General features: G+C 42.9%; 1 protein-coding gene across 3 annotated transcripts; it reads right to left on the bottom strand.

Moving 5' to 3' along the window:
• Positions 1–48,524: 48,524 nt before the first annotated feature.
• On the bottom strand, positions 48,525–272,470 carry aplp2 (amyloid beta precursor like protein 2). Of its 3 annotated transcripts, XM_043676955.2 has the most exons (18): positions 272,332–272,470; positions 202,217–202,390; positions 201,841–201,970; positions 192,317–192,429; positions 179,412–179,593; positions 169,550–169,707; positions 156,725–156,892; positions 149,375–149,505; positions 137,532–137,606; positions 126,781–126,939; positions 110,341–110,469; positions 107,557–107,656; positions 90,014–90,169; positions 82,078–82,113; positions 77,234–77,316; positions 56,087–56,158; positions 55,542–55,697; positions 48,525–49,251 (listed from the first exon to the last, which is right to left on the bottom strand). In XM_043676955.2, exons 1-18 carry the CDS (start codon positions 272,398–272,400, stop codon positions 49,150–49,152), a joined length of 2,193 nt encoding a protein of 730 aa, XP_043532890.2. In that variant the 5' UTR covers positions 272,401–272,470; the 3' UTR covers positions 48,525–49,149. The 3 variants fall into 3 exon arrangements, with proteins under 3 accessions (XP_043532890.2, XP_043532891.2, XP_043532892.2); XM_043676956.2 differs by lacking the exon at positions 82,078–82,113; XM_043676957.2 differs by lacking the exon at positions 156,725–156,892.
• Positions 272,471–281,573: the final 9,103 nt, after the last annotated feature.

Raw genomic sequence — 281,573 nt, 5'->3', positions numbered from 1 at the left:
CTCTCACTAGTATCCTTACATACAGATAAGACACCATTTTGACTGGGACAACACATCCATCCTAGGACAAGCCAAGGATATTGCCAGGGTTGGAGGATCTGAGCTACAGGGAGAGGTTGAACAGGCTGGGGTTGTTTTCCCTGGAGCATCGGAGGCTGAGGGGTGACCTTATAGAGGTTTACAAAATTATGAAGGGTATGAATAGGATAAATAGACAAAGTATTTTCTGGGAGTCCAAAACTAGAGGGCATAGGTTTAGGGTGAGAGGGGAAAGATATAAAAGAGACTTAAGGGGCAACTTTTTCACGCAGATGGTGGTACGTGTGTGGAATGAGTTGCCAGAGGATGTGGTGGAGACTGGTACAATTGGAACATTTAAGAGGCATTTGGATGGGTATATGAATAGGAAGGGTTTAGAGGGATGCCAGGCGCTGGCAGGTGGGACTAGATTGGGTTGGGATATCTGGTCGGCATGGACGGGTTGAACCGTAGGGTCTGTTTCCATGCTGTACATCTCTATGACTCTATGATTCTAAGCCAAACATAGACATGCACGGGAATTCCTAGAAGCATGGCATTCCAACCGGAACTCTATCAACAAACAAATTGACTTGGATCCCATTTACCACTGCCTGAGAAAAAGAACAGGAAATGACATCACCATAGGAAATGATGTCACCACAGGAAATGGCATCACCAACCCAAGGAACCCCAAACATATAAATAGAAAGCCGGAAACACAAACAGTTCCTCGTCTGGAGGCTCACTGAAGATGTTACCTGGTATGGTGATGAAACGTCTGAAAATGAACCTTCTAGCTCAGCGAGCAAACCTACATCCAGAACCTCAACCTGAGCTACACATCTTCTAAAACTCTGTTAGTTGACTGTCCCTAAACAAGTTCAAGCAAATAATTTAAGCCATGTGATCTCCGCTAAGTTTTTTTACTGTCCTTTAGTGATCCCTTAGCACAAAACTGGTTAAGTCATTTCCTCAGTGTTTCAATGTATGATTTTCACAATTTTTTTAGAAATTAGTCCACAAAAAATAATATTTAATTATCTTAACAGTATAGAATTGCCATTCATTTTATATTCAAAATTCAGTAACTGTTTCAAAATTATGGTTGACAAGCTTCATTAATTTCTTTAATGTGATAACAGATGCAGTGGGTGGGGAAATGACGGTGACAATTACGCATTGATTGTCAGTGTAATTAGTAACATACTTAGGAATATTTAACAAATGTGCAATCATGTAATCACATGACATGGAGACACTGTTTTTATAAGCCTGGGCTGGTGGGGTACGGCCAGTACTTTGTTGATGGTGAACAGCTGAAGGGGTATGCTGTTTGACATGATCCATTAGTATCAGAGACATCGAATGTATTTACCTGGCATCACACAGGCACTGAAATTAATATATCATATTACCCATTTTTGTGATTGGCAGACTTGGCTTGAGGACAGCATCCTGTTAGTGTAACTACCACTTGTGTTGTTATTCAATAGAGTCATAGAGGTCTATAGTATGGAAAAAGGCCCTTCAGTCCATCAATCTGCATTGGTCAAAGACAAGAACATAAGTATTCTAATCTCATTTTCCAGCACTTAACTAATAATGTTGTATGTCTTGGCATCACAAGTATACATTAAGTACTTCTTAAATGTCCTGTCTCTACCATCCTGAGAGATAGTAAGTTCAAGATTCCCACCACCTTCTGAGTGAAAAAGTTTTTGAGAAAGAAGTTTTTTCTCACATTTTCTCCAAACCTTTTCCCCCTTGCCTTAATGCTCCAAACCTTCCGCCCCTTACCTTAATGCTCTAAACTTTGTGCCGCTTAAATCTATGCTCCCTAGTCATTGCTCCCTCGTCATCGATCCCTCCACCAAGGGGGACGTTCCTTCCTATTTACCCCATCTACGGCCCTCATAATTTTCTACATAAATCTCCTCTAGTCTACAAAAATAGCCCCATTCAATCAAAAAACAAAAACACTGGAAAACCAGTGACTGTCACTGGACCTGAAATGTTAACTACTTTTCTGCACTGATGCTGCCAGGCCTGCAGAATTTTCCAAGCAATTTCTGGTTTTGTTTCTGATTTCCAGCATCCATACTTTTTTTTAAGCCAGTCTAACCAATCTCTTCATAGCTGAAATTCTCCAGCCCAAGTAACATCCTGGTGAATCTTCTGTGCACCCTCGATGCTCTCATGTCCTTCCTATGATGTGGATTCTAGAACTGCACACAATAGTCTAGCTGTGGCCCAATAAAACTGTTTCTACAGTTTCAGCTTAACTTCCATGATCTTAAATCCTATGTCTCAGTAGAAGAGCAGCATTAAAATGGTTAGTTTCATTTTTCTTCAAATGTTTGAGATGTCTTACCCCACAGAAATCTGAGGTGGACTTGGCACTCTTCAGGACCTAACGAAGGCCTTAGGGTGCTCCTGAGTTTGTGGGAAGTACAGTAAGAAATGATCTGATCAGGAAATATTGGAAAAGCAGGGGCATTAGAGGAGTCACCTTTTTTATAGATATTTTTATTGAAAATTTAACATATTTTTACAAGTTTACAAATAAAAAAAAGCCCCAAGTATAAACATTGATATACAATTAAATCTTAAATAAATAATAACCAAAATTTATCAAACAGAAAAAAGAACATAGAACATAGAACAATACAGCACAGAACAGCCCTTCGGCCCACGATGTTGTGCCGAACATTTGTCCGAGCTTAAGCACCTATCCATGTACCTATCCAATTGCCGCTTAAAGGTCACCAAAGATTCTGACTCTGTCACTCCCACTCCCATGCCTCCACCACTCTCTGGGTAAAGAACCTACCCCTGACATCCCCCCTATACCTTCCACCCTTCACCTTAAATTTATATCCCCTGACTGATGCAACTTACTTACACATCCATGAACACGATAGGCAATTGAGCATGGCCAATTTACCTGACCTGCACATCTTTGGATTGTGGAAGGAAACCGGAGCACCCAGAGGAAACCCACGCAGACATGGGGAGAATGTAGATACCAAGAGAGATACCAAGAGAACAGAGAGAACAGAGATAGCAAGAGAAAAAAAACAAAACTCAACTAACTACTAATCTAACCTACAACTAACCAGAATGTATAGTTAAGTCTCTTACATTATTCAGGGAAAAAAACCCGATGGATAACACAGAAATTGAGTAGTAAAGTACATGCTCAGAATGTGTTTACATCAGATCATAACAAAACTCATATTTGTGCAGGATTCCTCTCCCAAGGGGCCCCAGATCAGCCAGGTTCACTATCTCAATTAAATTAAAGCCCTTGTTAGGATGGACGAAATATCTGTATTTATGTAATTCAAGAAGGGCTGCCATATTTTATGGAATAATTTGGTTTTTTGGTGCACCATACTTGTAAGGGGAATACATTCCATAATTAATCTGAACCAATTCAAAAGTCCAGGGGGGCCCTCAGCCACCCAGTTTACCAAAATATTTTTCCTTGCACAGAAAGAGAGAATAGAAAATAATCTCTTCCCGTGCATATCCAGGGAGGGTAAGTTCGAAAAGCCCAAAGGAGAGATACAGGGTCCATTCTAATTTCCGTTCCTAAGATTTCTGTCAGAGCACTTGCTACTTTAGTCCAATATCTACAGATCTTATGACAGGTCCATAGGCAATGTACAAGAGTGCCCACCTCTATTTTACATTTGGGACACATTGGAGATGCTCCTGCCTTAAATTTTGCCAATCGATCCGGTGCTATATGGGCCCTATGAAGTATCTTCAACTGAATGACCTGAGTTCTGTTGCGGATGGAGATTTTTCTGGCATTTTCCCAAATGGCATTCCACATTTCTATAGAGATTTCTAGTCCCAAATCCTGTTTTAAGCAGATTGTCCATATCTCCCAATACTTCATCATGTAATAAATGGTAAATAGTGCTGACCGAAGATTCCCCCATTGGTCATAACACTCTATGTTCTCTATCTGATTTATAAAGACTATCTAATAGCATAGTCTTCTTCTGTATGTAATCTCAAATTTGGAAGTATCGAAAGAGATCTCCATTAGGTAATCCAAATTTCTGATGCAGCTGTTCAAAAGACATCAGGACCCCTTCATTAAACAGATCCCCTAAACATGAGATACCCCTGGATCTCCAGAGTTTGAAAGTGACACCTGTAAGCCCCGGTTGGAATCCCCATGCTCCCACTTTCGGAGCATAGGGGGATGTTTTATGTGAGTTGCCCTCATTTTGCCGCATTATATTCCAAGCTTTAATTGTGTTTAGTATTATAGGGTTTTTACAGTAATCCGTAATGATTTTCCTCTTGTCTGAAAATAAAAGGTTAATAAGTGGGCATTTTACTTGAGAAGCCTCGATGTCCAGCCAGATTGATTGCGGATCAGACAAGACCCAATCAGCTATGTAACTTAATAGGGAACTTAACTGATATTTCCTAAAATCTGGGAAGTCCAATCCTCCCCTTGCCTGTGGAAGCTGTAGCTTCTTCAGCTTAATGAGGAGCCATCTATGATTCCAGATAAAGGAACTCAACCAGCCATATAATTTACATAGTGCCAACCTCGGCAGCATCACCGGAAGCATTCTCATAGGGTAGAGGAGACGGGGCAGGACATTCATTTTAATTAGTTCTATTCTACCCAACCAGGAAATTGGAAGGTCTTCCCATCGCTGGAGGTCCTGCCTTATCCTTTCCAGTAAATGCACAAAGTTAGCCTTATTCAACTGACCAAATACTGGGGTAATAAAAATGCCTAAATATAAGAAACCCTCTAGGGACCACCGAAAGGGAAAGTGGGATCCATCCACTAAGTGGGGTATCATAGCAAGGCCACCCATTGGCATAGCCTCCGATTTTGAGAAATTAATTTTATAGCCTGAGAATGCGCTAAATGTATCAATAACTTGGATTAAGCGAGGTACGGACATCAGAGGATTACTGAGGAATAGAAGAACATCATCTGCATAAAGGGTAATTTTATGTTTACCTGTACCAATCCTCGGGGCCGTTACATTAGGCTCAGCCCGTATAGCTTCTGCTAGTGGCTCAATTATTAGCGTAAATAACAATGGCGAGAGAGGACATCCCTGACGGCAACCCCTACCCACACTGAAGCTATCCGAACCTAATCCATTGGTAATCACCACTGCTTTGGGATCAGTATACAGTGTTGAGACCCATTTGGTAAACACCTTTCCAACGCCAAACCTTTCCAATGTGTAAAACAACCCTGTCGAATGCCTTTTCCGCGTCTAATGAGACTAATACTCCTGGTATCTTTCCCTGATGGCAGGCTTGAATCACATTCAAAACCCTTCTAACATTATTGGATGATCTACAGCCCTTAAAAAACCTTGTCTGATCCTCCTTTATGGTGTGTGGCAATACCCTTTCTAGCCTCAATGCTAACATTTTAGAAAGGATTTTAAAATCTACATTTAGCAAGAATATTGGTCTGTATGACACGCAATCTTCTGAGTCCTTTCCTTTTTTGAGAATAAGAGAGATATTCGCCTCTTTCAGCGAAGGTGGGAGACAGCCCTGACTGTATGAGTAGTTATACATGTCCATAAGTGGACCAGCCAATATTCCTGTAAATTCTTTATAGAATTCAGCTTGAAAGCCATCTGGGCCAGGTGCCTTACCGCTCTGAAGTTGCCTGATTGCGTCAAGTATTTCTTGGCTTGTTAGGGAAACACTCAGCACCGATACCTGTTCCGGAGTTAGGTCCGGAAAGGTCAGGTTTTTAAAAAATGACGGCATCCTCCTGCAATTTATATAAAATAGAATAAAATTTTCTAAAGATTGCATTAATCCTTTTATGATCATGAGTCAGAGTACCCGTACTTTCCTTGATAGACATGATAGTTTGAGGGGCCTTCTTTTTCTTTGCGAGAAATACTAAGTATCTACCTGGTTTATCGCCAAATTCATATAACCTTTGTTTTGCAAATAATATTTCTCTCTTAGCCATTTGGGTAAGCATGGTATTTACAGCAGTCCTAAGGGCCGTAATCCTTTGTAATTTGATAATAGAAGGTCTATCAGCGTATGCTGTTTCAGCCTTTCTTAAGCGAGCTTCGAGCAGACGCTGTTGTTCTCCCTTCAATTGTTTCTCAGTCGCTGAGTATGAAATGATCAAACCTTGTGCGTAAGCTTTGATGGTCTCCCACATCAGCCGTACCTGAATTAATTTCTAAAAAAGTTTTAAATTCTTGAGAGAAGTACTTTACAAATTTACTATCTTTCATTAGGAAGGGGTCCATACGCCAATGCCGAGGGGGATGTCTCATTGTCCATCGCCTTGACTTCCATATATATAGCAGCGTGATTGGAAATTGCTCTACTGCCTATTTTACAGGATGATATGGAATTTTTAAAAATCGAGGGGGCAAAAAAACATATCAATTCTGGTATGACATTTATGTGGATTGGAGTAAAAAGAAAAATCTCTGCCCTGTGGATGAAGACATCTCCATACATCTACTAATCCTAATTCTTTGTTCAGATCCACCAATTGTCTGGATCTGGGAGATACTCCTGGACCTTGGGAATCCTATCTATTTCCAGATCCATAATAAGTTAAAGTCTCCCCCTATAATTGTATGACGGGCACCGAGAGCCATCAATTTTGAGAAGGCTTCGGTTATAAATTTAAAAAGATGTGCCGGAGGACAATACAGATTTAAGATCCCATATTCCTCTCCATTTATAAGTACTTTAATCAGAATATATCGTCCAGATTCGTCTTTTATCTGATTTAGGATTTTGAAAGGGAAATTCTTCCGAATAAGGATGACAACTCCCCTACTTTTTGAGCTGAAGGAAGAAAAGAAGGCCTGATCAAATCCACCCTGTTGTAATTTCAAGTGTTCTTTATCCAACAGGTGTGTCTCCTGTAGGAGAGCTATATCAACCCTTTCTTTCTTGAGGTTTGATAATATTTTCTTCCTTTTGACTGGTGAATTACTCCCCTTGACATTCCAGGTGCACCACTCAACCAACTGATCAACCATAATCGTCCGGGCAAATCCGAGACCCCTTGGGAGGGGAGACCCTATCCAGAATATCCCGAGCAAAGAGCATATAAAATTCACAAAAATAAAAGCTCTTTAATACACTGACATCAATATAATAAAAAACTATTTCTAAATTTAAAAAATATAAAATGTATTTAAATGGAGATTTTCCCCTTTGTTCCCGGGGGCATCACTTCCTTTCCAAAAGCTTACCATATCCTCTCCCAACCCTTGACCCAGACACCCCACGATAGGATGAAGAAAATTCAAATATTCTACTGAGCTAGAGTTAACAGTGAGTACTCTACCCCTCCAATCCCCCCCCCTCACCCACACCAACACCTGGATATAATTGGGAATGTTAATACCATGTATGAACATATATAACTATAAAATTACAGTCTCAACAAATAATAATTAAATAAAGTAATACAAAATAACAGGGGGAAACAACCCCGTTCCTAAAGACAAAGATAAAATAGGATAAGGCAACCACCTCCCCCAACTACATTAACTAGACCCCCCGGCCTATATATATATATTAAAAAAGGAAGAAAATCTCTAAGTAGAGAACACATAAATAAACCCATCTCCCCACCCCCCCCGAAGATAATATTAAACAGTAAGGTAATGAAAGGGATTAATATAAAAAAAGGGGGTGTAAACCTGGGTGGGGGGGGGGAGAGCAAAAAAAAAACAATTAACTCTTACAATTTATCTAAGAGAGTCCAAAAATTCCTTGGCCTTCTTCGGCGATCCGAAGTTGCACATGGACCCTTCATGGTTAAAGCGTAGTGTTGCTGGGTAGCGCAAGGAGTACTGAATATTTAAGTCCCTTAAACACTTCTTTGCTTCATCAAATGCCTTCCTCTTTTGGACCAGAGCTGGGGAAAAGTCCTGGAATAACATAATGTTGGATCCTTTATAAATCATGGCTTGGGGATCTTTCCCAAGATTTCTGGAAGCTTCTAAGAGTATCTGCCTCTCCTTATAGCTCTGCAGCCGGAACAGGACCGGGCGGGGGTGCTGGTTCGAGCCAGGCCTGCGTATTGCGACCCGGTAGGCCCATTCCACCCTTACCTGGCCTGATCCAGCCTCCAGATTTAAAAGCTGTGGCAGCCACTGTTCGAGAAACGCTGTAAGATGGCCTTCCTCTTCACGTTCAGGAAGGCCCAGCAAACGAATTTTTTTTGATGACCTCAAGAATCGAGGTCGTCGATGTGATTCTCTAAGGTCTCGACTTGCTGTTCAAGAGTCCGGACCCGATCCACGGCCGATTCTGCTATCGTCTCAGAGGTCGCAGCCTTTAGCTCCACCCCTCCGACTCGCGCTCGACTTCCTCGATGTCTCAGTCATGCTTTTGTTGCGTGGCCGAGAGTGAATTCCATCGGCTCCGGGACTCTTTGATGAAGGCATCGATCTTCGCGTCAAGTTTGGAGATTATTTCCACGAGGCACGCCACCATAGGTAAGTCCCCCGGGGCGGCTGCGGACGCCTCTGCTGCAGCTGGGGAGGGTGGGGGAGGGGTTCCTGCCTGCTGAGAGCTGCGGGCTCCCTTCCCTTTAGTCATTTTTACAGGAGATTAGATTGTTTAAATTCAGTACTGAGCAACTAATTACATTCAGTAAAAACTATTTTAAATGACTTGGTGAGAGTGGTGGGGTGGGTGACCCACTTTGCCCAAGTCTTGGGAGGAGCACTATAGACTCAAACTTGTTGGGTCGTCGCCACCTTAGATCCCCCCCAGAGGAGTCACTTTTAAAAGACAGAATGTGGCAAATTAAATTACAGGAGAAATAAAAGAATGGAACTTCAAGGTGAAGTAGTTTATATCCCAGAGTAATGCGGATTCTGCACCTTTATTAGAATAATAATTAATAAGGGAGGACAGGATGACCTGCTTGAAGATGGGATGTGGAGAGTGACTTTAACAATAATTATTTAGGAACTTACATGGTGATACTGCTTGATGTTGTCACAGCTGCAGTGATAACTTCAGCAATTGGGAAAAGTGTCATAGAATCACACAGTACAGAAGAGAACTTTAAGCCCATTGAGTCTTGTCAGGGATTATTAAGGTAAAGGGCAGATGTTTTGGAGGAGATGTGAGGAAAAACATTTTCACTCAGAGGGTAATAGGAATCTGGACCTCACTGATTGTCGGGGTGGTAGAGTCAGAAACACTCTTACCCTTTAAGAGGTTTTTGGATGTATATGTCTGATGCTGAGGCACACAGGTCTCTCAGCTAAGTGCTGAAATATGGGATAAGAATAGTTACCCAGTTGTTTTTGACTGTTGTAGATCTCTAATGACATTATGTTAGACTGAAGAACTTTGTGTAAATGTGCTTCCTGTAACTGGAGATGGCTAAAAGTCAGTGAATAGTCTTTGAAGTTCAGCAAATTCTTATGAAATTTAGTGAGTTCTTAGAGAGAGGTTATTGAATGAAAAAGACAATGTTGGATTATGTGTCTATGCTTTTAAATACAGCCAATTACTTTCCTTTATTTGGATATAATCAGTGTAAGTGGGTTCCTGGGACATCCATGATTAGTGTAACCTAGCTAACAAAGCAAGAGAACTTTTAACAGTGTAGGTCAGTGCAACTAACCTAGACTTAGAGGTTTTCCTGCATCTAGTGACAATGAGACAGAGACCAGTAAGCTTACATCTGTTTTCATGGCTTGTTATTCCTGGAACAGGTCACTGATATGTCACTAGCTTGTTAGGTGCCACTCATCATCAAACATGGCTAACAATGAGACATTCCTGCTCTTATCTTCTGCCATACATTTACCATTAACATTTACAGATTAATAATCAATCTGTAATGAACTCTGCTGCCTTACATTGCCAGGGACCTGGGTTCGATTCCAGCCTCGAGTGACTGCTTGTGACTTTGTACATTCTCCCCTGTCTGCGTGGGTTTCCTCTGTGTGCTCCGGTATCCTCCCACAGTCCAAAGATGTACAGGTTGGGTGAATTGGCCATGCTAAATTGCCCACAGTATTCAGGGATGTGCAGGCTAGATGGATTAGCTGTGGGAAATGCAGGGTTACCTGGATAGGTTAGGTGTAACCCGATGGGCTGAATAGCCTTCCACACTGAAGGGATTCTATGATACCTTCCTTGGCCATCAAGTCCTGAAATAGAATGAAAACCTAAGCTTCTCTGCTAAAGAGAAGGATATTATCTACTATATGTGCCTCACTTTAGAAACCTGAGTATAGGTAATGTAATGGTGGTCAAAAATGGAACCATATCATGACTTACAAGGGTAGTGCACTGGAAATCAAGCCTCACTTGCCCAGAGTCATCACAAAATTTAAAGTTTTCAAAATAAATATGCAAAAATTCCCAAACTAACTGATTTTCAGGCTCAGGTTGACAGAAAGCACAGAGCCGTTTTCTGTACTTGACAAGAAATCACTACTTATGACATTAGATTCCAGGAGAGGTGAGGACTGCAGATGCTGGAGATCAGAGTCAAAACATGTGGCACTGGAAAAGTACAGCTGGTCAAGCAGCATCTGAGGAGCAGGAGAGTCTGCATTTCGGGCACAAGCCCTTCATCAGGAGTGTTGGGGTCGGGCAGGGGAGTAGAGGTGTGCAAAGGGGCTGAGAAAGAAATAGGAAGGCTGTAGGGCTAGGAGAACGGTAGCTTGGAAGGCCACGTTATGATGATGATGGTGATAGGTTGGAGCAGAGGGTGGAACAGATAGGTGGGAAGGAAGATGGACAAGTGTGGCAGTTCAAGAGGGCAGTGCTGAGTTGGAGGGTTGGATCTGAGATAAGGTGGGGGGAGAGAAGATGAGGAAACTAGTGAAGTCAACATTGATGCCGTGTGGTTGGAGGGTCCCAAGACAGAAGATGAGGTGTCAGGTGGCTTGGATTTGGCAGTGGAGGAGGCCCAGGACTTGCATGTCCTTGGCAAAGTGGGAGGGTGAGTTGAAGGGGTCGGCCATGGGGCAGTGGGGTTGTTTTTGTACCCAATGAAGAGGCAGGCATAGCTAGGACCCTTCAACCACACGGGATCAATGTTGATTTCACCAGTTTCCTCATCTCCCGTCCCACCACCTTATCCCAGATCCAACCCTTCAACTTGGCACCACCGTCTTGAACTGTCCTACCTGTCCATCTTCCTTCCCACCTATCTGCCCCACTCTCCACTCTGACCTGTCACCAACACGCCCCCATCTTCATCTACCTATCGCCTTCCAAGCTACCTTTCCCCAGCCGCACACTTCCCCCCGCAATTTGTCTCTCAGCTCCTGTTCCCCTCCACATTCCTGATGAAGGACTTATGCCTGAAACGTCAACTCTCCTGCTCCTCAGATGCTGCCTGACCAGCTGTGCTTTTCCAGCACCACACTTTTTGAGACTAGATTCCAGCTCTATGTAAACAATTAAACTAAACTAAGTAAAATATGTAAATTAAAATTCTAAACCCATATAAACTCCCCCAACACACACACACAAACATAAACAGGGGAAATAAAACACCAGGTGCAAAGCAAAATCTGTTGAGTTGGTTCTTGCAGATCTTTCTCCTAACCCTGCTCAACCTTCCTTTTTTCAGAATGAATTGCAGAATGGCGCAAGGTGTCTATTTCACTTATTAAAGGTCTTTGCATTTTCCAATTCAAAATCACAACTTGCAGCATCTGCTGAAGAGGTAAATTGTTTTCTTCAGATTTAAAGTGACTTACTGCAAAGAACTAAGAGAGATCATTTTCATTGGCTGCTATAGACCTGTTGGTTTCTCTCCTGATTTGATGTAGCTTCTCTATGTCTTGCTCACAGCCTGTTTAGCTAACTGACAACAAATCACATGGATTTCTGGCAGGCATAAGGCCATTGTCATCGTTAAATACCAATCAGCTTAATTTCTATACTGCCCCTTAACTCCAGTTCACATGGCCTAGACACCCAATGGGAAAATGTCACTAAGAACAAGAGGTGAGGCTATACTGGATTTGGTTCTGGGTAACGAACCAGGCCAGGTGTTAGAATTAGAGGTAGGTGAGCACTTTGGGGACAGTGACCACAATTCGGTGACTTTTACTCTAGTGATGGAGAGGGATAAGTGTGCACTACAGGGCAAGAGTTATAGCTGGGGGCATGGAAATTATGATGCTGTGAGGCATGACTTAGGATGTGTGGCCTGGAAAAGTCAGCTTCAAGGCAAGGGTGTAATTGATATGTGGAGCTTGTTCAAGGAGCAACTATTGAGTGTCCTTGATAAGTATGTGCCCGTCAGGCAGGGAGGAAAGGGTCGTGTGAGGGAGCCGTGGTTTAATAAGGAATTGGAATCCCTTGTTAAATGGAAGAGGGCGGCCTATGTAAAGATGAGGCGTGAAGGTTCAATTGGGGCGATTGAGAGTTATAAGGTAGCCAGGAAGGACCTGAAGAGAGAGCTAAGAGCATCAAGGAGGGGACATGAAAGGTCCTTAGTTGGTAGGATTAGGGAAAACCCTAAGGCTTTCTATAGGTATGTTAGGAATAAAAGAATGACTAGGGTAGGAATAGGTCCAGTCAAGGATAGTAGTGGGAAGTTGCGTGTGGAGGCTGAAGAGATTGGGGAGACACTGAATGAATACTTTTCGTCAGTATTCAATCAGGAACAGGACATTGTTGTCAATGTGAGTACTGAGTCACAATTAAGTAGAATGGATGGCTTTGAGGTATGTAGAGAAGAGGTGTTGGAAATTCTGGAAAGGGTGAAAATAGATAAGTCCCAGGGCCTGATGGCATTTATCCTAGGATTCTCTGGGAAGCAAGGGAGGAGATTGCAGAGCCATTGGCCTTGATTTTTATGTCCTCGTTGTCTACAGGAGTAGTGCCAGAAGATTGGAGGCTAGCAAATGTGGTTCCCTTGTTCAAGAAGGGGAGTAGGGATAACCCTAGTAACTATAGGCCGGTGAGTCTCACTTCTGTTGTGGACAAAATCTTAGAGAGAATTGTAAGGGTTAGGATTTATGAACATCTGGATAGGAATAATGTGATCAAGGATAGTCAGCATGGTTTTGTGAAGGGCAGGTCGTGCCTCACAAACCTTATTGAATTCTTTGAGAAGGTGACTAAGGAGGTGGATGAGGGGAAAGCAGTAGATGTGGTGTATATGGATTTTAGTAAGGCGTTTGATAAGGTTCCCCATGGTAGACTACTGCAAAAAATACGGAGGTATGGCATTGAGGGTGAGTTGGAGGTTTGGATTAGGAGTTGGCTGGCTGGAAGAAGACAGAGGGTAGTAGTTGATGGAAAAGGTTCATCTTGGAGTGCTGTCACTAGCGGTGTTCCGCAAGGATCTGTTTTGGGACCATTGCTGTTTGTCATTTTTATAAATGACCTGGAGGAGGGGTTAGAAAGTTGGGTGAGCAAGTTTGCGGATGATACGAAAGTCGGAGGAGTTGTTGACAGTGAGGAAGGATGTGGCAGGTTACAGCGGGATATAGATAAGCTGCAGAACTGGGCAGAAAGGTGGCAAATGGAGTTCAATGTAGCTAAGTGTGAGGTGATTCACTTTGGTAAGAGTAATAAAAAGATGGGGTACTGGGCTAACGGTCGGATACTTGGTAGTGTGGATGAGCAGAGGGATCTTGGTGTCCATGTACACAAATCTTTGAAAGTTGCCACCCAGGTAAATAGTGCGGTGAAGAAGGCATATGGCGTACTGGCTTTTATTGGTAGAGGAATTGAGTTCCGGAGTACTGAGGTCATGTTGCAGTTGTATAAGACTCTGGTGCAGCCACATCTGGAGTATTGCGTGCAGTTTTGGTCGCCATACTATAGGAAGGATGTGGAGGCACTGGAACGGGTGCAGAGGCGGTTTACCAGGATGTTGCCTGGTATGGTAGAAAGATCGTATGAGGAAAGGCTGAGGCACTTGGGGTTGTTTTCATTGGAGAAAAGAAGGTTTAGGGGTGACTTGATAGAGGTGTATAAGATGATTAGGGGTTTAGATAGGGTCGACAGTGAGAATCTTTTTCCACGTATGGAGTCAGCTATTACAAGGGGGCATAGCTTTAAATTAAGGGGGGGTAGGTATAGGACAGATGTTAGGGGTAGGTTCTTTACTCAGCGAGTCGTGAGTTCATGGAATGCCCTGCCAGTAGCAGTGGTGGACTCTCCCTCATTATGGGCATTTAAGCGGACATTGGACAGGCATATGGAGGATAGTGGGCTAGTGTAGGTTAGGTGGGCTTGGATCGGCGCAACATCGAGGGCCGAAGGGCCTGTACTGCGCTGTATTCTTCTATGTTCTATGTTCTATGTTGACTCTTTAGCCTCAAATGAATTTTCTCTGATTTTCGGCAAAAGTTTGACTTTCACTCCTGTCAGATCATTCCCTAAAAGTAAAACAACTCCAGCCACAGGTAAATTTTAACTATCCAACTAGTCCAGTCTCGACACTAAGTCACACACCAATGGGACTTTGTACAATGGAATTGGGATGTACCTATGTCATTTATCAACATTTTGGCTTTGACTAAACTTATTGAAGGGAAGCTATATCCTTCTTCAGCAAGTGAGTCTGAGTATCCCGTGTATCCCTTTGATAGTTCTGAGTTTAGATGCTTTCTTTGAATAAAAAGGGGCTATTTCCCTTTAAATAAAACCCTTCATACCTCTTATCTACTCTTCTATGCTCACAGTAGCATCGACATCCCTCTATACATTCTAGTTAAAGCTACAGTGTGTTCCATGACCTTTGCCTTGAGGTTCCCTTTTGGACTAATTCTAATGAACTCCAATAAGTCGTATGAGTTTCCCTCTCAACATCCTACATTATGAATGAATTTGTGCCACTTTGTTATAATAAATACACCTCAGCTTCCAATTCTCACTGCACACTCCATATTTTCCTTTCTGATATGAAGAGGAGACCTTGGGGCATTCCCAGCTGTCAATTCCATACATTGGGAATTTGCCTTCTTTTACTCTCCCATTTTCTATCCCTTTTAAATTTATTGTCAGTGATTTTTTATTTACTTGTGGGACGTGGGTGTTACTGGCTAGGCCAGCACTTATTACCCATCCCTTGAAGAGCTGCTAGGAACCTACTTTCTTGAACTGCTGCAGTCCATGTTGTTGTGGGTAAATAACCACAAACTACCTTTAATTCAGCTCCTTATTAAGAAATCTCACACAAAATCAAATACTGAGACAATTATTGAAACTTTAATGCTGGTAGCAACCAAAATAAGACCTCTCAAGTAAGCAAGTTAAGTGTTTTAGCCCAACTTGGCTGTTACCTAATTAATGGTGGAATTTAGCCATGATTCGAGCCAGTACTGTTTATCACTTGATGTCCAGTGTTCGATTTTTGTGCAGTATTGTTCTTTGAAGTTCTGCTGCTGAAGAGTCCTTGAGTTAATCTTTATACAAATTTCTTTTCAAGGTTATGGTATGACAATTTTGATGATCCTTTAGATTCTTTCATCCACAACATTGACTACTACTCTGAAAATTGAATCTGCAGCTTGCCTTCTTATCAGAAGTAGCTTCCCTTTCCCTTGTTACATTTGGCATCAGTTTCCTGCATTTAACTCCTTAAATTCTCATTTGTCCTTGTGGCATAAGGCAGGAATTTATCAAGCAGTTGTTAAAACAGTTTTATTCATGTAGTTATCCAAACGTCTTTTAAATGTTGTAACTGTATCCACAGCCACCACTTCCTCTGGAAGTTCATTCAACACACAAACCACTTCCTGTGTAAAAAAAAATTGATCTTCATTTATTTTTTAAATCCTTTTCTTCTCACTCTAAAAATCTGCAATCCTAGTCTTGAAATCCCCAAACTGAGGGAAAAGGCACCTGCCATTCATGTTATCTATACACCTCATGATTTTATAAACCTTGAAAAGGTCAATCCTCAAACTCCTATTCTCCAGTGAAGCAAGTCCTAACCTGTCTAGCCGCTCCCCATAACTCAAATCTTTCATACCTAGCAACATCCTGGTCAATTCCTTATGAACCTTTCCAGCTTAACAATATCCTTCTAATAAGAAGATGACCAGAACTAGTGAGAATATTCTAAAATAGGCTTTACCTAGGTCCTTTACAACCTCCACATAATGTCCCAATTCCTATACGCAAAAGTCTGAGCAATGAAGGCAAGTGTGCTAAACACCTCCTTAACCATCCTTACAATATGTGATGCAAACTTCAAAGAATTATGTACCTATTAAACTTCTGAAGTTTACATAATCACAGTTGCTGTAGGGAGACCCACAATGCCACAAAATAGGGAATGAATTCCAGAATTTGACCCACGACACTAATGTAAGAGTGATGTATTTCCAAAGAGCAAGTGAGGACTGCAGATGCTGGAGATCAGAGCTGAAAAATGTATTGCTGGAAAAGTGCAGCAGGTCAGGCAGCATCCAAGGAGCAGGAGAATCGATGTTTCGGGCATAAGCCCTTCTTCAGGAATGAGGAGGGTGTGCCAAGCAGGCTAAGATAAAAGGTAGGGAGGAGGGACTTGGGGGAGGGGCGTTGGGAATGCGATTGGTGGAAGGAGGTTAAGGTGAGGATGATAGTCCGGAGAGGGGGTGGGGGCGGAGAGGTCGGGAAGAAGATTGCAGGTCAAGAAGGCGGTGCTAGGTCCAAGGATTGGGACTGAGATAAGATGGGGGGACGGGAAATGAGGAAGCTGGAGAAATCTGCATTTATCCCTTGTGGTTGGAGGGTTCCTAGGCGGAAGATGAGGCACTCTTCCTCCAGGTGTCATGTTGCCATAGTCTGGCGATGGAGGAGGCCAAGGACCTGCATATCCTTGGCGGAGTGGGAGGGGGAGTTAAAGTGTTCAGCCACGGGGCGATTGTGTTGGTTGGTGGGGTCCCATCACCAAGGATATATTTCCCTGCCCTCCCCATCAGCGTTCCGGAAAGACCACTCCCTCCCTGACTCCCTCGTCAGGCCCACACCCCCCACCAACCCAACCTCCACTCCCGGCGCCTTCCCCTGCAACCGCAAGAAATGCAAAACTTGCGCCCACACCTCCCCCCTCACTTCCCTCCAAGGCCCCAAGGGACACTTCCATATCCATCACAAATTCACCTGCACCTCCACACACATCATTTACTGCATCTGCTGCACCCGATGTGGCCTCCTCTACATTGGGGAGACAGGCCGCCTACTTGCGGAACGTTTCAGAGAACACCTCTGGGACACCCGCACCAACCAACCCAATCGCCCCATGGCTGAACACTTTAACTCCTCCTCCCACTCCGCCAAGGATATGCAGGTCCTTGGCCTCCTCCATCGCCAGACCATGGCAATACGACGCCTAGAGGAAGAGCGACTCATCTTCCACCTAGGAACCCTCCAACTACCAGGGCTGAATGCAAATTTCTCCAGCTTCCTCATTCTCTCCCCCCCCCCCCCCACCTTATCAGTCACAACCCTCAGACTCAGCACCTCTTTCTTGACCTGCAATCTTCTTCCTGACCTCTCCGCTCCCACCCCCTCTCCAGCCTATCACCCTCACCTTAACGTCCTTCCACCTATCACATTTCCATCGCCCCTCCCCCAAGTCCCTCCGCCCTACCTTTTATCTTAGCCTGCTTGGCACACCTCCCTCATTCCTGAAGAAGGGCTTATGCCCGAAAGCGCAGCAGGTCAGGCAGCATCCAAGGAGCAGGAGAATTCCTGCTCCTTGGAAGCTGCCTGACCTGCTGCGCTTTTCCAGCAACACATTTTTCAGCTCTGATGTATTTCCAAGTCAGGATGTGCCTGGAATGGAATATGTTAGGTGCTGGTGTTCTCATATTTTTGTTGCCCTTGATATAAATGGAAGTTGTCATGAGTTTGTCTAAGAATCTTGCATGAATTTCTGCAGTGCATCTTGTAGATGGGCCATACTCTGCTACTGAGCATCAGTGGTGGAGGGAGTAAATGTTTGCGGACTCTAACCAGCAGGTGGATTTCCCCCAGTTCTCATTGACTCTGGTTTTGCTGTGTCTCCTTAACAGTACACCTGGCCAAATGTGCCATTCTCACCTGCAGCCATTCTCACCTCATGTCATCACTGTTGCCTGTTGAGCAGTTGCACTCCATTGGTCCTCAGTTTGGGTCTTATTCCAGACAGTAGTGAATTTTTAAATTGTTCTAAGAGAGTAAGCTCTCTCCGAACTTCATACATTACCCATCTGTTAAAATTACCTTATTTAAACATCTTAAATTCTAGAAACTTAGCCTTTGTATCTCAGGCACTAATGTGTATGCAGCTGATATTTACGGTCAGATAATCCCAAGAAATCTCCTTGGACAGTAAAGTATACCTTTCCTGTGCTTTACATTTTAGATTAGATTACTTACAGTGTGGAAACAGCCCCTTCGGCCCAACAAGTCCACACCGACCCGCTGAAGCGCAACCCACCGATACCCCTACATTTACCCCTTTACCTAACATTACGGGCAATTTAGCATGGCCAATTCACCTAACCTGCACATCTTTGGACTGTGGGAGGAAACTGGAGCACTCTTCATTTGCAAAGTCCAGCCCTCTTTTGCCCAATTTCTTTGCCTCGCCATTTTCTGAAGAATGCTGCCCCAGTCTTTGTCTCAAACTTTGATAAGGCCTGTGCAAACTTAAACATTTCTGTACTGGAACTGAAATTGATTCAAATTCTCCCGCCAGGGCCTACATCTGTACCTGGCCTATCCTGCTTCAACTGCATCATTTTAAACTGATATTCATGTTCCCTCATTTTACCTTTCTTTTGTGCTTCTAATTTTAGTCATCTCACTTCCATTTTTGACCTTTCTTTTCTATAGCCATCTCCCTTTCCTTATTTTTTATCTGCCCTTTGGAATTCCATCTCTGGTATTTTCATTCTCTCATTCATTCTAAAGCTGCTTTAACCATATCTGAATACAACCTGATTCCAGCATTTCAGGACCCAGAGAACTCAGTCTCCTCTCTATTTCCTGTGCTGTACTTGCACCTCAATTATTTCTGCTCTTCTCACTCTTCAGACAATGCTATCTCCACCTTAGCTGCCAAGTTAATCAACTTGCATTTGAAATTGAATGTGTTAGCTGACACCAGCATATGTGCGCATTTAAACAATGTTGGTATGTTGGTATGTTCACCGAGCTGGGAAGTTGATTCGCAGACGTTTCAGCCCCTGTCTCAGTGACATCCTCAGTGCTTTGGAGCCTCCTGTGAAGCGCTGCTGTACTGTGTCTTCTGGAATTTATTTGGTTCCATTTCTGCTGCCAGTTTTGGTTGTTTGTTGCAGTGGCCGATATATTGTGTCTCGGTCAATGTGTGTATTGATGGAGTCCATGGATGAGTGCCATGCTTCCAGGAATTCTCTGACTGTCCTCTGTTTGGTATGTCCTATGATCATTGTGCAGTCCCAGTCGAATTTGTGGTCCTTGTCATCTGTGTGTTTGGCTACTAGGGACAGCTGGTTAGTGGCTAGTTGGTGTTTGTGGATTGCTAGATGTCTGCCTGTTTGTCCTATATAGTGTTGTGTGCAGTGTTCGAATGGAATCCTGTAAATTATGTTAATCTTGCACATGATAGGTATAGGGTCTTTTGTTCTGGTGAGTTGTCTGAGCGTGGCTCGGTTTATGGGCTGTCGTGATTCTGAATGGTCGGAGAAGTCTGGATGTCAGTTCCGAGATGTTTTTTATATAAGGTAGTGTGGCTAGTGAGTTGGGTTGTGGCATGCCCTCATGGCGTTATTTGTCTGTTAGGCATCTACGGATGAAGTTGCGGGAGTATCAGTTCTTGGCGAAATCTCTGTAAAGGTGTTCTTCTTCTTCTTCCCTTCATAGATCGGAGAACTGCAGTGTGTTGTAGTGCTTTTGAACAGCGTCCTAATGCAGCTTCTCTTGTGTCGGTTTGAGTGGTTGCTGTTGTAATTCAGGACCTGGTTGGTGTATGTGACTTTTCTGTAAACTTTTGTCATGCATTCACCGTTCTGTGTTCTTTGTACCATCACATCTAGGAATGGGAATTGATTGTTGGTTTCCTCCTCTCTCATAAATCTGATCCCCGTGAGTATGGTGTTAATAATCTCATGTGTGTACTCGATTTCTGTTCTCTTAATGATAATGTTGTCTACATATCTGATCTAGAGTTTGGGTTGAATTTATGGTAGAACTGTTTGTTCCAATCTTTGCATCACTGCTTCTGCTATGGGTGAGCCCATAGATGTTCCATTGATCTGTTGATATATTTGGTTGTTGAATGTGAAGTGTGTCGTCAAGCAGAGGTATAGGAGTTTGAGCATGCAGTCCTTGTTGATAGGTTCCCTGTTGTGTTGTCTGTTCAGTTTATCCAGGAGGTTGGTTATTGTCTCCCTGGCTAGAGTTTTGTCAATTGAAGTGAACTGTGCCGTTACATCAAATCAGACCATTACTTTGTCCTTGTCTATGTTTATGCTCTTGATGCTGTCTAGGAATTCTTATCATGATTGTACGGAGTGTTTGGATCCACTAATAAGATGTTTTAGTTTTTGTTGGAGTTCTTTTACCAGTTTACGCAATGGCATTCCCGGGAGTGCCAGAATGGGTCTTAGTGCTATGTCTGATTTGTATACCTTGGATAATCCGTAAAATCTTGGGGTGTTGTTACTTTCTGGTTTTGTCTTTTGTGGATAAATCCTGGTCATCCATTTATTTGAAGGTTCCATAGTATGTTGTTTATTCTGTTGGTTGGCTGTGGTGTGGGGTCACGCTCCCATAGTATCTGCATGTAGTTTCTCTGCTTTCTGAATATATTCGGTCTTGTCCATGATAACTGTCATTCTGCCCTTGTCCGCCGATACTATGGTTATGTTCTTGTCATTTTTGAGTGTTTTTAGGGCTTCTCTCTCTTTGGTGTTGAGGTTGTTTGTTGTCTTTTTCTGTTAGTTTGTCTAACTGTTGTGGTTCTGTTCGCCGAGCTGGAAGTTTTTGTTGCAAACGTTTCATCCCCTGTCTGGGTGACATCCTCAATGTTTGGGAGCCTCCTGTGAAGCGCTTCTGTGGTGTTTCCTCCGGCATTTATAGTGGCCTGTCCCTGCCGCTTCCAGTTGTCAGTTTCAGCTGTCCGCTGTAGTGGCGGTATATTGGGTCCAGGTCGATGTGTTTGTTGATGGAGTTTGTGGATGAGTGCCATGCTTCTAGGAATTCCCTGGCTGTTCTTTGTTTCGCTTGCCCTATAATGGTAGTGTTGTCCCAGTCAAATTCATGTTGCTTGTCGTCTGCGTGTGTGGCTACTAAGGATAGCTGGTCGTGTCGTTTCGTGGCTAGTTGATGTTCGTGGATGCGGATCGTTAGCTGTCTTCCTGTTTGTCATATATAGTGTTTTGTGCAGTCCTTGCATGGGACTTTGTACACTACATTAGTTTTGCTCATGCTGGGTATCGGATCCTTCGTTCTGGTGAGTTGTTGTCTGAGAGTGGCTGTTGGTTTGTGTGCTGTTATAAGTCCTAGTGGTCGCAGTAGTCTGGCTGTCATTTCAGAGATGTTCTTGATGTATCAGCCCCTGGATACAGTCACTCTCAGACAACAACTCACCAAAACGAAGGACCTGATTCCTGTTCTATCCTATGGTGTCCTATGCCCATACCCATCATGTGCAAGGCTAATGTAATTTACAGGATTCCATGCAAAAGCTGTACAAAACACTATATAGGACAAACAGGAAGACACTAAGCAATCCACATCCAGAAACACCAACTAGCCACTAAACGCCATAACCAGCTGTCCCTAGTAGCCAAACACACAGATGACAAGGACCACAAATTTGACTGGGACATCACAATGATCATAGAACAGGACAAACAGAGGACAGCCAGACAATTTCTAGAAGCATACATTGATCTTGACTCAATATACTGGCTACTACAATGAATAACTGGAATTGGCAACCCAAAGCAGCAGGAACGGAACTAAATAAATTCCAGAAAACACAGTACAGCAGCGCTTCATGGGAAGCTCCAAAGCACTGAAGATGTCGCATAGACAGGGAACGAAACATCTGCACATCAACTTCCCAGCTCGGTGAACATACCCACAACCATGACAACTGGTAACCAAGCTACAAATCTTTACACAGACCTTGAGCATTTCAACAATTTTTGAGTGATGTGGCCTGGGACCCAGGGGCACAGGTGTGAGAACAGTTTTCCCCACTTCTCACTGTATCATCACTCCTCACTCCTCTGCGTTCCAATTCTCTCTTTCCTACAGTCCCTTCTTCTCCCTCCCGATTCCCTCCTTTTCCTCATTCCCACTTGCTGCTGTTTCCTCCTACCCACCATTCCTCCTGTCCCCAAGCTCCCATCTGCTGCTGAACCCCATTTCAAAGGTGCACATGCTTCAGTATGCATATGTTGGGTAGCATTTGTCATGATATTACAATTGCATTCTGCGTGATGATGTAGTATCTTGAATCATGTGATTATTTCTCATTTAGATTTCCTACAGTGTGGACACACCCCTTCGGCCCAACCAGTCCACACCGACCCTCCGAAGAGTAACCCACCCAATCCCATTTCCCCTCTGAATAGTGCACCTAACATTATGGGCAATTTAGCATGGCCAATTCACCTGGCTTGCACATCTTTGGACTGTGGGAGGAAACCGGAGCACCCGGAGGAAACCCACGCAGACACAGGGAGAATGTTGGGTGCATTAGTCAGAGGGAAGTGGGTCTGGTTGGGTTACTCTTCGGAGGGTCGGTGTGGACTGGTTGAGCCGAAGGGTCTGTTTCCACACTGTAGGGAATCTAATCTAATCATGAAGTTCAGGGAAACTTGGTGAGATGCATCAGAAACTGGCTGGACACAAGGGGTAGTGGGAGAAGGCTGTTTGAGTAACTGGAGGCCAGCTGTGTACCACAAGGTTCAGTATTGGGATACTTATTATTTGTTACATACATAAATGATATAGATAAAAATATGGGGGGAATGCGAAACACATTTACAGATGACACCAAGATCAGTAGCGTGGGTAATAACGAAGAAGATGGCTGTGGGTTACAGGCAGATATAGATGGATTGGTCAGATGGATAGACCAGTAGCAGATGGTATTCAACCCTGATGAGTGTGAGGTGATGCACTTTGGAAGAAGAAACAAGTTGAGGCAATATTTAACGAACGGAAAGGGACTGGGTAGCTTCAAGGAATGGCGAGATCCTGGGGTAATTATTCTCAGATTCCTGAAGGCAGTAGACTATGTGAATAGGATAGTTAAGAAGGTATAGGGGGCACTTGCTTTCATCAATCAATCACTACAAGAACAAAGAGGTAATGTTGGAGTTGGTCAGGCCATAACTGGTGTGTGCAGTCCTTGTCGTCTCACACAGGCAAGATGTGATAGCACTAGAGGGGATACAGAGGAGGTTCACCAGGATGTTGTCTGGGATGGAGATATTGAGCTATACAGAGAGACTAGATAGGCTTGGATTGTTTTCCTTAGAGCAGAGAAGACTGAGGATAGACATGATTGAGGTATATAAGGTTATGAGGGGTATGGACAGAGTGAATCATGAGAGAACATAGTTTTAGGGTAAGAGGGAGGAGATTCAGAAGACATTTGTCTAAAAATGTTTTCACTCAGTTGGTGGTAATCTGGAATGCACTGCCTACGAAGGTAGTGGAGGCTGGAAACCTTACAACCTTCAAAAAAATATTTGGAGGACAAGTGCAGGAAATTGGGATCAGTGCACTTTTAGTGGTACTTCTGTCAGTGAAGACTCAAATGGGACCTTTTCTGCGCTGTATGAATCTCTGAATGCGCATTCTCAGATTTGCACACATGGATCTTTGCCTGCAGTTGATATGGCAAAGGCTGCCTTTGAAATTTCCATTAAGTCTACTGGGGACACCTGCAGGAAATCCTTTGCCATTTCCAGTTCCACGTGTTAACTGCAGCACAGAACCTGGTTTTCATTTATTTGTGTTATCTACGAATACCAAGTCCTAGTCCTTGTTGTCTCTGTTTCAAAGACAATACCCTAATCCTACGCCCCCAGACCTTGTCACCATTTGCTGGAAACCTTGTATGCCAGAAATCAGCCCCAATATTCCCAGAAGCTTAAAGATTTTAGAATAAGTGCACAAAATTTCCCAATCTACCTAATTTTTAGACCCAGGTTCACAGAAATATGAACAAAGTTTCAGGACATAACAAAAGTTACTATATATTCCTAGTAATTAGATTTTAACTACAGGTAAAGTTATAAACTGCCACATTTAAAGGGATGGCAGTGTGTAGTGGTAATGTGAGTAATCCAGAACCTTGGCTAATGTTCTGAGGTCATGGATTCGAATCCCACCTTGACAAAAGGTGAAATTTGAGTTCAGTAAGAATCTGGAATAAAAAGCGAGCAAATAGTGACTGTTATAGAACATAGAACAATACAGCACAGAACAGGTCCTTCGGCCCACAATGTTGTGCCGAACATTTGTCCTAGCTTAAGCACCCATCCATGTACCTATCCAATTGCCGCTTAAAGGTCACCAAAGATTCTGACTCTACCACTCCCACAGGCAGCGCATTCCATGCCCCCACCACTCTCTGGGTAAAGAACCCACCCCTGACATCTCCCCTATACCTTCCACCCTTCACCTTAAATTTATGTCCCCTTGTTGTTGATTGGGGTAAAAATCTGTCTGGATTAATAATGCCCTTTAGGGATTCTAAAGCAGAAATCTGCTTACCTTTATCTGGTCTAGCTGACACCAGATCTACAGCAATGTGGTTGACTCTTAAATTCCCACTGAACAGCTTACGGATTGGTAATAGGTGTTGGCCTAGCTAGCAATGCTCCTTTCCCACAAATGAATATTGTTAAAAATCATATGTTACAACAATTGCAGAATCTACAGGCACTAAATGCAGGCAGTCTATGGCTATTTTGTCTATTTTGTAAATTCCATGTTGGAAATAGAACCAGTCTGACTCAAGATTGGGATACAGACAGACTCTAACATCACACCTTTAATGCATAGTCTGAGCTGAGATGTCACTTTTTGTTATAAAACCTTAAATTATCTTGAGAAGGTGACTTAAAAGAAGTTCTGGGGTTTGCATATTAATGAACCAAAACTTGCATTCTAAAAGATGAAAGACTTAACAATTCAGGTTTGTTCAATATATTATTGTATGACACTATAATCTTTTGCTATATATATTCTGTGTCTTACAATCTTATACTCCACAACCACCTGATGAATGAACAGTGCTCCGAAAGCTAGTGCTTCCCAATAAACCTGTTGGACTATAACCTGGTGTTGTGTGATTTTTAAAATATTTATGTGGCTGGTCAGGTTCAGTTTCTCATCTGAAGCAGCTCCCAGGATGTTGATGGTGCTGGATTCAGTGATCATAATGCCATTGAGTATCAGGGGTAAAATAGGAGAGGCCAAATGCCATACTCCTTGAGCCTGATACACCATTCTAGACCATAGTGGATTATCTAACTCAAAGCCAGATTCCCACACTGCTTTGATGTCATTAATAATAAGAAATCTATGATCTCAGTCTTGACCACACTGACTGATTAAGGTTCTACAGACTTTAGCAGAGAATTCCAAAGATTTACCATATTCCAATGAGCATAAATCCTTCCTACCTCAGTCCAAAGTGGCACACCACTTGTCTGAGACTGTGTTCCTTGTTCTAGGCCACACTACCACCACTGCCCCCCATCCCCCATGTCTAACTCCCCCACTGCCTCCTGCCACCTCCCAGGGAAATGTCATATTTATATCCATCCTATTTAAAATCTAAGAAATTTGAAATAAGATCACTTCTCATTCTTTTAAACTGTCTCCTCTCTTAAATAGTCTCCTCAATCTCTTCACAGGGCAGTCTCAGCATTCCAGCTATCAGCCTGATAACCTTACACTGTACTCTCTCTGTGGCAAATACACCACTTGGCACATCCGACTGAAGATTGTTGCACATGCTCATGGAGTCAGAGAGATGTACAGCATGAAAACAGATCCTTCGGTCCAACTCGTCCATGCCAACCAGATATCCCAACCCAATCTAGTCCCATTTGCAAGCATTTAGCATTTCCCTCCAAACCCTTCCTATTCATATATGCATCCAAATGCCTCTTAAATATTGCAGTTGTACCAGCCTCCACCACTTCCACTGGCAGCTCATTCCATACATGCACCACACTCTGTCTGGAAAAGTTGCCCCTTAGGTCCTTTTTATACCTTTCCCCTGTCACCCTAAACCTATGCCCTCTAGTTCTGGACTCCCCTACCCAGGGAAATGACTTTACCCTATTTACCCTATCCATGCCTCTCATGATTTTATAAACCTCTATGAGGTTACCCCTCAGCCTTTGACGCTCCAGAGAAAACAGCCCCAGCCTATTCAGCCTTTCCTTTTAGTTCAAATCCTCCAACCCTGGCAATATCCTTGTAAATCTTTTCTGAACCCTTTCACGTTTCACAACATCCTTCCATTAGGAGGAAGACCCCAGAGTTGCACGTAATATTCCAAAAGTGGTCATCACCAACAATCTTTCTTGGACTCTTCATGTGGACGCACTGGTTACAAAGGCCCAACAATGTCTCTTCTTCCTCAGGCAGCTGAGAAAATTTGGCATGGCGGCGAATACCCTTGCCAACCTTACAGGTGTGCCATCAAGAGCATTCTGTCTGGATGTATCACTATCTGGTATGGCAACAGTACCATTCAGCCCAGACAATCACAAAGGCCAATCTCCCATCTATAGAATCCATCTACCAGGCCGGCTGTCAAGGAAAGGTGCCAACATTCTCAAAGATCCATCTCACCCTGTCAATGCTTTTCTACAACCTCTACCATTGGGGAGAAGGTACAGAAGCCTGAACTCACGCACCAGCCGGTTTCGAAAGTTTCTACCCTGCGGTTGTTAGAATACTGAGTGGACTCACATATTCTTAGCATTCTCCTTTCGCTGTGTTTTGTTTTTTGCTGCTGCTTCCCTACTATTTACTTAGCTATGCTATTTAACTATATGCCTATATTTCTCGCAAGACAAAGCTTTTCACTGTGCTTTGGTACACGTGACAGTAAATTCAATTTAATTTAATTCAATCCAATTCAATTCAAGTTGCCCTCCAACATCCTGTATAGTCACAACATGATCTCCCAACTCCTGTACTCAATACTCTGACCGATAAAGGAAAGCATACCAAATGTCGTCTTTACTATCCTATCTACCTATGACTCCACTTTGAAGGAAATATGAACCTGCGCTCCAAGGACTCTTTGTTCAGCAACACTCCCCAGGACCTTACAATTTAGTGTATAAGTCCTGCTAACATTTGCTCTCCCAAAATGCAGCACCTCGCATTTATCTGAATTAAACTCCATCTGCCACTTCTCAGTCCACTGGCCCATCTGATCAAGATCCCGTTGTAATCTGAAGTAACCTTCTTTGCTGTCCACTACACCTCCAATTTTGGTGTCATCTGCAAACTTACCAACTATACCTCCCATGTTCATATCCAAATCATTTATATAAATGACAAAAAGTAGTGGACCCAGCACCGATCCTTGTGGCACTCCACTGGTCACAGGCCTCCAGTCTGAAAAACAACCTTCCACCACCACCCTCTGTCTTTTACCTTTGAGCCAGTTCCAACCTTGCTAACCAGTCTCCCTTGGTGAATCTTGTTGAACACCTTACTGAAGTGCAAATAAATCATGCGCATATTGGCATGATGAGAAGATTGACTAACAGGAAACAGCAGATCAGCAGAAACGAGTCATTTTCTGGTTGACAGGATGTTATGAATGGTGTGCTACAGGGAACAATGCTGGCACCTCAATTCTTACAATTTACATAAATGATTTGGATGAAGGGACCAAAGGCATAGTTGCTAAATTTGCTGATCACACCAATTTGGGTAGGAATGTAAGTTATGGAGGCCATAGGAGGCTACAAAGGAATATTGAGAGGTTTACTGAGTAGTCAAAGATTTGGCAACAGAATATAATGTGAAAAACTTTGAAATTGTCCATTTGGGCAAAAAAGTTTTTTAAAAAAAGCATATTATCTAAATGGTAAGAGATTGCATAGCTTTAAAATGGTAATTGGTAATGGGTTGAAGGGTTATGGAAAAAAGGCAGAAAAATGGGTGTGAGGAACATATCAGCCATGGAGCAGACTCGATGGGCCAAATGGCCTAATTCTGCCCCTATATCTTATGAACATATGGAAAGGGATCTGGGTGAACCAGTGGATGAAACATAAAAGGTTTGCATGCTGGTACAGCTAGTAATTAGGAAAGCTAATAGAATGTGATCATTTATTGTGAGGATATAACACAAAAGTAGGGAGATTACGCTTCCACTATACATGGCATTGACGAGATCACATCAGGAGGATCATTTTAGTCTTCTTATTTAAGGAAGGATATAAATATGTTAGAAGGGATTCTGAGATGGTTCTACCCTAATATCTGAAATGGGCAGGGTGTCTCATGAGGAGAAAGTGAGGACTGCAGATGCTGGGGATCAGAGCTTAAAAATGTGTTGCTGGAAAAGCGCAGCAGGTCAGGCAGCATCAAAGGAACAGGAGTATCGACATTTCGGGCATAAGCCCTTCTTCAGGAAGGCTAATGCCCGAAACATCGATTCTCCTGCTCCTTTGATGTTGCCTGACCTGCTGCGCTTTTCCAGCAACACATTTTTAAGGGTGCCTCATGAGCGAAGGTTGCTGAAGCCTTTTCTTTTGCACTGGGCTCATCAATCATTAAAGTTTGTGGAGACCCCTCCTCCAATAAGTTAATTTCCACCACCATTCATGGCTGGATGTGGCAGGATTGCAGACTTTAGATCTGATCTGCTGGCTATGGTATCACTTATCTTCTGTCTATCATTTGCAGCTTATGCTGTTTAGCGTGCAAGTAATCTTGTTTAGTAGCTGCATGTCACTTCATGTTTAGGTATGTTAGTGCTGCTCCTGGCATGCCCTCCTGCACTTTCCATTGAAGCAGAGTTGATCCTCTGGCTTGGTGGTAATGTTTGAGCAGGTATACACAGGGCCATGAGGTTGCAGAGTGTTTTGGAGTACAATTCTGTTCCTGGTGATGACCTGTTACACCTCATGGAGACTCGACCTTGAGTTGCTAGATCTGTTTTGAAGTCTGTCCCATATAGCATGGTAATAGTAGCACACAACACAATGGAGTTATCCTCAATGTGAAGATTTCATCTCCACAAGGATTGTGTGGCGGTTACTCTTACTGATACTGCCACAGACATGCATCTGTGGCAGGCAGATTGGCAAGGATGAGTTCAAGTATGTTTTTCCTCCTCATTAGTTCCCTCACATACCTACTGCAGACCCAGTCCAGCAGTTATATCCTTTAGGACACAACCAGCTCAATCAATGGTGTTTCTGCGGCACCACTCTTGGTGGTGGACATTGAAATCCTCCACTTAGAATACTTCTATGTCCTTGCTGGAAATGTGTTGCTGGAAAAGCGCAGCAGGTCAGGCAGCATCCAGGGAACAGGAGAATCGACGTTTCGGGCATAAGCCCTTCTTCAGACATACTTCTATGTCCTTGCCAGTGTCAGTGTTTCCTCCAAGTGATTTTCAACACGGAAGAGTACTGATTCAACACCCGAGGAAGGATGGTACATGTTAATCAGCAGGAAGTATCTTTGTCCATGTTTAACCTGATGCTGTGAGATTTCATGGTGTCTGGATGCAATGCAACTCCCTCTCAACTGTGCCGCCACCTCTGCTGGGTCTATCCTGATGGTGGGACAGGACATATATCCAGAGATGGTGGTGTCTGGGACTTAATAAGCAATATTTTCATGAGTATAACTGTTAGATTGTGGTTTTACAAGTCTGTGAGACACATCTCCCATTTTTAGATTTTGCAGGGTTGACAGGACCATACTTGCTGCTATTGGTTCTATTGCCTAGATCAATGCCAGATGTCTGTCCAGTTTCATTCCTGTATTTCCTTTGTAACAATCAATACAACTGAATATTTCACTACTTTTTGTCATTTACATGAATGATTTGGATGTGAGCATAAGAGGTACAGTTAGGAAGTTTGCAGATGACACCAAAATTGGAGGTGTAGTGGACAGCGAAGAGGGTTACCTCAGGATCTGGACCAATGGGCTGAGAAGTGGCAGATGGAGTTTAATTCAGATAAATGCGAGGTGCTGCATTTTGGGAAAGCAAATCTTAGCAGGACTTATACACTCAATGGTAAGGTCCTAGGGAGTGTTGTTGAACAAAGATATCTTGGAGTGCAGGTTCATAGCTCCTTGAAAGTGGAGTCGCAAGTAGATAGGATAGTGAAGAAGGCGTTTGGTATGCTTTCCTTTATTGGTCAGAGTATTGAGTACAGGAGTTGGGAGGTCATGTTGCGGCTGTACAGGACATTGGTTAGGCCACTGTTGGAATATTGCGTGCAATTCTGGTCTCTTTCCTATCGAAAAGATGTTGTGAAACTTGAAAGGGTTCAGAAAAGATTTACAAGGACGTTGCCAGGGTTGGAGGATTTGAGCTACAGGGAGAGGCTGAACAGGCTGGGGCTGTTTTCCCTGGAGCGTTGGAGGTTTACAAAATTATGAGGGGCATGGATAGGATAAATAGACAATGTCTTTTCCCTGGGGTTGGGGAGTCCAGAACTAGAGGGAATAGGTTTAGGGTGAGAGGGGAAAGATATAAAAGGGACCTAAGGGGCAACGTTTTCATGCAGAGGGTGGTACGTGTATGGAATGAGTTGCCAGAGGATGTGGTGGAGGCTGATACAATTGCAACATTTAAGAGGCATTTGGATGGGTATATGAATAGGAAGGGTTTGGAGGGATATGGGCCGGGTGCTGACAGGTGGGACTAGATTGGGTTGGGATATCTGGTCAGCATGGAAGGTTGGACTGAAGGGTCTGTTTCCATGCTGTACAATTCTATGACTCTATGACTTGGCCATTTCAGAGGGCAAATGAGAGTCAACCATGTTGCTATGGTTCTGGAGTCACATGTAGACCAGACCAGGTAAGGGTGGCATTTTCCTTCCTAAAATTACATTAATGGACCATTAGCTCACTCAGGTATTTTTTGATATATCAATTGAATAGGCTAAAGACTAGCATCTGTGTTGCAAGAGATACTGTAAGCATGTTCTCAAACACACAGCCAGATTAGTAATCAAGGAATGTCCCTAATCTCTCCCACTTCACTCCACTCTCTTGGTCCGTGCCATCAATCTTTTATTCACTGACATCATAAACAAAGTAAAGCACCTCTGAATCAATCAATATCCAAACAAAACATGTGAACAGGGCTCAAACATTGTCTTAAACTTACTAAATGGTTTAGTGACAAACAAGATGCCTGAGACATAATAGTTGCTGTCATTGAGCTGTTACTGTAGACTGATGTGTCATCTTTCCTGAACCTGTGTGGTCGCTGCTTGGTTGACTAGTTTGAGTTGATATCTTTAAATGTAGGAAAAGAATTATTACAACAGTTCCAAATTCATTACAGCTTCCCCAGTACCTACAGACACTTTCAGTTTAATTGCAGTGATAGAGGATATAAACATAGAACACAGACCAATACAGCGGAAGAATAGACCCTTCAGCCAACAACATTGTACCAAACATGATGCCAAGTTAAACAGATCCCTTAAGCCTGCCCTTAGTCCACATCACCCATTCCTTGCATATTCATGTGCTTATCTAAAAGTCTCTTAAAGGCTCCTATCGTATCTGGCTCCACCACCACCCCGTGTTCCAGACTCCTACCACACTCTGTGTAAACATCTTGCCCCCTCACAGTTCCTTTGAACTTGCCCTCTCTCACCTTAAATGCATGCCTTCTTGTATTAGACATTTCAAATCTGAGAAAACGATTCTGACCATCAACCCTACCTGTGCATCTCACAATTTATAGATTTCCATCAAGTCTCCCCTCAGCCTCTGCCGCTCCAGAGAAGACAACCTGGGTTTTTCTAGCCTCTCCCTATAGCTCCTCCCCTCTAATCCAGGCAGCATCCTGGTAAACCTCCTCTGCACCCTGTTAAGATAATCATTCTACTCTTTAGTGGTGAGACTAAATTCCCAAGTGGGGTGGTACAGGAGTGTCAAGTTTTGAAGCTGTGGAGACCAACTTCACTGAGTGCATGGTTTCTTGTTTCATCAGCTTCCCCCTCTGAAACCGATGGGCCTCGCTCCCTGTCAGGCTGTGGAAGAGGCCATTATTGAGGAGCAGGTATGTTTCCCACTGCTCAGGTAGAGTTCACAGCAGTGTCCATTGTGGGGTTGGTTGCAAGACAAAGGGAAAGGGGGCAAACTGATGACCTAGGAGTAGCTCAGTGAGCCAGGGGTTACACATTAATTGCACTGTCAGTAACAGTGAGATTCAGTGGTGAGGAGTGAACGATGTAACTTGGTGAGGAGGTGGTAATGGGGCGGGTGATCCTGATGATCTTGTGGTAGTCTGTGAGATTGTGGCACGCAGTTCAGATATCAAGGGAAACATTACTGTTGTTATAGGTCCAGTGCTGGAAAAGGATTCTTGCAGTCTGTGGATTCATTAAAATACCAGGTATTTCAGGGCCCAAGATGTTCCACTAACTGGGGTTAAAGCTTGGTGAGAACACTCCTGGGATAATTTTGGTCTCTGTACTGAATAAAAGATTTACCACAGAGGGAGTGCAGCTAAGACTGCAATTCAAGTGATGGCAGGTTTGTCGTATGAGGAGAGGTTGGGTGCATTGGGCCTGTACTGACTAGAATTTAGAACAATAAGAGATCTAAATAAAACATGTAAAATTCTGATCCATCTGGGCAGGCAGGATATTCTTCCTGAGGGTGGAGGGTTGGGCTGGTCTTGCAAGATACAGTCATGGTCTCAGGATGTAGGGTCAACTATTTTGAATTGAGATGAGGAACCATTTCTTCATTCAGAGGGCAGTGCACTTGTGGAATTCCCACCCATATAAGGCAGTGGAGGCCAAGTCACTGAATACATTTAAGAAGGAACTACTTATGCAGGTACTAATAGTGTCGGGAAAGAACAAGAGTTTTATGTTGAGACAGAGAATTGGCCATGATCTTATTGAATGGAGGAGCAGATCAACTGACCAGCCCATCTATATCCTCCTCTCATCTAAGGGTATCTTCCTTACTATTTACCCACCCACCAAATTTCATTGCATCCACAAACTTGCTGATCAATCCTCCTCCATTCAAGTCTAATCAAACCATGATTGAAATAAAAGGCAAATCAGACTGAAAGAGGCAATTGGGCTATATCTGTTCTTATAATCCTCCACTTCCCTCTGACCTTATTCTTTAACTAATCTTACTTACTGCCATGCATTCACCATCCTCCCACCTTCACCTTTCTGATGGAGAACAATCTGTCCTTGACATCTCAACCACAGCAAAGTTTCAGACAATACTAAACTCCTTCTGTCATCCTCACCATCCGCTGTAGACAGCAGTTCAATCCTTGCACAGCTGACTGCTTTTACTCCCTTATCACACCTTTCGGACCCCTTCCTCTTGCCTGTTTAGATCATTGAGAACAGTCTATATGATTTTGGCTGTCTCAATTTCTCTGATCTCCCCCTGACTCGCTCTAACCTGCACCCCCCCCCCCCACCGACATTGTTCGATCTCATGCCATCAGTCAAGAAGTAACAGCAGTAAATGTTACAGACACAAATAGTGAGTACAATATGTTTTATTACTGTCACATGACAAACCATTTACAAAGAATATGTAAACCTCACAATCTGCAGACAGTATCACCTAGATCTAGCTAAGTTGATTAGTCTCAGACTGGTCGGTTCTGTCACTGAGTCCCTTACTGAAGGTTGTCAATCAAATGTTGGCCCCTGGGGTTCTCGCTCACAATCATCCTGCGTGTCCAGCCTACTTAACATCTGCAGGATTTCTCTCTTTTGTCCAAACTAGCCCACTCTCACTTGGATGAATTATCACTTTTTAAACTATTAGAACATTCGAAACTACAATAATCAGGTATTGCAAAGCTGGCTAGCTCAAATGAATAAGCTTTATATTGAGATCTGTAAATCTAATGTTAAGTTCACTCTCAGCAGTTCTCTCAGGTCTAACCCGAACATTATCATTAAACTTACTGGCAAGGAGTCAGGGGAAAGGGATGTTGTTGCTGTTTGACATATGCCAAGCAAAGACTTTGTCTTACCTCTTGTGGAGCATTGTCCTACCACTGAACCTCAGACTTTTATATCCAAGTCTGTCACTGACCTCATATCCTCTGGGAGTCTGCCCTCCACAATTCCCAAAGCCAGGCAGCCATCCTTCCCAATGCCTATAAACTGCTGGCTCTGGGATGTGCATTATTCCAACCGATGGACTGATTTAGAGGCATAGACTCAAAGAGATGTACAGCACAGAAAAACACCCTTCTGTCCAACTCGTCTATGCCAACCAGATATCCCAATCTAATCTAGCCCCAACTGCCAGCACTTGGCCCATATCTCTCTAAATCCTTCTTATTCATATACCCATCCAGATGTCTTTAAATGTTCTAATTGTACCAGCCTCTACCTTTTTCTCTGGCAGCTCATTCCATACACGTACCACCCTCTGTGTGAAAATGTTACCCCTTATGTCTCTTTTATATCTTTCCCCTCTCACCCTAAACCTATGCCCTCAAGTTCTGGACTTCCCCACCCCAAGGAAAAGACTTTGTCTATTTATCCTATCCATGCCCCTCATGATTTTATAAACCTCTATAAGGTCACCCCTCAGCCTCCAACGCTCCAGGGAAAACAGCCCCAGCCTGTTCAGCCTCTCCCTATAGCTCAAATCCGCCAACCCTGGCAACATCCCTGTAAATCTTTTCTGAAGCCTGTCAAGTTTCACAACATCTTTCCGATAGGAAGACCAGAATTGCACACAATATTCCAACAGTGGCCTAACCAATGTCCCGTACAGCCGCAACATGACCTCCCAACTCCTGTACTCAATACTCTGACCAATAAAGGAAAGCATACCAAACGCCTTCTTCACTATCCTAGCTACCTGCGACTTTACTTTCAAGGAGCTATGAACCAGCACTCCAAGGTCTCTTTGTTCAGCAACACTCCCCAGGACCTTAGCATTAAATGTATAAGTCCTGCTAAGATTTGCTTTTCTAAAATGCAGCACCTCACATTTATGTGAATTAAACTCCATCGACCACCCATAAACCCACTGGCCCATCTGATCAAGATTCTGTTGTAATCTGAGGTAACCTTTAGGGTGTAGGTTTGCTCGCTGAGCTGTAGGTTTGATATCCAGACATTTCATTACCTGGCTAGGTAACATCATCAGTGGCGACCTCCAAGTGAAGCGAAGCTGTTGTCTCCTGCTTTCTATTTATATCTTTTTCCTGGATGGGGTTCCTGGGGTTTGTGGTGATGTCATTTCCTGTTCATTTTCTGAGAAGTTGATAGATGGTATCTAGATCTATGTATTTGTTTATGGTGTTGTGGTTGGAGTGCCAGGCCTCTAGGAATTCTCTATCTCGGTTTGAAATCTCTGCTTGCCTTCCCAAATTATGATTCCCTTCGCTGAGTTTGGGTGTTTTGCTTTTGCTTTCAGCTAAATACTGTTCATTATTCTGCCATTCACACCTCCACCAGACATGTCTTTTATTTCTGCTCCCTTTGACCATGAAGCACCAAAACCTTGTCAGTTAATCTTCCCAGTTTTACCATAGATTTTCCATGTTTTGTGTTTCTACAGAATAGGGCAACAAACTATGTTTCTAACTAATTATTGATAAAGGTTTAGCATAATGGCCTTGCTTTTGTATTGCATGCTTCTATTTATAAAGCTCAAAATCTAGAAAAAATAAAAACAGCTTAATTTCCTGATCCTGCTGTGGGATAAAGTCATTTCTTTAAATGATGATGATGTCACCAGTGACACAAATCTGATATAAGTAAGGAACAAAGCACCAGATTATAAAGAGCATATGAAGACAGAAGCACTAAAGAATTGTATTTGATAATCTATTGTGTACACATGTTAATAAAGAAATATTATGGTGCATTAAGAGTTGAAGAACCTTACACAAGTATGAGAAGGTGAAAGCAGCCCCAGGATAGTGTACATGCAGAAACTCAATTTGAAATTCTCCAGACCGATATCTCAGTTTGTGGGGAGCAGTACTGCCTGAAAACATTTGCCACACCTCCATGTTTCTCTGCCCTTGTACCATCTTTGAAGATGCAGCATTTCAATTGTTCTTTCAATTTTACCAGTTTTGTTCAATCCAATTTCTCTAGGTCCTTTGTCACACTTTTGCCTTAATAGCAACCTAACAAACAATCAATTAATCAAACAAACAATCTAACAGCAAAAAGAGTCTTTCACTCTGATTGTCAAACGGTTTGTTGGATATCCAATTAAATATTACAAAGACTGAGGCCATTGTATTTGATCCTTGCCAAAAAAATCCACATCATAACCACTAGTTCCATCCCCATCAACTGCCTGAGACCAAACCTGACATTTTGTTCATCCAGAGCTGGATGCCTGATCATTCAAACTGTTGATTTTATCCTTGATGACAATGCCCGACTCCACCCTGTATCAGCTCAACTACCTTGTTTGCTATTTACACTGGTGCTTGGTTATGTGCTTGCTGATCACACAGTCTCCTAGTTATGAACACCTCAATTTCAACATCCCCATCCTTATTTTCAGACCTGTTTATAACGTTGCCTCCTTAATTCAGTAATCTCCTCCAGTCTCAAACTTCTGATTCTTCTGCAACTGAGTGCTATAGTTTCTTTTCTAATGCTTCTAGATTAGTTTATCACATTAAACATTCCACATAAATATAACTTGCTGTTCATTGGCAGCAGCCAAGGACACATGAAAGCTATTAAGTACCTCAGTTATATCCTCTGCATCCCAAAGATTACCTTTAAGGTTCTTAATCATCCTCACCTTTCCTTGACTATTTTCTTAGATATCATATGTTTGCAGAAGATTTTGTTTTGCAAATCTATTCTCATTTTTTCCAGGCACAGCCCAGTGGCTCAGTGGTTAGCACTGCTACCTCACAGCATCAGGAAACTGGATACAATTCCAGCATTGGGTGGAATTTGGCCCATCACTTCAAAAAGCATCTCACCCAGACCCACAACCCCATAGCTAATCTATCTATCCTACACAATTGGCAATTTAGCTTGGCCAATCTACCTAACTTTTGTCATTTATCTCAAGAGGGTTGGAATATAAAAGCACCGTTGTGCTAGGCCCCATTTGAGTACTGTGTCCAGTTTTGGTCCCCACACCTCAGGAAGGACATACTGGCACTGGAGCGTGTCCAGCGGAGATTCACACGGATGATCCCTGGAATGGTAGGTCTAACATACGAGGAATGGCTGAGGATCCTGGGATTGTATTCATTGGAGTTTAGAAGATTAAGGGGAGATCTAATAGAAACTTACAAGATAATACATGGCTTGGAAAGGGTGGACGCTTTAGAATTAGAGGGGGTAAATTCAGAACAGAAATGCGGAGAGTGGTGGGCCTGCGGAATTCATTGCCGCGGAGTGCAGTGGAGGCCGGGACGCTAAATGTCTTCAAGGCAGAGATTGATAAATTCTTGATGTCACAAGGAATTAAGGGCTACGGGGAGAATGCGGGTAAGTGGAGTTGAAATGCCCATCAGCCATGATTGAATGGCGGAGTGGACTCGATGGGCCGAATGGCCTTACTTCCACTCCTTTGTCTTATGGTCTAACCTGAACATCTTGGACTGAGGAAAGAAACCGGAGCACCCGGAAGAAACCCTCGCAGACATAGGGACAATGTGCAAACTCCACAACTCTACTGACCTTAGTGTCATCCACAAATTTACTAACCCATCCTTCTATGCCCTCATCCAGGTCATTTATAAAAATGACAAACAGCAGTAGACCCAAAACAGATCCTTGCAATACACCACTGGTAACTGAACTCCCATCAATATTTCCCACCAACTACCACTCTGTCTTCTTTCAGCTAGCCAATTTCTGATCCAAACCACTAAATCACCCGCAATCCCATGCCTCTGTATTATATGATTTAGCCTACTGTGGGGAACCTTATCAAAGGCCTTACTGAAATCCATCAACCACTTTTCCCTCATCCATTTGATTGGTCAGTTTCTCAAAAAATTCAATAAGGTTTGTGAGGCACAACCTACCCTTCACAAAACCGTGTTAACTATCCCTAATCAACTTATTCATCTCTAGATGATTAGAAGTCCTATCTCTTATAAGCCTTTCCCCAGAACCGAAGTAAGTTTCACTGGTCTATAATTTCCAGGGTTGTCTCTACTCCCCTTCATGAACAAGGGAACATTTGCTCTCCTCCAGTCTTCTAATGCTTGACTTCAGTCAGTCTTCTGACTTCCTGTCTGTTCACCTGGCCAGTTTCCAATGCAGCTTACTAAACCCAGCCCTCCTCCCTCTAACTAATTTTATTTCAGTTAGAGATTATCTGAACCTTTAAGAAGCTCTACTTAAGCTGCAAGGAGAGTATTGCATCTGATTCCGGTAATCGCGGTCAGAAGAATCGGAGGCTATTTGAGATAGTACAGAAGAAATTTACTAAAAAAGTTCCAAGGCTGAGAGATCTAATGGAGATGTAAAAGTCTATGACATGTTTAGATAAGATAGACAAAGAAGCTGTTCCATTTACTGAAATAAGGACTAAGGGACCATAGAGTCATACAGCATGGAAACAGATTCCAACCAACCTATGTTGAACATAATCCCAAACTAAATTAGTCCCAACTGCCTGGTCTTGGTCCATATCCCTTCAAACCTTTCCTACATTGATGAAAGATTTTCAGTTCGAGATGAAAAGCAGATGTAAAGAACATTTTCTTACTCAGTCGGTGATAATGACCTGGAACTCCATGCCTACAAGGGTGATAGAAATGAAACTGAGCAGTGATTTCAAAAAGGAATGCAATTGTCACTGAGAACCTATGATTTCCAAAGGTATTAACACTGGAGACTGATCTGAGAGCCTTGACCATCAAATGGACAAGGCCAGTGGTTCTAAATTTCATGGGTTAAGAATGTTCACATGAGGACCAGGGGACTGCCAGGAAGGTAAATTCCTCTTTTAAAAACTTACCTCGTGAATAGATGGAGAGCACAGTGAGCAGGAGCAGACTTGTGAACGGCTGAATAAGTGAGGTAATATATTTGGGTGGACGCTTTATCTAAAATATTACTTAGTTGTGTCTCCCACCCATCCTCCTCCTCTAACCAAAACAAAAGGTTCCGTGCGCCGATTCGGTAAGGTTACTGTTTTTTTTCAATAGTCTCTTTGGGAATTCAGAACAATGGGAATGGATGTTAGGCCAGTTGCACGCTCTTCCTGTAGGACGTGGGAGATAAGGGTCACCATTAGTGTCTCCACGGACTTCATCTGCAAGAAGTGCACCCAACTCCAGCTCCTTAGAAACTGCGCTAGGGAACTGGAGCTGGATAAACTTTGGAACATTTGGGAGGCAGAGGGGGTTATTGAGAGGAGTTACAGGGAGGTAGTCACACCTCAGGTACAGGAAAAAGATAGATGGGTTACAGTCAGGGGATGGAAAGGGAATGACCTATCAGAGCAAAGCCATTGTGGCCAGGTCTCTGGCACTGAACCTGTCTCTTTGGGTCACAAGAGAACGGGGAGAATAGAAAAGAGCTAGTGGTAGGAGACTCAATAGTTAGAGGAATGGACAGGAGCTTTTGTGGTCACGAACAGGACTCCCAGAAAGTATGCTGCCTGCCAAGGTCTGGAATGTCTCTGATTGAGTCTACAAGATTCTGAAGGGGGAGGGTGAACAGCCAGAAATCGTGGTGCATGTTGGCACCAATGACATAGCTAGGAAAAGTGATGAGGATCTAGAAAGTGATTTCAGGGATTTAAGTTGGAAACTAAAAAGTAGGACCAACAGAGTAGTAAATCTCAGGATTACAACCGGTGCCAAATGCGAGTTAGGTGAGGAACAGAGAGCGAGTCCGGCTAAACAAATGGCTACAGGGCTGGTGCAGGACTTCAGATATGTAGATCTTTGGAGTACCTTCTGGGAAAGGTGGGACCTGTACATGAAGGACCAATGTCCTGGATGGGAGATTTGCTATAACACTTGGGAGAGTTTAAACTAGTTTAGCAGGGGAATGGGAACCAGAGCTGCAGATCAGAGGAGAGGGTAGTTGTTGAATGGGCAGAAATAGAATGTAAAGAGTCTGTCAGGAAGGATAAACAGTTGATAGGGCAAAAGGATGGGTTAAAGTGTGTCCGTTTCAATGCAAGGAGTGTTAGGAATAAGAGTGATGAACTGAGAACATGAATCAGTACTTGGAACTATGATGTTGTGGCCATAACAGAAACATGGATTTCACAGGAGCAGGAATGGTTGCTGGATATGCCAGGGTTTTGATCTTTTAAAAATAACAAGGAGGATGGTAGAAGAGGAGCGGGAGTAGCATTGTTAATTAGAGAGTGCATCACAGCTTCAGAAAAGGAGATTGTTGAGGAGCGTTTGTCTACTGGGTCAGTACGGGTGGAAATCAGTAACAGGAAAAGAGAGACCCTCCCCAATAGCAGCAGAGAGATGGAAGAACAGATTGGACAGCAGATCTTGGAAAGGTGTAGATGTAACAGAGTTGTTGTTATGGGTGACTTCAACTTCCCCAATATTGATTAGAATCTCCTCCGTGCAGATGGTCTGGACGGAGCTGTTTTTGTGAGGTGCGTCCAGGAAGGATTCCTGACTCAATATGTAGATAGGCCGACTAGGAGGGAGGCGATATTGGATTTGGTGCTAGGCAACGAGCCAGGCCAGGTGTCAGATCTCTCAGTGGGACAGCATTTCAGAGAAGGATAGAAACAGACAGTGTGGGAAAGTATTTAATTGGGGGAGGGGAAATTATACTGCTATTATACAGGAGCTATGGGATTATAAACTGGGAACAATTGTTCTACGAGAAGTGCACAACAGAGATATGGAGGCTGTTTAAGGAGCACTTGTTGTGAGTGTTGGATAACTTTGTCCCAGAGGCAGGCAAGGAATGGTAAGGTGAAGGAGTCTTGAATGACAAGAGCAGAGGAGCTTCTCATAAAGAGGAAGAAGGAAGCTTACTTAAGTTGAGGAAGCAAGGATCTGGCATAGCTTTAGAAGATTACAGGATAGCTAGGAAAGAACTCAAAAATGGACTGAGGAGAATTAGGAGGGGCACAAAAAGGCCTTAGGTGGGAAAGATGAGGGAAAACCCAAAGGCGTTCTACAATTACATGAGGAATAAGAGAATGGTCTGACAGAGGGTCGGGCTGATCAGAGATAGTGGAAGGAACTTGTGCCTGGAGTCTGAGGAGGTAGGGGAGTATTCACTAGAGGGAGGGACCTTGTTGATAATGGGAACACTGTGAACCAGGTTAATAGGTTTAAACAGATTAATACGAAGAAAGTGAATGCGCTGGAAATTCTGGGAAGCATCAAGATAGCTAAGTCTCAAGAACCTGATCAGATATATCTAAGGTTACTCCGGGAAGTGAGGAATGAGATTGCTGCGTCTCTGGCGATGATCTTTGCTTCCTCACTCTCCACGGGAGTCATACCGGATGATTGGAGGGAGGCAAATGTTCCTCTGTTCAAGAAAGGGAATAGGGAAATCCCTGGGAATTACAGACCAGTCAGTCTAATGTCTGTGGTAAGTAAGGGAACTGGAAAAGATTCTGAGAGATAGGATTTATGACTATTTCGAAAAACATTGTTTGATTAAAGATAGTCAGCGTGGCTTTGAAAGGAGCAGGTCATGCCGCATAAGTCTTATTGAGTTCTTTGAGGATATGACAAAACAAGTTGACGAAGGTTGAGCAGTGGATGTGGTGTATATGCATTTCAGTAGGCATTTGCTAAGGTTTCCCACAGTAGGCTCATTCGGCAATTTAAGAGGTATGGGATCCAGGGAAACTTGGCTGTCTGGATATAGAATTGGCTGGCCGAAAAAAGACAGCGAGTGGTAGTGGATAGGAAGTATTCTGCCTGGAGGTCGGTGACCAGTGGTATCCTGCAGGGATTCTTGGACGCTCTTTGTAGTTTTTATAAATGAGTTTGAAGAAGTGGAAGGGTGGGTTAATAAGTTTGCCGATGACACAAAGGTCTATGGTATTGTAGATAGTGTTGAGGGCTGTTGCAGGCTACAAGACATTGACAGGATGCAGACCTGGGCTGAGAAGTGCAGATGGAGTTCAACCATGATAAATGTGAAGTGATTCATTTTGGAAGGTTGAATTTGAATACTGAATACAGGGTTAATGATAGGATTCTTGGCAGTGTGAAGGAACAGTGGTATCTTGAGGTCAATGTAAATAGATTTCAGTAAGGCATTTGATAAGGTTCCCCAAGGTGGACTCATTCAGAAAGTTACCTCCCAAGTTGATAAGGTTGTTAAGAAGGTGTATGGTGTTTTGGCTTTCGTTGACAAGGGGAATTGAGTTTATGAGCCCAGAGGTTTTGCTGCAGCCTAATAAAACCCTGGTTAGACCACACTTGCAATATTGTGCCCAGTTCTGGTCGCCTCAGTATAGGAAGGATGTAGATGCTTTAGAGAGGGCGCAGAGATGATTTACCAGCATGCTGCTTGGATTGGAGGGCTTGTCTTATGAACAGAGGTTGACTGAGCTGGGGCTTTTCACACTAGAGAGAAGGAGGAAGAGAGATAACTTGATAGAGGTAGACAAAGTAATGAGAGGCATAGAGAGAGTAGATAGTCAGAGACTTTTCCCTAGGGCCGTCATGGGGGGGTCATAATTTTAAGGTGATTGGAGGAAGGTATAGGGCTGATGTCAGAGGCAGGTTCTTTACACAGAGAGTGGTGGGTGCCATGGAATGCACTGCGAGCAAATACTGCGAGGTAATGTAGGCAGAGACATTAAGGACCTTTAAGCAACTGCTGGACAAGCAGATGGATGGCAGTAAATTTACCTTAGAATAAGATAAGTGCTCAGCACAACATCGTGGGCTGAAGGGCCTGGACTGTTCTATGTTCTATTTCACACATTACCCATCCAATAGGGATGTTCTCTGCTTTGGGGATTTCAAGGTTCACTACCAACAGTGTCTTGCTGGTACCACAAGGCTTTCAGTGCTGAAGTACATCAAAGAGGCATGCAACACGAATCTGTTACCCTTCTGTGGAAGGAACAGAGCATGCCAGAAGATCTTAAGAGATTCTGTAATTATGCTAATAGTGGAAAGAACACACAGAATCCAGAGTCTCCCAGCCTCTGTCTCAAATACCACCCTCCCCATCTGTGGCAGAATCTGCAGCTCCAAGGTTGGACTATTCAACCACTGCAGATACTCCATCCCAGCATGAAAGCAAGTCATTCTTGACACTGACGCCCTGCCCAAAAGACACTGACTAACTGAACTGATCATGTCCTAAATGACACGTGCCAGACTTTATTTGCAGAAGGTGGTGGGACAGTCAAAGTGAGGGAAAAATCCTATTTGACCTTGTTCTCATTAAACTAAAATGTATCTGTCTATGATGGTATCAGTTTTCACCTTGAGGATACCCTTTATGGTGTTGTGTAGTACTTATAGCATATTAATGGGATGGATTCAAAACAGATCGAACAACTCAAAACTTGGATTCCATCAGAAGCTGTGGGCCTTCAGCAATAGGATTGTAAACAACTGGCTAGGTATTGGAAGCAGAGAGTAAGTGTAAATAGGTCTTTTTTCAGGTTGACAAGATGTTAACTAATCATAATTTATATTTGGATGAAGGAACAGAGGCATGAACGGCAGAATGACAGGTATGAATCTGCTGATTACAGAAAAATTACACAAAATGGTGAATAGGCAAGGTCTTTTCCCCAGGGTAGGAGAGTCCAAAACTAGAGGGCATAGGTTTAAAGTGAGAGCAGAGAGAAAGGGGCAACCTTTCACGCAGTATGAATGGAATGAGCTGGCACAATTACAGCATTTAAAAGGCATCTATCTGGATAGGTATATGAATAGGAAGGATTTTTAGGAACATGGATCAAATGGGACTAGATTAATTTAGGATAAATGTTTGGCATGGATGAGTTGGACCGAATGGTCTGTTTCTATGCTGTATAGTTCTATGAGTCGGAAGGTAAATTGTGAAGACAGCATAAAATGGTTAAAAAAGATAAAAAGATGTTGGAGAATCTTAGGCCCAGCAACATCTGTTAAGAGAAAAACAAGGCCAATAGTTGGATTCCAGTGACCCTGTATTAATAAAGCAATTGGACTGGAGGAGGTGAACTCAAGGATTTTGAAGGCAGGCGAGAAATTGCAGAAAAAAAACTAGTCTTCTCTGGACTCCGAGGAGGTGCCACAAGACTGGAGAACTGCAAACATTATGGCCTTGTTCAAACACAGATTGTAAGGTTAATCCCAGCAGTTACAGTGACTTCATGGTGGGAAACTTTTGGGATAGAGTCAAACGTGACATGGAAAAGGTGAGTTGATTAGGAAGAGGGCTGGATTTCTAAAGGAGAAACTAGGTTTAACTTGAGTAGTTTTTGAAGAGGAAATGGAAAGGTTGATAAGGTCATGATATAAAATGGATACAAGATTGGCTGAATTGTAGAAAACACCCAGTAATGGTCAATGGCCTTTTTTTTTAAAACACTGGAGGTAGGTTTGTAGTCGAGTTCCTCAGAGTAACTACTGGGACCCTTGGTCTTCCTGTTACATTAATTATCTAAATCTAATTGTACATGGGACAATTTCTAAACCTGCAGATGACATGGGGTGGCGCGGTGGCTCAGCGGTTAGCACTGCTGCCTCACAGCACCAGGGACCCGGGTTCAATTCCACGTTCTCCCCCTGTCTGTGTGGGTCTCCTCTGGGTGTTCTGGTTTCGTCCCACAATCTAAAGATGTGCAAGCCAGGTGAATTGGCCATGCTAAATTGCCCATAGTGTTAGGTTTATTAGTCAGAGGTAAACATAAGCAATGGGTCCCTCTTTGGAGGGTTGGTCTGGACTTGTTGGGCTGAAGGGTCTGTTTCCATACTGTAGAGTTTCTAAGCTTGGAAGAACTGTAAACTGATGAGGATGACAATGTGGAACTCCAAAAGAACATTGACAAGTTGGAAGAATGGGCAGATGAGATTCAATGCATGAATGTGAAGTTAATGCACTTAGATTGGAGAAACATAAATGACATTATAAAATCGGGGGCAAAATTCGAAAGGGATTTCAGAAGTGACCTAGGTGCACAGATCATTGAAGGTGACAGTTGAGAAAGCAGTAAAGCATACAATGTCCTTGGTTTTCATAAGAGAGACGTAGTGTACAAGACCAAGATGATGATATTGAATTTGTGCACAACATTCAATTAAGGCATTCAAGAGGGCATTGGATACTTTTTGGATTGTAATGGTGTGTCAGGATGTGAAGAAATGGCAGGAGATTGCCATTAGATAATAGAGCTATACTAGATAATAGAGCTGGTGCAAGTATGATGGGCCAAAAAGCCTCCTCCCACACTAATACTTGTGATTCTAAGTTTTCAGGACCCTGCATCTAGTCCTCCAGAAGTTTCTTGATATCACATGGAGTCAATCAAATTGGCTGCAGACTGATATTATTGATGCTGGGGGAAGCTGAAATGGATCATCTTGACACTTCTGGCTGAAGGTTTGTGAATGCTTCGAACTTTGGTTTTTACATTGATGTGCTGTTTTACTTTCAATCTTTCCAACAGTGGGAATAACTTATTTCCATCTACTCTGTCCAGATACCATGATGCTGAACACCCCTATCAGGTCTCCTCTTAGCCTTTCCTTCTCCAAGGAAGAGAGAGTTCCAACTTGTTCAACTGACACAGCTGAAGCTCCTTTTACTTGGAACCATTCTGGTGAATCTTTTCTGCACTCCCTCTCATGCTTACACTGTCAGACTGTAGTGTCCAGAGGTGTTACAATACTCCAGTTGAAACTAGAGTTTTATATAGGCTTAACACACTCCCTCCGTGACTCCCTCGTCAGGTCCACACCCCCCACCAACCCAACCTCCACTCCCGGCACCTTCCCCTGCAACCGCAAGAAATGCAAAACGTGCACCCACACCTCCCCCCTTACTTCCCTCCAAGGCCCCAAGGGATACTTCCATATCCGCCACAAATTCACCTGCACCTCCACACACATCATTTATTGCATCCGCTGCACCCGATGTGGCCTCCTCTATATTGGGGAGACAGGCCGCCTACTTGCGGAACGTTTCAGAGAACACCTCTGGGACACCTTGACCAACCAACCCAACCACTCCGTGGCTCAACACTTCAACTCCCCCTTCCACTCCACCAAGGACATGCAGGTCCTTGGACTCCTCCATCGCCAGACCATAGCAACATGACGGTTGGAGGAAGAGCACCTCATCTTTCGCCTAGGAACCCTCCAACCACAAGGGATGAACTCAGATTTCTCCAGTTTCCTCATTTCCCCTCCCCCCACCTTGTCTCCGTCAAATCCCTCGAACTCAGCACCACCTTCCTAATCTGCAATCTTCTTCCTGACCTCTCCGCCCGCACCCCTCTCCGGTCTATCACCCTCACCTTGACCTCCTTCCACCTATCGCATTTCCAACGCCCCTCCCCCAAGTCCCTCCTCCCTACCTTTTATCTTAGTGTGCTGGACACACTTTCCTCATTCCTGAAGAAGGGCTTATGCCCGAAATGTCGATTCTCCTGTTCCTTGGATGCTGCCTGACCTGCTGCGCTCTTCCAACAACAATTTTTAACACTATTAATAGGACATGGGGTATAAAAGCAAAAAGTAAAGGATAGGATACTATATACTTTATTAATTGTTTTTTCAACCTATCCTACCACCTTCAATTTAGAAGAACCAGGTCCCCCTACACTGCATCTCCTTTAGAATTATTACCTTCATTATTCATTATTCTGAACAAAGTTAATCATCTCACATTGCACTGAATTTCATCTGCCACTTGTCTGCTCATTCCATCAACCAGTTTACATTCTATTGAAGTTCTACACTATTATCCACACAAATGACAATATTTACAAACTTTGTATCATCCACAAATTTTTAAAATTATGCCTTGTTCACCCAAGGTCTAGGCTATTAACGTATATCAGAAACAATGGACCTAACATCCAGCCCAAATAATTTGACTGCAATTATTTCGCCAGTCTGAAAACTAATCTGTGTCAACAATGGCCTTTCCTTCAAATGACAGAAGTGTGGCCATTTGTTGCTACTCAAATACTGAATCAGGCTATGCCTACATCTAGTAGCTTTTCAACAATGTATCACACTTGGTCTGATCAGTAGAAAGTGACAAGCATGCCACAACTGTGACCTGTATTACCAAGAAGAACAAGGCAGCAAATTAATCAGAGCACCATGATATGCAAGCTCCCCTCCAAGCACACACCACCCGGACTTGCAACTATAGATTCATTCATTTAACTCTTGCTGGGTCTACATCCTGGAGCTCCCTTCTGTGGGTGTACCTGCACCACATGAAGATTCATTAGCGCCTTTGTGCATATCCAAATATTTGAGCCTCTTTTCAGATAGAATTTCTTCTCAACTCCATTTCAATCCTTCTGCCAATTACTTGAAATTACACCCCCTCATTATTGATTACCCCTTAGAATAAAGAAGGATCTATTTCCTTTATTAAAAGTCCCTCATAATTACATCTCTTTAGTACTTCACTTCCTTCCTGTAATTCACAAAACAGTTTTCCTTGTATAATGTGGTCCTCTTTGGAGGGAAATTAGCTTCAGAAGCAACAGATGACATCGAAGCAGCAAGTGAATGGCATCACAACCATTTAACACCCTTTAACACTATATACATATCACTTTTCACAGTCATCAGTCAACAATCAATGATTGGTCTACAGTCAACACAGTGTCCTTCCCATTGTTCATGTTGGGAAAAATATTCCTCAATATATTTGCCAACTTCTGTGTTCCTTGCTGAACAACTTTGGAAGAAATAAGTAAATCCAGACTGCAGCTGAAGCAGAAATTGACTCCACTCAAACACAAGAAACATGCTGTTATACCAACTGCACCGCTACACATCTCATGGCCCATCTTTTTCAAGTTGCAGGTCCAAATGGTTATTCTTTATTAGTGAATACTCATGTCAAATTTATTACAAAAACTCACCTCCCAGGATGGTTACTTTCATTGCCCTTTTCTGTTTCCCACATGGACTTTGTACAAGTCCTCCTGTAAAAAGGTTCATTGAAATTACAATGCATGGGCAACATGTAAGACCTTCAACCAAATATCTTATCCAGCTAACAAATCTTGCCCAGTCCAAACCAGGCTCCCTCTCCACAGTTGGGAATGCCAGTTTGTACTTTTACCTATCCAACCAAGTAATTACACAGGTTTCTTCCCAGATCTCCTGTAACAGAACCGGCAAAGTCAGATGTGAGAAAATACAACATGCAAGGGCGTGGTACATTTCTGGAAGTAAAGTTTATTGATGAGTTTGCCCTCAGTAGCCCTGCAAGTTGAAGCTACCACAGTAATACAACTGAAAAATGTGCATATTTTGACAAAACAAATAAGGAATGTGCAGGGGAAACAAGCCACAGGTTTTCAGAACCTCAGAAATTGCGACGTGAATTTACAATTACACAGACGCACAATGAAAAATGGAATGATCACTTCCTGGTCAGCTGCCTATCACAGTGTTAACCATTTAAACATAGATTACAGCAGAAACTCCTGCAGGTTCCATGAGATAAATCAGTACAAATCCCCTTCACATATGGTGCTCCATTAAGTAGAAATCTACAGCCTCTATTTATAGATCTTTGTGACACACAAATAAAACTGATTTACAATAATTTTAAAAAGGAAATAACTATATCATCAGGTAATAGACTTTCTTACGATTATACATCATATATATTGTATTACATTTCAAGCCCATTTAAAAGAATGGGAATCTTACAATCTACAGTAATAAGTGTTTTACACTCTGAATTGTGTATGTGAAATGGAGACCTCTAAGATTACAGTTCAGTAGTTGGAAGGTTGGTTGAATGTGTTGCATTTGGCCCGATTTAGCATCTGGTGTTAGATCTGCATCTGCTCCAGATACTTGTAGGTTGGGTTTTCATAACCATGATTTTGCATCTTGTTCAGGTGGCGCTCCTCTGGAGTCAACATGGGGTCAACCTGTAAAACCAAAGAACTTACTTATACAGAATCTATAACTCCACTTTTAGCTGTGGAAACAAACCAGAAGAGTTAAGACTGAAATTCTGAGAGAATAAGACGCTCACATACTGGCATCACTAATTTTTACGACTTTGCTAAGTTGGTATCTGAAGAACTGCTGCTGCATGATGATCGAATGGTTAAGATTTCAAACCAATAAATGATTATGAACAGATTATGGTAGATCAAGCAAACACAAAGATTTGTAATTGTTTTCGATACAAGACAGAAGTGCTTCTTTCTTTTTTATTCCTACAAAATCAAAGGAACTTTGCATGTAACAAGAACTTGTGTTTATCAAATTAACTAATTTGACTAGTGCAGCTTCTCAAATGTACCTGTTCCATTGAGCAATGCTATAAAATACACCAGTGAAATTCCCTTGAATGGTCACAATACCAAAATGACCCAAAGTGGATTGACTGTCTTAAATTTGATGTAAATAAGGTTGCGTATGTTCTGTGTACATAAACTAGAAAATGGCACAAGGGTAGTTTTGGGACAAACAGAAGACAATAAAACTGCACAGAACTTAAAATAGTGAAAGCACAACATCTCAGTTGATCTGGTGGAGCACACTCCCACAGTTGGCTTCATAAAAGTGAAGGTCAGAAATGAGCAGGGTGTCCTTCTCTCAGCCTGCTTTCCCTTTCCTATTCTCTTACCTTCTCAACCCTTTCTCTCTTTTGCACAACTTGCCCCCTCCCCCACTCTCAAATATTCTCTCAGTTGGTCACTCTAGCTATCCACCAGCATTACAGATCCATTATCAAATATTTCAGATTGAACTGAAAATGGTTAAATTTCTTTTTTTCCAAGCAAGACTTAAATACAATCAATTTCCACTCATTGGCAAGGAACAGCTAGTAAATACCCTCCACCCTCCACCCATAGGAAGATGGCTTTCATCATCTTCACATCCTCTCCAATGCAAGAGTCTCCCTGGAAGCTTCCTATTTCCAGAGCCATGCTCCAGTCTCCCAACCCGGTTCCAGGCCTCACGCTGTTTGCTGCTTCGTCAATTACTGATTAATTCCCTCTTATGTTTGCTGCTGCTAAGTTTACTGGTTAACCTACAGCACAAAAAATTGGACAGAAAGGGCTTCTGATTGGAGGAGCAGCACCCTGTACAATCTTCCACTTATACTTAGCTGTGGGGTTAGTTAAGAAGGATTGTCGGCTAGTTTGCGATGCAGAGTAATGCCAGCAGCATGGGTTCAACTCCTGCACCAGCTGAGCTTACTATGAAGGACACTCCTTCTCAGCCTCTCCCCTCACCTGAAGCTTGGTTACGTCCTATAACAATCTCCAGTCATGGAGACCTCTCTCATGAGACATCAGTCCAGTAGGAGTGGTACAGCAACTTTATTTTTACTTACATGCATTTGAAACTCTGGCTTCAGATTAAAACTCTTACTTAGATTAGATTAGATTACTTAGTGTGGAAACAGGCCCTTCAGCCCAAAAGTCCACACCGACCCGCCGAAGCGCAACCTACCCAGACCCATTCTTCTACATTTACCCCTTCACCTAACACTATGGGCAATTTAGCATGGCCAATTCACCTCACCTGCACATTTTTGGACTGTGGGAGGAAACCAGAGCACCCGGAGGAAACCCACGCAGACACGGGGAGAATGTGCAAACTCCACACAGACAGTCCTGAGGCGGGAACGTATTTTTAAAAAAAACAGAAAACAAACTTTCCACTTCAAAAACTCAGTTGGCTCGTTGGTCCAGTGGTGTCTTACATACTGCATTGACCCAAAGTGTGAGAGAGAAGTCCCAGGTTCATATCCCAGATGAAGCAGAGGTTTTCACAGTTAGCTCCCTCTTGTATTGGTTGATTAGCTCAAATGGTTACAGCGTCATACTGACCTGGTATAGCATTGCGGTTTGAAAGTGGCAGGTTCACACTGCAGGGTCTATGTTTGGCATTGCTTTTGTGCTGCATGGTAGCTCAGTGGTTAGCACTGCTGCTTCACAGCGCCAGGGACCTGGGTTCGATTCCAGCTTCGGGTGACTGTTTGTATGAAGTTTGTGCATTCTCCCCATGTCTGCATGGGTTTCCTCCCACAATCCAAAGATGTGCAGGTTAGGTGAATTGGGCATGCTAAAATTGCCCATAGTGTAGGGTATTGGTCAGGGGTAAATAAAGGGTTTGGGGGAATGGGTCTGGGTGGGTTACTCTTTGGAGGGTCGGTATGGACTTGTTGGGCCGAAGGGCCTGTTTCCACACTGTAGGGACTTTAATTCTATGTTTTTTCTGCAAATGATCCTACTTTGTAATGTTATGTAATTATTTATTTGTTATGAGAACTCTTATGAATGAATTTTAAAGTTATGAGTACAGTGTAATATACCATGATGTGTCATATGTAACCCACTGGGAGTAGGTTAGGCTCTTCCCATCTAAAATAACACAAAACCAAGTTTGACTGCTTATCTGTTGAATTTTGTAAAAATTACAAGATGAAAATTTATAAAGTAAGAATTTGAGAGCCAGAAATTTGAAGACTCAAAGATAACTTTGAAAAATCTGAAATGAAGATATGAAATTGAAATTATCCATGCTTATATTGAAAGTTAGAGAGAGAGATTGGGAAAAAGGAAACAGAAATAATACAAATGGAGACACTCATGAGTCTCAACAGGTATCCAAAAAGCAAGAGAAAAATTAGTATGAGTGGATGGCAAGATGAATAAAGGGCTCAAAAAAGAAAACGGCTTTGCTGAAGGGCACAGAGATCGAAAAAAACCCATGATATTTGTTTACTCAATATTCTGCCATTGGGAACAGATTCTTCTCATACCTTCACTAAAATCACTCCCAACTTTGCACAACTTTATTTGTCCCCTTTAACATCTCTGCTCCAAAGAGAAACACTCCACTTTCACTAATGTCTGCACTTCACTGAAGTTCCTCATCCCTGATACCATTCTTGTATATCTCCCCTGCGGCTTTACTGAGGACTTAACATCCTTCTTGAACATGGTGCCCAGACTTGGATACAGTATTCCATCAGAGACTTAACCAATGACCAGGTTTAGCAAAACTTGTTAGTTGTGGTATTCTATCCTTCACGTCAAGCTAAAGAAACAGTTCAACCCTTTCTTGATGCAAACCTCCTGCATTTTCTCCATATTCCTGCACACCATTATCCAAATAACCATCCAATACCCTTTGAATGCTTCAATTGAAGCTGTCGCCTCCACCACATTTCCAAGCAGTGCATTTCTCATAGTAACAGCTTACTATGAGAAATGTTTTTGTCACATCATTTTAAATTGATGCCCTCTCGTTTACAAGCGGAAACAGCTTTTCCTTATCTACTTCGTCCAGGCAGCTCATGAATTTAAAAGCCGCAAGCAGGTCTCCTCTCAGCCATTCCTCTCCATGGAGAGCAGTCTCAACTTCTTCAATGTATACTCTTGGTTGAAGTTTCTCATCCTGGAACCATTCTAGTAAATTGCATTGCATGCTCTCCAATATATTTGCACCTTGTCTATAATGTGGCACCCATAACTGCCCACAAAAGTCCAGGGGAGGTCATAGAATCCCACAGCACAGAGACAGTCCCTTTCACCCAAACTAGTACATGTCAACCAAAATGTCCATCCCCTCTAACCCCATTTCCCCGCACTTGGCCCATATCCTTCTTATCTTTCCTATTCATGTATCTGTCCAAATGCCTTTTAAATGTTGTAATGTACCCGACTCAACCACTTCCTCTGGCTGCTCATTCCATATGCATACCACCTTCTATGTAAAAAAGTTGCCCCTCAGGTTTCCTTTTATTCTTTCCTCTCTAACCTCAAACTGATGCCCTCTGGTCCTCATTTCCCCAACCCGGAGTGCATTCACCCTATCTGTGCCTCTCATGATCTTACACACTTCTTTAGGATCCCCTCCCAGCTTGTCCAATCTCTCCCTATAACTCAGACCCTTGATTCCTGGCAACATCCTTATAAATTTCTCCTGCACTCTTTCCAATTTAATAACATCCTTCCTAGAGCAAAGTGACCAAAACTGAACACTACTCCAAGTGTGTTCTGTACAACTGCAACATAATGTCCCAACTTCTATTCTCAATGCCCTGACTGAAAGACCAGTGTGCCAAAAGCCTTCTTCACTGCCCTGTCTACCTGTGACTCCACTTCCAGAGAACTGTGAATCTGAACTTCAAGATCCCTCTGTTCCAATACATCCCTTAAAGCCCTACCATTCACCATAAAACTCCCGATTTGACTTTACAAAATGCAAGACCTCACAACTTCTCAGTCCACTTCCCCAACTGATCAAGGTCCTGCTGCAATTTCTGAGAACTTTCCTTACTGTCCACAATACCGCTTATTTTAATGTCATTATCAAACTTACTAATCATGCCTGACAAGTGAGGTTTAACAAGTGTCTTGTACACATTCATAACCCTCTTATACTTTATGCCCCTATTAACAAAGCCTAGAACACTGGATGCTCTGTTCTCTTCACCAGTCCTAACATCTTCAAAGATCTATGCATAGATTATCCATCATCTGTGCAATGTGTGCATAGATTATCCTTCTTCAATGATCTGTTGCAGATAAATTATACTGAAAATACAAATCATAGTGAATTCAGGGACAAAGAAGAGACAACTGAAAATTTGGAAGTTAATACTTTGAAGAGATGAACATACAGGAAATGGAGTTTGAAGGAGGAAAAGAGACACGAGTGGGAAGGGATATCAGGAAGTGTTCAGAGATGGCATTAGTCGCAACAAAACAAGTCCACTGGAGCCCAAAGTTTAAATATCTTGTTTATCTTTTCTTAAATTAACATGTCAGGGGTTCAGAATATTATTCCCCTTATTCTCCTGCTTCCACTAACAAATGTTGTTATTTTTGTTTGTTTTCAGGTTAAATTATGAAGAACTCTTCCCAAATAGTTAACATTTCTCCATATTATCTACTTCCAACGTTACTGGTTTTCATTTCGAATTTCTCCAAATTGTTTTTTTGCCTCCAATTGTAGGCGACACAGTGGTTAGCACTGCTGCCTCACAGCGCTGGAGACCCGGGTTCAATTCCCGCCTTAGGCAACTGACTGTGTGGAGTTTGCACATTCTCCCCATGTCTGCGTGGGTTTCCTCCGGGTGCTCCGGTTTCCTCCCACAGTCCAAACATGCGCAAGTTAGGTGAATTGGCCATGCTAAATTGCCCGTAGTGTTAGGGGCAGGGGTAAATGTAGTGGAACGGGTCTGGTTGTGCTTGGGCGGGTCGGTGTGGACTTGTTTGGCCGAAGGGCCTGTTTCCACACTAAGTAATCTAATCTAATCTAGTGTTGCCTGACAGAATATATACTCACTTGTCTTTATTGACACAAGTAAATGGAGGGAAACATTCTCCATAATTTCTCATACCTGTGCAGCTACCTTAAATATATCAATACAAATGAAATCAGAACTGAATAAATCCAATACTTAAGATATCTTGAAAACAAACTAGCTTTTACATGTGAAATATTTTGCCACGTTGTATCACAGAGCTCCTGCCCCATACACAGCTTCCCCCTCAACACACAACTCCAACCACCCACCATGCACAGATTAGTGTGGTGGCTCAGGCAGATCTTTTACATAATGAGTGTAGGATAGTGAGTTAGGCTGTGTGTGTGGCACTCTTCCTTTATTTCTGATGTCTTAGACACACATTAGGGGTTGATGTGGTACAAGATGACGCAGCCCCAAATGACAGCTTTTGAGTTCTACTTTGCCTGGAGTATACAACAAATTCAGAACCTCACTTAGAGAAACAAAGAAATGGCTGGCTCATAACAAAATAATTCAATGCCAGCAGGGAGCACTTATCAGCAAACATCTTCACGGTACCTCTGATAATGTAATTATTGACTTGGGATTGCTATATGCTGAGATGCTGGTGAGAGAGTCCATTGCTGGTGAGAGAGTCCATTCCATAATCAGTGGGTACTATGTGGGAAAAGCGTACAATTCAGCATTGGGTACCAGTGTGTGTGCACAGAAAGGTTGGGTGGGGAGGGCATATAGGGTAGGCAGGTGGGGTTGATCAGTGTAAGTGTGGGGATTGCATGGTGGGTGATTGGAGTTTCTGTTGAGGGAGAAGCTGTGGATGGGCAGGATATTTCACTTCCCAGTGGGAGATTCTTCTGGCATCCTTAACTTTAATCAAAATTAAGATACCGTCAAAACACAGAGACATGCAATATTAATTCAGCTTACACTGCTCACCTCTACAATGCCATGGCTGATAGTGCCATATTGCCTCTTGCGCAGCATCACCAAGCTGATGACAATTACTGTGGCTACTGCAACTGCGATCACTAACATGCCAATAAGAGCACTGCTACTTAAGCTGAAGCCATCTTGAATATTCCCATCAGTGTCCTGGAGAAGCACAAACATTTAGCACATTAGTCTATCATGGCTCTCTCCAAATTTCACAAATATTTATTATTTTAGCTATATGCTAGGAGAAAAATAAATGAATGCACACCTTTGATCAAATTAAGCATGAGCGTAATTAAAATTAGTTGAAATTGTCAAGAAAGGGCAAGTCAGACTAATAATCATATCCATTATTACAAGTCCTTTTTTAGCACAAAGATTTTGCATCAGAAGTGTACACCATTTCATTAGTAAAACATTACTTCCTAAAGCAGATACACCTGGTGGAGTCATTGGGAAAAATGAGTAAAGGAAAAAACATAAACTAGATCCCATAATCTGAATCAAATTTCACACAGGGTCTTCTGACCAGGAGATGCTATTCATACCATGTTGTCTTCTCCACTGACACGTTCTGCATTGAAAATCATTTCTTTCACATCAAAACTTTCATCAATCACCTGAGAGGATCAAGAGAACAACAATTAGAGTTAACACTTAGAATTCCCATGAAGCTATTCCTCCTGAGTTGTTAAATTAGCTTCAGGAATCCAAGGAATAGAAGCAGGCCATTAAGCCCCTTGAACTTGCTCCACCAATAATCAGATTCCAGCTAATCTGTACATCAACCCATTTACACTCCTTATTGACCTTATGTTCTGGAATTCACCAACGAAGGGATAGTTTCTAGTTAGGAACATAGCAACAGGAGTAGACCATTCTGTGCCTAAAGCCTGTTCTACCATTCCACAAGATCATGGCTAAACTGTGGCCTAACTCCACATACATCTCTTTGGCCCATTACGCATAACATTTTGTTTACAAAACCAACGCAGTTTTAAAATTAACAACTGATCCTGCATCAATTGCCATTGTGGAAGAATGTTCCAAATCTCTACCACTCTGTGTGTAGAAATGCTTCCCAAATCTCTTCTGAACAGCCTGACCCAAATTCTCAGACTCTTCCCTCTCGTTCTAGAAACCCGAAGCAATGCAAGTAGTCTTTTTCTGTTATTATCTGGAAGATTTCAATCAGATCACCCAGAGAGAAAACAGGCTTAACGTGCATAATTTCTCATCAAACCTTAACCCCTGAAGTCCAGGTATGATTCATGAAAGCTGAAACTGTGTTGCTGGAAAAGCGCAGGTCAGGTAGCATCCAACGAACAGGAGAATCGGCATAAGCCCTTCTTCAGGAATGATTCATGAAAGGCCAATATATCCCTCCTAAGGTGTAGTACCCAGAGCTGCTCCTAGTACTCAAGTGGGGTTGAACCAGTGTTTTGTATAGCTTCAGTATAACTTCTGCATTATTGTTCTCCAGTCCTCTTGATATATACAGACCAGCATTCCAATAGCGCTCTTGATTATTATAGGCCTGATAATTATAGACCAGTGAGCCTTACATCTGTTGTGGGTAAAGTGCTGGAAAGGATTTAAGATTAAGGATTGTCAACATGGTTTTGTGAAGGGTAGGTAATTAACCTTATTGAGTTCTTCAAGAAGGTGACAAAACAGGTGGATGAAGGTAAAGTGGTTGATGCGGTGTATATGGACTTCAGTAAGGAGTTTGAGAAGGTTCCATACTGTAAGCTATTGTACAAAATACTGAGTTTCAGGATTGAAGGTGATTTAGCGATTTGGATCAGAAATTGGCTAGCTAAAAGATGACAGAGGATGGTGGTTGATGGGAAGTGTTCATCATGGAATTCAGTTACCAGTGGTGTGCTGCAAAGATCTGTTTTGGGTCCATTGCTGTTTGTCATTTTTATAAATGATCTGGAGTTGGGCACTGAAGGATGGGTTAGCAAATTTGCAGATGACATTAAAGTAAGGAGAGTTGTTGGTAGTGCTGAAGGACGTTGTGGGTTAGAGAGAGACATAGATAAGATGTAGAGCTGGGCCGAGAAGTGGCAAATGGAGTTTAATACAGAAAAGTGCGAGATATTTCATTTCAGAAGTAGTAACAGGAGTGCAGAGTACTGGGCTCTCGGTAAAATTCTTGGCAGTGTAGAAGAACAGAGATCTCGGCGTCCAGATGCATAAATCCCTGAAAGTTGCCACCCAGGTTGATAGTATTGTTAAGGAGGCATATGGTGTATTGGCGTTTATTTGCAGGGGGATTGAGTTTCGGAGCCATGAGGTCATGCTTCAGGTGTACAAGACACTGGTAAGGCCACACATGGAGTAGTGCATACAGTTCTAGTCATGCATTATAGACGCTTTGGAAAAGGTTCAGAGGGGATTTACTGGCATGTTGCCTGGTATGGAAGGAAGGTTTTATAAGGAAAGGCTGAGGGAACGGAGGACATTTTCGTTGGAGAGAAGAAGGTTGAGAGGTGACTCAATCGAGATGTATAATCAGAGCGTTAGATAGGGTGGACAGTGAGAGCCTTTTTCCTCAGATGGTGAAGGCTAACACCAGGGAATATAGCTTTAAATTGAGGACTGTTAGATTTAGGACAGATATCAGGGATAGTTTCTTTACTCAGAGAGTAGTAGGGGTGTGGAATGGCCTGCCTGCAACAGTAGGAGACTTGCTGACGTTAAGGGCATTTAAATTGGCATTGGACATATATATGGATAATAATGGAACGGTGTAGGTTACATGGGCATCAGATTAATTTCACAGATCGGCACAACATCGAGGGCCGAAGGGCCTATACTGCGCTGTAATGTTCTATGAAATCCATCTGCCATAGCTATGCCTATTCATTAAAAGATTATAGGAAACAGGAATTAGCCCCATGAGCCTTGTCTGCCATTCGTAGGATCGTGGCCAATTGGACATTCCGTATTTCCGCTTTGCTGTGTTTTCCTGTAACTTGATTCCTTTACTGCGTCATACACAAGGTCTCTGCCCCATAGCTCAGTGGCAAGGAGTTACAAAAACTCTCAACCCTCAGAAGAAATTCCTCTTTATCTCAATCTTAACTTGACACCGCTTTGAATGTGAGACTATGCCATCTGGTCCTCGACTCTCCCATGTGGGGAAACACCCTCTCAGTATTGACCCTGTCAAGCCCCTTAAGAATCCTGTAGGTTTCGATGAAATCAGATTTCATTCTTTTAATCCAATGAGTCGTGTTCCAATCTATTTAACCTTTTGCTCATAAGACAATCCCCCCATACTGGGGATCATGCCAGATAACCTCCTCTGAACTGCCTCTAATAAATAATTGGACTAAAATTACTCTCAGCACCCCAGATGTGGTCTCACTAGCACCTTGTACAGTTCAATAAAACTTCACTACTCTTATATTCCAACTCTCTTGAAATAAAGGGCAACACCCCTATAGCCTTCCTGATGACCTGCTGCACCTGTGTGCTAGACTCCTTGACAATCATTATCCCTTTGTAGTTTTACATTGTCATCTACACTGTCTTAAATGCTGCCTTACTTTGTATCATCAGCAAATCAGATATGTGACTTTCCATGCCAATATCCAAGCCGTTAATAAATACTAGGAATAATTGAGGCTCTAACATAGATCGTTGAGAGACACTACTGGTCACATCCTGCCAATTTGAGTACCTACCCATTATCCCTACTTTTTATCACCTGCCACTCAGCCAAATTCTAGCCAAACTCACTATAATCCTGTGCCCATCAAACAGTGACAGAAAAATACAGGATATAAAACAATTGCAAATGCTGGAAATCTGGAACAAAAACGGAAATTGCTGGAGGGGCTCGGCAGGTCTGGCAGCATCTGTGGAGAGAGAAGGCGGAGTGGACGTTTTGGGTCTAGTGACTTCAGAACTGACAGAAAAGTTCTGGACCCGAAGGTTAACTCTGCTTTCTTCCCAAGGATGCTGCCATACCAGAGTTTCTCCAGCAATTTCTGTTCTGTGCTGCTCCACTGCAGAAACCACAGTGAAGTGTTACCAGGTGCACAGACTTTTGCATAGTCACTGAAAGACTGTTTCCTGCCAACCTCATGATCTAGCACTAGATTAATCACTGTCCCAGTAGCCTATTTCAAACATGCTGTGACTGCTCCCCCGATGGTAATTAGTTAAACGGGCATATGCAGCTTAATGTGTAAGGTAATACACTATGGGAGTACAACTGGTTTTGGTATTGAGAGATCTCAGAAGCGGAAGGGAGTGGAGTTCTTTGATTCAGTGATGTTTGTCGGGATTCGAGGAGGTTTGTAACTGACTGTGCGGAAGCAGACCACTCAGCCAGTCGAGTCCATGCCGACCCTCCGGAGAGCGTCCAATCCAGACCCACCCTAATCCCCCAACACAAGCCCTGCAGTTCCCCATGGGTGACCCACCCAAACCTACACATCATTGCACAGTGGTGGAACATGGATGAAGCAGAAGTGATGGCCCAGTGGCATTATCGCTGGGCTGTTGATCCAGGTGCCAAGTTCCGGGGTCTCATGTTCAAATCCCTCCATGACAGATCATGGAATTTAAATTTTTTTTTATAAAATCTGGAATTAAGAGCCCAGTGATGACCATTGTTGGGAAAAACCCACCTGGTTCACTAATGCCCTGTAGGGAAGGACACTGCCGTCTTTACCCAGTCTGGGCCTACACGGGACTCCAGACCCACAGCGACGTGGTTGACTCCCAACTGCCCCTCTGGGCAATAAATGCTGGAGTCATAGAGTCATACAGTATTGAGGGAAAGTGGACAGAATTTTTGCTGGGTGGCCCCAGTAGGTGTCAGGTTGATTTCTCAATCTATTGTGACCCATTTGATCCTTAGCTAGATCTGTGCTTGCAGTGGCCCACTGGTTAAGGGCCTCTTTATGAGGAAGGGTGAGGTGGTAGAAAATAGGACAAGGTTTCTGGTTTTGATGCTGCCAGTTAAGTACAGGGATTCCAGACACTGGATGGAGGATAGCGAAGGCGGCATTTGGTATGCATGCCTTTTACGGTAGTGCATTGAGAATGGGTTTGGGAGGTCATGTTGTGGCTGTGCAGGACATGGGTTAGGCCACTTTTGGAATACTATATTCAATTCTGGTCTCCCTACTATAGGAAGGATGCTGTGAAACTTGAAATGGTTCAGAAAAGATTTAGAAGAATGTTGCCAGGTTGGAGGGCTTAAGCTATAGGGAAAGGTTGAATAGGTTGGGGCTATTTTCCCTGCAGCATCGGTGGTTGAGGGGTGACCTTATAGAGGTTTATAAAATCACGTGGAACATGGATAGGGGAAATAGACAAAGTCTTTTCCCTGGAGTGGGGGAATCCAGAACTAGTGCGCAAAGGTTTAAGGTGAGAATCATAGCATCATACAGTAATATAGCATGGAAACAGGCCCATTCGGCTCAAACTGGTCCATGCTGATCATGGCGCCCACTCAGTTCGTTCCAATTGCCCGCATTTGGTCCATATTCCTTTAAATCCCTCCCATCCATGTACCTATCTGAATATTTTTAAGATGTTGCTATTGTACCTACCTCTTTCTCTTTTTTTGCCCGAAACGTCGATTTCGCTGCTCCTTGAATGCTGCCTGAACTGCTGTGCTCTTCCAGCACCACTAATCCAGAATCTGGTTTCCAGCATCTGCAGTCATTGTTTTTACCTCTTTCTCTGGCAGCCCATTCTATATATGCACCACTCTCTGTGTGAAGAAGTTGCACCTTAGATCCTCAAATTTTTCCCTAAACCTCTGCCCTCTAATTTTCAATTCCCCATCCCTCTGAAAAAGACTATATGGATTCATCCGATCTATGCCCCTCATGATTTTATACACCTCAATAAGGTCACCCCTTATTCTCCTACATTCCAAGGAATAAAGTCTTATTCTGGCCAACCTCTCTCAATAACTCAGGCCTCCTGGTCTTGGTAACATCCTTGTAAATCTTCTTTGCACTCGTTCCAGTTTATTTACGTCTTTCCTATAACAGGGTGACCAAAACTGTACACAATACTCCAAGTGCAGCCTCACCAACAACTTATACAATGGCAACATAACGTCCCAACTCCTATACTCAATGCCTCGACCGATGAAGGCCAGCAGACTAAATGTCTTCTTCACCATCCTGCCTACCTGTGTCGCTGCTTTCAACAAACTATGTACTTGTATTCCACAATACTCTTCATGACCTTACCATTTACTGTATAAGTCCTACCTTGGTTTCACTTTCCAAAGTGCAAACCTCAGTTATCTCGATTGAATTACAACTGCCAATCTTCAGTCAACTTCCCCATCTGATCAAGATCTCTCTGTAATTTTTGATAAGCTTCCTCACTATCAACTATACCTTCTAATTTTGTATCATCTGCAAACTTACTAATCATGCCTTGTACATTCATATCCAGATCATTTATGTAAATAACAAATACCATAGGTTCCAGCACCAACCCCTGTGGCCTTCAGTCTGAGAAACAACCGTTAACCATCATCTTCTGCTTCCTACAACTGAGCCAATTTTGAATCCAATTAGCTATTTTCTCTCTGGATACCATGCCACCTAACTTTCTCGACGAGCCCGCCATGTCGGATCATTGGGGGGTGGGGGGAATTTAAAAGGGAGACCGGAAACATAGAAGACAGGTGCAGGATGCGGCCATAAGATAAGAATGCATGGAGTTGCGGGGAATACACCCGCATGGATAGAGGACTGGTTAACCAATAGAAAGGAGAAATTTGGGATAAATGGGTGTTTTTCTAGTTGGAGATCAGCGGTGAGCAGGGTGCCACAGGGGTTGGTGTTGAACCTGCAACTGTTCATCATATATATAAATGAGTTGAATTAGAATCACTACACGTGGAAACAGGTCCTTTGGTCCAACAAATCCACACCGACCCTCCGAAGAGTAACCCACCCACATCTATTCTCCTACACTATTATCCGATATTTACCCCTGACTAACCTACACATCCCTGAACACCATGGACAATTCAGCATTGCCAATGCACCTAACCTACACACCTTAGGGCTGTGGGAGGAAACCGGAGCACCGGAGGAAGCCCACGCAGACAAGGGAGAATGTGCAAACTCCACACAGCCAGTCGCCAGAGAGTGGAATTGAACTCGAGGCCCTGGCGCTGTGAGGCAGCAGTGTGTACCACAGCCGCCGTGCCGCCAAGAAGAAGAAACTGAGTGTAACGTAACTACGTTTGCTGATGCCACTAAATTGAATGGAAAGACAAACTGTGCAGAGCACAGAGGGTCTGCAGAGAGATTTAGATAGATTGAGTGAGTGGGCAAAGTCTGGTAGATGGAGTATAATGTTGGCCAATGTGAGGTTATCCACTTTGGAAGTAAAAATTGGAGGTCAGAGTATTATTTAAATGATGAAAGATTGCAGCATGCTGTTGAGCAGAGGGACGTAGGAATGCTAACACATTAACTGCTAAAAATTGATGTGCAGGTGCAACAGGTAATGAGTAAGGCAAATTAAATATTGGCTTTCACTGCTAGAGGGACTGAATTTAAGAGCAGGGAGGTTCTGTTCAATTGTACAGGTGTTCCTGAGTGTTGTGCACAGTTCTGGTCTTTTGACATATACTGGCTTTGGAGGCGATGCAGAGGAGGTTCATCAGGTTAATTCTGGAAATAAGGGGGTGACCCTATGAAAAGAGGATGAGCCATCTGGGACTGTATGCGCTAGAATTTAGAAGAATGAGAGAGGATCTTATAAAAACATACGAAATTATGAAAGGGACAGATAAGATAGAATAGGGCAAGTTGCTTCCGCTGGTGGGCAAGACTAGGACTAGGGGACATGGCCTCAAGATTAGAGGGAGTAGATTTAGGACAGAGATGAGGAGGAACTGCTGTTCCCAGAGAGTAGTGAATCTATGGAATTCTCTGCCCAAGGAAACAGTAGGGGCAGCTTCAATAAACATATTCAAGACATAGTTGAACGGGTTTTTGCATGGTAGGGAAATTAATAATGCAGGTAGGAGGAGCTGAGACAATAAATAGATCAGCCATGATCTTAATGAATGGCGGAGCAGGCTCAGCTGGCCAATGGCCTATTCCTGCTTCTATTACTATGATACGGCCATTTGAGCCTGCTCCGCCATTCATCATGATCGTGGCTGATCGTTCAACTCAGCAGCCTAATCCTGCTTTCTCCCCATAACCTCCCATTCACCCCAAGTGCTATATCTAGCCATCCCTTGAATACATTCAACGTTTTGGCATCATCCAGTTCCTGTGGTAAAGAATTCCACAGGCTCACCACTCTTAGGACGGAGAAGAGGGGACATTTCTTCACCCAAAGTGGTCTAACCCAAATCGTCAGACTGTGACCCTGGTTCTGGACTTATCCACCATTTGGAACATCCTCTCTATCTAGTCCTGTTAAAATTTCATAAGTCTCTATGAGATCTCTCTAATTCATCTAAACTCCACTGAAAACAATCCTAACCTAGTCAATCTCCTCATACATCAGTCCCGCCATCCCTGGTTAACCTTTGCTGCTCTTTCTGGAGTGAAGCAGCAACCTTGCTCAGAAAAGGAGATCAAAACTGCACACAGTACTTTAGGTGTGGCCTCACCAAAGCCCTTTACGACTGGAACAACACATCTCTGCTCCTGTATTTGAAATATTTCGCAACAAAGGCTAACATGCATAGAACATAGAACAATACAGCGCAGAACAGGCCCTTCAGCCCTCAACGTTGCGCCAACCTGTGAACTATTTTCAGTTCGTCTCCCGACACTATCCCATCATCATCCATGTGCTTATCCAATGATTGTTTACATCTCCCGAACGTGGCTGAGTTGACTACATTAGCAGGTAGAACAGTCCATGCCCTTACCACACTCTGAGCAGAGAACCTGCCTCTAACATCTGTTTTGAATCTATTACCCCTCAATTTGAAGTTATGACCCCTCGAACAAGCTGATTTCATCAGCCTAGGAAAAATAACTTTGTCTCCGTTATCTAATCTTCTGATCATCTTGTATGTCTCTTATTTGGAAAGGCAAGGACTGATTCGGGATAGTCAACGTGGCTTTGTGCGTGGGAAATCATATCTCACAAACATTGAGTTTTTTTAAAGAAGTAACAAAGAAAATTCATGAGGGCAGAGCAGTAGATGTGATCTATATGGACTTCAGTAAGGCGTTCGACAAGGTTCCCCATGGGAGACTGATTAGCAAGGTTAAATCTCATGGGATACAGGAAGAACTAGCCATTTGGATAGAGAACTGACTCAAAGGTAGAAGACAGAGGGTGGTGGTGGAGAGTTGTTTTTCAGACTGGAGGCCTGTGACCAGTGGAGTGCCATAAGGATCGGTGCTGGGCCCTCTATGTTTTGTCATTTACATAAATGATTTGGATGCGAGCATAAGAGGTACAGTTAGTAAGTTTGCAGATGACACCAAAATTGGTGGTGTAGTGGACAGTGAAGAGGGTTACCTCAGATTACAACAGGATCTGGACCAGATGGGCCAATGGGCTGAGAAGTGGCAGATGGAGTTCAATTCAGATAAATGTGAGGTACTGCATTTTGGGAAAGCAAATCTTAACAGGACTTATACACTTAATGGTAAGGTCCTAGGGAGTGTTGCTAAACAATGATACCTTGGCGTGCAGGTTCACAGCTCCTTGAAAGTAGAGTCGTAGGTAGATAGGATATTGAAGGCGGCATTTGGTATGCTTTCCTTTATTGGTCAGTGTTGAATACAGGAGTTGGGAGGTCATGTTGCGGCTGTACAGGACATTGTTTAGGCCGATGTTGGAATGTTGCGTGCAATTCTGGTCTCCTTCCGATCGGAAAGATGTTGTGAAACTTGAAAGGGTTCAGAGAAGATTTACAAAGATGTTGCCAGGGTTGGAGGATCTGAGCTACAGGGAGAGGCTAAACACACCATATGCCTTCTTAACAGCACTATCCACCTGGGTGGCAACTTTCAGGGATCTATGTACATGGACTCCAAGATCCCACAGCACATCCACACTACCAAGAATTGTTCCATTGACCCAGTACTCTACCTTCCCGTTATTCTTCCCAAAGTGCATCACCTCACATTTAGCTGCATTGAACTCCATTTGCCACACCTCAGCCCAGTACTGCAGTTTATCCAAGTCTCCCTGCAACCTGTATAGCATTCTACACTGCCTGCTGCACCTGCATACCTACCTTCAGCGACTGGTGCACAAGGACACCCAGGTCCCACTGCACACTCCCCTCATCCAATTTATAGCCATTCAGGGAATAATCTGCCTTCTTGCTTTTGTTCTAAAGTGAGTAACCTCACATTTATCCAAATTATACTGCATTTGCCATTGATTTGCCCCCTTACTCAACCTGTCCAGATCATGCTGAAGGATCTCTGCACCCTCCCACCCAAAGTGGTACCATCTGCAAACTGTGGGGTAACTTTTCCACACAGAGGATGGTGTATGTACAGATTGAGCTGCCAGAGGAAGTGGAGGAGTTTGGTACAATTACAACATTTAAAAGGCATTTGGATGGCTACATGAATAGGAAGGGTTTAGAGGGATATGGGTCAAATGCTGGCAAATGGGACTAAATTAATTTGATATCTGGGCAGCATGGACGAGTTGGACTGAAGGGTTTGTTTCCATGTTGCACAACTCTATGACTTTAAGTAAATAACTTGCCCTCAGTTCTATGGGTTAAAAGTTTATGTGGGATTTTATCAAATGCATTTTGGATATCCATAAAAACAGCATCCACAGATAGTCCCTTGTCCATTACCTTAGTCACCACTTCAAGAGATTCATGGAGTTTTGTCAGGCATAACCTACCTGTCATGAATCCTTGCTGGCTCTCCCTGATTAACTGAAAATTTTCAAGATGTTCAGTTACCTCATCCTTGATTATAGACTCCCAACAATTTTCTCACCATAAATGTTAGGCTAATTTGTCCATTTTCCTCTTTTGACCTTCTTATAAAAGCAGAGTGACATGTAAATTTTCCAATCCAGCGGGAACTCCTCAATCCAAAGAACTCTGGACATCTACAAAGTCCCCCCCTTCCACTTCCTTTAATATCTTCAGAAGGAAACCATCATGTCCTGGGGATCTGTCACTCTTTAGTACCATTAATTTCCTCATTATCAATATTCTACTTATGTTAATTTTGAATATTCTGTGTCTAATCCACTATTAGCTTCCTCAGAACTTAAGAGTCATAGAAATGTACAGCACGGAAACAGACCCTTCAGTCCAACTCGTCCATGCCGACCAGATATCCCAACCCAATCTAGTCCCATTTGCCAGCACCCGGCCCATATCGCTCTAAACCCTTTCTATTTATATACCCATCCGGATGCCTTTTAAAAGCTGCAATTGTACCAGCCTCCACCACTTCCTCTGGCAGCTCATTCCATACGGCAAGGTAGATTCCTTTTTATTATAAATAATACTGCAAAGTAATTATTCAACATGTCTGCCATTTCCCTGTCGCCTCAATTTTACATATCTCACGGTGGTTCAGTGGTTAGCACTGCTGCCTCACAGTGCCAGGAACCCGGGTTTGATTCCCGCTTCGGGCGACTGCCTGTATGGAGTTTGCACATACTCCCAGTGTTTGCGTGGGTTTGCTCTGGGTACTCCGGTTTCCTCCCACAATCCAAAGATGTTCTGGTCAAGTGAATTGGCCATGCTAAATTGCCTGTCGTGTTAGGTGCATTATTTAGGAGTTAAATATAGGATAGGGGAATAGGGTAGGGTGGGTTACTTTTCGGAGGGTCTCTGTGGACTTCTTGGACCGAAGGGCCTGATTACATTAGATCGGATTCCCTACAGTGCAGAAACAGGCCCTTCAGTCCAACAAGTCCACAGAGACCCTCCGAACAGTAACCTACCAAAACCCATTCACCTACTCCCTACTAATGCACCTATCACTATGGGCAATTTAGCGTGGCCAATTCACCTGATTCGCACATCTTTGGACTGTGGGAGGAAACCGGAACACCTTGAGGAAACCCACGCAGAGACTGAGGATTCTGGGCAATCCAAGATGGAGGACAGGAAAAATTTCTGGCTGTAAGAGCTGCTCCTTTTTTTTTTTTGAGGTATTTTAGGTGTTGGAGGTGATTTCCTCGAATTCCAGGAACAGCAATTACTGTTTTATATGCTGTTGCATTGTTTTGGAACTTTGGAAAAAAAAGTCAAAACAATTGCAGTTTAAAAGGGAGAAGAGCAGACAAAGGAAGTACATGGTGAGGACAGTGTAGGAGAGAGAGAGAGAGAACCTGCACAGTTACCGCCTTTGCTGTTTAAATTCATGTATCGCTGCATATCGGAGTGCATCTGGGAAAATTAACAAACGGTGAAATTCACAACTAATCTTGGAGGAACTATTGGGTGAAGTTCACAGCACAGAATCAGATAAGTTAATTGTTGTTTTAAGTCTGTCCAAGAGAAAGGCTGCAGTAGTGAGTACAGTGGGTTCTTTCTTGATTATATGTTTTTGGAGATAAGTCTCTTGATTAACCTTAAAATATAAGCCATAGCTATTAATTTAACCTGGGGCAGTGTTTGCAGAGAAATAAGACGGTGTTATTTTCTGGGTCTGTAGATTGTGAAGGAGTAAAAATGGCCTTTGCAGTGATATGTACTTGTTGTCAGATGTGGGAGTTTAAAGAGTGTTTAAGGGTTACTGCGGATTAGATCTGCCATAAATGCTGTTGGATGCGAATCTTATCAGATCGAGTGGATCGGTTGGAGAGACAGATAGAAGTGATGAGGAATTTGCAACACCAACCGTATATGATAGATGGCAGTTATAGGAAAGGGAGAAAAGTCTCAGATACAGTCACATAGATGGTTAACTCCAGGAAGGGTAAGAAAGGACAGCACTTAGGGCAGGAGTCTTTTGTGGATATTCCATTTCAAACAGGTATGTTGTTTTGTAAAATGTAGGGGGTGATGGATTCTCAGGGGAACACAGCACGAACAGCTAAGTTTCTGGTATTGAGACTGGCTCTAATGCAATGAGGGGTAGGTTGGCTTTCAAGAGAGCAATTGTATTAGGGGATTCTGTAGTCCGAGGTACAGATAGACGTTTCTGTGGCCAGCAGAGAAAAAGCAGAATGGTGTGTTGCTTCCCTGGTGCCAGGATCAAGGACGTCTCAGAGAGGGTGCAGAATGTTCTCACAGGGGAGAGGGGCCAGCAAGAGATCATTGTCCACATTGGAACCAACGACATAGGAAGGGAAAAGGTTAAGATTCTGAAGAGAGATGACAGGGAGTTAGGCAGAAATTTAAAAAGGAGGTCCTCAAGGGTAGTAATATCTGGATTACTCCTAGTGCTACGAGCTAGTGAGGGCAGGAATAGAGGATAGAGCAGATGAATGCATGGCTGAGCAGCTGGTGTATGGGAGAAGGATTCACATTTTTGGATCATTGGAATCTCTTTTGGGGTAGAAGTGATCTGGACAAGAAGGACAGATTGCACCGAAATAGAAATTTGCTAGAACTGCTTGGGAGGATTAAACTAGTAAGGTGGGGGGGTGGGACCCAGGGAGATAGTGAGGAAAGAGATCGATCTGAGATGGGTACAGCTGAGAACAGAAGAGAGTCAAACAGTCAGGGCAGGTAGGGACAAGGTAGGATGAATAAATTAAACTGCATTTATTTCAATGCAAGGGTCCTAACAGGGAAGACAGATGAACTCAGGGCATGGTTTGGAACATGGGACTGGGATATCAGAGCAATTACAGAAACATGGCTCAGGGATGGGCAGGACTGGCAGCTTAATGTTCCAGGATACAAAAGCTACAGGAAGGATAGAAAGGGAGGCAAGAAAGGAGGGGGAGTGGCATTTTTGATAAGAGATAGCATTACAGCTGTGCTGAGGGAGGATATTCCCGGAAATACAGCTAGGGAAGTTATCTGCGTGGAAGTGAGAAAAAAGAAAGGGATGATCACTTTATTGGGATTGTATTATAGACCCCCCAATAGTCAGAGGGAAATTGAGAAACAAACTTGTAAGGAGATCTCAGCTAAATGTAAGAATAATAGAGTAGTTATGGTAGGGGATTTTAACTTTCCAAACAGACTGGGACTGCCATAGTGTTAAAAGATTTAGATGGAGAGGTATTTCTTAAGTGTGTACAAGACAATTTTCTGATTCAGTAGGTGGATGTACCTACTAGGGAAGGTGCAAAATTTGATCTACTCTTGGGAAATAAGGCAGGGCAGGTGACTGAGGTGTCAGTGGGGGAGCACTTTGGAGCCATCGACCATAATTCTATTTGTTTTAAAATAGTCATGGAAAAGGATAGACCAGATCTAAAAGTTGAAGTCCTAAATTGGAGAAAGGCCAATTTGGATGGTATTAGGTAAGAACTTTCGAAAGCTGATTGGAGGCAGATGTTCGTAGGTAAAGCAACGGCTGGAAAATGGGAAGTCTTCAGAAATGGGATAACAAGAATCCAGAGAAAGTATATTCCTGTCAGGGTGAAAGGGAAGGCTAGTAGGTATAGGGAATGCTGGATGACTAAAGAAATTGAGGGTTTGGTTAAGAAAAAGAAGGAAGCATATGTCAGGTATAGACAGGATAGATTGAATGAATCCTCAGAAGAGTATAAAGAAAGTAGGAGTATAATTAAGAGGAAAATCAGGAGGGCAAAACGGGGACATGAGATAGCTTTGGCAAATAGAATGGAGAATCCAAAGGGTTTTTACAAATATATTAAGGACAAAAGGGTAACTAGGGAGAGAATAGGCCCCCTCAAAGATCAGCAAGGCAGCCTTTGTGTGGAGCCACAGAAAATGGGGGAGATACTAAATGAATATTTTGCATCAGTATTTACTGTTGAAAAGGACATGGAAGATATAGACCGTAGGGAAATAGATGGTGACATCTTGCAAAATGTCCAGATTACAGAGGAGGAAGTGCTGGATATCTTGAAACGGTTAAAGGTGGATAAATCCCCAGGACCTGATTAGGTGTACCCGAGAACTCTGTGGGAAGCTAGAGAAGTGATTGCTGGGCCTCTTGCTGAGATATTTGTATCATCGATAGTCACAGGTGAGGTGCCAGAAGACAGGAGATTGGCAAACGTGATGCCACTGTTCAAGAAGGGCGGTAAAGACAAGCCAGGGAACTATAGACTGGTGAGCCTGACCTCGGTGGTGGGCAAGTTGTTGGAGGGAATCCTGAAGGACAGGATGTACATGCATTTGGAAAGGCAAGGACTGATTCGGGATAGTCAACATGGCTTTGTGCGTGGGAAATCATGTCTCACAAACTTGATTGAGTTTTTTGAAGACGTAACAAAGAAGATTGATGAGGGCGGAGCAGTAGATATGATCCATGTGGACTTCAGTAAGGCTTTCCTGAAGGAGGGCTTATGCCCGAAACGTTGATTCTCCTGCTCCTCGGATGCTGCCTGGCCTGCTGTGTTTTTCCAGCATCTCATTTTTCAACTTTAGTAAGGCATTCGACAAGGTTCCCCATGGGAGATTGATTAGCAAAGTTAGATCTCATGGAATACAGGGAGAACTAGCCATTTGGATACAAAACTGGCTCAAAGGACAGAGGGTGGTGGTGGAGGGTTGTTTTTCAGACTGGAGGCCTGTGACCAGTGGAGTGCCACAAGGATCGGTGCTGGGCCCTCTACTTTTTGTCATCTACATAAATGATTTGGATGCAAGCATAAGAGGTACACAGTTAGTAAGTTTGCAGATGACACCAAAATTGGTGGTGTAGTGGACAGTGAAGAGGGTTACCTCAGATTACAACAGGATCTGGACCAGATGGGCCAATGGGCTGAGAAGTGGCAGATGGAGTTCAATTCAGATAAATGCGAGGTGCTGCATTTTGGGAAAGCAAATCTTAGCAGGACTTATACACTTAATGGTAAGGTCCTAGGGAGTGTTGCTGAACAAAGAGACCTTGGAGTGCAGGTTGATAGCTCCTTGAAAGTGGAGTCACAGGTAGATAGGATAGTGAAGAAGGCATTTGGTATGCTTTCCTTTATTGGTCAGAGTATTGAGTACAGGAGTTGGGAGGTCATGTTGCGGCTGTACAGGACATTGGTTAGGCCACTGTTGGAATATTGCGTGCAATTCTGGTCTCCTTCCTATTGGAAAAATGTTGTGAAATTTTAAAGGGTTCAGAAAAGATTTACAAGGATGTTGCCAGGGTTGGAAGATCTGAGCTACAGGGAGAGGCTGAACAGGCTGGGGCTGATTTCCCTGGAGCGTCGAAGGCTGAGGGGTGACCTTATAGAGCTTTACAAAATTATGAGGGGCATGGATAGGATATTTGGTCAAAGTCTTTTCCCTGGGGTTGGGGAGTCCAGAAGTAGAGGGCATAGGTTTAGGGTGAGAGGTGAAAGATATAAAAAAGACCCAAGGGGCAACATTTTCACGCAGAGGGTGGTACATGTATGGAATGAGCTGCCAGAGGATGTGGTGGAGGCTGGTACAATTGTAACATTTAAGAGGCATTTGGATGGATATATGAATAGGAAGGGTTTAGAGGGATATGGGCCGGGTGCTGGCAGATGGGACTAGGTTGGGTTGGGATATCTGGTCGGCATGGACGGGTTGGACCGAAGGGTCCGTTTCCATGCTGTACATCTGTATGACTCTACGACAGTCGTCCGAGGCTGGAATCGAATCAGGTTCCGGGCGCTGCGAGGCAGCAGTGCTAATCACTGAGCGACTGTGCCTGTTTCCATACTGTAGAGAATCTAATCTAAAGAAAATTAACAATATCTCCACTTTCAATCTTTAGTGGGCCAACATTGCTCCTGACCACCTACTTTTCATTTATGTAATTATAACATTTCTTATTGATTTTCATTTTCCTTGCACGTTTCCTTTCATCATCCCTTTTAGTATTCCTACACAAAATGTTTTGTGGTGCTTTGCTGATCTTCGTATCTTTCCCATTCAGCAGGATCTGCGCTGTGGTTTTGTATGCTTTTCTTTTAGTTTTATGCTGTCCTTTGTCTCAAAGTTATCCATGACTTAATTTTTTCTTGTGATGTAGTAATTTTTTCAGTGTATAAAATGGTTACATTGTCAGGTTGCATTGTATTAAGTGTTTCTTTAAACATCTGTGTTCTTCAGTTGTTTTACCCAATAACAGATTTTCCCAGTTTACTGTGGACAGTGTCAGTCTCATTTCATTAAAGAGAGCCTTACCTAAATCCAAATTTCTAGTTGCCGATTCATCCTTGTCATTTTCAAATGCTACACTGAACTCGAGCATGTTGTGATCAGTATTTGATAACGGTTTGTGCACAATTTGGTTACTAATTAAATCCATCTTTTTCCTCATTCCTAAATCCAATATTGCTTGTCTCCTTGTATCAAGGACACATTGCTGTAGGAACCTATTTCCCCTCCTCCTCATTTACTCATTTTAATTTCATGTGACCACCCAAGCCAATTCAAGGTGTGCTTTCAGCTTGGCATCAGGCAGGCAACACACCATGCAGGACTCTCAATCCTGCTTACAAAGGATGCTATCTGTACCCCTAATTATCAAGTCACCTACCAGTACCACCTTTCTTTTTGCTCTCCTCACTTGAATGGCCTCCCGTACCCATAGAACAGTACAGCACAGAACAGGCCCTTCAGCCCACGATGTTGTGCCGACCATTGATCCTCATGTATGCACCCTCAAATTTCTGTGACCATATGTATGTCGAGGAGTCTCTTAAATGTCCCCAATGACCCTGCCTCCACAACTGCAGCTGGCAACGCATTCCATGCTCTCACAACTCTCTGTCTAATGAACCCGCCTCTGACATCCCCTCTATACTTTCCTCCAACCAGCTTAAAACTATGACCCCTCGTGTTAGTCATTTCTGCCCTGGGAAATAGTCTCTGGCTGTCGACTCTATCTATGCCTCTCACTATCTTATATACCTCTCTTCTCCTCCTTTTCTCCAATGAAAAAAGTCCGAGCTCAGTCAACCTCTCCTCATAAGATAAGCCCTCCAGTCCAGGCAGCATCCTGGTAAACCTCCTCTGAACCCGCTCCAAAGCATCCACATCTTTCTTATAATAGGACGACCAGAACTGGACGCAGTATTCCAAGTGCAGTCTAACCAAAGTTTTATAGAGCTGCAACAAGATCTCACGGCTCTTAAACTCAATCCCCCTGTTAATGAAAGCCAAAACACCATATGCTTTCTTAACAACCCTGTCCACTTGGGTGGCCATTTTAAGGGATCTATGTACCTGCACACCAAGATCCCTCTGATCCACCACACTACCGAGAATCCTATCCTTAATCCTGCACTCAGCTTTCAAATTCGACCTTCCAAAATGCATCACCTTGCATTTATCCAGGTTGAATTCCATCTGCCACCTCTCAGCCCATCTCTGCATCCTGTCAATGTCCCGCTGCAGCCTACAACAGCCCTCTATACTGTCAACGACACCTCCAACCTTTGTGTCATCTGTAAGCTTGCTGACCCATCCTTCAATCCCCTCATCCAAGTCATTAATAAAAATTACAAACAATAGAGGCCCAAGGACAGAGCCCTGTGGAACACCACTCACCACAGACTTCCAGGCAGAATGTTTTCCTTCTACTACCACTCGCTGTCTTCTGTTGGCCAGCCAATTCTGTATCCAGACAGCTATGTTCCCCTGAATCCCATTCCTCCTGACCTTCTGAATGAGCCTACCATGGGGAACCTTATCAAATGCCTTGCTAAAGTCCATATACACCACATCCACAGCTCGACCCTCATCAATTTTTCTAGTCACATCCTCAAAGAACTAAGTCAACTAAGAAACCCATTCAACTCCTCTCATCTTAATTAACAATTAGATAACCTCATAATCTTTTATATAAAAGAACATAAAAATCAGTTAAAAGTCACACAACACCAGGTTATAGTCCAACAGGTTTAATTGGAAGCACACTATCTTTCGGAGCGACGCTCCTTCATCAGGTGACAGATGAAGGAGCGTCGCTCCGAAAGCTAGTGTGCTTCCAATTAAACCTGTTGGACTATAACCTGGTGTTGTGATTTTTAACTTTGTACACCCCAGTGCAACACCGGCATCTCCAAATCATAAAAATCAGTAGCACAGTTTATAGATCTCATTTCATCCCACTACATAGTTTGAAGTCTACTTCTACATTCCTCACCATTTACTGTTAGAGGTTAACTGTACATATAAAGGCTGACATTTTTCAAGCATTCTGTCTGGAAAACCTACTTTTTATTGCAACTTTGTAACTTTAAAACAGTCATTAGTAAGAGGCTACACTAGAGAATAGGTGACCTCGGTGAACTTGCAGCTGGAATGCTTTTTTACATGAAATACTCAGAAGTAGACTAACTACATGTTTAACATATGAAGCAAAGAGAGGAAACAAAGCGAGGGAGAGCTGGGTAGTGGGAGGAGCTTTGGATTTTCCCAAACATTTGGCAGAAATGGTCTTGTGCCTCTAAATGTTTTCATCCAACACTGACTGTTGAAAAAATGGTTAAATCTTCCTTGGTTTGACCTGGTAATCATACTGAGGTGGAGTGAACTAGAGTGCAGTGAACACTGAACTACAATGGAGTAATAAAAGAAAAATTAAGCACAAATTAATATTAATATCTAACAAACCTACTGGTCTTGCCAGGAAAGCTCAAAGTCACCTGCATCAATTACAATTGTAAAGCTGACAAGAGTCTTGTGTTTTGGAACTGCAAAACCTTGGAGATGGTGATATGACTTGCTTTAAAGTCTGTCTAAAAACAGGCCTGGCTGATAGAGATTAAAAGGTGGCCGAGATTGTTTTGCTGTGAAGGAGTTGCAAAATATTCACATTTGGAAAGGAAGGCAGCATGTTAAGTGTTTAGACTGAAAGACTTGACAGTCCACGAAAGCTGGCGAGAGTGTCAGGTTGTAAAGATTCATGCTTTAAAACACCCATTTACTTCCAACATAGAACAAAGTGTATCTAAAGAGTAGCTAGTCAGCATTTTCACCAGGATTGAAGGCCAATGTGATTCATGATGACATGTTGCTGGGTCAATATCCTGGAACTCTTTCAGGATAACTCTTTCTGTAACTGCAGTTTTGAGCAACATAAAATGTTTCTGCAAGTACAAATTCACCCCACAAACTTATATATGCATGTGTGCAGATATGCGTGCGCGGTGGGGTATGAGTATGTGTGTGTGAGTGAGTGTAAAGGGGCGTAGGTCTGTGAGGGGATACGTGTGTGGGTATGAGTGTGGGAGTGTATAAGTGAGTGTATGAGCGGGGTAGGTGTGTGCGTGTCTGGAGGAGTGTGCGTGTGTGAGACACACACATACATCCATGCTGATACACTCCCCCACACACACCCTCTTTCTCAGACTTGTACCCCTTTACATTCACACACATACTCTCACAAATACTTATCACCCCTCTTCTCGCACACCCATCCACATGCGCACACACACACACACATTTGTGAAGTGAATTTGTACTTGCAGAATTACATTTTATTTTTCTCAAAAACTGCATGAGTCCATGTAAATCCCTTTTCATACATAGAGTCAGTGAGAACATTGGGGCACAGACAGATTCACACAAGGCACTTCACACCTTCAATGCATTATCTGGGCCGACATGGCACCTATTATTAAAGTTCACTTGAGAATGTAACTTTAGAAAAGTTCGGGGATTTACAGATGAAAGAACTGAAACCAACATGGTCATTCTAAAAGATGAGAGATTTAACAAACAATCCAGGTCTTTTTTAATATATAACGTCAGGTACATCATACTGTTAACTTTTGCTATAAATTCCGAGTCTTACAATCTTATGCTCCACAACCACCTGAAAAACGATCAGTGCTCTGAAAGCTAGTGCTTCCAAATAAACCTGTTGGACTATAACCTGGTGTTGGGTGATTTTTAACTAAAATTCCGTATCCATTGCCTTTTGAGGAAGGGAATTCCCAAGATTCAAGGATTCCCCAGCTTGCGCTATAGGAATAATCACCAGGTAACATACTCAATTTGGAAGAAAATTGTCAAGTTAGAAATTACCAGGCTGGGAACAAAAAGAGTAGAAATCCTTGGGAACAAAGAACCTGGGAAAATTGAATGAATACTTAAGATAGACTACAAAGTTCAGCTGCAATGTGGGTTTTTTGGATGTCCATTTTTTTAAAAATTCAATCTTTGGCCATGACATGCTGAGGGAGGCCTTCTGTCCCAGAAGTAGGGATGGTATCACTGCACCACAATACCCAAAATTTTCAGTTGTCTGAAGAGGGGAAACTTCTGTTCTGTAAAGCTTATGTAGAGAGCAAAAACAGTGCTGAGTCAAAATGGATTTTAGCCTGTTTGTTACACAGTGTCTTAAAATATGAAATGCTGTCAGTTAATTCTTCTACGTATCATTGGGAGTTTGAATTTATCTTCTTTAAAGTTACCAGTGTCTAAGGGGAACATAACAATCTACTGACCTTCACATTAAACAGCACATATAATACAAATGCCATATGTCGTCAGTCTACCGTGTTTAAAGAGCTGAAAAAGGAACACAGGGCAACAAAGACCAGCATGTGTACCTGAATGATACAAATCAAAACATACAACTAAGTTCACTTTCCTAAGCAAACAAAACCACACAGACTAGAAGAAAGATTTTCGTAAACATGGTCCATACCACATTTCCATTAACATTGTTCTCATTGCTACCAATTGCATTCTCATCAGGCATCAGTCCTTCAGGATCAATCATCCCAGAACCTGTTCAGAAAATAGATACTGTTACTATGTGTACACATGAATTGTGAGAAAGATTATGTAGTATTGAACACACAAAAAATTACAAACGTAGTTGCAAAACAGGTTCTAACAGGCTGCAGCACATTTCCAAACTAAAATCCAAGATAATGGGAATGGATAATGGGAACCACATCACAGAGACGTGGTTGCAGGGGGGGTCAGGACTGGCAGTTAAACATCCAAAGATTTTCAACTTATCGAAAAGACAGGGAGGCGGGCAGAGGGGGGCGGGGTTGCCTTGTTAGTTAAGAACAAAATTAAATCTATGGCACTGAATGACATAGCGTCGGATGATGTGGAGTCAGTGTGGGTGGAATTGAGGAACCACAAAGGCAAAAAAAAAACCATAGTGGGAGTTATGTACAGACCTCCTAACAGTGGTCAGGACCAGGGGCGCAACACGTACCGGGAAATAGAGAAGGCATGTCAGAAAGGCAAGGTCACGGTGATCATGGGAGACTTCAATATGCAGGTGGACTGGGTAAATAATGTTGCCAGTGGATCCAAAGAAAGGGAATTCATGGAATACTTACAGGATGGCTTTTTGGAACAGCTTGTCATGGAGCCCACAAGGGAGCAGGCTATTCTGGACCTAGTGCTATGTAATGAACCAGACTTTATTAAAAAATCTTAAAGTAAGGGAACACTTGGGAAGCAGCGATCATAATATGGTAGAGTTCAGTATGCAGTTTGAAAGAGAGAAGACAAAGTCAGATGTAATGGTGTTACAGTTAAATAAAGGTAATTATGAGGGCCTGAGAGAGGAACTGACGAAAATAGACTGGAAGCAGAGCCTAGCGGGGACGACAGTGGAGCAAAAATGGCGGGAGTTTGTGGGTATAATTGAGGACACTGTACAGAGGTTCATCCCGAAGAAAAGAAAGATTATCCGGGGAGGGATTAGACAGCCATGGCTGACAAAGGAAGTCAGGAAACGTATTAAAGAAAAAGAGAGATCCTATAATGTGGCCAAGAGCACTGGGAAATCAGAAAATTGGGAAGGCTACAAAAACAGAGGATAACAAGGAGAGAAATAAGGAAGGAGAGGATCAAATATGAAGGTAGGCTAACCAGTAATATTAGAAGTGATAGTAAAAGTTTCTTTCAATACATAAGAAACAAACAAAAGGCAAAAGTAGACATTGGGCCACTTCAAATTGATGCTAGAAGCCTAGTGATGGGAGATAAGGAAATAGCAGGAGAACTTAATAAGTACTTTGCGTCAGTCTTCACAGTGGAAGACATGAGTAATATCCCAACAATTAAAGGGAGTCAGGGGGCTGAGTTGAGTATGGTTGCCATTACAAAAGAGAAAGTGCTAGAAAAGCTAAAAGGTCTTAAAATTGATAAATCTCCTGGCCCTGATGGGCTACATCCTAGAGTTCTGAGGGAGGTGACTGAGGAAAGAGCGGAGGCGTTGGTTGAGATCTTTCAAAAGTCACTGGAGTCAGGGAAAGTCCCGGATGATTGGAAGATCGCAGTTGTAACCCCCTTGTTCAAGAAAGGATCAAGACAAAAGATGGAAAATTATAGGCCAATTAGCCTAATCTCGGTTGTTGGTAAAATTCTAGAATCCATCATTAAGGATGAGGTTTCTAAATTCTTGGAAGAGCAGGGTCGTATTAGAACAAGTCAACATGAATTTAGTAAGGGGAGGTCGTGCCTGACAAACCTGTTGGAATTCTTTGAAGAGGTGACAAGTAGGTTAGACCGGGGAAACCCAGTGGATGTGGTCTATCTAGACTTCCAAAAGGCCTTTGATAAGGTGCCACACGGGAGGCTGCTGAGCAAGGTGAGGGCCCATGGTGTTCGAGGTGAGCTACTGGTATGGATTGAGGATTGGCTGTCTGACAGAAGGGGTAAAAGATTCTTTTTCAGAATGGCAGCCGGTGACAAGCGGTGTCCCGCAGGGTTCAGTGTTGGGGCCGCAGCTATTCACGTTATATATTAATGATCTGGATGAAGGGACTGGGGGCATTCTAGCGAAGTTTGCCGATGATACAAAGTTAGGTGGACAGGCAGGTAGTACTGAGGAAGTGGGGAGGCTGCAGAAGGATCTAGACAGTTTGGGAGAGTGGTCCAGGAAATGGCTTATGGAATTCAATGTGAGCAAATGCGAGGTCTTGCACTTTGGAAAATAGAATACAAGCATGGATTACTTTCTAAACGGTGAGAAAATTCATAAAGCCAAAGTACAAAGGGATCTGGGAGTGCTAGTCGAGGATTCTCTAAAGGTAAACGTGCAGGTTGAGTCCGTGATTAAGAAAACGAATGCAATGTTGTCATTTATCTCAAGAGGGTTAGAATATAAAAGCACCGTTGTGCTACTGAGACTTCATAAAGCTCTGGTTAGGCCCCATTTGGAGTACTGTGTCCAGTTTTGGTCCCCACGCCTCAGGAAGGACATACTGGCACTGCACCGTGTCCAGCGGAGATTCACACGGATGATCCCTGGAATGGTAGATCTAACATACGAGGAACGGCTGAGGATCCTGGGATTGTATTCATTGGAGTTTAGAAGATTAAGGGGAGATCTAATAGAAACTTACAGGATAATACATGGCTAGGTGGACGCTAGGAAATTGTTTCCGTTAGGCGAGGAGACTAGGACCCGTGGACACAGCCTTAGAATTAGAGGGGGTAAATTCAGAACAGAAATGCGGAGACATTTCAGCCAGAGAGTGGTGGGCCTGTGGAATTCATTGCCGCAGAGTGCAGTGGAGGCCGGGACGCTAAATGTCTTTGAGGCAGAGATTGCTAAATTCTTGATGTCACAAGGAATTAAGGGCTACAGGGAGAATGCAGGTAAGTGGAGTTAAAATGCCCATCAGCCATGATTGAATGGCGAAGTGGACTCGATGGGCCGAATGGCCTTACTTCCACTCCTATGTCTTATGGACATAACCCTCACTTCAGTCATCTGTCACCTTTGGAGACCTGCATTTAAAATAAGCGATGGAGATCTCACTTCAACAGAGCTACCAACGGTAGTTTTAAAAACAAGCGGATTCCAATGTCCTTAAGAGACATGTCTGAGCATGAGAACTTCAGTGTGGAAATGATACAAACATGGGGAATTTCAAATAAAACTAAAAAGGCTGCCAATGAATAGGTTAGAATCATGAAATAGAATGTCAAGTCAGATTTGAGAGAGACTGTAATTATATTACAGGTTTTGAGACAATAAATAAATAAAACTTATTTGCACTGGTGTTCAATTGGTGGCAAGTGCAATATAAAGATTGCCATTCTCTGGGTTATTAAAGCAGAGAATTGTCTACAAGAGTTCCCGGAACTTTTAATAGGCAGTTAAAAAGGATTTGGACAATGAGGGAAATGTGATTCAGATTCACAATTCAGGCTCAAATCCTAACATATTGGAACCAGTGGCTTCTTCCTATGCTTCCTATGCTCTAAATCTTATCGAAGTCCCTCAAGGTAGTGATAAATCTACAAAGCTTTCTATTTGCCTGATATGAAGCATACTGTCCCCCAAAGGGATGCTGTCGCGGCCTAAGTTACGCCAATATAGACATGCTCACAACTCAAAACAAAAAGGTGCAGTATATGAAGCTTCTATCACGTGTCCAGCCAGGAGTACCCTCTCCATGGATCACCGGAATTTACAGTTCGCTGAAATAGAGTCCTCGAGTCATAATAGACCAAATTCCGCAGTATTTTGGAGCACAGCAACCTTCCTATTGAGTGACCAGTCTTTTCCAGTGAGCCCACTTGATTCTACTAGCTATCTGAATCACATTTTTTGTCGTACTAGAATAGTAAGTACAAATTAGGATTAATTAAGACTCTTGCACTGATGGTAATCTTACAATCAAACCAAAAACACAGACAAGTCTCTGTGCTTATTACAAATCTTGGGCCTGTAGGGCAAGGATCAGAATTATCAGCCTCCTGCTCAAGCACTGACTTAGTTTTCAGGATTTGCTAAAACAAATGACTGACAGTTTACCAATTCAATATCAGCATCAGGATTCCAAGAGGATTAGAGAAAAGCGGGATATTGTAAAGGATGCATGATTTGAGAATTAGGACAGAACACATTGACAACTTTAAAACAGCAGCCAGCTGCCTGAGCCAAATGCTTGGGTTCACACTGCATTTACACTGAAAACAGCCAGTGATTGATGGCTTTTTAACCAAAAGCATTAGGTTATGATGTGATTTGTAAACCTTTGATCATGGACTGGAAAAGTTAACAACATTTCATCATTCAGGGAACACAAACATTCCAGATATATACTTCAAACAAGACACAATAACTAAACATTGTAACAGGATAGCATGCAGATCAGTGCAGTGCCAAAGTGGACCAGAATTACTGATGGTAGTAACAACATTAGTATGAAATGCTAAAATAAAATGAAGAACTGCAGATGCTGGAGATCTGAAACAAACAAAAACAGAAATTGCTGGAGAAGCACAGGTGGTCTGGCAGCATATGTGAAGATAAAATAGACTTAACCTTTTGAGCTCAGTGGCACTTCTTTAGAACTGAGTCTGAAGAAGTGTCATTGGACTCAAAACATGGACTCTGTGTTCCTCAGATGCTGCCAGACCTGTTGTGTTTTTCCAGCAATTTCTGTGGTGTTTGCTACATATGATATGCAACGACTGAGGTGGGAAGGGGATCGCAATCAGGACAGATGGCTGAGGAAAAAGCACGGGTCTGTGAAGCGACATCTGGAACAATCTCAAACCAACCTTTCTTAGCTGCTGACCATGAGTCCGACACTGTGCCTGGCAGCGTAGAAATTGAGAGAAATCAGATAACGCAAAAATTAAGAAATAATGATCAGGACTGATTTAAATCCCCACTTATATCTGCAAAAATTCACTACTCTACAAAGAGTCCAAATACGCAGTGTGTTAGGGACTTCCTTTCATCAAACACAGTACGTACCAGATGTAGAGACAGTGGTAATGTCACTGAACTAGTAATCCAGAACCCAACCAATGCTTTGGAGACACGGATTTGAATCTCACAATAGCAGATCGTGGATTTTTAATCCAATAAATATCTGGAATTAAAAGCTAGCTTTTGATGACTGCATAACCATTGTCATGAACACCCATTTGGCACAGAGGTCTTTTAAATGATAATGTGTATGCCATCCTTACCTCAACAGGCCGACATGAAATTCCAGACCGCTAGCAATTGGGTGAGTTTTAACCACCTATTGAAATAGCCTAGCAAGCCACTCAAATGTATCAAACCATTACAAAATCTAAACAAAGGAATGAAACTGGACAGACCAAACAACTTTGGATAAGAGACTGGAAATGATGACAACAAACATAGCCCATATCCTCCTCACTGCCATCTGAGGATTTGTGCCAAAATTGGGTCAGCAATTTTACCAACTATTCAAATAAAAGCCTAACACAGACATTCTGAATGACAGGAATAAGCAATCCCACAGCTAACGGATCAGAAATGAATTCTGTAGTCCTGCCAATCCAGTCATTAATGGTGGTGGACAATTAAACAATTAACAGGAGATTGAAGGCTTCACAAATTTCCCCCACTTGCAATGATGTTGAGCCCGCACAAGTGCAAAAGGAAAGACAGAAACATTTACATCCACTTTCAGCCAGAAGTGCCAAGTCGTCGATTCACCCCAGCCCTCTTCCCCAGGTCCCCAGCATTACAAATGCCAGTCTTCAGCCAATTTGATTAATTTGATATCATTTGTTACAATATTATGGCTTTAAGAGGTTATCTGGCCTTGTTTTCTTTTTGAGAAGGGTTTTAAGGTGGACATGGTGAGTTGTCAATCAGAGCCACTGTGGTAAACAACTTGACAGGTCCTGGTTTTTTTCTTAGCAGTTGGAATAACAGTCGCAGCCTGAATGGGTGTAATCAAGCTCCCACAGAACCAGGATTTCAGTTTACATTTTAAATTTTATTCAGTGACAGTTGTTGTTAGGGTCTTGAAGAAAGGGAAGCTGTTTTTTCCCCTCTCTCCATTTCTGAATTGAATTAGAATTAGCCTTGATTGTCACGTGCACTCGAATGAGTGCAATGAAAAGCTTGTAATGTTGCTATTTTGGCACTATCTTAGGTATAGGATACCGAGGTGCAGAATACTTAAATATGTGTTACAGACTTGAGAGAATCATAAATGTTCAGCATAAGAATAAAGATATTTTCTTTTTAAAAGTACACATATTTTAGTCCTTTTATCAAGTCCACGGCAGCCTTCAGACCACCTGGGCCAAGTCTCTTGAACACACTGGGCTTCAAATCTTCAGGCCTTGCTTCCAGTCCTGAAGGGCCTTGCTGCTCCTGCGGAGGCCTCTGCTCCACTTTTCTCCTGGACTTGCCATCCTCAAGTTAGCCTGGCCTGCGACTCACCTCTGGGACTGATCATAATCTTCAGTCTCCACCATTTGCCTCCAGCAAGTTAAATTCAAACAGAGAAAAAAAGAGAAAAAGATGCTCCAGCTGGAGCCGCTTCCTCTGCCACCATCTTGAATCCAAGATTCAGTAATACAGCTAAATTACAGCCAAAAGCTGGGTGTTCTTTCCTGCATGTGAAACGATCTGTTTTCTGAATGTGCTTTTTGCCCAAGGGTGTGTTTATGGGATGTTGCTCTCAGTAACAGTTAATCAATAATAGCTATTGTATCTATTATTCTATTAAGTTTTCCAATATAGTATTGGAAAATGAGCCTCATTCCAATTCCTTCTTTTGTTGAATTTTAACTGTAGTGGATGAATAAAGTGTGTTTTGCTTTAAACCTGTTTGTTTGACCAATCGAATTGCATCTGAAATGCAACCTTACATTTACCTTTAAAATAAAGGTAAGGTCTAGATTATCTTCTGAATGTTTTGAGGGGGTTTTGTTTGGTCTATAACGCATTAACTGGCTGTATACTATAAAGCCCTGACAAGTTTCTGGGAATACCACTAAAGACTTATGCTCCAGATGAGCTGTACCTCGAGATAAGTTGTTCCAATATAGTTACATGGAGATAGTGAGGACTGCAGATTTTAACACTTGCACTTATCTGAATGTGTAAAACTGCCCAGGTATGTCTTGTCCACAATAGGTAGTACAAATCCATTCTAGCCAATTACAGCATTATCAGCATATAGTCGATCATCACCATAGTGATGGAAAGAATCATCAACAGTATTATCAAGTAGCAACGGAATAACCTATGCAAATGCTCAGTTTGGGTTCTATCAAAACCACTCAGCTCCTGACTCATTATAGCCTTGGTCTGAATATGGTCAAGAGAGCTAAACTCTGAAGGTAAAACAGAATTGACTGCTCTTCACATCGAGGCAATATTTAACGAAGTGAAGTATCAAGATGCCTATGAAAAACTAGAGTAATCGGAATTAGGTGGAAAGCTCTCTGAAGATTGGATTCATACCTAGGGCAAAGGAAGGTGGTTATGATTGCTGTAGACCAATCATCGCAGCTCTAGGATATCACTATGGAAGGTCCTCATGATAGTGTACGAGACCGAACCATCTTCAGTGGCTTCATCAACGATATTCACTCCATCATAAGGCCAGAAGAAAGATGTTTACTGATGATTACACAATGGTCAGCATCATTTATGACTCCTCAGACAGTGAAGCAGTCATAGAGGTGTACAGCATGAAAACAGATCCTTCAGTTCAACTCGTCCATGCTGACCATATGTCCTAAATGAATCTGGTTCCATTTGCCAGTACTTGACCCATGTTCCTCTGAACCCTTCCTATTCTTATAACGATCCAATGTCTTTCAAATGTTGTAATTGTACCAGCCTCAACCACTTCCTCCGGCAGCTCATTACATACATGCAACACCCTTTGCATGAATAAGTTGTCCCTTAGATCCCTTTTAAATCTTTCCCCTCTCACCCTAAACCTACGTCCTCTAATTCTGGACTCCTCAATCCATACCATATCCATCCCCTCATGATTTTATAAACCTCTACAAGGTCACCCTCAGACTCCGACATTGAAAGGAAAACAATTCCAACCTACTCAGCCTCTTCCTATAGCTCAAACCCTCCAACCCTGGCAACATCCTTGTAAATCTTTTCTGAACCCTTTCAGTTTTACAACATCTTCCTGCAAGGTTTGTAGTTCAGGTTTAGGGTGTAGGTTTGCTCGCGGAGCTGTAGGTTTGATATTCAGTCGTTTCATTACCTGGCTAGATAACATCATCAGTGGCGACCTCCAAGTGAAGTGAAGCTGATGTCTCCTGCTTTCTATTTATATCTTTCTCCTGGATGGAGTTCCTGGGTTTCTGGTGATGTCATTTCCTGTTCGTTTTCTGAGGGGTTGATAGATGGTATCGAGATCAATGTGTTTGTTTATGGCGTTGTGGTTGGAGTGCCAGGCCTCTAGGAATTCTTTGGCATGTCTTTGCTTCGCCTGTCCCAGGATAGATGTGTTGTCCCAGTCAAAATGGTGGGGTTTTTTTCATCCGTGTGTAGGGCTACAAGGGAGAGAGGGTCGTGTCTTTTAGTGGCTAGCTGGTGTTCGTGTATCCTGGTGGCTAACTTTCTTCCTGTTTGTCCTACGTAGTGTTTGTGGCAGTCCTTGCATGGAATTTTGTAGATGACGTTGGTTTTGTCCATGGGTTGTACTGGGTCTTTTAAGTTTGTTAGTTTTTGTTTGAGAGTGTTGGTGGGTTTGTGTGCTACTAGGATTCCGAGGGGTCTTAGTAGTCTGGCTGTCATTTCTGAAACTTCTTTGATGTATGGTAAGGTGGTTAGGGTTTCTGGCTGTGTTTGGTCTGCTTGTCTTGGTTTATTCTTGAGGAATCTGCGGACTGTATTTTTTGATTAGCTGTTCTTCTAGAATACGTTGTATAGGTGGTTCTCCTCTGTTTTCAGAAGTTCGTCTGTGCTGCAGTGTTTAGTGGCTCGTTGGAATAGTGTTCTGATACAGCTTCATTTGTGTGTGTTGGGATGGTTGCTGGTGTAGTTAAGTATTTGGTCAGTGTTTGTCGGTTTTCTGTATACGCAGGTTTGTAATTCTCCATTGTCCTTTCTTTCGACGGTGACGTCCAGGAATGAGAGTTTGTTGTCGGTTTCTTCCTCCTTGGTGAACTTTATGCCTGTGAGGGTGCTGTTGATGATGTTAGATGTCTCTTCTATCTTGTTTCGTTTTGTGATGACAAAGGTGTCATCTACATAGCGGACCCAGATTTTTGGTTTGATGGTTGCTAGGGCTGTTTGTTCTAGTCTTTGCAAAGTAATGCGAGCAAACCTACACCCTAAACATCTTCCTAGAGGAGGGTGACCAGAATTGCACACAATATTCTAAAGTGGCCTAACCAATGTCCTTTACAGCCGCAACATGACCTCTCATGTCCGTAAGACTGCAACAAGATTTAAACAACATCCAGGTTTGGACTTGGATCAAGTAAAACTTGTGCCAGGCAATGACCAAAAAAGGGAAACTAACTGTCATCTCATGGTGTTCAATGGCATTACCAACACTGAACAGCCCATCATCAACATTCACTGACCAGTCATATATATACTGTAGCGACAAAAGCAGGTTATATATTAGGAAGACTGCACAAGCAACTTACCTCCTGACTCTCCAAATTCCACCTACCATCCATAAAGCACAGGTCAGGAGTGCGATGAAATACTGTCCACTTACCTAGATGCAAGCAACTTCAACAACACTCAAGAAGGCTGACAACGGCTCTATAACATCCAGAATAAAGTAGCCAGTTCAACTGGCACACAAACCACCATTCACTCCCTTCACCATGGAGGCATGGGGCAGCAACATGCATCATCTACAAGATGCACTGCAGTACCTTACAAACCCTGACCTCTACCATCTAGAAGGATAAGGGAAGCCGATGCACTATCACCTGAAAGCCTGCATCCTGACTTTGAACTATACTAATGTTCTGCCATTTATGCTGCTTCAAAATCCTGGAACTCCCTTTTATAAAATTTCTGTGGGTACGCTTATACCAGAGGGACTGCAGTGATGCAATAAGAGATGGGGAATAATTGCTAGCATAGCCAGTAACATCCACACCCCATGAGCAAATAACAAGACCATGACCCTAGGCTATTTACAGTTCATCCAGTGCATCACAGAAACCACAGACCATGCTGATCATGGAAATGCTGTGCTGAAAAGTTAACAAATGGTAGGGAAATGCAAATTAATTAAAATTAAGTTTATATTCTGAAAAAGAGAAACGCATGTTTGTCAAAATAGGCTAGAAGGAAATTAGTTATTACACATGACCTGACTGGAGTTGCTTCAAATTGATATACAAATCTTGAAAGGGAAAGGTACATTATCTACAGTCATTAATTATAAACATAGTGATAAAATATTACTAACTAAACTCCACAAAAATGGAAAATGTTTCTTACAATGAAATATATTGTTAGTTGAAATGTAATCCATTGGAAGTGAAAACCACTATGTCTGGTTCTCAAGAAGCCCTTGAGTATATGGGTCAGTCAAATACAATATAAAAAATCTGACCAGAACTTGAGTTTATAGCACCAGCTTGGCAGTTTTCTTTTAGGTGCTCTCTTGTCCAATGTAGACAGGGTTCCAACAATCTCAACTTGTTTCATTTGGCCTTAGAAACTGAGAGTTTCAGCCCAATCAACAGAAAATCCAACCTCGAGATCCTGTGGAGCTGGAATGATGGTGTACGACATTGTACCACAATATGTATCAATTCTCTCCTATTTAAACAGGTTTGCTCTCTAGCATTAAGAACAATTTGTTTGTGTATAGAACGGCAGCTGAAACAGCAATAGAAATAATCAGATGTCATGGGGAAGGCTCAAGCCTCTCCAGTTTGCCTGTTGAAACGAAAGAATATGGGATAATCTCAATGCACTGGTTTCTACAATGCTTTGGCACTGGACAGGTTAGAGATATGATTACTTACAGCGTGGAAACAGGCCCTTCGGCCCAACAAGTCCACACCGACCCGCTGAAGCGCAACCCACCCAGACCCATTCCCCTACATTTACCCCTTCACCTAACACTACGGAGAATTCAGCATAGCCAATTCACCTAACCTGCACATCAGTCCCAAATGATTGAGAGATGAAACCGGAGCACCCGGAGGAAACCCACGCAGACACGGGGAGAATGTGCAAACTCCACACAGAGTTGTCTGAGGCGGGAATTGAACCCGGGTCTCTGGTGCTGTGAGGCAACAGTGCTAACCACTGTACCACTGTGCCGCCCACAGATGCGAGAATAATGTTCTCTATGTTGGGGAAGTCCAGATCTGGGGTCACAGACTAAAAATAAGGGGGTAAGCCATTCAGGACTGAGATGAGGAAGAATTTCTTCATTCAGACAATTGTGGACCTGTGGAATTCTTCCCCATAGGAAACTGCTGGGGTCAGTTCATTAAATATATTCAAGAACGGGCTGGACATGGCCCCTGCAGCTGAAGGGATCAAGGGGTTTGGGGAGAGGAAACAGATTGTACAATCAGCAATGAATATATTGAGCGGTTGTGCAGGCTCAGAGGACTGAATGGTTACTGGTACACTTATTTTCTCAGTTTATACTGAGATGTGGACACCTGCACATATAATCCAATACGGTACCTACCTTTCTTTGGGGAATTTGCAAATGCTGACAAATTGTTGCCAGGTTTAGCCACAGAACAGCTATCAGAAAGAGTTCCAGAAAGAGAGCCATCCAGTCAACAGTATATTAGGTCTTTCCTGCTTTAAAAAAATTTGTTTCTTTTCTTAGAAGCTGCATGGCCAGACAGTTTGGGAATTGAACCCAATGCTGAATCACCATTGGAAGATTTTACCCCCTGCCATCAATTGTCACTGATGTCAATCACTTTTAACTTGCAACTTTCAAGAGCTTACAACACGATAGACTATTTTAGTTATAGATTCTATTAGTTCCAGGTTGGAAAGGGTTCCTGTAATTGACACAAAATAATGACTGGGATGATACTGGCTGGAGAGACATGGAAGCAATCCTCAGGATGAAGTCAGTAAGGACAACAGCAAGAATTCCATTCAATATTATATGTACATGAGGGATGTAAATCACTCATTTACCTTTTAAAGCTTGTTACCATGCAAAGTGCCATACCATGAATCTATGAATGAGTCAATGAAGGGTTTAGTCTGATTATTAAACTCAATCTAAACAGAGTAATTTGAAAACAGATGGCAATGTGGACACAACAACCAAGGGGCATTGAGGTGATGAGGGAGGAAAGAGAGAAAGCAAAAAGAGTAAGAATGAGGAGGAGGCAGTTTCATGAGAGAAAAAGAGACAGAGAGACAGACAGAGAGACAGAGACAGAGAGACATGGACAATGAGGACTGGCACATACTGACCAGTGAAATGTTATTTATATATTATATATATCTCTAAATAATTATATATACAAAATACCCCGTTTTCCCCATCCCAGATTCTAGGATGGATCATTATCTCCCCTGCTCTGTCACTACCTGCATATTACCTTAAGAACTCTAATCTAAACTACAAAGTGAGCTGCATTTTTAACAAACGCTTTAAATTCTTGACCATACTTTGAAAACTCTCTCGTAAGGTTAGATGCCTTTGTTTAAGTTTTATTACAAAAACATCAATTTCTTAATCATTTTAATCAATGACCAAATAATTTTGCATTCACATACCTTGGACCTCAGTGATAGCTGGCATTGTCTTAACCTGAATAGGTCGGAATGGTTTGCCGTCAACGAATGGTGCCTCGACAGAATCAAAGGCAGTTTGGCTTTCTGAGCTGGAAGCAAGCTGATCCACACTGAAATGTTGCTCCTGCAGTAGCTCATCTAGGGAAAGTGCATTTCACATTTTCACATTTTGCTGAGACAAAGCAAACTCTCTGAATAAATTCACTACATAAAAACCAAACAGCAGCTGAATTACAAATAAGTTGCAAACATTCACAATAATAAGGTTGTTAAAGTACAGCACACTTTTCTAAAGCAATCTCATCTATCCCCTGGATTGTCTTAAACTTTCTTCACCATCCATACATTATTTTCAAGCAGCAAGGAGCCCAATGTTGCACAGTTACAGCTGTCTGGTCCTGCATTATTGGGCTACTGACTTCGATTTCGTATGAGTGTGTGAGGCCTGTAGCTGCTGGAGATCAGAGTCGAGAGTGTGGTGCTGGAAGAGCACAGCAAGTCTTCCTGCTGAGGCTCATTCCTGATGATGGGCTGTCGTCCGAAACGTCGATTCTCCTGCTCCTCGGATGCTGCCTGACCTGCTGTGCTTTTCCAGCACCACACTCTTGACTTAGATTAGGTGCCAATTCAATTTACTTATTATGAGCAAGCACTTGTAAAGCCATTGAAGACTAAGACTTCAAAATGTGGGTACAGATTATAAGTTAGAAACATGCAGATCATAAGAAATAGGAAGCATAGGCTGTTCTGCTCCTCAAGTCTGCTCTGCCATTCGATAGGATCGTGTCCCTGAACAGGCTGGGGTTTTTTTCCCTGGAGCGTCGGAGGCTGAGGGGTGACCTTATAGAGGTTTACAAAATTATGAGGGGCATGGATAGGATATTTGGACAAAGTCTTTTCCCTGGGGTGGGGGAATCCAGAACTAGAGGGTATAGGTTTAGGGTGAGAGGGGCAAGATATCAAAGAGACTTAAGTGGCAACGTTTTCACGCAGAGGGTGGTACATGTACGGAATGAGCTGCCAGAGGAAGTGGTGGAGAGGCTAGTACAATTGCAACATTTAAAAGGCATTTGGATGGGGATATGAATAGGAAGGCTTTGGAGGGATATGGGCTGGGTGCTGGCAGGTGGGACTAGATTGGGTTGGGATATCTGGTCGGTATGGACGGGTTGGACATCTCTATGACACTATGACTGATCTGACATTCTTCATACCCACTGTCCTGCCTTTTCCTATAACCCTTGACTTCACCTACTAATCAATAATCTATCCAGCTCAGCTTTAAATGTACATACTGACTGCCGCACAGCTCAGTGGCAAGCACTCCCAAAGACTCTCAACTCTCAGCTAAGAAATTTGTCTTTAACACAGTCTTAAATTGGCACCCTTTATTGAGGGTATGCCCAATGGTTCATCCTCTTAGCATTTACTCTATCAAGAGCATTTACCCTTAAGAATCTGAGTTTCAATGAGACCACCTCCCGCTCTTCTAAATCCAGTGAGTAGGTTCCCAAACTGTTCAGCCTTTCCTCATTTCTCAAGACTAGTGAACCTTCTCTGAACTACTTCCACAAAATTTCCAAACAACTATATTTTCTTAGGTAGGGAGACCAAAACTGCTCAAAGCCCTCCCAATATGGTTTTAACAGCACATTGTACAGTTGTAGTGAGACTTGTCAACTCTTTTGCTCCAACCACTTTGAAATAAGAGCCAACATTCCATTAGCCTTCCTGAATACCTGCTGCACCCATGTGCTACCTTTCTGCATTTCATGCAGAAGTAACTCCACATCCCGTTTTGTTGCAGCTTTCTACAGCTTTTCTCCATTTAAATAACGTTCTTTTGTTGTTCTTCCAAAATGAATAACTTTACATTTTCCTTCATGATAATTTGTTTGCCAACATTTTGCCAATTTACTTAAGACGCAGGTCAGGCAGCATCAAAGGAACAGGAGAATCGACGTTTCGGGCATAAGCCCTTCATCAGGTTGCGCTTTTCCAGCAACACATTTTTAAGCTCTGATCTCCAGCATCTGCAGTCTTCACTTACTCCTAACTTACTTAAGACCCCTCCCACCCAGATTATAATCTGTTCCACCCTCTTCCATTGGACAGAGGAATACCACTCTTGCTAGTATCCCTCTTGCAACATGCCTTTCCACCTGTTTTTGTCATCTGCAAATTTGGTGACAGTACATTTGCTTCCTTCCTCCAAGTCATTAATATATGCTGTTAACTGTTGTGGTCCCTGCACTGATCCCCATGGAACCCCGCTGTTTACAGGTTGCCAACCTGCTGAAGAATCCTTTAACCCACTAACTGTTTCATGCTCATTAGCCATTTTGCTATCCATGCCAATATACTATCTTCAACATCATGGGCTTAATGATTTAACATTTTTGAGAGACATCTTGTCAAATTCCTCCTGGAAGTCTAAATATATCTACTGGTTCCCCTCTTGATTTGAATTACTATTGTAACGTGAAAGTCATACCTTACATAAGTATATCAGGGAAATAAAACAGACTGCAGAATGGTGTTACAGCTACAGAAAAGTTGCAGAGAAAGATTAATTCTAATATGACAGGTCTGTTCATAACTTGGATAACAATGGGGAAAGAGGCTGCTTTTGATCACAAACAAAACAGAAATTGCTAGGAAATCTCAGCAGATCTGGAAGCATCTATGGAGAGAAATCAAAATTAATGTTCCAGATCAAGTGACCCCTCCTCGGAACTGCTTCTGAGGAAAGATCACTCGACCCGAATCGTTAACTCTGATTTCTCTCCACAGATACTGCCAGACCGGCTGAGCTTTCCTAGCAATTTCTGCTTTTGTTAGTGAGAAAAAAGGAGTTTGACGTAGGTGTCCTTGTTATCCAGACATTCCTGGGATGAGTATAGGGTCAGGGAGATGGTGCTTGCTGTGAATCTATTGCGGTGTAACGTGGATTGTAGTGGAATGAGAAATCTGGCAGACTGGAATTGATGTGTGCTATTACGAATGCCTTGAAGCACTTAATAATGATAGATGTCACTAATGATAGTGTTGGTTATGCCTCACAAGCCTTACGGAATTATTTAAGGATATCACAAAGGATATGACACTGATGAAGGTAGAGCAGTGGATGTGGAGTATATGGATTTTAGCAAGGCATTTAATAAGTTACCCCACTGTCGGTTCATTCAGAAAGTAAAGAGGCATGGGATATAGGGAAATATGGCAGTCCAGATACAGAACTAGCTGGCCCATAGAAGATAAAGGATGATAGTAGATGACAAATATTCAGCCTGGAGCTGGGTGACCAGTGGCGTTCCGCAGGGATATGTTTGGGACCTCTGCTCTTTGCGATTTTTATAAATGACTTGGACAAGAAAGTGGAAGGGTGGGGTTAGTAAGTTTGCCAATAACACAAAGGTTGGAGGAGTAGTGGATAGTGTGGAGAGCTGCTGTACATTGCAACGGGACATTGACAGGATGCAGAGATAGGCTGAGAAGTGGCAGATGGAGTTCAACCTAGAAAAGTGTGAAGTGATTCATTTTGGAAGGTCAAATTTGAATGCAGAATACAGGATTAAAGAAAGGATTATTGGGCAGTGTGGAGAAACAGAGGGATCTTGCAACCACATCCATAGATTCCTCAAAGTTGCCACCCAAGTCGACAGGGTTGTTAACAGGTGTGCTGTCTTTTATTAGCAGGGGTATTGAGTTTAAGACCTGCGAGGTTATGCTGCAGCTCTATAAAACCCTGGTTAGACCACACTTGGAAAATTATATTCAGTTCTGGTCACCTCATTATAAGGAGGATGTGGAAACTTTAGAGAGAGTGCAGAAGAGATTTACCAGGATGCTGCCCGGACCAGAGGGCATGTCTTGTGAAGAAAAGTTAAGGGAGCTAGGGCTTTTCTCATTGGAGCGAAGGAGGATGAGAGTTGTCTTGATAGAGGTGTACTAGATGTTGAGAGGCATAGATAGAGTGTATAACCAGAGACCTTTTCGCAAGATGGAAATGGCCATCACGACAGGGGATAACTTTAAGATGATTAGATGAAGGTTTAGGGGAGGTGTCAGAGGTAGGTTCTTTACACAGAGTGGTGGGTGTGGAAAAAGCACTGCCAGCAGTGATAGTGGATTCAGATACATTAGGGACTCTAGGATAGGTGCACGGATGAAAGTAAAATGTAGGGTATGCAGGTTAGTGTGAGTTTAGAGTAGGATAAAAGTTTGGCACAACAGAGGGCTGAAAGGCCTGTATTGTGCTATACTGTTCTATGCTCAATGTCCTATGTACGCCCGAAACATCGATTCTCCTGCTCATCAGATGCTGACTGTTCTGCTGTGTTTTTCCAGCACCACACTTTATCGATTGCATCTGCAGTCCATACTATTCCCTTTCATGAAGCCATGCTGAATATGCTTTATTATTTTCCAAATGTTCTGCTATTACTTCTTTAATAATTGATTGCAAAATGTTTCTTACAATAGACAATATGCTAATTGAACTATACTTAGCCTATTTTTGCATCCCTTCCTTTTAGAATAGGAGTGTCACATTGTCAGTTTCCAATCCTCTAGTACACTGAATTATTCTGTTACACCCCTCAAATATTCCAAAAATCTGCAATTAAAATGGAGGATTGAGGATTTATTCTGAAGTTGTAAAACTCAATATGGAGTCACAGAGGTCTGTCTATTAGTCTGTGCTAGTTTAAAACAACCACCTAACTATTCTATTCCCATTTATCAGTACTTGGTCCATAGCCTTGTATACCTTGGCATCTAAATATTACTTATCCGTTGAGTGTTTCTGCCTTGACCACTCTTACAGGCATTGAGTTTCAGATTTCTGCCATCTTCTGGGTATTTTTTTCTGACATCCCCTCTAAACCTCCTGCCCCTTACATCAAATCTATGCCCCCGGTCAATGATTTCCTCAACCAAGGAGAAATGTTCCTTCTTGTCTTTGCAGTCTATGTCCCTCAATTTTACATATCTCAATCATGTCCTCTCTCTTCCCCTCTGCTCCAAGGAAAATAACTTCAGTCTATCTAATCTTCCTTCATAACTTAAATCCAAGCAACATCCTGATAAATTTCTTCTGCGCCCTCTGCAGTGTAATTTCACCCCTTCTATAACGTGGATTCCAGAACTGCTCACAATACTCTACTACAGAGAGGTTACGGCCTAGTGGTATTATTGCTGGACCCAGGAAAACTCCGGGAACCTGGGTTCAAATCCTTCCACAGCAAATGGTGGAATTCAAATCCAACAAAAATCTGGAAATAGAGTCCATTGATAACCATGAAACCACTGATGATAGTGTTACGAAGTCAAAAGAGTGTATGGTCACTTAAAAAGAGTGTATGGTCACTTAAAAAGAGGGATAACTTTTCTGAGCTAAGAGATTGAGCACATGTGCCTGTGATTAGCTAACAAGTGCAGAGAGTGCTGAAAATTGGTAAAATGTAACAATCAGCTTGGGATTGTGTTTTGATGTTAAGGCAATCCATTTTGAATTTAAGTAGCGTGCCCAGGATACCAAAAAACCATTTGAACTTGATTGTATTGACAACTGCAGACCAATGACAGGGTACGAATCTGGGGGATGGAGAAAGGGAAGGCATTTGAAAATTAGTCACAAAAATCATCTAAATGCTCTCAAATAAACCTCTCAGAAGGCATCATTTATTAAAGGCACCCAAGAAAATTGATACAAAGACACTTGCAATAAAAAACAAAAATCATAGAAGACGACCCAGGGAGGAGAGCAGAATTGGAAGGATGGAAGGAAGACAGCACAAGAGACTATATGAGTAAATCCTATCCCAAAGAATATTCTCCAAGAATGTTCACAGGCCTTAAAAAAGGAACAATGTTGGCTAACCTCCACTTCACTGGGTCCTTGCCTGAGGCGAAAGAGTAGACAAAGATTTCATACAAGGCTCCAGCAATTTCCTCAGCTGCCTCCCTCACCATTCTGGGATAGATCCCATTGGGTCGAGGAGACTTACCTGCTTTAATGCTTTTTAAAACACATAGCACTTGCTTCTTTTTTACATTGACACGCCTTCGAACACCAACATCCCCTCCTGAGACACACCATACACTATGCCCTTCTCCTTTGTGAATTATAGATGCAAAGTATTTGTTAAGGACCTCACCCATTTCCTCCGGCTCCATGCATAATTTTCCTTTGTCATTGAGTGGACCAAACCTTTCTCCAGCCACCCTCTTGCTCCATATGTGTGTGTATAAAATGCATTTTCCTTAATCCTGTTTTCAAAGACATTTCGTGGCCCCTTTTAGCTCTCCTAATTTCTTGTTTCTCGAGTTTCTTAGTATCTTTGTATTCCCTGTCTCTCTTCAGTTTCTCAAATCTTTTTGTATGCTTCCTTTCTCTTTTTGACTAAGCTCTCATTCAAGGCTCCCAAATCTTGCCATCCTGATCTTTCATTGCCACAGAAGCACAATGGTCCTGAACTTTGATCAACTGGCCTTTGAAAGATTTCCACGTGCCAGTGGATTTATCCTCCAGCAGCTGCCCCAGTTTATATTCCCCAGTTTCTGCCTAATATTGTGGTAGTTAGCCACTCTCCAATTTAGTACACAGAGGACTACTTATGGAGTAAATTATGTACACTGTTCCCAAAATACTCTCCCATGAAAGTTCCAATCACCTGGCCAGGCTCATTCCCTAATGCCAGGTCTAGTATAGCTCCTCTTTGAGTTGGACTATTTACATTTTGTTTTAAAAAAGCATCCTGGACACGCCTAACAAATCTGCTCCCATCCAAGCCCCTGGCACTGAGTCCCAGTCAATACAGGGGAAGTTAAATTCAGCCACCATAACACCCTGTTGTTTTCACATTTTTCCATAATCTATCCACATACCTATTCCTCGATCACCTGCAGGCTACTAGTAGGCCTGTTGTACAATCCGCTCAAAGTGACTGCATACTTGCTTTTCCGAGTTCTATCCAGCAGCCTCACTGGATGAGCCCCCAAAATGCGTCCTTCCTCAGTACAGCTGAGATATTCTCCTTAATCAGGAATGCAACTCCTCCATCTCTTTTATATCTCTCTCCATCTCACCTGAAACTTTTAAAACTCAGAATGCAGTCTTGCCCTTGTCTCAACCAAGTCTCTGTAATAGCTACAAAACCATAAATATATGTACTAATCCAGGCTCCAAATTCATCTGCCTTTTCTTTCATTAAAACAAGCATACCTCAGATTGTCAATCCAGCCGTGTTCAGTAATCCTCGCAGTCTTACTGGCCTTGGTGTCATACTTCTCAGTCATTTTACTGCTTGACCTACTGCTTTCGTTCCCGTTCCCCACCACCCTAGTTTAAACCCTCCTGAGTGCCACTTGCAAACCTTCTCACCAGGATGTTGTTGCCCTTTCAGTTTAGGTGCAAGCTGTCCTTTTTGTGTAGGACCCACCTGCCTCAATGATCCACACTTCTGAAGCCCTCCCTCCTACACCAGCTGTTTGACTATATACAACTGTACAACCCCGCACCGCCCATTTCTACCTCCTGCCCAAAATCCACAAACCTGACTGCCCCGGCTGACCCATTGTCTAGCCTGCTCCTGCCCCACCGAACTCATCTCTGCATATCTCGACACGGTCCTGTCCCCCTTAGTCCAAAAACTCCCCACCCACGTTCGGGACACCACCCACACCCTCCACCTCCTCCATGATTGTCGATCCCTGGTCCCCAATGCCTTATCTTCACCATGGACATCCAGTCCCTGTACACCTCCATCCCCCCCCATCACGAAGGACTAAAAGCCCTCTGCTTCTTCCTTTCCCGCCGTACCAACCAGTACCCTTCCACTGACACCCTCCTTCGACTGACTGAACTGGTCCTCACCCTGAACAACTTCTCTTTCCAATCCTCCCTCTTCCTCCAAACTAAAGGAGTAGCCATGGGCACCCACATGGGCCCCAGCTATGCCTGCCTCTTCATAGGATATGTGGCACAGTCCATCTTCCGCAGCTACACTGTCACCACTCCCTATCTTTTCCTCCGCTACATCGATGACTGTATCAGCGCTGCCTCGTGCTCCCACTAGGAGGTTGAACAGTTCATCCACTTTACCAACACCTTCCACCCCGACCTCAAATTTACCTGGACCATCCAGACTCCTCCCTCCCCTTCCTAGACCTTTCCATTTCTATCTCAGGTGATCGAATCGACATGGACATTTACTATAAACCGACCGACTCCCACAGCTACCTAGACTACATCTCCTCCCACCCTGCCCCCTGTAAAAACGCCATTCCATATTCCCAATTCCTTCGTCTCCAACTCATCTGCTCCCAGGAGGACCAGTTCAAAAACCGTACAACCCAGATGGCCTCCTTCTTCAAGAACCGCACTTTCCCGCCAGACGATGCCCTCTTCCACTTCCCGCTCCTCCGCCCTTTAGCCCCGCCCCTCCAACCGTCACCAGGAAAGAACCCCACTGGTCCTCACCTACCACCCCACCAACCTCCATGTACAACGTATCATCCGCCGTCATTTCCGCCACCTCCAAACAGACCCCAGCACCAGAGATATATTTCCCTCCCCTCCCCTATCAGCGTTCCGAAAAGACCACTCCCTCCGTGACTCCCTCATCAGGTCCACACCCCCCACCAACCCAACCTCCACTCCCGGCACCTTCCCTTGCAACCGCAAGAAATGCAAATCTTGCGCCCACACCTCCCCCCTTACTTCCCTCCAAGGCCCCAAGGGACACTTCCATATCCGCCACAAATTCACCTGCACCTCCACACACATATCTATTGCATCCGCTGCACCCGATGTGGCCTCCTCTATATTGGGGAGACAGGCCGCCTACTTGCGGAACACCTCTGGGACACCCGGACCAACCAACCCAACCACCCCGTACCCCTTCACTTTAACTCCCCCTCCTACTCCACCAAGGACATGCAGGTCCTTGGACTCCTCCATCGCCAGACCATGGCAACACGACGGTTAGAGGAAGAGCGCCTCATCTTCTGCCTGGGAACCCTCTAACCACAAGGGATGAACTCAGATTTTTCCAGTTTCCTCATTTCTCCAGTTTCCTCATTTCCCCTCCCCCCACCTTGTCTCAGTCAAATCCCTCCAACTCAGCACCGCCTTCCTAACCTGCAATCTTCTTCCTGACCTCTCCGCCCCCACCCCAGTCTGACCTATCACCCTCACCTTGACCTCCCTCCACCTATCGCAATTCCAACGCCCCTCCCCCAAGTCCCTCCTCCCTACCTTTTATCTTAGCCTGCTGGACACACTTTCCTCATTCCTGAAGAAGGGCTTATGCCCGAAACGTCGATTCTCCTGTTCCTTGGATGCTGCCTGACCTGCTGCGCTTTTCCAGCAACACATTTTCAGCTCTGATCTCCAGCATCTGCAGTCCTCACTTTCTCCACAACTGTACTATCGTCCTATTCCTAGTCCCTCTGGCACATGGCATGTGAAATAATGCTGAGATTACAACTCTCGAGGTCCTGCTTTTCAACTTTCAACCAAACTCTTTGAACTCCCTTTCTATGACCTCATCCCTCTTTCCTGCCTATGTCGTTGGGTCCAATGGATCATCCACTCGGCACTTCTGGCTGAACATTGCTGCGAATGCTTCAGCTTTATCTTTTGTACAGATGCACTTGGCACTTCCATTATCAAGGATGGGAATATTTGTGTGGCACCTTTCTCCAATGAGTTGTGAATTGTCCACCACCATTCATGACTGGACGTGGCTGGACTGTAGAGCTTGCATCTGATCCTTTGCTCTGTCCATCACTTGCTGCTCATGCTGTTTGGCATACAAGTAGTCTTGTTTGGTAGACTCACCAGTTGACACTTCATTTTTAGGTTTGCTGAGCACTGCTCCTGACGTGCCCTCCTGCAATGTCCATTGAACCAGGGCTGATCACATCGCTTCATGGCAATTGCTGAGTGAAGGATATGCCAGGCCATGAGGTCACAGCTTGTGTCAGAGTATAGTTCTGCTGTTGATGGCCCACAGTGCCTCATTGATGCCCAGTTTTATGTTCAAAATCTATCCCATTTAACACGGTGGTAGTGCCACACAACCCAACACAACGGAGGATATTTCAATGTTGGATGGGACTTCATCTCCACAAGGACTGTGTGGAGTTCATTCTTACTTATACTGTCAGGGACAGAAGCATCTGCAGTAGGCATATTGGTAAGGATAAGGTCAATATGCTTTTCCTTCACTACCTGCCACCAACCTAGTCTAGCAATAGACAATAGGTGCAGGAGTAGGCCATTCTGCCCTTCGAGACAGCACCACTATTCATTATAATCATGGCTGATCATCCTCAAATCAGTATCCTGTTCCTACCTTATCCCCATAACCCTTGATTCCACTATCCTTAAGAGCTCTATCCTTTAGGAACCTACCAGTTTGATCAGCAATGCTGCTGCCAAACCGCTCTTGGTGACAGACATTTAAATCCCCCAATCCCCAGAGTATATTGTGTGCCACCCTTAGTGCTTCCTTCAAATGTTTGAGTTATAAGTTGGGGTTGAAAAGGTTGGGATTTTTTCCCTAGAGTGTAGGAGTCTGAGGGGTGACCTGATAAAGGTCTATAAAATCATGAAAGGCATATATAACGCAGATAAGACAATAGCTATTCCAAATGATAGGGGACTCCAAAACTAAAAAATATAGGGCTAAGTTGAGAGGGGAGAGATACAAAAAGGGCAATTTTTACACGCAAACGGTGATGAATGTCTGGAATGGGCTGCCAGAGATTGTGGTGGAGAGTCCGAACTAGATGAAGAGACTTGAGAAACTTGGGTTGTTTTTTCTGGAGCAGCAGAGGCTAATGGGAGACTTGATAGAAGTCTATAAAATTATGACATGCATAAATAGGGTTGACAGTCAGAATATTTTCCCCCCATAGTTGCAATGTCTAAAACTAGGGAGAATGTATTTAAGATGAGATGGGAAAGTTCAAAAGAGATGTGATGGGCAAGTTTTTTTTTTAAACACAGAGCGTTAAGAGTATGGAACGCATTGCCAGGGGTGGTGGTGGAGGCAATTACGATAGGGATATTGAAGGAACTTTTAGATATGCACATGAATATACAAGGATTGGAGGGATATGGACCAAGAGCAGGCAGAAGGGATTAGTTTAATTTGGCATCATGTTTGGCACAACGTTGTGGGCCAAAGCTCCCATTCCTGTGCCATACTGTTCCATGTATCTCATCATATGCCTCTGCAATGTTCTTTACTGCTTGGGAGATATTACAGGACTTGTAAAATTCCTTTCAATTTTTACCTGTTTCAGATGCCTTACTAGCTTAGGAAAATTCCCAAGAAAGTCACAGGCTTTAAAGGAAGCAATGTTCCAAAGGCTGAGGTACAGTGGTTGTGTTGGGCGACAAGAACACAACCTTAATATTGGGGTAAAAATTATTCAGCTATGTACAGCGCCCAGGAACATTATCTAGGATGATTAAAGTCTTGGAGATTCTTGGAAACAGTGTCTCTCCTCCTCAGGCACAACATGATGCCAGAATCAAAAAAAGCTCATCACCATCCCTAATGTTTTTACTGGACTTCCTTATACTGGAAACAGCTTTCCAGATTACCTTCAAAGCCCTCTGGTTTTCAGCATGCCTTAAGCTTGCAATCACCACTATTATCGCTGAGTCATGGGGTCAACCAATCTTTTGCCCTTTGGCCCAAACTTTTCCATGCTGACCAAAGTACCTGGCCTCAAGAATCCCATTTCCCTGCACTTGGCCCATATCCTTCTAATCCTTTCCTATCCACGTATTTGTCCAAATACCTTTTAAACGATATTAATGTACCTGCCTCAATCAATTCTGCTGGCAGCTCATTCCATATGTGTGCCACCCCCCATGTAAAACATTTGCCCTTCAGGTTCCCTTTTTTTTCACCTCTAACCTTAAACTGATGCCCTCTAGTCCTCAATTCCCCAACCCGGCTACAAGACTGAGTGCATTCACCCTGTCCATAATGTTACAATCTGACTTCACATCCATAGCAGTATGCTTGGCTCTTAAATGGCCAAGAAAACCACTCAGTTGTGTAAAATTGCTGAATGTACAAACTAGGAGCAGAAGTACATCTGTCAAGCCACCTCTACGATTTAATAATATCAGGGCTCATCTGTTTGTATTCCCAATTCCACATTCTCATCTAAGCCTGAAACTATTGATCCCTTGCCCAACAACAATCTATCTCCAACTGAAAAATATTCAATCATCCTGCTTTCATTGTCTTCAGAGGTAAAACATTCCATAGTGGCACAACTTAAAATTTTTACCATTATCTCCGACCCAAGAGTTACCCCAAGACAGTGCCCTCTCATCCTGGACACACCCACAAATGTAGACATCCTGTTCACATGCATCCTATCAAGACCATTTGGAATCTTATAAACTTTGTTCAAATCACTAATCACTCTTCTATATTCCACTGAAAATAAGCCCAGCCTGTTCACCTTTTCCGGATAAGCCAATCTGTTCATATCAGATATCCTGAATTGTTTCCATTTAAATTTTTCCCTAAATACAGTCAGAGAGATGTACAGCATGGAAACAGACTCTTCGGTCCAACCCATCCATGCCGACCAGATATCCCAACCAAATCTAGTCCCACCTGCCAGCACCCGGCCCATATCCCGCCAACCCTTCCTATTCATATACATCCAAATGCCTCTTAAATGTTGCAATTGTACCAGCCTCCACCACATCCTCTGGCAGCACATTCCATGCACATACCAGCCACTGCGTGAAAACGTTGCCCCTTAGGTCTCTTTTATATCTTTTCCCTCTCACCCTAAACCTATGCCCTTTAGTTCTGGACTCCCCGACCCCAGGGAAAAGACTTGGTCTATTTATCCTATCCATGTCCCTCAATTTTGTAAACCTCTATAAGGTCACCCCTCAGCCTCCGACGCTCCAGGGAAAACAGCCCCAGCTTGTTCAGCCTCTCCCTGTAGCTCAGACCCTCCAACCCTGGCAAAATCCTTCTAAATCTTTTCTGAACCCTTTCAAGTTTCACAACATCTTTCCAATAGGCAGGAGACCAAAATTGCACGCAATATTCCAACAGTGGCCTAACCAATGTCCTGTACAGGCGCACCATGACCTCCCAACTCCTGTACTCAATACTCTGACCAATAAGGGAAAGCATACCAAACTCCTCCTTCACTATCCTATCTACCTGCGACTCCACTTTCAAGGAGCTATGAACCTGCACTCCAAGGTCTCTTTGTTCAGAAACACTCCCTTGGACCTTACCATTAAGTGTATAAGTTCTGCTAAGATTTGCTTTCCCAAAAATGCAGCACCTCGTATTTATCTGAATTAAACTCCATCTGCCACTTCTCAGCCCATTGGCCCACCTGGTCCAGACCCTGTTGTAATCTGAGGTCACCCTCTTCGCTATCCACTACACCTCCAATTTTGGTGTCATCTGCAAACTTACCAACTGTACCTCTTAAGCTCGCATCCAAATCATTTATGTAAATGACAAAAAGTAGAAGGCCCAGCACCGATCCTTGTGGCACTCCACTGGTCACAGGCCTCCAGTCTGAAAAACAACCCTCCACCACCACCCTCTGTCTTCTACCTTTGAACCAGTTCTGCATCCAAATGGCTCATTCTCCCTGTATCCCATGAGATCTAACCTTGCTAATCAGTCTCCCATGGGGAACCTCGTCGAACGCCTTACTGAAGTCCACATAGATCATATCTACTGCTCCGCCCTCATCAATCTTCTTTGTTACGTCTTCAAAAAACTCAATCAAGTTTGTGAGACATGATTTCCGACACACAAAGACATGTTGACTATCCCGAATCAGTCCTTGCCTTTCCAAATACATTTACATCCTGTCCTTCAGGATTCCCTCCAACAACTTGCCCACCGAGGTCAGGCTCACCGATCTATAGTGCCCTGGCTTGTCTTTACCGCCCTTCTTAAACAGTGGCACCACGTTTGCCAACCTCCAGTCTTCCGGCAACTCACCTGTGACTATCGATGATACAAATATCTCAGCAAGAGGCCCAGCAATCACTTCTCTAGCTTCCCACAGAGTTCTCGGGTACACCTGATCAGGTCCTGGGGATTTATCCACCTTTAACCGTTTCAAGACATCCAGCACTTCCTCCTCTGTAATCTGGACATTTTGCAAGATGTCACCATCTATTTCCCTACAGTCCATATCTTCCATATCCTTTTCAACAGTAAATACTGATACAAAATATTCATTTAGTATCTCCTCCATTTTCTGTGGCTCCATTTAAAGGCTGCCTTGCTGATCTTTGAGGGGCCCTATTCTCTCCCTAGTTACCCTTTGTCCTTAATATATTTGTAAAAACCCTTTGGACTCTCCTTAATTCTATTTGCTAAAGCTATCTCATGTCCCCTTTTTGCCCTCCTGATTTCCCTCTTAAGTATACTCCTACTTTCTTTATACTCTTCTGAGGATTCATTCGATCTATCCTGTCTATACCTGACATATGCTTCCTTCTTTTTCTTAACCAAACCCTGAATTTCTTTAGTTGAAACTTTATTGCTGGAACAGCACAGCAGGTCAGGCAGCATCCAGGGAACAGGAGATTCGACGTTTCGGGCACAGGCCCTTCTTCAGGAATTCCTGAAGAAGGCCCTGTGCCCGAAACGTCGAATCTCCTGTTCCCTGGATACTGCCTGACCTGCTGTGCTGTTCCAGCAATAAAGTTTCAACTTTGATCTCCAGCATCTGCAGACCTCACTTTCTCCTCAATTTCTTTAGTCATCCAGCATTCCCTATACCTACCAGCCTTCCCTTTCACCCTGACAGGAATATACTTTCTCTGGATTCTTGTTATTTCTGAAGGCTCCCCATTTTCCAGCTGAAGGCTCCCCTTTTAGCTGCGAACATCTGCCTCCTATCAGGTTTCGAAAGTTCTTGCCTTATACCATCCAAATTGGCCTTTCTCCAATTTAGAACTTCAACTTTTAGATCTGGTCTATCCTTTTACTGGTCTATCCTATTTTAAAACGAATAGAATTATGGTCGATGGCTCCAAAGTGCTCCCCCACTGACACCTCAGTCACCTGTCCTGCCTTATTTCCCAAGAGTAGGTCAAATTTTGCACCTTCCCTAGTAAGTACATCCACATACTGAATCAGAAAATTGTCTTGTACACACTTAAGAAATACCTCTCCATCTAAACTTTTAACACTATGGCAGTCCCAATCAATGTTTGGAAAGTTAAAATCCCCTACCATAACCACCCTATTATTCTTACAGTTAGCTGAGATCTCCTTACAAGTTTGTTTCTCAATTTCCCTCTGACTATTGGGGGGTCTATAATACAATCCCAATAAGGTGATCATCTCTTATTTCTCAGTTCCACCCAAATAACTTCCCGGGATGTATTTCCGGGAATATCCTCCCTCAGCACAGCTGTAATGCTATCCCTTATCAAAAATGCCACTCTCCCTCCTCTCTTGCCTCCCTTTCTATCCTTCCTGTAGCTTTTGTATCCTGGAACATTAAGCTGCCAGTCCTGCCCATCCCTGAGCCATGTTTCTGTCATTGCTATGCTATCCCAGTCCTATGTTCCTAACCATGCCCCGAGTTCATCTGCCTTCCCTGTTAGGACCCTTGCATTGAAATAAATGCAGTTTAATTTATTAGTCCTACCTTGTCCCTACCTGCCCTGACTGTTTGACTCACTTCTGTTCTCAGCTGTACTGGTCTCAGATCGATCTCTTTCCTCATTATCTCCCTGGGTCCCCCACCCCCCACCTTACTAGTTTAAATCCTCCCAAGCAGTTCTAGCAAATTTCCCTGCCAGTATATTAGTCCCCTTCCAATTTAGGTGCAATCCGTCCTTCTTGTACAGGTCACTTCTACCCCAAAAGAGATTCCAATGATCCAAAAATGTGAATCTTTCTCCCATACACCCGCTCCTTAGCCATGCATTCATCTGCTCTATCCTCCTATGAGTCTAAAAGTTGTTACAGTATTTGAGCTGCCCCATCTAGCTGAAGCACGACATCCTTACCTTTGTGTTCAATTCCTCTTGTGATAATGCAGTATTCCATTAGCCTTCTAAATCACTTTATGTACCTGCACATTAACTTTTGGCGACTCATGCACTAGAACACTTCAAAGCACAAGGCAATTCTGCAGTTACGCTCTGTTATAAACAACAGAACTTTTTGATTCTTCCAGGTAAATTGAACTTCATATTTCTCACATTATACTCCATCTGCTGGATTTTTGCCCGCTTTGCCTTTTTTTTTCAGTTTGCATCTTTGTTGTGTTATTCTACAACATTCTTTTTGTCATAAACCACAAGTTAAGCTCAGAAACTGAATCCAATTCCAGCACACCATCTCACTCTAGAAAGGATATCAAGGTCTTTGGAAGGGTACAGTGCCCAGAGTGACAGTAATGATGAGGGTTGTCATAATTTTGACATTGATATTAAATTTCCCTATCTGCTTGAAGTAGATAATTTACAAATAATTGAAGACTCTCACCATTGTTTTGCTTGAGTAAATAAGGAGAAACTGCTTCCAGTGGCTGAAGAAACATTAACCAATGGAGACAGATTTCAGAAAATGGACCAAAACGTTAGATATTTGTATAAAGTGATTTACATTCATTTGAAATGTTCTGCCTGTTCTGAAATGTGGTGCAGAATCAATACTAACTGAGGGGAACAGGATAATTGACAAGGAAATAGCAGACCTAAATTTCCAAATGGTAAAATCACTTGTTTCTTGTTGTTTCAAAGCATAAAGATAATTATAGGCTAAGAATATGAATAAATTTAACAAGCGCACACGTATTGGTATTTCAATCACCCTCAGTTTTTGTCTTGTGAAGATCAAATCTTAATCAACTTGAAGATGCATAGAACCATAAGGTAGAGCTACACAGCATCTTACTGGCTGACAACAGGATGATATTCAATTAGTGTGAAAATGAATCCTATTAAATGGTAATACATAAATACCCATGGATGTAAGATTTGCTGTTAATTTGCTGTACTTTCCCAATACAGACATCTTAATACCATCCTATTACTACTTGCTGAAATCCATCATCATCATTGAGAAAAGGGAGCTCTGCCGAACTCCAAAGGTTTTGCCAGGAGATTCATTAAAGTTGTCACAAAATTTCCCTTCATAAAGGGGCAAAAAGTGGCTGAGGGTTTCAAGTTAGGAACTGGCAAATAGCAAATCACAACAGGAGATTATGGGTAGTCACATGGATCAAAGTTCAAGGCTACCAATTAAAAAGTTACGGATTAGTTCTCAGCTCAGCGAAGCACCTCCTTTAGTTTCGAAACTACCAAAAAGTGCTGCAATAACTATAAGAAACAACTAAGACTGTGTCAAGATTGGTGCACACCAGTACCAATCTGTATTGAGAGAGTAATTGAAATATTTTTCTACACTGTAAGCGTTCCCAAGCTATCAAACAAAAACAGGTGATTATGCTGCAGGCCTTGTACCCACCAATCTCATCTTGGATTTCCTCAGCAACAAATGGCACCTGGTAAAGCAGAGACAGGCTCTGGTTCATCCGCTCCTCGATAACACGGAGGTGGGTCACCACCTAGACGTGAAAGACAATCATATTAAGCTTTTCAAAATGTGCTTGCACATCATGAAATCATGAAATCCAAATACAGATAGTTCTCAGAGAAAGCATGATTTGATTATAATGTCACTGAAGAATTAGGTAACGGTATTTTCGAGAATGCTTACCTGTTTGCAAAAGCGCAATTTCAGAGGAGATCGTTTCACATGCTCCATTCTGTGCGTGTGTTGACGACAATGCTAAAGTCTCTACGCCATTCTGTGCATGCGCAAATATCAGCGCCAAAGTCTCCACACGCCTCTGCACACGCGCCGATGCCAGCGCCAAAGTCCCCGTGCCATTTTGCGCATGTGCTGATATCGACGCCAAAGTCTCCAAGCCGCTCTGCACATGCGCCGCCAAAGTCTCTGTGCTGTTCTGTATATGCACCAATGTCAGTGACAAAGTCTCTGTGCCATTCTGTGCATGCACCAATATCAGCACCGAAGTCTCCGTGCCATTCTGCATATGCGCCAATGTCAGTGACAAAGTCTGCATGCCATTCCGTGCATGCGCTGATGTCTCCGCGTCATTCTGCACATGCAACCTTGTCAGCACCATTGTCTCTGTGCCGTTCTGTGCATGCGCCATCATCAGCGCCATTGCATCTGTGTCATTCTGCGCATGCGCCAATGTCAGCAATAAAGTCTCCGTGCCGTTCTACACATGCGCTGATGTCAAACAGCTTCATCTCAAAAATTAAACTAATGGATATTCATTGCTCTCCCTCTGAGATAAGAATATTCTTATTTAATTCCTGTACATTTCCTGCAGGGCTGCATTACTCTTATACATGCCATTTGTCCTTCTAAAATGTTCTTGTATCTGCATATCACACAATCTGAACCAACCCGCAAGGAACAGTCTAAAGACAATCAACCACAACTATCCACTTCTGCAATCACAAGTGAACCCGACGGTCGTGATGATGACAACTCTCGGTCCCTGCATTAACAATATTTTTCCAATGTAATGTGTTAAATATATATTTGTTTCGTTAACAAATATGACACAAACCTTCATTCAGGCTATGCTATAATTTGTGTTGGGCTTTTGGGTGATCTTTGAGTGATCGTGTGTCTTATTTTCTGGGTCTATTCTCATTTTTCCCATAGGCCCATTATTTTTATTAAGCAATTTTGTATTAGATTAGATTACTTTACAGTGTGGAAACAGGCCCTTCGGCCCAACAAGTCCACACCGACCTGCCGAAGTGCAACCCACCCATACCCCTACGTTTACCCCTTACCTAACACTACGGGCAATTTAGCATGGTCAATTCACCTGACCTGCACATCTTTGGACTGTGGGAGGAAACCGGAGCACCCGGAGGAAACCCACGCAGACACGGGGAGAACGTGCAAACTCCACACAGTCAGTTGCCTGAGGCGGGAAATGAACCCGGGTCTCAGGCGCTGTGAGGCAGCAGTGCTAACCACTGTGCCACCGTGCCGCCCACAACGCATGGTTTAAGCATGGTTTCATTGGAATGCAACTACAGTGACATAGGAGAACTACCTGTATGATCAATCACAGCATCAAGACAATTTCAGTTTTCACGGTGATTGGCTCACTTTCATCTTTAAGTCAGACAGTGTGGATTCAAGTTCCACTTCACACATGAGACAAATCTAGAACAAAGTGCCAGCATTGTAATTGCTGTGCTGGAGGTGTCATCCTTTGGATAATTTCATGAATACTGGAGAGATCTGCATGTGTTTGAGCTAGAATATCTCTTAACATCCACAACCAAAGATGAATGCTATTTGTCCCACTCTAGTGTGTTCCATCTTGCGAATTGTTCTGGTAATAGAACAGTTGCTGCGTCTTGAAATACAATATTGATGTGAAGTCTTAGACACGTCAGATTAAAATCTCCATTTATCACTTTAATGAGCTCCTGCTAAGCTTATACAAGACACTTGCTAGGCCTCAGCTGGAACTGTTCTTTTGTTCTGGGCACACATTAAGAGGATATCAACTAGTTGGAGAGTACACAGAAGAGGTTTACAAGAATGGCTCCTGGATAAGAATAGCTTTGAGGTTGGGAGTATTCCCTTTGGTGAGTGGAAGCTTAAGAGATCAGATAAAAGTTCTCAAAATCATGAGAGGTTTGGATAGAGTAGATAAGGGTAGGGAGAAAGTGTTCCTGCTTATAAAAGGATCAAGAACAAGAGGGCACAGAATTCAAGTATCACAGTATTAAAGGGTCAAATGTGATGAGCAAAAATACCCTTTCATGTAATGAGTGGTTCAGGTCTGGATGGCAGATTCACTTTAGGCATTCAAGTGGGCATTGGATGATTATCTGGATAAAAATAATGTGCAACAGGTCTGGGGAAAGACAGAAGATTAGTAGCAAGGTAAAATGCTCAAAGAATCACCGCTGACACAAAAACAAAACAATGGGCAGAATGGTCTCTTTCTGAGAATATTACTGTATATTTGTAGGTTTACTTTAAAAAAACATATTTAACCTTGGAGTTATTTTACTATATTTAATTTGAAAATCTGAAACTATTCCGGCCTCAGGATAGCTCGCATTTGAAGCCTGTGCCTCAGGAGCATCCTAGAGATGAACCAGACACTGAGCAGAAAAAGATTTCCTTGTCATTTGGTAACAGCAGCATTTAATCTGTGTTTCATAACATTTCACTCACCTGTGATTTCATCTGTGCTGCTTTCTCTGGATCTACAGCCATGACATGCTGATAGTGTCGAAGAGTGTGCTGCCGATCTTTCTGCTCTGCACGGATATAGCGCTTCAGGGCCTGCAGGATCCGATGAGGCTACAAACAAAGAAATTTAAAAATATGAGTGTCCATCAGAAGGCCAGGATTGAAATGTTGAAATGTCGACATTAACAAATTCTATTCTTCAACAGAATTCCCATTTTTCTCTTTTGCATTTACTTTCTACGCTTTTATAAGACCAGAAGACATAGGAGCAGAAAATAGGCCATTCAGCCCATCGAAACTGCTCCGCCATTCAATTATGGCTGAGAAGTTTCTCAAACCCATCGTCCTGCTTTCTCCCCTTAACCCTTGATACATAAGAACCTATTCTCAGTCTTAAATATACTCAATGACCTCCAGTGGTACCACAGCCTTCAGCGGTAATGAATTCCACAGATTCACCACTCTCTGGCTAAAAAAGTTTCTCCTCATTGCCGTTCTAAAAGGTCTTCCCTTTAAAGGTGCCCTCAGGTCCTAGTATTTCCTAACAATGGAAACATCTTCCTAACATCTACTCTGTCCAGGCATTCAGTATTCTATAAGTTTCAATTATAGAATTGAAACTCATCCTTCTAAACTCCATCGAGTATTGACCCAGAGTCCTCAAACATTCTTCATATGTTAAGCTTTTCATTCCTGGGATCATTCTCATGAACCTTCTCTGAACATACTCCAGGGCCAGTACATCTGTCCTGAGATACAGGGCCCAAAACTGCGCACAACATTCCAAAAATAGTCTGACCAGAGCCTTTTCCAGCCTCAGAAGTACATTCCTGCTTTTATATTCAAGTCCTCTCAAAATAAATACAATCATTGCATCTGCCTTCCTTACTCATGACTGCAGTTTACCTGGAGAGAATCCTTGACGAGAACTCTGTGACCATAATATTCAAAAGCTGAATTTTACTGGTAAAATCACCTGAAACAGTACAACTACAGGATTATTTGGAGCTATTTCCCTGGTTGATACCAACTTAGAGCAGTCAATTCTGGGTATTCTAAAGGTGCCTTCTGAATGAGGTATAGCTGAAAATCCTAACCATTTTTTCAATTGGAGCATGCATTAACAGCAATATTATTTAGACGTTAGAAATTAGATAACTGCTCTCCTGATGATACCTAAATTGCCAACTGTCCTTCATCTGGGAACAGGCACTCCGGATAGAGGTCTTTCTTACTTTTAAGACATGCAAAATTAATTTATTATTCCTCAGAAGTCATCAACTTGAACTCATTAAAAGTACATGGGAAATTGTGGTTACCCAGCCTTGCTGGCTTATTTTATTTCACACAAGAAAGATTGTGTATGAGAAAGGGAGGGATTCATTAGATCTAAGTTATGAGCATGAAATAGCCAAATCAATACCTCAAGCCTGCTCCCACATTCAATAAGATTTCAAATAATCAGACTGTGCCTGCAACTTCACATTCAAAATTACCCAAATGCATCAACTCCCTTGTTAGTCAAGAATCTACCTCTGCCTTAAAAATGTACAATCAACCTGCCTCACTACATACTGAGGAGGAGATCAGAAACCCTCTGACCTTCAAAGAAAACAAATCCTGCCTCATAAATGGGAGACCGCTTATATTTTAACTGTGACTTCTTGTTCCAGCAAGGGAAAGCAACTTATCAGAGTCCAACCTGTCAAGTTCCTTCAGAATGTTGTATGTTGCAATAAGGTCACAACGCATTCTTCTCCACTCCAATGGATGAGGTCCAGCTGTCCAGGAGGAAAGATATTACCCCCATCCCAGATTTCAATTCAGGAACTTTCTCTGAATTGTTTCAAATCAATTTACATCCATTCTTATATAAGGAAACAAAAACTGAAAACAGTACTACAGATGTAGTTTTAGCAATGCTGTTAGGCACCTGCAGCAAACAGTGGCACAATGGTTAGCACTGCTGCCTCACGGCACCAGAGACCCGGGTTCAATTCCCGCCTCAGGCGACTGACTGTGTGGAGTTTGCACGTTCTCCCCGTGTCTGCGTGGGTTTCCTCCGGGTGCTCCGGTTTCCTCCCACATCACAAAGATGTGCAGGTCAGGTGAATTGGCCATGCTAAATTGCCCGTAGTGTTAGGTAAGGGGTAAATGTAGGGGTATGGGTGGGTTGCCCTTCGGCGGGTCGGTGTGGACTTGTTGAGCCGAAGGGCCTGTTTCCACACTGTAAGTAATCTAATCTAATCTAATCCAATTCCTCTTGACATATTCCATTCCCCCAAACATATCATTTCCCCTTTCTGTTATTTGCTTTACCTGCATACTAATTTTCTGCAATCTCTCTCCATTTAAATAGCATATTGCTGTTGTTTTCTCCCTGCCAAAGTAGACAAGCTCAATTTCCAACACTGTACTCCAGCTGCCAAAGTAATCTATCTGTATCGCTTTATAGAACACAGGAAAGTACAGCACAGAACAGGCCCTTTGACCCACGATGTTGTGCTGAGATTTAATCCTAATGTAAAATATAGTAACTTAACCTACATATCCCTCAACTCACTGCTATCCATGTGCATGTCCAGCAGTCGCTTAAGTGTCCCCAAGGACTTTGCTTCCACCACCACAGCTGGCAACGCATTCCATGCATTCATAACTCTCTGCATAAGGAACCAACCTCTGATGTCTCCTTCATATTTTCATCCTAATATCTTCAAACTATGACATCTCGTACCAGTCCATCCTGCCTTGGGGAAAAGTCTCTGGCTATTGATTCTATCTATTCCTCTCATTATTTTTGACACCTCGATCAGGTCTCCCCTCTTCCTCCTTCTCTCCAGAGAGAAAAGTCCAAGCTTATTCAACCTTTCTTCATATGGCAAGCCCTCCAGTCCAGGCAGCATCCTGGTAAACCTTCTTTGCACCCTCTCCAAAGCCTCTGTATCTTTCCTATAGTAGGGTGACCAGAAGTGGACACAATATTCCAAGCGTGGTCTCACCAGGGACTTGTAGAGCTGTAGCAAAACCTCACGGCTCTTAAACTCGATCCCCCTGTTAATGAAAGCCAAAACACCATATGCTTTCTGAACAACCCTATCCACTTGGGTGTCAACTTTGAGGGATCTATGTACTTGCACACCTAGATCCCTCTGTTCCTCCACACTGCCAAGAATCCTGTCTTTCATCCTATATTCAGCATTCAAGTTCCACCTTCCAAAATGCATCACTTTGCATTTTTCCAGGTTGAACTCCACCCGCCATTTCTCAGCCCAGCTCTGCATCCTGTCTATGTCGCGCTGCAGTAGCCCTCTATACCATCGACGACATCTCTAACCTTTGTGTCATCTGCAAATTTACTTAACCATCCCTCAACCTCCTCATCCAAGTCATTTATAAAAACTACAAAGAGCAGAGTCCCAAGAATAGAGCCCTGCGGGACCCCACTCAACACTGACCTCCAAGCAGAGTACTTTCCATCTACAACCACTCTCTACCTTCTGTGAGTCAGTCAATTCTGAATCCAGATAGCCAAATCTCCCTGTATCCCATACCTCCTAGCTTTATGAATGAGCCTACCATGGGGAACCCTATCAAATGCCTTGCTAAAGTCCATATACACCACATCTACTGTTTGACCGTCATCGACCTGTCTTGACACCTCCTCAAAGAACACAATAAGATTTGTGAGGCATGACCTGCCCCTCACAAAGCCATGCTGATTGCCTTTACTTACACTATGCTTTGCCAAACAGTCATAAATCCTATCCCTCAGTGTTCTTTCCAAAACTTTACTGACCACAGACGTAAGACTGACTGGTCTGTAATTGCCAGGGATTTCCTTATTACCCTTCTTGAAAAGAGGAACAACATTCGCCTCCTCCCAATCCGCCGGTACGACTCCCGTGGAGAGTGAGGAGGCAAAGATCTTCTCCAGTGGCTTAGCAATCTCCTTTCTCGCTTCCCGGAGCAGCCTAGGATAAATCTGGTCTGGCCCTGGGGACTTATCAATCTTAATGTTTTCCAAAATTTCTAGCACGTCGACTTCATCAATCTTGATCTGGTCAAGATGTATCCCAGCTCCTCTAAGTTTTCATTTACAACAAGTTCCCTTTCCTTGGTGAAAACCGAAGTATAAAACTCATTTAGGGCTTCCCCTATCTGCTCAGACTCCACGCTCCATGCTCTTATTCCTCATGTATGAGTAAAATGCCTTTAGGTTCTCCCTAATCCTTCTTGCCAAGCCTTTTTTTTGCCCCCTCCTGGCTCTCCTCAGTCCATTTCTTAGCTCCTTTCTATCAAGCCTGTAATCCTCTAAAGCTGTGCTAGATCCTTGTTTCCTCCACCTTACGTAAGCTGCCTTCTTTCTTTTGATGAGAAGTTCCTCTGTTCTCGTCATCCAAGGTTTCTTAATCTTATCCCCTCTTACCTGTCTCAGAGGAACAAATTTGTGCATCACTCGCAACAACTGCTCCTTAAATAGTCTCCAGTGTCTGCTGTGCCCTGTGGAACAATTGCTCCCAGTCTGTACTTCCCAACTCTTGTCTGATAGAGTCATAATTTCCTTTTCCCCAATAAAATATCTTCCCTCGGTAACTGCTCCTTTCAGTCTCCAAGGCTATGCTAAATGTGAGACAGTTGTGATCGCTTTCACCAAAGTGCTCTCCCACCGTGAGATCTGACACCTGTCCTGGCTTGTTGCTGAGCCCCAAATCCAAAATGGCCTCTCCCCTCATCGGTCTGTCTACATACTGAGTAAGGTATTCCTGATGAAGGGCTTTTGCTCGAAACGTTGATTTTACTGCTCCTCGGATGCTGCCTGAACTGCTGTGCTTTTCCAGCACCACTCTAATCTAGACTGTGGTTTCCAGCATCTGCAGTCATTGTTTTTGCCTACATACTGAGTAAGGAAACCCTCCTGAACATATCTGACAAAAATGGCTCCATCCAAACCATCTGCACTTAGGAGGTTCCAGTCGATATTGGGAAAGTTGAAATCACCCATAACAACCATCCTGCATGGTTCCATTCAAGCAAGCTTTGCAGACACATTATGGGCTTTTCAACCTAGTTTCCCTTTTACTTTTGTAAGGTCAGAAAATTTACAACAATGCAATCAGTTCCTTCATCTGAATTATTCGTATCTATTTTATTCTCTGATGGGATGTGGGTGTTACTGGCTGGCCCTAGTTCTTTTGAGAAGGTGCTGGTGAGCTGCCTTCTTAAACTGCCGCAGTCCATGTGCCGTAGGTAGACCTGCAATGCTGTTAGGGAGGGAATTCCAGACTGACCCAACCTAAGGTCAGCCAGTAAGGTCAGCCTATTTAAGGATCTTTGACAAATTTATACAGTCCACATTGCTGCTACTGAGTGTTTGTTGGTGGTAGATGCAGTGGAGACTTCAGGACATGGTTCCATTCAAGCGAGCTGCTTTGTGCCAGATGGTGTCAAACTTCTTGACGGTTATTGGAGCTGCACCAATTTAGATAACTGGGCAGCATTCCAACTTGTGTCGTCTAGATGATGGACAGGGAGTAACAAGGTGAATACTTGCTAAAGTACTCATAGCTTATGAGCTGGTCGTGTAGCTACTGTGTTTATGCTGTGAGTCCATACGCTCATAGAAAGGCCAATAGGATGTTGATAGGGGGGAATTCAGTGACAGTAATGCCAATGAATTGTTACTTTTGAGTCATAGATTCGTTCGTCGAGCCAGTGTGGTTATCTGCAGACGTTTCATCGCCTCGCCAGGTGACATGTATTCATTTTAAAATAGTTACAGAGAAGGATAGGCCTAGTCTACAAATTAAAGTTCTCAACTGGAGCAAGGTGAATTTTGATGCTATTAGGCAGAAACTTTCTAAAGTTGATTGCGGGAGGCTATTCGCAGGTGAGGGGATGTCTGGCAAGTGGGAGGCTTTCAAAAGTGCGATAAGAGATCGGGGCCCGAATGTTCCTGTCAGTATGCAGGGTAAGGCTGGCCGAAGCAGGGAACACTGGATGGCAGATATTGAGGTTCTTATCAAGAAAAAGGCGGGCAGGTATCAGGTATAGACAGCTGAAGTCAAATCAATCCCTCGAGTATAGGAGGTATAGCAGTACACTTAAGAGGGAAATCAGGAGGATAAAAAGGAGACATGAAAAGCTTTGGCAGATAGGGTAAAAGAGAATCCAAAGAGATTCTACAATTCCATTAAGGGTAAAAGAGTAACTTGGGAGAGAATAGGGCCTCTCAAAAATCAACAAGGTTGTCTATGTTTGGAGTCACAAGATATGGGTGAGAGCCTAAACGAATATTTCTTGTCAGTATTTACCAACGAGAAAGACTTGAAAGCTAAGGAACCCAAGGAAATAAGTAGTAATGTCTTGGAAAAAATCCACATTACAGCAGAGGAGGAGCTGGAGGTCTTAAAATGAATAAAGGTAGATAAATCCCCAGGACCTGATCAAGTTGGAGGCTGAGGTCTAACCTTAGAGGTTGATAAAATCACAAGGGGTATGGATAGGGTGAATTGCCAAGGTATTTTTCTCCAGCATAGTGGCATCCAAAACTAGAGGGCACAGGTTTAAGGTAAGAGGAAGGGACCTAGGGACAATGTTTTCACACACAGGGTGGTGCATGTATGGAATAGGCCAACAGAGGAGGAGACTGGTATAATTACAACATTTAAAAAGCATCTGATTGTGTACACGAATAGGAAGAGTTTAGAGTGAAATGAGCCAAATGCTGGCAATTGGAACTACATTAATTTAGGATATCTGGTTAGCATGGATGAGTTGGACCAAAGTGTTTGTTTCTGTACTGTACAGCTCTATGAGTCTATGAAGAGTATCCCAAGAGATTGTGGAAAGCTAGGGAAGATTTTGCGGGGTCGCTGATTTGCATCAACAGTCACAGGTCAGGTGCTGGAAGATTGGAGGGTGGCTAATTTTGTGTCATTATTAAAGAAAGGTTGCACGGGAAAAACTATAGACCAGTGAGCTTAATGTCAGTGGTGGGTAAGTTGTAGGGAGCGATTCTGAGAGACAGGATCTAGATGCATTTGGAAAGGCAAGGATTGATTACGGATAGTCAGCATGGCTTTGTGCCCGAGAAACAGTGTCTCAAAAATCTGATTGAATTTTTTGAATAGATAACCAAGATAGATAGATGAAGGCAGAGTGGTAGGCATTTTCAACAAGGAATTTAGCAAGACCTTCAACAAGGTCCACATAGTCTTATTAATTTTTAAATAGTTATGGAGAGGAACAAAACTGGTCCACAGGTTCAAGTTCTAAACTGGGGCAAGGAGAATTTTGATGAAATTAGACAGAAGCTTGTAGGAATTGATTAAAGTGGTTTGTAGGCAGGCAAAGGGATCTCCGGCAAGCCTTTATAAGTAAGATAGCTAGAGTTCAAGGTCTATATGTTCCTGTGAGGGTGAAAGGCAAGGTTGACAGGAATAGAGAACCCTGGATGACAAGAGATATTGAGGCTTTGACCAGAAAAGAGGAGGTGGTATGGCTCAGGTACAGGCAGCTGGGATCACGGGAATTCCTGGAGGTATACAGGATTTTACAGGAGGGGGAAATCAGGAGGGCGATAAGGGGGCACGAGATAGTCTTGGCTGAGAAGATTAGGGTGAATCCCAAGAGGTTCTTTTAGTATATCAAAGGAAAAAGAATAACTAGAAAAAGAATAGGACCCTTCAAGGCCAAAGTGAACATGTACGTATAGAACAGCAAGAGATGGGTGAGATCTTCAATGAATATGTATCCTGTGTTTACTATGGAGAAAGACATGAAGACTTGGGGAGGATATTGGTGATATCTTGGGGACAGTCCATATCGCAGTCAAGGTGGTGTTGGATGTATTAGAATTTATGAAGGTGGATAAGTCTCCTGGTACTGACCAGACATATCCAACAGCACTGCAAGAGGCCAGAGCAGAAATTGCAGGAGCTCCAGCTGATATTTTTGCATCATCATTAGCCAAGGGTGAGGTCCCAGAAGACTGGAGGGTAGCGAACGTTTTGTCCTTACTCAAGAAGAGCTGCACAGAAAAACCTGGAAACTGTAGACCAGGAAGCCTAACTTCTGTGGTAGGTATGTTAGTTAAGAATATTCTGAGAGATAAGACATACATGCATTTGGAAAGACAGGGTTGATTAGGAACAATTAGCATGGATTTGTGGGTCAGAGATCACGCTTCACAAATTCTTTAGAGTTCTCTGATGAAGTGACTAAGAAGGTTGACGAAGAAAGGGCGGTAGATGTGGTCTGTATGGATTTCAGTAAGGCCTTTGATAAGGTTCCACTTGGTACACTGCTCTTGAAGGTTAGGTCACATGGATTCCAGGGAGACATGGCAAATTGGGTACAAACTTGGCATGATGGTAAAAAGCAGAGGGTAACAGTGGAAGGATGCTTGTCCGACTGGAGGAATGTGACTCAGTGGAGTGCCTCAGGGATCGGTGCTGGGTCCATTACTGTTTGTAATCTATATCAATGATTTGGATGAGTATGTAAGTTTGCAGATGACACCAAAGTAGGTAGTATCGGGCCAGTGAGGAATATTATCAGAAATTGCAGCAGGTCCTTGGCAGCACGATGGCTCAGTGGTTAGCACTGCAGCCTCACAGCAGCAGGATCCCACGTTCGATTCCAGCCTCGGGTAACCGTCTATGTGGAGTTTGCACATTCTCCGTGTCTGCGTGGGTTTCCTCTCACAATCTTCGAGGAGAAAGTGAGGGCTGCAGATGCTGGAGATCACAGCTGAAAATGTGTTGCTGGAAAAGCCCTTCCTGAAGAAGGGCTTATGCCCGAAACGTCGATTCTCCTGTTCCTTGGATGCTGCCTGACCTGCTGCGCTTTTCCAGCAACACATTTTCAGCTCTTCCTCCCACAGTCCAAAGATGTGCAGGTCAGGTGAATTGGCCATGCTAAACTGCCCATAGTGTTAGGTGCATTAGTCAGAGGGAAATGGGTCTGGGTGGGTTACTCTTCAGAGGGTCGGTGTGGACTGGTTAGGCCGAAGGGCCTGTTTCTACACCCTATAGGAATCCATTTGGGGAAGTGGGCTGAGAAATGGCAAATGAAGTTTAATAAGTGTGAGGTCTTGTATTTTGGGAAGTCAAATCAAGGTAGGAGATTCATGGCGAATGAGAGCACCTGAAGAGTGTGGTGGAACAAAAGGCCCTTCGAGTTCAGGTGCACAGTTCTCTGAAACTGGAGCCACAGGTAGACAGGAAAGTGAAGACAACTTTTGGCACACTGGCCTTCATCAGTCAGGGCACTGAGTACAGAAGTTGGGAAGTTATGTTGTAGTTATATAGGACATTGGTGAAGCCATACTTGGAATATTGTTTTCAGTTTCAGTCACCTTGCGATAGGAATGATGTTATTAAACTGGAAAGAGTGCAAAAGAAATTTACAAGGACTTGAGGGTCTGAGTTAAACAGGAGAGGTTGGACAAGCAAGGATTTTGTTTCTTTAGAGCGTAGGAGACTAAGGGGGAATCTCATAGAAGCTTACAAGATCATGCAAGGGTAGGGCCGATCAGGCATAGTGGAGGGAACTTGCACCTGGAGTTGGAGAAAGTAGGAGAGGCCCTTAATGAATACTTTGCTTCAGTATTCACACGTGAGAGGGATTTTGACGTGTCTGAAGACAGCGTAGAACAGACTGATATGAGAGAACAGGTTGATGTTAGGAAGGACAATTTGCTGAAAATTTTGAAAAACATAAGGACAGATAAATTCCCTGGGCCAGACAAGATGTACACTAGGTTACTACAGGAAGCGAGAGAAAAGATTGCTGCACCTTTGGCGATGATCTTTGCATCCTCACTGTCTACTTGGATAGTGCCAGAGAGTTGGAGGGTGGCAAACGTTATTCCCTTGTTCAAGGAAATAGGGATAATCCTAGGTATTACAGAGCTTAAGTCAGTGGTGGACAAAGTATTGGAGGGGATTCGGAGATACAGGACTTATGATTACTTAGAAAACCGTAGTTTGACTAGAGATAGTCAGCATGGCTTTGAGAGGGGCAGGTCATGCCTCACAAACCATATTGAATTCTTTGAGGATGTGACAAAACACTATGATGAAGGTAGAGCAGTGGATATGGTGTACATGGATTTTAGCAAGATGCTTGATAAGGTTCCCCATGGGAGGCTCATACAGAAAGTAAGGAGGCATGAGATACAGGGAAACCTATTTGTCTGGATACAAAACTGGCTGGCCCAAAGACGACAGAGAGTGTGGTAGATGGAAAGTATTCAGCCTGGAGCTCAGTGACTAGTGGTGTTCTGCAGGGATCAGTACAGCGTTCTCTGCCCTTTGTGATTTTTATAAATGACTTTGATGAGGAAGTGGAAGGGTGGGTTAGTATGCTTTTGATGACATGAAGGTTGGTGAAGTTGTGGGTAATGTAGTGGCTGTTGTAGGTTGCAACAAGATATCGAGAAGATGCAGAACTGGGCTGACAATTGGCAGATGGAGTTCAACCTGGAGAAGTGTGAAGTCATTCACTTTTGAATGCGGAATACAGGGTCAAAGGCAGGATTCTTGGCAGTGTGGAGGAGCAGAGGGACCTTCGGGTCCATGCCCACAGATCCCTTAAAGTTGCCACGGAAGTTGACAGGGTTGTTAAGAAGGACTGGTATATTGGCTTTCATTAGCTGGGGGATTGAGTTGAAGCGCCACAAGGTTATGCTGCAGCTCTATACAGTCCTGGTTAGACCACACATGGGATATTGCATTCTGTTCTGGTCACCTCATTATAGGAAAGATGTGGAAGCTTTCGAGAGGATGCAAAGGAAATTTAGCAGGATGCTGCCTGGACTGGAGGACATGTCTTATAAAGAAAAGTTGAGGGAGCTAGGGCCTTTCTCACTGGATTAAAGGAGGGGGAGAAGTGACTTGATACATGTGCACAAGATAATGAGAGGCATAGATAGAGTGGATAGCCAGAGACTTTTTACCAGAGTGGAAATGTCTATCACAATGGGGCATAATGTTAAGGAAATTTGAGGAAGGTTTAGGTGAGATGTCAGAGGTAGGTTCTTTACATAGAGAGTGGTGGGTGTGTGGAATGCACTGTCAGCAGTGGTAGTAGAGTCGACATTTAAGCAACTCTTGGATAGGCACGTGGAAGTACGTATAATGAAGTGTATGTAGGTGAGTCACAAATAAGTAGAATGGATGGCTTTGAGGTATGTAGAGAAGAGGTGTTGGAAATCCTGGAAAAGGTGAAAATAGATAAGTCCCCTGGGCCTGATGGCATTTATCCTAGGATTCTCTGGGAAGCAAGGGAGGAGATTGCAGAGCCATTGGCCTTAATTTTTATGTCCTCTTTGTCTACAGGAGTAGTGCCAGAAGACTGGAGGATAGCAAATGTGGTTCCCTTGTTCAAAAAGGGGAGTAGGGATAACCCTAGTAACTATAGGCCGGTGAGTCTCACTTCTGTTGTGGGCAAAGTCTTAGAGAGAATTGTAAGGGATAGGATCTATGCACATCTGGATAGGAATAATGTGATCAAGGATAGTCAGCATGGTTTTGTGAAGGGCAGGTCGTGCCTCACAAACCTTATTGAATTCTTTGAAAAGGTGACGAAGGAGGTTGATGAGGGGAAAGCGGTAGATGTGGTATATATGGATTTTAGTAAGGCGTTTGATAAGGTTCCCCATGGTAGGCTACTGTAGAAAATACGGAGATATGGCATTGAGGGTGAGTTGGAGGTTTGGATTAGGAATTGGCTGGATGGAAGAAGACAGAGGGTAGTAGTTGACGGCAAAGTTTCTTCATGGAGTGCCGTCACTAGCGGTGTTCCGCAAGGATCTGTTTTGGGACCATTGCTGTTTGTCATTTTTATAAATGACCTGGAAGAGGGGTTAGAAGGTTGGGTGAGCAAGTTTGCGGATGATACGAAAGTCGGAGGAGTTGTTGACAGTGAGGAAGGATGTGGCAGGTTACAGCAGGATATAGAGAAGCTGCAGAGCTGGGCAGAAAGGTGGCAGATGGAATTCAATGTAGCTAAGTGTGAGGTGATTCACTTTGGGAAGAATAACAAAAAGATGGGGTACTGGGCTAATGGTCGGATACTTGGTAGTGTGGATGAGCAGAGGGATCTTGGTGTCCATGTACACAGATCTCTGAAAGTTGCCACCCAGGTAAATAGTGCGGTGAGGAAGGCATATGGCGTACTGGCTTTTATTGGTAGAGGAATTGAGTTCCGGAGTCCTGAGGTCATGATGCAGTTGTATAAGACTCTGGTGCGGCCGCATCTGGAATATTGTGTGCAGTTTTGGTCGCCATACTATAGGAAGGATGTGGAGGCACTGGAACGGGTGCAGAGGAGGTTTACCAGGATGTTGCCTGGTATGGAAGGAAGATCGTATGAGGAAAGACTGAGACACTTGGGGCTGTTTTCATTAGAGAAAAGAAGGTTTAGGGGTGACTTGATTGAGGTGTACAAGATGATTAGGGGGTTAGATAGGGTTGACAGTGTGAACCTTTTCCCGCGTATGGAGTCGGGTATTACAAGGGGGCATAGCTTTAAATTAAGGGGGGGTAGATATAGGACTGAAGTTAGGGGTAGGTTCTTCACTCAGCGAGTTGTAAGTTCATGGAATGCCCTGCCAGTAGCAGTGGTGGACTCTCCCTCTTTATGGGCATTTAAGCGGGCATTGGATAGGTATATGGAGGATAGTGGGTTAGTATAGGTTAGGTGGGCTTGGATCGGCGCAACATCGAGGGCCAAAGGGCCTGTACTGCGCTGTATTGTTCTATGTTCTATGTTCTATGAGTCTGATCTTAGAGTAGGATACAAGGTCGGCACAACATTGAGGGCCAAAGGGTCTGTACTGTGCTGTACTGTCCTATTTTGTATGAGAGGAATGGTATGATTCACTCAAGTCTGTTTCTGAGGGTTGGGGAATTGAGGAAGAGAGGGCACCTGTTTAAAGTTAGAGAGAAAAAGAATACAAGGGAACCTGCGGGACGATTTCGATACACAGAGGGTAATATGCATATGGAATGAGCTGCCAGCGAAAGTGGTTGAGACAGGGACATTAAAACATTTAAAAGGCCCTTTCGCCCAAACTGGTCCAAAATGTCCATCAACACCAACCCCATTTCCCTGCACTTGGCCCATATTCTTCTAATCCTTTCCTATCCATGAATTTGTCCAAATGCCTTTTAAATGTTTTGTAATGAACTTGCCTCAATCACTTCCTCTGGCAGCTCATTCCCTTTGCATTCCATCCTGTGTAAAAAATTTGCCCCTCAGATTTCCTTTTATTCTTTACTGTCCAACCTTAATCTGATGCCCTCTAGTCCTACATTCCTCAAGCCTGGGAAAAAGATGGAGTGCATTCACCCTACCCATGCCTCTCGTGGTTTTATACACCTCTATAAGGTCTCCCCATTAGTCTCCTAAGCGCGAAAGAAAAAAGTCCTCGCTTGTCCAGCCTTTCCCTATAACTCAGACCGTTGAGTCCTGGCAACATCCTTGTAAATTTCTTCTGCACTCTTTCCAATTTAATAACATCCTTCTTATAATAACATCCTTCTTATAATAACATCCTTCTTATAATAACATCCTTCTTATAATAACATCCTTCTTATAATAACATCCTTCTTATAATAACATCCTTCTTATAATAATATCCTTCTTATAGCAAGGTGATAAAAACTGAACAGAAGACTCCAAATGCAGCCTCCCCAACGTGCTGTATAAGTGCAACATAACATAGGGCTCAGTGACCCTCCTACAGAACCATTCTGAAAAAGACTCAGTGAGCCTGAAACGTCAACCCTGATTCCCCTCCACGGATGCTGCAGGACCTGCTGAGATTTTCAAGCACTTTCTGCTTTTGTTTCAATTTTACACATTGATGGGTATCATAGAATCCCTACAGTATGGAAAAAGGTCATTCGGCTCAACAAGTCCACACTGACCCTCCGAAGAGTAACCCACCCAGACCCATACCCTATTACTCTACATTTACCCCTAACTAATGCACCTTACCTGCTCATCTTTGGATTGTGGAAGGAAATCGGAGCGTCTGGAGGAAACCTATGCAGACACTGGGAGACTGTGCAAACTCCACACAGACAGTCACCAGAGGCTGGAATTGAACCCGGGTCCCTGATACTGTGAGGTAGCAGTACTAACCACTTAGCCACCGTACCACCCCAAGATGCTAGTGGTGTAGCTGCAATAGAACAGCTTGGCTAAGGTGTGACCAATTCTGAAGAAGAGATCTTCAGCAAAATCAGTGGAGTATTATCAGGTGCCATAGCCTTTGCAATATCCAGTACCTCCAACCTTTTTTTTTAATGTCACATGGAGTGAGTTCAATTGACTGAATTGTCCTGTGATTCTAGGGAAATCAGGAAGTGGAGATCGAACCAACGGTTCTGGCTGAAGATTGTGATGAATTCTTCTGCTTTAATCTTTGCACTGATGTATTAGTCTTTTCTCTCATTGAGGATGGGGATATTTGTTCAGTGGCCTCCTCCAGTGAGTTGTTTCATTATCCACCATCATTCATGACTGGATGTAGCAGAAATGTAGAATTAAGATCCGATAATTTTATTTTCCTCACTCATGGATCATGGGCCTCACTGCATTTATGGGCCAGCATTTGTTGCCCATCCTTACCACCACCTTCTCAAGAATGGCTAAGTTGTCTTCTTGAACCACTGCAGTCCAAGTGCTGTAGGTAGACTCACAATGTCCTTTGGGAGGCAATTCCAGGATTTTGACCCAGCTACAATGAAGGAACAGTCATATATTTCCAACTCAGGATGGTGACAGGTTTGGATAAGAACTTGCAGCCCTTGACTTTCTAGATCAAAGTTATCATGGGTTTAGAAAGTGCTGTCCAAAGATCTGTGCTGATTTTCTGCAGTTCATCTTATAGGTAATACACAATACCACTATTAGCGTAAGCTGTGGGAACACTCTGTCTATAAATCGCTCCTTATGCCATTTGTCACGCAGGCACTTTCACCAGGTTGACTCTTCATCTTTAGGTATACCTTGGATTGCTCCTTCATTATCCACTTAACCGGAGAATACACCTGGTTTGATGGTAACGGCTGCGTAGTGATAATGCAAGTTGAAGATTGTCTACTGCTGTTGATGGCTCACAGCCTCACATGGATGCCCATTCGTGACGTGTGAGATCTTTTCGAAGTCTGTCCCATTTAGCATTGTGACAGTGCCACACAATACCATGAAGGGTATTAACAATGAAGGTGGGACTTTGTGTCCACAAGGACAGTGCGGCAGTCACTCTTACTGATACTGTCATGGACAGATGAATCCCCCAGCAGGGGACAGAGGTTTGAATCTTATCATGCAAATGGCGGAATTTGAACTTAATTTTTAAAATATCTTGAATTAAGAATTTAATGATGAAAATGGTGTATCAATAGTCGTAAAAAATCATCCAGTTCACTAATATCCTTCAAGGAAGGAAATCTGCCATCCTCACATCATCCAGCTGACAAGCCATAGAAATGTACTTGACTCAAGTGAAATCCCACAACTCACTCCGAAATCTCCTAGCAAGCCACTCAGTTGTATTAATCGTTACAAAGTCTGAACAAAGAAATGAACCCAGAAGGACCAACTAGCATTGGAAATAACAACTGCAAAAACAGCCCTGAAAACCCTGCAAATTCCACATCAGTAACACCTGGGAGCTAGTGGGAGAGTTGTCTCACACAACAGCCAACAGCCTGACAGTCAAATGCATGGAAAAGTATCTTACAATGTCCCAGGCACCACCATTAACATCCCTGGATGCATGCAGGACAGTCCCAGAAGTGGCAGCACAGCAGCAAACAGTCCAAAGAAGTTGCTCTGTGAATCCTCAACATTGACTCCAGACCCCATGAAGTCTCATGACATCAGGTTAAACATGGGCAAGGAAATCTCCTGCTGATTACCACCGACTCCTCCATGTTGAACAATAATTTTCAGGAGCACTGAGGGTGGCAACGGTGCAAAATGTACTCTAGGCAGGGGACTTTAATATCCATCACAAAGAATGGCTCAGCAGCAGTACTACTGTGGGGTCTTAAAGGACATAGCTGCTAGACAATACTGATCAATAACTGATGTCCCAACATTGATTCCTGAAGTACATTATTTACCACAGCCTGCCATCCCAAAAATTAACCTTAATGCTTCACCTGCTTCTGATTAGCCAATCAATCCTCTATCCATAATACACAACCCCAAGACCTTGAGCGCTTATGTTGCACAGCATTCTTTGATATGGCACTTTGTCAAAAGCCTTTTAGAAATCTAAGAATGCTACATCCACTGGTTCCCTTTAATTATGTTGTCTGTTGTTTTCTCATGAACATATTCTTATTTTAAACTCTCTATCCTAAATTCTATCAAGAACTAAAAGCAATGAGTACTTACACGTGGTGGATCTGCTTGTAATGCAGAGAGGTAGTTCTCCAAAGCAACACGACGACGATCATTGAGCAAAGCTTCTACACGAGCAAGATGTGTCTCAACCAATTGCAACTTCTCAGTGGCTGCCTCTTCCTCTAGAGCCTCAACCATACTCTGGAAATGCTGAACAGTAAGAAAAGCTCATTAGCATATTGTATAGCATACCCAATTCCTACCAAAGATCCATTTACTTCTCCAAAGTAGCAGTCAGGTACAATTACTAATATAAAAATCAAACTATATCAAACTTGACAGTGGACAAAGAAGAACACACAGTTAATAGTTTAATGGTTATGTCAGTTGTAGTTCAATAACACTCATGTTAAAAGATTCTGCTTAAATTCTCACTTCAGAGAATCCACTAAGCTGACAGTCTAGAGCAGTACTGAAACAGTCACTATTGAAGGGTGATGTCTTTCAGCTGAGATGATAACTGAGCTCCACCTGCCCTTGCAGGTGGATGTAAAATTCCACAGCATTATTTCAAAGATGACAAGGGGAAGCTTCCTCCAGTGTCCTGGCTATGTCTATTCTCTAACCAACATCACTACACCAGATATTCATTGTATAATTGCTAGTAATGGCACACTGTGTGGCAAACTGGCCGTTACATGTATTGACTTATACTGGGACATGCTTTCATTCTATGTAAATGGACCATTGGTTCCTTCAGAGATGTCTTGGTCTGAATGAAGATGGGAGTAAGTTAACAGTTTCTTCAGATATGTACATGGATCTAAAAGAACTCACACACAAAGAAAAAAAACTAAGATTTTAGCTGTCCAGTGCGAATGTCCTATATTCAACATTGTAATCATAATCATATATACAGATAACACATTGTAGCCACTTGTGTCCCCTTTGTGATCATAACATAAGAGCAGTAGACCTTAAGCTATTTCTCCATTTAATGAGATCAGCATTGATCTAAGATCTAAATTAATATACCTTAACACTGTTCGTTAACAAAAAGTTGTCCTCTTGGATTTAAAACTTAAAATTAATCAACATCAATTGCCATTTTCAAAAAATGTTCAAAATTGAAATCACCATTTTTTGTGAAATTAGTAATTCCTAATTTCGTTCCCAAACGATCAAATAGGAAAGTGAGAATTTAGTGTTAGACCAGACAAAGATTCATCTGCCAGTAGACAGTTTCTGTCCATCTACCCTAACTTGTGTCCATAATATCTTGAAAGCTGAAATATTTGAAAGCTTTAAATCTTAACTTAACCTGCAAAATTCATGAAATACAATGCTAGTTTTTCCATGCTTTTGTTGGAAGTTAACTCTTGGAGTTTAGCTACCATTCTGATAGTGTGTCTAACTTTAGGAACAATGCTTTGTATAAAATGCTTTGGAATTACTACTCGTACCCAAAGTAGTAAAAGTATGCTATTTATGACTTTGGACAGTGAGAAGGGAGAAGACAGAAGAAAGAAAAGCAGTTGATAGAAAATTTATTCTCAGGACATGGGCATTACGAGCATGGCCAAAATCACTGGCCCTTGAGAAAACAGCAATGAGCTGTCTCCTTGAACGACTGCAATCCATGGGTTGCAGGGACACCCATAATGCTCTTAGGAAGAGAGTTCCACAAATTTGAACCAACGACAGCAAAGCAATGGTGATATAATTCCAAATCAGGGTGGTGTGTAATTTGAAAGGGAAGTTGTCGGTGGTGGTATTCACATACATCTGCTGTCTTTGACCTTCCAGCTGGGGGAGGCTGCAGGTTTGAAAGGTGCTGTTGAGTAAGTTATTGTAATGCATCTTGCAAATGATGTACACTACTACTGCTCTGTAATGAAGGAGGAATGACCATTCAAAATTGTGGATGGAGTGTCAATGTTTGTCTTGCATGGTACCAAACCTGAAGTGCTGTAGGAACTGCACCAGGCAAACTGATGATGCTTCATTACATTTTTTAGATTAGATTAGATTACTTAGTGTGGAAACAGGTTTTTCGGCCCAACAAGTCCACACCGCCCCGCCGAAGCGCAACCCACCCATACCCCTTACCTAACACTACAGGCAATTTAGCATGGTCAATTCACCTGACCTGCACATCTTTGGACTGTGGGAGGAAACCGGAGCACCCGGAGGAAACCCACGCAGACACGGGGAGAACGTGCAAACTCCACACAGTCAGTCGCCTGAGGCGGGAATTGAACCCGGGTCTCTGCCGCTGTGAGGCAGCAGTGCTAATCACTGTGCCACCGTGCCGCCCATTTGTGGCTGCGTCTTGAAAATGGTTGACAGACTGCAGGGATAGGTGGTGAGTTACTTATCACTGAATTGCTAGCCTTTGATCTGGTTTTGTAGCCACGGTATGTATATGAGGTAAAAACAATGACTGCAGATGCTGGAAACCAGATTCTGGATCAGTGGTGCTGGAAGAGCACAGCAATTCAGGCAGCATCCGAGGACAGGCAAAATCGACGTTTCGGGCAAAAGCCCTTCATCAGGAATAAAGGCAGAGAGCCTGAAGCGTGGAGAGATAAGCTAGAGGAGGGTGGGGGTGGGAGAGAGTGGCATAGAGTACAATAGGTCAGTGGGGAAGGAGATGAAGGTGATAAGTCAGGGAGGAGAGGGTGGAGTGGATAGGTGGAAAAGGAGCTGGGCAGGTCGGACAAGTCCGGACAGGTCAGGGGATCGAGTTTCTGGAGGTTAGAAGCTAGGATGAGGTGGGGGAAGGGGAAATGAGGAAACTGTTAGTTGCAATGAGAGAGAGACTCCCTGAGATTCTTGTAGAGAGAGGAGGAAAACTTCTTCAAGGCAGGCATCCTTGCAAGAGGATTCGCAGTAGGGTTAAAATCAACGAGGTAAAAACAATGACTGCAGATGCTGGAAACCAGATTCTGGATCAGTGGTGCTGGAAGAGCACAGCAATTCAGGCAGCATCCGAGGACAGGCAAAATCGACGTTTCGGGCAAAAGCCCTTCATCAGGAATAAAGGCAGAGAGCCTGAAGCGTGGAGAGATAAGCTAGAGGAGGGTGGGGGTGGGAGAGAGTGGCATAGAGTACAATAGGTCAGTGGGGAAGGAGATGAAGGTGATAGGTCAGGGAGGAGAGGGTGGAGTGGATAGGTGGAAAAGGAGCTGGGCAGGTCGGACAAGTCCGGACAGGTCAGGGGATCGAGGGGATGAGTCTCTCTCTCATTGCAACTAACAGTTTCCTCATTTCCCCTTCCCCCACCTCATCCTAGCTTCTAACCTCCAGAAACTCGATCCCCTGACCTGTCCGGACTTGTCCGACCTGCCCAGCTCCTTTTCCACCTATCCACTCCACCCTCTCCTCCCTGACCTATCACCTTCATCTCCTTCCCCACTGACCTATTGTACTCTATGCCACTCTCTCCCACCCCCACCCTCCTCTAGCTTATCTCTCCACGCTTCAGGCTCTCTGCCTTTATTCCTGATGAAGGGCTTTTGCCCGAAACGTCGATTTTGCCTGTCCTCGGATGCTGCCTGAATTGCTGTGCTCTTCCAGCACCACTGATCCAGAATCTGGTTTCCAGCATCTGCAGTCATTGTTTTTACCTCGTTGATTTTAACCCTACTGCGAATCCTCTTGCAAGGATGCCTGCCTTGAAGAAGTTTTCCTCCTCTCTCTACAAGAATCTCAGGGAGTCTCTCTCTCATTGCAACTAACAGTTTCCTCATTTCCCCTTCCCCCACCTCATCCTAGCTTCTAACCTCCAGAAACTCGATCCCCTGACCTGTCCGGACTTGTCCGACCTGCCCAGCTCCTTTTCCACCTATCCACTCCACCCTCTCCTCCCTGACCTATCACCTTCATCTCCTTCCCCACTGACCTATTGTACTCTATGCCACTCTCTCCCACCCCCACCCTCCTCTAGCTTATCTCTCCACGCTTTAGGCTCTCTGCCTTTATTCCTGATGAAGGGCTTTTGCCCGAAACCACGGTATGTATATGGATGGTCCAGTTCAGTTTCTGTTTAATGGTAACCCCTCAGGATGTTATACATGGGGGAGTTCAGCAATAGTTAGATTCCCTCTTTTTGCAGATGGTCATTGCCTGGCAAATGATTACACTGAAGAGGGTTCAGAGGAGATTCACCTGGATGTTGTCTGAGATGAAAAGTCTGAGGTATGAGAAGACAATGGACGGACTGGCTTTGTTTTCTTAGCAGAAGAGGAAGTTGGGGGGGGAATCTAATTGAAGTATACAAAATTATGAGAGGCTTGGACAGAGTAGACTGTGAGAATCTCTTTCCCATGGCAGACATGCCAAAGACCAGAGGGCATAGGGTAGCGTGAGGAATAAGTGATTTAAAGATCTGAGAAAAACGTTTTTTCAGCCAGGTGGTAGAAATGTGGAGTGTGGTGCTGAAAGTGTGGTGGAGGCAAGTATTCTCATAACTTTTAAGTAGTACCTGGATGAGTTCTTATAATGCCAGGGCATTATAGGCTATGAACTAAGTGTAGGTGGATGAAGGTAAAGGTGTTGATGTGGTATGTATGGATTTCAGTAAGGTGTTTGATAAGGTGCCCCACGGTAGGCTATTGCACAAAATATGGAGGCATGGGATTGAGGGTGATTTAGTGGTTCGGATCAGAAATTGACTAGCTGAAAGAAGACAAAGGGTGGTGATTGATGGGAAATGTTCATCCTGGACTTCAGTTCCTCGTATTGTAACACAAGGATCTGTTTTGGGGCCACTGCTATTTGTCATTTTTATAAACGACTTGGATGAGGGCGGAGAAGCTGGGTTAGTAAATATGCAGACGACACGAAGATCAGTACAGTTGTGGATAGTGCCGAAGGATGTTGGTTACAGATAGGTAACATAGATAAGCTGCAGAGCTGGGCTGAGAGATGGCAAATGGAGTTTAATGCAGAAAAGTGAGAGGTGATTGACTTTGGAATGAGTAACAGGAATGCAGAGTAATGGGCGAATGGTAAGATTCTTGGTAATGTAGATGAGCAGAAAGATCTTGGTGTCCATTTACACAGATCCCTGAAAGTTGCCACCCAGGTTGATAGGGTTGTTAAGAAGGCATATGGTGTATTTGTTTTTATTAGTAGAGGGATCGAGATTCGGAACCAAAAGGTCATGCTGCAGCTGTACAAAACTCTAGTGCAGCAGAGTATTGTGCGCAGTTCTGGTCACCGCGTTATAGGAAGGATGTGGAAGCGCTGGAAATGGTTCAGAGGAGATTTACTAGGATGTTGCCTAGTATGGAGGGAAGGTGTTACGAGGAAAGGCTGAGGCACGGGAGGCTTTGTTAATTGCAGGGGGGGGGGAAGAGGTTGAGCGCTGACTTAATCAAGACATATAAAATAATCAGAGGGTTAGATAGGGTGGACAGTGAGAGCCTTTTTCCTCAGATGGTGATGGCTAGCACAAGGGGATATAGCTTCAAATTGAGGGCTGATAGATAAAGGACCGATGTCAGAGGTAGTTTCTTTACTCAGAATAGTAGAGGCATGGAACGCACTGCCTACAATAGTTGTAGATTTGCCAACTTTACAGACATGTAAATGGTCATTGGATAGGCACATGGTTGAGAATGGAATAGTGTAGGTTAGATGGGCTTCAGATTGGTTTCACAAGGCGGAGCAATATCGAGGGCCAAAGGGCCTGTACTGTGCTGCACTGTAATGTTCTATAGATTGTAAACATTACAGCTAGACCTTTCAAGGCTGAATATAAAAACTCTCTCAACATACACACACACGTAAAAGTTTGCAACTATTAGTATTATGGACCAGACCAAACCCCCTCAAAATATACCAAGAAGATAGACCCTAATGTTTTTCTTATTTCAAAGCCAGATGATGCGTTCCAGACACAATTCAATTGGTCAAGCTACCAGTCTTGCAGCAAAACACACTTTATTCCTAAACTATAGCTAAAATACAAAAGAAAGAAGAAATTGAAGATGTTACCTCATAGGGTGATGAAACGTCTGGAAAAAACCTTCCAGCTCAGCGAGCAAACCTACATCCAGAACCTCAACCTGAGCTACAAATCTTCTCAACACTTGCTAATGGCATCATGGTTGGCACCAATGCGGTAGGCGAAAGAGCTTGTTCCTGCACTGTGGCATACTGTTCTAATTTCTATGACGCTTGCAGCAATTCTGAGGACACTCCCTCCCAGCCTGTTTCCTATAAGGAATTCTATTCCATTCCTCCATTCCAACAATGGCAGAACCTATATTTCTGCTTGAACTATATCTTAACTTCCTGAAACTGTGCCTCCGTTGTGGTTAATCATGTTCACTACATTTCCTGCAATTATTCTTGATACCCCTTCTGTCCAAGCACATAAATATCTAGTTAAACTCATCCGTGATAGTGAGAACTCAGATATTCCTCCTAAAATTACAACTTTCACCACCTGGTAAAAAAAGGGCAGTGGATGCATAGGAATACTGCCACCTTCAAGTTCTCCCTCCAAGATGCACATCATCCTGATTTCAAAATATTTCATTATTCCTTCATGACTTCTGTATTCTGGATATACAAAAGATCCATAAGCACATGACAGTTCAGGAACATCTTTACTATGTGGACTGCAGAAATTCAAAAGGTGGCTCCATTACTATCTTGTCAAGTGTACCTATGGATAGTCAATGAGTTCCAACTTCACCCAAGTCCACATTTCTCTTCTTCAGTCCTAAAACGTTCACTTTTATCCTTAAAAGGCTCTGGCTCTGGACTCCTCCACCATTGGAAATATTTGCCTGCTTGTGTAGTCCTGTTAGAATTTTATAGATTTCTGAGATCCCTTCTTGTTCTTCAAAACTCCAGTGAATATAATCCTCAGTGATTCAATCTCTCCTCATACATCAGTCCTGCTATCACAGGAAAGAGTTTAGTAAACCTTTACTGAACTTGCTTCAGAGCAAAAACATCCTTCCTCAGATGAGACCAAAACTGCATACAATATTCCATGTGTGGCCTCACCAAAGTCCTGTATAATTACAGAAGTGAGAAACTTTTTTCTGTGCTCCAGCCCACTCACTATGAAGGCCAATACACAGGGCTTGCCTACTTGACTGTCTGCAACAAATGTGTTACTTTCAGCCACTGATACACGTGGACATAAATGTCTCATTAAGCATTCTCCTCTCTCAATTTATAGCCTTTCAAATAATAATCTGCCTTCCTATTTTTGCTATCAAAGTGGATAACCTCACATTTAGATTAGATTACATTAGATTACATTACAGTGTGGAAACAGGCCCTTCGACCCAACAAGTCCACACCGACCCGCCGAAGCGAAACCCACCCATACCCCTACATTTACCCCTTACCTAACACTACGGGCAATTTAGTATGGCCAATTCACCTGACCCTGCACATCTTTGGATGGTGGGAGGAAACCGGAGCACCCGGAGGAAACCAAGCAGACACGGGGAGAACGTGCAAACTCCACACAGTCAGTCGCCTGAGGCGGGAATTGAACCTGGGTCTCTGGCGCTGTGAAGCAGCAGTGCTAACCACTGTGCAACCGTGCCGCCCATTTAACTAAAATATACTGCTTCTGCCATGCATTCACCCACTCACTCAGCCTGTCCAAATCACACTGCAACATCTCTGTCATTCTCACAACTCATTCTTCATCCAGCTTGAGGTCATTTTCAAATTTTGAAATGTTAGACATAGTTCCCTTATTTCAATCATATACATGGCGTGAGAGTAGCTAGGGTCTTTGTACCAATCCTTGCAGTACCCTACTAATCACTGTTTGCCATTAGAAAAAGACCCAGTTATTCCTCCACTTTGCTTCCTGCCTGCTGAGGTATATTCTATCCATCTTAATACACTGGCATCAATCCCGTGTGCTTTAATTTTACATATTAATTTCTTATGTGGGACTATGTCAAAAGCCTTCTGAAAGTCCAAATAAACTGCATCCACTGGCTGCCCTGATCAATTATGAGAGATATGAGAGTTCAAAGAAAGTATGTTCCTGTTAAGACAAGGCTGGTAAGTGTAGGGAATGCTGCATGATGAGAGAAATTGAGATTTTGGTCAAGAATAAGGTGATATATGTCAGGTGTAGACAGCAGGGATTGAGTGAATCCTGAGAAAAGTATACTTCTATTTGCTTTACACTCAAGAGGGAAATCAGGAGGGCACAAAGAGGATATGGGATAACTTTGACAAATAAGATTAAGGAAAATCCAAAGGGATTCTACAAATACATTAAAGACTAATGAGTAACTAGGGAGAGAATAGGGCCATTTAAAGATCAGCAAGGCCACCTATGTGTGGAACCGTAGGAGACGGGGGAGATAGTTCATGAGTATTTTGCATCAGTGTTTATTGTGGAGATGGATGTGAAAGATAGACAACATGGAGAAATAAATGGGGACATCTTGAAAAATGTCCATATTACAGATGTGGTGGTGGTGGACAGCTTAAAATACATAAAGATGAATAAATCCCCAGGACCTGATGAGGTGTACCCTAGCACTCTGGGGGAAGCTAGGAAAGTGATTGCTGGGCCCCTTGCTGAGATACTTGCATCAACAGCCACAGATGAAGTGCCAGAAAACTGAAGGTTGGCTAATATGGTGTCACTATTTAAGAAACATGGTAAGGAAAAGCCAGGGAACTATAGAATGGCGAGTTTGACATCGGTGATGGGCAAGTTGTTGGAGGGAATCCTGAGAGACAAAATTTACATGTATTTGGAAATGCAAGGACTGATTAGGGATTTGTGTGTGGGAAATTGTGTTTCACTAACTTGATTGAGATTTTTTAAGAAGTAATGCAGAGAATTAATGAAGGTTGAATGGTGGACGTGATCTATATGGACTTCATGGTAGACTGGTTAGTAAAGTTAGATCATATGGGATATAGAAGGAACTAGTCATTTCGATACGGAACTGGCTCAGAGTGTGGCGGTGGAGGGTTGCTTTTCAGACAGGAGGCCTGGGGCCAACGGTGTGCCACAAGGATTGGTGCTAGGTCCACTGCTTTTCTTCATTTATATAAATGATTTGGACGTGAACATAGGAAGCAATGTTAGTAAGTTTGCTGAAAACACCCAAATTAGAGGTGTAGTGGATACCGAAGGATACCTCAGAACAACAGGATCTTGATCAGATGGACCTATGGTCCATCTACCGGGGAGTGGTAGATGGGAGTTTAATTAAGGTAAATGTGAGGAGCTGCATTCTGGTAAGGCAAATCAGGGCAGGATTGATAACACTTAATGGGTAAGGACCTGGGGGAGTGCTGCTGAAGAGACCTTAGAAGGAACTATGAACCTGCAACCTAAGTGGAGTCCCAATTGACAGGATAGTGAAGGGAGTAATTGGTATGCTTCCCTTTATTGGTCAGTGGATTGAATACAGGAGTTGGAAGGTCATGTCCTGTATAACAGCAACATGAATTAGGCCATTTTTGGAATACTGCCTGCAATTCTGGTCTCCCTGCTCTAGGAAGGATGCTGTGAAACATGAAAGGCTTCAGAAAAGATTTACAAGGATGTTGCCAGGATTGGAGGATTTGAGCTACAGGAAAAGCTGAATAGGCTGGGTCTATTTTCCCGACAGCATCGGAGGCCAAGGGATGACCTTAATGAAGTTTATAACATCATCAGAAGCAGAGATAGGGTGAATAGCCAAAATCTTTTCCATGGGGTGAGGTAGTTCAAAATAGAGGGCATAGGTTTAAGGTGAGAAAGGCAAGATTCAAAAGGGACCTGAGGGGCAACTTTGTTATGCAGAAGATGGTGCAGGTATGGAATTAGCTGCCAGTGAAACTTACAACATTTAAAAGACATCTGGATGGAGTTATGAATAGGAAGGGTTTAGAGGGATATGGCCCAAATGCTGGAAAATGGGACTAGATTTATTTGCAGGATATCTGGTCAGCAAGGATGAATTGGACCAAAGGGTCTGTTTCCATGCTATATAGCTCTATGACTATCTACTAGATTCATCCTCAAAGAATTTCAGATTTGTCAAGCATGATTTATTTTTGTAAATCCATGCTGACTATGTCTGATTCTAGGAGAAAGTGAGGACTGCAGATGCTGGAGATCAGAGCTGAAAACGTGTTGCTGGAAAAGCCCTTCCTGAAGAAGGGCTTATGCCCGAAACGTCGATTCTCCTGTGCCTTGGATGCTGCCTGATCTGCTGCGCTTTTCCAACAACACATTTTCAGCTATGTCCGATTCTACCACTGTTTCTAAATGCCCTACCAGAAAATCTAACATCTTCCCCATTATTGGCGCAACTGGTGGATAATTCCCTGCTTTCCCCCTATTTCTCTGTTTAAATAGTGAAATTACATTACCTCCAATCTGTAGGGACTATTCCGGAGTTTAAAGAATCTTGGACAATAACCACCAATGCACCCACTATTTCTAGGGCCATTTATTTTTAAAATAAGTTCTCTCCAATGTAGATCATCAGGACCTGGGGATTAATCAGCATTCAATCCAAAGTTGATAATCCTACTGGTCATGAATGCGAAGGTTTCCTTCAAACAGATATTAAGGATTCTTGGAACATCCTTGTTCAGAGAACGAGAACAGCAAACTTTCATGTGAAAATGATATGGGATATAATTCACTTTAAAATGTGTTACTACCAGATCAATAAAATATAAACTGCTTGTCAAGTAACTATTTATATTAAATATTTGCTGTTCTTACTATGTAGAATTTCAGACTAGGAATTCGAGCTTCCAAGATCAATGGTCACATGGTAATGTGCTCATACCTGAACCAAGAGCTGTCTCTCTGCTTTTGGCAGGTTCTTCGCTTGTCGCTCAGCTTCTTCCCACTCTTCTCTCACCTAAAAAAAAGACACAGTCAGTCAGCTAATAACCTCACATTTATCCACATTATACTGCTTCTGCCATGCATTCGCCCACTCCTTCAGGCTGTCCAAATCACACTGCAACATCTGAGTCATTCTCACAGCTCACTCTTCCACCCAGCTTTGTTCATCTGCTAATTTTGAGATGTTGGATTTAGTTCCCTCATCTCAATCATTAACACAGATTGAGGATATCTGGTGTCCTTGTACCAATCACTGCAGTACCCTACAAGTCACTGCCTACCATTCCTGCACTTGGCTTCCTGCCCGCTGACCTTTCGTTTCCATCTCAAAATACCGGCCACACTCATATATGCTTTAATTTTACATATTAATCTGATGCGGGACTTCTGAAAGACCAAATAAACCACACCCACTGGCTTCCCTGAGAGCCTGGGGAGATGTGCTGAACAAAGAAATCTTGAAGTGGAGTTTATAGTTCCTTGAAAGTAGAGTTGTAGGTTGACAGGATAGTGGAGGTGGTGTTTGGCATGCTTTCCTTTATTGGTCAGTGCACTGAGTATAGGAATTGGAAGGCAATGTTGCAGCTGTACAGGATATGCCACTTTCGGAATGATGGGTTCAGTTCTGGTTTCCCTGCTATCGGATGGATCTTGTGAAACTTGAAAAGGTTCAGAAATGATTTACAAGCATGTTGCCAGGATTGGAGGGTTTGAGCTATAGGGAGAGGCTGAATAGGCTGGGGCTATTTTCCCTAGTATCAGAGGCCGAGGGATGACATTACAGAAAGTAACAACATCATAAGGTGAATAGCCAAGATCTTTTCCCCAGTGTGGGGAGTTCAAAACTAGAGGGCATAGATTTAAAGGTGAAAGGGGCAAGATTTCAAAGGGATCGGAGGGTTAACGTTTTCACTGAGGGTGGTGCGTGTATGGAATGAGCTGCCAGTGGAAGTGGTGGAGGCTGGAGCAATTATAACATTTCGAAGGCATCTGGATGTGTATATGAATAGCAAGGATTTAGTGGAATGTGGACCAAATGCTGGCAAATGGGATTAGATTTATTTAGGATATCTGGTCTGTATGGACAAGTTAGACCGAAGGGTCTATTTCCATGCTGTATAGCTCTATGATCCTATGACACACCAACAAGCCCTGCCAAAAGACCCCACCTTATAGGACTCAAAGACCACAGCAACTGCAGGGTTATCCAGTGGCCCTGGACTGACATCCCCCATTACAGTGACAATGCCCACTGTACTGGAAACATCTGCTACATACACGCTATCAGTAAACTATTATCTTTTAAAAAAGAAAATGCTGGAATACTGAGCACATTAGACAGTATTAAAAAAAAAGGTCATCAACCTGAAATGTTGTTTTTCTGCATAGTTTCAGATTTCCATCCTTAATATTTTACTTTTGTCCACCTGAAATGTTGCGCAGTTATAGCATGGAAGATTTTGACAAGACGATCATGGTTGATTTAGGAGCCTGTTTGCCTTCTAAGAGGGGGTCTTGAGTATAAACAAGTGCAGATTGGTTGGAACAAATGGTTTGGTTCTAAAATCTATATTTTTTGAAATCTATGTAATCACTCAATACTACCACTCAAAAAATAAACTCCTACAGGCTGCAGTAAGATACTATTTATAAGTCTCAGATTTAAACTGTATTCATCCTAGTATAGTTAGTCAAACCTCATTGGTGGGGAAACTGAATGCAAATTCAAGAAAAGAAAAATTGGAATTAAGAGTCTAATGATGACCATGAGTCCATGGTTGATTGTCAGTAAAATTCACCTGGTTCACTAATGTCGTTTAGGGAAGGAAACTGCCATCCTTACCTGGTCTGGCCTTCATGCAAATCCAGACCCACAGCAATGCGGGATAACTGCCCTCTGGACAAATAGGGATAGATAATAATTGCTGGTCCAGCCTGTGATAGTCTCATCCCATGAATGAGTATAAAAAAACTATTGAAAGCAATTCTGAGACACAAAATCAATCTGTAGGAAATAATCAAGAAGGGTCAATATGATGTTGTTAAGGGGAAGCCACGTCTGACCAACTTGATTGAATCTTTCAAAGAGCTCACTAGGTCTGTAGATGAGGGCAATGCTTTTGATGTCGTTTACTTGGATTTCAGTATGGATCTGCATGGGAAACTGACAGCCTAGGCAAGAATCCATGGGACCCAAGTAAATTTGGCAAATTTAATCCACATTTGGCTGAGTTACAGAAACCAAAAGGGCAATGGTTGAGACGTGTCTTCCTGACCAAAAGTCTGTGTCCAGTGGGATCCCACAGTGGCCTGTGTTGGAGCCCTTGCTGTTTATCGTTTCTATGAATGATTTCAACTTGAATGTAGTTGGGTTAATCAGGAAGTTTGTAGATCATATAAAAATCAATGGAATGGTAAAGAGAGAGAAGGACAGCCTTAGATTATGTGAAGATATGGGCAGAATGACAAATGGAATTCAAGTCAGAAAGGTGTGATGTGGTGCATTTGGGCAGGACAAATGTGGAAAGAGACTACATAATGAATGGTCGGACTCTGGGAAACACAGAGGATCAGAGAGACCTTGGTTTGAACGCACATGGTTCCTTTTTGGTAGCAGAAAGGTTCAGGGTCAGTTGCGAAAAAACCTGGTGTGAGGTCAGAAAACAAGAAATGGTGGTAAACAGCTTTTCAGAAAGAAGGATGACAAACAGTGGTGTCCCCAAGAGTTGAGCCATAGAGATGTACAGCATGGAAACAAACCTTTTTGTCCAACTCGTCCATGCCAACCAGATATCCTAAATTAATCTAGTCCCATTGGCCAACATTTGGACCATATCCCATTAAATGCTTCCTATTCATAGGCTCATTCAGTTTCCTTTTAAATGTTCTAATTGTATCCACATCCACCACCTCCTATGGCAATTCATTCAACACACACACCACCCTTAGTGTGAAAATGCCTCACCTTAAACCTATGCCCTCTAGTTTTGGACTCCGCTACCCTGGGGAAGATACTTTGGCTATTCACCCTACCCATGCCCTGCATGACTTTACAAGCTTCTGTAAAGTCACCACTCAACCTCCAAGCTCAGGCCTATTCAGCCTCTCCCTATTGCTCAAATCCTCCAATCCTGGCGAAAACCTTGTAAGTCTTTTCTGCACATTTCACTTTTAACATCTTTCCGCTAGCAGAAAACTAAAAGCAATATTCCAAAAATGGCCTAAACAATGTCCTGAACAGCTGTAACATGATGTCCCATCTCCTTTACACAATGCACTAACCAATGAAGACACATGTCCAAACGCCTTCTTCACCCCACCCCCGCCCCCCCTCCACCCCCGTCGGCCTTTGACCCTTATTCATTAATCACTTTATTTAACAAAAATTGATCAATCCCAGTTTCAAAATAAACAACTGATCCTGCAACCACCAAGATAGTTCCAAACATCTACCACTCTGTCTTTTCCTGTTAATACCTTGTAGACTTGGACTAGAGCACCCCTTAGTCTTCTCAATTCCAGAGAAGATAGGCCAAATGTCTCCTCATATCTTAACCGCTGAAATTCAGATATCATTTTCATAGATCTACATTGTATTCGCTGTCAGGCCAATATATCCTTCCTGAAGAGTGCTGCCCAGATCTGCTCATAGTACTTCAAGTGGGGTTACACCAGGGTTTTGTACAGCTGCAGCATACTTCTGCGTCCTTATACTCCAGTTTATTATATAAAGGAAAACATTCAACGTCTTCAACTCGTGCTGCCTATGTAAAATTCTGGGCACAACTTGGCGAGGTATCACCAATGCAAAACTGCAACAGAGGACTGATCAGAGGAACCTACAGGATATCAAGAGAGGTATAACTGAGTTGGCACGTCACAAATATTGCATTTTAGGCAATAGGTGGTAGAACATGGCCAAAGACTTGGCAAAGAAATTTAAGGACGACCTTCTAGAGCTGAACAGTACCTTTGCTGCAGTGAATGAGATTGCAAAGGACCAAGGACAGTGACAGACTTGCCCGTTGTCTTGTGTGGAACTAAGTCTAAGTAAAGGAACTGCATTTGTGTGCTAAGCATAATGGAAGTTGATAGGGTGGGGATTTGATAGAGATGCACAAGATTATGTTTATTTTATTTAAAGCTGTCAAAGAAAAGCTGTTTGTTCCCATTAGCTGATGGTACAAGGGCTTAGAAGCACAGATTGAAGGTCAGGATAAAAAATGCAAAAGGGATACAAGGAAGAATGGATACGATGGGCAAATTGCCTTGATTTGTCCTGTTAACTTCTGTCTTTTTAGGTTATGCAAGCATTACAGCAATCAGCAACCATACTAACTCACTAGTCTGTAGGAGAACCTCAGCTAAAGGGAAAACGTGAAGAGTTTACTGTCAAAGATATAATAGTAGAGCACTTAGAAATATATATTATCAAGCAGAGTCGGCATGACTTCAAGAAGGGGAAATTATGCATGTCAAATTTATCAGGATTCTCTGAAGAAGTAACAAGCAGGATAACGGGGAAGTGAGGATCTAAGATTAGATTACTTACAGTGTGGAACCACACCAACCCTCCAAAGAGCAACCCACCCAGACCCATTCCCCTACATTTATCCCTTCACCTAACCTGAATATTTTTGGACTGTGGGAGGAAACCCACGCAGACACGGGGAGAATGTGCAAACTCCACACAGACAGTTGCCTGAGGCAGGAATTGAACCCTGGTCTCTGGCGCTGTGAGGCAGCGGTGCTAGCCACTGTGCTGTGGACTTTCAAAAGACATTGGATAAGGAATCATGCATTAAGCTATTTAATCAGTTAAGAGCCCATGGTGTTGGAATAATATCATACCACCACCATGGAGAAAGACTTGAAAGTTAGGGAACTGGGAGAAGTAAATAGTAATATGGGAGGCCAATTCCTGCCTCAGGTAACTGTCTGTGTGGGGTTTGCACATTCTCCCTGTGTCTGCGTGGGTTTCCTCCAGTTTCCTCCCACAGTCCAAAAATGTGCAGGTTTGGTGAATTAGCCATGCTAAAATTGCCCGTAGTGTTAGGTGAAGGGGTAAATGTAGGGGGATGGGTCTGGGTGAGTTGCTCTTCGGAGGGTTGGTGTGGGCTTGTTGGGCCGAAGGGCCTGTTTCCACACTAAGTAATCTAATCTAATGTCTTGAAGAGCCCACAGTACTGAAGGTCTGAGAATGCATAAATCCCCAGGACTTGATCAAGCAGCACAGCCTCAGGCGACTGTGTGGAGTTTCCACATTCTAAAGTGTTTGCATAGGTTTCCTCCGGGTGCTCCAGTTTCCTCCCACAGTCCAAAGATATGCAGGTTAGGTGAATTGGCCATGTTAAATTACCCATAACATTCAGGGATGTGTAGGTTTAGTCATTAGTCAGGGGAACTGCAGAATATTGGGGAATGGGAGGGTCAGTGTGGACTTTTTGGGCCAAATGGCCTGTTTCCACACTGTAGGATTCCATGAAGTGTATCCCAAGACCTTGAAGGAAGCTAGGGAAGAAATTACGGGGTCCCGAGCGGAGGTATTTATTTCGACAGCCACAGATATCAGAAGATCGCACAGTGGCTACAGTTGGGCCATTATTTAAGAAAGACTGCAAAGAAAAGTCAGAAGACTACAGACCGGTGAGCCTAATGTCAGTGGTGGGTAATTTGTTGGAGGGGATTCTGACAGACAGGATCTACATGCATTTGGAAAGGCAAGGACTGATTCGGGATCAGCATGGCTTTGTGTGGGAAATCATGTCTCACAAATCTGATGGAGCTTTTTTTTGAAATGGTAACCAAGGTGACAGATGAGGGGAGTGTGGTAGATGTTGTCTACATGGACTTTGGCAAGGCCTTCAATAATGTACTGTGTGGTAGACCCGTTAGTAAGGCTAGCTCATAGGGGATACAGGGACAGCTAGCCAAGTAGATATAAAATTGGCTTAAAGGTAAGAAACAGACAGTGATGATAGAGAATTGTTGTTCAGACTGGAAACCTGTGACCAGCAGTGTGCCGCAAGGATCAATACAACAACCTCTGTTCTGCTTGCACATTACTCCTTAAAATCCCATCAAAGATTAAGCCCTACCCAATGAGAGTGTAAAGGAAATTGTTACTCAATTTTGACAACTTTTGCTGAAACAAATTCTTCTGTGGAAGCTCTTTGTTTTTAACTCATCAGAATTTTTTAAGAATACCAATTTAAGGGGACAAGAAGCATTTATCTTGTATGAATTTGCAAGTGGGCCGAGTGGCAGAAGTACTGCCATGGAGAATACACCAGTTAACAATTATTGATAGTTAACGGCCGGGCTTTGTTTAAATTTTAAACTGGACAGGCTGACTTATATTAGTTAAGGCATTGTCCTGAGAAATGAACCAGCAAATGGCTGTAACCTATTCCGGTGAGTCAAAACAAGAGCAATTAATGCACACATTCTTTCTGTGTCTGAAGAACAGAGCTCTGTGGATTAACATATGCTGCTTCCAGTATGTGCAAGTATGCTAGACTGCAACCCCAAATGACAATCCTGAATTGGTTCTCAGCATAATCCTGTGTATACTCAGGGAAAATCAGTCAAATGTCCAACAGCAGAATCATATCTGTTGTTGAACACTGTTGTCAAATCTGCAAACATGAAACTGTATGGTTAATACCATTTGTTGCGAACAGCTAAAGGGTTACACTTTTACTATGATCCACGAGTCCTTTGGATATGTAGCTGAAAAGCCTTGTATCACACTGGCATTGAAATTTATACATTGCATTACTCATTTGTGTGATAGGCAAAACACTTTTTTGGCTTGTTGCTTTGCACAAAACCTTTAGATACCTTGTCCTTACAGGATGATCCAATGTACTCTGGACAATTTTCAGTTACAAAAGTAGGGATGTTGATGAGCTTGTACAATATACAGTGAGAAATCATTTGATCAGATTAGTCATTATTTTGCAGGATGACTTTGGTGTACCACATTTTACCATCAAGCTTGTATTGATAACAAATGGCCATATTTATGAAATTATTCGTTCGGTTAAAATTATAGCATGTGGGACCTGCAAGAAACCCAATATTTTAATGTTCCAGCAAAGATAGGCTTGTGGTAAACAACAGTACAGAAAACCTGGCCAGCTCCTCGATATCCTAGTGATAAAAGTGTTCACTCATATGCAATGCTGTACTACCAAGCTACTATTTGACGTAATTCCTAGGCAGAGATCCTTTCTCTGCAAACAGATGGAAGATGTTTAACATGTGTAGCTTTCATGGAATTACCATGGGATTGGGGAACTTATCACTCCTGGTCACTTCCTCCATGACTATTCACCAGCCAATCAGCTGCAGTGCAAATTTCTCCTGCAGTGTAAATTGATGAAATTTTGCATTGCGCATTTATTCTAATCAATGTTTAATCAATGCAAGACAAAAAAAAGCAACAATTATTTGTTCGAAGTAATATTTGACCAATTTGAGTGTCATTTGAGGACTTGACAACAGGATAGATAACAGGAACTCAATGTGCATCTGGATATCAAAAAGGCATTCAAGATGATGGCACAAACAGTTACTAAAGATGAATTTATATATTAGCATGCATGCTAACGGGGTCACTTTCAACTTAAACCATAATTTCCGGAGCATTACAAGGATCAGTGCTAGGGTCTCAACTATTTATGAACTGTAATAATGACTGGGACGAAGAGACTGATTGAGTTACAGCCAGGTTTGCAGATGAAACAGGGATAAGTTGGAAAGTAAGTTGCCAAAAAGATTGCAAAGGAGTACAAACAGTTTGAGGAAATGGACAAAATTTTGGCACGTGGTGTATCATGTGGGAAAATGTGAGGTTGTGTCCACTCTGGCAAGAAGAGTAGAAAAACAGATTATGGAGAGAGACTGTAAAACACCATCAGAGAATCCCTACAGTGTAGAAACAGGCCATTTGGCCCAACAAGTACACACTGACCCTCTGAAGAGTATCCCACCCTGAGCCATTCCCCCATCCCTATTACTCTACATTTCCCATGACTAATGCACCTAGCCTACACATTATTGAACAGTATTTACAATTTTAGCATGGTCAATTCACCTAATCTGCACATCTTTGGACTGTGGGAGGAAACCAGAACACCTGGAGGAAACGCACACAGATACAGGGTGATATGCAAACTTCATACAGACTTCTGAGGCTGGAATCGAATCCGGGTCCCTGGCGCTGTGAGGCAGTAGTGCTAACCACTGACCCACTATGCCACGCAATTATTGCTATGGTACAGAAAGATCGAGTTCTTATATTCGAATCACAAAATTTTAGCATGCAGTTAAATAATAGGAAGGAACACCAGTCTTTATTACAAGAGGAATGCAGTATACAGGGACTCTTATTACAACTGCAGAGGGCACTGGTAAGGCTGCACATAGAGCACTTTATACAGTTTGGTCTCCTTACTTGCAATGGAATACACTTGATTGGAGGCTTTTCCGAGAAGATGCATTAGGCTGATACTTAAGGTAACAAGTTGTCTTATGAAGTCAGGGTGAGTTTATATTTACTGGAACGTGTATCAATGAGATATGACTGTATTGAAATAAGAATGATTCCAAGGAGTCTTGTCAGGGTGGTGCTAAGAATTCATTTCTTTTTCATGAAGTGAAGCACAGTTTGAATGGGTCCCTTCCACATTGTATGGTGCTATGTCATAACCATTCAGCTAAATATGGCATGGAAGAGATTCACGCACTGAAATACACTCGTTGTAAAGTCAAAGGGCACAGAAACAGGCCATTCTACCTCCCATGTCTGCATCAAGCAACCATCACCAAACTATATTAATTCCACTTACCTGCACTTGGTCCATAACCTACTGTGCCCTGGCATTTAAATGCTTGTCCAGATGCTTAAATGTTGCAAGACTCTCTGCTTCCATCACCCTCTCAGACGGTGCATTCCATATTTCTACCACACTCTGGATGAAAATGTTCTTCCTCACATCCCCTCCTTACTCCTTACCTTAAACTTATGCCCTCTGATCTTAGACATGTTTATCATGGGGAAGGCTTCTTACATCTACCCTGTTTATGCCTCTCAGTTTTGTTTCACCCAACCAGATACCCTCTCAGTCACCTCGGCTGAGAAAACAAATCCAGCTATTGCTTCTCATAACTGAGACTTTCCACCCCAATCAACATCCTGGTGAATCTCCTCTGCACCATCTCCTGTGCAATCACATTCCTCTGATAGTGTGGTGACCAGAACTGTATATTGTATACCATCTGTGGCCTAACCAACGCTCTGTAAAGTTGCAACAGGTTCCCTGCTCCTATATTCCATAATACAGCTAATGAAGAAGGCATGCCTTCTTCACCATCCTGCTTACCTGTGGCGATAATTTCAAGGATCCATGGACTTGACCATTTATCTGTTCCTCCCTTTGTTCCTCAGTACTCCCGAGGGAGTAACATTCACTACATAAAGCCTTCCCTTAATTGACCTCAAACTTACCAGGATTAAATTCCATCTGTCATTGCTGTGCACAGTTTACCAGCTGATCAATATCAGGCTGTCACCGGACACAATCCTCCTCGCAATCAACAATATCAATCTTCAATTCATGGGCAAACTTATTAACTATACCTCCAATATTCAGATCCCAGTCACTAATATATGTATTAGGATCCCAGCACCAATCTGCAATGTTGTTTAGGGAAAATTAGATGGAATTCTAAAAATTATATTCTCAGAATGCTTGCATTTAAGTTGAAGTGCATACAGATGGAGGACACTGATTCAATGACTCCTTCAGCACATGTAAAAAACCTATGCCAGAGGCTGTCACTTGTTCATTAATTTGATTTGATTTGGCTTATTTGATTCCAAAAGGAGTATAAAGGAAGACTGGGCTCTTGTCAATGTCCTGACGTCAAGGTCAGGTGGTTTCGGTTGAAGTCCTACTTGTTCCAGAGATGTATAACAACATCTCTGAACAGGATGAGGGGAAAATATTTATAAAGCAACAAACACAAGGCCAGAATGGAGTCAGGAACTTTTTCCAAGTAACATTTCATTGTGAATAAATCTATTCAAAATAAAGGTTGGCTTCAGCTAACGTCCTTCACCATAGAACACAGAACAGTACAGCACAGTACAGGCCCTTTGGCCCTCGATGTTGTGCCAGGCTTTTATCCTGCTCTAAGGTCAGACGAACCTACAAACCCTTCATTGCACTAACTTCCATGTGCCTATCCAAGAATTGCTTAAATTACTGTTTCTGACAAATGAGGAACACAACACCACTTTGGATTTGTGAAGGGTAGGTCTTGATTCCTGAAGAAGGGCTTGTGCCCGAAACGTCGATTCTCCTATTCCTTGGATGCTGCCTGACCTGCTGCGCTTTTCCAGCAACACATTTTCAGCTCTGATCTCCAGCATCTGCAGCCCTCACTTTCTCTCGAAGGGTAGGTCTTGCCTTACAAGTCTTGTTGAATTCTTTGAGGAGGTGACCAAGCATGTGCATGAGGGCATAGCAGTGGATGTAGTATACATGGATTTTAGTAAGGCATTTGATAAGGTTCCCCATGGTAGGTTGATGCGGAAAGTCAGGAGGCATGGGATAGAGGGAAATTTGGCCAATTGTATAGAAAACTGGCTAACCGGTCGAAGTCAGAGAGTGGTGGTAGATGGTAAATATTCAGCCTGGAGCCCAGTTACAAGTGGAGTTCCGCAGGGATCAGTTCTGGGTCCTCTGCTGTTTGTAATTTTTATTAATGACTTGGAAGAGGGAGTCAAAGGGTGAGTCAGTAAATTTGCAGATGATACGAAGATTGGTGGAGTTGTGGATAGTGAGGAGGGCTGTTGTCGGCTGCAAAGGGACTTAGATATGATGCACAGCTGGGCTGAGGAGTGGCAGATGGAGTTCAACCCTGCCAAGTGTGAGGTTGTCCATTTTGGAAGGACAAATAAGAATGCGGAATACAGGGTTAACGGTAGGGTTCTTAATAAGGTGGAGGAGCAGAGGGATCTTGGGGTCTATGTTCATAGATCTTTGAAAGTTGCCGCTCAGGTGGATAGAGCTTGTAAGAAGGCCTATAGTGTATTAGCGTTCATTAGCAGAGGGATTGAATTCAAGAGTCGTGAAGTGATGTTAGAGCTGTACAGGACTTTGGTTAGGCCACATTTGGAGTACTGTGTGCAGTTCTGGTCGCCTCACTTTAGGAAAGATGTGGAAGCTTTGGAGAGGGTGCAGAGAAGATTTACCAGGATGTTGCCTGGAATGGAGAATAGGTCGTACGAGGATAGGTTGAGCGTGCTAGGCCTTTTCTCGTTGGAACGGAGAAGGATGAGGAGTGACTTGATAGAGGTGTATAAGATGATCAGGGAATAGATAGAGTAGACAATCAGAAACTTTTTCCCCGGGTACAAGGGGACATAAATTTAAGGTGAAGGGTGGAAGGTATAGGGGAGATGTCAGGGGTAGGTTCTTTGCCCAGAGAATGGTGAGGACATGGAATGCGCTGCCTGTGGGAGTGGCAGAGTCAGAATCACTGGCGAACTTTAAGTGGCAATTGGATAGGTACATGGATGGGTGCTTAAACTAGGACAAATGTTCGGCACAACATCGTGGGCCGAAGGGCCTGTTCTGTGCTGTAATGTTCTATGTTCTAACACTATCTTAGGTTGATAGACTAAGAAGGATGATCAGAATGTTCCATGCAGCTTCCTGGCTAAATTTCATTTCAGCAAAAAGTAAAGACAACATGTGTGCTTAATACCTTATCCATGCGGTCACGATGTCTGACCTCAAGTTGCTGTTTAGCCTTTGCGAAACGTGCATGCTCATTTTCATCCGCGGGTGTTTCAAAATAAACGTCCACTTCATCTGCCGGTTGAGGAGTTGAGAGAACTGCAAAACAGAGCATTAGTCAGCTTTTGAGCCTGTGCACATTCAAACTTAGACAATGCATACCCTGAATAATACAAACCCAAATTATGCTCATAATTGCGATGCTAGTTATTAATATTGGCTATAAATCTGATCCTGTAAAATGCTTCCAACAATCCATTGCGTCAATTTACTAAAGTTTTGCGGCTAGCTTAGAAAAATTAGCTTAGTGCCAACCAGGTAGGGACAGTGACTTAAAATGAGGCATGCACATTGTTACAATCCTTGTAGACGTGGCTAAGCTTTTAAAAATCAAAAATTTCAGATTTTAAGACACTCACTTTAGCAACCAGACTAAATGCAACACTGACTAAACACTACTTTTGTACATAAGTTATATTTTAAAATACAGAACAGAATTCTCCCCTATTGTTTCTTACCTAACCAGAAAACCTGCTTCATCAGGTAAACTGTACTGTCACTCAAGTAGTCATTTGATTTTCCTGCACACAATCCAAAGACATCCCCAGATCTCGAGGACTCACTTGCCTTCCTTCCATAGCTTTGCAACTTATGACTAGAATATTTTTCACAGTATGGGTTTTCCTGGCCATTCTCCCTTCAACAAACTAGACAAATTGAAAATCATTGCAAATTTGGTATTTTCGATCAGAGGGCAAGGCCTCACCTCTGATTTGGGTTGATTAATTACAGATACCTTTTAACTGCTCTTTTTCTCCGAGATCCCCAGCAAACTATGCCCAAATTTCACAGATATCTTCAAGACCCTTCCCTATTCAAAGCCCGTCTCTTCACAGCAAGACAAATCACATGGGCCTTGTATCAAAGTAGAAATGTGAACTGGCTTGCCTCAATACCTCAACTATCTTTTATCTTGGTAAAAGAGGGACAACTTAAGAGCATAAAAGTTTATAACGCAACATTCTCACACTTGCCTGGGACTTTGGAAAGGAACAACTGTAAACACAGATGATTCCCCAACCCCCATCCCAGCAAAACAACCATGGCCTCCCTTTAATCTTTAGGCTGTGCATGGTTCGAGCACGATCTCTAGATGGCGCAAAGAGCACTCATGCCCAAAAAGGATTTAAATTTTAACGATGGCTGCAATAAATTGAAGTTTTTCAAGTAAAAGAAAAATTCTAAACACCAGAATTTTATTCTTTTCAAGTTATTTAGGTTGATTCCTGGAGTGCAATTTTTAAAAACAAGATTACCAACTCCATAGTTTAGCAGAAAAGCAAGAGTAGCGGATATTTACTGAGGCTCTAAGGTGCATTAAATCACTAATGCAAATATTCAAAAGTAGGAAAAACAATCACCAATGGGAACTAAAAAGTGAGGGGGACCACCTGGTGATGCTGCCTGCAACATGAACTGAATTGAGGGGAGAACCGGGATGAAATGCAAGAGAAAGCAGCCAAAGGAATTAATAGTTGTTCTAAAAAAAATTAACATGAAAGCTCCTAAAAGTGTTTTTAAAAGTAATACTATGAGAGTTTGGGGACATTCCTCGAGAATGAATGGTTAGGGCACCAAGATCAGGGAACCCTGGATGTCAATTGATATCAATAGTTTGATAAAAGGAAAACATGGGAGCAAACATTAGGTACAGAGCATTAAAAACAGGTGAGGCCCTTCAGTAATATAGTGTGTGTGGGGAAGTGCTGAAACAAGGCAAAGAAGGGCCACAAAATGCCTTTACCAGATAAGATTAGGGTGAACCCCAAGGCATTTTATATGAAGAGCAAGAGGATCATCAGGGATAGAATGGGGACTATGAGAGAACAAAGGGGCAACTTGAGTGTGAAGCGAGAGAATGTGGATAAGGTCTTAAATGAGTATTTCTGATCAACATAGGGGAAACAAAGTAACAGGAGATTTTAATTATGATGGTGAGGTTCTAAAGTGTATTAAGATTAATATGGAGGAGGTATAAGATGTTTTAGTGGGCATTATGGTGCATAAATCCCCAGGACCTGATGAGGTATTCCAGGCTGTTATGGAAGGAAAAGATGATTGCTGGGGCCCTGACAGAGATACTTAATACTTCACTGACCACAGGTGATACGCCAGATTGCTGGAGAGCTAGCGTAAATCCTTTGTTCAAGATAGCAACATGGATAGGCCAGATAATTATGGATCATTAGTCTGACGTCAGTGGTAAGGAACTTATTTGAAAAAATTCTGAGGGACTGGATTAATCAACACTTGGAACAATAGGTAACAAGAACAGAAATTGCTAAAAACACAGCAAGTCTAGCAGCATTTGTGATGAGAAAACAGCATTAATGCTGTGTCCAGTGACCTTTCTTCAGAACATTTCTGAAGAAGGATCACTCGATCTAACATTTTAACTCTATTTTTCTCCACAGATGCTGCCAGACCTGTTCACTTTTTCCAGCAACTGAAGTTTTTGTTTCTGATTTCCAGCATCTGCAATTCTTAACTTTCTTGGAAAGGCAGGGATTGATCTGAGATAAGCATGGATTTGTTGGAAAGAGAACCTGTCGGACTAATTTATTTGAGTTTTTTGAAAGGGGACAAAATATATTGATAAGGGTTGTGCAGTTGATGTGGCTTCAGTGAGGCCTTTGATAAGGATCCACATGGGAGGCTGACCCAAATGCTCCAAGGCAAGTTGACAAACTGGGTCAAAAACTGGCTACACACAGGAGTCAAAGGGTGACAGGGCAGGGTTATTTTTGAGATTGTAAAGTCGTGACCAGTAACGTACCACAGAGATCTCTGCATGTTATTAATGATTTAGATGTGAACGTAGAAGGCATAATTAGTAAGTTTGCAGATGACACAAAAATTGGTGATGTTGTTGATGTTCAGGAGCTGATGTAACTTGGAAGGTCTATTAAGGAAAGGGTCAATGAATATCCCTCAGAAGTACTGCAGAATAAAGGGACCTCGGTGTACAAGTCAGTAGATCTCTAATACGGGATGCTTGCTTTCATTATTAGGGGCACAGAATATAGGAGCAGGGAAGTCTTCTTGCACCTTATAGAGCATTGGTTAGGTTACAAACGGTGTGCAGCTCTGGTCGCCACACTATCAGAAGGACATGACTGCACTGGAGAGGATGCAAAGACGATTCACCAGGATATTCTGAGGAAGGGTCACTCGACCCGAAACATTAATTCTGATTTCTCTCCATAGATGCTGCCAAATCTGTTCAGCTTTTCCAGTGATCTCTATTTTTGTTTGTGATTTACAGCATCCATAGTTCTTTGGATTTTTATTTTTGTTTCACTGTGATGTTGCCTGGGATGGATAACCTCAGTTATGAGAAGAGTGTGAATAGGCTGGGGTTGTTTTTCCTGGAGCACAGGAAACTGAGGGGGGATCCAACTGAAATATACAAATTATGACAGGCATAAAAAGGGTAGACTGTGAGAATCTTTTCCCCATGGGCAACATGTCTAAGATCAGAGGACATGAGTTTAAAGGGAGAGGACTAAGTGGTTCAGAGGGGATCGGAGGAAACATTTTTTCACCCAGGTGGTAGAAATATCAAACATGCTTATTGAGAGGGTGGTCAAAGCAGGTACTCTCAACATTTAAGCAGCATCTGTATGAGCACTTAAAAATGCCAGGGCTTAATAAATTATGGACCAAGTGCATATAAATGGGATTAGTGCAGTTTTGTGTTTGTTAATTGGCATACACATGGTGGGGCATAGAGCCTACTTCTATGCTGTATGACTCAATTACTCTATAAAATTAAGGTAGGGTGGTATGCACATGCCACTGTGCATGGACATGATGATACCTGCAGTCCAGACACATCCTTAAGCCTGCTGGGGTCTGCTGTCACCAACTCCATCTAGTTCCCATTTTGGCTTGGGAATAATAACTCCATAATCTTTAATAGCCATCTCACCCAGGCCTGTTGCTGAAAAGAGTTCAGACCAAGTCCTATGATCCCCTTTATTTAAAGGGAGTCTTGAAACAACATTACAAAACCTCAACTGTGACAAGGGTAAAGTCATCATACTTTATTATTTTTGATGTGGGACATAGTAATAGGGAAATTATTCTGTCAAAAATGTCCTTGTCATTCAAGTATTCGCCATCAATCTACCTTCGAGAACAAACGAATTATGCTCTTGTGAATCCCAGAAACAACAATGCCAAATACATACAAATTCTCACTGTTAAAGCACTAGGTCAGAGCTTTATCTACTTGGATACTTGCAGTCAAGATAGGTTGCTGTTGTTACTGGAGGTGTCATTCACTAGTAAGAACGATGCTAAACTTGAGAAAACATTCAGCGCATTTTTAAAATTGTTAACAGTGTACACAATATATTATCCAGTGAAATAAAACTTAGGATGTTGGCTCCACATGGCAAAGCCAGTCTTTATAGCCCAGCCCTAAATGGTCGACATGATGGTAGGCCTTTTTGAAGTAGAGAACACAGCTAACTGACTTGTTCTTCAGAGGGCAATGAAGAATCAATTGGAATTAGAAACAAGCAGCCAAATCAACCAAGAACGGGTTTCTTTTCCTGAATAACAATACCTTTGATTACTGTTTATTATCAGATTTTTTAAAACCCAAATTCAATTTCTTAAACTGCCACAACTGGATTTCAACAGTGCCTTGCAGTCATAGCTTCATGGTATAGTTGGAAAGAATTTGCAAGGACCATGGATCTGGATGCTTGCATACATCAATCTTCAAAGTGCAAAGGCAAATTGAGGGCAACTTACCAAAGGACAGAGGATCTTGGGCATTACAAATAGAGGCACTGAGTATAAAAGTTGGCACGTTATACAAAATAAAGCTTTGTTGCACCTCAACAAGAGAATTATATCCAATTCGGTCATCACATTTTCCTTTTCCTTGGTGCCCAGAAGATTGAAAGGATATTGAATAATGATTACAAAATTGTGACAAGTTTTGATAAAGTTAGCAAAATAAACATCCTATCAACTGATGGTACAAGGACTGCAAGGTCCTTGTACCATCAGAATTTGATAAGAAGAGCACTTTAAAAAAAATTTCATATCATGCAACTCACTACAAAGAGGGTTGTGGGAGCAGACTTGATGAATGAGCTCACAAGAAAATTCCTCTGACCTGGGCAAGAGTTTTGTCTTTTCAGTGATTGCCACCAGGATTGACTAAACAAGAAGCATACAGCAGCACTCAAAATATGTGTGAGAGACAGGGCAAATCAGGCTCTGAAAAAAACACCCCTCCACAACTTACCTCCATTGTCTATGACAGCCAATTTTAGATCTATCTTGGCAAGTCACTATGGATCCTATGTGTCTTAATCTTCGGGACCAGCCTACCATGAGGGACCTTGTCAAATGCTTTAGTGAAGTCCATGTAGACAACATTCACTGCCCTACCTTCATCAATTATCTTTGTCAATTCTTCAATAAGATTTGTGAGATAAGCTCTTCTCGACAAAGACATGCTGACTATTTTCAAAAACAGACTCTTGCTTCTAACTTTTGCCAATTGTCCAGTGCCAGTGGGATCTGAGAGATTAATGTTTTCTTTGTGTTTTATAGCTTTAAATAACAGAATTGATAATTGAGGATATTGATGAATTAATAGAATCACAGAAGCCCTCCAGTGTGGAAGTAGGCCATTTGGTCCATTGAGTGTACACCAACACTCCAAAGACCATCCCACCCAGACCCAACCCTGCATTTCCCATGTCTAGTCCACCGAGCTTGCACATCCCTGGATTCTCTGGGCAATTTAGCATGGCCAATCCACTTAACCTACACATCTTTGGACTTTGGGAAGAAAACCACGCAGACATGGAGAATGCACAAACATGACAGTCACCTGACGGTAGAATTGAAACCAGGTCCCTGGCATGGAGGCAGCAGTGCTAATCACTGAACCATCATGCCACCCATTATAATTCTTCTAAGAAATTAGTAGATCAGCACAAATACAGAAGGCAACATTAATTGAGTGAATCAATGAATTCATGAGCAAATGAGAATCAGATAGGAGCCACTGAAAATCAAAAACAGCCCCTGAAATTAAAAGGTTTCCCTCAGAAAAAATCTCAAGTTGAACACAGGGTGGGGGCATTTTGTCCTCTGCTGTCCAATAAATGGCTCAGTGAATTTATCCAGTTATCATACAAATTAGGTTCCATCTACACTTTTAGCTCAACTTGCAGATTTGCCACATTGATCAGATTCATGAAATATAGGCTTGAAATGCTGATTGTTACATCCTAACCTGTCACCTGCAAATTTAGCTCAATGATGGGCCTTTTCAATGCTCAATGCAAGACATAAGGGTGGGCTTATAAGATAACACTAAACAACATCAGCAGTTTCCCCAGGTATCACTTCAGAAAAGGAAAAAACTTGATGGAGACGAGACGAGACGAAACAAAAAAGATATACACTGGCAGGCAGCTGAATCAGTAAATAACACCTCACGTCAACCAAAATACTCTGCTCATACTTTTGTGTCAGTGGTGAATCATATCCTGTAGGCACTGATAAAATAGAATAAATAAGACAGGCTATAGTGAGTGACAGCTGAAGGATATGAAACTGTTATGTTCTATCTTGGCAAATAATTAAAGTTAAAAATCATATCAAATACCTGAAACTTGAACAAGGAGCTCGAGCTCCACATACTGTGAATTTTCCACCCAGAAGGACAACTGCATATTTTCACACTGACTCAGAACAACGTATGCCTCTCCACACTTACCTTGGATTTTCAAAAGTTGTTGATCAGACATAACACTTGACAGCAAAGCTGATTATATACATAGATAATGACAGAAAGGTATCAGAGGAAAGGTATGAAAATTGCCCAAGGAAATTATCACCAGGGGTTTCAGATCTGGAAGGATGCAGACCTACAAAAGGGTGACAGCAAAGCCCAAGAAGGAGAATTAAAGTTTTACATCACGAGGCAAAGAGTACTGCAGATGCTGGAGATTAGAGTCGAAAGTGTGGTGCTGGAAAAGCACAGCAGGTCAGGCAGCATTCGAGCAGCAGGAAAATAGACATTTTGGGCAAAAGCCATTCATCAGGAATGAAAAGTCGATTTTCCTGCTCTTCGGATGCTGCCTGACCTGCTGTGCTTTTCCAGCCCCACACTCTAGACTTTTAAGTCACAAGGACTAGTGAGGTACAAGGTAAATTGGTTGATTGGTCAGGAAAGAGCGATACTAAGCAGGTAGGCTGCTGCAGCAAGAAGCTGACTTACTCATTTGTTTACATACAGCCATACAGTATTCCTCGGACTCAAAATTGTTTCTGTTGCCTCCACAACCTCCATAGATGAACCGAAAACATTTCTTCTCGTTGACGTTGAAATACCAGCGAGGCATCATGGCCCGACAGGGACCAGTCACAGCCTCCTGAGAGCAGACAACTGTGTGGAGGAGATAGGACACAGCATCAGAGAGAGCTTATAGGCAGACTAATCCTGGGACAAATTCTACAGGCAAAGCAATGAGGCACACTAAGTTAAATAACAAAGAACACAGTAACCTTGGGAAAGCAGGTCATTAAAGACCATGTCTCAGGAGCAAATTTAGCAAAGTACAGTGCAATATTCACTCTCATTCAGATGCAGCTAGCACAAATTAGCACACTGCTCTGAAACCATAGTAGTTGCAGTAAACTGTTTAACCTTTGATAGTTATTTCAAAGAAATTTGCAATCTTAATTAAGAAGCTCACACAAACTCATGGTGACTGAAGCAGAAAACGCAAGCATCCCATTGTGTCTTTTACCTCAATGGTCAACTCAAATCTTGGTCCTGTGCAAGTAAGTTATGGCAGCTCTGAACTCAATGTACTCTAACAACATTTTCCACAGGTCTCTTATTCATCAAGAACTTGAATTCCCAAAGCATCTTTACACAGTAAAATATCCCAAGGCACTTTAGAATTGGAAACTGGTACCAGTACAGGTTTGAAAGAGCTTAAGGAATGAGCGAGACAGGAGGGTAAATAATTTTTAGAAACAAAACTGCAGAATTCAAAATATGAACAGTTGAAGGCACACCTGCCAGTAATCATGGGATTAAAATCATGGAAACATAAGAGACCCAAATTATTAGTTACTACAATCAGAAACAGCAGGGCTTTGGAGGGATTTAAAACTAAATTGTTGTCAAATCAGGAGCCAAGTCGGTGAGGAGTTCGATAAGTGCACTGCACTTAGAAAGATCTAGGACATGGACAAATGGAAGTTGAAATGACAAGGCTGCTCTGTGACTGAAAGCAAGCCATTTGATAAATATATCTCCAATTTTGTAAACAGTCCAGTTCAGCCTCAGTCTATTTCCAGGGAGAGGGATGTAATCGGTGGAAGAAAACGGCACAGATCTTATAATCAGTAGCATAGTGGAAACTTTTCCCCTCAATTAAAGGTTGTTTCCAATAGGAGGAGGACTGGGAGCTGGGGCCAGGGTATAAATAGAGCTAGAATGGCTGGGAGACTCAGATGTGACAAAGGGATGGACCAGAAATGTATTTCTGTTGATCGAAACAAAGCCACATGAAAAAGGACATACATTCTGTGCAATCAGTCCGTGTTTTTGTGGGTTCTGATAGAACCACCACGTGGGTTGCTCCAGACCCTATTCTAGAATAGCACCACTTCTAGATCCATGTGGTACTGGCTGTTCACAGCTATTGAAACAGCAAGAACCAAGCATTATTTTCAAGCTTCCCACTATTCTGTTGGAAGAAAGTTAGGTCATTAATTATTGGACATCAGACATGCATTATGATCACAGTCATGCAGGAAGTCATTTATGAGATAAGGGTTGTTTCAGTTTTCCGGCAAGAGCAGAAAGCCCACTGGAAGGCTTCAAACTTGGAATTTCAGCAAAGGGAAGCAAGGATTTCAAAATCAACCATATTATCAAGGGCTTTGGATAAGGCAGATGAAGCAGAGCAAGACATCACCAGAACCATGACAAATTGAGCAGATTAAAACGTAAAATTCTGATAGCAACTAACAGTTAACTTCCATATTTCATACCATAAGACCATAGGTATAGGGGCAGAATTAGACGATATGATCTATAAAGTCTGCTATGCCATCCAATCATGGCTGATATGCTTCTAAACCCCACTCCCTTGCCTTCTAACCGTCACCCTCGATTCCTTTGAACAAAAGCTAATCTCTGTCTTAAATACATGAAATGACTTGGCCTTCACAGCTCTCTGCGGCAATGAGTTCCACAGATTAACTATACCCCACCCCCCCCTCTTTCTCACCAGTTGTACCATTGTATCCTGCACCCTGTCCTGTGACCCTGATGCACTTGTTCAGCATGCTCTGCCTGTAAAGTGGGTCAGACAACACTTTTCACTGAACCTTGGTACACATGACAGTAATAAATCAAATCAGATAGGATACAGATCAAATGGAAATAAAAAGGCAAGGGAAGAATGAAGAAGTCGGAATGTCTAAGAATTCTGGAAACAGAGATCAGAGTTAAGTATGAACCATACTAGTTCATTGCATCAAAAAATCCTACTCAGAAACCCATTATCGCCTCATGATTAAGACGTGAAAAGTAACTCACATGCAGTTTAATTCTCAGATAAAAACAAACAACGATACAGGCAAACTAGAACAAAGGCCAGGAATATTAATAGTCAAATTGGTTTGTTAATTGTTAGCAATTCTAGACAACAGATTAAACAATTAAAAGTGCAAAAATGATGTTTTATAGGTTAATTTCTAGGTTACAAACATCCACATCATCCAGCCTGCATTTGACCACATCCATTTGGGCCCTGGGTGCACAATCTACCTCATCCCCAAAAACTATCCGTGTCCCCACTGTTCACTGGACAATCCACAGAGAGCACCGACAAAGGTCATGCTCGACCCCACAGAGAGAGAGAAGTAATCAAGGACAGAATGACCTCTCAGACAGCACTGACCAAGGACAGCTCGACTCCACAGACAGCTGTGACCGAGGACAGCGCGAGCCCATGGGACAGGGGTGATACGGTTTACATGGTCCATGTGCGTGCCAATGACACAGGCAGAACTAGGCAAGTGGTTCTGCAAAGTAGATAACATTTAGCACAAGAGAGACAGATGATATATATTCAAGAAACCAAAGTGTGGAAACAGTTTGGTTAGAGATGAAAGAGCGCCGACAGGCAACATCATGACCCTTCAGGTCATCAAAATGACCCACAGACATCCAACAGGAAACAGAGAGAGAGAACAGCCAGGATATAGTACGCAAGATGTCACAATGAACTCAGAAGCCAACAGAGGACCAAAGTCACATATACAGATCCTGACCCCATGAACCAGATATAGTATTATGCGACTAGCGTTTTTTACAAAATGCATTTTCAATTAAAGGCCTGAACATTGATGCAATTATCCACATTTGCACATTTAACCTAAATCACCCAATGTTTCTAAATTTATTCCATGAAAACCATTCTAGATTTAACCAAGGAAACAAATCTTTAGCTGGTGAGTATGTGCATCATTCGTCTTTAACATTCAGTTGATACAAACTAAACTGAAATCACTGTACATGGATCAGGAACAGTCCCACAGATTCCACTATACAGAAACTCTAAAACTTTGAATGGCACCCCAAATTCCCTTCAACTTGTGCAATGGAGTGTAACCTCAAATGTTTTTATTAACAGAAATCTAATCTAAGCTTAGAATCAAAGACAACTGACAAGTAGAATTAACTTGTGCCTATCGGTCAGTTCGATGTATTGTCTAAGATTATCGTTAAATCTCATTCAGAAAATATGAAGACATTGGTAAATTTCAAAGAAGACAAAGTCACCATGATCAGGAAATAGAGCACGGAGGCTGGTGCGCACACATAGCCTGTACATGTTCCTGGCCTCAGGTGCTTTAGTTTTGCTACAGCACCTTTGACTGTAGGCATTAAGTTTGCACAGCATACTTCCAAAGGAGTGAGCTGGAATTTTCTGCCTCAACCTCAAAAAAAAAACTGCAGAGCGTAAGCTCCAGGTTTCAAAGCCTGAACAGTAGTTTGATTGCTGTTTATACCTTGTCTGGCTTACATGACCCACAGCAATGTGGTTGACTTTTGACTGCCCTCTGGACAATGAAGGATGGGCAACAAATAACTGCATGGTCAGTGATGTCCTCATCCTGTGAATGAATTAATAAGTGAAAAAAAGTCTGAGATACTGGGGCACACCATGTGAGACTGAGATTTACCTGGATAGCAGGCTTAGAGGAGTGGTCACATCACAGCTGATGGATCTGAAGGCAAGAAGGGAATGAGTGACCATCAGGCAAAGAGAACAGGCAGATAGTACATGAGACCCCTGGAGTCCCGCTCACAAAACTGTTTTCCATTTTGGAAGCTGATGAGAGCACTGATTCCTCGAAGGATTGCAGACAGAACCAAGTATCTGGCACCACAAGCAGCCTGACTGTACAAGGAGGAATGAATAAGAAAGCAGGAGTAATAGTGATGGGGGATTCATTAGTTTGGGGAACAGGAAGTGTTTCTTATGGCCGCCAATGTGACTCCAGGATGATGTGTTATCGCCCTGATGCCAGGTTCAAGGATGTCATCAACTGGCTGCACAGCATCCTGAAGGGAGAGGCTGATAAGATTAAGGCTATGGTGCACATTGGTAATAGGGAGTTTAAGGGATGGGGTCTTGCATCAAGAGTTCAGGTAGCTAGGCAGTAGACTAAAAAGCAACACCTCAAAAGTTGCAATCTCAGAATTATGCATGATACCATGTGCCAGCAAGAACAAAAATAGGAGAATATGCAGATGAATTCATGGTTCAAGAGTTAGTGCAGGATGGACAGTTTTCAATTCCTGGATCTCTGGAGTTGTTTCTGGGAATGTGGAACCACAACAAACGGTCTGATCTGAACCAAAAAGGGAGGCCGTCATAGTGCTTTTGACAGAAGCAGAAGCAGAATTTTCAATAGTGACAAAGCATATCTGAGAAAAGGAACCTCAGCAGAGGGAGTTTATTCATGTTGTGTCTCAAAGGTGTATGGCGAGGCTGACAGGTCTCTAGTGCTCCAAGTATTTTGGTAAGATAGAGTTAAAAGTACGGATTGACACATGGAATTAAGACATTGTTACCATCACAGAGACATGGTTGCGGGGAAAACAGGATTGACAACTCAACATTCTGGGTCATAGGACCTTCTGGTGAGACGGCAAGGATGTAAAAGAGGAGATGATGTCACATTATTAGTGAGGGAGCCGTTTACTGCTATTACAGACGAGGCCAGACCCCCTGAAAACTATTCAAGGCGGCAGCCCAGGCCTTTACCCCTCAAGACAACTAGAAAAGTTAAGTGGATATTCCAGGAATGATGCAGCTGGCCCAACCATTTAGTTTTAAACAAAACAGAATTTATTTACAGACTAATGAAATACTAAATAAAAAACAACTGAATTTAGAATAGCATAACCTATCTGAAAACCCAATCGACTCTATCACAACTTAATGATGCTGTACCAAAGATTTGTAACATCCCTATAAACATTCCCTTGGCAAAAAAAAAGGTAAAAATCAAATACAGGTTCTTACAAGAGAGAGATGTCAGATAGAGAGGATTAGCATAGAACTGCTTCTCTGGGTTCCCAGGTAAAATGTGACCAGCAGGTGAAAACAAAACAACTTGCTAAAACCAAATCAAACTAAACCAAACCCTTGAACTGGGAGAACAGGCCACTCCCCTTTCACTGTACAAATGTTTTAAAAAACACTTAAAAGCTTTTCAATAAATATTTCCAGACATATCGGAACCTTTGCCTTTATGACACTTCTGAAGAAAAAAAAATTAAGGTCAGACTAATCTTGTTAAAACAGCAACACAGTCATATGTCCCCCTTAAAGAAAACCTATCAATACCAAAGATGGCTTTATTTTAAAAACCTTTAAATTGTCAGTACACTACAATACACATATACATTACATTGACTATAAATATGTAAACATGTAATACCACATTCTATTTCAGTTCGTTTACTCCTGCCACCGAATGCCTCCATTTGTCATCCAAGTCTTGACAATGTGTCAGCAATCACATTTTCTTGCCACATGTACAATTTTCAAATTGAATTGCGGTGACAAGAAGCTCCATCTAAACAGTCTGGAACTTTTGTCCTTAAATTTCTCCATAAACTTGGGTTACGATCAGTATATATGATTGTCTCAGACACGTGACTGGCAACATAAATGTTTAAATGTTGTAATGCCAACACTAAGCTCAAAGTTGCCTTCTCAACTGCCGAATATTTCTGATGAATGTTCAAGTTCCTGGAGAAATACTCGATAGGTCTTTCTATCTTCTCGCTGTCTTCCTACAAGAGCACAGAACCGACACCCACATAACTCTCATTGATAGCCACCTTGAATGACTCTGCATAATTAGGTGTGGCTAACACTGCAGCAGTGAATTACACAGCTTTCAGACTGCCAAATACCTTCTGACAGTCCATTGTCCACTAAAACTCCTTGCCTTTCTTTAGTAATTCTGGGAGTGGAGCAGCCACACTGCTAAAATTTGGTTTGAATTTCTGATAAAACCCACTCAATCCCAGGAATCGTAGAACTGCGCTTTTTGTGAATGGTAAGGGAAACTCCCCAATTACCTTTGCTTTTATATTTTGTGGGGCCATTTGTCCATGTCCAATAACATGGACCAGGAAGGTGACTTGGGCTTTGGCAAATTCACCAAGCTGCCCCTGATCGAACAATTTTTATAAATGTTGCAAATACTCCTTCCCTGTGTGACTACAAATCATCAGGTCATCAATATAAACTACACAAATGGGTGATCAGGCAATGACCTTATTGGTTAGCCTTTGCAATGTGCTGGCGAATCTTTTACACCAAACAGCATGACTTGAAACTGATATATTACAAAAGCCAATATTGTCTGTGTTCTTTCGGCCAAAAGTAGCTTCCTCTGAGCAAGTCCAACTTCGAAAAATAAGATGCTTGTCCCACCTTTTCAACACAAATGTGGAATTGGATATGCATCAGTCTTTATAACTGCACTGACTTTGTAATAATGCACACATAACCACTGGGTACCATCTGGCTTTGGCATCTTTACTATGGGTCAGCTCCAGTCACTGTAACTCATTTCAATTGTGTTATCTTGGAGCACGCATTCAATCTCCTTTTGAAACCATGCCAACTTTAGAGAGTTATGCCTGTAAAGATGTTGCTTAACCAGAACAGCATTTCCTATATCTACATCATACAAAAACTAGGTTAGTATATCCCAGTTTATATCCACATATCTCCCCATGCGACTGCAATAACTTTTTCAGGTCATTTTAATTTTCCTCTGGAAGGTAACTCAGCAATTTATCCCAATTTTGGACAATTTCCTCATTGCCCAATTTCATTTGAGAAATGTCCAATTCAGAATCCTCTGAACTTGGTTCTTCCCTCTGTATTGTAACCAATAACAGTCTCCTTTGGCTTTCCTTCCTTGTCAAAATACCTTTTGAGCATATTCACATGATACACTCAGATTTCTGTCTGTCTGGAGTCCTGATCATAGAGTTCACCTCACTCACTTTCCTTTCGACTTGATAAGGTCCACTAAACCTTGCTTTTAAAGGTTCACCTATCACTGGAAGTAACACTAACACCTTATCTCCAATAGCAAAATAATGGGTTTTTGACTTCTTGTCTGCTTCCTGTTTCATTGTATACTGTGATACTTTCAAATGCTGTCTAGCCAACTTCCCTTCTCTATTTAATCATTCCCAAAAATTTGACACACAGTCCAAATATGTGGTCGCTGAATTCTGACTTACCAATTTCTATTTAATCAATTTTAGCCATCCTCTCACTTCCTGCCCAAAACCTAATTCCAACTGAATGAATTTGGTTGATTCATTTGGTGCTTCTCCGATGGTGAAAAGTACAAACAGAATTCCTTTATCCCAATCATCTGGAAAGTCTTGACTATAAGCCCTCAACAAGGTCTTTAATGTCTGATGCCATCTTTCAAGCGCTCCCTGCAACTCTGGATGGTAGGCAGTAGATTTGACTCATTTTATTCCTGAGATATCCATAATTCCTTGAATAATTATGTCGTCAAGTTTGACCCTTGATCTGATTGCGGGTAGTTCTTATCTAGTGAAATTCCTCAACAATCCTTTTAGCTGTGATATTGCGAAATGGAACAGCCTCTGGAAATTATTTACAAATATTGATTCCAACTCTTTGCTTTAGATAGTGACCTACTCAATCAGTTAAGACTCTTGCAAAAGATTCCTCAAATGCAGGAATAGGTATGAAAGGTGCAGATTTTATTACTGTCTATAGGTTTCCAATTACTTGACATATATGGCATGTCTGGCAAAATTCAACTACATCCTCGTGCAGTCCAGACAAGTAAAGATGTTTTTATATTTTGGGTTTTTCTTACCCCTAAATAACCCACTACGGATAGCTCATGTGCTATCCTCAACAACTTTCTCTCACTCAATGGCAATACGACTTATAGAGTCATAGAGATGTCCAGCATGGAAACAGACACTTGGGTCCAACCCCGTCCATACCGACCAGATATCCCAACCCAATCTAGTCCCAACTGCCAGTACCCGGCCCATATCCCTCCAAACCCTTCCTATTCATATACCCATCCAAATGCCTCTTAAATGTTGCAATTGTACCAGCCTCCACCACTTCCTCTGGCAGCTCTTTCCATAAACGTACTACCCTCTGTGTGAAAAAGTTGCCCCTTAGGTCTCTTTTATATCTTTCCCCTCACCCTAAACCTATCCCCTTTAGTTCTGGACTTCCCGACCCCAGGGTAAAGACTTTGTCTATTTATCCTATCCATGCCCTCATAATTTTGTAAACCTCTATAAGGTTACCCCTCAGCCTCCGAGCTCCAGGGAAAACAGCCCCAGCCTGTTCAGCCTCTCGCTGTAGCTCAGATCCTCCAACCCTGGCAACATCCTTGTAAATCTTTTCTGAACCCTTTCAGGTTTCACAATATCTTGATGAACTGCTGCCCATTTCTCATCTGTCTGAATATATGTGATGGTCTCCATTTCCTCATTAAGGTATCATTTTTAAGACAGTAGCATTCTGGGACACATTCAGATTCTTTTTCTGTGTATACCTTTTGATACAATTGCTTTAATTTCTCATCTTTCTGCTGTAACTCAGTTAATTTCTTTGAACTAAAATTTTCCACTTTGTCATCCATTTGCTCCTAGTTGTCTCAACCATTTGATCAAACAGGAATTCTGATAATTCCATTTCAACTTTCTTACCTGTATTCTTTGATCTCTTTGTGAACTTGTTACCACACAGTCAGGATAAGCTTCCTGTAATTTCAGTTGCCTGAGTTTCCACGGTCTTTTCAACCACAGTAGGCAGCACTCCCACTTGTGATCCAGCTACATCATTACCAAGGACAAATTATATTTCTGGAGCTGAGAATCTGTCCAGTACTCCTATTATGACTTCTCCACTCTTCACTGGACACTCTAATCTCACTCCACATAATTAAGCACTTCTTGTCTCACCATGAATTCCCATTACTAGAACTTCTCTTGGCAATAGTCCTTCAGAGGTTCATATCTCATCTTTCAACATCAAAGATTGTGTGAGGATCTTGTATCCTCTCAAATGGCAGCACAGTGGCTCAGTGGTTAGCACTGCTGCCTTAAAGCACCAGGGACCCAGATTCAATTCCCACCTTGGGCGACTGGAGCTTTTTAATTTTTCTTTCTCCTTCAAGGGTTTCCTTTTTACCATGAGCAAAGTTATCCTTACGTTCTTCACCGAAATCTATGTTTCCCTTTCCATGTGAGAATTCCTCTTTTCCCCAATTTCTATCCCTCATGGATTGGAATTGATTTTGGAAGCCAAACTTTGATTTATGAATAAACTCATAACCAACAGCCATTTCAGCTGCGAATCATGCCGTTTTTAATTCTCTGCTCTTCCACAAGTTCTCACTACCTCATGAAGTGAATTTTTGAACTCCTCCAAAATAATCATCTCTCTACAAGTGTCAAAGGTTTGTTCTCTTTCTAATGCCCTGACCAACCTATCAAAATTACTTTGTTTGATCCTTTCAAACGTTTTGTAGGTTTACCTGGGGTCCCTCCTTAGATTCCTGAAACGTCTGTAAGCTTCTAGCACAAGCTCATATGCACTTAAGATGGCTTTCTTCACCTCCTCATATGACCCAGATACCTGCTTTGATACTGACGCAAATACAACACTTGCTCTACCTACAAAACAAAGACCAAAAGAAAATTACAGCACACCAACAGGCACTTCAGCTCTCCAAGCCTGCACCTATCCAGATCTTCCATCTAAACCTGCCACCTATTTTCTAAGGATTTGCATCCCTCTGCTCCCTGCCCATTCATGTATTTGTCTAGATACATCTTAAATGATGGTATCATACCTGCCTCTACCACCTCCACTGGCAACGCATTCCAGGCACCTATCACTTCTTGCACACAGAACTTTCCACACATATCTCCCATAAACCTTTCCCCGTCACCTTGAACTCATGACCCCTAGTAATTGTCCTCCACTCTTCTTGCTATCCACCCTGTCTATACCTCTCATGATTTTGTAGACTTCAATCAGGTCCCACCCCAAACCTCCATTTTTCTAATAAAAATAATCCTAATCTACTCAATCTGTCTTCATAACTAGCACTCACCATACCAGGTAACATCCTGGTGAACCTCCTCTGCACCCTCCCCAATGCATCCACATCCTTTTAGTAATGTGGCGACCAGAACTGTACGTAGTATTCCAAATGTGGCTGAACCAAACAACTGCAACATTTCTTGTCAACTCTTGTGCTCAATACCCCATCCGATGAAAGAAAATATGCCATATGCTTTTTTGACCACTCTATCAACTGGCATTGCCAAATTCAGAATACAATGGACCCGAACACCCCAGATCTCCCTCTATATCAATTTTTTGGTTGGATCAACAAAAGCATATGGTCACTGCATTTGTTTAGCAACCTTTTCAAATAAGATATAAAAAAGGCTTCCACACCCTCCCTATCAAATATAGGCAATGCTTGAACAGATTTAAACAGATCCCCGCCAGGCCTTTGGCTACTCATCATCACTCTCTTCCTGATTAAACTTACCTTCAGCCTTCATCGCCATTCTTTGAAGCAGTCTTTTTTCAGTCTAAATGCCAATTTATGAAGTTTAACCTCCCTCTCTTTCTTCCTTTCCTCTGTTGTCCTGCTAATGTAATTCTGTCCTTTCCTTTGTTCTGCTAGGGCCTTTCATTTCTTTTCCTCTTTCTTTTGTCTCTAACTCAAGCTGCTTCATTGTCAATTGTATTTTGACCATCTCCAAAGATATGGATGGTGCTGCCAGGAAATTTAAACGCTGATTATTACTGTAATAATCTCTCCTTTCAGCACGGAAGAGACAGCTCCAACTCCAACTTGATTGCAATTCCAGCAGCTTTTCCTTGTTCACCTTTTGTAAAACTCAGTCACTTCTTCCACACCCAGAAAAGTCCTAGTGACTGAAAGGACCATTACCAGACCAAGAAGAAAGTGAGGGCTGCAGATGCTGGAGATCAGAGCTGAAAATGTGTTGCTGGAAAAGCGCAGCAGGTCAGGCAGCATCCAAGGAACAGGAGAATCGACGTTTCGGGCATAAACCCTTCTTCAGGACCTTTTGCCTTTTCAGTTCAGCAATCCTAATCCCAACAGTAACCTGGCATGTTGTATACAAAACTGGCTTAGAGGAAGGCGACAAAGGACAGTGGTGGAAGGCAGTTTGCTTGACTCAAGGTAAGCCCTTCTTCAGGAAGCCATTCCTGAAGAAGGGCTTATGCCCAAAACGTCAATTCTCCTGTTCCTTGGATGCTGCCTGACCTGCTGTGCTTTTCCAGCAACACATTACCAGACCAAGCACTATTTACACCAACTAAATTCAACACCCGAATCAAAAGACACTAACACCTGCCACCCGCTGCCTTTTGAGTTCAGCAATCCTAATCCCAACAGTAACCTGGCATGTTGTATACAAAACTGGCTTAGAGGAAGGCAACAAAGGACAGTGGTGGAAGGCAGTTTGCTTGACTCAAGGTAAGCAGCCCTGGCATACCAAAGTCGTCAGTACTGGGTCACTTATTGCTCACAATATATATATAAATGATGTAGATGATAACGGGGGAGGGGGGGCAGCATGATAACTAAGTCAGCAAATAACATGAAGATTGATTCTGAGTTTGACAGGGAGGAGGGAGGTCTTCGATTCTCAGACACCACTTCGACATAAATTCTAGGACAAGCCAGACCAAGACACGCACAAGAATTCCTAGAAGCATGGCATTCCAATCTGAACTCTATCAATAAACACATCGAGTTAGACCCCCATCAACCATCCCCTGAGAAAAATAACAAGAAATTATATCACAGGAAATGACATCGCCCCAGGAAATGATGTCACCAACCCAAACCCAAACATATAAATAGAATGCAGGAATTATCAGCAGTGCTTCGCCTGGAGGCCCACTGAAGATGTTACCTTGTATGGTGCCAAAACGTCTGGAAATGAACCTTTCAGCTCAGCGAGCAAACCTACATCCAAAATTTATGCCAGTTTTAGGAGTCTATAACTGAGGATGAGATTACCATGTAAAGTAAAAGTAAACTAATTGAAAATATTCAACGCTCCACGAAGTTCACTTCTGTTCACTGTATACGTTATTCACTTACATATAGACTGAAAGGGAGTTGTGGTGAGATTGACATATGATACAAATATCAAAGATGTATTGGGATAATCAGAACCACAGTTTATCTTGACCTTTCTCGCTCGCACATGCATAACATATCCACTGAAAGAGAGTAGAAATTGCAAAGAATCGGGTTTCCTCCGTTTGTTTTTTTTTTAGTAGATGCAAATTGTACTGCACAGCACAAACACCTATTTTACATTTTGATCCAACTGCATTTACATGTCTACCAATGCAAACATTTCAGCATTCCCTAAATATATTTTGTTACACACTGAGTAATCAATTACCTTTCACATCACTGACGTCTTTTTTGTACAGTTCCTCCTCACTGCTTTCCTCCTCCCAATCTTCATTATACTCCTCTTCTTCAGAGTAGACATAATTCAGGTCATCATTTTCCTCCTCCTGAAAAGCCATTTTCTCAACTTCAGCAGACTCCTCTTTGCTAAAGAATTAAGCGTTGAAACGTTAAAAAGATGTCTCCACCATTAGAAAATATTAGCATTGAGAGATTACTTATTCAATCGTATTTGCACATCTCAATATTGACAGCCTTCAACAAACCAAGTGAACAATTTCAATGAAACAATGCTGCTACCCATAGGACATTGCCTAACAGATTTTAACTCAAAAATTGCCAGATTAATGCAATGGTCACATCTACACAAGGACATAGGACTGGAGTCCCAGAACAGAGATAAACTGCTCAATCTCAATCCCAGTTTTCCCATTCCCTGCTCCACAAAATTTCAAAAACAAAATCAATCTCAGGAAGACCCTTCTTCCGTATGAGATGATGATCTCCACCAATGGCTAGTATGCAACTTGACTGCTGCAGAAAACTATTGCCTAGACAATATATAACACTGTACTCCAATTTGATCTCTATTTGTGATAGATATTTTAACAATAAGGTACTTGATAAGTGAATAGCATAGCTTAACAGAGATTCTTAACAGGTGTGGTTGCAGGGGGAAGAGAAGAAAACAGAATTTGGCCAAGGAACAGTTGCCAAGACAGTGAGTCATGGAATGCAAGCCATTAGGACATTTTTGCATCTTTGTCAACCTCTGGTACCTGTGCGATATGGGCATGCCAATATTTGATAAACTCAGGTTATCAGTTTGCTCTCTTGAGCTGGTGGATTTGTTCTTTGTCACCACACTGGGCAACATCAGTGAGTCTCCGATGAAGCATTGTCCCACTTGCTATTTATGGGTCTTGGTTTGCTGTGGTGGGTGATAACATTTCCAGTTCTGTTTCGGACAGGTTGCTAAATGAGGCCCAAATCTATGTTTGTTAATGGAGCTCCGGTTTGAATGCTAGGCCTCGAGAGTTTGGCTTGTCCCAGGATGGATGTAGTGTCCTAGTTGACTGGGTCCCTCTTGGTCTGCATGTCTGGATATACACTAGCCACCAGGATGCATGAGCACCAACTAGCCACCAAAAGATATGACCAACAATCACTGGTATCCAAACATACAGATAAAGAGGGACACCAGTTCAACTGGGACAATACATCCATTCTGGGACTGGATGAGATGCTCTTCAGAGAATTAGTGTGCAGTTGATGAGCCAAACAGCCTGCTTCCACACAATAGGTATTCTATGATCATCAAATAAGTTGCAGAACTAAGCCATTTGGCCAATCGAGTCTGCCTAGCCAATAAATAAGACCATAGTTAGTCTGATAATTTTCAACTCAGCTTTCCTGGCTTTTCCCCATAACTCCTGATTTCTTTAGTGATTAAAAATTGGCCATTTTAACCTTGCACATCCTCTACATCCCAGTCGCTACAGCCAAAACAAAGTACTGGAAAAACTCAGGAGGTCTGGCAGCATCTGTGGAGAGAACAAATGAGTTCAGTTCTGAAGAAAGGTCTCTGGCCCCAAAGAAGGTATTCTGCTTTCTCTCCACAGATGCTGCTAGATCTATTGAGTTTCTCCAGCAATTTCAGTTTTGACTTCAGATTTATAGCATCTGCACTTCTGTTTTTTTGCTTATTGCTTGCACACTAGACATTTCCTCCATACTAAATTCGATTCTAGTTTTGGGCAACTGTGTGGAGTCTGCACGTTCTCCTGTATCTGCGTAGGTTTCCTCTGGGTATTCTGGCTTCCTCCCATAGTCTGACGTGCAGGTTAGGTGGAATGGCCATGCTAAATTGCCCATACTGTCTAGAGTGTGCAGGCTGGTGGACTAGCCATGGGAAATACAGGGTTCATGGTTACAGGGATAGAGTAGGGCATGGTCAATGTGGAATGCTGTTCAGCGGGTTGTTGCGGACTGGATGGGCTGAATGTCCTGCTACTGCACAGTAGGGACTTTATGATTCTATAGGATTAACCTCGAGAACCTTCGCTGGGCTGCCTCCAATGCCAGTATATCTTTCCTTAAATAAGGAGACCAAAACTGTTCATTGTATTCCAGACGTGGTCTGACGAGGGGCCTTGTATAATTTTAGCAAGGCCTCCCTCTTTTTATACTCCATTTCCTTTGAAATAGTGGCCGACATTGCAACTGACTTCCCTATTATCTAAACTTGTATGCAAGCTTTTTGCAATTCGTGAAACATTAAGTATCTGCTGTAGCCTGTCCAATCATGTCAGCATGATTAGTATGTTAAGGACTGTAGTAGCTTCCTCAGTGAAGATTCAGTTGGACTGCATATTATGTGGTATAAGGTAAAGGTTTTAAACTGCTATTCTACATCAGTATTCACCATACAAGACCATGTTTGGTTATCAAAACATTATTAGGTCAATGGTCCAAGTCAATGGGCATCTGATCCTCATCAGAACAGTCTTAAATCTGATCACACTGCTGGGCTGACAACATATGTTAGTTTGTGCTCCAAGACATGGAAGCTGTGCTGTTTCAGTCTTTGAGCTCTTCTATGTAATACTTTGTTATGGTCTGGAACTTTTCCTTTGGTTTGGAGGCAAGTTTGTGTGAAACTTGGCTGTTGTTAAAGGAGAAAGTGAGGTCTGCAGATGCTGGAGATCAAAGTTGAAACTTTATTGCTGGAACAGCACAGCCAGTCAGGCAGCATCCAGGGAACAGGAGATTCGACGTTTCGGGCACAGGCCCTTCCTCAGGAATGAGCAGAGAGTGTTCAGCAGGAGAAGATAAAAGGTAGGGAGGAGGGACTTGGAGGAGGGGCGTTGGAAATGTGATAGGTGGAAAGAGGTCAAGGTGAGGGTGATAGGTCGGAGTAGGATGGAGGCAGAGAGGTCAAGAAGAAGACTGCAGGTCAGGAAGGCGGTGCCGGGCTGGAGGGATCCGGCTGAGACAAGGTGGGGGGAGGGGGGAATGAAGAAACTGGTGAAGTCCAAGTTCATCCCCTGCGGTTGGAGGGTTCCCAGTCGGAAGATAAGACACTCCTCCTCCGACCGTCGGGTTGTTGTGGTTTGGCGGTGGATGAGTCCAATGACCTGCATATCCTCGGTGGAGTGGGAGGGGGAGTTGAAATGCTGTGCTACAGGTTGGTTGGGTTGGTTCGTCCGGGTGGCCCAGAGGTGCTCTCTGAATCGCTCCGCAAGTAGGCGGCCTGTCTCCCCAATATAGAGGAGGCCACACCGGCTGCAGCGGATGCAGTAGATGATGTGGGTGGAGGTGCAGGTGAATCTGTGGCGGATATGGAAGTTTCCTTTGGGGCCTTGGAGAGAAGTGAGGGGGGAGGTGTGGGCGCAAGTGTTGCACCTCCTGCGGTTGCAAGGGAAGGTGCCGGGAGTGGAGGTTGGGTCGGTGGGGGGTGTGGATCTGACAAGGGAGTCGCGGAGGGAGTGGTCTCTACGGAAAGCTGATAGGGGAGGGGAGGGAAATATATCCTTGGTGCTGGGGTCTGTTTGGAGGTGGCGGAAGTGACGGCGGATGATGCGCTGTACATGGAGATTGTTGGGGTGGTAGGTGAGGACCAGTGGGGTTCTGTCCTGGTGGCGGTTGGAGGGGCGGGGCTCAAGGGCGGAGGAGCGGGAAGTGGAGGAGATACGGTGGAGGGCACCGTCGACCACGTCGGGGGGGAAATTGCCGTCCTTGATGGAGGAGGCCATCTGTGTTGTACGTATTTTGAACTGGTCCTCCTGGGAGCAGATGCGGCGGAGACGAAGGAATTGGGAGAATGGGATGGCGTTTTTACAGAGGGCAGGATGGGAGGAGGTGTAGTCCAGGTAGCTGGGGGAGTCGGTTGGTTTGTAGTAGATGTCCGTGTTGATTCGGTCGCCTGAGATAGAAACAGAAAGGTCTAGGAAGGGGAGGGAGGAGTCCGAGACTGTCCAGGTGAATTTGAGGTTGGGGTGGAAGGTGTTAGTGTAGTGGATGAACTGTTCAACCTCCTCGTGGGAGCACGAGGTAGCGCCGATACAGTCATCAATGTAGCGAAGGAAAAGATGGGGGGTGGGGCCAGTGTAGTTGCGGAAGATGGATTGTTCCACATACCCTACGAAGAGGCAGGCATAGCTGGGGCCCATGCGGGTGCCCATGGCTACTCCTTTTGTTTGGAGAAAGTGGGAGGATTGGAAAGAAAAGTTGTTCAGGGTGAGGACCAGTTCGGTCAGTCGAAGGAGGGTGTCGGTGGAAGGGTCCTGGGTGGTACGGCGGGAAAGGAAGAAGCGGAGTGCTTTGAGTCCTTCGTGATGGGGGACGGAGGTGTACAGGGACTGGATGTCCATGGTGAAGATGAGGCGTTGGGGACTGGGGAAGCGGAAATCCTGGAGGAGGTGGAGGGCGTGGGTGGTGTCACGAACGTAGGTGGGGAGTTCTTGGACTAATGGGGACAGGACCGTGTCGAGGTATGCCGAGATGAGTTCGGTTGGGCAGGAGCAGGCTGAGACGATGGGTCGTCCGGGGCAGTCAGGTTTGTGGATTTTGGGCAGGAGGTAGAAACGGGCAGTGCGGGGTTGTGGGACTATGAGGTTGGAGGCGGTGGATGGGAGGTCCCCTGAGGTGATGAGGTTATGGATGGTCTGGGAGATGATCGTTTGGTGGTGGGGGGTGGGGTCATGGTCAAGGGGACGGTAGGAGGAGGTATCTGCGAGCTGTTAAAGGACCTACTGATCAAGGTTCAGGACCAGCATGTTCCAGTTAAGAGGAAGAACAAGCATGGCAAGGCATGGGACCCTTGGATAACAAGGGAGGTTGTGAATTTAGTCAAAAGTAAAAAAAAAGTGTATGTAAGAGTTCAAGCAGCTAAAATCTGACAAGGTAGGTGAGAAATATAAACAAGAAAGAACTCAAGCAGGGAATTAAGGAGAGCAAGGGCCAGCAAATGACCATGACAAATAGAGTTAAACAGAATCTCAAAGCATTAAAAACAAGAGGATAACTAGGGATAAGGTAGGGCCACTCAAGGATAAAGGAGGGAACTTGTGCTTAGAAACAGAGAATGTCAGCAAGATCCTAAACGAGTACTCTGCATCAGTTTTCACCCCGGAAAAGGATATGGAGGATAGAGAGATTAGTGTGGAGCATGCTACTATGCTGGTGCATCAGTGGTTGGGAAACTATTGGACAGAAATCTGAGGGATAGGATTTACTTGCATTTGGACAGTCAGAATGACTTTCTGCTGGGCAGGACAAGTCTTGCTAACTTGTTTGAACTTTGAGGAGGTGAAGGTGATGATCGACAAGAGTAGAGCAATGCAGTCTACATGGACTTTAGTGAGGCTGTTATAAAAGTTCCTCATAGTGGGCTCATCCAGAAGATTAAGATGCATGGGACCCACAGTGATGTGGCTGCATGGATTGAGAATTGGCTTGCTTAGTCAAGACAAAGATTTAGATTACATTACAGTGTGGAAACAGGCCCTTCGGCCCAACAAGTCCACACCAACCTGCCGAAGCGTAACCCACCCATACCCCTACATTTACCCCTTATCTAACACTACAGGCAATTTAGCATGGCCAATTCACCTGGCCTGCACATCTTTGGACTGTGGGAGGAAACCGGAGCACCCGGAGGAAACCCACGCAGACACAGGGAGAACGTGCAAACTCCACACAGCCTGAGGTGGGAATTGAACCCGGAACCCGGGTCTCTGGCGCTGTGAGGCAGCAGTGCTAACCACTGTGCCACCGCCCATAAAAGGGTAGCGGTGGAAGTGTGTTTTCTGGCTGGAGGTCCGTGACGAAGGACGGTCCACAGGGATCCATGCTGGGACGTCTGCTGCTTGTGATAAATGACTTAGATAAAAATGTAGATGGGTGGATTAATGAGTTTGCAGATGACACAAAGATCAGTAGAGTTGTGGACAGTGTAGAAGACTGTCATCGGGACATAGATCAGTTGCAGATATGGGCAGAGAAAAAGCAGTTGGAGTTTAATCTGGGTAAGTATGTGGTGCTGCACTTTGGAAGATCAAATGTAAGAAAAAGCATACAGTTAACGGCTGGGCCCTGAACAGCATTGATACATAGACGGATCTTAAGGTTCAAGTCCCTGAAAAAGCAATGCAAATAGATCAAGTGGTAAAAGTATATGGTATGCTTGCCTTCATTGGTCAGGGAATTGAGTACAAGAATCACGATGTAATGTTGCAGCTTTATAAGACTTTGATTAGACCAAACAATATTGCGTTCAATTCTGATCGCCACATTAGGAGGAGGATGTGGCAGCTTTGGAGAGGATGCAGAAGAGGTTGACTAGGCTGCTGCCTGGATTAGAAAAACTTGGGTTGTCTTCTATAAAATTATGAAATGCATAGATAGGGTTGACTGTCAGAATTTCTTTTCCCCCCTAAGAGTTGAAATGTCTAGGAGCCATGCATCTAAGGTTAGAGGGGGATGTTCACAGGAGACATGAGGGGCAGATTTTATCACACAGAGGGGTAGGAGTCTAAAACGCACTGCCAGGAGTGGTGGTGGAGGCAGATACGTTACAGGTGTTAAGGGACTTTTAAGCAAATGAAAATGCAAGGATTGGTGAGATATGGACTGCAGGCAGGCAGAAAGGATTAGTTTAATTTGGCGTCACGTTCAGCATAACACCGTGGGCCAAAGGACCCGTTCCTGTGCTATACTGCACTGTTCTACGTTCAATGATATTTGAAAGAGCAGCAAGCCGGAATAAGCAGATTGTATGTCTGGTTGGCTTCATAGTGGTTACGAATAAGCTGCTAAAGATCAACGAAATGTGGAATGGCCATCAAAGTAGAGAAAGGATCCTGAAGATGCGTCAAAGCTTCTAGAATAGTACATTCTCATCAAATTGATTGAACCGATGAAATATTTTATTACAGAGGAACCTCGATTATCCGAGTATCGAATTATCCGGCAAGATCGCAAGGTCCCAATGTTCAGCTAAATTACGTTATCCAGCATTCGATTAACCTAATGAAATACTGTCTGCCCGCGTCCTTCGGATAATCGACGCTCCTCGGAAATTAGTGGATTTTAATCATTTGCTTGGGAAATCAAAATTTGCGGTATCAAAGAGGTTTAGGCACTGACGCATATTAATCAAATCCTGCGAGATTAGCTGCCAAGCTTTGACTGGCTTAAGTAATTGACTGCATTTCCAAACATAAAGCATATCATTAATGATGTTTTACAGGGACTGTCAGTGAGGCTACTGCATTTCACCATCAATGATCTGGATTAAGGTATTGAGCTAGCTGGCTGCTGGGCCACAGATGATGTTAAAAATTCTATAGATTTATGACCAGAGGGGACAAACCAAATCTTTGGCAAATTTAGATGTGGTGAGGGAAGTGAATCTGCATGGATCGTTGAGTGGGATGTGTACGTGTAATATATGAATGTGTATGTCCACAACCAGTACTCAGATGAGAACATAGAAAAGTACAGCACATAACAGGCCCTTTGGCCCACGATGTTGTGCCGAGATTTAAGCCTAATGTAAAATATAGTAACTTAACCTACACACCCCTCAACTCACTGCTATCCATGTGCATGTCCAGCAGTCGCTTAAATGTCCCCAATGACTCTGCTTCCACCATCACCGCTGGCAACGCATTCCATGCATTCACAACTCTTTGCGTAAAGATTTTTACTCTCACACAATTTTGCTTTTCTATGTACTGCCACACCAATTAATCGCAAAACAAAAACGTTGTACAGTTCTTACGCGGTTCTTCAGAATTTAGGTCACATTTGAAACTGTGCCCAGTTTTAGTTTGTTACCATGTGAGTCGTTAATATGCTAATAATTAAGAAACTGGCTGAAAAGCCCTCAAGAGTCGAGAAAAACCGGGGCTTTTTATTCCAGAATATTCCAGTGATTTCAATGAGGTCTTCAAAATAATTAATTAGTTAATTAAAATTAGTGACCCATATGAACAGATCAACAAGAGTTAGAGGGGTTAGGGTGAACTGGAGACAAAGATTAGTTACATAAATCAGAACCAGACAGCAGAAGCTGTTTCTTCTTCAAGAGTGTTGACCTATGAAACAAATATGGATATCCTGAGTTGAGCCACCGAAGTATGGCTATCATTACTGGAAACAGAATACATGCTGTTGGGCAAAGTTTCTCAGTCACTCTTGGTCACCTAAGCCTGTGCTGTTGGTCACCTGAAACAGGTTTGATCACCTCTGGGCTTAACCAAGGAATTTCTTAAATATTCCTTCCTGTTCATTACAGGCCGGTGTTGAAGTCTCCCAGGAGATTGTTTAATGCTTGCTGGGATTTTTGGGAGGGATTAGCTGGAGCAGGGAGATGGAAGGAAGGTGAGGATCATATGTACACAAATTGCTCCAGAACGATGAAGAGTCTGATGAATTAGCTGACCTTGTACTGTTCTGATACTCTGAACTTGCACCAAAGTTCTCTTTGCTTAGATTAATGGCATGCAGCCTACAGGAAGTCTGCATGTATCCCCTAACTGGCGATCTCTTGACATCTGGCCTTGTTATCTGTTTGGTTTGGTATCCTGTGAAGATACACCATGCCAGATACCACTCAAAAGGAGGATAAAGGGGTAGCTGATACTGTATTCATTAGAAAAGATAGGATATAATGCAGGATAGTTCCACATCTGCTGATCCCAATTCTGCAAAGTGAATCTCATGTCTGCTTGACTGGCTACAAATAGAACAACCAACTGGCAAAACCATTCACAATTAACAGATCCTGATATGTACCCTTTTGGATATTTTTCACCTGAGCCTGTGCTGTTTGAATGCAGGAAGTCCCAAGACAATGTCAACTTTTTCACGCAGCATTAGTTTACTCCCTTGGGTGGCATGGTGGAACAGTGGTTAGCACTGCTGTTTCACAGCACCAGGGACCCAGGTTTGATTCAAGCCCTGAATGACTGCATGGAATTTACATGCTCTCCTGTGTCTGTGTGGGTTTCCTCCGCGTGCTCAGATTTCCTCCCACACTCCACAGATGTGCAGGTTAGTTGGATTGGCCATGCTAAATTGTCTTTAGTGTCTAGGGATATTCAGGCTAGGTGGGTCAGGCATGGGGAATGTGGGGTCTGGGTTTAGAGGGTTTTTGCAGACTCAATGGGCCAATTGGCCTTTTTCTGCATGGTGGGGATTCTATGATTCTATATTACAGATCTTCTTCCACTTTCATTAACCATGGGTAACCAAAAGCAAGATACAAAACAGACACCAACATGCATCTGTACAATCCTAAATGAAAATAATTGAAGAGTACTTCCTGCCAATCCCAAGGCTCCCATCAAGCTTGCATGCAAGATCTTAACTACAAGAACAGACACGGTATGACTTGTAATATAATCAGATTGTTACTTTTAATTTTTGTTTTAAAACATATAAAGTTGTCCCTCTTGTATTAAAGACCGGTAAAATAGAATGCAAGAATTGTGCTTATAGCCAGTCTTATAACCTGAAAACAATCAACAGTCAGAAAGTCCATAAACCCAACAGCTTTATATTAGTATTGGTGTAATGAATTGTGGAACAATTGAGGTAATTACTCCAAAGAAAAATATTGAAGGTGAACCAGCATGGTTTCAGAAGGGGAAACTTTCACTTGATTTTTTGACAAATATACAAATACAATTGGAGTCTGAAAGCACGAGTGAACACCCCAGTAATGCAGATGACATTCCAGGGTAGAAATCATTAGTGGCTAATGTAAAGAACTGTGTAAAGTCTCAGAGTCTACCTAATCTCCTCTAAAACTATATTTTTATTTTCCAAAGTGCTAGCACTACCTGACTCCAGGAATTTCATCCTCTTCATCTTCATCCAGATTCTGAAGGTCAGGCTTTTCAGAGCTCACATCATCAATTTTGTTTTGAGGGCAGCAAACATACTCAGTGCCACGAAACCTATCGATGCCACATGGAAGTAACATTCCATAGCTGTGAAGATTCATAGACTCTGCAGCACAAGCCTGAAACACAACAGCAGCAAGATATTCACACTTCAGGTTCAGGAACCACTTGAAATTACAAATACTTGGTAATAATTCAAACAGTCAAATCATCAAAATATGAACAAAACAGAAAATATTGGCACTAGCACAGCAGAGAGGATATCAGTTGAAGTTAATAATGTTTAGTCACCTGAATTTTACGCTGCACATAGCAGATGGATCCCAGCATATATATAAAGCATTAAATCAGTCCTTAGAGAGACTACCACTAGTACTGCCGTTTACAATTTAAGTACAGCACAGCTCAATTTGATGTGGGCCCCACGGTTATAGTGAACCAGAGTTAAAATGGCAGTGTCTGTAAGGGAATATGTTTGAATGATCAGGATCTAACAACCTGTCAAAATACAGAATCTGAGCCGTCACATTGTATATGATCACTTCATCAGCGTGCCCCCAACTAAGGTTAATGCTGTCAGGAAAGGAATTTAAAATCCCTACAGAGTGGAAACAGACCATTCGGCCAAAGTCCACACCAACCTTCCAGAGAGTAACCCACCCAGACCCATTCCCCATCCTATATTTGCCCCAGACTAATGCACCTAACCGACATATCCATGAACACAATTTAGCATGGCCAATTCACCTGACCTACGCATCTTTGGATTGTGGAAGGAAACCGGAGCACCGGGAGGAAACTCACGCAGACATGGAGAATGTGCAAACTCCACACAGATAGTCGCCCAAGGCTGGAATCGAACCTGGGTCCCTGGCGCTGTGAGGCAGCAGTGCTAACCATTGAACCCATGAAAGAGGGGACAAATGAAAGAGCAAGCACAGAAAAATAAAACCAATAGTCCTCACACACGACCACAAACATACCCTTAAACTAATCTGCGCTCAACAAATGAAATTCAAGTGGGTTGGGCCTGTTCAATTTCATGGAGGGAACAATGTCAGCATGCCCTGCACAGAAACTTTTAGTTTGCTGTGTGGTTGCACAGTTGAGAGGGAATATTGCTGTCCATTTCACAACCTGTACTTCCGCCCTTATCTGGTATATTGAAAGGTAAGATTCCCTAAGTATGACTATGTCAGGTTGCTATTTGACCAGTCTGTGAGTTATTTCTCCCAACTCGAGCACAAGCTCTCAGGACTTTGCAGGGTTGAGGGGGCTGATTTGTTGTTGTCATTTAAAGTGCCTTGATTGATATTTTCATCTAGTTTCATCCCCTTGAATAAAACTGTGATGCATGCTGAATTTTCGAGTGCCATGAGTTCTGATTTCAGAAGGAGATTAAGAGTCAGTCACATAGCTAAAAATCTGGAGTCCACAGTTGATGACGGCGAGTGGTATTACCATCCAGGTAATTTTCTGGGGACTCAGGTTCAAGTGGTGGAATTTGAATTCAATTTAAAAAAAAGTCCAATCCATTATCAAAACAAATCCAATGTCAATTCCCAGAAATAAACCAATCTGGTTCATTAATATCCTTTCGGGAAAAAAATTGTCATCCTTACTTGGTCTGGTTTTACATGTTACTGCAGACTCAATGCAATGTGGCTGACTTTTAACTACCCTCTGGAAAATTAGAGATCAGCAATACATGCTGATCACTGATGCCCTCATCCTGTGAAAGAAATCAGCAATACATGCTGATCACTGATGCCCTCATCCTGTGAAAGAATTTCCAACAAGTTACACATAGGCCATACTAGTAAGGATGGCGGTTTCCTTCCCAAAAGGATAACAGTGAACCAAATGTGCTTTTGACACAATGCCAATAAGGATAAATACAGCTCACAAAAACATCTTACTATTAACATTCACCTCAGAGTCTTTTACTTAATCACAAACACTAGGCATTTTTATTAAAGAAATTTAGGCCAAATTAGATCAAAGGCCTTCAAACCTTGAAGTAGAAATGAAAACCTTCCAATTTCAATTAAGTTTTGCAAGATTTTAGCTCCCACCTGAATGCAAACCAGATGCTTCAATTAAGCTAAGACCTTCCCGACAAACAGACCTAAATCCTAATAAATCTTAGTTTACAGCAAAGCACTCAATCCAGCAAACTTTGACCTGACATCCTACCACCACAGAGGAAAAGGCAGGAGAAAGGCCCAGACGTTAGACTTCATATTTAGATTTGCAATCCAACATGTACACTTCCTGCATGATCATGGGAAGAGGAGGAGTTTAACCTCTCTACACGGAGGTACAATCTGCTATTACAATCTGCTAAAATTCCCACAATTTTAGACTGGGTTGAATTCTAATTTCACCATCTGTCATGGTGGGATTCAAACCAAAGTCCCCAGAACATGAGACAAAAAACTAAAAGAACTGTGGATGCTGGAAATCTGAAAAAAAAAATTCAGGAAAATCTTGGGTCTGGCAGCATCTATGGAGAGACGCTGCAAGACCTGCTGAGACTTACCAACAATTTCTGTTTTTGTGCCCAGAACATTAGCCTAGGTTCTGGATTACTAGTCCAGTGACATTACACCACTTGCTACATCTTCCCTTATCTGGTCATTCCCTCTTCTCTTGAATGACCTGCTTGCACCAAAGAGATTATGGCTGCTCTAATAACCATAAGCTCCAATTGCCTGCCTTTCCCCATAACCTCTGATTCCCTTACTGATTAAAATCTCTCTCATTCTTGAATACACTTAATTACACAACATCAACAACCCTTTGTGGTAAGGAATTTCTCACTACCTTGAGAAGAAATTCCTCTTTACAGAATCATACTGCACAGAAATGAGCCATTTGACCCACCATGTCTATGTTGACAAACCAGTACCGAACTGTACGAATTCCATTTACCTGTACTTGGATCAGAACCTACTATGCTCAAGCATAATAAGTACTCATCCAAATTCTTGTTAGATATCACAAGCATACTGCCTCCACAACCCACTCAGGCAACGCATTCTACATTTCCACCACAATCACATCTCAGTTTGACCCCTTATTCTGGTCCTACAGTATCCCACAAGGAGAACAACTTTATAATATCTACCTGATCAAGTCCTCTAAGAATCTTGTATGGCTCAATAAGGTTGTGCTTCATTTTTCTAAACTCCAAATGAGTATAGACACAACTGACTCAAATTAAAAAATACACATAGCTGCAGATTCTGGAAATCTAAAACAAAAGCAGAAATTCTGGGAGAAACTCAGCATGTCTGGACAGAAAACAAATTTGGCATTATAGAAATTGGGAGATAATTTTGTGGCTGTACTGGACATTTTATTTGGCCACTTTTGGACTATTGTATTAAACTCTAGTCTCCTTGCTGTAGGAAAGATGTTGTGAAACTTGAAAGCGTACAGAAAAGCTTTACAAGAATGTTGCCAGGGTTGGAGGGTTTGAGCCAGGGAGAGGCTTAATAGGGCTGGGGCTATTTTCCTTACAGCTTCAGAAGCTGAAGGGTGAGCTTATAAAAGTTTATAATATAATGAGGGGCATAAATAGGGCGAATAGCAAGATGGATGACTCCAAAACTAGTTTCTCATTTTCTTAGCTCTCGAGATTCTGAATACTTATTACAAACCTTCTCTCAACCTTCTAAGGAAAAGAAGTTCCTGAGGATTCCTTCAAATTACCTTCATCCTCGGAACCATTCTTGTGAAATTCTTCTGCATTCCTCAAATGCCTCCACATCTTTTGTCAAGTGTGATATCCAGAACTGGATGCATGTTGCAACTCAGATCAAAGCAGTATTTTACATAAGTTAAACAAAACCTTGCACTTTTGTGTCCATTGATTAAGCCTAGAATATCGAGTGTGTGTATAAATCCAGGACCCTTTGCTCCTGCATTCCCTTTGGAATTATACGTTCTACTTTCTCTCTGCCTAAACAAATCGCTTCAAACCTGAAGTGTATCCCAGGACTTTGTGGGAGGCTAAGGAGGAAATCGCAGGGTCCCTTGTAGAGATATTTCTATCATAAACAGCCATGGGAGAAGTGCCCAAAGATTGAAGTGTGGTTGATGTTGCGTCATTATTTAATAAAAGCTGCAGGGGAGTGCCTGGGAACTACACACAGGTGAGCCCTAACATCTACGATGGGTAAGTTGTTACAGCAGATGCTGACAGACAGGATCTACACACACTTGGAGAAGTGCAAGGATACATCTGAGATAGTCAACATGGCTTTGTGTGCAGGAAATCATGTCTCACGAGTTGACTGAATTTTTTGAAGGGGTGACCAAGAACGTTGTACTAGCTGTTGTCAACATGGACTTTGATGGGGAGGTGCCAGTGTTGGACTGGGGTGAACAAAATCAAAAGCGTTGCGTGATTTTTGACTACATGGACTTTCGCAAGGCCTTTGACAAGGTACCACTTGGTAGGTTGTTGAGTAGCATTAAATCTCACAGGGTCCAGGGAGAGCTAGCTAGTTGGTAACTTGAAGGTAGAAGACTGAGGACGGTGGTAGAGGGTTGTTGTTCAAACCGTGGTGTACCACAGGGATTGGTGGTGGGTCCATTGTATTTTGTCATTTATATAAATGATCTGAATGGGAATTTAGGAGGTATGGTTAGTAAGTTTGCTGATGACACCACAATTGGTGATCTGAGTTGAGAACTGAATTGATCAGAGTTCAGGACCGGTATGTTCCAGTTAGGAGGAGGGACAAGAATGGCAAGGGACCCTTGGATAAAACAGGAGGTTGTGAATTTAGTCAAAAGGAAAAAAAATACATCTGCTGGGGCTCCCCGAAAGGAAACTTACCAAGGGATATAGGAGACAATAAGAGGAAAGCAGCTTGTTAAGAGTACAATTGGCCCACTGAAGGTTGAGAGTGGGGATATTGTCAATGACCATGGGTAAAAGGAAGACATACACAGTCAGAAGCTGGGGCAGCACGGTGGCTCAGTAGTTAGCACTGCTGCCTCACAGCACCAGGGTCTCAGGTTCGATTCCAGCCTTGGGTGCCTGTCTGTGTGGAGTTTGCACATTGTCTGCGTGGGTTTCCTCCAGGTGCTCTGGCTTCCTTCCACAGTCCAAAGACGTGCAGGTCAGGTGAATTGGCCATGCAAGATTGTCCATAGTGTTAGATGCATTAGTGCATCACAGGGGTGGCTTACTCTTCGGAGGGTCGGTGTGGACTTGTTGGGCCGAAGGGCCTGTTTCCACACTGTAGGGAATCTAATCTAATCTAATCATACTGAACAACTATTTTGCTTCAGTATTCACAGCAGAAAATGAGGATAGTTTGCTGGAAGTCCTAAAGAAATTAACAGAGGATCAGAGACACAGCCTAAATAAAATTATCATAAGTATATCAAAAATAATGAGGATATTAATCGAACTGAAGACAAGTCCCCAGAACCTGATAGTTTCCATCCATAATTATGAAAGGATGTTAGATAGTACATTGCCAATGCCCTAACCATAATCTTTCAGGGTTCCTTGGATTCAAGAGTTCTGGATTGGAAATTTGCTCATGTCATTCCACTCTTTAAGGGGGACAGAAAGAGCCCAGGGAAGTGCAAACCAATTAGCCTAACGCATTTGACGTGGAGAATTGTTGGAAGTCTATAATCAAAGACAGGATAACCGATTACCTCAAAAAATTTTCAATTAATCAGGGAGAGTTAACATGAAATTCATGAAGATAGGTCACGCCTGGCAAAACTCAGTTTTTGTTTTGAAGAGTGAAAAATGCGGTTGACATGTCGTTTATCCGGACTTGCAGATTTTTCATCAAGTCCTACTGGGGAGGCTGATAGTTAAGGTGGAAACTTTTGGAATGGAGGGAAAATTACTGACAATGGTAGGAAACAGGTTATGTGGCAGGACACAGGAGTTGGAATAATGTGTAAGTACTCAAACTGACAGGTGACTAGTGGTGTCCTGAAGGGATGTGTGTTGGATCCTCAATTATTCAAAATAATCATTGACTGAGATAGCAGCATAAACAGGCAAATTTCTAAATTTGCTAATGAACACAAAATTGGGCAGCGTTTCAGACCATACTCATAGAATCCCTACAGTGTGGAAACAGGCCATTTGGCCCAACAAGTCAACACCAACCCTCCAAAGTGTAACCCACATAGATATATTCTCCTCCCCTATTATTAATGCACCTAACCTACACATCCCTGAACAGTGTGGGGCAATTTAGCATGGCCAATTCACTAAACCTGCACATCTTTGGATTGTGGGAGAAAATTGGAACACACCGGATGAAATCCACGCAGACATGGGGAGAATGTGCAAACTCCACAGAGTCACCTGAGGCTGGAACCGAACCTGGGTCTCTGGCGCTGTGAGGCAGCAATGCTAACTACTGAGCCTCTGTGCCATCCCCTAATGAGGGCATAAAATTACAACAGAGTATTGATAGGTTAGGTGAATAGGCAAAACTGTGGCAGAAGGGTTTTAACATAAGCAAGGGTGAGGTTATCCATTTCAGACATATAAAAGATAGATATGGGGTTTTTATTTTGAAGGCAAAAAGTTAAATTCAATGGATGCCCAATGAGATTTGAGAGTTCAGAAGAGTGCAAAAGGTAGTTCAAGGAAGTTAATGGAATGCTGGCCTTTATATCTAAAGGGCTGGAGTACAGGATTGCAGAAGTTATGCTGCAGTTATACAAAATCCTAGTTATACTGAGCACCACATCTTAGGAAGGATATTTTGACACTGGAGGAAGTGCATGAGTTAAATTTGGGGATAGCTTATCCAAATTATGCCTTTACTTCTTTGAATTTAGAAGGTTAAGGGGGTGATCTAATCAAGGTTTTCAGGATTTTAATAGGAAAGAGCAGGGTAGATAAAGATAAAACATTTCCACTGATTGAAGATTCTAGAACCAAGAGGCATTGCCTAAGAATCAGGGCTGTGCCATTCAGGATATATATTTAAAAACACTTCTACAGGCCAAAAAGAGTGGAGATTTGGAATTCTCTTCCTCAACAGTGGTGAACATAGAATACAGAACATTAAATGCAGTACAGACCCTTCAGACCTCAATGTTGCGTCGACCATTTGAAGCCCATTTAACCCACACTATTCCATTTAGTCCATGTCTATCCAATGACCATTTAAATGCCCTTAAAGTTGGCGAATCTACTACTACTAATCTGAGTAAAGAAACTAGCACTGGCATCTGTCCTATATTTATCACCCCCTCAATTTAAAGCTATGCCCACCCGTGTTATCATCACCATGTGAGGAAAAAGGTTCTCACTGTTCACTTTATATAACCCTCGGATCATCTTGCATGTCTCAATTAAATCACCTCTCAACTTTCTCTATAACAAAACTCACGTCCCTCAGCCTTTCCTTGTAAGACCTTCCCTCCATTCCAGGCAACATCCTAGTAAATCTCCTCCGATTCCTTTCCAAAGCTTCCACACCCTTCCTATCATGCAGTGACTAGAACTGCACGCAATACTCCAAGTGTGGCCGCACCAGAGTTTTGTATAGCTGCAGCATGACCTCGTGGTTCCAAAACTCAGTCCCTTTACTAATAAAAGCCAACATACCGTCTGCCTTCTTAACAACCCTGTCAACCTGGGTGGCAACTTTCATCTATGTACATGGACCCAGAGATCCCTCTGCTCATCTACACCACCAAGAATCTTACCATTTGACCAATACTCTTCATTCCTGTTGCTCCTTCCAAAGTGAATCACCTCACACTTTTTCTCATTAAACTCCATTTGCCACCTCTCAGCCCAGCTCTGCAGCTTATCTATGTCCTACTGTAACCTACAGTATCCTTCTGCACCATCCACAACTTTACTGACCTTCGTGTCTACTGCAAATTTAATAACCCATCCTTCTACATCCTGACCTAGGTTGTTTATAAAAATGACAAACAGTGGACTCAAAACAGATCCTTGCAGTACACCACTAGCAACTGAACTCCAGGCTGAACATTTCCCATCATCCACCACCCTCTGTATTCTTTCAGCTAGCCAATTTCTGACTCAAACTGCTAAATCACCATCAATCCCATGCCTCTGTATTTTGTGCAATAGCCTATCGTGGGAAAGCTTATCAAACGCCTTACTGAAATCCACATATACCACATCAACCACTTTCCCCTCATCTACCTGTTTGGTCACCTTCTCAAAGAATGAAGTAAGGTTTGTGTACCCTTCACAACACCGTGTTGACTATCTCTAATCAGCTTATTCCTTTCTAGATGATTATATACCCTCTCTCTTATAATCTTTTCCAATATTTTACCCACAACCGAAATAACGCTCACTAGTCTATAATTACCAGGGTTGACTCTTCTCCCCTTCTTGAACAAAGGAACAACATTTCGTATTTTCCACTCTTTTGGCACTGTTCCTGAAGACAATGACGACTTAAAGGTCAAAGCCAAAGGCTCGGCAATGTCCTCCCTTGGCTTCCCAGAGAATCCTAGGATAAATCCCCTTCTGGCCCAGAGGACATATCTATTTTTACTCTTTACAGAATTGCTAACACCACCTCCTTGTGAACCTCAATCCCATCTAGTCTAGTCTAGTCCTGTATCTCAGCATTCTCCTCGACCACATTGTCTTTTTTATTGTGAATACTGACTAAAAATATTCATTTAGCACTTCCCCCATCTCCTCTGACTCCATGCACAACTTCCCACTACTGTCCTTGATCGGCCCTAATCTTACTGTTGTCATTCTTTTATTCCTGAACACCTGATAGAAAGCTTTGGGATTTTCCTTGATCCTACCTGCCAGCGACTTCTCATGTCACTTCCTGGCTCTTCCTAACTCTTTCTTTTGGTCTTTCCTGGCTACCTTGTAACTACATAGAACAATACAGCACAGAACAGGCCCTTCGGCCCACGATGTTGTGCCGAACATTTGTCCTAGTTTAAGCACCCATCCATGTACCTATCCAATTGCCACTTAAAGGTCACCAAAGATTCTGACTCTACCACTCCCACAGGCAAGCATTCCATGCCCCCACCACTCTCTGGGTAAAGAACCCACTCCTGACATCTCCCCTATACCTTCCACCCTTCACCTTAAATTTATGTCCCCTTGTAACACTCTGTTGTACCTGGGGAAAAAGTTTCTGACTGTCTACTCTATCTATTCTTCTGATCATCTTATAAACCTCTATCAAGTCACCCCTCATCCTTCGCCGTTCCAACGAGAAAAGGTCTAGCACTCTCAACCTATCCTCGTACGACCTATTCTCCATTCCAGGCAACATCCTGGTAAATCTTCTCTGCACCCTCTCCAAAGCTTCCACATCTTTCCTAAAGTGAGGCGACCAGAACTGCACACAGTACTCCAAATGTGGCCTAACCAAAGTCCTGTACAGTTGCAACATCACTTCGCGACTCTTGAATTTAATCCCTCTGCTAATGAATACACCATAGGCCTTCTTACAAGCTCTATCCACCTGAGTGGCAACTTTCAAGATCTATGAACATAGACCCCAAGATCCCTCTGTTCCTCCACCTCACTAAGAACCCTACCGTTAACCCTGTATTCCGCATTCTTATTTGTCTTTCCAAAATGGACAACCTCACACTTGGCAGGGTTGAACTCCATCTGCCACTCCTCAGCCCAGCTCTATTAAACTCTCAGTTAAAAAATCACAACACCAGGTTATAGACCAACAGGTTTAATTGGAAGCACACTAGCTTTCGGAGCGACGCTGCTTCATCAGGTGACAGTGAAGGGCTTGAGCGTAACACAGAATTTATAGCAAAAATTTACAGTGTGATGGAACTGAAATTATACATTGAAAAATTGTCTGTCTGTTAAGGCAACCTGGTGCTGTGTGATTTTTAACTTTGTACACCCCAGTCCAACACCAGCATCTCCAAATTGTAACTCTCAAGCACCCTAACTGAGCCTGCATGTCTTATCCTCACAAGCCTCCTTCTTCCTCTTGACAAAAATTCAACTTCTTCAATAAACTACAGCTCCCTCACTCGACCACTTCCTCCCTGCCTGACAGCTACATATTGTCAAGGACACACAGTAGCTGTTCCTTGAATAGGCTCCACATTTTAATTGTGCCCTTCCCCTACAGTTTCCTTCCCCAACCTATGCATCCTAAATCTTGCCTAATCGCATTGTAATTGCCTTTCCCCACTATAACTCTTGCCCTGCAGTATATACCTATCCCTTTCCATTACTCAGGTAAATATAACCGAATTGTGATCACTATCACCAAAGTGTTCATTTACCTCCAAATCTAACATCTGGCCAGGTTCATTATCCAGTACCAAATCTAATGTGGCCTTGTCCCTTGTTGGGCTGTCTACATACTGTGTCAGAAAACCATCCTGCACACACTGGACAAAAACTGACCCATCTAAAGTACTGGAACTATCGTATTCCCAATCAATATATGGAAAGCTAAAGGCCCCCATAACAACTACCTTGTCACCCTCGCTCCTTTTGAGAATCATCTTTGCTACCATTTCCTCAAAATCTCGAACTATTTGGAGGCCTATAGAAAACTCCCAACAGGGTGAACTCTCCTTTCCTGTTTCTAACCTCAACCCATTCTACCTCAGTAGATGAGCCTTCAAACGTACTTTCTGCCTCTGGAATACTGTCCTGGACTAAGAATTCCACACCTCTCTCTCTTTCACCATCTTCCCTGTTCTTACTGAAACATTTAAATCCTGGAAGCTGCAACAACCATTCCTGTCCCTGCTCCACTCTGAAATGGCCATAACATCGAAATCCCAGGTACCAACCCATGCTGCAAGTTCACCTACCTTGCTTGCTGGTGCCCTCTTGCAAATTTAAAATCTTATTTCGGACCTCGCTACTCTCAACCTCCTGTATACTCGTACAACAATTTGGATTCCCATATTCCTGTTGGATTCGTTTAAACCCACCCGGAGAGCATTAGCAAATTTCTCCCTGAGGATATTGGTACCCCTCTGGTTCAGGTGAAGATCATCCTGTTTATAGAGGTCCCACCTTCCCCAGAAAGAGACCCAATTATCCAGGAATCTGAAACTCTCCCTCCTACACCATCCGTGTAGCCACGTATTGAACTCCTCTTTTTCCCTATTCCTCGCATTGCTCGCACATGGCACAGGCAACAAACCAGAAATAACAACTCTTTGTCTGAGCTCTAAGCTTCCACCCTAGTTCCCCGAATTTCTGCCTTAAATCTCCATCTCTCTTCCTTCCTAGGTCGTTGGTGCCTACGACTTGGGGCTGCTCCCCCTCCCCCTCAAGCACCTCGAAAACACAATCAGAGACATCATGAACCCTGAATCTGGGAGGCAACACACAAACTTGTTCCCACAGTACTTCCTATCTTTCCCCCTAACTGTGGAGTCCCTCATGACTAATGGTCTGCTCCTCTTCCCCCTTCCCTTCTGAGCAACAGGGACACACTCTGTGCCAGAGACCTGTGCACCATTGCTTACTGCTGGTAAGTCACCCCCCCCACCCCTCCAAGTGCATCCAAATGGTACATTTGTTGAGGGGAATGGCCACAGGGGATCCCTGCACTGCTTGCCAATTCCCTTTCCGTCCCCTGGCAGTAACCCATCTACCTTCTTATTGTACCTGAGGTGTGACTATCTCCCTGTAACTCCTCTCAATAACCGCCTCCCGAATGCTCCAAAGTTCATCCAGCTTCATTTCCGGTTCCGTAACGTAGTTTTCCAGGAGCTGCAGTTGGATGCACTTCTCACAGATGCAATCAGCAGGGACATTGGTGGTGGCCCTTACCTCCCACATTCTGCAGGAGGAACATTCAACTTCCCTAACCCCCATTCGCACTATTCTAAGTTCCAACGAGACTACTGAAAACTTAAAAATTAAAAACTAGTCCACTTACCAATCCGGTGCACAGAACCATTTTTTTGGTTAGACGAGGACGGTGGATGGGACACACGACTTGAGGACTGTTTTGGGTAAAGTAACCGCCCAAATATAAAGCTTCACTTACCCAGCAGGCCCATGTCTGCTCCCACTCAGCGTGCGCTCCGCCTATACACGAAGTAAGTTTACATACTTTAAATTTACCTTCCCATTGAGCCTCTCGTCCTCACTGTCACTCCTCCCACTTCAACTGCCGCTGAAAAAATGAAGACCATTAAACCCCTGAGGTAAGTTTATATATTTAAAGTTACCTTCCTGTTGGGCCTCTGGTCTGCGCTGTCGTTCCTCCCACTTCAACTGCCATCGAAAAAGTGAATACTAACTCAATTGTTAAGTTTAAGTCGGAGATAGAAATATTTTTTATTAAGGGTATCAAGAGATGTGGGCCCAGGGCCATAAATCAATCACGATCTTACTGAATGGCCAACTCCTGCTACTAGAAGAATTTTTGCATTCAACATGGTGGCGACTGGGGCTGCCTTGATTTAAAAGACACAGCATTATGAAACATTTTCAGTCTAGGTCTGATATTTAGGTTAGAACCAGCCCAATACTAATTGTCATGAGTTATTTTAACCACAATATTTTCACCTTTGATGTACATCAGAGGTAGAAATACAGGACAAAGCTATAATTAGTTAGCAATAGTCAGGTTCATTCTTAAGATAAATTCGCAGAAAACAGAAGGACTGAAGTTGCAGAGAGCACAGATTGTTGACAAAAATTCCTTAACCAATGAATAGTGTAAACATTCCTAAAATGGCCACACAAAATAAAATATTGTAACAGATGATCAGCTATAGCATTGGCATATTTACTAAGTTTGTGTATCTGAGAGGCAATACATGTTTCGTAGCACTCAGGATATCCCCAGGTAGTTCGTTCTTACCATTTTGGCAACGCTCTGCCAGTGCTGGTGACTTCGACATTCATCCATTTGTTCTTTGTGGAAGAAATGACATTTTTCCAGTACCAATAGCACATCACTTACAAACTCACCAACTATCAAAGAAACAAAATTGAAACAGTTGTTATTCCCAAAAAAAAAGGACCATAAAGACAAAATTCCAAACCCATCAATGGATACTTAGATAGTTTTTTGATCAATATGATAATGATCATATGACATTTTGTCAGAGACTTCAACCATTCATGTTCAACTTTGTTTGAGGTCTTTTCAGGAGAGGTGGTGGCAAAGTGATAATGTCACGAGACAAGCAAACCTCAGGCTCATATTTCAGAGACAGAAGTTCAAATGCACCACGGCAGATAGTGAAATTTCAATTCAACAAAAATCTGGAATAAAAAGCTCATTTAATGTAAACCATGTAACCATGTGTAATTATGTTCTTTAAAAAAGGGTATCTGTCTTCCTTACTTATGCTGTGCCTTACATGTGACTCCGAATCCACAACAATATGTTGACTCTTAGCTGTCCTCCAGGCAATTAGGGATGGGCAATAGATGCTGGCGATTATGATAACCAGTGACGCTATAGACACGGAAAAAAACAAACTGGAAAGCTCTTTGGTGAGTGGGCAGAGGTATGGCAGTCCAAATGATTTTCTTCAGTATTGCTTAACTATTTGGCCAACAATAAACATTTAAAACCAGAAAGACCAAAATGTTGGTCATAAATTTTGGGTCTGGTGTACATTTTAATCAGACTGCATAAACACACCACTTGACAAACTTCAAAGTCTTGTTGGACATAGCTGCTTTAACTTGTGAAAGCTGCTTCATCAATGACCTGCTCTCCATCCTAAGGTCAGAAGTGGGTATGCTTGCTGATGATTGCACAACGTTCAGAATCATTTGTGACTCCTCAGATACTGAAGCAGCCGATGCTCCAATGCAACAAGACAAATATCCAGGCTTGAGCTGAAAGGTGGTAAGTAACGTCTGCACCACACAAATGCCAGGCAATGACCATCTCCAGTAAAAGACAATCTAATCACCATTCCTTGACATTCAATGGCATTACCGACACATCCTGGAGGTTATCATGGCCAAGAAACTCAACTGGGTTTCGCACATAAACACAGTGCTTTTCTGGAGGTGGTCAGAGGTTACAAATACTGCAGCAAGTCACTCAGCTCCCGACTACACTTCTCCATCATTTACAAGACACAAGTCAGGGATGTGAGGAGATGGATTTACCTGGATGGGTGCATCTCCAACAATGCAAGAAGCTTGACACCATTCAAGGATAATGCAAACTTTTCAGATCATTCATCCACAAACATCTACTCTGGCCACCAATAATGATTCCTAGCAGCAGTGTGTACCACCTACAAGATGCACTGCAGATATTCACAAAAGATCCTCAAGCAGCACCTTCCACAATAATGATCACTTACATGGGAGCACCACCACCTGTCAGTTCACTTTCAAGCCACTCAGCACCCTGATGTCAAAATATATCACCATTCCTTCATTTTGATGGGTCAAAATCCTGGAATTGTGGGTCTACCATCAGCACATGGACTGCAGTGGTTCAATAAGGCAGCCATCACCAGTTAGAGTCATAGAGGTGCACAGCACGGAAACAGACCCTTCGGTCCAACTTGTCCATTCCAACCAGATATCCCAAACCAATCTAGTTCCACCTGCCAGCACCCAGCCCATATCCCTCTAAACTTTTCGTATTCACATACCCATTCAGATGTCTTTTAAATGCTGCAATCGTACTCGCCTCCACCACTTCCTCTGGCAGCTCATTCCATACACGTACCACCCAGTCTGTGAAAAAATTGCCCTAGGTCTCTTTTATATCTTTCTGCTCCCACCTGAAATCTATGCCCTGTAGTTCTGGCCTCCCCCAACCCAGACAAGAGACTTTGTCTACTTACCCTATTTATGCCTCCCCATGATTTTATAAACCTCAATAAGGTCGCCCCTCAGCCTGTGACACTCCAGGGAAATCAGCCCTAGCCTATTCAAACTCTCCCGATAGCTCAAATCTCCAACCCTGGCAACATCCTTGTAAATCTTTTCTGAACCCTTTCAAGTTTCACAACATCTTTCCAAAAGGAAAGAGACCAGATGTGAACACAATATTCCAACAGTGGCCTAACCAACATGACTCCCCAATTCCTAGACTCAATACTCTGACCAAAAAAGGAAAGCATACTTCTTCACTTTCTCCTCCTCGGATGTTGCCTGACCTGCTGTGCTTTTCCAGCACCACTCTGGTTTCTAGCATCTGCAGTCCACACTTTTGCCGCCTTCACTATCCTATCTACCTGGGACTCCACTTTCAAGGAGCAATGAACCTGCACTCCAAGGTCTCTTTGTTCAGCAACACTCCTGAGGACCTTACCATTAAGTGTATAAGTCCTGCTAAGATTTGCTTTCCCAAAATGCAGCACCTCGCATTTATCTGAATTGAACTCCATCTGCCACTTCTCAGCCCATTGGCCCATCTGATCAAGATCCTGTTGTGGTCTGAGGTAACCTTCTTCGCTGTCCACTATACCTCCAATTTTGGTGTCATCTGCAAACTTATTAACTGTACCACTTATGCTCACATCCAAATCATTTATATAAATGATGAAAAGTAGTGGATCCAACACTGATCCTTGTGGTACTCCACTGGTCACAGGCCTCCAGTCTGAGAAACAACCCTCCACCACCACCTTCTACCTTTGAGCCAGTTCTGTGTTCAAATGGCTAGTTCTCCCTGTATTCCATGCGATCTAATCTTGCTAACCAGTCTCCCATGGGGAACCTTGTCGAACGCCTTACTAAAGTCCATGTAGAGCACGTCCATTGCTCTGCCCTCATCAATCCTCTTTGTTACTTCTTCAAAAAACTCAATCAAGTTTGAGAGATATGTTTTCTCACGGACCAAGTCATGTTGACTATCCCTGATCAGTCCTTGCCTTTCCAAATACATTTACATCCTGTACCTCTGGATTCCCTCCAACAACTTGCCCACCACGGAGGTCAAGCTCACCGGTCTATAGTTCCCTGACTTGTCCTTAGTTTGGGAAACAAAGCCAGCATTTGTCCCATATCCCCCTCAACATTTTCTGTTCATTTTCTAACTATCCAAATGTCTTTTAAATGTTTCTAACTGTGCCTGCATCGACGACTTCCTCAGCAGCTCATTCCACATAAAAACCACCCTCTGCAAAAAACAAAAGCTGCCTCATGTCCCAAGTAAGTCTTTCTCCTCTCACCTTAAAAATATGTCCCCTGGTTTTGAACTCCCCCAATTTAGAGAAAAGATATTTGCTATTTATTCTATCTATTCCCTTTATGATTTTATAAACCTTGAAAAAGTTACTGCTCAACCTCCTCGGGAAGGTGTGCAAGATAAGGAGATTAATGAGGAGAAAGTGAGGACTGCAGATGCTGGAGACCAGAGCTGAAAAGTATGGTGCAGGAAAAGCGCAGCAGGCACAAGATAAGAAGATTACACTAGATTTGATAGGATCCTGGAAAGTACTGATGATGATCAGAGGGGTCTTGGTATTCAGATTCCTGAAGGCAGCAGAACAGATAGGTTAGACAAGGGATTGAAGAAGGCATACGGGATACTTGCCTTTATTAGCAAGTGGAATACAAGGGCAGGGAGGTTATGCTGGATCTGCATAAAATGCTGTTTAGGCCATAACTAGAGTACTGAGAGATACTGCTTATACATTCTATGAAAGATTTCATTGCACTGGAGAGGGTGCAAAAGAGATTTCTCAGCATGCTGCCTGGTCTGGAGGGTCTTGGTTAGGAGTAAAGACAGGATAGGCTTGCGTTCTTTTCCTTGGAGCAGCAGCAAGTTGAAAAGGGACCTGAAAAAAGTCTAAGTTTGAGATTAAGAGTAGATGGGCTATTAACCAGGTATCAATTTACAGTAAGAGGTTTGAAGGTTAAGACTGAAGTTAGGGAGGAGGTTTTTCACTCTGAAATTAGTGGGAGTCTGAAAGGTTGGTCAAGCCAGAAATTCTTCGAACATTTAAGCAGTTTTTATATATTCACTTGCATCATTTTTAAATGTGATTTATCAACAGTTAAACCTAACATATTTACAATACAATGCAATAAAATTACTCATTTATCCTCACTGGTTGATTTTCTTTAATTCAATCATGAATTGTTGGTCATCCCGAGTTGTCCTCGAGAAGATGAGCTGCTTTATTGAATCGCTGTCATCCATGTGCCAAAAGTAGACCCAGAGTGCTGTTAGGAAGAGAATTCCGCAAATCTGACCCAATAGCATTCAGGGAATAGCAATGTATTTCCAAGTCAGGCTGGTGAGTGGCTTGGAGGAGAATTTGCAGATTGCGCACTCCCATGTATCTGCTGTGTTCTTCTAGGTGGTAGTGGTTGTTGGTTTGGAAGTTGTTGTTGAAAGATTTTTGATAAATTTTTGCAATGCATCTTGCAGATGATACACACTGCTGTTAGCATCAGTGATGGTGGGAGAATATCTCGATGAACGCAGGAACAATCAAATGCACTGCTGCGTATTGTCTTGTTAGTTTGTTTCCACATTTTTAAACCATTCCAGAATACGGATGAATGTCGATTATCTGAACGAGATGGGTGGGCACTATTTTGTTCGGATAATTGATTACTTGGTTAATTGATTCAATGCCTTTCCTCTGGGGCTCAGGGTTTTCTGTTAAGTCCGCTCCCTGGTCAAGAGACGAAGCAGCAGCGCACCACACGCGAGCCCTTGCTGCACTGTCTGCCATCACCTCCACCCGCCCCCCCCATACACGATCCAATAGCACCCCCCCCACCCCAAACCCCATCCAACACCGCCCCCACGTGCCAACACCGCCATCCCGCCCCCACCCTGCCAACACCGCCCCCCCGCCCGTCTGCCACCAACACCCAAACAAACCCATCCAACACCATCCCCGCCCACCTGCCCCACACTGCCCCGCCCGTCTGTCCCCAACCCCCCGCCCAAAGACACCTCGTCCACCTGCCCCCACCCCGCCCAACGACAAACCCCCCGTACACCTGCCCCCACCCAGCCCAACGACGAGCCCCACCCGTCCACCTGCCCCCACGCCGCCCAACGACAACCCTCCCGTCCACCTGCTCCCACCCTGCCCAACGACGACCCCTTAGTGCATTACTTCTTCCTTGGGATGAATAACTGCTGTGCCTCCACAATCATTCCCAGAAATTGTCTTTCTGCTAGCCTCCTTTCCCAATCAACTCTGGTCAGCTCCTCTCTCATGTCTTTGCAGTTACCTTTACTCAATTGTAATACTGATTAGATCTGATTCCAGCTTTTCCTGCTCGAACTGCAGGGTGAATTCTATCATATTATGGCCACTGCCTGCTAGGGGTTCATTCACTTTCAACTTCCTAATCAAGTCTGTCTCGTTACACATCATCAGATCCAGAACTGACCGTTCTCCAGTGGGCTCTACCACATGCTGCTCCAAAAAACACATTTTAGACATTCCATAAATTCCTTTCCTTGAGATCCACTACCAATCTGATTTTCCAGTCCATCTGTGTCTATGTGGAGTTTGCACATTCTCCCCGTGTCTATGTGGTTTTCCTCCAGGTGCTCCGGTTTCTCCCCTCAATCCAAAAATGCGCAGGCTAGGTGAATTATCCATGCTAAGTTGCCCATAGTGTTAGGTATATTAGTCAGGGGTAAATGTAGGGGAAATGAGTCTGGGTGGGTTACTCTTCGGAGGATCGGTGTGGACTTGTTGGGCAGAAGGATCTATTTCCACACTGTAGGGAATCTAATCTAATCTCATCTAAATCAAGAACACACAAGTTTAGATCTCAGGAAGGTTATATTATCAAGAGTTCCAGAAGAATTAATTAACTGCATGTATGCTGTACAGACACAATGGTTAGTGAAAAGACGAAGTAGTTTCCACAACTGCCTTGTGTATAAATCTTTATCCTTAACGTATATCATGCCATCTTGGGAAAAAAAATCCCTAGTCAGACCTTGACTATCCAGGGTAGAGTGTATGGTTCTGGAAAAGAACAGGTCAGGCAGCATGCAGGAGCAGGAGAATAGACATTTCAGGCAAGAGCCTTTTAACAGGAATGAGGCTTGTTAACCAAGGGGGCTGAGAGATAAGTAGGAAGGTGAGTGGGGCTGGGGGGGGGGGGTGGGGCGGGAAGGTAGCTGACAGTATGATAGGTAGATGGAGGTGGGGTATCTGGTGATAGGTCGGGGATGAGGGTGGAGCGGATAGGTAGGAAGGAAGATGGACAGGTGTCTATCTTGACTATCCAGATCTGTCCCTCAGAATCCTCTCCGACCACTTGCCTACCACTGACATCAGGTTCACTGGCCTGTAGTTCCCCAGCTTGTCTTTGCAACATTTCTTAAACAATGGAACAATATGAGCCATCCTCCAGTCTTCCAGAACTTCACCAGTGGCTAAAGATGAAGCAAAAATCTCTGCAAGGGCCTCTGCAATTTCATCCCTTGCCTCCCACAACTGAGGATGGACTTAATCAGGCCCAGGGGAGTTTTGCACCTCAAGCTCCTTAAGGCTGCAAACACCACCTCTCTGATAGTATGTATGCAGTCCAAAACATCCCCACTTGTTTGCCTTATTTCCTTAATATCCATGATTCTCTCCTCAACAAACACAGAGGAGAAATATTCATTACAAATTTCCATATCCTGTGGCTCCACATATAGACGGCAATGCAGATCTTTAAGGGGACCTGTTCTCTTCTTAGCCACCCTTTTAACTCAGAATATAGCTGTCAAACCTCTTGGGATTATCGTTAACCTCATTTGACAGACCCATCTCATGCCCTCTTTTTGCTCTTCTGATTTCCCTCTTAAGTGTGCTCCCATATCTATTATAGCAATATTAGGATTCACTGGAGCCCAATTGCTTAAACCTGACATATGCCGCCACCTTTTTCCTGACCAGAGCCTCAATATCCTGCGTACTGTCCCTGGACTCTTGATATCACACGTTTAAAAGCCTCTCATTTGCCAGTCATTCCTTTTCCTCCAAACAGACTCACCCAATCGACCTCTGCTGGATCCTCCCTATGGCCCAAAACTTTGCCCTGCTCCAGTTTAGCACCTTAACTTGTGGATCTGTCCTATCTATATTCATACTATGCTAAAACTAAGAGAGTTATGGTCACTGGACCCAAAGTGCTTTCCGATTGACACTTCAGTCACTTGCCCGACCTTGTTTCCTAAGAGGAGGTCCAGTGTTGTACCCACCCAAATACGGCCCTCTCGATATTGATTTAGGAAACTTCGCATTTGACAAATTTGACAAGTTATGGTCCCATCCAGGCCTCGTACACTCCAGGTGACCAATCAATACAGGGGAAATTAAAATCTCCAACCAATACTACTCCATTATTCCTACAGGTATCTGCTCCTCTAGTACCCACTGGCTATTTGGAGGTCTATAATACAGTCCCAACAAAGTGATCATCCTCTTCTTGCTTCTAAGTTCTAACCATATGTTAAGATGCCATTCAGCCTTTCGCTCAACTATACTTCTATGATAGTGGATAATGAGTTAAGCTGGAAAAAGCACAGCAGGTCAAGCAGCATCAGAGGAGGAGAGGAGTCTATGTTTCAGGTCAGAACCTTTCGTCAGGACTATGTTTCTGTGATGGCAATAATATACATACTTCCATGCGTCAATCCATGCCATTAACTCATCAGTCTTGCCGACTGACTGCCTACCCTTAAAGATCTTCCAGCCTTGCCTTATTCACTTGACAGTGAACATAGGTCAACAGCTGAATAGGCTGGTTTTTTTTTAACCTTAGAGCATCGGAGGCTGAGAGGTGAACTTATAGAAGTTTATAAAAATATGAGGGGCATGCAGAGGGTGAATAGTCAAGGTCTTTTTCTTCAGGTGGGGGAGTCCAAATCTAGGACATAGGTTTCAGGTGAGACAGGAAAGAATTAAAAAGGCTCTGAGAAGTACTTTTCCATGTAATGTGTGTATGGAATGAGCTGCTAGAGCAACTTGTGGAGGCAGACACAATTATAACATTTATAAGACACCTGGATGGGTATATGAATAGGCAGGATTCAGAGGGAAATGAGCCAAATACTGGCAAATAAGCCTGGGTCAGATTGGGATTTCTGGCCTGCATGGACAAGTTGGACTGAAATGTCTGTTTCCGTATTGTATGATTGCATAACTCATCAAAGAATTTCTATCATCTACAAGGCACAAACTAGGAGTGCGATAGAAAACACTCCCGTTGCCTGGAAGAATGCAGTTTCAACATGACTGAAGCGTCTCAACACCAACCACGTTAAAGTAGTCCACTTGACCAGCAACCACGTGAACACACCTTCTAGCGACTGCAGTGCACATCAGTGACAAAATTCAATGCAGCAACTTGCAAAGACTTCTTTGAAAACACCTTCCAAACTCTCAGTCTCGAGACGGACAAGGAAGCAGGGCTACCAGAACACTGACATCTGCAAGATTCTTTCAAAATCAGAAAAATCTTCACTTGGAAATTACTTCATTGCTCCTTCATTGTCACAATGGCAAATCTCTGGAAATTCTTCCATACACTACAGTCGATGTACCTTCATCACACAGCCCAGAGGCTTACTATCATATCTTATCATTACCTTCTCAGTTAAGACAATTAGGATGCGTGATAAACATTAACATAGCAAACAATATCCATATTCCATGGATGAATTAAAATAGGAGTTGCAAGCTGACACAGGCCCAGATTGAATTAATATCTTATTGTGCAAAGTAATCTCAACATTTTCCTACATCAATCCAATAAACCAATCTGTTTCCATTTCCTCACAAACCAGCGTCTTCTATCTAAACAGTACAAATCACAGAGTCATTGAGATGGACAGCATGGAAATAGACCCTTCATGCCGACCAGATATCCCAACCCAATCCAGTCCCACCGACCAGCACCCGGCGCATATCCCTCCAAATCCTTCCTTTAAATATACCTATCCAAATGACTTTTAAATGTTGCAATTGTATCAGCCTCCACCACTTCCTCTGACAGCTCATTCCATACACATACCACCCTCTCTGAAAACGTTGCCCCTGAGGTCTCTTTTATATCTTTCCCCTCTCACCCTAAATCTATGCCCTCTAGTTCTGGACTCCCCCACTCCAGGGAAAACATTATCCTATCCATGCCCCTCATATTGCCTTTGTGATTTGGTACTTCTGCACCTTTTGCCCTAATGAACCCAAGATGAAAAGCTTAAACAGCATTTTGGTTTGTGCTAACAAGCATCTGTAATACACACATAATGCTAACTTTCATGTACCCAGAAAGTCCACTAAATTGGTATAAATGAAGTAAATTCTTTCACTGCAGCAACCTTTGCAGGTTCACTTTTAAGAATGTGTGAAGAAAAAAAAAACAATTTCAAGGCTGCTACTCTCCATTATGTTACGTTTTGGTTCAAAGTGGCACCGTACTTACCCAGACATTTAACAGGAATCACCATATGAGTGTGACCTCGACACCGTTTCTTTCCCACTTTACACCAGTTATCAATGCTGACTGGTTTATTTGCTTCCACCACATTAGTAATTTGAAGTTCCGAATAAACCTAAGAAAAAGTAAACAACATTAAATTTATTAACATTTTGATGATATTCTTGGAACAGAACAACTCACGTGCAGTTTGATCAGAGGCACCACATTAAATGAGACAAGGGAGGCAGTGGCCCACCTAGATGTCCAATGTTAAAATTGTGGGTTTTGTCTTAAACCTGCAATGACTGATGCTTCCAGTCAGGTTGCGCCTCAGTAAAAAGTGAATTAATTTCTGGCAACACCTCAGTCCCAGGCTCACCTCTCGACAGTACTGCAGAAACTCTTCTTTGGTTTCGAGACAGCTTTTGGTTCCTGAAGGATCAGGTTCCCATTTTCCAGTCTGAATGTTGACATGCATATTCATCTTCCCACAGAACATAGCAATTTGGGGTTCTGCAACTGCAAATCCAGCTCCAGTATTGGCTGCCAATGCCTGAAACATAAAGGGAAGCAATCAATCATCCCACCATGATTTTTCACTCAGGAACTCCCTTCCCTTTTCAAACCTAATACAAGCATTAGAAGTTGTTATTCCAACCACAACAGCAAAATATAAACCAGGCTCTGAGTTTTCACCATGGCATTCCACCTCAGTTCAGAATCCAGGATTTATTTAATGGTAATTAAATAAATATCAGACATTTATCCAATAGTACCTATATATCACCATCAGGCTTATTTTAATTTTGTCTTTTACTAAAATGTCATCCCATGACCAACCAATCTTATTCAATACCAACCTCACTTCACTTTATGATTACATGAGGTTCCATTATACCTGTCACCATAACAAAAGCTGATTTAACTGCTGAACTGTATTCTGTGTTTTTGTAAAGCATCTCTCTGATTAGTAAATATTTCACCATTTATCAGCTTGGATCATCCTGAGAATATGAAAAGCATAATCCCCATTTTATCAAAGCAATAACCACAGATGTTTACCACTATAACATAATCATTAGATGACATTTATAGTTTATGATTACTTTTAACTAATTGTCCTATAAATTCCTGCACAATCAGCACAATCACCCAACATTCTTTCAAAATCATCTGCCTTCAGAATACCACAAGATTTCAAAAGAGGGATGCAGGGCACCAGTGGAGAATAAAGAAGATAGTCACCAAAGGCAGCTGAAACTGCAGATCTGAAATCATTACATTTAGTCCATGCTGTAAGACCTCTCTGACTATATAGTCAGCTATCATATCCAATCTTTTCACCACTATATATCAATTCATTGCAGTGTCTAGCATGTCTGCAGTGGAAAACATATTTCATTTTAATTAAGAGTGTTGAAAAATGTCTCAGCAGCTGCTTAAAATTGAGTTTTGGCAGGAAGTATTGTGTTGAATGCTCAGTAAACAAGAACCACCCATGCTGTGCCCAACTAGGTGGGGCTCTCTAGTCTAAATATAACTGGAAGTGCCTCATTACTGCTGAACTTGAGACCAACAGATAAGAAATTGATGCCAACTGTTTTACTGCATCTGTGTGCAGGGACATTAGATCAAAATTGTAATTACTTTTGAAGTAAATAAAAATGTACAAGCTCTCTTTCCTTCTCCCTCAATAGCTGCTCTTCCCAACCACCTCAGGTCTTGCACCAAGTTAGCATGAGACATTTCCCATGTTGCAATCTCCAGCATTTTTTCAGAGCTATTCTTTACACATCTCAGACAATTCAACATTTTCACTGGGCTGATCTCCAATCCATCACTGAAGTCCCATGACGGTTTCCCAGCACAGCGCAGTGGTCTTCCAACAATATGTTGGAAGTTTCTAGGCCTGGCTTGGCCTCATTGTGGTCTCCAGGCAATTCCAGAGCGCTCTCTCAACCTCATGATTGATCCTCGAGGTGAAGACTGGCGCACTCTGGAACCAAGGTCTAGTGCAAACTGGAGCCTAGGTGCAGTATGGTCTAGGTCGGAAGACTCCTGTTCTTATCTTTTATTTCTGCATTGATGGTCTTGTTATTTCTCTATTTTCTAAGATCTTGTAACTGAAGAAGTTGTATCTAGGTACCACTGTATCTAAGATGGCGCTGTAAGTGGTGACTTATAAATTTTTCACTTACTCATTTGAGCACAGTTAAAAGTCAGACAACACCAGGCGATAGTAAAACAGGTTTATTTGGAAGCACTAACTTTCAGAGCGCTGCTCCTTCATCAGGTGGTTGTGGAGAATAAGATCATAAGACACAGAATTTATAGCAAAAGTTTAGTGTGATCTAACTGAAATTACATATTGAAGAAGACCTGGATTGGTTAAGTCTCTCACCTTTTAGAATGAATGTTGGTTTCAGTTCTTTCTTGTGTAAAATGCAGAACATTTAAAAGTTACATTCTCAAGTGAATTTTAACAACTGTTGTCATATCAGCCCAAATAATACACTGAAGGTGTGAGCTGCCCTGTGTGAGATTGTGTCACAATGGTCAGACTGATTCTAATCGGAAAAATAGATTTACAGAATTTTACATGGATTCATGCAGTTTTTGAGCAAAGCAACATGTCATTCTGCAAATTCACCCCACAAACTTATACTTGTGTGTATGCATAGGAGTGTGGTTGGGGGGGTGCAGTGGTTCTGAGTGTCTGTGAGTGTGTGTCTGTGAGTGTGTGTGTGTGTGTGTGTGTGTGTGTGTGAGTGAAAAGGGGTATAATTCTGTGAGAAGGTGCATGTGAGTGTGGGAGTGTACATCTGAGCGTCTGAGAAAGGGTCTGCGTGAGTGTATGTGTCTGCCTGTGTGTGTGCACAGTGCAATGGGCACACCTCCACTTCCTCACCTTTAAACAATCACTAAACCTCAAACGGATCATTGTTTGCAGCAAACTGCCCAGCTTTCAGAACAACTCCATACAACCCTGCCACGGTAGACATTGCAAGACATGCCAGAGTGTCAACATGGATACCACCATTATGCGTGGGGACACCTCCCACCATGTATGTGGCAGGTACTCGTGCCACTCAACAAACACTGCCTCATACACTGCAGGCAAGGATGCCCTGAGGCATGGTACATTGGGGAGACCAAGCAGAGGTTACAGCAACAGATGATCTTTGGCCATTTTGGATTTGGTGCACGGCAATGAGCCAGAAAGGTGTCAGGTCTCGCGGTGGGAGAATACTTTGGTGACAGTGATCACAACTGCCTAACATTTAACATAGCCTTAGAAGGGGAAAGGAGCAGTTACCAAGGGAAGATATTTAATTGGGGAAAAGGAAATGATGATGCTATCAGACAGAAGTTGAAAAGTACAATTGTTCCACAGAAAGGGCAGAGCAGACATGTGGAGACTGTTTAAGGAGCAGTTGTTGCGAGTGATGCATGCATATATTCCTCTGAGACAGGTAAGAAGTGATAAGATTAAGGAACCTTGGATGACAAGAACAGAGGAGCTTCTCGTCAAAAGGAATAAGGCAGTTTACGTAAGCTGGAGGAAACAAGGATTTGGCACAGCTTTAGAGGATTACAGGCTTGCTAAAAAGGAGCTCAGAAATGGACTGAGGAGAGCCGGAGGGGGTGGGGGCACAAAAAAGGTTTGGCAAGAAGGATTAGGAAGAACCCAAAGGCATTCTACTCATACGTGAGGAATAAGAGAATGATCAGGGAGAAGGTAGGGCCAATCAAGGATAGCGTAGGGAACTTGTGCGTGGAGTCTGAGCAGATAGGGGTATTTTGCTTCAGTTTTCTCTAAGGAAAGGGACCTGGTTGTGAATGAGAACTTGTGAACGAAGTCTCCAGGGCTAGACCAGATTTATCCAAGGCTGCTCCGGGAAGCAAGCAAGGAGGTTGCTAAGCCGCTTGTGAAGATCTTTGCCTCCTCACTCTCCACAGGAGTCGAACCGGAGGATTGGAAGGAGGTGAATATTGTTCCTCTTTTCAAGAAGGGTAATAGGGAAATCCCTGGCAATTACAGACCAATCAGTCTTACGTCTATGATCAGCAAAGTTTTGGAAAGAATTCTGAGGGATAGGATCTATGACTATCTGGAAAAGCATACCGTGATTAAAGGCAGTCAGCATGGCTTTGAGAGGAGCAGGTCATGCCTCACAAATCTTATTGAGTTATTCAAGGGGGTGACAAGGCAGGTCAATGAAGGTCGAGCAGTGGATGTGGTGTGTATGGACTTCAGCAAGGCATTTGATAAGGTTCCCCATGGAAAGGTCATTCATAAAGTCAGGAAGTATGGAATACAGGGAGATTTGGCTATCTGGATTCAGAATTGACTGACTGACAGAAGGCAGAGAGTGGTTGTAGATGGAAAGTATTCTGCCTGGAGGTCAGTGTTGAGTGGGGTCCTGCAAGGCTCTGTTCTTGGGCCTCTACTCTTTGTAGTTTTTATAAATGACTTGGATGAGGAGGTTGAGGGGTGTATTAGTAAATTTGCAGATGACACAAAGGTCAGAGGTGTTCTCGATAGTATCGAGGCCTATTGCAGGCTGCAGCGTGACAGACAGGATGCAGAGCTGGATTGAGAAATGACACATGGAGTTCAACCTGGATAAATGTGAAGTGATGTATTTTGGAAGGTCAAACTCGAATGCTGAATTCGAGTTAAAGACAGGATTCTTGGCAGTGTGGAGGAACAGAGGGATCTGGGTTCGCAAGTACATAGATCCCTCAAAGTTGCCACCCAAGTGTTAAGAAAGCATATGGTGTTTTGGCTTTCATTAACAGGGGGATCAAGTTTAAGAGCCGCGAGGTTTTGATACAGCTCTACAAGTCACTGGTGAGACCACACTTGGAATATTGTGTCCAGTTCTGGTTGCCCTACTATAGGAAAGATACAGAAGCTTTGGAGAGGTTGCAAAGAAGGTTTACCAGGATGCTGCCTGGATTGGATTGCCTTACGAAGAAAGATTGAATAAGCTTGGACTTTTCTCACTGGAGAGGAGGAGGAAGAGGGGAGACCTGATCGAGGTGTACAAAATAGAACATAGAACATAGAAGAATACAGCGCAGTACAGGCCCTTCGGCCCTCGATGTTGCGCCAATCCAAGACCCACCTAACCTACACTAGCCCACTATCCTCCATATGCCTATCCAATGCCCGCTTAAATGCCCATAATGAGGGAGAGTCCACCACTGCTACTGGCAGGGCATTCCATGAACTCACGACTCGCTGAGTAAAGAACCTACCCCTAACATCTGTCCTATACCTACACCCCCTTAATTTAAAGCTATGCCCCCTTGTAATAGCTCACTCCATACGTGGAAAAAGATTCTCACTGTCGACCCTATCTAAACCCCTAATCATCTTGTACACCTCTATCAAGTCACCCCTAAACCTTCTTTTCTCCAATGAAAACAACCCCAAGTGCCTCAGCCTTTCCTCATACGATCTTTCTACCATACCAGGCAACATCCTGGTAAACCTCCTCTGCACCCGTTCCAGTGCTTCCACATCCTTCCTATAGTATGGCGACCAAAACTGCACACAATACTCCAGATGTGGCCGCACCAGAGTCTTACACAACTGCAACATGACCTCAGTACTCCGGAACTCAATTCCTCTACCAATAAAAGCCAGTACGCCATATGCCTTCTTCACCGCACTATTTACCTGGGTCAATAATGAGAGGAATACATAGAGTCAGTAGCCAGAGACTTTTTCCCAGGGCAGGATTGACGGGTACGAAGGGTCATAGTTTTAAGCTATTTGGGAAAAGGTATAGAGGAGATGTCAGAGGTAGGTTCTTTATGCAGAGAGTTGTGAATGCATGGAATGCATCACCAGCAGTGGTGGTGGTGGAAGCAGAATCATTAGGGACATTTAAGCGAGGGCTGGATAGGGACACAGAGAATAGTGAGTTGAGGGGTGTGTAGGTTAAGTTATTACTTTTTACATTAGGATTAAACCTCGGCACAACATCGTGGGGCAAAGGGCCTGTTCTGTGCTGTACTTTGTTCTATGAATGGACACCGCACAACAATCAACAGACAGGTGTGTTCCCTCCCAGTCAGAGAACACTTCAGCTGTCCAGGACGTTCGACCTCGGACCTTCGTGCGACCGTCCTCCAAGGCGGACTTTGGGACAGGCAACAATGAAAGTGGGTAAAAACAAGGACTGCAGATGCTGGAAACCAGAGACTAGATTAGAGTGGTGCTAGAAAAGCACAGCAGATCAGGCAGCATCCGAGGAGCATGAAAATCAAATTTTCGGGCAAAAGGCCTTCATCAGGAATTGAGGCAGGATGCATGGGGATGGCCTCAACCTGGACCTTGGGTTCATGTCACACGACAGGTGACCCCATTGCACTATATACACACTGACAGACTCGCGCACACAGTCCTACACACACACACTCCTACAGACCTTCTCTCATACGCTCACACATACACTCCCACATGCACCCTCTCACAGACTTTGCACACTCACACACTCATAAACAACTCCCCTCCCCTTTAATTTTGTAAACATCCAAGATCACCCCTCAGCCTCTGACGCTCCAGGAAAACAGCCCCAGCCTGTTCAGACTCTCCCTACAGCTCAAATCATCCAACCCTGGCAATAGCGGGGCGGCACTGTGGTTAGCACTGCTGCCTCACAATGCCAGGGACCCGGGTTCAATTCTCGCCTCGGGCAGCGGTTTGTGGAGTTTGCACTTTCTCCCCGTGTCTGTGTGGGTTTCCATCGGGTGCTCGCGTTTCCTCCCACAGTCCAAAGATGTGCAGGTTAGGTGAATTGGCCATGCTAGATTACCCGTAGTGTTAGGTGCATTAGTCAGGAGGGAAAGTAGAGGAATGGGTCTGGGTGGACTGCTCTTCGGAGGGTCGGCGTGGACTTGTTGGGCCAAAGGGCCTGTTTCCACACTGTCGGGAATCTAATCTGATCTAATCCTTTTAAATCTTTTATGAACCCTTTCAAGTGTCACAACATCTTTCTGATAAGAAGGAGACCAGAATTGCACGCAATATTCCAACAGTGGCCTAACCAATGTCCTGTATACCTGCATCATGACCTCCCAACTCCTGTACTCAATACTCTGACCAATAAAAGAAAGCATACCAAACACCTTCTTCACTATCCTATCTACCTGCGACTCCACTTTCAAGGAGCTATGAACCTGCACTCCAAAGTCTCTTTGTTCAGCAACACTCCCGAGGACCTTATCATTAAGTGTATAAGTCCTGCTAAGATGTGCTTTCCCAAAATGCAGCACCTCACATTTATCTGAATTAAACTCGATCTGCCACTTCTCAGCCCACTGGTCCATCTGACCTAGATCCTGTTGACAGGATATTTGGATGAACAGCCCATCACTTCTGTAAATCAGAAAGTCAAGGGTTGGAAATAAACATGCAAGAGAGAAGAAATTACACGCTTACAGTAAGATATAGATAAACTGATCAAATCGGCTTAAGTTCTTGTCTCATACCAATAAATTTGCCTTAGTCCAATTAAAACCTTCTAATTTTTATGAAGGGCTTAACCTTTTCATAAGGTGGAGAAAGTGAGGACTGCAGATGCTGGAGATCAGAGCTGAAAATGTGTTGCTGGAAAAGCGCAGGTCAGGCAGCATCCAAGGAGGAGAATCGACATTTTGGGCATGAGTCCTTCTTCAGGAGGGCTGAAGAAGGGCTCATGCCCGAAACATCGATTCTCCTGCTCCTTTGATGCTGCCTGACCTGCTGCGTTTAACCTTTTCAGAAATCTATTTGTTTTAAAATAGTTATGATCACTACACGCAAAGTGTTCTCCTGCACCACTTGTGTTATTTACCCAAGAAAAGGTCAAGTTTTGCTCTTTTTCTAGTGGGAACATTTGTACATTGATAAAGAAAATTTTCTTTAACAGGTTCTTTAACAAATTCTTCACCAACCAAACCTTTAACTCTGTGGCAGAATCAGTCAATGTTTGGAAAATTAAAATCACCAACTATAACAACCTTATTATTCTTACATGTATCTGAGATTGCTTTAACATTTGTCCCTCAATTTCCCTCTGACTATTCTGAGGTCTATAGTACTTAATATGCCATTTATTGTCATGTGTATCTTGTTACAAAATGTGAAGTGTTATCTCGGGTATGAGTTTAGTGAAGAAGGGTTCATGCCCGAAACGTCTATTCTCCTGCTCCTTGGATGCTGCCTGACCTGCTGCGCTTTTCCAGCAACACATTCAGCTCTGATCTCCAGCATCTGCAGTCCTCACTTTCTCCTACGAATTTAGTGACCAACTTCTCATCCAAGTATATCTTTTCTGAATGTGGAGACCAAACTGCACACAGTATTCAAGTTGCATTCTCACCAAACCTCTCTATGCCAAAGTCTTTGCAACCAGGGACAACATGCTCCTTGCCTTCCTCCAGTGCCACGATCTGGCACCATCTTAAAACACAGCAAAATAAACCAAAAAATAGAATATAAAGGCAGAAAAATGAAGAATTAAAGAAAAAGTGTCCAACTTTAGCCCTTCTTGTTAAGTGCTCAGTCATGGGCCATAGGCCTGATGGTCAGGCACAAGTCCACTTTGCCATGCAGCCACTCTTCAGCACCATTTCGCCTCCCCCAACACCCTCACCACTAAGAATCCTTGATGGGCCTCAGCAATGCAGATGCCATTGACGCTGCCAGGTTCTGCACTCGTCCAAACTAGACTCCACTGCCATGAGTTAATTTTGGGGCCATCTCGCCGATGCAGCTGCAGATGCCACTGGGTCTTGTACACACGCCTAATTCAAAGCAGACGCTGCTGGGAACCCAAACTTTCCTCCGCCACAAGTTGGCACTAGGACCACCTCATCAATGTACAAGTTGCCATGCACCCAAACCTGCCTCCGCCACCACTGCCATGAATCCATGCTACTGAACCCGTATACCACAATGACCGAGCTCTTCATTAAGAGGTAAGCAAAATGAAATAAAAGAGAGAAGGTAGGAAATAAAACAAGACAACAGAGAGAAAAGTAACAAAAAGAAAAGCGTACAGAGCAAAGAATCAGAGATGTACAGCATGGAAACAGACCCTTCGGTCCAACCCATCCATGCCGAACAGATATCCCAACTCAATCTAGTCCCACCTGTCAGCACCCGGCCCATATCCCTCCAAACCCTACCCATTCATAATGTTGCAATTGTACCAGCCTCCACCACATCCTCTGGCAGCTCATTCCATACACCTACCACCCTCTGTGTGAAAAAGTTGCCCCTTCAGTCTCTTTTATATCTTTCCCCTCTCACCCTAAACCTATCCCCTTTAGTTCTGGACTCCCCGACCCCAGGGAAAAGACTTTGTCTATTTATCCTATCCATGCCCCTCATAATTTTGTAAACCTCTATAAGGTCACCCCTCAGCCTCTGACTCTCCAGGGAAAACAGCCCCAACCTGTTCAGCCTCTCCCGGTAGCTCAGATCCTCCAACCCTGGCAACATCCTTGTAAATCTTTGCTGAACCCTTTCAAGTTTTGCAACATCTTTCTGATAGGAAGGACACCAGAATTGCACGCAATATTCCAACAGTGGCCTAATCAATGTCCCATACAGCCGCAATATGACCTCCCAACTCCTGTACTCAATACTCTGACCAATAAAGGAAAGCATACCAAATGCCTTCTTCACTATCCTATCTACCTGCGACTCCACTTTCAAGGAGCTATGAACCTGCACTCCAAGGTCTCTTTGTTCAGAAACACTCCCTAGGACCTTACATTAAGTGTATAAGTCCTGCTAAAGTTTGCTTTCTCAAAATGCAGCACCTCGCATTTATCTGAATTAAACTCCATCTGCCACTTCTCAGCCCATTGGCCTATCTGGTCCAGATCCTGTTGTAATCTGAGGTCACCCTCTTCGCTGTACACTACACCTCCAATTTTGGTGTCATCTGCAAACTTACTATCTGTACCTCTTATGCTCACATCCAAATCATTTATGTAAATGACAAAAAGTAGAGGGCCCAGCACCGATCCTTGTGGCACTCCACTGGTCACAGGCCTCCAGTCTGAAAAACAACCCTCCACCACCAACCCTTCTACCTTTGAGCCAGTTCTGTATCCCAATGGCTAGTTCTCCCTGTATTCCCTGAGATCTAATCTTGCTAATCAGTCTCCCATGGGGAACCTCGTCGAACGCCTTACTGAAGTCCATATAGATCACATCTACTGCTCTGCCCTCATCAATCTTCTTTGTTACGTCTTCAAAAAACTCAATCAAGTTTGTGAGACATGATTTCCCACACACAAAGACATGTTGACTATCCCGAATCAGTCCTTGCCTTTCCAAATACATGTACATCCTGTCCTTCAGGATTCCCTCCAACAACTTGCCCACCACCGAGGTCAGGCTCACTGGTCTACAGTTCCCTGGCTTGTCTTTACCGCCCTTCTTAAACAATGGCACCACGTTTGCCAATCTCGAGTCTTCCTGCACCTCCCCTGTGACTATCGACGATACAAAGATCTCAGCAAGAGGCCCAGCAATCACTTCTCTAGCTTCCCACAAAGTTCTCGAGTACACCTGATCAGGTCCTGGGGATTTATCCACTTTTAACCATTTCAAGACATCCAGCACTTCCTCCTCTGTAATCTGGACATTTTGCAAGATTTCACCATCTATTTCCCTACAGTCTATATCTTACATATCCTTTTCCACAGTAAATATTGATGCAAAATATTCATTTAGTATCTCCCCCATTTTCAGCAGCTCTTGCTGATCTTTGAGGGGCCCTATTCTCTCCCTAGTTACCCTTCTGTCCTTAATATATTTGTAAAAACCCTTTGGATTCTCCTTAACTCTATTTGCCAAAGCTATCTCATGTCCCCGTTTTGCCCTCCTGATTTCCCTCTTAAGTATACTCCTACTTATGGGCGGCACGGTGGCACAGTGGTTAGCACTGCTGCCTCACAGCACCAGAGACCCGGGTTCAATTCCCGCCTCAGGCGACTGACTGTGTGGAGTTTGCACATTCTCCCAGTGTCTGCGTGGGTTTCCTCCGGGTGCTCCGGTTTCCTCCCACAGTCCAAAAATGTGCAGGCCAGGTGAATTCGCCATGCTAAATTGTCCGTAGTGTTAGGTAAGGGGTAAATGTAGGGGTATGGGTGGTTTGCGCTTCGGCGGGTCGGTGTGGACTTGTTGGGCCAAAGGGCCTGTTTCCACACTGTAAAGTAATCTAATCTAATCTCTACTTTCTTTATACTCTTCTAAGGATTCACTCGAGCTATCCTGTCTGTACCTGACATATGCTTCCTTCTTTTTCTTAAACAAACCCTCAATTTCTTTAGTCATCCAGCATTCCCTATACCTACCAGCCTTCCCTTTCACCCTGACAGGAATATACTTTCTCTGGATTTTTGTTATCTCATTTCTGAAGGCTTCCCATTTTCCAGCCGTCCCTTTACCTGCGAACATCTGCCTCCAATCAGCTTTTGAAAGTTCTTGCCTAATACCATCAAAATTGGCCTTTCTCCAATTTAGGACTTCAACTTTTAGATCTGGTCTATCCTTTTCCATCATACACAAGTCTTGGGCTTAGAAAGCCCTATCCTCCATCGTCTTACCAGCAATGAATGGTCATTCGTTCACTGTTGCTAGGAAAAATCCTGTGATTCCCTCCTTCGTGGCATTGTTGGTCCACCTACAGCACTGGACTGCAATGGTTCAAGGAAGCTCACTACCACCTTCTCAAGGGCAACTAGGGATGGGTAATAAATGCGACAAGCCAGCTATGCCCAAATCCCATAAGTGAATAAAAAAGTTGCCTAACATGGAGCATCTTAGCTATGGAGAGAGGGTGGATAAGATTAAGGTATTTTCTTTGGAGCAGAGAAGGTTGAAGGAGGACTGAGAAAGCTGTATAGGATTGTGAGGGGCATGGACAGAGTGTATAGAGAGCAACTGTTCCCCGCAGCTGAAGTGTCAATAACAAGGGGACATAATTTTAAGATGGAAGGCAGGAGTTTGAGGGGACTCAAGGAAAAAAGACATTTCACCCCAAAGATGGTAGGTGCACAGCCTGGGGACAATATTTGAAGTGGGTAATCTCATTACCTTCAAAAAGTACTCGGATGAGCGCTTGAAATGTCATAACTTTCAAGGTTATGAGCCAAGTGCTGAAAAGTGGAAACTTGTATAAATTTAGTGCACTTTTGGCAGTACAGGCCCGATAGGTCTCTTTTGTCACATATGTTTCAAAGGAAGGCGAATTAGAATCAGATTAGATACAGATAGGGAGGAGGAAAGATTGGATGGACAGAGGGACAGACGAAGCAAAAAACTGAAAAGTAAAGTTCGACACTTTTAAGATCTGTAACAATCCACTCTTTGAAGCAATCAGACTGCTCACTTATGACTATTCACTTTGAGCTACAGAAGTTGATTTGCAGACATCAATTATTGCATCATTAGGAGGGCACTCACGCTTTTAGTTACTACTTAGCTATGTAGCTATTAACTTAATGGGCTATTAACGTGCAAATGTAGCAACTTTATGAAAATCACAGGAAGGTTAAGGATGAGATGAAACTTTTGTTAAGCTAATGGTGAGATAAATTAAATCAATCACCAACTTATAGCAATTCAAAATTCATGAATATTTCTGCCTTGCTACAAGAAGCAGGCTGAACTGCTCAGCTTTTAACTGAATGTTGTTCACATCATTTTACATAGTCTTTATAAACATGATATTATGCCTGTCTGAGGTTTTAAACTGCCCCCAAGATGACCTGCCCCTCCTTTATGTAGGCCTAACATGGGAACTGCACAGACATGTACAGTGACATTGATTTGAAACAGCTATGTAATGTGAATGCACAACAACACAAGTAGGAGCAGAATTGGACCACATGGCCAATTAAATCTGTTCCACTAAATCAATCCATCATTGGTTCATCTTCAGCTTCAACTTTACATTCTTTGATTCTCTGAAAGACCAATAAAACAAAGGCTTTCAATGGTGGAGACTCCACAATCCTCTGGGAGAGCATGTTCCAAAGATTCACATTCCTGAATCAAGTAATTTCTCATATCAGTCCAAAATGATCAGCTCCTTATCATGAGACCATACTCCACTTTTACATTCTTTCAGCACATGCAATCTCTCAGCATCTACCCTGTCAAGCCTCTTTAGAATTTTGAATGTTTCAATGAGATTGCATTATTTTGAATTCAAGAGAACATAGACCCAATTTGTTCAGTCTATCATAGGTGAATACCTTCATCACGGGTACTAATTTAGTAAACAACCTCTCATTCAAGTATATCTTCTCTTAATGTGGGGACTAGAGTGTGCACAGGATTCAAACTCTGGCTTCACCATAATTTTATATGCCAATTTCCTTGCACCAGGGACATGCTATTTGCCTCCCTAATTGCTAGCTATGCCAGCATGCTAGCTTTCTGTACTTCTTGCATGAGAACACCCAAATCTCTTTGAACATCATGCACAAGTTTCATCCCTTTTAAAAAAATATTACTTTCCTGACACGTGAATAACTTTGTACTGCCTTATGTTATATACACTATCTGCCACCTTGTTGCCCAGTGTCATGACAATCTATTTGTGTCCTCCCTACAATTTAACTTTCCATCTAGCTTTGTATCATCAGCACATTAAGATTGCTTTCTGACTTTTCATCAAGTCATTAATGTAGATTGCATTTAGCTTTAAACCTCAGCACTGACCCAATAGTACTTCACAATTCACTGCCTACCAACCTAAAAATGCCCCATTTATGCCCACTCTTTGCTTCCTATTTGTTAAACAATTTTCAACTCCATGAGCCCTTATTTTATCTATTAACCCTTCATATGGTATCTTTGCAAATACCTTTTGGATATTCAGATATACATTTACCGATTGCTCTTTAGCTTCCTTACTAGCTTCATCCTCAAAAAATTCCAACAAGTTTGTCAAGCAGGATTTTCCTTAAGTCATGTTGACTTATCACACTATTGTTTTCTCAGTGCACTGTTAAGATTTCCTTAAGAATAAAGTTCAGCATTTTCCCAAAAATTGATATTACATAACTGGCCTCTAGTTCCAGTTGTCTCTCTCCTTCCTTACTTTAAAAAAGATGCATCTCTCAACATCTAATCTGATAGAATATTTTTGAATTTAAGGAGTTTTAGAAAATCATAGCCAATGTATCCACAATCTCCACAGTTGTCTCATTTCTAACCCTGGGTTTAGGCCATCAAGCCTCAGGTGTCTACCACATCTTGCAGTGTTTGAATTGGAGAGCGATGTTAATACAAAACAAAGCTCTGCAGGACCAACATTAAAAAGGGATTTGCTGCATATTTCCACCAAATCGTGGCCATTAACATATGGCTATTCAGCTTTCACAAACATCTCCCAGTATAGAAAACTCAGGCAGCTTGGAAGGGAGCCTCGATAAGCTTTATTTTCTGTTGAAGTTATATCCAAGCACAGTTACCACATGCCTGCCGAATATAGTTGCACATGGTCTATCATGGGAGGATTTCTAGCTCCTCCCCACCTTCCCAACACTTCTTCCCAAATTGAATAGCTAATTGGGAGGATAAATTCTTCTACTCCTCACACTAGTGGCCCACATTGCCAGTCGTGTAAGGACTTGCACTGAAAATATTTTCACCTTTTGTATAAAGAGATGGTAAATACATTACTTTTGACTCCAACTATTAAATCCACTTATGGCTCCAGAGAGTAAGAAAAATGCCTAAAAGTTGCCAAAACCCAAAATGATTTCAATTCAGCCCCAGTTTCCACAATAAGCTTTGAATTCCAAGACTGACCACCCCATCCACCCAGCCAAAAGCAAACGTACTCCCTCCTCCCCATAATTATCCAAAGGGCAAAATATTCAATGTTATGTGAGGTCAATGGATCCATTCTTCACAATAAGTCATTCTGAACAATCCCAGAATGCATTTAAAAGTAGCAAAATTAAATGGTAAAAAAGGCATTTCACTTATCTAATTATCTTGAAGCAGTAGCCTTGATCCTTGATCTTCATTCAATTTTCAGTTATACTTTTTTTACCATTTACTTTTTCAATGCTGCTCATCAACATTTCCAAGCTTTGCAAATTGGCACATACGCTTTTTAGAGCCTCCAATGGCAATCACTCAAGTCAGAGTATTTACTTTGACTGATCGTTATGAATGCAAAGCAACCTTAATTAAACTGTAAACAAGTACTTCTTTTACTTCAATAGTACTTTCAAGGTTTCTGAGGTACTAGTTGCCAAGTAATTACAATCGTATAAATGAGATGCCAATGCAAATCCTGTGCTTCTCTTTCACTAAAGGAACCCCACCATCTGCCTACTTTGAAGATAATTCAGTTTGCTTTGAGATGGCACCAAAGATAAAATTAGACTACTACATAAAGTCAACGTAGTGAGCACTTTGACCACAGGAATTAATTGCTCACTCAATTGCTGTACACAGGAGTAATGGAGGCATGGAACTATTGTTACAGGCCAGGCCAGACCCCCTCAAAACATTTCAAGAAGGTAGCCCAGACCCTAACTTTTCTAGTTGTTTCAGCAGATGTAAAGTGCATGCTCCACTTGTGATGCAGCTGGCCTGATCACTCAATTTTAAATAAAATAGAATTTATTCATACATGAACAAAAGAAAATTTACTTTAGAATAACAACTATTTGAAAACCCAATTGACAATCACAACTTAATGATGCTATTCCAAAGACTTTCAGCATCCCCATAAACACCCCCTTGACAAAAAAAGATAAAGTCAAACAGAGAGATATCAAGGTTTTTCTCGATTAGATTAGACTACAGTGTGGAAACAAGCCCTTCGGCCCAACAAGTCCACACCGACCCGCCGAAGCGCAACCCACCCAGATCCATTCCCCGACATTTATCTCTTCACCTAACACTACGGGCAATTTAGCATGGCCAATTCACCTGACCTGCACATCTTTGGACTGTGGGGGGAAACAGGAGTACCCGGAGGAAACCCACGGGGAGAATGGGCACCTGCAGATGAAAATGAACATGCACATTTCGCTAAAGGCTAAACAGCAACTGGAGGTCCAACATCGTGGCCGTATGGATAAGGTATTAGGCGCACATGTTGTCTTAATTTTGCTGAAGTGAAATTCAGCCAGGAAGCTGCATGGAACATTCTGATCACCTTTCCTAGTCTATCAACCTAAGATAACATTGTCAGATACAGTAGGGACATTTAAGCGATTCTTGGATCGGCACATGGAAGTTAGTACAATGAGGGTATATAGGTTAGTCTGACCTTAGAGCAGGCTAGAAGGCCGGCACAACATTGAGGGCATAGGGGCCAGTACCTTAAAGCAGCATCTTTGGGTTTCCAGCTAAAACCTAACCAGCAGCTGCAAAATAGCCAGACTGGAAAAACCAAAACAAACCCTGAACTGGGAGAACGGGCCACTCCCCTTTCACTGTATAAGTTTTTTAAAAAATACTTGAAAGCTATTTGCCCCTAAAATCCCATACAGACCAGACACATCGGAACCTCTGGATTTACCACCTCTTTCTTGAAAAAAGGACAGAATAACCTTGTCAAAGAATCATCATACTATCCATGCCGAAATCAATACAAACAGGAAAAGTCATTGTTTTTACTGTAATAAAAAACGCAAGTCAGTTGAATGGATAGGTTCAGAATCTGATGTCTAGGAATGAAAAGGACTCAACTTGTTCCAAAATTTCCATCTGATGAACAACTGAATACTCCATTTGTGAGGTTGACTGTCGGAAATACTCAAGAGTCAAAACTAAGTAGTCTTCTCCTTTCCTATTTGATTTGATCATAATTATGTTGTTTACCTATTGCAAACAATGTAATTAATATCCAAGTATTCTAAATGCAACCAATGTTGGGAAAATGTTTCCATTGCCAGGAGAAATAAGGACCTGAGGGCACAGCCTTCGAGTAAAGGGAAGAGCTTTTAGAATGGAGATAAGCGAGAGAGTGGTGAATCTGTGGAATTCATTGCCACAGAAGACTGTGGAGACCAGGTCATTGAGTACATTTAAAATAGAGATAAGTTCTTGAAATCATGGAAATCAAAGGTTATGGGGAGAAAGCAGGGAAGTGGGGTTGAAAACTCTATCAGCTATGATTGAATGTTGGAGCAGTGTCGATAGGAGCAGAAATTAGGCCATGCGACCTATGTCTTATGGTCTTATTGACTGTGCAGGAGGAAGCACATGCAGGATGAATAAAGCAAAACCCAAAGGTGTTTATAGAAAAAAAACTATAATGAGCAAGCAGAAAACTTGGGAAACAGTAGGACATGTTAGGGACCATTGAGGTAATCTGTGCATGGCCCCAGAAAATGTGGGCAATGAATATTTTGCAGTTGTCTTCACAATAGAAAAACACAATGCACCTGACTAAATCAGGGTGGAGGCCTGCAATAGCAGAAGAAATGAACATGGAATACAAGGAGGTACCAGCAAGTTTAATCCTGTTAAAAGGGGATAAATCCATAGTGTCAAATGAAATGTGTTTCAGGCTGTTGAGAGAGGCAAAGGAGAAACTTTCAAGTCCCCTGGCTATAATTTTGAGATCCTCTCTGGGCACAGGTACGGTTCCAGAGGAGTGGTTCTAGTTTGAACATTGTCCTCTTAACATTGGTAGTGAGAAAGGTATTCAATTTCTGAGGAACCTACTATATCTGCATTTAGATAGGCATGGAGCTATCAGGTGGTGAGCACGGGGCTGTTGTGTTTAATTGATCAAATGTTTTTGAAGAGGTTACTGGGAGTATTGATCAGTGTGACACATTTGATCGGGCCCACAGACTTCAGCATGGTTCTTATTTTTTTAACCAGTCTTTCAATTAAGGGTCCTTGGGGTCGAAGGCAAAATGACACAGATCTAAAATTGAGAAAGAGGTAGGAAGCAGAGAGTGCTGGCATAGGATGTCTCTGTGACTAGAGATTTGTATCCAGTAGAGTTTTGCAGGGCTCCATGCTGACGCTTGCTGTTTGTGGTGCAGATTAGTGAGAGCAGATAAAGTGTAGCACTGGAAAAGCACAGTCGGTCAGGGAGCATCTGAGGAGCAAGAGAGTTGATCTTTCAGGCTTCACCCTTCAGTCCTTATCGATTCAGACTTTTCCATCATCTGCAGTCCTTAATATTTCCTACTGCATATTAACAATTAGGACTTAAAAATGGGGTATTATCAAGAAGCCTATGGACGAGTCAAAAATAGTCTGGGAAATTAATGAGATCATCATCAGATTTTGTCAGCTAAGCAGAGCGATGGCAAACAGAATTCAATATGGAATAGTGTGAGGTAATGCACTAACAGAACGACCTAAGACCAGTGAGCCTTCCTTTGGTTGAAAAGAAGTCCAACCAAGGTTACAGAGCAGATTCAAACAATTACCAATCAAATTTAATAAAATGACATTATTCACAGCAACTTCGCCCAATGATATTTCCTGGGAATCAACCTTGCTTTACACATCCAAGCTACTTTATCTCCTTCTGCACCTGCACTTGCAAGGTCAGGTAGGATGGCTAGTAATGTCTTGTCTTGTCTAGTTATTTCTATGCTGTAAAGGAAGCATTGTCTGCTCCGCACCTGCATGCATAGGAAGGGAATAGAAGGATATAAATCCTGTAAGAGAAGACAGTTTTAATATAGAAAGGAAAAATATATCAGAGCATTGGATGGCACTGTTAACGTGCTATATTGTCCTTTATCCCCTTTGCTGGCCTCAACAACCACAACTATGTGCTAGATATGATTCCAATCTGCAGAAAATTCTCCCTGATTTCCCTTTTGCTCGCACTCCTTAATGTCACCTGATGTCACACCCAGTCAAAGATGTTCTGATGTCAATGGCCATCACACCTCACCTCTGGAATTCAGCTCTTTCGTCAATGTTTGAACCAAGGCTTAGGAAGTCAGGAGCCGAGTAGCCCTGGCAGAATCCAAACTGGACAGCAGCGAACAGATACTTTGCCAAGTGGCTGCGCTTGCGAGCATTACTGATAACACCTTCCATCACTATTATCGATCAAGAGTCGATTAATAGGGCATCAATTGGCCGGGTTGGATTTGCCCTGCTTTTTGTGTACAGGAGATATCTGGACAATTTTCCACATTGTTGGGTAGATGCCAGTGCTGTAGCTATACTAGAATAGCTTGATGAAGGGCATGACAAGCTCTGGAACACAGGTCATCAGTACTATTGCTGGAATGTTGTCAAGGCTTGCAGTATCCAATGCCTCCATCTGTTTCTCCAGCTCACATGAAGTGAATTAGCTGAGGTCTGGCATGTGTTTCTGGGGATATCTGGGGAGGTCGAAATGGATCATTCACCAGCACTTCTGGCTGAGGATTGGGATGAGCACTTCATCCTTATTTTTTGTATTGATGTACCGGGCTCTTCTATCACTGAGGAAACAGGTACTTGTGGAGCCTTCTCCTCCTCCACTAAGAGTTGTTTAATTGTCCACTTTTCTTCACGACTGGATCTAGCAGGACTGCATAGTTTAAATCTGGTCTGTTGGTTGTAGGATTACTTAGCTCTATGTTTCACTTACTGCTTATGCTGTTTGGCCTCATTTTTAGGTATGAATCATAGATTCCCTACAGTGTGGAAACAGGCCATTCGGCTAAGTCCACACCAACACTCCAAAGAGCACCCCACGCAAACCCATTCCCCTACCTTATTATTATACATTTACCCCGCCTAATGCACCTCACCTACATATCCCTGAACACTATGGGCTATTTGGCATGGATTCTAGACTAGAGGTGCTGGAAGAGCACAGCATTTCAGGTGAATGGTCAATTCACTTAACCTGCACACCTTTGGATTGTGGGAGCAAACTGGAGCACACAGAGGAAACCCACACAGACAGTTGCCGGAGGCTGGAATCAAACCTGGGTCCCTGGTGCTGTGAGGTAGCAGTGTTAACCACTGAGCCACTGTGCTGCCCTTCATACATAGTGCTACTCCTGGCATGCCTATAGCATTTTTGGATTCCCAGTCTTGAATTTCTAGATGAGCTGGAAATCTATCCTATTTCACACATTAATAGTGTCACAGAACATTCTTGTTGGCTCCCTCACCACCTGTCGCAGACCCAGTCTAGCAGGAATGTCCTTTAGGACCCAACCAACTCAATCAGTAGTGCTGCTGGTGAATCACCCAGAGAATATTCTTCCACAGTATATTCTGCATGCTTACCACCATCAGTACTTTCTCCAAGTGTTGCTCAACATAGAGGAACATTAATTCATTAGTTGAGGTAGATTGGTATGTGGTAATCAGCAAGAAACCATGTTTCTTGCTCATGGTTGACTAATATCATATTGCAACTATATAAAACTTTAGTTAGATTTCATTTGGAGTATCATGTGCTGTACTGATCATCACAGAGGGTAGACATGGAGACTTTGGAGAGGATGTAAAAGAGGTTTACGAGGATGTTGCCTGGATTGAAGTGTATGAGCTGTAGGGAGCAGTTGGACAAACTTGAATTGTTTTTGCTGCAGCATCAGAGGCAGAGGGGTGGCCTGATACAAGTGTACAAAATGATGAAAGACACAGATAGATTGAATAGTCAAGAGTCATTTTTGTTCCCCAGAAATATAAAATACCAGATGGCATAGGTTTAAAGCGAGAGGGGAAAAGCTTAAAGGAGATGCGCAAGGCAAGACTTTTTAAACAAGGGGTGGTAGATGCCTGGTTTGTGCTGTCAGGAAAGGTGACAGAAGCAGATGTGAAAGCAAAGTTTAGGAGGCATTTAAACATACATGAATAGACAAGAAATAAAGGGATACAGACCACATGCAGATTGATGGGATTAGTTTCGAATGGCATTGTGGTCAGAGCAGACATGGTAGGCCAAAGGACCTGCTCCAGTGCTGTACCATTCTATGCTTTAACAGAAGACCTCTGGCACAAGTTGCTTCTTGTGTGGTGTACCAAGCTATTGCATTTTATTCATTCCAAATAGAACTGGAACTGTTTCACTTCGAGTACTGCATACAATTCTGGTCACCACATTACAAGGAGGAATGTGGTGGTTTTGGAGAGGGTGCTGACGAGATTTACAGGGATGCTGCCAGGATTAGTGAGTATGATCTATAAGGACAGGCTAGAAAAACTCAATTTTTTTCCTCTGGAACAGCAGAGGCTAAGGAGAGACTTGATAGAAGTCTATAAAATTATGAGGTGTTTCGAGAGGGTTGAAGGTCAGAATCTCCCCCCACCCCCAGAGTTAAAATGTCTAAAAGTGGGGGCATGCAGTTAAGGTGGGATGGGGAGGGAGTTCAAAGGAGATGTGAGGGGCAAGTTTTTTTAAACCCAGAGTATAGGTGTCTGGAATGCACTCCCAGCGGTGGTAGTGGAGGCAGATACGATAGGGGTATTTAAGAGATTTTTAGATAAGCAGGTGAATATGCAAGGAATGGAGGGATATGGACCAAAGGCAGGCAGAATGAATTAGTTTAATTTGGCATAATGTTGGCACAACACTGTGGGCTGAAGCTCCCCTTCCTGTGCTGTACTGTTATGTGTTCTATATTTCCAATTGAGGTAGACGTCATCATTCACAAAAGGCAGATGACTCAGTGCTGGAGTGAATGCTTGGATTAATTTTGATCATCTTCATGGATCAGTAAAGAATTTTCCCATTACCTCTCCCCCACCATGCAAAAACAGACCTGACTTTACTAGCTTTTTTTGCCCCTTCATACATAAATATTCAATTCCCCTTCCCGGTCCCATTATTTCAGAAAGTTCAGTCAAGATAGGAACTTGCTTTATGAAAATATTGCTCATCACGCTGATAGTTCTTTTGCCAATTATAGTAAACATAGATGCTAGTTACTAAACAATGCATCTGAGCCCAAAGGGATCAGTGCTGACACCTTAGCTATTAATAAACTAAATTAATGACTTGGATGATGGAACTAAATGTATGGTTACTAAATTAGCTGCTGACATCAAGGTTGGTTAAACAATAAGTTGCCAGAGACAGTAAAAAGTCTGCAAAGGAATATAAACAGTGAAGTATAATGTGGGAAACTATGAACTTGTCCACTTTATTACAAAAAAAAAACAGCATTTTATTTAACTGAAGACAGAGTACATGGCATGGAGAAAGTTTACAGAATCAGGAGGATCTGGGTGGCCTGGTACATCAATTATAAAAGGATATAGCCAGTACAGCATGTGATTAGGAAGGCAAATAGAATACTGGTGTTTATTGCAAGAGGAATGGATTTTAGAACTCCGCAGATTTTACTACAACTGTACAGATCTTGGAGAGAGAGACAGAGACAATTTTGGCCTTCTGATTTGAAAGAGAAAGTTAATTGTATTAGCAATTTAGAGAAGGTTCATTCAACTCATGACTGGAAAGAATGGCTTTCTAACAAAGAAAGGTTCAAATAATTGGGCCAATAACCATTTGAGTTTAGATGAGAGTGATTTTATTGAAAAAAATAAAAGATCCTGAAGGGCTGAATACTGGGAGGCTGCTTCCTTTTGGGGTAAAACTAAGAGGGGGTAGAGTTTAAAAGTAAGGGGTTTTAAGGTGAAATGAAAGAGAAACTTTTTTCAGGTCAACATGTGTAATTCGCTTTTCAGAAAGCAGTGCAAACAGCTCAGTGAATTTATTCAAAGTAGAATTAAATTTTCAGTGAACAAGGGGGTATTGGTGTCGCCAGTTTCCTACGGTTCAACTAACAAATGCTAGTACTTACTAAAGTGAACACATACAGATTTTAAAGATCTGACATATGAACATTTCCTGTACTTATGAACAGCTATTTTATGCTGTCCTGCACTGTTTTCCAACTTGCATACAAATCAACTTGTGGGCAGACTCACGAAGGGAACCTGTTGACAATCAGTGACTGCCTGTAAAGAGGAGTTTTGGTTGGTCTGGATGAGACATGTAAGTGAAGCTGATCCACCACCAGATTAGCCATGATCCTGTTGAACGGTGAAGCAGACTTTAAGGACCCCTCCTATTACATCTCAGGATTACTGTGCATGTATCTCTAAAACGTGAATGCTGCATTTACACAAGTTATGTGGAGGCAATTCTTGTGCTTGCGAGCAAGTGAAACGCTTAGTTCTGCTGAAAAAAAAAGCAAGTTGACCAAAACAAAAATTGAAATTCATTGTAGCTGCAAGCCCAGTCACATTCCAGGCCTTGGTCAACATTGTTCTGCACTTAATTGCAAGAATACAAATGCATAAACAAATGCCTTTCTTGTGCAAGTGCCTTTTCACTTGAATGTTTTCACATGACACCCAAAATTGAAGTTCACTGCCCAGATAGAAACACACTGTTCACCATGGAGGAGAAAGTGAGGACTGCAGATGCTGGGGATCAGAGCTCAAAAATGTGTTGCTGGAAAAGCGCAGCAGGTCAAACAGCATAAAAGGAGAAGGAGAATCGACGTTTCGGGCATAAGTCCTTCTTCAGGAATGAGGAGGGTGAGCCAAGCAGGCTAAGATAAAAGGTAGGGAGGAGGGACTTGGGGGAGGGGCGTTGGGAATGCGATAGGTGGAAGGAGGTTAAGGTGAGGGTGATAGGCCAGAGATGGGGTGGGGGGCGGTGAGGTCGGGAAGAAGATTGCAGGTCAAGAAGGCGGTGCTGAGTCTGAGGGTTGGGACTGAGATAAGGTGGGGGGGGGGGGGGAGGAGCTGGAGAAATCTGCATTCATCCCTTGTGGTTGGAGGGTTCCTCGGCGGAAGATGAGTCGCTCTTCCTCCAGGCATTGTGTTACCATGGTCTGGCGATGGAGGAGGCCATGGACCTGCATGTCCTTGACGGAGTGGGAGGGAGTGTTAAAATGTTCAGCCACAGGGCAGTTGGGTTGGTTGGTGCGGGTGTCCCAGAGGTGTTCTCTGAAACGTTCCGCAAGTAGGTGGCCTGTCTCCCCAATGTATAGGAGGCCACATCGGGTGCAGCAGATGCAGTAAATGATGTGTGTGGAGGTGCAGGTGAATTTCTGACGGATATGGAAGGATCCCTTGGGGCCTTGGAGGGAAGTAAGGGGGGAGGTGTGGCGCAAGTTTTGCATTTTTTGCTGTTGCAGGGAAAGGTGCCGGGAGTGGAGGTTGGGTTGGTGGGGGGTGTGGATCTGACAAGGGAGTCGCAGAGGGAGTGGTCTTTCCGGAATGCTGATAGGGGTGGGGAGGGAAATATATCCTTGGTGATGGGGTCCGTTGGGAGGTGGCGGAAATGACGAAGGATGATACGATGTATATGGAGGTTGGTGGGGTGGTAGGTGAGGACTAGTAGGGTTCTGTCCTGGTGGCAATTAGAGGGGCGGGGTTCAAGGGCGTAGGAGCGGGAAGTGGAGGAGATGCGGTGGAGAGCATCGTCAACCACGTCTGAGGGGAAATTGCGGTCTTTGAAGGAGGCCATCTGGGTTGTTCGGTATTGGAATTGGTCCTCCTGGGAGCAGATGCAGCGAAGGCGAAGGAATTGGGAATATGGGATGGCGTTTTTACAGGGGGCAGGGTGGGAAGACGTGTAATCTAGGTAGCTGTGGGAGTCAGTCGGTTTATAGTATACGTCCGTGTTGAGTCGGTCGTCCGAGATAGAAATGGAGAGGTCTAAGAAGGGGAGGGAGGAGTCTGAAACGGTAAATTTGAGGTCGGGATGGAAGGTGTTAGTAAAGTGGATGAACTGTTCAACCTCCTCGTGGGAGGCGCGGAGGTAGCGCCGATACAGTCATCAATGTAGTGGAGGAAAAGATGGGGGGGGGTGCCAGTGTAGCTGCGGAAGATGGACTGTTCCACATATCCAACGAAGAGGCAGGCATAGCTAGGGCCCATGCGGGTGCCCATGGCTACTCCTTTGGTTTGGAGGAAGTGGGAGGATTGGAAGGAAAGTTGTTAAGAGTGAGGACCAGTTCAGTCATCGAAGGAGATCGTCAGTGGAAGGGTACTGGTTGGTTCGGTGGGAAAGGAAGAAGCAGAGGGCTTTGAGGCCTTCGTGATGGGGGAAGGAGGTGTATAGGGACTGGATGTCCATGGTGAAGATAAGGCGTTGGGGGTCGGGGAAGCGAAAATCATGGAGGAGGTGGAGGGTGTGGGTGGTGCCCCAAACGCAGGTGGGTAGTTCTTGGACTAAGGGGGACAGGACCGTGTCAAGGTACGCAGAAATGAGTTCAGTGGGGCAGGAGCAGGCTGAGACAATGGGTCGGCCGAGGCAGTCAGGTTTGTGGATTTTGGGCAGGAGGTAGAAATGGGCAGTGTGGGGTTGTGGGACTATGAGGTTGGAGGCGGTGGATGGGAGATCCCCTGAGGTGATGAGGTTATGGATGGTCTGGGAGATGATGGTTTGGTGGTGGGAGGTGGGGTCAAGGGGGCAGTAGGAGGTGTCCGCGAGCTGGCGTTTAGCCTCAGCAATATAAAGATTGGTGCTCCCTTGTCTGCCGGTTTGATGGTGAGGTTGGGGTTGGAGCGGAGGGAGTGGAAGGCTGCACGCTCCAAGGGTGAGAGGTTGGAGTGGGTGAGAGGGGTGGAGAGGTTGAGGCGGTCAACGTCATGGCAGCAGTTGGCTATGAAGAGATCGAGGGCGGGTAAGAGGCCAGCACGGGGTGTCCAGGTGGATGGGGTGTGTTGGAGGCAGGAGAAGGGGTCATCAGAGGGTGGGCGGGAGTCCTGGTTGGAGAAGTAGGCGCGGACGCGAAGCGGCAGAAGAATTGTTCGACGTCACGCCGTGTGTTGAATTCGTTAATCCGGGAGCGTAGGGGGATGAAGGTGAGGCCTCTGCTGAGGACTGATCTTTCATCCTCAGAGAGGGGGAGGTCTGGAGAGATGGTGAAAATACGGCAGGGCTGGGAGCTAGGACCTGGTGTGGGGCTGGAGCTGGGCGCGGGGGCGGGGAGCGGCACGGGGGAGGAGATCCTCAGAAATTTCTGCATCTCTTGTTTCAGTGGTGAAATTATTACAGTATCTTGAATATTAAATAGACAAGTATTGGAAATACGAGTTTTTAAAAGTTGCGATGAAAAGCTAAGAAGCTTGATTCCATCAGAAAATGTAGTCTGTAACTGGTCAAGTTTTAATTTTTAAATTGAAAATTTTCAAGATTATGAGAGAAGTGCGCAAATAGATGATATATTTATGGAAGAAGGTTCAACTTCCAGATACACTTCATAAATCAGGTAAGTAAGACACAGATTTGAAGTAAAATACTTTTGCCTAAAGAGATTAAGGTAGAAAGTGTAACCTATGCCCGACAGCAGAGAAAGGTGCAGCCATTCCAATTGTTGACAGCATTGAGGATCATCTGCATTTGATTTTCTAAGATAGTGAAATAATAGTTTTTCAGCATTTAAACCTATCTCTGCCAAAGTTGTCCACAAAATTCAAAAAAGTGGGGGTCAGAAGTGAGTTAACTTTCAGCCTTCATAACAAATCCGCTCAGTGCCTATCCTATTTGAGAATGTGGATAGGGTATAAGCAGGTAAGCAAACAGTTAAGTTCTGAGTTTTGTGAAACAAGAGGTTCAGCTGAGCATGACTCAGATCAGGTAAGCACTTACAGTTAACAATGGGATGCTGCAGGTAAGGGTAATAGGTGAACAAGATAGAATAGTTGTTATTATGTAGAGCCATTTAACAATATTGCAAGGTCAGCTAACAAGGGGAAAGGTATTCATTGTATAAATCCAGTTAACATGGTTAAGAACATTCACTATATAATAGTAAAGGGCTTGGTCTCTGCTATTGATACTCATTGATTGTAATGGTCACCCAATTAATATCTATGTTGCCTTATCTGGATGCTCCTCCTGTAAAATGACTACATAGTTCATTGAGAAACTGTTGTGCAAGAGAAGATCGTGACCTCATGCCTTTGTGCACGTGGTCACAATTGTTCTCTCTCTTTCAGGAACCGGAATAAAAATGAAGGAGGTAAAACTACACTGTCTCTCTGAACGTTTTGCTTCGACTGAGGGGGTAACAGGATGAAATATTAAGCTATTTCAGAATCTTATGTTTCAATAAAATAAAAGTATATTCTAAACTTCAGTGAGTCTTTAAAAAAAAAGTCATCCAGTATATAAACTGCAAGAACTTAATGCGGGCAGATGCAACACAAAGGAACACACACAGAAGCCAATGTCCTGATCAGTTAGGTCAACTGCAAGAAAATTAATGAACAGAATATAGGAAAAACAGGCAGATTAACAGAATATAACAGAATAACAATATATAACAGAATAACAGAAACTCCCTTCCTCAAAATTTGATGGGAGTAGAGTCTGAACATTTTTTAAACTATTCAAAATAGCCGAAGTAATACCTCAGCCAAGTTAATGAAGCAAAACACCAGGAACGAGAATACATCAGAATACTTAGCCATTGAGCCATAGAGATGTATAGTATGGAAACAGACCCTTCGATCCAACCCATCCATGCCGACCAGATATCCCAACCCAATCTAGTCTCACCTGCCAGCACCCGGCCCACATCCCTCAATTTAAAATTCTCACCCTTGATTTAATTCCTGGCTGTGATTATCCCTAGCTCGCTGCATCACACACCCTTTGAGACCTCGACAACCCATTCTGTTCGAGACTCCCAACAATCTGTTAATTCATTACTTCATCTGTTTCTACAGTTGCCAAAGCAATAAGGTCTGAAATTTGCAGCCAAAACCTCACAGGTCTGCTTTCCTCCTTTAAGAGATTCCTCAAAACCTGCTTATTTGGCAATGCTTTTGGTCAGAGCTGAAAATGTGTTGTTGGAAAAGCGCAGCAGGTCAGGCAGCATCCAAGGAACAGGAGAATCGACGTTTTGAGCATAAGCCCTTCTTATGCCCAAAACGTCGATTCTCCTGTTCCTTGGATGCTGCCTGTCCTGCTGCGCTTTTCCAGCAACACATTTTCAGCTCTGATCTCCAGCATCTGCAGTCCTCACTTTCTCCTCGAATGCTTTTGGTCACCTGACCTAATATCATCCTTCTTTGGCCTTATGTCTAAAATTCCCAATAATATTTTTGTGAAACTATAAGTATGATAATAAAACTACAAACTGTTCTTGATTTGGACACTATCTTCAAATCATCCCTGTTGCTGAATGAGTAATCTGTAATGGCTCTTACCCAACCACATTGTAGGAGCACCTTCACCACACAAACTGCAGCTGTACAAGAAAGTCAAACATCACCCTCTCCAAAGGCAACAGGGCTTTGGCATTAATCACTGGTATCGTATCCTTTCGCTCCTCTTCGGTAATGTGTAGAGACAAACCTCAGAGGGAATGGAACAACCAATTTTTCACTCAGTTTGGTCAATATTTTGAATTCTGGACCTTGGAGGGCTCTGGAATCACTGAGCATGGTCAACATTCACAAAGTGTGGAGTTATGGGACATAGTGCAGGGAAAGGTGCATCAAGGTAGATGATCAGCCACAATTAATGGAATAGCTGAGCAGGCTAAGTGCACTGAATGGTCTATCCCTGTTCTTATGTACCACCTGCTCAGCTCTTCAAGAACCAGCAGACTGTTCCAGATGAGTTGTATCCCAAGCTGATATTATTTTGTTATAAAGCAGACAAAGATTCACCCACCCGAGAACTAAAACTAAACACCCAAAGAGGAGCACCTCGCCCTATAATCTGTGAAAAGAATGCGAAAAGTAGTGTAACCTGCTTTCTCAGCAACTTCCAGTGGTTAAATAAATCCCTGGCACTCACTTTAAAATCAACATGTAACAATTTACTTGTCTAACTCTAACAGTGAACAACTTAACTAAACTATTAACAAACCAAATAAATCTCTTCTAACTATTAATTATTCCCGAATAAAACAAGATTCTAATAATATGCTGTTCCAATAATTACAAGAACCACTCATGACAAAAACAGAATTTAGTCTTTCGAAATCACAGCCAGGTTGTCTCTCTTCCGGAATGTTCTTGCCTTCTCCGTCTATTCTTCTGTCAGGAATCCCTGCTCCGTCATTGGTACCATTGTTATTTAGCTGGTATTTTCTCTCTGACATAGGTGAGACTGTGAGAACCAGCGATTCTCTCTCGAGAGAGAGAGAGCTGAGGGCCATTAGCTGTGCTGGATGGCAGCTTATTCTGGGGTCTTTGTTCAACCATTCCCTTTTATACCCTTGATGACATATCATTATTTCTTATAATAGGATTGGTCCTTTGTTGTCAAAACTACATTTAAATTCAATAGGTTTATGGTATCTAAGTGCCTGGTTCAAATTGATTGGCTAAATTCAAAAGCCTGATGTCTTGGTAAAATCACATGCTGGGCCTACGAACTGTACTGCCTTTCAATATAAATGTTTCAATTCGGTCTTCGTGTACTTGCAACTTTCAAGCTGAGACTCACAGACATCCATTTTAAATCACTAAGCGCAGGAAAAACACCATCTTTTAAAAGGGACCACGCAATCCTTTCCCCATTTTGCAAACACCAAATTCTAACTTCCTGCCTCCCGATCTATAATTGCTCTGGGAATGTGGAAAGCAGTGAGGGAAAGAGATAAGTTCTGAGTTTTGTGAAACAAGAGGTTCAGCTGAGCATGACTCACATCAGATAAGAACTTAGTTAACAATGGGATGCTGCAGCTGAGTGTAATGGGTTAACAGGTGGAAAAACAGTCATTATGTAGAGCCATTTAACAATATTGCAAGCATTCAGTATGTGAGGTCAGTTTAACAAGGTGAAAAGGGATCCATCATGTGAAGCCAGTCATTCATTGCGTAACAGCAGATGGCTTAATCTTTACTATTGACACTCGCTGATTGTAACCATCACCCAATTAATATGTACGTTGCCTTATCTGGATGCTCCTCCCTATAAAATGACTATATAGTTCATTAAGAAACTGCTATTCCAGAAAAGACTATGTACTCATGTCTCTGTGCACATGGGCAATCATTCTCTCTGCCTCCAGGGCCTGGAATAAAGATGGAGGTAGTAAAACTATACTGTCTCTCTGAGCATTTTGCTTTGATTGAGGGGGAAAATGGGATGACAGTTCTACCCAACTTAGCAACAGTTTATATCAATTTTAACAAGGTCTTTGACAAGGTCCTACATGGGAAACTGAAAGGTAGGTAGGGAAACTTGGCAGGTTGAATCCAAAATTAGCTTAGTGACAGGAGACAAAGGGTGGTGGTTGGAGGCTGTTTGTGTGATTGGAACAGAGATCAATACTGGGTCCCTTTTTTGTGATATTTTTATAACCATTTTTTTGTAGATGAGAATGTGGGGTGGGAAATGATAAAGAAAGCTGGGAGCAGGAGCTGCCAGATCTGAAAATTTGCCAGAGGAAGTGGTGGAGGCTGGTACAACTGCAGCATTTAAAAGGCATCTGGATGGGTCTATGAATATGGGCGGCATGGTGGCTCAGTGGTTAGCACTGCTGCCTCACAGCATCAGAAATCCGGGTTCAATTCCCGACTCAGGCGATTCTCTGTGTGGAGTTTGCACATTCTCCCCGTGTCTGTGTGGGTTTCCTCCGGGTGCTCCGGTTTCCTCCCACAATCAAAAAATGTGCAGGTCAGGTAAATTGGCCATGTTAAATTGCCCGTAGTGTTAGGTGCAGGGGTAAATATAGGGGGATGGGTGGGTTGCGCTTCAGCGGGTTGGTGTGGACTTATTTGGCCGAAAGGCCTGTTTCCACACTGTAAGTAATCTAATCTAATCTAATAGGAAAGGTATAGAGGGATATGGGTTAAATGCTGGCAAATGGGACTAGATTAATTTAGGATATCTGGTCGGCGTGGACAAGTTAGACCAAAGGGCCTGTTTCCATGATGTATCAGCTGCAAGGCAATGTTAAAAACAGTACATAGAAAGAGAGTATGAGGAAGAAAAAGAAGTTAAACGTAAGGATACAGGAAAGAAATACAAGATAACTAACTAGCCAACAGAACTGAGATTGAAATGATATCTCACAAAGGAGAAAAGCAGACACAAGATGAAGTGATACAACACTTGCCTGTTAACAAGAATGGCCAAATAGTTCGAGCTTTGGAAAATAAGCTACAAGAATGTTCAAGAGCATACAGTTGAGAATCAATTTGATGTTGAGTGGACAGAAGATTCAGGCAATAGGTACTCAAGTCAAAGCAGCATCAGCTAACAAGAACCAGCAACTAGAAATCACAGCAGGAGACAGACACAATCAGGGTCAAGGCTAACACAATTGAAGTACTATACAAAATCAAAGTAGGATCTCGGGTTTGTTGTAAAGTTCGTAAAGGCATAGGAAAATCCATCAGACCATATAAGAGATACTAGCAAACAGTTTCGAGGCACTTCTCAAAGTTGCAATTGGACTCAAGGTCTCTACAATAAACTCAAATAGGACGGCAGAGAAAATAACTGTTTGCGAGTTAGAGACGAGAAGTGTGTAATTTTTTGATCAGGAAAAATGTGTCAGAAGATTACATTTAATAGTGAACTGGCTGTTGGGAGCTAGAACATTATATACTCGGGAAAGATTAGATAAAAGAAACATAGAAGATAGGAAGTAGGTCATTCAGCCCTTTGGGCCTGCTTCACCATTCAATATGGTCATGGCTGATCATCCAATTCTGTACCCTGCTCCCAGTTTCACCCCATACCCTTTGATCCCTTCAGCCCCGAAAACAGTACCTAACTCCTTCTGAAAACATGTCACATTTGGACCTCAATTGCCTTCTGTGACAGAAAGGTTCACAAGCTCACCACTCTGGATGAAGAAATATCTCATTCTCAATGATCTATCCCCAAACTGAAACCTCTCGGTGATAGGAAACAATGGTCCTGCAAGTACCCTAAGCAAATCCTGTTAGATAATGTATTGAAGGGAACACATAGAAGGCTCTTGAGTAGTAAGATGTCTGAAGCTGCGTGTGATGATACCTTGGCTTTAACAAGTGTGTTGTGTCCTGGACGTGTTTAGAAAGAGATTGGGAAATAGGTGCCAAGCAATCTATGAGAAGATAAATAACTTATGAAGCTTTGGTGCTTTTTTAATTCTTCAAGTTGGAACAATAGAAGCAGCCTGAATGGATGTGGTTGAGCTCCCACAGAACCAAGGATTTCAGGTTTAGCTTTCAACAGTTGCTGTTAAGGTCATGAAGAGGTAAAAGCCATTTTCACTTTTCTTGTTTGCAGCCACAAGGAGGTTCTCTTGTGGCTTTGAGAGTTGCACATAAGACAATCTGTGTACTGAAACTGACTTTTACCAAGGGTGTGTATATTCGAATAGTTAATTAGTAATAGTGCATCTATTATTATGTTAAGTTTTCCGATAGAGTTGTTATTCCAATTCCTTTTTTCTTTTATTGCATGTTATCTATCACCAAATTGTTATTAAAGTAGACAGTGAAGGAGGTTATCTCAGACTACAAAGAGACCTTCAGATAAGATGATTGGCTGAGCAGTGGCAGATAGCATTTAGTCTAGATAAATGCAAGATGCTGCATTTTGGTAAAGTACATCAAGGCAGGACTTAAAGACTTAATGATAAGACCCTAGGGAGTGCTGCCAATCAGAGAGACCAGGTGCAGGTTCCTTCAAAGTGGAGTCTCAGGTAGATAAGGTGAAGGTGGTATCTAGTACGCTTGAAAGTGGCGTCACAGGTAGATAGTGATGGTGGCATTTGGTATACTTACCTTTATTGATTAGTGCATTGAGTATAGGAGTTGAGAGGTCATGCTGTGGCTGTACAGTCATTTGGTTCAGTTACTTTTGGAATACTGTGTTCAGTTCTGGTCTCCCTGCTATAGGAAGGAAGTTGTGACACTTGAAAGGGTTCAGAAAAGATTTACAAGGATGTTGCCACAGTTGTAAGGTTTGAGCTGTAGGGAAAGGCTACATAGGCTGGAGCTACATTCCCTGGAGCCTCAGAGGCAGAGGGGTAATCTTAAGTAAGTTTCTAAAATCATGAGGAGCATGAAAAGTCAAGGTCATTTCCCCAGGGTAGGGGAATCCAAAGCTGGAGGGCATAGGTTTAAGATTAGAGGAGAAAGATTTAAAAGAGACCTAAGGGGCGACATTTTCACAGAGGTACGTGAATGGAATGAACTGCCAGAGGAAGTGGAGGAGACTACTACAATCACAACATTTAAAAGGTACCAGGATGAGTATATGAGTAAGAAGGGTTTAGAGGGATATGGGCCAAATGCTTACAAATGGTACTAGCTTAATTTAGGATACCTGGTCGGTATGGACTAGTTGGACAAAAGGGTCAGTTTTCATGCTGTACACCTCCATTACTTTATGATCATGACTCTAATAAAGTGTGTTTTGCTTTAAATTGGGCAGTTTGACCAGTCAAATTACGTCTGGAATGCAAGACTTTATTTCAAAAGTAAATGTAAGATAAAGTTAGGGTCCAGACTATCATCTTAATATATTTTGAGGGAGTTTGATCTTGTCCATAACAAACTGGGAGCACTCGTCAGGATCAAAATCTCTAATGCCAGGTTGAGTTTAGAATTATTGGACTCAAAGGTGGCGAGTGCTATGTGTTAGTATCTTTTATTCCAGATGTTGAAATCGGATGGGTTAAACTGGGTGTGCCTTGTGCAGTCATGGCTGTTTCAGTCACCAAATGTTTCCTAGGGTTTTAAGAGGTCACTTTGGCAGTTTTATGAAAAGCACGCAAAGCAAAGCTGATGGACTCGACAAAGAATTTGGAGCTGTTGGAGTCTGAGAGAAAAGGAGAAATAATTCCGGCAATCACACATTTCTCATTGCCTGGAATGTCATTGAAATCTTTGGAAATGGCTAAAATTCAATTGCAAATGAAGCACCTTGAAGTAGAAGCAACAGCAAGGGAAAGGATAGCACTGGCTGAACAAAAAGAAACAGAAAGAGAAATGAAACTGCTTGAATTACATTGTGAAGCAGAGGAAAGGGAGAGAGAGACAGAGAAGAAAAGCAGTAAGAGCAGAAATTTGAGCTTCAGGAGTTGGCAATTAGAGAGGAAAGTCAACTGATAAGGGCAGCGGCGAAGGTCAAAGGTAAGTTTAGTGAGGAGGACGGTGATGACAAGCCATCATAGCCAAAGGCCTGGTGGGGTTCTGTTTCTATATGTCCAAGCAGTCCATAAGTTCAACAAGAAGGATGTAGAAGCCATTTTCATTGCATTTGAGAAACTGGCTAAACAAATTAAGCGGCCAGTTACCACATGGGTATTGATCCTTGATCCCAAAAAAATGCCGGTAGGTAGAACTAGTGAGGTATTTGCAGCACTATTCAAAGGAAGCAGCTGGTGAGTAAAGTGAGGTGACAAATGCTACCTGAAGTAGATAAGAGCTAATACCAGAAGTCGACATACAATGTTTGAGGAATTTAAGGAGGGAATCTAGTCAAACATACATTCAGTTTGAAAGATTAAAGTTAACTTTGATAGGTGGATAAGAACATTGAAAATTGATCAACCATATGACAACCATATGATTATTTTGGAGTTCAAAAATGCACTTCTTGAAGTAGTGAGAACTTGTCAAACAGCTGAGAGTTAAAACTGTAAAATTAGCAGCAGAAAAGGCAGGTGAGTTGGTTTATAAATCAAAGATTGGCCTTTGACATTAATTTCACACAGAGAGAAATCAGTCGAAAGAGAAATCCTCAGGCGGTAAGGGAAAAGGAGATCTCATTGAAGATAGTAAAGGTGGTTTACCTGTGTGGGAACAAGGTCACAATGTCACAGGTTGAAACAGGAGGAGAAATCAAAGAATACAGACAAGGATGTTGAAGTTCTTTAGTCAGAGAATTTGATCAAATGGTTGATATTTTCAGCTCTGAGAAATTAACTGACTTACAACAGAAAGATGAAATCCAAAGCAATTGTGTCAAAAGCATACACAGAACAAGAATCTGAAAATATTCCAGAATGCTACTATCTTAAAAACGAAGCCTTCGTCAGGAAGTGGAGCTCATCACATATTCAGGCAGATGAGAAATGGGTAGAAGTTCATCAAGTTGTATTACTAGTAGTGTGTGGGGTAGGGGGCTGAGACATGGCATTCAGGCCCTAAAATTATTGGACTCGATATTGAATCCAGAGGGCTGCAGGGTCCCAAACAGAAAATGAGGTGTTGTTCTTCCAACCTGCGCTGAGCTTCACTGGAGCACTGCAGCAGGCCTGAGGCAGAGAAGTTGGCCAGGGAACAGGATGCTGTGTTAAAGTGGTAGGTAACCGGAAGCTCAGGGTCTTTTCTGCAGGCAGAAAAGTGGTCACTCAGTCTGTGCTTCATTTCACCAATATAGAGGGGACCACATTGTGAACAGCAAATTCAACACAGCAGATGTGAGAAGTGCAGGTAAAGCACTGCTTCACCTGGACAGTATGTTTGGGCCCCTGGATATAGAGTGGGGAGAGGTTAAATGGACAGGTAACCTTCGACGGTGACAGGGAAAGGTGCTGTGTAACTGCGGGGGTCGGTGTTGGGAGTTAAGGAAGAATGGACCAGGGTGGCCCGGAGGGAATAGTGGTGGTGGTTTGGTCTAGTCCATAACATGGGTCTCCAGCTTTACAAGGAGTATTATGGGAGGGGGGGGGGTTCTTAAAAACCAAGAGGGTAGATTCAAAATCAAAAGATAAAGCATGTGAATTAACATCCTCGGAAACACTTTGTAATTCCATTATGCAATAACTTGCTATTTGGGAAAGACAAGCAGCTCACAAATAGATGATAAAGGTAATTCAATGACTAGTAGGATTATACAAAAACATGGCTGAAAAATGTGTTGCTGGAAAAGCGCAGCAGGTCAGGCAGCATCCAAGAAGCAGGAGAATTGACATTTCGGGCATAAGCCCTTCTTCAGGAATGAGGAGGGTGTGCCAAGCAGGCTAAGATAAAAGGTAGGGAGGAGGGACTTGGGGGAGGGGCATTGGGAATGAGATAGGTGGAAGGAGGTTAAGGTGAGGGTGATAGGCCGGAGAGGTCGGGAAGAAGATTGCAGGTCAAGAAGGCGGTGCAGAGTCCGAGGGTTGGGACTGAGATAAGGTAGGGGGAGGGGAAATGAGGAAGCTGGAGAAATCTGCATTCATCCCTTGTGGTCGGAGGGTTCCTAGGTGGAAGATGAGGCGCTCTTCCTCCAGGTATCATGTTGCCATGGTCTGGCGATGGAGGCGGCCAAGGACCTGCATGTCCGCGGCAGAGTGGGAGGGGGAGTTAAAGTGTTCAGCCATAGGATGGTTGGGTTGGTTGGTGCGGGTGTCACAGAGGTGTTCTCTGAAACATTCCGCAAGTAGGCGGCCTGTCTCCCCAATGTATAGGAGGCCACATCGGGTGCAGCGGATGCAGTAAATGATGTGTGTGGAGGTGCAGGTGAATTTGTGACGGATATGGAAGGATCCCTTGGGGCTTTAGAGGGAAGTGAGGGGGGAGGTGTGGGCGCAAGTTTTGTATTTCTTGCGGTTGCGGGGGAAGGTGCCGTGAGTGGAGGTTGGGTTGGTGGGGGGTGTGGACCTGACGAGGGACACTCGGAGGGAGTGATCTTTCTGGAATGCTGATAGGGGAGGGGATGGAAATATATCCTTGGTGGTGGGATCTGTTTGGAGGTGACGGAAATGACGAAGGATGATACGATGTATCTGGAGGTTGGTGAGGTGGTAGGTGAGGACCAGTGGAGTTCTGTCACCTACCACCCCACCTCCTCTATCACCAGACCATGGCGACACGACGCCTGGAGGAAGAGCGCCTCATCTTCCCCCAGGAACCCTCCGACCACAAGGGATCAATGCAGATTTCTCCAGCTTCCTCATTTCCCCTCCCCCCACCTTATCTCAGTCCCAACCCTCAGACTCAGCACCGCCTTCTTGACCTGCAATCTTCTTCCTGACCTCTCCGCTCCCACCCCCTCTCCGGCCTATCACCCTCACCTTAACCTCCTTCCACCTATCGCATTCCCAACGCCCCTCCCCCAAGTCCCTCCTCCCTACCTTTTAACTTAGCCTGCTTGGCACACGTTCCTCATTCCTGAAGAAGGGCTTATGCCCGAAATGTCGATTCTCCTGCTCCGCTTTTCCAGCAACACATTTTTCAGATCTGATCTCCAGCATCTGCAGTCCTCACTTTCTCCTTATGCAAAAACAATGCCACTTTCAACAATTCTTCCAGAACAAGACAGACAGATAGATTATAGTTTCTGGATTAGTGGTGCTGGAAGAGCACAGCAGTTCAGGCAGCATCCAAGGAGCAGCGAAATCGACGTTTCGGGCAAAAGCCCTTCGTCAGGAATAAAGGCAGTGAGCCTGAATGAAGGGCTTTTGCTCGAAACGTCGATTTCGCTGCTCCTTGGATGCTGCCTGAACTGCTGTGCTCTTCCAGCACCACTAATCCAGAATCTGGTTTCCAGCATCTGCAGTCATTGTTTTTACCACCCAGGTAGGCTATAGTACTTATGGTCTGACTGTGTCCCCAACAAACCATTCCTGCCGCCACCTTCAAATGTGAGGGGCATCACAGGGTGGCTGACACTTCCCTGAACCTGCCTCTGCCCCAGAGAGTTGTCCATATATCCCCATTGTCAGTGTGGGGTAAACATCAAAAATAGGATGTTGAGGCCATTCGGCCCTTTGAGCCAGCCCTACCATTCACTATGATCATGGCTAATCATGCAATCTCAGCATCCCATTCCCACCCTCTCCCCATAAATCTTCATCCCTTTAGCTGCAAGGGGCATGTCCATTTCCCTCTTGAATATATGTAGTGAACCAGCCCCATTATAAAATCATGACAGGCATGGATAGGGTAAAGAGACAAGGTATTTTCCCGGGGGTGGGGAAGTCAAGAGCTAGAAGGCATAAGGTGAGAGGGAAAAGATTAAAAAGGGACCGAAGGGGCAATTTTTCCACTCAGAGGGTGGTGCGCATATGGAATGAGCTGCCAGAGGAAATGGTGGAGGCTGATACAATGACAACATTTAAAAGGAATCTGGATGCGTACATGAATAGGAAGGGTTCAGAGAGAAATGGGCCAAATCCTGGCAAACGGGACTAGGTCAGACTGGAATATCTGGTTGGCATGGACGAGTTGGACCGAAGGGCCTGTTTCCATGCTGTACATCTCAATGACTAAGACGCCCTGATTTATGAGCAATATCCCAGTGGTAAGATGATTTAAGATTATTTTTACTAGCAAGGTTGGGAATGGAGGCAAAGAGGATGCAAGATCCAAGACAAGAAAAAATTTTGAGGAGAAGGCTGTCAGAAAGTAGGAATGGACACAAATTTTTTTATTCATTTATGGAATGAGTGTGACACTGGCTAGCTGAGCATTTATTGTCCATCCCTTGTTCTCTGTTCTAATGTACAACCACTTTGCTGTGGATCTGGAGTCACATGCAGGGCAATTTCCTTCCCTAAAGGATGTTTATGAACCAGATTTTCTTTTGACAATTGACGACAGTTTCATGGTCATTATTAGTGTCTTAAATCAAGATTTCTGTTCATTTCAAATTCTACTATCTGCTGTGGGGTTGTCTGAAATGGGAGAAAGTGATCCTTTGAATGCATCAGCTGGTGAGATAAAAAGTGAGAACAAGGGGGACCCAATCGCACTCTAAGAGTGTTGGAAAGGGGCAAAGGCAGAGCACGGATGATAGGTCGGATGCGGTTGATGGCCCTGTCAATCACATTAGGGAGGAGAAAGTGAGGTCTGCAGATGCTGGAGATCAGAGATGGAAATGTGTTGCTGGAAAAGCGCAGCAGGTCAGGCAGCATCTAGGGAACAGGGGAATCGACGTTTCGGGCATTAGCCCTTCTTCAGGAATGTCAATCACATTAGGCAGGAAATTACAGTTATCGAAGGAGGAAACCAGATCAGCAGCGCTGTTCTGGAAGGTGGCATCGTCTGAACAGACACAACATAGGCAAAAGAACTGGGAAAATGGGATGGAATCCCTTCAGGACATGGGGTGGGAACAGCTGTCATGAAGATAACTACAGGTGTCAATGGCAGTGAACAGTTTCTTCCCTGAAATGGAGACAGCGACATCAAGGAAACGAAGGTAAGTGTCAGAAATGGACGATGTGAAAGTTAAAGATGGGTGGAAACTGGAGGCAATATAAACAAATTTGTCAAGGTCCTGGCTGGAGCATGAAGCGGCACCGAAACAGTCATTGATATACCGAGAAAGAGAAATGGGGTTAGTGTAGCACTGGAACAAGGATTGTTCCACATACCTCAAAGAGGCAGGCAGAACTGGGACCATGCAGGTACCCACAGCCACTCCTTTAACTTGGCAGAAGTGAGATGAATTAAAGGAGGAGAAATTATTCAGTCAAGTTCAGCCAAGTGAAGGAGAGCAGTGGTGGATGGGAATTGTTCAGGCCTCTGGTCGAGGAAGAAGCCAAGAGCTCTCAGACCATCCTGGTGGGGAATGGAGGTGGAAAGGGATTGGAGAGCCATGGTGCACAGCAGGCAGTTAGGGCCAGGGAACTACAAATTGTCAACATGGCAGAGTTCATCAGAGGAATCGCAGATGTAGGTGGGCAAGGTCTGGACAAGTGGAGGGAGAATGGAGTCAGCCTCGCAGCGCCAGAGACCCGGGTTCAATTCCCGCCTCAGGCGACTGACTGTGTGGAGTTTGCACATTCTCCCAGTGTCTGCGTGGGTTTCCTCCGGGTGCTCCGGTTTCCTCCCACACTCCAAAGATGTGCAAGTCAGGTGAATTGGCCATGCTAAATTGCCCGTAGTGTTAGGTAAAGGGGTAAATGTCGGGGTATGGGTGGGTTACGCTTCGGCGGGTCGGTGTGGACTTGTTGGGCCGAAGGGCCTGTTTCCACACTGTAAGTAATCTAATCTAATCTAATCTAATCTAATCTAATCGAAATGAGCTCGGTGGGAAGGAACAGGTTGATACAATGGGCCTCCCGGAGCAGTCTGGTTTTTCAGTTTTGGGCAGGAAGAAAGAGCAGGCTACCTGGGGTTGGGAGACTACAAGGTTGGAGGCAATTGGGAAAAGGTCTCTGCAGATAATGAAGTCGGTGACAGTCCTGGCAACAATGGCTTGCTGTTCGGATGTGGGGTCACGATCCAGGGAAAGGAGGAAGAAGTGTCCGAGTGTTGGTGTTCAGTCTCGACAAGGTAAAGGTCAGTGCAGCAGACTATAATGGCACCACCTTTATCAAGGGGCAAGGTGTGTGTATGTGTGTGTGGGCCGGGGGGGGGGGGGGGGGGGGGGGGGGGAGAGCTGAGAGCGAAGTGCAGCAATTTCAGAAGGGGACAGGTTACAGTGGGTGTGGGAGCAGAGAAATTAAGACATTGTCACATTGGCAATTTTCAGCGAAGAGATCGAGGATGGGTAAAAGGCTAGAGGAAAGGATCCAAGTGGAGGATGAATACTGGAGGTAGGTAAGCATCTGAATCTCTTTGGCTAGAAAATCAAAGATGCCGAACCCCACCAAATATTCTGTGATCTTATGAGATGTTTGTTCAATAACCTTTGGATATGCTGAAACAAGACATCATCATATTAACTCTCCTTCAGTCACAAAATGGGCAAACACAACCCTTATAGAACAAGCTGGGGGTTCCTGCAGGAACTAGGTTCAAAATGAACGGCTTCAAATACTTAGCATAAAAACTATCAATTAACTGGCAAGAACTAACAATAAAATTCACTGCATTGCACAAACTGATGCAGACAAGTCTGAATTCCAAACTGAATGTCTACCATTCTGTGTGAACTGAAGTTTTTAACTGTTTATGTACCTTTATAGTAATGCTGAGTCCCATTTGAAACATTTTCCATTACCACACTCCCCCTTGTAACACTCCTTTCACTTCTTTTCTTCAGTCTGGGAAGGACAGACTCACCCCTGCAAAGTGCCAAGGGACACTGCTTATGTTAAGGTATGATGGAAACATGAGCTGTAGTTAATCATTACCTTGAAAGCAAAGCAGTTAAGTACTATAAAAAGATTGATTGCCTTTGAACAACAAGCATCATGCTGAAGGGCACACTTTAAACAACTGAACCAAAGAAAACAACCCAGCACTAAGCAACAGAAGCCAAGTCAACGGAAGACATGAAAGGTAACGAAAACATAGGACACTTAACAGGTTAGCCACCAAAGTTTCCTACGAGACATATTTTACCTGTCACAGAATACCAGAAGAGCAACAAAAACTGTTATAGACTCTAAGAGGTATGTACAACCAACCACCTGGATGTCATGTCTTCAGACCATCCCATGAAAATACCAAATTTTCAACAAGTTCATATCAGCCAATCAAATGAACTGAATTTAGTTATTCAGTAAGAATATAAAACTGCCAGTAAAAAATAGAATTGTTCAAAAAGCAGTCTCCATTCCACTCTAATAAATAAATGTCAATGCACCCACATAAAACTTAGGTTGTTGATTTATATTCCATCTCAGGATTCTTTCGAAAAGGTTTCAGTTTCTGATAAAGTAAAGTCATTCAAGTCAAAGGTCACAACCCAATTAGCAAATTAACAATGACTTTCATCTTCCATCCATCCCAGTCCTGCTGCACCTCCACACACACCTCTACTATGCGTAAACCTCGACCAACACTCATCATGTTGTGACAACCTTTTTTAATCAGTCACTCATCAGCACCATGTTAAAGAACTGGGAGCAGTCTTTCACTTTTATACCCTCAGAAAACCCTTGATAGTTTTCTACTCAATCTTCTTTGCTTCAATATCACAAGTGTGCCTTCATAATTATCATGTTCCAACCTTACAATCATCCGGATGAATCTAAGCTGGAGGTTGTCGATGTTCTTTAGGCCCTGGAGTGGTCAAAAGTGTGCAAAGCTCAAACTGCACGTCACAACTGTGGTGAACTTGACAACTTTATGTCCTTTTACATACCTTTTATAAGGACATATAGGTATTTAAGCACAATTTTCTAAACTTCACAAAATTACCTTTGCCCCATAGAACTTAATACTGCCTGCTAAAATAAATTGATCGAGTTCAAAAACTGATCTAGCATCAAATACCACTTTTTAACTCACTCAGGAGATGTGGCTGTCAAGGGTTAGGCCAGCATTTACTGCCCATATCTAATTGCCCTTGAGAAGGTGGAGGTGAGTCACCTTCCTGTACTACTACAGTCCATGGGAGGGTAGGAACACCCAAGCTGCAATTCAGAAAGAAGTGCCAGATTTTGACCCAGTGACAGTTAGACAGTTCCAAATCAAGATGGAGAGTGGCTTGGAGGGGAAGCAGGTAGTGTGTTCCCATTTGTCTTTTGTGGAAGGCAGTCCCAAATTCCAACCACCCTGTTGTATTGAGGTTTCATGTTTCACTCTTCAAAAGAGTGCAATCCAAATAATAGCACAAAGAGATGAGACTGCAAGAAGGGGGAAGGGCAGGAAGGCAATTGTCATAGAACATTCCATAGTCAAGGGACAGACAGATATTTCTGCAACTGTCATCATACTATAAAAGGTGCACTGACTCCCTGATGTTAGAATAAATTCCATAATGGAGTGAAACTGAGCTGGAAACTATGGTACACACTGGTGTCAATGACAGAGAGGGGACAAGTATTGAAGACTTATGGTCAGATTTTCAAGAACTCAGGAGGAATCACAGAATTACTATAATGTGGAAGCAGGCCATTCAGTCCACACTGACTGTCCAAAAAACATCCCCACCACCATCCTATCGCTGTTATCTTGCACTTCCCATGGCTATTCCACCTAGTCTGCACTTCCCAGGACACTATGGGCAATTTTAGCATGGTCATTCTACCTAACATGCACATATTTGGACTGCATAAGTAGGTATAAAGTACAGCCTTGAAGGTAGTAATCTGTAAATTACTCCCAATGCTTGTAACAGGCTGAAGTAGAAACAAGAAGATAAGACGAGTCAATATGGTTTAAGTCTTGGCACAAGAGGACTTTAGACTCTTGGGACAGTGGGACCAATTGGGACAGGAAGCAACAAGTCAAACAGGACCAACTACACTTGAATTACATTGGGGTCAATGTTCTTGCAGAGAGGATCACTGGTTCACTTTGGGAGAGGTTAAAATAAATTGGTTGGGCACAAACATATAGAATCGACATTTCGGGCATGAGCCCTTCTTCAGGAAAGAAGGGCTCATGCCCGAAACGTCGATTCTCCTGCTCCTTGGATGCTGCCTGACCTGCTGCGCTTTTCCAGCAACACATTTTCAGCTCTGATCTCCAGCATCTGCAGTCCTCACTTTCTCCACAAACATATAGAAGTAGAATCAAATCCATAAACAGAGTTGAATAGTACCAAAGATCCATATTAGACAGGAGACTAAGAAGGGTTAAAGAAAAATGTAAGGAAGATTACAATGCATTCATGAAAGCATTGCAAAAGTGTAGAAAACAAAGATGACAAACTGTAAGCACAAACAGGAGAAAGTCAGTACTGCAGGTGCTGGATATAAGAGTTGAGAGCGTGGTGCTGGAAGAGCACAAGTCAGGCAGCATCTGAGGAGCAAGAGAATCGACATTTCAGGCATAAACGCTTCATCAGGAATCCTGCTGTGCTTTTCCAGCACTACACTCTCAACTGTAAGCACAAATAGTCATGTGGGAATATCATATAGTGATAATAATGAAAGCATAGCTTAAAAATTGAGCAAATGTTGAAAAAAGATAGAAGATAAAGATCAGTTGCAGAACTGATTAGGAAACACACTGTAATGCGAGAATGTGTATCAGGAGTTAAACACTAAATCCTTTTGGTTAAAGCTAGAAGCACTAGGTACATTCTACAGTAAGAAAGAGATAGATTTGCAAGAGATATAGACCATGATAGTGGGGCTTTAATCATTCAAATTTTGATTGGGATAATATCGTGAAGCATAGGGAGAGGAAAAAATTTTTGAAATCTGCTTGGAAGATGTTCTTTGATTAGCAAGTGTTAGCTGGTGACTTTTTAAAATATATTTGTTCAACAGATTTGGATTCACTAGCTTGGCCAGCATTTGTTGTCTAATCTCTAATTGCCCTTGAATTGCGTGCCTTGCTACACCATTTCACAAACAGTTAAGAACAACCACACGGCTGGAGATCTGCAGTTACACGCAGACCACATCAACTAAGGACTTCAGTTTTCTTTCCTGAAGGACACTGGTGAACCAGAAAGGTATTTCAACAATCGACTATGGTTACATGGTCACCACGAGATTAACTTTTAATTCCAGATATTTTTGTTTGAATGGAATTAAAATTTCACCATCCACAAGAATGGAATTCCAACCCATGACCCAAAAATATTAATGTGGGACTCTAGATAACTAGTCTGATATTAATACTATCCCACCATCTTCTGCCATATGAAGGAGTCAAGAGGGCCAAGTGTTAGTGGAGGAAGGCTTAGGTAATGATCATCAGGTTTAGATTAGAAATAGACAAAGTAAGGTGTGAAGGTGGTTAATAATGTAATTTTTGTAAATTTGGGTGTTAAAGTAGACAGAACCTTTTAACTTCGATTTGTATTTCTAGATTGCGCATTCAGAATGGAAGCACTTCATTTTGGAGTTCTCAGAGTGAAAGGTATGTGCAAAGGTATTTATTTGCATTTAAATAAGCATTTTTGAAAAATCTTGAGGTGAAATATTTCAATGCTTTAGAAAAGCAAAGGTACAGGCTGCCAGAAGGTATTTGATAAAATGCCACACAATAGATTTTTTTAAGCAAGTTAACAGACCGTGAAATCAAAGAGATCGTTGCAAAATAAATAAAGTTGGCTGAGTGACAGTTAACAAAAATAGGGTGAACAGATGTTTTTCAGATTGAAGGGAAGTTTAAAGTAAAGTTCCATGGATATTAATTTTAGGATCTCTGTTCTTCTTGATATATTAATGACCCAAGACTTTAGAGTACGGTAATTTGCAGTTGATATAATTCATAGTTCCAAATTTCATAAGGGTAGTGCAGAACTTCAAAAGGACAGATAAATTGAAGAAATGGGTGGACAAGTAACAGATAAAGTGTGGAGCGATTCCTTTTGACAAAAAAACGACATAGACCATGTATAATTCTAAAGAGGATTCAGAAGCAGAGGGACCTCGGTGCATGTATTTATAAACTACTGAATCTGGTAGGGCAGATTGAGAGTAACAACATCCTGGGATTTTTATTAACAGGGACAAAGTACAAAAAATGCTTAAGGATAGCCAGTAAAATACAGAACATCTTTGACTAAAAACTGATTTTTTCTGAAGAACATTTAAGGTTGAAGAAATGAATGCAGGAAATGTTGTCAACATGAAGCTTAAGAAAATCTTTGATATAATGCCATAAAAAGAGCCAGTTCACAAAATTAACGGCCAAAGAATAGAAAGATCACCGTTTGAATGAAAAATTGACTTAAGAACAGAAACTAGCGAGTTGCAGTAAATGGCTATTTTTCAGACTGGAGGATGGCTAATGGGATTATTTTCCAAACTTCAGGACTTGGACCATTGCTTTTTTAAAAAAAAAATCTGGAATTTGGAATACATTTCAAAATGCATCCATGACACCAAACTTGGAGTGGCAAACTGAGGATGACAATGAATTGCCTGCAACAGAATCTATGCTTGCAGAATGGGCAGGTATTTTTTTTAAACAGACAGAAGCACAAGGTGATGCACTTTGGTGGAAGGGACAGGGAGAGTCAATATAGGCTGAATGACACAATTCAAAGTGTATAGAAAGAGAATGTTTGCTATCAGTGAAAAAGATGACAGATTTCTAGAAGGTCGTGATGCAGCTCCCATTATGTGGTGGAAAAACTGGGGGACACAGATCCAAGCATTTGGGCAAGAGATCCTGAAGAAATCCAAGGAAGAAACTTTTGCGCAGCAAGTGGTAAACACACTGCTCTTGAGTGTGATAGAAACAGTTTACATAATCAAAAAAAAAATTGGATGGGCTCCTGAAAGAAATAAATCTGTATAACTACAGGGATTCAGCAGGGGAGTCAGACATACTGATGTGTTCCATGGAAAGACAACATAGACTCAATGGACCAAATTGTCTCCTTTCAGACAGTAAACAATAATAAAAGCTGAGGACTGCAGATGCTGGAAACAAGAGTCTACATTAGAGTGGTGCTGGAAAAGCACAGCAAGTCAGGCAGCATCCGAGGAGCAGGAAAATCGACGTTTCGGGCAAAAGCCCTTCATCAGGATTTTCCTGCTCCTCGGATGCTGCCTGACCTGCTGTGCGTATCCAGCACCACTCTAATAATAAAAGATGAACTCAGGTCCTTTAACCAAGATTCCCCAACAACTTGCTATCCTTTTAATAGCAAGAAATCTTTATTTATACACTATCATCTCTGAACACTCTAGATTTTGGGAAATATAAATTCAGGTTATATAAAGTTTAGGGGCGGCACGGTAGCTCAGTGGTTAGCACTGCTGCCTCATAGCACCGGGGACCCGGGTTCGATTTGAGCCTCGGGTGACTGTCTGCATGGAGTTTGCACATTCTCCCAGTGTCTGCGTGGGTTTCCTCCGGGTGCTCCGGTTTCCTCCCACAGTCCAAAGATTTGCAGGTCAGGTGAATTGGCCATGCTAAATTGCCCATAGTGATAGCTGCATTAGTAGGGAATAGGGGAATGGGTCTGAGTGAGTTACTCTTCGGAAGGTCGGTTTGGACTTGTTGGGCCAAAGGGCCTGTTTCCGCACTATAGGGAAACTAATCTAATCTAAACGTTTCCTCGTAACTTAAGGCTTGGAGCCAACCAACATTCTCATTCATCTACTCTATCGTCCTTCCAAAGCCAGAATGTCCCTCAGGCGGGTTCCCAGAACTGCTTACAGTGCTCCACTTAATTAATTCCTTGCATAGCCGAGACATAACATCTACTAACTTCTATATCTAGAAGTTGCAAATACAAGTCTGCTGGTTCAATGGAAGTGATCTCTGAGCCAGAAGGTTTGGGTTCAATTGTGACTTGCTGTGGAGACATTATCAAATAGAATCATTTAAAAAAAACTTAAAAGGTAGGCAACATATCAGCCTTTTTGATTATACTTGAGACCTGACCACCTTTTCATTAAACAGTATCTTGAAATTGTTTACTGCAGGTACACGAGAAGGACGAAGGCCTGCATCGCTATCCATAAACACTGCTCATTAGATTGCCTTCCATAATAACATAACCACATACACATGGACTTGTAAATCTCTTTCAACCCTCATTGTTGAGTCTTAGCCATTACAATGTAGTGCAATTCTCTGCAGTGCAATCCAATCTGTGTTCTTCCAAGGTTTTATCCGACAATTTTATTTCCTTGATTTTTCCAATCAATTTCCTATTGAAATCACTGACTGTTTCTGCCACCCTCAGACAGCGTGTTCCAGGTCATTACCACTCGGTGTGAAAATCTTCTTCCCTCCTTAATCTTTTGCTTAAATCCTTAAAGCTGTGTCCATTAGCCATTGTCAAAGTAGCTAATAACAACAGCTTTTACATGCTGATACCTTAGTCAAATCTCACTTTAATCTCCTTTACTACAAAAACAATGATGCCAACTTTCTCATTCAATATATCACCCTCTTCACCTCAAATGAACATGCCTACCTTAAAGAAAATCCTGATCTGTCGACATGCCTGTAGGCAGGTTCCCTTTTATATTCCAAAGAGTTACACTTCACTCAAAATGTTAACTCTCAATGTTCTTTCTCAATTTACTGTATTTGTCCTCTTTTGGCTCAAAGAACTCTCCAAAAATACATTATGCACTTTTGTTATTTCATCATATTATCTACCTCCCCAAATTATCTAAGGAGCCTTGACTTTGGTTGTTTTATTGGACTATACCTAGCCTAAACGTGAGACATCACCTTTGAAGATGACCCACTGTTCGTTATTACTTTTCCTGTCAGTCTTTTGTTCCATTTTAGCTTAGCTTCTGACATCCCATGGAGGTTGGTTCTATTTCATTTCCAAATTGGAATATCTGCCTCTCTATCTTTCAAAGTCGTACTTTTTAAGTGAACAGTTGAGTACTCAGTGCAGTTCCCTATTGCATACCATCAGCTATATTTGGCAAAGTACCTGTACATTATCCTTACTCATTTATTTTCTGCCAATCAATTTATTAATGCTTTGTCCTGAATTGTATGAAATTTAATATCACATAAGTCAGTTGGAACTTTGACATTCTTTCTCGAAGTTCATATAAACAACCATAGACATTTACGTGATCAGTGCTTCAGTCACTCCTCAAAACGTTCAATCAGGTTCAAGTATTGCCTACCCTTTGACATGACATGCAGGCGCTTCCTGGTCTACTGAAATCCTTCAGTGTTGAATGACTTTACTTAATTATAGATTTGAGCAATTTCTCTGACAAACAGATGTTTGGAGAGAGAAGTAAAAAACATAGATATTTTCACTGTGATTAAGGTAGGTCATCTGAAGTTGCATTGTTAGTGGTTTAGAAGCAGCACTTGAAAGATGGATGTGGGAAAACAGGATAAGCATGTAAGTTTTGTTGAAATGGTAAAGGTAAGCACAGTGGAAGCTAAAAAGCTATAAAAGGTACACCACGACCAGAGATTCACTTAGAAGAAAGCGCAAGATCTCAAAAAGTTAACTTGCAAGGCTAAGATTTACTCATGTATGTTAGGAGTAAGTAAAAAAAATTAAGATTTTAAAACATACGGGAGCAAATCAATCTTTGATGGTGAGAGATTAAATATGTAATTTATGGAATATTACAGTGCAGTACAGGTCCTTCAACCTAGTGACCTATATAATCAATCTGAAGCCCATTTAACTTACACTGTTCCATTTTTGTCCATATGTCAATCCAATGACCATTCAAATGCCCTGGAAGTTGGTGAGTCTACGACTGTTGCAGGCAGGGCGTTCTATGCCTCTATTACTCTGAATAAAGAAACTACCTTTGACATCTGTCCTTTATCTATCACCCTTCAATTTAAAGCTATGTCCCCTCGTGCTAGCCATCACCATCCGAGGAAAAAGGCTCTCACTGTCCACCTTATCTAACCCTCTGATTTTCTTATACGTCTCGATTAAGTTACCTCTCAAACTTCTTCTAATGAAAACAGCTTCAGGTCCCTCAAGCCTTTCCTTATAAGACCTTCCCTCCATACCAGGCAACATCCTAATAAATCTCCTCTGAACCCTTTCCAAAGCTTCCACATCCTTCCTATTATGCAGTGACCAGAACTGTACGCAGTACTCTAAATGAGGCCGCACCAGTGTTTTGTACAGCTGCAGCATGACTTCTTGGTTCCGAAATTCAATCCCTCTACTAGTAAAAGCTAACATAACTTCTAACATAACTGCCAGATCCTGGCAGTACACCACTAGGAACTGAACTTCAGGATGAACAATTCCCATCAACCACCCCCCCCCCCCCCCCCCCCCCCCCCGTCTTCTTTCAGCTAGTCAATTTCTGATCCAAATCGCTAAATCACCCTCAATCCCATGCCTCTGTATTTTGTGCAATAGCTTATTTTGGGCAACCTTATCAAATGCCTTACTGAAATCCATATACGCCACATCAACCACTTTCCCCTAGTCAAGCTGTTTGATTACCTTTTCAAAGAACACAAGATGGTTTGAGGGCACAACCTACCCTTCACAAAACCGTGTTGACTATCCCTAACTAACTTATTCTTTTCTAGATTATAAATCCTGTCTCTTATAACCCTTTACAAGACTTTATCCACAACCAAAGTAAGGCTCACTGGTCTATAATTACCAGGGTTACCTCTGTTCCCCTTCTTGAACAAGGGGACATTTGCTATCCTCCAGTCCTCTGCGACTATTCCTGTAGACAATGATGACTTAAAGATCAGGACTACTGCCAGAAAAAGTGGTAATGCATGGAATTCATGTTAAGAAGAGCAGTGTTCCAATATATAAGGTAACGTTGGAGAATCCAGTGGAAAATAGTGAAATATGGTGGAGTAATAAAGAAATCCTCAGTTCCAGAAATACAGTTTATCCTTGATAATTATATAGCTGGATCACAGATGACAGTGATGCCTACTGTGGTTGAAAAGCTAGTGGAAAATCAGACAAATGACGTGTTACAGGAAGTGCATCCTGGGATTTATCCTGACTGTGTGATAACAAAGCTACAAGTGTAAACAGGAGGAGAAATCAAAGAATAAGGACAAGGAAGTTGAAGTTCAATGATCAGAAACTACATTTGATCAAATGGTTGAGATAAAAACAATAACAGGTGGCTGACAAAGTGGATTTTCAGAGAAATTACTTGAATTACAACAGAAAGATGAAACACTAAAGCAATTATATAAAAAAGCACAAACACAGAAAAATCTGAGTGTATCCCAAATCATCATTATTTTCAAAGCAAAATCTTGATGAACAAATGGAAACCATCACATATTCAGGCAGAGGAGAAATGGACAGAAGTTCATCAAGACATTACTTTGAAAATAATGACACTCTGGGATATACTCAGGTTTTTCTGTGCTTATGCTTTTTTATACAACTGCTTTAGTGTTTCAGCTTTCTGTTGTTCACCTGCAGATTAGAGAAAGGAAGTGTTGCAGGTAGCACATGAATTATTGGGAGGTTGTCATTTGGGAGAACGGAAAACTCAAGCCAAAACACACATTTTTATTGACCTGGACTGTACAAGGATGTAGTTAACTTTTGCCAGATATGTCACACGTGTCAGGTAATTGGAAACCTCAGGCAGTGATAAAACCTATTCCCACATTGGAGGAACCTTTTAAAAGGGCCTTATCGAAAACAAAAAGTGGAAATCAATATTTGTTGACCATAATGGATGTGTCTATATTTCCAGAGGCCATCCATTACGCAAGATCATGGCTAAAAGGACTGTAGAAGAGTAACTCAAATTTTTTTTTAGAAACTAGCCACGGACTATCCAATTGAAATGCAATTGGATCAAGGGTCAAATTTTACATCAAAATTATTCAAGGAATTATGGAAAGCTTAAGAATAAAATAATTCAAATCCAGAATCGCAGGGAGCACTACAACGATGGCATCAAACTTTAAAGATCATGTTGATAGCTTATAGTCAAGATTATGCAGAGGACTGGGTTTAATGAATTCCATTTGTACTTCTTGCAATTCGGGATGCACCTAATGAATGAACTAAATTCAGTCCATTTGAACTAATTTTTAGGGATGAGGTAAGAGGTCCAGTGAAATTAATTAAGGACAAGTTGATGAGTCAGAGTTCAGACACCACATATTTGAACCATGTGTCAAATTTTAGGGCAAGATTAAATAGAGCGGGTGAGTTGGCTAGACACTTAAAAGTAGCATAACATGTGATGACACAGGAAGCAAGACCAAAAAAAAACAAAAATTCATAATTTTCCCAGTGGAGATAAACTTTTGTCACAGTCACAGAGGTAATGAACCTTTAAAGGCAAGGCAAGGTTTAGTGGGCTTTATCAAATCAAAGGGAAATTGAGTAAGGTGAATTATTCGGTAACACCACCAGATAGAATGGAATCTCACTTTGTTGTCATGTGAAAATGCTCAAAAGGTATTTTGATTTGGATGAAAAGCAAAAGGAGAATATGTTACTGGTTACAATCCAGAGTAAAGAACTAAGTTCGGATGATTCTGAATTGGACTTTCCTCAAATTAAATTGGACACTGAGGAAGTTCTCAAAAATTAAGATAAATTACTGAGTTACCTTGCAGAGGAAAATCGAAATAACCCGAGAGTTATTACAATCAACATATGTGGGAATAAGCTGGGAAATACTAATTATGCATGGTGCAGATATAGGAAATACTGCTTAGCCATTCAGTTTGAAAATTATACACATGGCAAGACAAGAGAAAGTAGTTGCTGACACATTGTCACGACTTTGATGAATAAAGACAGGGGCATTTGGTAGCGGGAAAAAATAGACTCAAATGGACTGTAGTCGTGAATGTTTGCATGTTTAGAGTCAATGTGTATGCATTGCAGTGTACAACAGCGTAAGGCTGAAGAATTTTATAAGTAAAGCTATCTTTGCAAATAGATTTTCATTTTTTTTAAAAGGGTGAAGTGCGACGATACTACGGCTTTAAGAGGCTCATTTTGTCTTTTTTTTTGAAGAAACGCTGAGACAGAGGTTGTGAGCAGTCTGCTCAAACCCAATGAAATCGCGACCTTGGCTTTTTTTCTTTTAGTGCTGAAACAACAGCTCAAGGATGGGGTGGTCAAGCTCCCACAGAACCAGGATTCAGCTTTCTGCAATTGCTGGGCCTTGAAGCTGGATTTGGAAGCTCTTATTCCTCTATTACAGCTAAAAGCTGGGGCTCTCATCCTGCTGCTAGAATTGCACATGAGATTTTACTAAATTTGCCATAGCTAAGGGTGTGTTTATGGGATGTTACTATATTGGAACAGTTAATTTGTAATAGTTTATATTATTTAGTTAAGCATTTCAATAAGAGTTACAGTTAAGTCAATTCTTTCTTTTCATTTTTTGCATCTGTATTTTAACTGTAATGTAAAAATCAAGTGTTTTGCTCAGAATAGTCTGACTGATCGAATCACATCTGGAACATAAGCACCCTAAATGTATCTTTAAAATAAGAAAAAGTCAGGGTCTATGCTAATATCTCAAAATATTTTGAGGCTGCTTGGTCTGGGCCATAACAGAATGCAGAATTTGAAAAATCAAGTGGCCTTGTTTTTGATTCACTTGTGGGACATGGACACAGCTGGCTGGCCAGCATTGCATTGCCTAACGCTAACGGCCTTCTTCAACTCCTGAAGTCCATGAGCAGTAGGTTGACCTGCAATATCCTTAGGGAGGGAATGCCAGGATTCTAAACTAATCGTAAAGGAACAGTGATATATTTCCAAGTCAGGGTAGTGAGTGGCTTGGAGGGGAACTTGCAAGTGGTGGCATTCCCATGTATATGCTGCCCTTGTCCTTCTAGATGGAACTGGTCGTGGTTTCGGATGACGCTGTCTAAGGATCTCCAGTGAACGACTGCAGTGATTCAACAGGGCAGGTCACCATCAGCTTCTCAGCGGCAATTAAGAATCTGCAATAAATGTGGCCCAACCAGTGAAGCAGGCATCCCCTGAATGAGATTATATTTACATATAATGAATACTAAACATGCCTTGGTTGAAGTAGTTGGCTCAACATTAACTATGATTTAGAAGCCAACTCATCTTGTTGAGAATCAGTTTATTCACCTCTGTCTTTATAAATAAAGAAGCTGGGACATCGGCTTATTTCCAAATCTCAGACAGATTAAAACATTGTGACCACAGCCTCTTCCACTAGATCCCTGTTGACCTCTTTCAATCGGCTCGAGTGTAGCTGTCAGGGCTCCAGTTACTTATTTACTTGACGTTCTAATTATTTTCTGAACTAACTCTGCTTAGAATTTAACAATTTTTTTTCATGTCTGTAGCCAGTGGATATCTGTATTTCCATTTTTAAGGCAGTTTACAAATGCTGTATACTTGAAATAACCCTACCTCCTTATTCTCCACAATACTAATCGTCCATTTTGTGGCCATATATCAAACTGAACTATAATGTAACCTAGGAAACAAAAGGTCTTTGCACATACTGGCCTCTGTAATCCTGCGAATGCAATCACCTGCTTTAAAGGATATGACTGCTTATCATGTGAACATAATGCAACATAAATGTAAACCAACAAACTGGCTTAATTTACATCAAGTACAAAAACAGAGGACCACAATTTTCAAAGCGAAACAAGCTAACTTTCTACTTTACAATACAAAGGCAGTTCTGCCCCCACTTAAAATGAACATTTATGGAAGATAGCTGTTCAACACACTCAGCCTGTTACCAGTGTGCATATGCATGACAGACCTGTAAGGACAAAAGCTGAACTCAAAACACTTACACAGCTCATAAGAGCCAAAAGAAAGCAAACTATCTACGTTGAACATAGGACAGTACAGCAGTGACAGTCCTTCAACCCACCATATCTGCACCAACCACAATGACATTCTAAACTAATCCGATCGGTCTGCACACAGTCTATATCTGTATATTCCCTGTCTGCCTGTGTGTCTATCTAAACTCATCTTAAATGTTGCTATCGTACTTGCTTCTACCATCTTCCCTGGTAGTATGATCTGGTCACCTATTACCCGGTGTAAAACATCTTGCGTTTAAACTCTTCCAACCCCCACCCCAACCTGATCCCCTCAACCCCCATCACAACCACATCAACCCCCAGCCCACACACCCATCCCACCTCCACCCACAACCCCCTCCACCTTACCCCTCCCAACACCATACCCCACACCGAGTTTTGAAAAGATTTGTAGCTCAGGTTGAAGTTCTGGATGTAGGCTGCTCGGTTCATTTTCAAATGTTTTGTCACCATACTAGGCAACATCTTCAGTGAGCCTCAGGATGAAGCACTGGTGGCGTAGCCCACTTTCTATCTATATTTGGGTTTTGTTGGGAACCCAAGGAAACCCAAACATAAAATAGAAAGCGGGTACACCACCAGTGCTTCATCCGGAGGCTCACTGAAGATGTAACCTGGTATGGTTACGAAACGTGTGAAAATGAACCTTCCAGCTCAGCGAGCAAACTGACATCCAACCCACGCCCTCAACCCTTTCACCCACTCCTCCTCTCCCCCACGCCACCTTAAACCTATGGCTCCTAATCATAGAGATGTACAGCACAGAAACAGACCCTTCAGTTCAACTCATCCATGCCAACCAGGTATCCTAAATTAATCTAGTCCCCAAATAGGAAGGGTTTGGAGGGATATGGGTCAGGTGCTGGCAGGTAGGACGAGATTGGGTTGGGATATCTGGTCGGCATGGACGGGTTGGACCGAAGGGTCTGTTTCCATGCTGTACATCTCTCTGACTTGGCTCATATCCCTCCAAACTCTTCCTATTCATATACCCATCCAGATGTCTTTTAAATGTTACAATTGTACCTGCCTCCACCACTTTCTCTGGCAGCTCATTCCATACACATAACACCCTCTGCGTGAAAAAGTTCCCACTTAGGCTCCTTTTAAATCTTTCCCCACTCAACCTAAACCTATGACCTTTAGCTCTGGACTCCCCCAACCCAGGGAAAATACCCTATCCATGCCCCTTATGATTTTATGAACCTCTATAAGACCATCCCTGTCAGCCTCCCAAGCTCCAGGGACCTCAGCCTCAGCCTATTCAACCTCTCTCTATAGTTCAAATCCTCCAATCCTGGCAACACCCTTATAGATCTTTTCTGAACCCCTTCAAGTTTCACAACATCCTTCTTATAGGAGGCAGACCAGAACTGCACACAATATTCCAAAAGCAGCCGAACCAATATTTTATATATTTACACCCTGGGGAAAAGTCTCCAACTATCCACCCTACCTATGTCTCTCATTGGTTTATATATTATTTTATCATTCTCCTCACAGGTCATCCTTTAGCCTCTGATGCTCCAACAAAAACAATCCAAGTTTGTCAAACCTTTCCCTATAGCTAATACCCTCCTACTCAGGCAACATCCTGGTAAATTTCTTTTGCACTCTTTCCAAAGCCTCCACATCCTTCCTATGGTGTGGTGATCAGAACTGTATACAATATTCCAAATGTGGCCTAACAAAGTTTTATACAGCTGCAACATTACCAACTTGCTTACTCAGTGCCCCCAATTGATGAAGGCAAGCATGCTGTCCACCTTACCACCTTATCCACTTGAGTTGCCACTTTCAGGGAGCTAAGGACCTACACTCCATTCAGCGTATACTTTCCTCTTGTACCTTCCAAAATACATCACCACACATTTGTCCAATTGAGTTCATCTGCTGTTTCTCTGCCCAACTTTCTAACTATTCTATCTCCTAATCTTCCTCGCTACCCATAGCTCCACCAAGTTTCATGTTGTCTGCAAACATACTATTCAGACCACCCACATTTCCATCTTAATCATTAATATATATTACAAACATCAATGGCCCCAGTGTTGATCCTTGTGGAACACCACTGGTCACATGCCTCCAGTCAGAAAACCACACCTCCACAAAGATCCTCCAACTTCTCTCATTAAGCCAATTTTGTATCCAACTTATCAACTCACCGTGGATTCCATGTAATTTAATCTTCTGGACCTACCATATTGAACCTTGTCAAATGCTTTAGTAAGTTTTGTTGGCTAAATCCACTGCCCTACCCTCAACAATCAGCTTCACCATTTCATCAACAAATTTGGGAGGCAAGTTGCATCATCCCATTGGCTCTACCTTCTTTGCCTTTATTCCAAGCCATGGAGAGAGAGCAATCGCCATGTACACAAAGACATGAGTTCTCAATCTTCTCTCGGACAGCAGATTCTTAAGGAATTATATAGTCACTTACAGGAGCAACATCCAAATAATGGAACATCTATATTGATTGGGTGACTGTTACAATCAGTGAGCATCAACAGTAAAGATCAAGCCATCTGGCATTACACAATGGAAGTTCTTTACCTCATTAAACCACTACCCTTGCCTCCAGCACCTCATTGTTTACTGCAAACTCTTATCTGGTCAAAGTCATGCAGGTTGAGCCTTTGTCAAGCAACCTTAAACTGAACTCTTTCCCTACCTGCTCATACCTTATACACTTTGTCTGTTGATGGCCAGACAAGTTTCTCAATTATCTACCATTTAAACTATTTGACCCATAGCAACTTCCCATTGTTTAAAAATTCCAAGAGAAGGCAGAAATTATGTCTCATGACTATCCAACTTCCAGTAACAAATATGGCAAACCAACAGTCACATTGTCATTCCATGCTTTCCTTTTTCAGTTTCAAAAACGTTTTAATCTCTTTATCCACAGAAAGCAACACTCTGATACAATCATTTCCTGCACTACAGAAACTTACTCATGCACAGTGGCTAGCACTGCTGCCTCACAGTGCCAGAGACCCAGGTTCAATTCCCGCCTCAGGCAACTGACTGTGTGGAGTTTGCACATTCTCCCCGTGTCTGCGTGGGTTTCCTCCGGGTGCTCCGGTTTCCTCCCACAGTCCAAAAATGTGCAAGTTAGGTGAATTGGCCATGCTAAATTGCCCATGCTAAATTGCCCGTAGTGTTAGGTGAAGGGGTAAATGCAGGGGAATGGGTCTGGGTGGGTTGCTCTTCAGAAGGTCAGTGTTGACTTGTTGGGCCGAAGGGCCTGTCTCCACACTGTAAGTTATCTATCTATCTGAAGGTTTCCCAATCCTGATTCATTTACCAGCTTGTTAAATTTACTGGCCAGTTAACTTGGTCTACATTGCCTCCATTAATCGCTGAACTTGGGCTTTATTCAGGCCAATACCTTTATCTTGGACTCTACGATTTTCTATTCTTACAGTGAACTCAACCATATCATTGTTGCTGTTACTTAGCTGTTCTCCAACTAACATTAGCTATTTATTCCACTTCATTTCCCAGAAATCAATCAAGCAAACCATTGTTGGAACGCAAAACAAGGCTCTTGGAAGCATTTCCTGGAGGTATTAAACAAATTGAGTATATAAACGATTTTGATTCAAGCTAATTATACCCAAATTCATTAAAACCAATTCTTATTGCCCTGTTTCTCTTGAATCTCTTTAAACTGCTGAAAAATGTGCTGTATTCGCTCATCTCCATCATAAAGTGGTGCATCATCAAGAATTATATGACTAAACACTGGCAAAAGGAATAACAATGGCAAAGCTTCTTGTCTCTCATTCATCAGGATTCACACAGAAACCAAACTTAGAAAGAGAACACTAAATTATGCAATGTAAGAATGTGAAGGTTGGACCATGTTAACATGGAGATGCACAGAACTAACTGTTCATCTTATTTAGCTCAAAAACTCATGCCAGGCAGGTTGACTTGGCCAGGATGCTGCCATAGGGAATACAGCAGGGATTGCCGGTGTCCATGACACTTTCTTTCATGAAAAAGGTGCAATATATAGATGGGCTTATGTTTGCCAGAGGGCCCTGTGTGTTTATATGTAGTTTTCATCATATGCAAATGAATTACACATACAGCTGAAGTGTTGATCTTAAATCTGTTTCAAATGTAGTTCTTAGCAGGGTCAGAAGTATTTAGTAATTAGTATTTTGTATACATTGCCGAATAACACAATCATACCTCATGCTTGACGCAGTATTGAGGTGCGCAAGCACAGGCTGTTTGTAACAGCAGGCTGATCACTACAGTCAAAGATGTATTAATAGATATAGTCTGCTAGCTGTATGATTCCTTTTTCTCTTCTATAAGTCTTCTGTTAATGCAATTTTGCATTAACTCTACAATGGAAACTTTTCCTGCAAATTGTTTTATTTTCTTTATCCATCTTTCTTTCAAGCATTAGAACCGTGAATGCTTCATTTGTAATTAGCTATCAACCCAAGTAACTCTAAATACCAAACTACACCCACCTACAGTTATTCATAGAACACACTCAGTGGGGGGGCACTTTGGGACCATAATTCCATTAGATTTAAAATAGTGATGGAAAAGGATAGACCAGATCTAAAAGTTGAAGTTCTAAATTGGAGAAAGGTCAATTTTGATGGTATTAGGCAAGAACTTTCAAAAGCTAACTGCGGGCAGATGTTCGCAGGTAAAGGGACAGCTGGAAAATGGGAAGCCTTCAGAAATGAGATAGCAAGAATCCAGAGAAATATATTCCTGTTAGGGTGAAAGGAAAGGCTGGTAGGTATAGGGAATGCTGGATGATTAAAGAAATTGAGGGTTTGGTTAAGAAAAAGAAGGAAGCATATGTTAGATATAGACAGGATAGATCGAGTGAATCCTTAGAAGAGTATAAAGGCAGTCGGAGTATACTTAAGAGGAAAATCAGGAGGGCAAAAAGGGGAGATGAAATTGCTTTGGCAAATAGAATTAAGAAGAATCCAAAGAATTTTACAAATACATTAAGGACAAAAGAGGGAGAGAATAGGGTCCCTCAAAGATCAGCAAGGCGACCTTTGTGTGGAGCCGCAGAAAATGGGGGAGATACTAAACGAGTATTTTGCAATCAGTATTTAATGTGGAAAAGGATATGGAAGACATAGAAAGTAGGGAAATAGATAGTGACACCTTGCAAAATGTTCATATTACAGTGGAGGAAGTGCTGGGTGTCTTGAAACGCACAAAGGTGGATAAATCCCCAGGGCCTCATCAGGTGTACCCTAGAACTCTGTGGGAAGCTAGAGAAGTGATTGGTGGGCTTCTTGCTGAGATATTTGTATCAATTGTCACAGGTGAGGTGCCAGAAGACTGGAGGTTGGCTAACGCGGTGCCACTGTTTAAGAAGGGTAGTAAGGACAAACCAGGGAACTATAGACCAGTGAGCTGGACGTCAGTGGTGGGCAAGTTGCTGAAGGGAATCCTGAGGGACAGGGTGTACATGTATTTGGAAAGGCAAGGACTGATTAGGGATAGTCAACCTGACTTTGTGCGTGGGAAATCATGTCTCGCAAACTTGATTGAGTTTTTTGAAGAAGTAACAAAGAGGATTGATGAGGGCAGAGCGGTAGATGTGATCTATACAGACTTTAGTAAGGCGTTCGACAAGATTCACCATGGGAGACCGGTTAGCAAGATAGATCTCACGGAATACAGGGAGAACTAGCCATTTGGATACAGAACTGGCTCAAAGGGTAAAAGACAGAGGGTGGTGGTGGAGGGTTGCTTTTCAGACTGGAGGCCTTTGACCAGTGGAGTGCCACAAGGATCAGTGCTGGGTCCCTATACTTTTTGGAGAAAGTGAGGACTGCAGGTGCTGGAGATCAGAGCTGAAACTGTGTTGCTGGAAAAGTGCAGCAGGTCAGGCAGCATCCAAGGAGCAGGAGAATCAACGTTTCAGGCATTCTGAAGAAGGGCTCATGCCCGAAACGCGATTCTCCTGCTCCTTGGATGCCGCCTGACCTGCTGCGCTTTCCCTATACTTTTTGTCATTTATATAAATGATTTGGATGCGAGCATAAGAGGTATAGTTAGTAAGTTTGCAGATGACACCAAAATTGAAGGTGTCGTGAACAGCGAAGCAGGTTACCTTAGATTACAACAGGATCTTGATCAGATAGGCGAATGGGACAAGAAGTGGCAGATGGAGTTTAATGCAGATAAATGTGAGGTGCTGCATTTTGGGAAAGCAAATCTTTGCAGGACTTATACACTTAATGGTAAGGTCCTAAAGTGTATCCTGAACAAAGAGACCTTGGAGTGCAAGTTCATAGCTCCTTGAAAGTGGAGTCGCAGGTAGATAGGATAGTGAAGGCGGCGTTTGATATGCTTTCTTTTATTGGTCAGAGTATTGAATACAGGAGTTGGGAGGTCATGTTACGGCTGTACAGGACATTGGTTAGGTCACTGTTGGAATATTGCGTGCAATTCTAGCCTCCTTCCTATCAGAAAGATGTTGTGAAACTTGAAAGGGTTCAGAAAAGATTTACAAGAATGTTGCCAGGCTTGGGGGATTTGAGCTATAGGGAGAGGCTGGACAGGCTGGGGCTGTTTTCCCTGGAGCACCGGAGGTTGAGGGGTGACCTTATAGAGGTTTACAAAATTATGAATTGGAGATGCCGGTGTTGGACTGGGGTGTACAAAGTTAAAAATCACAACACCAGGTTATAGTCCAACAGGTTTAAATGGAAGCACACTAGCTTTCGGAGCGCCGCTCCTTCATCAGGTGATTGTGGAGACACAATTGTAAGGCACAGAATTTATAGCAAAAATTTACAGTGTGATGTAACTGAAATTATACATTGAAAAATACCTTGATTGTCTGTTGAGTTTTTCATCTGTTCGAATACCATGATAGTTTCACTTCTTTCATATGTAAATGACAAAAGCTTTTTTTAAAATTTGCATTCTCAGGTTAACTGTAACAATTGATGTTAGCTACACAATATGTTGAAGGTGATAGCCCCCTGTGTTCTCTGTCTTGACAATAGACAATCAAGGGATATGGGCCAGGTGCTGACAGTTGGAACTAGATTGGATTGGGATATCTGGTCACATGCACGGGTTGGACCAAAGGATCTGTTTCCATGCTGTACATCTCCGTGACTCTATGACACAATGTAGAACAGGATAGCACAGCACAGGAAAGGCCATTTGGCCTATGATGTTGTGCTGAACATGGCACCAAATTAAACTCACCCCTTCTGCCTGCCTTTAGCCCATATCCCTCCAATCTTGCATATTCTTATGCTTATCAGAAAGTTCCTGAAATGCCCTGCATATCTCCCTCCATCACCATCCCTAGCATTCTAGACTCCTGCCGTTCTGTGTAAAAAAACTTGCCCGTCACAGTTCCTTTGATCTTTCCCCATCTCACCTTAATGAATGCCTCCTAGTATTTGACATTTCAACTCCAGGAAAAAGACGCTGACTCTCAGCCCGATCAATGCACCTCATAATTTTACAGACTTCTGTCAAGTCTTCCCTCAGCCTCCGCCGCTCAAGAGAAAACAATGTGAGTTTTTTTTAACCCCTCCTTCTAGCTCATATCCTCTCATCCAGGCAGAATTCTGGGGCAGCACGGTGGCTCAATGGTTAGCACTGCTGCAACTATCTGTGTGGAGTTTGCATATTCTCCCCGTGTCTGCGTGGGCTTCCTCCAGTGCTCTGGTTTCCTCCCACAGTCCAAAGTTGTGCAGGTCAGGTGAATTGGCCATGCTTAATTGCCCATAGTGTCTGGGGACGTGTAGGCTCTGTGCATTAGTCAAGGGTAAATATAGGATAATAGAGTAGGGGAATGGGTCTGGGTGGGTTACTCTTCAGAGGGTCAGTATGGACCTGTTGGACCGAAGAGCCTGTTTTTGGCACTGTACAGAACACTGTTGGAATATTGCTTGCAATTCTGGTCTCCTTCCTATCAGAAGGATGTTGTAAAACTTGAAAGGGTTCAGAAAAGATTTACAAGGATGTTGCTAGGGTTGGAGGATTTGAGCTACAGGGAGAGGTTGAATAGGCTATGGCTGTTTTCCCTGGAGCGACGGAGGCTGAGGGGTGACCTTAGAGGTTTACAAAATTATGAGAGGCATAGATAGGATAAATACAGTATTTTCCCTGGGTGGAGGAGTCCAGAACTAGAGGACATAGGTTTAGGATGAGGGGGAAAGATATAAAAGACACCTAAGGGGTGACATTTTCACGCAGAGGGTGCTATGTGTATGGAATGAGCTGCCCAGAGGATGTGGTGGAGGCTGGTACAAATGCAACATTTAAGAGGCATTTGGATGGGTATATGAATAGGAAAGGTTTGCAGTGATATGGGCTGAGTGCTGGCAGGTGGGACTAGATTGGGTTGGGATATCTGGTCGGCATGGACAGGTTGGACCGAAGGGTCTGTTTCCATGCTGTACATCTCTATGACTCTATAAGCAATTTAACTATTCCAAGCCAGATGGAGATGGTCTTCACTCGTGACAAGGGATTCAACTTCATGGTTTCCTCACTCAACCACTTCTTTCCTGCCTGACAGGTACATACTTGTCAAGGATGCACAATAGCTGTTTCCTGAACAAGCTCCACATTTCAGTTGTGCCCACCTGTTGCAGTTTCCGTCCCCATCCAATGCATCCTAAATCTTGCCTAACTGCCTCATAATTGCCTTTCCCCGAACTATAACTCTTGCTTTGCAGTATATACCTGTCCCTTTCCATCGCTAAAGTAAACGGAACTGAACTGTGGCCACTATCACCAAAGTAGTCACCTACCTCCAAATCTAACACCTACCTGGTTCATTATCTAAATCTCTGGAACCATTCAGAGGCCTATAGAAAACTCCAAACTGGGTGACCTCTCCTTTTCTGGTTGTAACCTCAGTCCATACCACCTCAGGAGACGGGTCCTCATCAAACATCCTTTCTGCCACCGGAATACTGTTCCTTACTAACAATGCCACATCTCCCCCTCTTTTACCACCTTCCCTGATCTCACTGAAACATCTAAACCCCGGAACCTGCAACAACCATTCCTGCCCCTGCTCTATCCATGTCTCCGAAATGGCCACAACATCGAAGCCCCAGGTACCATGCTGTAAGTTCACCCATCTTATTCCAGATGCTCCTGGCACTGAAGTAAACACATTTCAAACCACCTTCTTATTCATGACTTCACTCCTCTCAACCTCCTGTACATTGCAGCTGCAATTCAGGTTCTCATCCCCTGCTGAATTAGTGTAAACCCACCCGAAGAGCATTATCAAATGCCCCCCGTGTCCCCCTCCTACCACCACCAAAGGATATTGGAACCCCTCTGGTTCAGGTGTAGACCATCCCAGTTGTAGAGGTCCCACCTACCCCAGAATGAGCCCCAATTATCCAGGTTCCTCAATGCCTCCCTCCTGCACCATCCCTGTAGCCACGGGTTCAATTGCTCTCTCTCCCTACTTCTCGTCTCGCGCGCAGGTGAACATGGGTAACAACCCAGAGATAACATTATCCATAACTCCACAACTTTTTGTATTGTCTGCAAACTTACTAACCTACCCAGCTACATTTTCTTCTGAGTCATTTATATATATCACAAACAGCAAAGGTCCCACCACAGATTCCTGCAGAACACCACTAGCCATGGACTTCCAGTCTAAAAAACATTCTCCCACCACTATCCTCCATCTTCTATGGACGAATCAATTCTGAATCCACACGGCCAAATCACTGTGGATTCCATCCATCTTAATCTTCTGGATGACCCTACATGAAGAACCTTGTTAAAAGCTTACTAAAATTAACATAAACAACATCTACTGCTCTACCTTCATTCTTGAAAACTTCCATCAGGTTTGTAAGACATGACCTGCCCTACAACATGGCCATGCTGACCATCCCTAATCAGGCCATGCTTTTCCACATGCACATAAATCCTATTCCTAAGAACTCTCTCCAACAGCTTCCCAACCACCGATGTGAGACTCACCGGTCTATAGTTTCCTGAATTATCCCTAATTTCCTTGAACAAAGGAACAACGTTAGCTTCTCAACAATCCTCCAGGACCTCTCCAGTGGCTAGCAGGGATATAAAAGTTCATGCTTCCAATTCTATTTTTTTTCAACATAATAGCACAGATGTAAAAGCAAGGAGGTTGTGTTAAACTTGTGAGAACACTGATTCCTTCACAACTAGAATGCAGTGCCCAATTCTGGGAAGATAATGAAGAATTAGAAGGGTGTTTAAAAAAAAGCACCAGAATGGTTGCAAGAGTAAGAATCTTCAATTATGTCAACAGATTGGACAAGTTGAAATTCTTTTTCATTGAGAAGGCTGAGAGGAGATTTAATAGACATATTCAAAATGAGGGTTCTAAACAGAGTGCATCAGAAAAAATTCCCATTGATGCAAAAATTAAGAACATGAAGGCACAGATGTAAAGTGGGTGATAAATAAATCAATGGTAATATGAGAAAAATCTTTTTCATACAATGAGTGGTTAGAATATAGAATGCACTGTGTGCGTGTGGTGGAAACAGATTCAATGTGGCATGCAAGATAAAATTGGATCATAATCTTGAAAGGAAAAACGTGTAGGGCTTTGATGAGAAAGCAGACCAGGGGCATGAGGTAAATTGCTCCTAAGAAAACCAGGTACAGGCATGACCGAATGGCCGCTGTCTCTGCCTTAACCTCAATTGTCACAACCATTTTTTGGCCAACTTAATTCTTTTAAATTCTCCTTCCCTCAAATCTGTAATCTATCGTTCCATTAATTTTGCTTCTGCTCTCTGATACTACATTAATGTCAACCCTACCTGAAAGACAATGCTCTCAGCCCTTTCTCAATTATCACACATCGCCCTTGTTACCCCATTTTTCAGAAGGCAGATTTCCTTCCCCATTTCACTATTTGTGTATTGATGAATGTGTATACCCAAAATCATCATTCCAGAGATTCTGCTTCTAAAATTTCCTTTGCAGGAAATTAATTCTATTTCATCCCATGTCTTTGGTTTATTTCAGCATTGAGGAGCTGTGGAATTATTTTGAGTTAGTGCTTAAGGCAGAAAAAGTCACCATTCTGGATTAGATGAAAGAGGTCTCAAAGGAATTGGAATTGAGAAATGTTGGAATGACTTACTACACACATAGTAAAAATCAAATGTTCACCTGTTCTCCTCTCAGTTCTCCTCTCAAAATATTTTACACTGCTACTTCATATCACTTATCCTGGGACCTGAGGTGGATTACACCAGTCATGTCAAAAATTCCTATCTATTTCATACACAAACCTGCACTTCTTCACTCCTTTTTTTGCAACTACTTATTCTATAGTTTTGCATCTGGTTGCTCCCCTCTATGGGTCATTGTTGCAGAAATTCAGTACCGAATACTTGTTTGCCAATCCAACACTCATGGGATTTATGTTCTGCAACCTCTTCCTAACCCTAGCTTGTGCTAAGGAGGGGTACATGACATGATGAGTAAGCTGAATCCAGGTTTGCAATGTCATATGACAATGCACATGAAATCATCTGTATTTGTAAAAAAAAAAGTTTGTTCGAATTATCTATGCTTGAATTTTCCAATCTGATCAGAATAACTGTCCATTCACACTTTAATGTGCTGTGAATTGGCACGGAGTTCTTTAAAATGTATGAAATTTTGAATTACGATCAGCTAACTCTCACGAGTGTCAACACGTCTTCTATTTACTATTTTATAATATGGAAATATGTATAAGCTGTAATAAAAACTTAAGTCATTTACTCCTACCAGAGTTGGTGTTTACCATTCATGAGTAAATAGTTCCAACACATTGATCCAGCTCAATTGCATATCCTTCCAAACCCCTTTAATCAAATATTGAATGGTGATATTGATTCTGCCTTCACCATGAACCTAACAAACAAATTCTACAGTCTCAAAAGAATTTATCCTCCCCATTCTACCATCCCTACTTTAAAGCTATCACAAATTAGCCCTGTAGTCTAGAGCCCTCAAAAAGCTTCCATAATTTTCAATACTACAGTCTCACCCTGTAATTTGTTCAAATTAATTAAGGCCAATTTTTCCTAGTCTTCATATTTGCTCAAGCCAAGTAAATGAAAAAGGTGCTTAAAAGCCTTAGTGTACTCCGTATAGCTTGAAGCCCAGGGCTTTGCTCAGCAATTGAATCGAGCTTGTGTTATAATATTTAAGTGTACAGATCTTTCAAGAATATAAAGCATACTGTAGCTATGAATATGCTTGGGAGACCACTGCTAGTGGTGCATTATTGTTACTAAGTATATGGTACCACGCTGTGTAAAAACACAGAATGACAGTCCAATATCCAGTACTGTACAATGCTTATCAAGTCAGGGTACAAATCAGTCTTCTTGTCCTTGTTTCCTAAATAGTATGACACTCCCCAATATTGTTTTTCATTTGGTAATTTGATTTTATGAGCCATTGCTGAGTTAATTTTCAACAACTGGAGGCATCATACTAAATCCTATTCTGTCTCCTCTCACTCAAAATTGCACAGTTCCCTGAATGGACCAATGAATAAGTGGAGGAGACTCTGGGTGACAGGGTTTTCACATTTTCTTTATAGAGTGGACGAGTGTCCCATTTACAACCTTCAAAAGTTATAAAGAGTATTCCTTTGAGTCAAGGTTTAACATTAATACCATACACTGTGAAACAATCAAACAAATTTCAAGTACGTCTCCAGCTTCACAAACATCTAAACCTGAAAGTTGTTGGGTATGTTCTATAAAGGAAACCAACAAGAGAACTTCACCACATTAGAAAGCTTTTAAAAAGTAGCAATCTCCAAAACTGCTCACAACAACCTTGCAGCTACTATCACATGCAGACAAAACAAACTAGATTGGAAAACTTGGCACATTACCTCGTAGGCTGCCTTTTGATCTTTTTGAAATGCATCACACAACACTGTGTCATTAAACAACAGCACAGCAATTCAATCTATTACAAAATCCAAACTTTAACACTTTTAGAACATACGATGGGTACATTTGGTGAATTTCTCCTTTGTAAACCTGCCCCTCAGCCAAGATGTTTGATCTGATTGTTAAAGACCAATGCTGTTTGCAACATACATTCATATTAGTCAGGGTCACATATCAACATTTAACCTGCGTAGACATTCTTACACTATTCTGACTGACTATTTTGGTATTGAAGAAATTAAAGTTTGTCCTTCACTGTGTTGCCCAACAGCAAATGCAGAACATGGAAATAAGTGCAAGCAACAACTTGAAAACAATACTTTGCCAACTCATCAGCATTTCACTTCAAAGTTGCAAATGCCCCAAGTTACGTTTACCCCATCCTCTTCCAAAATCTCTTCATCAATTCCTTTGCCTTCATCTATTTGAATATTAAAACTTCTGTCTCATCAGCAAACACTCAAAATGAATTCCACAGCAGCCTCAACATTAAAATGTAACCAGCGGAAAGCACCACATCTGCTAAACAGGCATCCACTCTGCTAACTTTTTAAGTCAAAAGGATTGATCCTACAGATGTTGGAAATCTGAAATTAAAACAGAAAATGCTGGAAATACTCAGCAGGTTCATGTTTTAGGCAGATACTTTTCATCAGAATAATTCTGAAGACATGCCAATGTTTCTCCCTCCACAAGATGCTGCCTGAGCTGAGTATTTTGCTTTTACACGAACCTTTAAGTCTGAACAGTTTTAATCTAATATCAAAAACTAAATACACTGCCGTGAATGCTATAAAATCCAACTAATAACAAATAGATGTGTGATGTGATCCAGATTCAAGGTTTCCATCAGTGGCCATTTGTACTAAGTTACTCCATGGCTTAAAGGCTCGACTGTGACTAATAGACTTCATCTCAAATGCTCCAAAATGCTGGCTTGCAAAAAGATATACTAGCAGCTGTAAACTAATGTTTTTCCAAAAAGATATGGTTAACGAAAGGGAAAGGACGTCGCACAACTGTAAGCCATTGTTACCAATACAGGTCGTCAAGTTACAATACTTGTCAATTCCAAATTTCAAAGTTAAAAGCCACTTTATTGTATTTCATAACAAAATTAATTTATTTTTTTAAAAACCTGCCACATCTAGTGAAACATGGCCACAATGCACACTGCACTGCAACACAATCCTCATCATTAATATTTCAAATTCCTAAAGTACGAGAGGTAGCAGTATTTGCCATCAGGACATGACCTGCACAACACACAATTCAATAGAACCATTTCCAGAAATAAGACAGAGTTAAACAGATTTAATACTGTACTGTACAACAGACATGTGAGCAAAGTTTACTTCATGGAAATGATAGAGACATTCACAACATGGATACAGTATTCAGAGTGAAGAAACATAGTAGCAGCTATGTTTGTTTCTCAAACACAAGTAAGATTTTCAGTAGAGTTCGCCTTGGTACAGTGTTAGGATCCTTGCTTTTCCACATATGTGTTCATGTAACAAAATAGACCTTGTTGTACAGGGCACAATTTCAAATTTTGTGGGTCATCAAAACTTAAGTATTGGTGTAAGTTTGCTCGCTGAGCTGGAAGGTTCTTTCCGGACATTTCGCCACCCTCCTAGGTAACATCTACAGTGGGCCTCAGGCAAAGCACTGCCGATAATTTCTGTTTTCTATTTATATGTTTGGGGTTCTTTGGGTTGGTGATGTCATTTCCTGTTCTTTTTCTAGAGGGTGGTCGATGGGGTCTTCAAAGGGACACATTTGAAAACTGGTGGAACAGGAGAGCACAAGGCAGGTGAAATTTGATGCAGATAAACATGAAATGATTCTTTTGGTCAGATGAACATGGAGAACAATAATAAAGGGAGTGGAGAAGGGGCACCTGGCTGTAGATGTAAATAAACTACTGAAGTTGTGAGGGTAGGTTGAGTGGGTTAACAATGTTTATAGCATCTTGGGCTTTATCAATAAAGATACAGTTTTTTAAAAAGGGAAGTAATGTTTAAGCCTGTACGAAACACTGGAGCATTGTACTCCATTCTGGGCATCCATGAAGAAAGTTGTGAGCATCCAGAAAAGATTCAGAAAAATAACTTTAGGGTTGAAGAACCTCAGTCATATTAATTGGAGTTTTGCATGGAGAGAGATGGCTGAGAAGAGATTTGGTAAGGTATTCAAAATAGTGAGTGGTCTGGGCAGAGTGGATACAGAAAATTGCTCCCAATGGTAAAAAGATCAAGAACCAGCAAGAACAGATTTAAGATACTTTACAAATGAAGCAACATGAGAAAAAATATTTTTATGCTGTCAGTGCTTAGGATCTCAAACGCACTGTCTGAGAATGTGGAGACAGAGTCAATTGAGGAACTGAAATGAAACTAAATTACCTGAAAAGACATAATGCACAGTTTGGAGGAAAGTGCAATCCAGTTGAATGAGGTGAATTGTTCCTTTAGCAAATTAAAAGAGCCGAAAGCGTTTTATGCTGTATGTGTGGTTGTCCGGAAGTACAACTCACCTATTAACATATGCACGCAATGTTGCGAAGGTGAAAGGAGAGCAGAGAAAGCAGTGTGCCAAGTGCACCAAGTAACAGCCGCACCGCTGCATCATTGCCAGCTGGCACACCTGTATATATACATCATGCAAAGTACACGCTTACAAGTCATTTTTTCAGAAACAGTTTCAGATATTTGGTAACGTGTTTGATTAATAGTCTGCATTAACGGTGATGCCTGGAAAAACGAATGCTCACAACGAATCATAGTGCAAGATCATCACTTGGAAATGACTATCCTTTTTCCTCAGAGGCAATCTTATTTGAGGAGGCTCCTCTGCAGACACAAAGATGCGACTCAAGTCAATGAAAATAAAGGAAATGCTCTCTAACGACATCATGCGAGAAAAGGAAGGAGCGCGACCATTTCCAAACGCCCAGGACTTCGTTGCCAAAACAGTGTATAAGCAACATACGAACTGAATCACTGCTTAAACATTAAGCTGCACAGAATAAGGCAAAACAAAACACGAGCAATGTTCCAACAGAAACAAGCCCCGAGACTGGCCAGGGATCAGTATGAGCTGCAGTACAGGCTCAGCGGCAATTTACTGGACACAAATCGGAAAAGGCCATTTCCGACCCCAGCGAGACCCGGGGCTGGGACAGAGCCCAGCCCGGGGGCTCCGTGACCGCATTACCCTCCAGCCAGGGAGACCTAACCGGGACACCCCCGACCCGCCCCGCCCCTCACCCACCCCAGTCCCAATAACCGGGGCTAGCTCTGTATACCGGGACACCCCCACCCCCCCATTCCCGATAACCGGGACACCCTCTCCTCCTTCCCCCCCCCCCCATTCCCGATAACCGGGACACCCTCTCCTCCCCCCCATTCCCGATAACCGGGACACCCTCCCCCCATTCCGGGCTCGGGCCAAGGTACCGCCCATCGCGGCCCGGGGATTTGGGGGGGGGGGGGGGGGGGGTGGCAGTGGGTTTGAGGCCTAGCGCAGCCCTGGCCTGGGGAAGGGGATTTTGCGGGAAATCCCGGCGATGGGAGACGGCCTTCAGCACCTGTCTGTAGGGACCCTCCTCACCTCAACATAGGCGCCGTGGGCGGACACCGCCGCCAGCAACAACAAGGAGATCACCGCGGAGGCAGCCATCACCGTCCCTGTCCTGACCGCACTCTGCCCGTCTGACTAGACTGCGCGCTCCCGAGCCGCCAGCGCAACACCGCCCACTGCGCGCTCCCGAGCCGCCGGCGCAACACCGCCCACTGCGCGCTCCCGAGCCGCCGGCGCAACACCGCCCACTGCGCGCTCCCGAGCCGCCAGCGCAACACCGCCCACTGCGCGCTCCCGAGCTGCCAGCGCAACACCGCCCACTGCGCGCTCCCGAGCCGCCAGCGCAACACCGCCCACTGCGCGCCCCCGAGCCGCCAGCGCAACACCGCCCACTGCGCGCTCCCGACCCGCCAGCGAAACCCTGACCTGCACACAATCCTGCTTACACACACACATCTGTCCTGCACACAATCCTGCTCATGCATACACAACCTATAGTGGACACAATCATGCTTTCACACACAATCCCAATCCTGCACACAATTTTGCTCTCACACACAACACAACCAGCCCTGCACACAATCTTGCTCACACACACACCATCCTGCATACAATCCTACTGACACAAGTACACGTGCACACACTATCCTGCACACAATCCTATTCACTTACACACACCCACATCCTATGAACAATCCTTCTCACATACACACACAAACACACGCACTGCCCTTCACACAATCCTGCTCACACAGACACACTGCCCTTCACACAATCCTGCTCACGCAGACACAATCTTGCTCACAAATTGTTCTGCACACACATACACACCCTGTCCAGCAAACAATGCTGCTCACTCACATACATACCCTGTCCTGCATACAATCCAGTTCATAAACATACCCTGTCCTGCACACAATCCTGCTCACATAGTCACCCCCCCATCCTATGAACAATCTTTCTTGCCCAGGACACAATCCTGCTCTCTCACATAAACACCCTGTCCTGCGCACAATCCAGCTCTCTCGTGCACACACACCTTCTTATAGAGTCATACAGCATGGAAACAAGACCTTCAATCCAACCAATACTCCCGAACATAATCCCAAACTAAACTAGTCCCACCAGCCTCATCCTGGCCAATACCCCTCCAAAATTTCCTGTTCATGTATCATAGAACATTACAACTCAGTACAGGTCCTTTGGCCCTCGATGTTGCACTGACCTGTGGAACCAATCTGAAGTCTATCTATCCTACACTATTCCATTTTCATTCATATGTCTATCCAATGACCATTTAAATGCTCTTAAAGTTGGCGAATCTGTTGCAGTCAATGCAGTGCACGCCCCTACTATTATCTGAGTAAAGAAACTATCTCTGGCATCTGTCCTATATCTATTACCCCTCAATTTAAAGCTATGTCCCCTCATGCCAGCCATTACCATCTGAGGAAAAAGACTCTCACTGTCCACCTGACCTAACCCTCTGATTATCTTATACTTCTCAATCAAGTCACCTCTCAACATTTTTCTTTCTAACGAAAGCAGCCTCAAGTTCCTCAGTCTTTCCTCATAAGACCTTCCCTCCAGACCAGGCAACATCCAAGTATATCTCCTCTGAACCCTTTCTAAAGCTTCCACATCCTTCCTGTAATGTGGTGACCAGAACCTACTCAATACTCCAAATGCGGCCGCATCAGAGTTTTGTAAAGCTGCAGCATGACCTTGTGGCTCTGAAACTCAGTCCCTCTACCAATATCACACTATGCCTTTTTAACAGCCCTATCAACCTGGGTGGCAACTTTCAGGGAACTATGTACATGGACAGAGATATCTCTGCTCATCTACACTGCCAAGAATCTTACTATTAGCCCAGTACTCTTTATTCCTGTTGCTGCTTCCAAAGTGAATCACCTTACACTTCTCTGCATTAAACTCCATTTGCCGCCTCTCAGCCCAGCTCTGCAGCTTATCTATGTCCCTCTGTAAACTACAATATACTTCAGCATTATCCACAACTCCACAGACTTTAGTGTCATTTGCAAATTTACTAACCCATCCTTCTACACCCTTATCTAGATCATTTATAAAAATGGCAAGCAGCAGTGGCCTCAAAACAGATCCTTGCAGTATTCCACTAGTAACTGAACTCAAGGATGAACATTTCCCATCAAACACCACCCTCTGTTGCAAACTACTAAATCACCCTCAATCGCATGCCTCCGTATTTTGTGCAACAGCCTACCATGGGGAACCTTATCAAACGCCTTACTGAAATCCATATACACCACGGAGGAGAAAGTGAGGACTGCAGATGCTGGAGATCAGAGCCGAAAATGTGTTGCTGGAAAAGCGCAGCAGGTCAGGCAGCATCCAAGGAGCAGGAGAATCAATGTTTCGGGCATGAGCCCTTCTTCAGGAATGAAGGGCATGAGCCCTTCTTCAGGCTCATGCCCGAAACGTCAATTCCCCTGCTCCTTGGATGCTGCCTGACCTGCTGCACTTTTCCAGCAACATATTTTTGGCTCCATATACACCACATCAACCACTTTACCCTCATCTACCTGCTTAATCACCATCTCAAAGAACTCAATAAGGTTTGTGAGGCACGACCTACCCTTCACAAAACCATGTTGACTATCCCTAATCAACTTATTCCTCTCTAGATGATTATAAATCCTATCTCTTACAACATTTTCCAATGGTTTACCCACAACTGACGTCTATGAGTTCCAGCATTGTCTCTACTCCCCTTCTTGAACAAGGGGACAACAAAGTGTTCTGGCACTATTCCTGTAGACAATGATGACATAAAGATCAAAGATCAAAGCCAAAGGCTCTGCAATCTCTTCCCTGGCTTCCCAGAGAATCCTAGGATAAATCCCATCCGACCCATGCGACTTATCTATTTTCACATTTTCCAGAATTGTTAACATCTCCTCCTTGTGAACCTCAATTCCATTTAGTCCAGTAGCCCATATCTCAGTATTGTCCTCGACAACATTGTCTTTTTCCAGTGTGAATACTGATGAAAAATCTTCATTTAGCGCTTCCCTGATCTCCTTAGACTCCACACACAACTTCCCACTGCTATCCTTACACATACACCCTGTCCTGCACTCAATCCTGAACACAGACAAACACACCCTATACTGCTCACACACACCCTGTCCTGCACAAAATCCTGCTTACACACACAAAACATCCTGTCCTGCACACAATCCTAGCCCCCCACACACACACACACCCTGTCCTGCACCTAATCCTGTAAACACATAAACACACCCTGTCCTGCACATACACCTGCCCACACACATGCACATCCTGTCCTGCACACAATCCTGCCCCCACACAAGTACCCATACACAGCCTGTCCTGCACATGATCCTGTTCATATATACACACCCTGTCCTGCACACAATCCTGCCCACACACACACCCTGTCCTGCACACAAACCTGCACACACACACACGTTCTGCACACAACCCTGCTTACACACACACAACCTGTCCTGGACTCAATCCAGCATGCAATCCTTCTCTGAAACACACCACCCTGTCTTTCAAACAATCCTTCTCACTCACATACATACCATCTGCAATACACAATCCTGCTCACACACACGCAACCGTCCTGCACACAATCCTGGCCATTCTCTCTCCCTCTCTCTCTGTCTCTCACTCACTCACACACACATTCTATCCTAGACACAAACCTACCCATGCACATCCACCCTGTCTTACACACAATCCTGTTCATACACACACAACACTGTCCTGCATAAAATCCTGCTCATACACGCACACACCCTGTCCTGCACACAATCCTACTCTCACACACACACTGTTTTGCACACTATCCTGCTCACATGCACAGACCCTGCCCTTCACACAATCTGCTCATACACACACATACACACACACACCCTGTCCCGCACACAAAACTGCTCTCACACCCTATCATGCACACAATCCTGCTCACACACACTGTTTTGTACACTGTCCTGCTCACATGCATACACTCTGTCTTTCACACAATTTGGTGTGCACACACACACACCCTGTCCTGCATACAATCCTGCCAACACACACCCCATCCTGCACACATTCCTCCCCAAACTCACACCCTGTCATGTACACAATCCTGCTCACAGACATACACACTGTCCTGCACACAATCCTGCTTATACGCACACACAACCACGGTGGTTCAGTGGTAAACACTGCTGCTTCACAGCGCCAGGGACCCAGGTTCAATTTCAGCCTCAGGCGATTGTCTATGTGGAGTTACATGTTCTCCCCGTGTCTGTGTGGGTTTCCTCTGGGTGCTCCGGTTTCTTCCCACAGTCCAAAGATGTGCAGGCCAGGTGATTTGGCCATTCTAAATTGCCTGTAGTGCTAGGTGCATTAGTCAGAGGGAAATGGGTCTGGGTGGGTTACTTTTTGGAGGGTCGGTGTGGACTTGTTGGGCCGAAGGGCCTGTTTCCATACTGCAGTTAATCTAATCTAACAACCTGTCCTGCACACAGTCCTGCTCTCTCACACACAAATCACATTCTGCACACAGTCCTGCTCTTTACACAGATCCCATCCTGTACACAATCCTGCTTACATGCATGCACACACTCTGTCCTGCACACATACCTGCCACGCACAGACAGCCTATCCTGCAAACAATCCTGCTCACTCACATATACACTGTCTTCTGCAAACAATCCTGCTTACACATGCACACAACTATCCTGCACACAAATCTGGTCACACACACACACATTCTGTCCTGCAAACAATCCTGCTCTCAAACATATACACCCTATCTTGTTCACAATCCTGCTCACACACACAGCACACCCTGTCATGCACACAATCCTGCACACATGCACATACAGTCCTGTACACAATCTGACTCTCTCACACACATCCTGTTCTGCAGATAAACCTGCTCTGTCTCACACATACACACGCTATCCTGCAAACAATGCTGCTCACACACGCACACACATACTGTGCTGCACACAATCCTGCTTACACACACACTTGTCCTGCACACAATCATTCTCATATACACACACACACCCTGTTCTACACACAGTCTTGCTCACACACATGCACATAATTCTCCCCATAAACACATCCTGTCCTGCACACAATTCCTGCTCACCCACACACACTGGCCCTGTCCTGCACCCTTTCATTCCTGATGAAGGGCTTTTACCTGAAATGTCGATTTTCCTGCTCCTCGGATGCTGCCTGACCTGTTGTGCTTTTCCAGCACCACTCTAATCTTCACACAATCATGCTTACACACAACTTGTCCTGCACACAATCCTGTTCACACACACATCCTGTCCTGCACACAAATTTGTTCACTGAGCATGCACGTTGTCCTGCAAACAGTGCTGCTCACACACGCACCACACACTGTGCTGCACTCACACATGCACCACACACACCCTATCCTGCAAACAATGCTGCACACACACGTACACACACACTGTGCTGCACACAATCCTGCTTACACACACAACTTGTCCTGCATACCATCCAGCTCACACACATGCACACCCTGTCATAGAATTATACAGCACAGACATACTCCCTCCAGTCCAGCCAGTCCTTGTCAAGCATAATCCCAAACTAAGACCCTACAGTCTGCTCCTGGCCCAAATCCCTCCAAACATTTCTTGTTCATGTTATGATGAAGGTGTAGAGGTGTACTGTACCTTTAAGAGAGTTGAATGACTTAGCAAGCACACAGAGTGCTGGAGAATTTACAATGTAACATTTGGTCTAGCAGCTAGAAGTACCTGGGTTGCTATGAGACAAAAACAAATTCAAATTGAGGAGTACCTGTTCGGAGAAAGAGTTTGCACAGGGAAAAAGATTGACACCGAACTGGAGAGCAAATCTATGGAGGAAGATACCAACAGAAGATTTGACCCTTAGCTGGTTTTAAACTTTGAATTTTTCTGTAAATCTTGGGTGGCACGGTGGCACAGTGGTTAGCACTGCTGCCTCACAGCACCAGAGACCCGGGTTCAATTCCCGACTCAGGCGACTGACTGTGTGGAGTTTGCACGTTCTCACCGTGTCTGCGTGGGTTTCCTCCGGGTGCTCCGTTTCCTCCCACAGTCCAAAGATGTGCAGGTCAGGTGAATTGGCCACGCTAAATTGCCCGTAGTGTTAGGTAAAGAGGTAAATGTAGGGGAATGTGTGGGTTGCGCGTCGGCGGGGCGGTGTGGACTTGTTGGGCCGAGGGGCCTGTTTCCACAGTGTAGGTCTAATCTAATCTAATAATCTTAATTGGGGTTTTTATCGGACTAGTATTGTAGATGGGAAGATAAAAGATAGGTTTAGATAAATAGTTATTCGTTAATTATTCTCTGTTAGACATCAAAAAATTAAAGTTGTTAATTTTTACTTTAAATAGTGACTTTTGGGATAGTTCTTTGCCTCTCAAATTTTCACAGATTACAGCACAGGGTGAATCTTTTCCGTGTATCAGGTTTAAATTAGCAGAGGGGTGTTTACCCTGTGTCATACCAGATTTGGAGGCTCATCATTGGGATTTGATCGAGTTTAGACAGATTTGAATAGATTTGGGTGTACGAAAAATCCCAGCAGATTTAAACACTTGCAGGTTAGTGTCCTAGATCTTTAAATAAAATATAGGTGAGACAATTTGTTTAATTTCGGTGACTCGTGGTTGATTAAATTAAAAGTGAGAAAAATGGCTCTTAAAATTGCTAAAAAGGTTCTGGGATTTGAAGATGATTCTCAAATTTGCTAAGAAAGTTTAGAAGAAAAAGTCCATACTTTTAGAATTAGCAAATAAGTTAGATTTGGGTTTAACCAAGAACAAAAGTAAAGCTGAAATTGTAAGGGAATTATTCAAACACTTAAGTGTATCACAGAAACAGATAACTGCAGTCGAAGTAGAAAAGCTTAAATTACAATTGAGGAAGATGGAGTTAGAAGATAAACAAAGGGAGAGAGAAAGAGAAAGAGAGAGAAGAGAGGGAGTGAGATGGAGAGAGAAAGAGAAAGAGAAAAGAGAGAGAAAGAAAGGAAAAAGAAAAAAGGTTCTTGGCTGAGCAAAGAAAGAGAGAGAAGAAAGGGAGAGGCAAAGAGAATTTGAACTTGAGAAGTTGTGACTTAGTCAGCAAAGTCAAGTTAACAGGATAGAGATTCAAAGAGAAGATAGTCAAAAATATACAAATATGTCAAAACTCTGCCACATTCTGATGAAAAAGATGTTGAAACCTTCTTTATTTCATTTGAAATATTGGCTAGGCAGATGGCATGGTCCAAGAATTTATGGGTAATGCTAATTCAGACTAAACTGGTAGGCAGAGCTAGTGAAGTATTTGCCACACTGTCTGATGAGGGGTCAAGAGATTATGAAGAAGTTAAACAGGCTATTTTAAGAGATTATGAATTGGTACCAGAAGCATGTAGAAACACAAAGAAGGAACCAGGTCAGACTTACATTGAGTTCAAAAAAATTAAAAATAGTCATTTTGATAAATGTGTCCGTGCTATAAAAATAGATAGTAGATTCTGAGATTATTCTGCTGGAGGTGTTTAAAAACTCACTTCCAGACACATGGAGGAACATAAAGTTCAGGAAGTGAGAAGGGCAGCAGAATTAGCAGATGCATAAGACAAGATTCTGGCCAGAATTCTTGCCAGAATCTCTCTTCTCTATTTCTCTCTCCCTCTCTTTTCTCTGTAACTCCCTCTCTTCTCTCTGTCTTTCTCTTTCTCTCTCCCTTTATTGATCTTGATTAGATTAGATTACTTGCAGTATGGAAACAGGCCCTTCGGCCCAACAAGTCCACACTGACCCGCCGAAGCGCAACCCACCCATACCCCTACATTTACCCCTTCTTACTTAACACTACGGGCAATTTAGCATGGCCAATTCACCTGACCTGCACATCTTTTGGACTGTAGGAGGAAACCGGAGCACCCGGAGGAAACCCACGCAGACACAGGGAGAATGTGCAAACTCCACACAGTCAGTCGCCTGAGTCGGGAATTGAACCCGGGTCTCTGGCGCTGTGAGGCAGCAGTGCTAACCACTGTGCCACCGTGCCGCCCACTTCTAACTCCATTTTCCTCAATTGTATTTCTAGAAGTTGGGAGAAGGGGAGGTCCTACACTATGAAACCAAGAATAGAGAACACTAGTAAGAATTTATCACAGGATAAAAACGAAGCCCAAAGAAGAAAGGAGGTGAAAGGCCTCAGGTGTTTCCACTGTGATAAAGTGAGACATGTGAAGTTACAGTGGTTAAAGAAAGGCACTGTGGGAAAAGATGTGGTAAAAGAAGCTAAGCCAGTGGCATTAGTGAAGGTAGTAAAGGAGACCCCAAGAAGAGCTGAGGAGCTGCAGGAGAGCGTACAACCTAGGCAGGGGTTGGGTATGGAATTAGTACCTGATCTCTACAAAGAATTCGACTCTGTGGGTAAAGTTTACTCAGAAAGAACAGGGGGAGAACGACAAGAAGTTATAATTTTGAGAGATACGGGATCTAACCAGTTGCTGATAGTAAAGGATGAGCGAATATGCACTTTTTCTGATCTGTTACCTGAGAGTGTGGTAATTTGTGGGATAGATGTACAGAGATTTAGCATTCCCCTGTAGAAAATCAGGTTGGAGTGCCAACTCAACACTGGGGAAGTAACAGTGGGAGTGATTGACAGAGTGTCAGTTCCAGGAATACAGCTTGTTCTTGGGAACAATTTAGCAGGGATCCAAGGTGGGAGCGACACCCCTTGTTGTGGAGAAGTCAAAGGAAGACCAAGGAACTGAGGAGTTAAAAGAAAAAGAAAAGTGCCCTGGAATGTTTCCAGACTGTGTTGTAACAAGATTCCACTATCATAAGTCATTGCAAGAAGCAAAAACTAAAAAGGATTACAAAGGAGTTGAGGTTCAGTTAGCAGACACCCTGTTTGACATAATGGCTCAGGAGAAACCTGAACAGGCATGGGTAAGGCAAAAGTGTTTAGTCCTGAAAGGCTAAGGGATTTACAAAAGAAAGACCAGACAATAAAAGATATATATATTGATGCATACTCAAAAAAGGAGTCAGAATGTATTCCTGAGGGTTATTAAAGAGTCATAGAGATGTACAGCATGGAAACAGACCCTTCGGTCCAACTTGTCCATGCCAACCAGATATCCCAACCCAATCTAGTCCCACCTGCCAGCACCCAGCCTATATCCCTCCAAACCCTTCCTATTCATATAGCCATCTAGATGACTTT

The sequence above is a fragment of the Chiloscyllium plagiosum genome, unplaced genomic scaffold, assembly GCF_037043375.1.
Source record: "Chiloscyllium plagiosum isolate Xiang-an unplaced genomic scaffold, Cpla_swu_hap1 HiC_scaffold_29, whole genome shotgun sequence".
Lineage (NCBI taxonomy): Eukaryota > Metazoa > Chordata > Chondrichthyes > Orectolobiformes > Hemiscylliidae > Chiloscyllium > Chiloscyllium plagiosum.
The sequence above is the reverse complement of the archived record's forward strand: the minus strand, read 5'-3'. Positions and strand labels throughout refer to the sequence as shown.

Coding starts and splice junctions, on each gene's coding strand:
- aplp2 (XM_043676955.2), bottom strand. CDS start 272,400: ATGGCTGCCTCCGCGGTGATCTCCTTGTTGTTGCTGGCGGCGGTGTCC. Junction 149,506..156,724: donor GGCTGTATGTAAACAAATGA/GTAAGTCAGCTT, acceptor TCTGTTTTGCAG/TTCTCTCAACTCCTCAACCG. Junction 77,317..82,077: donor ATGGTCAGCAGCTAAGAAAG/GTTGGTTTGAGA, acceptor TTTTCTGAACAG/GTTCTGGGATGATTGATCCT.